Genomic DNA, 283,119 nt, shown 5'->3' with positions numbered 1-283,119 from the left:
TCACTTTCATGCATAGGAGAAGGAAATGGCAATCCACTCCAGTGTTCTTGCCTGGAGAATCCCAGGGACAGGGGGGCCTGGTGGGCTGCCGTCTATGGGGTCACACAGAGTGAGACGTGACTGAAGTGATTTAGCAGCAGCAGCAGTACGAGGAGATCCAACCAGTCCATCCTCAAGGAAATCAGCCCTGAATGTTCATTGGAAGGACTGATGTTGAAGCTGAAACTCCAATACTTTGGCCACCTGATGCAAAGAACTAACTCATTTGAAAAGACCCTGATGCTGGGAAAGATTGAAGGCGAGAGGAGAAGGGGACAATAGAGGATGAGATGGTTGAATGGCATCACTGACTCAATGGACATGAGTTTGAGTAAACTCCAGGAGTTTACTGGAGACCAGAAGTCTCCAGGCTTCTCTGTCCTTGGGATTTCTGAGGCAAGAAAACTGGAGCATGTTGCCATTTCCTTCTCCAGGGGATCTTCCTGACCCAGGGATCAAAACTGTGTCTCCTGCATTGGCAGGTAGGTTCTTTAACATTGAGACACCACGGAAGTCCAAAAACGGGATTAAAGCACTACAGTATTTTATAACAACAGAAGGTAGCTGAAGATACTGCATGCTAACAGACAATATGATACATAACCCCTGGGGGAGGAGTCAGCAGGACATGTGGCCGAGGTCACCTGTTTAGACTAAGAGCCTTTCAATGGACTGCTGGATGGATTGGATCTGCTGCTTCAGTTGTGAGCCTTCTTTGAGGATGACAGACAAGTGATGACAGGTCTGGAGATGCCACAGGCTTGCCCCAGGGCCTGCTTTGACCCCTTACTTTCACTAGTAGTTCTTGGCCTCTTTAGTCACTTGGCCCAGCTCATCCAGCATTCCTGCCCAAAGTCCAGAGTTCACAAGAGGCAGCTTGATATTTCTGCATAGGCACGTGGACACCTAGGTCAGGGCACCTGGGAAGGCCCCAGAGTGGGCCTTGGTGGAGGTTTCCCATATTTGCATTCCCGGAGCTGGTGGGGCTGCAGGCCCAAAGGGAAAACAGCAGAAGACGATTACAAATGATGTTGATGCCATGAGCAGGAGAAGCTTTGCCCAAGACTTTCCTATCTTCACTGACCCTCCTCAGCCACAAAATATAGCACTTTGTGCTTTGAATAAATCTTCTGGGATGGCCCATTCTTTAAACATTGTTTTCTTTGAACATGGGCCATGTTTCTTTCGGGCCATGTTGGATTATCGACTGCTACTGCTAAGTCCCTTCAGTCGTGTCCGACTCTTTGCTACCCCATAGACAGCAGCCCACCAGGCTCCCCCGTCCCTGGGATTCTCCAGGCAAGAACACTGGAGTGGGTTGCCATTTCTTTCTCCAATGCATGAGAGTGAAAAGTGAAAGTGAAGTCGCTCAGTTGTATCTGACTCTTAGCGACCCCATGGACTGCAGCCTACCAGGCTCCTCTGTCCATGGGATTCTCCAGGCAAGAGTACTGGAGTGGGGTGCCATAGATTAGCGACTAAGGACATTAAAATTCTGTTGATCCCAAGTGGAGTTTTAAGTTGAAATGATTTGTCTTGAAATAACTCCTTAAGGTTCTTCCTAAGTGCTTTTTGTCCTCTGCAGTTTTCTAACTCATTATAAGTCTAAAACATTCTTTTTCTAAGACTGTTTTTCAAACTTTTTCTTTGTCTCAAGATTCCTTTACACGCTTAAAAATTGTTGAAGACCCTAGAGAGCTTTTTGTGTAGGTTCTATCTACTTTTTTAGGGGTTACAACTGAGAAAGGTTTTATTTATTTTTAAATTAATTTTATAATATTAATAAAACTGTTTTGTGTTAAAGCAAATAATTAAGAAAAGTCACTGTGTTTGCCCCCCAATTTCTGTGTTTGAGAAGAGCGACACGTCTGCGTTTCCACAGACCTCTCAATGCCTGCCTTAATGGCTGACAGCTGGGTTCTCATTCTGTTGTGACATCACAAGTCATACAGCCTCTGGAGAACTCCACCATACACTTGTAAGAGGATTCTAATGAAAAAGAGAACATCTTACTATTATTATGGATAAAAGTTTTGACCCCTAAGGAGTCTTGAAAACCCCCAGACCACATTTTGAGCATCAATACTGTAAGATGACAAGCTTTTCGAGTTTGATGCACAGCTTCATTTAATTCTAAACTTTCTTCCCTTTGAAGCGGGTTCATTGCTGTTTCTCCTCCCTACCCTTCTTCCATCTGAACTCACTTTTCTTTTGCCTGAATAATGAACACTTTTTTTTTTTAATCCGCAGATCTACTGCTGATTATTCCCTCAGTCTTAGTTGGTCCAAAATGTCATTTCGCTTTCTTTATTGAATGCTAATTTCCTCACGCACAGAATTCTAGATTGGCGGTTATATTATGGTAAACTTTCTTGCTGTTCCTCTTTTGTCTGTGTTCCTCAATGGTTTTTTCTAACCCAGCCTCCAATTCAGCGATTCTTCAACTGTCTAATCTGTTGCTATAAATCAATCAAATTTCTTTTTGGCTCTTTTTCAGTCAGTTAAGTGGCTTTCTTTTTTTTTTTTTTTTTACAATTTCCAGTTCTCTGCTTAATTTTTCAGCCTTGTGTTTCTTTGTGCATACTAATCGTGGGTCTTTTTAAAACCTACGTTTTAAAACTCCAGTGTCTGGAGTCCCTGTGGAAGTCTTTATTTATATTGTCTATTGTGTAGAATTACTATGCACGGAATTGATGCATAAAAACATGCAGACCAAGAATGTTGATAACAAAGAGAAATGGCAAGAAACCCAGAGGTGGGAGACTCGGCTTCTCGGCCATTAACACAGCAAGCAGAGACTCCCGTTATCAGGTAGACCAACTCGTCCTCTTTGTCCAAGACCTTCCCTGTTGCAACACAGGAAGTCCTACTCCCGGGCAAATCCGGACTGTTGGTCACCTTATTATGACACAAAACCCGGCCACGTCCCCTCCCCCGCCGCTCGTGCTGTCGGCCTCCATCTGGTCGAACCGCTGGGGGCGCTGTGGTGCGCAGGCGCGGTCAGGTAGGCACTCTGGCCAGGGGCACCGTCGCTCCTTCCACCTTCCCGGCAGGCCCCGCGCGGCGCCTGCGCGCGGAGTGACCTTTCCGAGTTGGCGGTTCTGAGTTGGGGCTTCCCGAGCCTCTGGTCCTCGGCCGAGGTGAGTGTGTGGCCGAGTCCTGCGCTTGGCTTAGGGCCACCGGGATGGTGAGGGCTGGACCGCGGGCGGCGGAAACCCGGGGCCCCGTATGGCCCCCACGGCCGCGGGCAGGAGCTTCCCCGGCCCGCCCACAACCGCACCTCGACCCCCGCTGACCTTGGGGCCCAACCGCTCCCGCTGCCCACGCGCGTTTTCCCCCGCGGGCCCCCACTGTAAAGGGAGGTCGTCTCGGGGTTCGCTGTGCTTGGCGAGTGACGCCGAGGCCGCTCCACGCCTTTTCCTTCGGCCATGAAAGTCAGCCACCTCCTCCGAGGTTACGGGGCTAGTAAGTGATGGAGTCAGGATCCAAACTGAGCACTTCTGCGCCACGTCTAGTGGCCTCTCGCCTTACCCCTCAGGTTTCCTCGCTGCTTACTGTTCCCGGAGCTACCCTGTACGTGTGACAAGGCCATGGGAGGGGCGAGGCGGGGACCAGAAGGGGATCCGAGGTGGTGACTGCAGTTGCACGGACATTAAGCCTGTGAAGCCTGGTCCGGGCTCAACGGGTCAGACGTTTCCGGTCTTCAGTGTAGGTTCAGGTGACGGTTTGCTTAACGTAGCGCCAGAAACTGCAGACTGAGCCGGGCACAGTGGACTCCCATCTGGCCTTTGACTAGGATGGGCCTTTGAAGGAAAGGGCGTTAATAAAACCCACGCAGAGCTGGGAAACGTGGCTGGACAGAGTGGACTCAGGCAGAAGTATGGGGCCTCCGGGGCACTCACTCGTCCGACCGAGCGTGGAACCCTTGAGCCAAAGGCAGGTGGGAGGGAGCGTTTGCAGCGTACCTGCCCTGTAGCAGTCTCGGATCGTTTTAGGTGAGGAGAGAACGCCAGGGGCCTGGGCCTTGAACAAAAGATCCAGAAAACAGGTTATTTTGGTCTGTTCTTAGGGCCTTTGACCTTCCTGGTTTGCTTTGCTCTTTCCTTCTAGGTCTTCATCTGGCCTTGCCCCAAGGCCTCTAATGGGCCTGGGCCTTGCCCTCATCTTCTTAAGCTTAAGTCCTCTGTAGAACCCCAGGAGCTTAGTACTATTGCAGCCAGCTAGCCTTTTGCAGAGGTTCCTTCTGAGCTTGTTGTGATCATTTACTGAGTTTTTATTCCTCACCAGGCAGTAGGCCGGGCTTCCCTGGTGGGCTCAAACGGAGAAGAATGCTCCTGCAACGATGGAGACCTGGGTTCAATCCCTGGGTGGGGAAGATCCCCTGGAGGAGGGCATGGCAACCCACTCCAGTATTATTGCCTGGAAAATCCCCATGGACAGAGGAGCCTGGCAGGCTACGGTCCATGGGGTCGCAAAGAGTCGAACATGACTGAGCAACTGCACAGGCAGGCCAGGGTCCTTTATGTTTCCTCCTGAAATTCCATTGAGAGCCCAGCAGGGCAGGTAGAGCTGTCTGTGCTTCACAGAAAGGGAAACCTCTGAAGTGACATCTTTCAGACTTGGCCAAGGTGGAGGGCAAAGCAGGCAGAACTCATGTAGGAACCCAAGGTTCACAGGCTTCCAACCCCCTGGTCTTCCTTCCCAGTCAGTGCTGGGCGCAGGGAGGAGGGGAGCACGCTCAGCGCCTCTGAGCTCTTCCCCTCTGGGGCCCCAGAGGCGCCTCTGCGCCCTGTGGCGCGCTCTCAGTGCCTCTCGAGGTGGCGCCGTTGGCCTCCTGGAGCCGTGTGTCCTGAGGGAGCGTCCCAGTACTGCCTGGGGACAGGGCGTGTGAGGGCACCGCCGCGTCAGCCCCCAGGCCCAGGCCTCAGCCGGGGTCTGTGCTCTCCTGGGAAGAGCTGGGAGCCAGGCCTCAGAGCAGATCCTCAGTCATGAAGCGCAGATCCAGCTGGGTGAGCTCGGGCAGCTTCCTCCTGGGGTGCAGGCGATAAGCGTGTAAAGTGCTTCACACATGTGCTAGGTTTGTGTGACAGTCTTAGGGTGAGAACTGCGTTCTCTGCTGTCCGAGCTCTGGCCGTCCGCCGCCCCAAGTACAGCTGCGACTCCTTGTGTATGAACACTTGCTGTAGCACAGCAAGTACTGTGACACAGAGCAGCACCTCTGTCTTCACGACAGCCCTCGGGGGGCAGGCGAGGGGGGGGGGCGGTTTATCCCTGCTTTAGAGATGAGGAAACCGGGACAGTTCAAGTTAGCTGCCAAGAGGGACGGTCCAGGTGCGAGCCCCCGCAGCCGCTGTGGCCTTCCCGAGGGCTCTCCCACTCCAGGCACGTCCTGACCGCAGGGTCTCGGCCCATGTGCTGCCTCTGCTGACGACACTGTTCCCCCAGGAGCTCCTGGCTCTTTAGGAGCCCGTGTCTCAGCTCCAGAAACCGTGCCTGCCACCTCTTACATGCACACTTCACATCTGCTGAGTGAATAATGGCCACACGATACAGGTTTCACTCACGGAAAACCAGAGGAAACTGAAGTGAAATTTTGTGTAGCCAAGTAGACATGCGAAAGGAATGGGGTGACTGTCGGTCAGCCTGGGGCTGGGACTGGGGCGGCCTTGCTGACTGAAGCCGGAGCAGTGCTTCCTGGTAAGATGAGAGGTACTTTGATGTCGGTGTTCCTCACGATGGTTCGAGTGGGGATAGTTTAATAGATCACCTTGGATGTTGCAAAGCTTATTAAAATGAAAATGAGGGCACCTGATTTTAGAATCTGGTGAATTATAAACATGAGCAAAAGCACCACTTTGAGAACTGCACATAAAGGTGAGCTGTGTCAGTTCAGAATGTGAGGCTTTTCCTAATCAGATCCAGTAATTATTTTATTGATTAAATAAGTTATTACTGCGTTTCCTAGGAAGTGACGGTGTTCTCTCACGCTCTCTGTATTTGTTAAATTCTACTGTTAGTAGACCTCAAGACTGGGATGATGCAGCACTCTGTAGGTCATAACACTGAATTGCATAGTTGAAGTGTGCTAAGAGAATACAACTGAAAGATCTCTTTAAAAAATAAGAGGTGATGGGTGTGTTACCTAACTGGACGGGGGAAGTCCACCCACAAGTCGCACGTCTGTTGGTCACACTGCGGCGCGCACCATGAGCACCGCATGGCTTATATGTCGGGTGTGTCTCAGCACTGCCGAACTCAAACGGAAGGACTGAGGCTCGCTGGATGAGCGTGAGCCCGAGCCTGGTGTTGCCGTCACAGGGAACTCACCACGCTCTTTTTCAGCATCGAATGCCGACAACTCTTAACACGGTGATGCAAATGTACTAGTTTTAAAGTTTTAGAAGTGTGTGATTTTTGGCATAATTTGGGGACACTGTGGAGGGTAGCCTTCAGAGGCGGGCTGGCGATGGCAGTGCAGGCTGAGCGAGCTCTGGGCCTGGAGGAATGGGAAGTGACGGAGTGCACGGATGGCCAAGGTGGGGGGTATTGCCGGTGTGTGGAGCTTGAAAAGCTGTTTCGAGCGGAGCCCCCGTGTGGATGTTGGAATGGCTTTGGGGAGCAGGCCTGGCATAGAGGCTTGAATAGTTTGAGAAATAGGTTCAGACTTAATAAAGGGAAACCTCTTAGCAGTTAGGCTTACTGAAACAGCAGTCATGGTAATACTTAACCACTGTGCTCCTTTTCAGATGCTTCAGAGTCTTATTAAGAAAGTTTGGATCCCCATGAAACCCTACTATACCCAAGCTTACCAGGAGATTTGGGTAGGAACGGGGTTGATGGCCTACATCGTTTATAAAATCAGGAGTGCTGGTAAGTTTCTTTGTTTGATTCATTAGAGATCAGGAAGGAAATCCTTTCAAGAGGAATCACAGTTCACATTGTAAAGAAACTATGGCCCTTAACCAGCAGGGCACACCAGAAACCCTGGTGGTCCTGTATTCAAACATGGGGAGTAGAAGAGCTGTGTCAGCAATAAGGGAGATTTGAGCAAGACTTTGGCATCAGGGAATTGTGAATTTCCCTAGGTGTGGCAGTGTTCAGAGTGCATAGGCGACGTCCTTAGTTTTGAGAGATGCAGGTTAAAACACTTAGGGTAGAGTGTCCTGGTAAACAGTATTCTGTGTACCTTTCCCACCGATCTGAATGAATATTTTCATAATAAAGCTTGAGGCAAAGCATCCACTTGGTTCTCAGTAGAGCACAGATGAGGCCCAATTGTGTACGAATAAGAGAGAGGGAAGAAAGGAGAGAACTTTAAACTGCAGGGCTGGAGTTTGGGATGTGGTGGGGAGTGAAGAGGCCTGTTCAGAGAACATCTGTGGTAAAACTTTTTCCACTTTGTGGCTTTGAAGCACTACAGGATTACTATTTTCTGAAAGCTTCACTTAACAGCATTACCTAAGGTATGAACTTTTCAGCCAGATGATGATTTTGACAATAAGTTGGCTAAAGGCATTTTTGCAAAGAATTGGTATGACCAATTTTTCTTTCCATTTATTTTAGATAAAAGAAGTAAAGCCTTGAAAGGTAAGATTTCTGCTTAAAATGAGTGGGGAATGAGAAACACCATCACACCTTTCAGGACGAGGCGCCTCCTTATTGAGAATTGCAGCCGACAGCTGCTTCAATGAGCGGTCAGGCCCAGAGGGGACGTGTCGGAATGCAGAGCGCTGGTCTGCTGAGGCAGAGGCGCCGGATGTTCTGCTTCCTATAGACCGAGCTTAAAAACCGTTGCTCAGCCCTGGCTGAGTGTAGCTCCCAGGAGTGCAGTGAGTTGATGAGGGCTGGCTAGGCCTCCAGTGGGGACGCAGGAGCTGGCTGTGCGAGTGTAGCTCCCAGGAGTGCAGTGAGTTGATGAGAGCTGGCTGGGGCTCCAGTGGGGACGCAGGAGCTGCCTGTGCGAGCGGGCTGCCCTGGGAACGCCACTTGGACTCTGGTGCAGACATTTCCTCACTTCACATCCACATGACAGTGAAACTCTAGCCACCTGAGTCCCAGACAAACGCAGGGCTGGCCCGTGAGCTTGGGAGGAGACGTTTCCTGCCCTCGCTCTTTGTGTCCAGGTGGGTTCCACAGACCCTCCACGCACATTGCCGTAGAAATAGCCCTCTCTCTGCCTCCTGGTCTTGCCTCCGGCTTGTCAGTGCGGGCTTGCGTGATGACTGCAGTCTGCTCTTCCCTCCCTCCTAAACTGTCTCTGCGTTGTGCTTCTCTTCGGAAAGCTTCCAGCGCCGCTCCGGCTCATGGTCATCATTAACCAGCTTTCCGCGGACGGGACATCGGCCTGGCTGTGCTCTGGGAACGTGGGACCCCGTGTTGAGATGCCGCTGCCCTCGAGCCTGAATAAACATACCTGTGAGACCCACGCTGTCTGCACCCGAGTCCCTCCCTGCGCCCCTCGCCCGCCCTGTGCCAGCCCCACCCTGAGCAGGTCTGTGCAGCCATCCTCAGTGGCCCTGAGGGGCTGAGGGGTACGCACCCCAGTTAGTGCAGGAGTTGGGGGTCACATCTAGGCACTCACGCTCCCAAGGTCTGTAACTTTGCTAAACAGATGATTCTGCTGCTTAGTACTCTGACCTCCCTGAGCCTCCCGTTTCTCATCTGGAAAATGAACAGGGAAGTTCTAACAGGGTTACTGTGGAGCTCAGGAAGAGGAGGTGTGGGAAAGCGTGTGTTACTCAAACTGTAAAAGGCTTTAGAGGTGAGGCAGTGTTAAATCACATACTAGGTGGAATGAGAGATTCTGGGAGAAGATTTTCTTCAGAAGTCACTTATAAGGCAAGATACATAATTTAAAAAAAAATCGATTGATACTTCTTTTAGCTTGACTGATATCAAATGAACGCTGCATGATGTTTTTCTCCATCTAAGACAATTACCAAAACCCCTAGAATTGCGTTCAAAAAGTAGATCCTGAAGCAGTCAGCTCAGGGTGGAAGCGCAGGTGGGGGTGTCTGCCTGTGGAGTAGACGTGGCGGCCCGGTTCCAGGCTGGTCTCTGGCCACCTCCGCTTCTCTGAAGGGCAGTGGCCGTCCCTGAAGGGCAGTGACCGTCCCTGCGTGTTTTGTTCCCCAGCACTAGTGTCAAGCCAGGCCCACGGATGGTGCCTGAGAAATGGCTGCCACTTCTGAATGGGGTCTCTGAGCCTTGGTGTCTGTTGTAAAATGGGGATAAAACCCACTTTCAGCCTCGCTGGCTCCGACAGGGACCTGGCGTGAAAGTGTCATACAGTCCCAGAGGGCCTTGGCATTGAAGCTGGGGGCAGGGTTCCGTTCTCTTGCAGGAATAGCATTTTGTCCAATAACTGCGTCCAGAGGATGAGTCAGCTCTGCAGTTCAGAAGCACCTCATTTTAAAATTTGCTCATCTGGGCCGTCTGTTTTGAGACGGCATCCCCTGGAGGGCTGTCAGGAGGGACGAGCAAGCCCAGCATGTCCAGCTTCCTTCGGTGTAAGAAGAAGCCTGAGAACTTGTGTTCCTCACAGGTTCCCAGGACCACACTTTTGCTGATCCATACAAAAAACGCACCCACCACCAGCGTTCAGCCACACTCCCCACCGTGCTGCCCATCAGCACGTTCAGTCCTGAGAACCGAGCGAGGTGGGGCTGTAGTCCTGTATTACAGAGGAGACTGAGGCTGAGAGAGGGGCAGTGATGTGCCAAGGGTTGGCTAGCCAGGGCTGGGACCAGGACTTGGACTCCGAGAGTCTGAGCTCTGTCTGGAGAAGAAGGCGAGGCCTGGGAACAGGCCCTGATGTCAGCAGAGGCGTTGGTGTGCGGACCCTGAGAGCAGGTCCCCTCTGCTGCGTGCAGGTTCCCGTAGTTACAGTCATGCGGAAACAGTCTGTAAAAGATGCTTACCACTCCTCTAGAACCTGTGCGGAAAATGGGGTGAGGGGCTGTTGGGACTGTGGAAGTGGGCCCTGTGGCTCCTGAATGATGCACAGAGGAGGGACCCACCCCTGAAGATAAGCCAGCTGGTTTCTTTTTATTATTGAGTTTGTCACAGTATTGTTTGTGTTACCTTTTGTTTTGTTTTTTTGGTCATGTGGCAGCTGGAATCTTAGCTCCCTGACCAGGAATTGAACCTTCACACCCTGCATTGGAAGGTGCAGTCTTAACTGTTGGACCCGCAGGGAAGTCCCCGCAGGGAGTTACTGTCCTTGCCTCCTACGTGGAGTTAGGTTGTAGAAAGAAGCACTTTTATTGCTGCTCAGAACCCACTTGCTGTTTGGGCCCGAGGCAGCCTGTAGGGGGAGCTGGTGCTCCCTGCCAGCCCGGCTTCCTGTGGGCGCTGAGCACCAAGCTGGGACGGCCTGGAGCGGTGCTGGGGGCGAGGAGGGGCCCTCCCCCCGGGAGTGTTCAGAGCAGCTCTCAGGAGGTGCTGACCAGAGAGGCTTCTGCAGAAGCAGAGAGGGCCTCGAGCTCAGCTGCGAGCAAGAGCAGCCAGGTTCTTTTTCAGACGGTGCCACAAGGGGGCCCTTTATCCTGAAGTCTACCTGCTGCCCCTCCTCGTCTAGTACTCTGCTCTTCACCCTGAACCGTGGGGGATCCTGAGGCAGGTGGGGGAGAACACAGCTCCAGCATCTGAAGGGCTGCTTTTGAACAATGTGTTTCAGCCTCGAAGCTTCTGGAAGGAGGCACATGTTTCTTACTTGTCATTGTATATCTCAGGGGTACATGCACCCCAGTTGAGCTGTAAAGCAGCTGTAAGGTGACTGATCATAAATTCCAGATTTATGGGAAGGACACTAACTCACCTCTTTCCACTTGGTATCTCATGTAGGACCAGATGTTTGCATTAGGCATTCAGCGTAAGCAAAAGCTTGTACTTTGAGAAGATAAATAAAATGGACAAACCCTTTAGCTGGACTGGTGAAGAGAAAAAACAGTAACAAGAATGAGGGAGATGCCATTACTGTAGATTGTAAGCTGTTGAAAGGATAAGGAGGACCTCCCTGGTGGTCCGTTGGATAGGAGTCCACCTGCCAATGCAGGAGACACGGTCCCACACCTAATCCAGGAAGACCCTGTGTGCCACAGGGCAGCTGAGCCCTTGCAACGCCACGACGTAGCCTGTGCTCTAGAGCCCACACGCCGCACCTACTGAAGCCAGCACGGTGAAAAGCCCAAGCATCTCGACAAAAAGTAGCCCCCACTTGGCCACAACTACAGAAACCCCACGCACAGCAATGAAGACCCAGCCTAGCCAATAAATAAATAGGCTAAGGGAATATCACAAAAAGACCAGAAAATTCTACAGGGTGTATGAAGTAGACAAATTCCTTGTGAGATACAAACCACTAAAGCTCACTCGGGAAGAAATGGGAAAACTGAATAACACTGTATCTCTTAAAAAAAGTTTAATCTGTAGTTGAAAACTCTAGAAACTCCAGGCTCAGATGGCTTCCCTTGGTGAGTCACACCAAATTTTGAAGAATAATGTAATAACCAATTGTACACAAATTCTTCCTTAATAGAACAGGGAAACACTGCCCAACTCATTCTGTGAGATCAGCACCAGCTGCTCTCAAGTAATGAGAATGACATTAAAAATTATAGACCAGTATTCCTTCTTGAATATAGATGCCAAAGCCTTCAACAAAATTTTAGCGAATTAAATCCCATCAAAAGTAAAAAGAATAATCATGACCAATGTTTAAAAAAGGTTTAAGATTCAAAACTAAATGGGACGTAGGAATTCCCAGGTAGCTCAGCTGGTAAAGAATCTACCTGCAATGCAGGAGACCCCGATCTGATTCCTAGATTGGGAAGTTCCGAGAAACCTTGACTAGGATTAGGCTTAAGGTTGTGTGATCAGATCCCCCAAGAGAAGAATCTGGCAAACAGCAGAGAACCTACTGATCTTAAGAACAAAGACAGCACGGCCCTCAGCTGACTGCTAGTCTGTCTCCAACATGCTTTTCTCCAGGGAGTAGGAATCACTGGCATGCTCTTTAATAGGCGTGCTGACCTATTTATTTTAATACATGTTACAATGCCCAAACTAAAGTAGGAGTGGGGGAGGGATGGCATGGGAGGTTGAGGTTTGCAGATGTGTTAAGAATGCATATGGAAATTAGCATTGTAAATCAACTATACATCAGTTGAAATCGCAGTTGTTTCTTAGGGCGGTATGCTGTTACGTGTAGCAGAAATAAGGTGTTCTTTGCTTAACTAAGGAAAAACAGCTCGTCATGTTACAATAACAAGGAAAAACTACAGTCATCTCAAGAGATGACAAAAGAGACAAAACTAAGCGTCCATCCATGTAAAGTTTCTCATCTAAGCAAGGATAGAAAGTGACGTCCACAATGTAAGTGTGCCTGTAAAAAACTTCCAGCGAAGGTCATCCTCAGTGGTAAGACCGACTGCTTTCCCTTTAGGATTGGGAAGATGGGGTGATCTCCTCTCATCACTCCTATTCAGTGTTGGGCTGGAAGTACAGGCCATTCCAGCAGAGCAAGATAAAGACGTGAAAATGCATGGAGAATGGGATGCAGTAAAACTGCACAGACAGCATGATCGTACGGAGAAAACCTTAAGTCATCTTCCATAAAGCCGCCAGCCCTGTGAAATAGTGTTTAGCAAGTCTGCAGGATCAAATGTCAAAATAAAAAATCAGTTGTATTTCTCTGACAAACCTAGACAGCATATTAAAAAGCAGAGACATCACTTTGCCGACAAAGGTCCACCTGGTGAAAGCTACTATTTTCCCAGCAGTCACGCACTGCTAGGAGGCTCCTCGAAGCCCCAGCCGCTGCCCCGCCCCGGTGAGTGACGCGCCAGGTCTGGGGCGGGGCCTGGGGACCTGCATTTCCCTCCGGTTCCCAGGCGCTGCCGCCACTGCGGGAGCCCCAGGACGCCATCCTGAGAGCTGCCGCTGTGACCGAAGCCATTGCGGAGAGGACTCGTTTGCGGTCACTCCAAAGCTGCTCGCCTTCGGAAGCACCCGCAGCCCCGTCCAGTGCGAGTGCGCCGTCTCGCCTAGACGACGGGCTCCACGGTGCGGAGCTCGAGGGCAGGGGTCTGCAGGGGGAGGGCAGGGCCCCCCTTCCTTCCTGAAGGTGGGTGGGGGCCTCGAGGCAGTGCCGGGGGCTCAGGGCACCGCCGGCCTGTGGCAACGGAGTCTTTAGGCATGGAGGCCCAGCGACGGAGGACCCCACCTCCACGGCCAGTGGCGCCTCGGCACACGGGGTGGACTTCGGAGCCGCTGCGGCTGCCCGGGGGGCAGCACCGGAGGCCTCGGTGCTGGTTTCACTGGAAAAGTCACTGGGTTTCGAGGCCACTGGGTTTCTGCGCTTTTCAAAAGGCAGAACGGCCGCACTTTGATGGCAGTGTCTGCTCTGAGTCCGGCATTGTTCACAGCAGGCAGACGTCGCCGGAGGCCAAGCCGCTCCTCTCTGCGCCCGAGGTCCCGGCGGGAGCCCCTCTGCGGGCCTCCACCAGGCTCCTGGACGCTTGAGGACGCTGGCAGGTCGTCATGATATCCCCAATTCTCGAGCTGGGCTGTCAGATCACTTGAAGGAAGGTATTGTGAAGGTCGGGGAGAGCGTGGTGGCCAGGCGGAGGTCCCTGTGTGCGGGGCCTTGTCCTTGGCACCCCTGAGATTCCTGTCACATTCTCCCGAAAGGTGTCAGGAGGCTCAGGCCAGCTTGTCAGAGGCCAACCCTGGGTAGGGATGCAGGTGCAGCTGGCTTCTTGAGGAAGTGTCCCAGGAGAGCCCGGGAGGTGGAAAGGAGCAGGCCTGGCATACAGTCTGGAGGAGGAAGAAGCCAACCCTCCGCCATGGCGGAGTGGCCACTCTGGGGGTCATGCAGGCCCGGCACTCCTGGCCCTCCTGGGACCGGCCCCCAGAAGCAGCGTTGTGGGGGCTGCCCTGGGGTAGAGCGGCAAAGCCGGGAGGGCACTCAGGGCCGTGAGCGGACAGGGATCTGCAACAGTAGTGACAGGCTCCACCTCATCTGGGCCTCCCCAGACCCTTCCAGCCAGGAAGGGAAATGTCCTTGCAATTATTCTTCCAAGAAATTCCTGTCATCTACCAACAAAGATGTGTAATGATTTAAAGAGTGTAGTGGTAATGGAAAAGAATCTGAAAAAGAATATGTCTGTATATGTACGACTGAATCACTGTCTATATTCTTGAAACCAACCCAACATTGTAAGTTAATTATACTTCAATTTAAAAAAATAAAAGAGCTTGGTGACACCAGAAGGGTGTATGCAAAAGAGCTTAGTGAGGCCAACGCTCACCATGAAGAAAAGAGAGAAGACCCAAGTAAACAAAACAAGAAATGAAAGAGGAGAAATCACATCTGATACCAAAGAAAGACACAAAAAGTAATACTATGAGCTGAACCCAACACCACATAAAAGACACACCACGGCCAAGCTGAACACACTCAAAAAGTAATACTGTGAGCTGAACCCAGCACCACATAAAAGACACACCACGGCCAAGCTGAACACACTCAAAAAGTAATACTGTGAACTGAACCCAACACCACATAAAAGACACACCACGGCCAAGCTGATCGCATCCCAGGGTGACAGGGATAACTCTGCATACCCAAATCGATCAATGTGATGTATCACCTCACAAAAAAGAAGAGAAAACCACATTATTGTTACTACAAACGAAGCTGGTGGAGGTGACGGAATTCCAGCTGAACCATTTCAAATCCTGTAAGATGATGCTGTTAGACTGGTGCACTCAATATGCCAGCAAATTTGGAAAACTCAACAGTGGCCATAGGACTGGAAAAGCTTCATTCCAATCCCAAAGAAGGGTAATGCCAAAGAATGTTCAAACTACCATACAATTCTGCTCATTTCACATGCTAGTAAGGTAATGCTCAAAACCCTTCAAGCTTGGCTTCAGTAGTGCTTCCAAGGACTTCCAGAACTTCCAGATAGACAAGCTGGGTTTAGAAAAGGCCGAGGAACCAGAGATCAAATTGTCAGCATCCACTGGATCGTACAGAAAGCAAGGGAATTCCAGAAAAGCATCAGCTTCATTGACTACAGTAAAGCCTTTGACTGTGTGGATCATAACAAACTGTGGAAAATTCTGAAAGAGATGGGAATACCAGACCATCTTACCTGCCTCCTGAGAAACCTGTATGCTGATCAAGAAGCAGCAGTTAGAACCAGACATGGAACAAGAGTCTGGTTCAAAATTGGGAAACGAGTATGTCAAGGGCTGTATATTGTCACCCTGTTTATTTAACTTCTATGCAGAGTACATCATGCAAAATGCTGGTCTGGATGACTTACGAGCTGTAATCAAGATGGCTGGGAGAAATATCAACAATCTCAGATATGCAGATGATACCACTTTAATGGCAAAAAATGAGGAACTAAAAAGCCTCTTGATGAGGGTGAAAGAGGAGAGGGAAAAAGCTGGCTTAAAACTTAACATTCAAAAAATTAAGATCATGGCATCTGGTCCCATCACTTCATGGCAAATGGCTGGGCAAACAGTGAAAACAGTGACAGATTTTATTTTCTCAGGCTCCAGAATCACTGCGGATGATGACTGCAGTCATGAAATTAAAAGACACTTGCTCCTTGGAAGGAAAGCTGTGACAAACATGGACAGTGTATTAAAAAGCAGAGACATCACTGCTGACAGAGGTCCGTCTAGTCAAAGCTGTGGTTTTTCCAGTGGGCACATACAGATGTGAGAGTTGGACCATAAAGGCTGAACACCAAAGAATTTATGCTTTCCAATTGTGGTGCTGGAGAAGACTCTTGAGAGTCCTTGGACAGCAAGGAGATCAAGCCAGTCAATCCTAAAGGAAATCAACCCTGAATATTCACTGGAAGGACTGATGCTGAAGCTGAAGCTCCAATACTTTGGCCACCTGATTCGAAGAGCTGACTCATTGGAAAAGACCCTGATGCTGGGAAAGACCGAAGATAAGAGGAGAAGGGGATGACAGAGGATGAGATGGTTGGATGGCATCACTGAAACATTGGACATGAATTTGAGCGAGCTCTGGGAGTTGGTGATGGACATGGAAGCCTGGCATGCTGTAGTCCATGGGGTCACAGAGTCAGATATGACTCAGCAACTGAACAACAGAGCAAGAAACAAGTGGAAATGAAGCATTTTTAAATGCCATTTATATTGTTCTGGGGAAAGGCCATATGTGTGGGTGCATTTGATAAGAGATGTGCAAGACCTGGAAAGTGAGAACTGTGAAACATCACTGAGAGAAATGAAGACAAATAAATGAGGAGATGTAGTCATGGATAGGGCTTCCCTGGCTTCCCAGATTGTTTCAGACAGTAAAGAATCTTCCTGTAATTGGGAAGACCCAAGTTCAGTCCCTGGGTCAGGAAGATCCCATGGAGTAGGGAATGGCAACCCACTCCAGTATTCTTGCCTGGGGAATCCCATGGACAGAGAAGCCTGGTGAAAGGTTGTTGTTGAATCAGCGAATACACCGGGATTCTTGGCCCCCAGAGGAGAAGAATTCAATTCGGGGCCAGAGACGAGGCTTGATTGCTCAGAGCTTCTGTGTAATAAAGTTTTATTAAAGTATAAAAGAGATAGAGAAAGCTTCTGACATAGGCATCAGAAGGGGGCAGAAAGAGTACCCGCTTGCTAGTGTTAACAATGAAGTTATATAATCCAAAGACTATCTGGAGGTTGTAAAGACCTCATCAGACCTACTCCCATAATTTACATTTTAAGATAACACTGTCCTCAGGCAAGATACATCCTTGTAAAGACCAGGTCTACTCCCATAATTAACGTTTTAAGGTAACAGAAGGTTGAATCCAAAGACTGTCCTTAGGCAGGATACATTATTGTTATATAATCCTAAGGAATGTGGAGAAAGAAAAAAGTTTGTCCTTTCTTCCTCCTTGAGAATTCCAGACCCCTCTCTCCTTGGGGACCCCTAGACTCCCTATCAACCTGCCTAGGAAATGACTCTCACTGGTAGGCTACAATCCATGGGGTCGCAAAGAGTTGGACACGACAGAAGCAACTAACACTTTCACACACTCATAGATAAGAAGACAGTCTTGTTAAGATGTCAAGCATCTTCAAAGTGACCTATAAATTCAAGACAATTTCAATCAAATCCCCAGGAGGCTTTTTTAGAAATTTCCAAGCAGATCCTAAAATGTATATATACATGATTGTTCATAATAATTTCCTTAATAATAACCAAAACTTGGGAGGAGGGGAGATCAAATGTCCATCAGCAAATGAGTGATAAATTGGAATATCCATACAAGGGATGATTCCTCAGCAATGAAATCCATTATCAATACACACAACATGGGTCCGTCTCTGGACCACTATGCTGAGTGACCAAAAAACTAGGAAAGAAGACATGCGGTGTGATTCCACTTACAATCCGTTCCAGAAAACATGCATGAATGTGCAGCAACATGAAGGAGAGCAGAGGTTGCCTGCGGTGGGAGGGTGGAGCACGAAGGGCTGGAGACTGGAGCTGACGGAGGAGTTCATTTCCTTGATTATAGTGATGGTTTGACGAGTATATACATATGTCAAAACTCATAAATTGTACATTTTAAACATGAAGTTTATTGTACATCAATTATATCTCAATAAAGCTGTTACGGGCTTCCCAGGTGGCACAGTGGTAAAGATTCTGCCTGCCAGTGCAGGAGACGCAGGAGACTTGGGTTCAATCCCTGAGGTGAGAAGAACCCCTGCAGGAGGAAATGGTAACCCACTCCAGTATTCTTGCCTGGAAAATTCCATGGACAGGGGAGCCTGTCGGGCTATAGTCCATAGGGCCACAAAGAGTCCGACACGACTGAGCGCTCGTGCAAAGCTGTAAGAACGATTTTAAAATTTCTAGTCAGACCCCTTCAAAAAATAAAGATGTGGTTCAGTGAATGAACCAAAGAGGCTGGCATGCCAAATCCCATGAGTTCAGCCTCCATTCAGCTTCACTTGAGCAAAGCGTGTCCCAGCAGATGGAGATGATGTGGGTTTTTCAGATGCAAAAGTAATATTAAAATACTTGAGGGGTCCTGAAATTTAAGTATACATGTGCATTTAGAAGTGCACATTCACAAAATAAATAAGGGGGTGATTGTATGTAATCCTTACCCAGTGATGCAGACTTTTTTTTTTTTTTCCACTGAAGGAGGCCAAGCCCCAGAGCTCCCCGACTCCCATTCCGGCAGGAAGAGGAGGATAAAGGGCCCCATCCCAGCCCCCGCAACCCCCACCCCCACCCCCTTCAAACAACACCATCTTCCCAGAAAAGAGAAGGGAGAAGCCACGTGTGTGCCAAAGGAGCAAAACGAACAAACGATGCCCCTTTGGGCACAGCCGACTCCTGGGAACCGTGGCCCCAGCCGGCCGGTCCCTGCCATTCTCGGAGGTGGGTGGACACGTTTGCCGTGAACCCATGGCCGAGGCGATCCACGGATCCCCCGAGACGTGACCCGACCCCAGGGACTCGAGGGCGAACGTACCGCGTGAGGTGCTGGAGGAGCCGGACGAAGCCATGGTGGGAGAGCCGCACGGACGCTGCAGACTGCTGGCCTAGTGATGCAGACTTAAGATACGTGTGAACTTGCAAACGGCGAAAGCTGGCAAAGCTGAGAAGTAAATGAGCTATCAATAAACCTAAAACATTTTATCAGCTTTTCATGACTAAAACTTCCTTTCTCTTCATTTCAGTGGATAGGTTTCACTATAGTCACAGGTTGAATTCAAAACAATTCACTTAGGGTTGATTTGGAAGCAAAATGTACTCAGAATACACACAGCAAAGTCTATAGTCACATATGTAAAGGGGCTCCTATCACCATAGCGCTCAGGGGTCCGGTGGGGAAGCAGCCCTGGGAATTGCGCCCTCTGTTGGAGAGACAGTGACAGTGCCCACGATCCAGTTCAAGACCGAGTCCTCCAAGGGAAAAGCTCTTCGGAGTTTAACCCAGGGTGTCCCAGCTGCGTGGGACCTAGAGGCCCTTCCTCCCGCAGCACGGGTAGGCATCGCCAGGTGTCCTGCCTAAATCTCTTCCCCGAGAGGTTTTGGCCCTGCAATCTTTTTTTTTTTTTTTTAAGTTTTATTGAAGTATAGCTGATTTAAAGTGTTACTAATTTCTGCTGTACACCAAAGTGCCTGTTATGTATGCATTCTTTTTCGTATTTTCTTCCACTATGGTTTTATCACAGGATGCTGAACACTGCTCCCTGTGCTCTGCAGGAGGCCCTGTTGCTTTATCCATTTTCTGTGGGATAGTTTGCACCTGCTAATCCCAACCTCCTCCTCCCTTCCCCCCTCCCCCACCACCACAAACACAAGACTGTTCTGTGTCTGTGAGCCTGTTCCTGTTTCATACGTAAGTTCGTCTGTGTCATATTGTAAATTCCAGTATAGGTGATGTCACATGGTACTTGTCTTTCTCTTTGTGACTTAGCTTAGTATGATGATCTCTAGGTCCATCCATGGTGGTTTTTTTTAATATTTATTTGGCTGCGCCAGGTCTTAGCTGTGGCTCATAGATCTTTAATTTGTGGCATTCGAACCGGTAGTTGCAGCGTGTGGGATCTAGTTCCCTGACCAGGGGTTGAACCCAGGCCTCCTACTCTAGGAGCACAGAGTTTTAGCCACTGCACCACCAGGGAAGTCCCCATAGACTCTGATGATGGTCATTCTGACTGATGCGAGGTTGGCACTGCATTGCAGTTTTTGTGTGCATTTCTCTAATAATTACCAATGATGAGTATCTTTTCATTGCCTATTGGCCATCTTGATGTCTTCTCTGGAGAAATGTCTATTTCCGTCTTCCATCCATTTTTCATTCTGTTGTTTGTTTTTGTTTGTTATTGAATTACAGGAGCTGTTTGTATATTTTGGAAATTAGGCCCTCGTCAGTTGCATCATTTGCAAATATTTTCTCCCAGTCCGTAGGTTGTCTCTCTGTTTCATTTATGGTTTCCTTCGCTATGTAAAAGCTTGTAAGTTTGATTAGGTCCCATTTATTTCTTCTTGCTTTTATTTCTGTTGCCTTGGGAGACTTACCTAAGAAATATTGGTATGATTTATGTCACAGAATGTTTTGCATATGTTCTCTTCTTTATGGTGTCTTAGATTTAAGTCTTTACTATTTTGAGTTTATTTTTCTGTATGGTGTGAGAGAATGTTCTAACTTCTTGGATTATATACAACTGTCCAACTTTCACAGCACCACTTGCTGAAGAGACTCTTTTCCACATTGTGTATTCCTGCCTCCTTTATCAAAGATTAACTGACCGTAGTGAGTGGATTTACTTCTGAGCTGTCTGTTCTGTCCCACTGATCTGTACGTCTGGTTTCGTGCCAGTACCATGCTGTTTGGCCTCCCCAGGTGGCTCAGGGGTAAAGAATCTGCCTGCCAATACAGGAGATGTAGGTTCAATCCCTGGGTCAGGAAGATCCCCTGGAGAAGGAAGGCAACTCCAGTGTTCTTGCCTAGGAAATCCCATGGACAGAGGAGGCTACAGCCCATGGGGTCGCAAAAGAGTCAGACACGACTTAGCAACTGAACAGCAGCCGTGCGGCTTTGGTTGCTGCAGCACGAAGTCTTGTCTGACGTCTGAGGAGGCTGCGCCTCCGGCTTTGCTCCTCTTCCTGGGGCAGCTCTGGTGGTTCTGGGGCTTTTGTGTTCTTTTTGTTGTTCAGTCACTAAGTCATATTTGACTCTTTGCAGCTCCACAGACTGCAACGTGCCAGGCTTCCCTGTCTTAGGAGATTCTCATCACAGTCAGAATTTTCAAGGCCTTGAAAGAGCCCACCTCTGAAGGAAGCCTGGAGCAGAGGCTGTGGCAGGGCCATCAGCCACCTGCAGTTCTGCCCAGGCAGTGAGTCACAGCGGGCACACTAGGTTTTCCTAATGCGGGGCCCCTCCACTCAGCACCCAGATGTCCCGGGGGAGCAGCTGCAGGTCCGAGCACTTGTCCCCCTTCCCGCCCCTGCCCCCCATTCCTGGCCAAGGCCGGGAGCCCCACCACCCACCCGCAGTGCAGGGGCCACAGTCAGTCTTGTGGCCCTAGACTCCATTTCTGGTGGCCTTGGGCCCGGTGTCGTCCGCACTCCAGCCCCCAGTGCGTCCAGGCAGTAGGCTGGGCTGTCGTCTGCCTCCCAGCCCTGATTTGAGCGTGAAGCTGGGCGTCAGAGGTCCTGCCTGGTTCCGTCCCCTCTGGGAGACCAACTATCTTCCAGTCCCCGGTTTGTGGTCAAATATGCATATAACAAAGATGGAGCTACTGTCGCTACTGACCAGAGCCTCCCGAGGTCCCTCCCGCCCGCGCAGTCTCTGTGCTTGCCAGAACTCTCACAGGTGGGCCACACCCAACACCCAACACTGACCACCAGGTGCCAGCATCGCAGCAGGGAGACCTGACCTGTGTTTCCCTGGAGGTGGGCATTGGACCCACACTGGACCGGCCCAGAACTGCCCTCCCGTGTGGGGCCAGCCCGGCTCCACCCCTGCGCCTCCTGTAAACCCAGACAGGCCGGAAGGAGAGCAGGGCTAGGGTCCACAGATGTCCATCCCAAATGCTCTCACTGGGCCTGTCCACTCATGTCGGCCCAGGAGGGACAGGGTGTCCCTGGAAACCCCAGGAAAGCACGGGGGGGCCCAGGGCCTCCTGGAACCAGAACTGGCTCTGGGAGCTGGAAACTCTCCGCATCCCCCCAGGCCTCACAGCACGTCTTCCCCCTGGTGCCTGAGCTGCCCACTCCTCTCCTCTCGGCCTGAGGACACAGCCATGATGCCACGACGGGCCCATGTGACGCTCTTCCTGCATTGCCCTCCTCCGCGGGGCATCTCCCTCTCTTCCTGGCCCAGATACCTGCGGGGACATCCGACTGGCCCAGCCCATCTTTCCGTACCAGGCCGCCAGGCACAGCCAGCCTGCACGTGACCTGCCTTCACATCGGGTGTCAAGCAGAGACTGGAAGTGGCTTTCCTTCACGACAGCTCTGGCCATCACCTCTCACTCCATCACTGAGGAGGCTTTGAAAATTTTGACTTGTAAATCCCCCAGTGGATGTGTCAAATATGTCAACAGGCCTGTGACCTGGAAGTGCATGTTTGGGGGCAGCCGCTGTGGCTGTGGGCTGGGCACTGGCGCCAGGAGCCAGCCTGGGCGTCTGCAGTGCCCCCTTCTCCGGCCAGGAGCCCAGGTCAGCTCACATTCACTCCCAGTGGGAACTGAACAGACAGGTTTCTCACCTCCCAGAGGAAAAAAAGTTTGCTAAGCCTCTGGTTTCACTGCCCAGATAGTGAGGACTCCCTGCTCACTTCTGCTCTCCTTCAGGGAAGGCTGAGGGTGGCCCACGCAGGACCAGGGTTCTGGGGGAACTTGAGGCCCCGGGGACAGCCACGGCCAGCTCCTCTGACTACCACAGGGAGCGGTTAATAACCACCTGGGCTGGCGGAGGGCTACCTTTCTTCCAGGAAATTAGTTCAGGAGAGCTTGGTGGCCTGGATCAAGTCTCCTGTTAAAGAGTAACTTACACCCCATATTACATTCAAGTCCCAGGAGTAAATATCCAGGGGAAGTGTTTACTTTAACAGGGAACAAAGCATCCTTTGTGGGCCAGCTCCGCCAGCGCCCGGACCTCCTTAGATAGGAGCTGGCTGGCGCAGTCCCCTGGGAACATGCAGCCTTGTGGCTGACCAGCTAACCTTTCTGAGTGGGTTTACACATTGCGGTCTTTGCTCTCCCTGAGAACAGGGTCAATAGGGCTGTCAGCAGCCCCTGAAGGCTCCTCAGGTCCAAGTTGGACAGGATCCCTGTCCATGTGTGGTCTCTCCCCTCATCTGGACCACGCACCCTCTGAGTGGTCCATCCAAACCCGGACACGCCATTTGGGCCTCACCTCTGGGGGCTCACGGTGTCGCCTAGCCTCTCCTGGAGGCAGCACCATAGATCTGCCAGCTCTGAGCACCCCCGCCCCCCACCAGCTGCATCTCTGTACCTCCCAAGAGGGAGTGCTGCTAAAATACACTTTTTCTGGGCCCCAGCCTGGATGACTCAATTAAATTCCTAGGGGTGACAGTCTAGGACTTGTACTTTGAAAAAAAAAAAAGGAAAGAAAAAACACTTTCTTTGCCTGATTCAAAACAATGTAAGGAGAATTGTGCAGAGTATAAATAAAACAAGATGGGCATGAATTGAGTTGATCATTGATATGGGGATATGAATGTTCATTACAAATCCTGTCTCCTTCTGTAACAAGCCTGAGGGAAAATATTAACAATGTTTCACATAAGGAAAAACATTTAAATGCTCTCCCAGGAGATTTCCTCTGCAGCCAGATTGAGAACCCCGAAAGTGAGCCCCGTGACTGAGAACCCCAAAAGTGAGCCCCATGGGCTTCACCGGGACTGAGCCGGCTTGCTCGAGATGCAGACGGACCCAGCATGCTAGTGCCCCCAGGGCAGCAGCCTGCCGCCAGCCTGCCCCGTTCCTTCTCAACAGACTCCAGTCAGATCCAGGTAACAGCCCGTGAGACAGATCAGTCTCCGCTGTAGCTCAGAAGGCCTGCAGGGCCAGATGCAGCTGGTCAGTCATACAGCAAGCAGAGGAGGGCCTGGGGCGCACCCAACCTGCAGGCCAAGCCGAGGTCCTGTGGGGTGGGACGCTCCTCCCTGGGACCCCTTCAGGAAGACCCGAGCGACAGCCTGCTGCCGGCGGTGCCCCTGGGCCGCTGGGCACAAGTGGCCTTGTGACCAGGGCGGTGGCCTCCCAGGAGATAGGCACAAGGTGGTCAGGTGGGGAAACCGTGCCGAGGACACACCCCAGCCGCACCCACGCCGCCCCAAGCCCTGGGGATCGCCCCGGCCTCTTTCAGCCAAACGCCTGGGAAGTGGGTCAGCCGGGGCAGGCCTATCCCGGGAGCACAGGGCAAGGTTCTTCAGTTGAGGTCTGGGGACCCAGCGGCCGGCGGGCGGGCCAGCAGTGAGTCAGGAGGACACAGCGCCCGGCGGAGGCTGGAGGCCACTTCCCCGCGTCCTACCGCCTTTAGGGGAAGCGCGCCCCAATTAGCACCTGGGCCTTCGCGGAAGCGCTGCGGGCCACACCCGGGAGCCTGGCCTTCCCCGGCCCGACAGAGGCCACCCAGCGCTGGCGTCACAGGGCGTGGGGAGACCTGGACCCACTGGCCCGGCTGAGTGTCCTGGAAGGCAGGGCCCGGGCGGTCAGGGCCGCGGAGGAGAGGCTGCGGGGAGCAGAGCCGCAGGCAAAGAGGGCGGGGGGCGGGGCGAGGGACCCCGGGCTTCCGGGCGGAGGCCAACTTCCGGCGCTCCCGCTGGACTAGCGGCCAACTTCCGGCGCTCCACCTGGCCTCGCCGAGACCCGCGGAGGCCCGCGGAGTTCCGCCCTGGGCCCTGGCCCCGGTGCTCCCCTCAGCTGCCGCCGCTTTCCTCGTGCTCCACACTCAGCAGTCCCGCCCGCCCCTCTCCCAGCCCCTGACCCTCACACAGCTGGACGTGACCCGGGGCAGGTCACACAGCCTCCACAGGAGGAAGCCTCAACTTCCTCCTCCATAGACGGGGCGCTAACTCCTGTGGTGGCCATCGCTGCAGCCCGGGGCCCTCTGCAGCAGATGCAGGTTGTAAAGAAGACCTCTGCACACGGACCGGCTCTTCAGGATTTAGTCTGCTCAAGGCAAACGCAGGCCACAGGATAGCACATACAGAGCGACTCCGTTTGAGTTTCAGCACGCCCACAGGCACAACACTCAGATTGTGCATTTATATAAGCACGAGCTTGTGTTAAGTTGACCACAAAAGTTCGGTCGGGTTTTTCTGTAACATCTTCTGAAAAAACCAAAAGAACTTTTTGGCCACCTCAATATACAAGTAAGGGATGAGATGCGTGTGGCTGCTCAGTCATGTCCAACTGTTTGCAACCCCATGGACTGTATCCCCCCAGGCTCCTCTGTCCGTGGTATGTTCCTGGCAAGAACACTGGAGTCGGTTGCCATTTCCTCCTCCAGGGGATCTTCCCGACCCAGTGATCGAACCCAAGTCTGCCGCGTTTCTTGCACTGGCAAGTGGATTCTTTGCCACCTGGGAAGCCACGTCTGCCAAAGTGGACGCCGAAACTAAGCAGCGAATATGCCGGGAGTCAGGGGCTTGATCAAGATGGACTTGGATTTTATTGGTAACACCTTGAATTTTATGACACTGCTCAAGAATTACTGTGTGATCTCAAATAAAAATGTAAATTGCACGCTTCTTGCAAAGGCGTGGGGAGAATTACACCCTGAGAGCCTAGCACAGCCCTGCCCTCCTAACCTGCTCCTCCTCAGCACCTGCGTTCCAGCAACCGGCCCAGATCCAGGCCATTTATTCACTCAACAAGCTGGTGCTGCTGCCTCCTCTGCTGCCTCGGCCTGGACTCTGGGTCAGAGGCGGTTCCACAGTGGGCCTGGCGTGGCATGGAGAGTCTCCCAGCCCCAGGGGACATGGCAGGTGGACTTGATGCCCAGCCTCGCTTCCACATGTGTCTTCTAAATCTTTGGAGGTGCCAAAAAAAAAAAAACAGCAATAGTATTTTTCATGCCAAACACCCATGAATAAACATTTTCTTCCAAAGAGACAATTTGTGGGACTTCCCTGGCAGTCCAGTGGTTAAGACACCGAGCTTCCACTGCAGGAGGAATGGGGTCAATCCCTGGTCAGTGAACTAAGACCCTGAGTGCCTCTCAGCATGACCAAAAAGTAGAGAAAAAGAAAATTTGTCAGACCAAGATTGATTAGCCAAACAGTTAAACACAACAAAACTAAAGTTTTTTTCTGGAAAAACCCAAAAGAAGTTTTTGGCCAACTCAATATATTAGTAAGGGATGGGATGTGTGTGTGCTCCGTCGTGTCCCAGCACCCAGAGCAGTGAAGTTACAGGACACAGGTGGCATGGAGAGCTCTGTCAAGTGCCTGTGACACCCCTGCAAGGTGTTCTGAACTTGAGACTCTTCTTGTTCTCTCCTGTTTAGTTGCTAAGTCGTGTCTGACTCTTGCAACCCCATGGTCTGTAGCCCACCAGGCTCCTCTGTCCATGGGAATTCCCAGGCAAGAATACTGGAGTGGGCTGCCGTTTCCTCCTCCAGGGAATCTTCCCCACCCAGGGATCGAACCTGTGTCTCCTGATGGGCTGGCAGATCCTTTACCACTGAGCCACCGAAGATTCGGTTCTAGCAGAGGGCACCAGCATTGACTGCAGCGCACACCAGCGTTCCGCACTTGGCCCTTCCCCACCCCACCACTGACCACCAGCCCCATCTTGGCACCCCACCCCATTCCGAAACCCTTTCCCAGTCCCTCCTCTCAGCCCAAACCAGGCCCAGGCACCTCTAAACCAAATGTACCCATGATCCACCTGTCCCCAGGGCATGGTTGACAAACACAGAAGACCTGCTCTGCAGGGTCCTGCGGGCACAGCATCCAGACACAAGCCCAGCCTCCCAGGTTGCCCAGGGGCTCCGGGAGGTTCCCCAGATGTGGCCACCCTTGCCTGAAGGGTCACAGCTAGGCCTGAAAAAATGTGTGTCAGATTCAGTGGAATGCAGTCCCCAGGAGGGCACCAGGAAAAACGAGTTCCAGAGCTGGCCTCCCAGGAAGTCACACCTGCTGCCTGGTCACTGCTGGGCTCTGGGAGCTCCTGCTTCCTGAAGATGGACGGCAGCATCGTGTCCACAGGGTCAGGGCCTGGGGAGCCCAATGTGGGTGGGAAGCTAGGAGAGCTTTGGACATGCGGGCATCATCCCCCAAGCCTCGCCTCCGTGCCTGTAAGATGGGGCTGTGCTGTTCCCACCAGCAGCTCTGGTGAGACTGCCGGGGAATGAACGGAGGCGTCCTGTGAGCCTCAGGAGGGGATGGTCTGGGGTGAGGGAAGGGCTTCTCCCTAAAATCGGGGCCACAGAAAGTCAGCTCAGGGCTCCTCCGCATGACCCCTGCCTCCAGGCTCCCCAGAGAAGCCTCACGCACACGGCCCAGGATAAGTCTTCAGGTGCCCACATATGACAGAAGGGGGTCAGCCCACGCCCACCAGCTCCCAGTGACCCCCCAACCCCCGGGAAGCACCCAAGTGTCAGAGCAGCCCTGCCCCGTCCTCCCCCAGCCCCAGACCCGGCAGCAGGAAGCAGCTGGAGAAGCAAGATGGACAGTCACCCCGTGGGCCCCCAGCGGCCTGGGGACCGGGCCAGCATCTGCTGTGAGACCCCCTGCCTCACCTCCGCAGGGTTGTGAAGAAAATACCCTCGCTTTGGTCAGCTTTTGGTTGGGAGGGTCCCTGTGCAGACCTTGTCTGTCTGCCAGCAAGCAGCCTTCCCCAGCTGTGTCCCAGAGGACAGTGACTAAAGCCTTTTTGTCATCCTGCTGCTGATCTGATGAATTGCAATGGGCAGCGTCACCTCCCCATTTGTGAACCGTGAACCAAGCTAATAACGCCACCCACTCAGTGCTCACAGGTCTTTATCAGGAGTGTGTATCGCTTCGGTAATCAAAAATAACAACAGGGCACTTTAAAAACAATGAGGCAATAATCCCCCAGCCCAGCCAGCCTGGGCAGCCCCGGGAGGCCGCGTGGGGAGGGGCTTCCTGAGCTCCGGGCCATTCAGGATCCAGACGTCACACCCGAGCTGTCTGACCCTGGGACGGGGCAGGACAGGTCAGCTCCCCCACCCCGCCCTCCATCCTCCGTCCAGGAGCGTTTCTACCCCTTTGTCACCAGCTGAGGCTGCACAAGCGCTGCCTCCTGCCAGAAAGGACAGACAGACCCCACTCCCAGCGCTGCCCTCAGCGGCCCTCGGGCGGTCCTCGAGGTCTGTGCACTGAGCCAGCTCCGGACTCCTGTCCCAGACCCACGTGTGCAGAAATAGGAGAGCTTGCAGGGCTGGGACTAGGGAATGAGGCGCCCAGGGCACCCCGTGGAAGGGGTGCCCACTCTAAGGGCCCATGATACTGCCCGAGGATTTAGGTAAATTTATTTTATTAATTGAAGTCGAGTCTATTTAGAACGTGGTGTTAGTTTCAGGTATACAGCAAAGTGATTCAGTTACTCATCTGGTGTATGTATATATTCTTTTTCAGATTCTTTTCCTTTGTAGGTTGTTACAAACTACTGAGTATAGTTCCCTTGGGTAAAATTTTTAAATGCGAAACCCGACTTACAAACTGCGATGCGGTTTAAAGTTTACATTTCCCTGAGTGTCCCCTGTCACCGGCTCTGAACCCTCTGACTTGATCTCATTGGAGCAGGTGCTACAGGCTCCAGACCTGCTACAGGTCCAGACCTCGGAAAGGTGTGCTCTGGGCGGGTGGGGCCCCCAACTACCATGCCCCGCTCCCCGGCTCCACGCAGCCTGGACAGGGCACTCAGCCTGGGCCTGTGCTCTCTCAGCCAGGGTCCAGCGAAGGCCACAGGCACCGAGCAGGTGGAGCTCCGCCCGGGACCTCCTGCGGCTGAGGTCACTCCTGCTCTCGGCCTCCCAGAGAGACAGTCCCGGTAATCACCCACTTCCTCCTCGTGCTCCGTGATTCACCTGCTCTCGGGTCATCATCACGCCTGACTCACCTTCAGCATCAGCTGAGCGAGGCCGGAAGACGATGGACGCCGTGGGGACGAGGAGCAGGAGGGGGACATCGGGGGGCGATGACGGACGCTGTGGGGACGAGGAGCAGGAGGGGGACATCGGGGGGCCGGTGACGGACGCCGTGGGGACGAGGAGCAGGAGGGGGACGTCGGCTGCGGGGGGACGGCAGGAGCTCAGGGGCTTCTCTGCTGCAGTCTCAGAAAGGAGCCCTGCTTCCCACAGATGCAGAAGCCGTGTGTGCGCACCGCAGTCTACACACACCATCTCCAATTCTGATAAGGAGGCAGAGGTTAAATGTCCCTTTGGCTGATGGGGAAACAGGTTGCAGAGGGGCCTTGACTTCCCAGAGAGCGACAAGGCAGGATGGCCAGCCAGCCAACCTCGGGCAGTGCCTTCCTGCTGCATCGTGCAGAACCCGGAGCTGTCCACCCTGGGGCTTCAGCCCCAAGCCCAGGGCCAAGGGGGGCGGGGGGGATAGGCTGGGTCGGGGGCACAGCGCTTGCTGGTCTTTGGAAAGATCTTCAGAAGATCCGCCTGACCCCACCTCCTCCCAGACCTCCCGTTTAACCCACCTGGGAAAGATTAGAGGTCAGAGGCAGCTCCAGAGGGGTCATCCCTCTGAGTGGGGATTTGGGCAGAGGTAAGGGAGGCTCCACCTCTCTAACTGGATGGGGGCTTCCCAGATGGCGCAGGGGAAAAGAATTCATCTGCCTGCCAGTGCAGGAGATGCAAGAGACCCGGGTTCGATCCCTGGGTTGGAAAGATTCCCTGGAGTAGGAAATGGCAACCCACTCCAGTGTTCTTGCCTGGAGAATTCCCTGGTGGGGGACGCAGTCCATAGGGTCCCAAAGAGTCCGACACGACTGAGTACACACACACACACACACACCACCTCTCGAGCTGGATGGGGGCACACCAGCCGGATGCCATGAGTGTGGCTCCCCCAGCCTCAGTGAGCCCTGGGAGGAAGCTCCTTCCAGCAGCTGGAGGCTCCAGTGCACGGAAAACACGCAGCAGCCCCAGCGTAGTGCCCGCCCGGAAGGCTCGTGGCCCCTTCTGTGTGCCTCCCGGTATGGGGGCCCTGGGGGTGCCTGCACAGCTCAAGGGGAGGGGGGCCCAGAGGACACCCTGCCCACACCAGGCGTGCCGGAGCCCCGCCTGCAGAAGAAGGAAGATGTGAGGCCAGCTACCTCCAGGCCTGTCCTGACTGGCCGGAGCTTCTATTTTTACATCCACACTTCCCGCTCCTTTTCTTGTCCTCAGGAAAAGCTGACAGAGAAGAAGGGGGGCCTGGGGTCGCTCCCTGGGCCTGGAGGTAGCTGGGCAGCGTCCCTGTCCTGGTGCTGCTCTCCGGACAGACCCATCCCCAGAGGGACTCTGTCCTGCAGGGCGGCCTGGGGGCACCCCTCCTGGCCAGGGCCTTGCAGGCTGGGAGACTCGGGGACGCTGCAGGAACTGGCTTTGTGCCCAGAGCGGGGGCACTCAAGGGGGTCTGGAGAGGCTGCTGCCCACTCATCTGGGGTGTCCCACCTACGCCCTCCTCTCACCCCCAGTGTCATCCTTCCAGCCCCATCGGCCATGCCCCTGACCTCAGAGCAGACGTGGGAAGAACTGGGGAGGAAGGAACGCGTGGGCAGGACAGGCTGGGCAGGACGCTGCTCACCTTTCTAACGAAAAACAACAAACTGCACGCGGGCTCTCCGAACCTGGCTCGGGACCTACAGCGGGGGCCCCAGCAAGGCAGCTCCCTCTCCAGGCCCCCATGTCCTCACCTGTGAAGTGGGACCCGCGGCTGCAGGGCTCACGGGTGGCCCACAGCCATGGCGGGAGGGCTGTGTGAGTCCTTAGGCCGCCAGCGCTCAGACGCCAGATCTGAGCAACTCAGGCCGCAAGGAGCCCAACCGGAGAGCTGAGGCGTCTCCCAGGTCAAGGCGGAGCTTGACCCTCCGCTGACCTCAGGGGCCTCCATGGAGCACAGCTGGCTCGGTGCCCCCGGAGATGCATTTATTTCTTCTCAAGCCAGAAGGAAAAAATAAATAAATAAACTTTTAGGTTGAAGAAAATATTTCCACGTATGATATGAACATACTCATCCTTATCCCAACACAGCTATAAAAGGTCCTTTTCAATATTCATTCACGGAGGAGGCCGGGCCGGGCCTCCAGGTGTGGCCCCTCCGTGGGCGCATCCGCAGCCAGGTTTCCAGGGCGGAGATTCGGACCGGTCAGCTTGAGTCAGGACCAACGACCGAGGCCAGCGGGCAGGGCGACCAGGTCCAGACTCAGGAGAGCCCGTGTCGAGGCCCTTCCTGGAGCAGCGGGCCGCCCGGAGGCCCCGCGGTGAGGAGCCGGCTCGGTGCAGCCCCGGGGCTGCCGTTACCCTCTGCGGGTCCAGGACCACGTACCCTCCTCGGACCTGCCTCCCGCGCTCAGAGACGGACCTTCGCCAGGGGGCGCTGTCAGCTCCTGAGTGTCGGGGCCGCGGGGCCGCGGGAGGGGCTGGAGGCTGCACCCACCGGCTTTGGATCTCCTGCCTCGGAGCGGCCCTGCGGAGACCACCGTGGCCGGGACCCCTTTCAAGGTCAGCATTGCCAGCCCTGACCTTGGCTGGGGGAAGCCTCAGGGATACTCCTGAGCCTCTGGAGTTTGCTGGAAGGACCACCACAGTGAGGGCCCCCGATCGCTGGGGTGAGGAGGACACTGGGCCAAAGGAATTTGGGACACGGCACAGGATGGGCCATCCTTTCTGGCCGCAGTGGCCTTCTTTGGGCCCCTCTGGCCCTGGTGGTGAAAACAGACTGGGATTTAAAGCCAACCTGGCCTCGGACCAACACTGGGACCCTGAGATCCTTCCTCTCTGAGCCTCGTTTTCCTCTTTTGTAGAGAAACTTCAGGGAGTAGACCTCTCAGCATTGCAGGGGCAGTGGGGCAGGAGGGGCCAGGCGAGCTCCAGGATCAGGACAGATGCTCAGGAATGTTTTCCAGCCCTCACTGTGTGCACTGCCCGGGCCTTTGGGGGCAACATGGGAATTCTCAACGAAATGTTAGCTCAGGTCCCCAGCCAGCTGGTCTGCACGGCCCAGAGGCAGCAGAGGGCAGGGGACACCCAGGAGGAAAGCTCGGCCTTGGACTGGCCTCCAGCTGGCCTGGCCCTTCCCTGCCCCCCTTCGTTCCCCAGCTCCCCGCCTCCCTACCAGCGTCTGGGCACACAGACCTCCTGGGCCGTCCCAGTTTCCAGGCGTCCTGGGCCCTCTGCCGAGGTGCCCCTGTCCTCGTGGTCAGTCTGGCTCATCCAGAGAAGACACAGGATGAGAAGATGACAAGCCCTCCTCCACCAGGGAGCCCCTCACCCCTCTGCACCTGGACGTGTGCCCAGACATCGTCCTGAGCGCTGACCTCATGCCAGGCGCCTGGATTATGTCGCCTGCGTCCTCCCTGAGCACCCTCACCCCCATTTTACAGATGAAGAGACTGAGGCTCAAGGGATTGAGGCACTCGTGGGTCTGCTGTGTGCCTCTGCAGATGCATCATCCAGTCTCAGCAGCTCCTACAGAGCCTGCGTCCTGCTGGCCTCTTAAAGGCTCCAGGGCTGGGGGCGGGGGAGGGGGGCGGTTCATCCCAGCCATCGAGGGGGCATCAGGGAAGCAGGGAAGGGCTGATGGTGCCCCTGCCAGGCCTCCCGCTCACAGGCCGCCTCCCAGCCGATCCCACTTGGCGCTGAACTGGGGTGGGCCTTGCCGGGTCTGTCGCCTCCTGGCCCAGTGGGGAGCACCCAACACTGGTCCTTGCAGGTCCTCCCAGGCCCATATGTGGGTGTCAGCAGGGCCTGAGGGCCCCCACCCAGGCCTGCGGCTTCCCAGTGTCCCCTCTGGCCCTGGGACCCACGCACTGCTATGGGGTGCACACAACAGCCCTCGGAGCCAGGCTGGGGCAGTGCCGGGAGCAGGAGGCGGCTCCCCAACATCAGGAAACATTGGCTCCTCAGCCGTGTGGCACCAGACAACAAGCCATGACAAGCTGCTGGTTTGGGGACACTCGGGTCCCTGACCCTGTGCGGGGGGAGCAGCAGAAGGGCGCGTGGCGGTGTTTTCACTGGACATCTGGCCCTGGGCGAGGACGCCCCTCCTTGGGCAGGTCCACGCTTGTGGACTTCCCTCCAAACGTGCCCAGCTTGTCGTTTACATCCAGTGCCTTCATCCCTCGGGGATGTATCTGTGAGTGAAGCTACTGAATAACCTGCCAGCTTCCTGCAAACCCTGCTGACACCAGAGCCTGTCCCCCTCTGATCTATCTCTACAGCCACTTCTTGGCGAGTCAAGTTCTTTAAGATTTTCAATCTGTTCCTAAAGCAACAGAGACGAGTGAACAACTCAAATGCAAGAAGCAGTGCAGCCGGCCAGGTGGCCGGTGCTCTGGTCCGGGGGCCCTGGCGCAGCAGGGGTGCCAAAGAGAGAGTGGGCGTGGAGGGGTCTTGGGTGGGAGGTCTGCTCCCAGTGAGGTGCCCGCTGGCCTCCCCGTGAGCACCCCACTCTGGGGCAGGGGGGGTCTGGCTCCCCTGGCAGAACCAAGCACAGGGCCCAGATCCTAGAGCAAGACGGAGGCTGGGTGCAGGGCCCTGGGGGTTCTGCCCAAGCTCTTAATTTTCTGGATTTCTGGGAGGCTCCTGGGGGCACTGGACAAGCCCCCCCGCCACCCCCGGCATGCCCACTCTGCAGCCCCAGGCGGCCTTTCCAGCACCACGTGCATGGCCAGCTGGAGCCACAGCGAGTGTCCGGCCACTGGAAGCGGGTGGTGGGGGAGGCCCCAAAGCCTCACCGGATAGCATGGAGATGACGCCCAGTGACCAGGGTCACAGAGCAGAGCTCCAGGGGAGGCCCGAGGCCACTTGGGGAAACAGGCAGTGGCCACGGCTGGGCCCAGGCTCCGGCCCAGCTCTCGGTGCCCCCGGTTCCCATGGCACCTCTGGGGCTGAGAGCTGCCGACACACTGGCCGAGGGTCGGAGGTTGTCCCCAGCCGAGTGCGGGCCACGGAGTCACCCCGAGCAAGACCACCTCGTCCCCCAGATGGGCACCGTGGCAGAGGGAGGGGGACGGCCAGCTCCCCGGGGACCTGCGGGGCAGGGCAGGCGGGGGTTCTGAGGGTTCAGTCTTGCGTTTCTGGGGAGCACTGGGGGCGGCTCCAGGGGCAGAGGTGCAGGAGTGGGGGTGTCCAGTGGTTCTGGGGGTGGGGCGTGTCCTGGTCGGGGAGGTGGTTCTCAGGGCAGAAGGTGTCGACCAACGGGCAGTCAGCATTTCCAGTGATGATGGGGGCTTAGCTGGGAGGGAGTGGAGAGTGGATCCCAGCGGGGAGGTGGAGGGCCCCCCGGAGACAGGGACAGCACCACCCTCCTCCCGAGCGGGCTCCTCTCGGCCAGCCGCGCCCTCCAGTCCCAGCTCCCTAAATGCCAGAGCAGCGGAAACACGTGGGGGCTGCACCGGGAGGCCCCTAGGCTCCCACGGCTGTTCTCAGCGTGGTGGTAGGGGGGAATGGGGTCTGGGTGGGAGTCAGGGGTCAGGTGTCAGGGGAGGAGGAGAGGGACGAGACGGGGCTTCGGCACCAGCGTCCGGAGGAGCCCTGAGTGGACCCCATGAGCTGGAGTCTGCTCACTCCCTCACCCTGCAGGGTCCGCAAATCCCAGGAGGGGTGAGAGGCAGGCGCTGCTGTCTGGGCCCCTGCCTGGGCTGGGGGGATGGGGGAGCCGTTAATCCCCACGGCTTTTCACTCGGGGAACGACAGCAAAGGGGTTGAAGCTGCAGACGCCGACTTTCCTGGCTTCTGGGAGGCCTGCCCAGAGTCGGGGCACTGGGGGGGTACCACCACGCAGCCACAGGACCAGGCCGTGTTCTGGGGCTTCCCTGCTGGTCCAGTGGGCGGAAGCATCTGCTGCCAGTGCAGGGGACACGGGTTCGATCCCTGGTCCAGGAAGATCCCACCTACTGCAGAGCAACAAAGCCTGTGTGAGCCACAGCTACCGAGTCCGTGCCCTAAAGCCCGTGCTCCACAAGAAAGGCCCTGGCAATGGGGAGCCCATGCGCAGCAACTAGAGAGAGCCCTCGAGCAGCAGTGAAGACTCCGTGCGGCCAAAGTCAGCCAATTAAAATTTTAAAACATACAAACCAAGGAAACATTGCTTTTTAAAAATAAAAGAAATAGAAACCATTTCCCAGCCCCCAAAAGGCGGGTCCCTCAGCCCCCTCCCACAAAGGCCCAGATGCCAAGAGGCCAGTGTGGCTAAGGGACCTCTCTTTAGGCCAGCTTTATCAGCTAATGGCAGCTAAGAGTGATTTTACACAAAATAAAGTGTCAGAGATAATTGCTCCTGGGCACAGCTCCCAAATTCCAACCTGAAACCAAAGGCCAAATGTGCTCGTTAATGATTAAGCCTCTGGAGTGGGTGCCGAGGTGCAGAGCAGCAGGGAGAGGCTCTGCTGCGGGGGAGGGGGTTGGGAGAGGGTCGGGGGCGGGGGGGGTTGGCACCAGCCCCGCGGGGGAAGGGCAGCCCTTGTCCACCTGGGGAAAGCTAAATGTTGTCTAATCCAGCTCCCGGACAAGCAAACAGGCCTCCCATTGTCTGTTGGGAAGCAGGTCACAGTCAAGGCCCAGGCTGCACCCACCTGAGGTCAGGATGAAGGCCAAGGGAGGTTGGAGCATCCTGGCACCAGGTGGGTGGGACGGGGGTGAGATGGCGGGGTGGAAGGTGGGGGGCTCGCGTCCACTGCCTTCCTCTGCACCGAGGGACATTCTTGGGGATGTGGCTTGCATCCTTCAAAGGGTTTAAACCACAGAAAATGAATAGGCCTACGTGAGCTCTGGCATAAGAAAACTCACACTCGGAGACAGAAAGCAAATGTGGGCTGTTCTCCCAAGCGGTGAAGAGTTTCGGACTGGCACTCCGAGAGGCCCGGGCTTCGATCCCAGCTCTGCCACAGTCCAGCAGTCAGGTGAGGGCTCTGAGCCTCAGTTTCCTCCTCCATAAATGGGGACATGGTGCCTGACCTCAGGTCATCCTGAGGCTTGATAAGAGGGTGCATGTGAAACACCCCTGGCACTGGGTGAGCGTTCAACACGCAGCGACTGCTGCTAAATCACAGTTCGGTCACAGCGGGATTTCGCCTCTTTGCAAGATCCTCTCCCTACCTCAGCCTCCCTCCATCTGTCAGCGTGAGTCCATAGACTGATGTCGGACAGCGTTCAGGTTCAGTGTTTGGGGCTGACTGAGGAGGTTTGCGGGAGTGGAGGAGAGGGCATCAGTGACCCTGCCTCCCGAAGGCGGGCTCATAAGTGACTGTAAACATGTATATATTATATATATAATGCATACACACACACACACACACACACACATTTCGTGTCACATTCTTTCCCGTCACGGTTTATCACAGGACACTGAACACAGCTCCCTGTGCTCTGCAGGAGGACCTCGTCTACCCACCCTACACAGAATAGCTTGCATCCAATCCTTCCTCAGCCCCCTCCCCCTCGACAAGCACAAGTTTGTCCTCTATGTCTGTGAGTCTCTTCCTGTTTCGTAGACGGGATCATTTGTGCCATATTTAGATTCCATGTATAAGTGATCTCGTATGATATTCGTCTTTCTCTGTGTTGCTTACTTCGCTTAGTATGATGATCTCCAGGTGCGTCCACGTTGCTGCAGACGGCTTTATTTGGTTCTTTTACCTGACCGAGTAGTGTTCCGTGGTACGTATGTACCACGTCTCCTTCATCCAATGAATACTTATTTTTACATACTTTACATGTAACAGCTTTATTGATGTATAACGCGCCTAGCATAAAACGCACCCTTTTAAAACATACGATTCCACGAGTCTTCACGCAGTCACAGGCTGTGTAACCATCACTGCAGTCCATCTCACCCGTTCCTCCCTCCCCTCCAGGCCCAGTGTCCGTGACTCTGCCTTCTTTCTCTACGGATTTGCCTGTTCTGGACATTCCACATAAATGGAATCATACAATACACGTTTTTGTGTGTGTCCGGCTTCTTTCACCAAGCATAGTGCATTCAATGGCGGAACCTGACTCCATACTACCTTCCTTTCTGTGGTCGAATAACACTCCCTTCTGAGCTTCCCCGGTGGCTCAGTGGTAAAGGATCCGCCTGCCAATGCAGGAGATGCGGGTCTAGTCCCAACTCACGAAGGAAACGGCCACAGACTCCAGTATTCTTGACTGGGAAATCCCATGGACAGAGGAGGCTGGCAAGCTACAGTCCGTGGGGTCATAAACGAGTCGGACATGACTTAGAGACTAAGCAACAACAATATTCCCTCTGTGAGCAAACCGCACTTGTCTCCCCATTCATCAGCTGCTGGATATCTCAGTTGTTTTCCCCTTTTTTTACAATCGTGAGTCATCCTGCTATGAACATTCGTGTACAGGTTTTTATGTGGACACGTGTTTCCATTTCTCTTAGGCATGTACGTAGCAGTGGAATTGCTAGGCTATATGGTAGAAAGAAGGCTTCCCAGGTGGCACTAATGGAAAAGAACCTGTCTGCCAATGCAGGAGACATAAGAGATCTCTGGGCGGGGGGAAGATTCCCCTGGGGAAGGAAATGGCACCCCACTTCAGTGTTCTTGCCTGGAAAATCCCATGGGCGGAGGAGCCTGGTAGGCTGCAGTCCATGGGGTCACGAAGAGTCAGCCACGACTGAGCGACTTCACTTTCACTTTTCACTTTCATGCATTGGAGAAGGAAATGGCAACCCACTCCAGTGTTCTTGCCTGGAGAATCCCAGGGACGGGGGAGCCTGGTGGGCTGCCATCTATGGGATTGCACAGAGTCGGACACGACTGAAGTGACTTAGCAGCAGCAGCAGCAGGAAGGGATAGTTAAGGAGTTTGGGATGGACATGTACACACTGCTATACTTAAAATGAATAACCACCAGGATCCTCTGTCCATGGGATTCTCCAGGCAAGAATGCTAGAGTGGATTGCCATTTCCTTCTCCAGGGGATCTTCCTGACCCAGGGATTGAACCCAGGCCTCCGGCTTCACAGGCAGCCTCTTTACCAGTTGAGCCACCAAGGAAGGATGGATAACAACAAGGCCCTGTTGTCTAGCACATGGAGCTCTGCGAAACGTCACGTGGCAGCCCAGACGTGCGAGGGTCTGAGGGGAGAATAAATACATGTGTGTGTGCGGCGGAGTCCCTTCCCTGATTACCCGAAACTATCACATCGTTAATCAGCTACACCCAATACAAAAGAAAAAGTTCAAAAGGAAAAAAATAAAGTCACCCAAAGAGCACCAGAAGAATAAAAGGAACTACGTGAGAGTCTTGTAAAGCAGACTCTTGAACAACATGGGTGTGAACTTTGCGAGTTCACTGACACTCAGGTTGTTGGTTTTTTCTTCACTCAGTGCCCACCATGAGTGCGCTGTGCTAAGTCGCTTCAGTCCTGTCTGACTCTTATGGCCTGTAGCCCGCCAGGCTCCTCCGTCCATGGGATTCTCCAGGCAAGAATACTGGGGTGGGTGGCCATGCCCTTCTCCAGGGCCTCTTCCCAACTCAGGGACCAAACCCACGTCTCTTGAATCTCCTGCGATGGCAGATGGGTTCTTTTACCACTAGTGCCACCTGGGAAGCCCAGTGCCCACTGTAGCACTACCCAGTCTGAGGTCGGTTGACTCCTCCGATGTGGAACGTCGGATAGGAGGGCCACCTATAAAGTTACATTCAGAGCTGTGACTGCAAGGGGCTCAGTCCCCCTGTTCCATTGTTCGGGGGTCAACTGTAACATGGTTGAATTTCCACCTTTCCTATCGAGGAGACCACAGTATCTGAAATTTGGAAAGTCAGAGACAGAGCGAGTAGAGCTGCAGGGGCCAGGCTAAGCCCAGGGAGAGAGGAGCAGCCGCGGGGAGGGCGGCCGGGGTGGGGAGGTGGGTGGGTACCACGCGGCTTTGCACCGTGGGCACCTCCGTGTCATTCATCTGGGACTGAGTGTATTACTTGCAACAGAAAGATACTTTGTTAATTAGAACGTTTGGAGTCACAGACAAATTTTGGAACTGAAAATGTAAGTTAGCAGGAAAACTGGGTTCCGTTTACCATTTGTCAGGAACGCAGCAGGAGAGGAGGCGGGCTCCAGCGTTGGGCTTTGCCTCAAGACACCATCTGCCTCCCTCCCACTTTCCCACCAGTCCTGGGACCATTGCTAGAGCCACGGGCTCAGGAGGGGGTGCGCTTGCCTTTTCCCAGGGGAGAGCCCTGCAAACCCTCAAAGGCAGCTCTCCTGCTCGCTTGAGGCTTGTCTGCTGCAGGCTGAACTTCACCCACCTCCTCAGCTGTTTAATGAACAGCCTCTATGATTCCTTCCTGGCCAGGCACCCTGGGGCACTCAGGGTGTGCAGGGAAGCAGGGGTGGTCTGCTGGCCTCTTCTAAGGAACATGATATCTGCCCATTCTCCAGCCAACTACTCACCCATCCATCCACCCACCTGCAAACCCAATCCCCTACCTGTTTGTCCATCTATCCATCCATCTACCTGTCCACCCACTCACATATCCATCCATGTATCCATCCTTCCATCCATCCACCCACTCACCCAGCCATCCACCCACCTACCCTCCCACTCACCCAGCCATCCACCCACCCACCCACTCACATATCCATCCATGTATCCGTCCCTCCGTGCTTCCCCCATGACTTACTGACATCTCCTCAGAGCCAGCCCCTCGGGCTCTATCCTCAGAGTCCAGTGAGAGGACCAGACACAGCTGTAAGCCAGCAGTAACCACCTGGGCTGAGGAGAGCCGGGGTAGAGGTCAGCCCTGGGAGCATCAGTGGAGAGTTTCTGCTTGAGGGACCCAGAGAGGGAGACACTTAAATCAACAGCCTCGGAGTCAAAGCAGCAGAGAGCTGGAGAAAGGGGGTTGCTCTGCGGGGAGACCAAACCTGACCACCCAGGGGTCAGCTCATAGCTCCTTCAGGGGGCACTCTGTTTCCAGGGACACCCCTGCCCCAGCTCCAGGACAGCACAGCAGTGAAGCCCTGGGGCTTTGGAGCCCCTCCAACCAGGACTTCCCGGTTGCGGGGCTGGGGGTGTGTGTGGTGCGCCCCTTCTCCTGGAGACCCAGTCTTGTGGCCATGCAGGGTGTCTGCTGAGGACCCTCCCAGGGCGGGGGCTGGGGACAAAGCTCTCCTTATCGTCCACGTTGTCACTGTCACCACATCTAGGACATGGGATCGGAGAGGGGGTGGCTGTGGGGGGGGGGGGGGTGCGGGGAAGAGCAGCGCAGCAGAACCTGGTCCCAGGATGTGTCCCCAGCAGTAAAGCTCTCGGGAATACCCTACAGCGGCCGGCATCACCACTGGACATGCCATCTCACACCCTGCCACGCTCACAGATACCCTCTCTCACACGCACAAAGGCCCAGCTGCTCCATGCCATCTGGGTGGTCCATCTACATTTGGACAAAGCCCAGCACCACCACCTCCCGCCTGGGGTGGCATGGCACCCCACTTGAGTACTCTTGCCTGGAAAATCCGATGGACAGAGGAGCCTAGTAGGCTGCAGTCCATGGGGTCGCTAAGAGTCGGACATGACTGAGCGACTTCACTTTCACTTTTCACTTTCATGCATTGGAGAAGGAAATGGCAACCCACTCCAGTGTTCTTGCCTGGAGAATCCCAGGGACGGGGGAGCCTGGTGGGCTGCCATCTATGGGATTGCACAGAGTCGGACACGACTGAAGTGACTTAGCAGCAAGGGCAGTCCAGACACTGGAAGCAAAGATGGGGGAGCTGAATGCCACGTGCAGGAAGTCAGATTTCATCCTCCAGGCAGGCAGGAGTCAGGGGGCCTGGTGAGACGTGGGTTTCAGCAGGCTGCTGTGTGAGCCCTCGGGAAGGGTGGGCTTGGGGACAGGATGCATAGTGAGTGGCCCTGCTGTCAAGGGGACGGAGAGGCCTTGGCTCAGGGACTAGTGGACTGCGGCCATGGGGATGGGGGCTGGGGAAAGCCAAAAGGCCTCTGACGCTCTCCAGAAAGCCTGGGAATGGCACATGTCTCCAGGGGTCTCTGGGGCCCCTGCCCTGTTCCCTGGAGGCCCAGCCTTCCAGAAGCCCTCTGTGGAGCCTGGCTTGCTCCACCACCACCCCCGCCACCCAGGCTGCCGGGGACACTCGGACACCCAAGTTGCTGTCAGGGCAGGTGCAGGACAGCACCGCAGTGTCCCCAGGACGCTCGCTGGCCTGAATCTGACCTGTAACTGCAGCTCCTGGAGGCTTCCGGAACCCAGATCCCCCCTGAGATCAAACCAAAGACCTGGTTTTGGTTCCTCGCTTGGCCTGCAGCCTCCCGACACTGACCCACTTCGCCGTGTCCTCGGGCCTCCCCCCGACCCCCTTGGGCCTTGGCTTTCGCATCTGTAAGATGAGAGGGGGCCCGAGATGTCTCGCTCACCCTCACTCCCATCCCACACACTGCTGGGTGCCAGTTCCTCGAAGGGTGAGGGTGTCAGGGAGGGACAGACAGGTCCTAGGAGGGTGACAGTGACGGTGGAGAAGAAGGAGGGTGAGGAGTCAGGGTGGGACGTCCAAGTGCTCCCGAAGGCTGCAGTGAGGCAGGGCCCGCCCTTCCCTCCCCACCCAGCATCCAGCACCCAGCACCCAGCTCTTGCCCACAGGCCTGGAGGATGAACAGATAAGCTGCCTTAGTAGCAGCTACCAGCCACCACCAATAGGCGAGAAGCCTATTGAGTTACAGAGGCCTGACTCACTGCAAGTCCGTCTACCTTCCAGCCATGCACACCTGGGCCTTAGGTAAGTCTAGGTTACCTCTAGTTGAGAACCAGGCGCAGCGGGTTCGCAGGGTGCATGTTGGTGAGTGGCCGTGTAGGGTGGCCCTGAGCCTCGATGGGGTAGGAGGGCAGTGCCGCGGACCTGAGTGGACGGGGGGCTGAGAACCCCTCCTGGCAGGCCTGGGCCCGGCCCACACCCTTCCCTCTGGCCTGCCCTGAGTTTCGGGACAGGAAGCAGCCCTCAGTTAAGGCACACGCCCGCCCCGCCCAGCAGGCTGTGTCTGGTGCTCTGAGGATGTCCTGAGGTCAAGCCTGCCATCGCTTAGGCGGATGCCCCGGGTAGACAAGATGAGAAGGGGGTGGGCTGGGGGCAGCTTTGCCGAGTAGGATTCCGAGCAGGGAAGATGGGAGCAGGGGGATGCTGGGGTCCCAACACAGCGGGGGCAGAGGCACGGGGTGGGGCAGGGGAGGCAGGGGAGGGAGAGAATGAGGGCAGGCTGGAGGGGGCTGGGCCGCACCCCAGAGGCGCAAGGGTGGGGGCCCCGGGGATCGGGAGCCAGGCCCCCTTGGCACACGCCCTGCCCACCCCCTCCCCATGTCAGCGGCAGGTGACCTCTGTGTGAGCCCTGAGGGGCACCAGGGCGGCCTGGCAGCATCAGTCCCTTCCAGACCACACACCATTGCTGTTTGCCAGCCAGGCCAGCCCCCAGGGCAGTATACTGGGCCTGTCTGGGACCCAGCCTGGTCGGTGGGCTCTGGCCAGGAGGCTGTGCAGGTGGCGAGGGGACCAGGGGCCCCAGCGGGCTGGTGGACGAGATGAAAGTCCTTCTGTGATGAGAAGCCTGGGTCCAGCGTGTCAGCAGATGGATCCTTTTCTGCCCTCGGGCCCAGGTCCAACTCCACCCTCTGGCCCCACCCCACCGGGCACTGCCTGGCACCTGTGTTCAGCTGGGCCCCGGGCAGAGGCCTTTGCTGCTGGAACCACAGGCACCGCTGCCCGCAGGTGTGGGCAGTGGGCTCCAGGCCCCCTCCTGCGGGTGCGAGCCCGGGTGGCAGGTTGCCTGTGCTCTCTGCCCTCAGTCTACTCATCCGTCAGCTGGGTATGTGGTAGCGGCACTCGCTTCCCAGGCGCGGGAAGAGGTGAGGGTAAAAGACGCTGTACGTGAAAGCGCCCTCAGGGAGCTAACAGGAGGCATACTCAAACAGCCAGCACACTACGAAACTTATCAGAGTTACCCGACGAGTCCGAGGTGCTGGGAGGCTTCCCACAGGCAGCTCCTGGAGCACCGGCCCCCGCAGAGGCCCCACAGCGTGGAGCGCACCCCTGCTCCCCGCACCTCCGGAACCGGCCCTCGTTCCTCCGCTCCTCCGGGTGGTGGGTCCTGGCCCCTTCTCTGCGCTGACCTGGGCCTTTGGGACTGAAAGGCTGGAGCTGCTCTCTGCCAGGTCTGGCCTGTCACCCTTGGGGGATGAGGTCACCTGCACAGCCCCTAACCTAGGGCCTGTGCCACTTGTAGGGGGGGCGGGCATGAACCCCCCTGCAGCTCCCCCCTAGCTTGGAAGCACCCCAGGCTGCTTCCTCTGAGGATGAGGGTGGTGGGCATCCCTGGAAGCCCCGGGGAAGAGCAGCAGGTTCCAGTGCCAGGCTCCAAGCGCTTGGCCCGTAGCTCAGTCGCCCCAGAGTCTAATCCCAGTGAGGACACAGGCTCTTCCAGGGCGGGCGCTCCCCACCCAACTTGTCTAATCTGGACGAGCGCCTGGCTGGGGGCAAGGGAGCAGTCAGAGCCAGGGACTCTGCAGGCTGGCGGCTCAGGTTCCAGTCCCGCCCAGACACTCACAGCTGTGCGGCCTCAGGCGCGTTGCTCAGCCTCTCCCACTCAGCTCACCCACCCGAACAGTGGGAGGGCTGACGGTATCTTTATCTGAGAGTCATAGTTTTACCAAGTTGGCAAGTGCCTACAAAGGAGCCTGGCCCTGAGGGCTGAAAAATCTGAATTTCAGAGGAGGGGCAGCACTGAGAAAGGCCAGGGCTGGTCAGACCAGCCGAGTGGGCGGCGGGTCCCAGGTGCCACCCTCCAGAAGCCCGGAGCACCGAGGGGCTGGCCGCAAGCCCGCGGAGGCAGCAACAGGCCAGGACCTGGGCCAAGAGCGCAGCCCCGGCTCTGAACGCAGAGAGCGCGGGGTGAGCTGGCAGGCCCAGGAGGTTGCAGAGGCATGCCCGTGGGAAGAGAGCCGGCATGGCCAGGCCACTCATCCACTCGCTCGCTCTGCTGTGCACTCAGTCGATTCACTGAGCACCTCTCACACGCTGGGCGGTGTAGTAGGTGCGGGGAGAGCCCCCCACCCCGCCCCCACCAAGCATCTCTTCCAGAGGTGGGTACAGTGCCAGCTGGAGTGCAGGGAAAGGGCGTGCCGGGCATGGGGGAGGGCTCGGGGGGCCTCCCTGATGACACTGAGTGAGAAAAGCACATCCAGGGCCCGCTTCGTGGACCAGCACAGGGTCCCACCCCTGGGCCAACGCTCTGCCCGCTGTCCTGAGAGTCTTGATCACTCTGCCCTTGAATGTGTGTTACAAGTGGAGTCTGATGCCCCGGGGTTGGAGCCAGGCTCAGTCTTCCTGCCCACCATTTCCCTGCCTCTCAGCTGCCCTCTTTTCCGCTGGCTGGCGCCCCGGACCCCATCAGAGCTACATACACATACACACACACAACCCCAGTGGCTAACACCTCCTGCCCCCAGTGGGAACTGGAGTTCAGGGAGGCTCAGGGACGGTCATGCACATCCCAGGGTGTCCCAGGGTTGGGCATGGAGGTGGCAGTCCCTGCCCCGGGCTGGCAGCTGCGAGGCATGTTCTGTAGGAGGTTTGGCAGGGCCAAGGTACTGAATAGTTCCTTAACAGAGGTGGTAACCCCTGGGGGGTCGCCCATGGGAAGGGGAGACTGTCTTTCTAGCAGAGGAGACTCAGCAGCTGGTGATGTGTGTGTATACCCGGAGTCCCGTAAGGGTCTCGTAAGGATCTGCAGGTTCGGAAGCAGTCCTTACAGGGAGCACAACATTAAATGACAAATTAAAAAGAGCAGGACAGATCAAGAGAGAGACTGTCTCTTGGAAGAAAGGAAAACATTTTACACCTTGGACCATTTAATAATACCTTTTTTTTTTTTTTTGCTTTTTGAATGAGGAGTCCCACTGGTCCCCACAAATGACACAGGCAGCTCTGGTCCTGTGGAATCTGGGAGGACTTCCCAGAAGAGGAAAGAGCAAGTGCCAAGGCCCTGAGACAGAGTGTGGCTGGCATAACTGAGCACGGCCGGCGTGTGGCTGGATTAGACAAGGGGAGAGCTGCTGGGCATGAGGTGACGAAGGGGCTGGCACGTGGCGTTCGTGCCCACCCTGTCGGCTTGCAGGGACTCTGGCTGGGTGAGATGGAGAGCAAGTGAGGGTTTAGAGTAGTGAAATGATCTGGTTCATTTTAAAGGGATCATGTTGGGTGGTAGGTTGAGAATGGGCTCTAGGGTGGAGGGTGGGTAGTTCAGTGGGAAGCACAGGCAGAGAAACAGGGGATCATTTTGGAGGCCAGGGCAGTGACCCAAGGACAGGGTGAGGCCTTCCTGGCCCGGGGGTTGCATGGAGAGGGTGAGACCTGGCCAGATTCTAAAGATGCTTTCATGGTAGAGCTGAGTGTTCTGGTAGACTGGATGTAGGGTATGGGTCAAAGAGGACCCAAGGACCACTTGGCAGTTTTTTCCTGAGCTATTGGAAAGATGGGGGTGCCCTCAGCCAACCTGAGGAAGGCTATGAGGCAAGTGAGGTGCGAAATGTACCCGTTTCTGATTGCTGCTATAACAAATGACTGCAAACTCGGTGGTTTAAAACGACACTGGTTTTTTTCCTCTCTTATAGTTCTGGAGGCCAGAAGTTTGACACCAGCTTCACTAGCCTAAAGCTAAGGTGTCAGCAGGGCTGACTTCTTCTGAGAAGCTGTGTCCTTCTCTTTCCTAGCTTCTGGAGGCCCTCCCTCACTTCACTGCACCCACGTGCTTTTGCAGTCCCATCTCCTACTTCCTCCTCTGACCTTCTCCCCTCCCTTTCATAAGGACACGTGTGATGGCATTTAGGACTCATCTCATCTCCCCGTCTCCAGAGCCTTAACTGAATCCCACCTGCAAGTCCATTTTGCCATATAAGGTAATATCCACCAGTTTCTGGGATTAGGATGTGTTTATCTTTGGGGGGCCATTATTCGGCATAGTACAGGCAGTTAGAAACTAGACATTCCGCTTTGGATATATTAAGCCAAGATGCGTATTAGATATGCAACGAGAGATGCTGAGAAGTTGGTTGTATAAAAGAATATGGAGTTTAGGGGAGAGGTCCCGGCTGGAGACGCAAATCTGGGAGTCATGAGCATGTAAACAGCATTTAAAGCCGTGAAATTGATTAAGATCATCTCGGGATCATCATTTCCTCAAGCTGAAGAAATTTCCCAAAAGACAGAGGTAGAAATGAGGAGAGAAAATTTAAGGAGAAAATTAAAAGACCAAACCAGAGAGTCTCGCATCCAAAATGTCAGGAATTCCTGACACACACAGAGAAAGAAAGAGAAAACAAAAGAAAGAAGATTATCAAAGACATGTTTAAGAAAACCTTCCAGAAGGGACTTCCCTGGTGAGCCAGTGGTTAAGACTCCACTTCCACTACAGAGGAGACAGGTTCAATCCTGGTCAGGGAACTAAGATCCCTCATGCCATGTGGCATGGCCAAAAGATTAAAACAAAACAGAGACGAAACCTATTTAAAGGGCTTCCCGGGTGGTACAGTGGATAAGAATCCGCCTGCCAACGCAGGGGACACAGGTTTGATCCCCGGTCCGGGAAGATCCCACGAGCTGCACAGTAGCTAAGCCCGTGCGCCACAACCACCGAGCCCGCCCGTTTGAGCCCGCCAGCTGCAACTACCACAGCCACAGCCTGTGCGTCGAGGGCCGGTGCCCCGCAACAAGGGGAGCCACTGCCGGGACAAGCCTGGCACCGCAACGCAAGCCCCTGCTCACCGCAGCTAGAGAAGGCCTGCACGCAGCAACGACCCAGCACAACCAAAAATACATATTTTTAAAAATAAAAACTGTTTTAAGAAGTTGAGTTTGTTGAGGTAAAATCTGTACACAATCAAATCTTTTAAAGTGTACAATTCAATGAGTTGTTAAACATGTAACTAAGCATGTAACCTCCACCACTATCAAGATATAGAACGTTTCTGTTATCCCCAAAAGCTGCCTCAGACCCCACCGCAGTCACCTCCCCTGAATCCTTCAGGAACTACTGATCCGATGACTGTCCTTATTTCAGTGCCTATGGCCTACAGAATGTCACAGAAGCATCCAGTTGGTAGCTTCTGTGTCTGAATCCCTTCACTTAGCATAATGCTATTGTAGATGCCTGCCGTGTATACAACTGAGCTTGTCCCAGTCTCATTGCTGGAGTCATGTTTCACTGTATAGAGGCACCACAGTAACCATGTGAGTGGAAGCTACATTGTTCCCAGTTTGGGGTTATTATGACCAAAGCTGCATTTAGGCAGGTTTTTGTCCACAGGTCTTCATGTGAACTTATACCTTCATTTCTCAAGGGTAAATGACTAGAAGTGGAACTGCTCATCATTTTTCACACCCTAACACAGACACAGACATCAAACTGAGACCGCAGAAATAAACTCACATATCTATGATCAGTTAATCTGTGACAAGAGGCAAGAATATACAATGGAGAAAAGACAGTCTCTTCAACAAGTGGTGCTGGAAAAGCTGGACAACTACATGTAATTCAACGAAATTAGAACACTCCCTCACACCATGTACAAAAATAAACTCAAAATGCTTAAAAGACCTAAATATAAGACACGACACCTTAAAGTTCCTGGAAGAGAATGGAGGCAAAACATTCTCGGATATAAATCGTAGCAATATTTTGTTAGATCATTTTCCCAAGGCAAAAGAAATAAAAGCAAAAATCAATAAATGGGACCTAATCAAACTTAAAAGCTTTTGGATGACAAAGAAAACCATCAACAAAACAAAAAGACGACCTAGGGAACAGGAGAGAATATTTGTGAATGATGTGACTGATAAGGATTAATATTCAAAATAAATAAACAGCTTGTAAAACTCAATGTCAAAGACAAACACCCCGATCAAAAAATGGGCAGAAGACCTAAATAAATGTTTCTCCAAAGAAGACATACAGATGGCCAACAAACACATGAAAAGATGCTCAACATCGCTAACAGAGAATTCTGATTCAAAACCACAATGAGGTGTCACCACACACCAGTCAGAAGGGCTGTCATCAAAAAATCTACAAATGATACACGCTGGAAAAAGAAAGTCTCCTGCACGGTTAGTGGGAATGTAACCACCATCGAGAACAGTAAGAACAGATCAGTATGAAATTTCCCCACAAAACTAAAAACAGACTTATCAAATGAGCCAGCAATCCCACTCCCAAGCATATCCCAGAAAAGATGAAAACTCTAATTCAAAAAGATACGTGGACCCCAGTGTTCATAGCAGCACTATTTACAGTAGCCAAGACCTGGAAGCAGCCCAAGTGTCCAATCAACAGACAATTGTTCCAAGATGTGGTGTGTAGACAATGGAGTATTCCTCAGCTGTTAAAAAGATTGAAATATTGACATTTGCAGCAACATGGGTGGATCTAGAGATTATCACACTTACTGAAGTAAGTCAGACAGAAGGAGACAAACATTTACATGTGGAGTCTAAAAAATAATACAACTGAATGTATATACAAAACAGAAACAAGACTCCCAGACATAGGAAAAAAAAAAACACCTTACAGTTTACCAAAGAGGAGAGGGAGAGGGAGGAATAAATTAGAAGTATGAGATAAACACTTACAAAATAATACACATAAAAAAATAAGCAACAAGGATTTGCTGGAATGCAAAAGTAGGAAGTCAAGAAACACCTGGAGTAACAGGCAAATTTGGCCTTGGAATACGGAATGAAGCAGGGCAAAGACTAATAGAGTTTTGCCAAGAAAATGCACTGGTCATAGCAAACACCCTCTTCCAACAACACAAGAGAAGACTCTATACATGGACATCACCAGATGGTCAACACCGAAATCAGATTGATTATATTCTTTGCAGCCAAAGATGGAGAAGCTCTATACAGTCAGCAAAAACAAAAACAGGAGCTGACTGTGGCTCAGACCATGAACTCCTTATTGCCAAATTCAGACTTAAATTGAAGAAAGTAGGGAAAACCACTAGACCATTCAGGTATGACCTAAATCAAATCCCTTATGATTATACAGTGGAAGTGACAAATAGATTTAAGGGCCTAGATCTGATAGAGTGCCTGATGAACTATGGAATGAACTTCGTGACATTGTACAGGAGACAGGGATCAAGACCATCCCCATGGAGAAGAAATGCAGAAAAGCAAAATGGCTGTCTGGGGAGGCCTTACAAATAGCTGTGAAAAGAAGAGAAGCGAAAAGCAAAGGAGAAAAGGAAAGATATAAACATCTGAATGCAGACTTCCAAAGAATAGCAAGGAGAGATAAGAAAGCCTTCAGCGATCAATGCAAAGAAATAGAGGAAAACAACAGAATGGGAGAGACTAGGGATCTCTTCAAGAAAATCAGAGATACCAAAGGAACATTTCATGCAAAGATGGGCTCGATAAAGGACAGAAATGGTATGGACCTAACAGAAGCAGAAGATATTAAGAAGAGATGGCAAGAATACACAGAAGAATTATACAAAAAAGATCTTCAGGACCCAGATAATCACGATGGTGTGATCACTGACCTAGAGCTAGACATCCTGGAATGTGAAGTTAAGTGGGCCTTAGAAAGCATCACTATGAACAAAGCTAGTGGAGGTGATGGAATTCCAGTTGAGCTATTCCAAATCCTGAAAGATGATGCTGTGAAAGTGCTGCACTCAATATGCCAGCAAATTTGGAAAACTCAGCAGTGGCCACAGGACTGGAAAAGGGCAGTTTTCACTCCAATCCCAAAGAAAGGCAATGCCAAAGAATGCTCAAACTACCGCACAATTGCACTCATCTCACATGCTAGTAAAGTAATGCTCAAAATTCTCCAAGCCAGGCTTCAGCAGTATGTGAACCGTGAACTTCCTGATGTTCAAGCTGGTTTTAGAAAAGGCAGAGGAACCAGAGATCAAATTGCCAATATCCACTGGATCACGGAAAAAGCAATAGAGTTCCAGAAAAAACATCTATTTCTGCTTTATTGACTATGCCAAAGCCTTTCACTGTGTGGATCACAATAAACTGTGGAAAATTCTGAAACAGATGGGAATACCAGACCACCTGATCTGTCTCTTGAGAAATTTGTATGCAGGTCAGGAAGCAACAGTTAGAACTGGACATGGAACAACAGACTGGTTCCAAATAGGAAAAGGAGTTCGTCAAGGCTGTATATTGTCACCCTGCTTATTTAACTTATATGCAGAGTACCTCATGAGAAACGCTGGACTGGAAGAAACACAAGCTGGAATCAAGATTGCCGGGAGAAATATCAATAACCTCAGATATGCAGATGACACCACCCTTATGGCAGAAAGTGAAGAGGAACTAAAAAGCCTCTTGATGAAAGTGAAAGTGGATAGTGAAAAAGTTGGCTTAAAGCTCAACATTCAGAAAACGAAGATCATGGCATCCGGTCCCATCACTTCATGGGAAATAGATGGGGAAACAGTGGAAACTGTCAGATTTTATTTTTCTGGGCTCCAAAATCCCTACAGATGGTGACTGCAGCCATGAAATTAAAAGACGCTTACTCCTTGAAAGGAAAGTTATGTCCAACCTAGGTAGCATATTCAAAAGCAGAGACATTACTTTGCCAACAAAGTTTCGTCTAGTCAAGGCTATGGTTTTTCCTGTGGTCATGTATGGATGTGAGAGTTGGACTGTGAAGAAGGCTGAACGCCGAAGAATTGATGCTTTTGAAGTGTGGTGTTGAGAAGACTCTTGAGAGTCCCTTGGACTGCAAGATTCAACCAGTCCATTCTGAAGGAGATCAGCCCTGGGATTTCTTTGGAAGGAATGATGCTGAAGCTGAAACTCCAGTACTTTGGCCACCTCATGCGAAGAGTTGACTCATTGGAAAAGACTCTGATGCTGGGAGGGATTGGGGGCAGGAGGAGAAGGGGACGACAGAGGATGAGATGGCTGGATGGCATCACTGACTCGATGGACATGTCTGAGTGAACTCCGGGAGTTGGTGATGGACAGGGAGGCCTGGCGTGCTGGGATTCATGGGGTCGCAGAGTCGGACACGACTGAGCGACTCATCTGATCTGATCTGAAGGATTTGCTGTATAGCACAAGGAACTATAATATATTAACCTATAGTGGAAAATAATCTAAAAAGTAGATGTGTGTGTATATATATATATATGAATCACTTTTCTGTACACTTGAAACTAAAACAATATAGTAAATGCACTATACCTCAATGTTTTAACTAGTTAATTTTCTTTTTTACTGCACTGAGTCTTCATTGCTGCATTCGGGCTTTCTCTAGTTGCAGTGAGAAGGGCCTACTCTTGTTACCTAGCGCTCTAGCACTCTAGAGCCCACAATGGGCTCAGTAGGTGTGGTACATGGGCTTAGTTGCTCCATGGCATGTGGAATCTTCCCTGACCAGGGATCAAACTCATGTCCCCGACATTAGCAGGCAGATTCTTGTCCACCGTACCAACAGGGAAGTCTAGTTTAGTCATTTCAGTTCAGTCGCTCAGTCATGTCCAGCTCTTTGTGACCCCGTGAATCGCAGCATGCCAGGCCTCCCTGTCCATCACCAACTCCTGGAGTTCACTCAGACTCACGTCCATTGAGTCAGTGATGCCATCCAGCCATCTCATCCTCTGTCATCCCCTTCTCCTCCTGCCCCCAATCCCTCCCAGCATCAGTCTTTTCCAGTGAGTCAACTCTTCGCATGAGGTGGCCAAAGTACTGGAGTTTCAGCTTCAGCATCATTCCTTCCAAAGAACATCCAGGACTGATCTCCTTCAGAATGGACTGGTTGGATCTCCTTGCAGTCCAAGGGACTCTCAAGAGTCTTCTCCAACACCACAGTTCAAAAGCATCAATTCTTCGGCGTTCAGCTTTCTTCACAGTCCAACTCTCACATCCATACATAACCACTGGAAAAACCATAGCCTTGACTAGACGGACCTTTGTTAATTTAAGAAAATAAAATACAGAAGGTGAAATGCATGGAAAAAGTAACATGGAAACTTATATTACCATATGTAAAATATATAGTCAACAGGAATTTGCTGTATGGCTCAGGAAACTCAAACAGGAGCTCTGAATCAACCTAGAGAGGTGGGATGGGCGGGAGATGGGAGGGAGGTTCAAACAGGAGGGGATATATGTATACCTACGGCTGTTTCATGTTGAGGGTTGACAGAAAACAACAGAATTCTGTAAAGCAATCATCCTTCGATAAAAAAGAAATAACTTTTTTTAAAAAAAGAAAGATAATAAAATACACAACTTTTCCCTAGGGGCTGAACTATTTTGCATTCCCAGCAGCCCTGTGTGAGAGTTCACTGTGCCCCACTTCCTTGCCAACACTTGATGTTGTCATTCATTCATTTTAGTCTTTATAGCTGGTGTGTGATGGTAGTTCATGATGAGGAGCAAGGATGATCTTTTCATGTGCTTATATGCCATCTCTATCTCTGCTGAAGTGTCTCTTCAAAATCTTTTGCTCATTTTTTATTGGGTTGTTTGTCTTATTATTGAGTCATAAGAATTCTTTCTGTACTCTGGATACACATCCTTTATTAAGATTATATTTTGCACAACTTTGAAGGCTGAGCCCCAGCACACACAACAATGATACTAATAAAGATACTAGCAGAGTCATTTCTCCTCTGCCATCAGCATCTTGTCTCCCTACGCAGTCTCAGCCTTCAGGCTTCTGCTTCCGTCTCAGAGATGTTGACCCCTGAAGACGTTCGCCTCTAAAAGAGACCAGTTTAATCAACAATAAAAATCCAGTCTGGAGGACTTCCCTGGTGGTCTAGTGGTTAAGAATTTGCCTGCCAATGCAGGGGACACAGGTTTGATTCCTGGCCCAGGAAGATCCAACACTCCCAGGAGCAACCAAGCCCATGAGTCACAACTACTGAGCCCACCAGCCCTAGAGCCCTGGGCTTTGCAACAAGAGAAGTCCCCACACACCAGCACAGCCAAAAATAAAGAAACCTTTAAAAAAAGATACAACCTGGAGGTAGCTCTGTTTATCAAAACAAAACGTTTTGAGGCGTCCCTAGTGGTCCAGTGGTTAAGAAACCAGAGGCAGGTTCCATCCCCGGTCAGCAAACTAAGATCCCACATGCCCTGGAGCAACTTAAGCTGGAGCACCACAACTAAAGAGACTGTGCCCAACGATGAAAGATCCTGCCTGAGGCAACGAAGACCCAAGGCAGCCAAGTAAATTTTTTTAAAAGAAATGTTTTAATAGAAGGGCACGTCTTTGCAGCTCCTTCATCGGCACGCTCAGCTTCCCCAGCCAGACTGAACAGAGAGAGGAGTGAAATGGCCCCACAGTACTCTTCTTGCACTAAGACGTCCCTATGGGATTTTCCAGCTTACTTTAACTTTTTAAGGCCTTCATATACTATTAAGGACCTCTTTTTTTTTTTTAAGGACCTCTTTTAATTGTTGGAATTCTTGTCTCTGCTGACCTCAAAAATATTAACACACTGGGGAAAATTGTGTGAGAGAGACCCGAGTTGTGCTGACGTTATGGCCCTGCCCACCAATCACCAGTGAAATAATAGGCATTAACAAAACATGTGTCCTAGCAAAACAGTCCGTACACAGCTTAGCTCAGCCATGAACAGTATGTATAAAGGTAAAATAATGAAATTCTGAATATTGCTTAAACAGGAAATATGATATAACTGTGCTGTGAAGAGGGAAACGCTGGGCTGGATGAAGCACAAGCTGGAATCAAGATTGCTGGGAGAAATATCAATAACCTCAGATACGCAGATGACACCACCCTTATGACAGAAAGTGAAGAAGAACTAAAGAGCCTCTTGAAAGTGAAAGAAGAGAGTGAAAAAGTTGGCTTAAAGCTCAACATTCAGAAAACGAAGATCATGGCGTCCGATCCCATCACTTCATGGCAAATAGATGGGGAAAACAGTGGAAAAAGTGGCTGACTTTATTTTTCTGGGCTCCAAAATCACTGCAGATGGTGATTGCAGCCATGAAATTAAAAGACGCTTACTCCTTGGAAGGAAAGTTATGGCCAACCTAGACAGAATATTAAAAAGCAGAGACATTACTTGGTCAGCAAAGGTCCATCTAGTCAAGGCTATGGTTTTTCCAGTAGTCATGTATGGATGTGAGAGTTGGACTATAAAGAAAGCTGAGCCCTGAAGAATTGATGCTTTTGAACTGTGGTGTTGGAGAAGACTCTTGAAAGTCCCTTGGACTGAAAGGAGATCCAACCAGTCCATCCTCAAGGAGATCAGTCCTGGGTGTTCACTGGAGGGAGTGATGTTGAATACTTTGGCCACCTGATGTGGAGAGCTGACTCATTTGAAAAGACCCCGATGGTGGGAAAGATTGAGGGCAGGAGGAGAAGGGGACGACAGAGGATGAGGTGGTTGGATGGCATCACCGACTCAATGGATGTGAGTTTGAGTGAACTCCGGGAGTTAGTGGTGGACAGGGAGGCCTGGCGTGCTTCGGTTCATGGGGTCACAAAGAGTCGGACACGACTGAGCAACTGAACTGAACTAAAAAGGGAAAAGACGTTTTGGGAGAGGCAAGTAAGGTTGCTAAATTCTCATTTGTCATAGTAGGGAGATAGTTGATAATACGTCGAATTGAAAACTCAAGAAATAACAACATAAGCGTAATTTTCATAAATATGAAGGTCTCTCTCACACACACAAAATAATTGAAAGAGGTTCCCCCGGGGCATGTGAGTCGGAGATGGGCCTGTGAGTCGTCCATCAGAAGTACTGGCATTCTATTTGCAATAGTTAAAAATCTGGTGAAAAATCAAGTCCAGAGAGTACTTCCCTGGTGGTACAGTGGATAAGAATCTGACTGCCAATGCAGGGGACACGGGTTCGATCCCTGGTCCGGGAAGATTCCACATGCCACGGGGCAACTGAGCCTCTGTGCCATAGTTACAGAGCCCACACCCTAGAGCCTGTGCGCCACCAGAGAAGGCACCACAATGAGAGGCCAGCGCACCGCACAGAGACCCAGTGCAACCGGAATTAAACAGATAAATACAATGTTTGAGAACTCAAGTCCACAGATGATTTTCATAATAATATAAATTGGGGTTTTGAATTGGAATTTGAATCAGATCTTTCTGACTGTAATCACTTGTTACAAGTAGGGAGATTTAGAAGCTGATTGGGGAGGTGACAAGCAAGCGATGGGCTGTGACCTACACGTGTTGTGTTGTGTGGGTGTGGGTGTGCCCACGTGCCGTGTACATCCCCCTTCTGGCCCAGCAGGGCCCATCTGTCAAGACCAATGTTCTCCAGCAAGGCTCCCACATGGCCTTGCCGGGCTCTTCACCCCTCATTCAGCAGCACCGCCCTCCTTGCTCAGCCAGGCAGGCTAAGGGCTGGCAATCACCCTTCAGGGTCACTTGGAGGCATGTCAGGTGTCCTTATTCACTTGGAGGAAATTCCGGAACTTGTACAGAATCGTCTCGGGCACCTGGCTACAAGTGGTAGCAGTCAGTCACTTTATCCCCACGTACTGAGCCGAGTGCCAGCAGCCGCCGTCTCTGGGGTTGGCAGAAAGGACAGATCACCCTGCTCCAGCTCGTGTTGTGTTGTGTCTGTGCGGAGGAGGCTGAGGCGGGGGCCGGGGGGGAGAGAGAACGAGAAGAGAAGGCTCCGCTCTTCAGCCGGTGAGGGCTTTTTAGGGTTAGCCTGGCATGCCTAGGCACCCAAGGCTGCAGAACTGTGGATGGGGGCAGTGGCTCTGAAGCCAGGGACCCTCCTGATCTGGCAGCAGCACCTTACCCAGTTCAGGGTGACAGCAAATGCCCGCTTGGCATTCACTGTGTGCCACACTCATCACATGTGTAATCCAGACAGAAATCCCTGAGGAAGGCACTGTTACCCCGTTTTACAGAGGAACAAACTGAGGCACAGAAAGTTTACATAACTTACCCAAAATTACACAGCCAGACCTATATGTAGCAGGTGATGGGGCTCCACTGTCCAAGCACAGGTCCTGTCTGAAAGCTCATCTGGTCAACTTCTTGCTACAAAATATCCAAGCAGTAATTGTGAAATGGATTCTAAGCTCATAAAATAAGGCAAGGTGTGTATAGAGTGCAGGATTTAGCATCACAACTATGTTTGAACCTTGTCTCCTGCCGCAGGAAGTCTATCTCCATGGCCTGTATCCACAGCCTCCTGGCACTCAGAACCCAGTGGGCTGGCCCAGTAAAGTGCCCTAGTGGGAGGTCAGGGGGCCTTGGACAGGCTGGTACCTGATCGAATGTCATTGCTCTCAAGGTCAGGGCCAGGTGCCCCCTTGGTGACTTCTTTTTCATTTGCTGGGGACCTCCCCTGCTGCTTCCCTCCAGCCCTGAGGTTGGTGACTGTCCCCCCTGCGCTGGTCCTGGAGGGCTGGACTCTTCAGCTGGTTCCCTTAACCCCCGTGGCCCTGCCCATTTGGTAAGTAGTCCCCTTTGTAAATAATCCTCCTGGAATTTCCCTGATTCGCGGAAGCCATCTGTTTTCCCACAGGCCCCTGACTGGTGTGACAGCGTCATGAATAATGGGGGAACTGGAAGCACCTGAAATGTGGGAGAGAGGGGTGGGGGGCGGGGAGGGCTGGCTGACCAGGGGCCACTGCACAGCGGCTGGGCGGGAACGGAGGCCAGGATGTTGCGGGAGTGGAGGAGGGAACGCCAAGGGCAGGACGCTTGAGGATGAACAGAAACCTGGAGACGGAATTGCGCAACCTGCACTGGTCACGACCTCCAACAAGCTTCCTGCAGGCAGCGAACCGCAACCTGGGGCCTTGAGGCCAGCACGGAGGAAACAGTCGAGGTCGGAAATGAATGAATCCATAGTGTCCAGGCCCAGCACTGTCTTCTCTTCTTCCCACGGGGGCCCTAGGCGGACCCCAGGAAGAGAGGAGAATGCTATTTAGGCCTCACACCAGGACGAGGGGTGTGTGTGTGTGTGAGAGAGAGATGGGTGTGTTGGGTGTGTGATCTAGTGTGGTGTAGGGTGATGTGTGTGCGTCTATCCGTCAAGGCAAGGTACCGCGTGGACCCCCCCAACCTGGGGTGAAGCCCCGCCCACCTGGAGGCCCCGCCCACTCGAGGCGGAGGCGGTGGCGCAGCGAGCCCCGGAGGCTCCCAGAACGCGCCTGGGGCACCGCGGCCGCGGGGCCGGCGTCTGCTTTGCCAGGTTCGAGCCCCGGGCACTATAGGTCCCCGCGCCCTGGCCCTTCACGAGTGACGAACCCTCTCTGGGCTTCAAACGACACCGGCCTCACGAGGTGCCCGCAGGGATGAGCCGAGGCTTCGGTGTATATAGCGCTGGCCGCGTCCTGGGCAGGGGCGCCCCTCCGCCAACGACGCTCCCCGCCCCCGCCCGCGCCGGGGCGGTGACCCAGCACCTCGGCCCAGTGGCAGCAACAGGGGCCTGTGTGGGCATGGGCACAGCCCCCCAGCTGCCCCCGCGCTGCGGTTCGGCGGCCTGCAGCTGCGGGGTCTGCCGTGCGCTCACGAGATGGAGGCGGCGCTGGGGCGCGCGGTGAGCGCCACTCGGTGCTGGGCGGCGGGGGACCCCGTGGCGGACACACCCCCGCAGGGCCGCGTCCAGTAGAGCGAAACCGAGAAACAGACTGCTGGCTGCCTTCCTATCAAGTTCTTTTCTAACCTTGATCACCGAAAATATTACTGTTCTGATGCCCCAGAGGAGCGAACGGAACCACGATTGGTTCGCAGCCAAGGTTTGTGGAAACCGGTTTCCCCGGGAACCGCGGGGGCGGAACAAGAGCCTCCTTCCCCCCGGTTCCTCCCACACACTCGCGGAGGGGGGAGGGGAGAGGCAGGGATTGTGCGGGTGGAGGGCTGCCTGAGGGCGGAGTGGGAGGGGTAGGAGTTGGCCTGGGGCGGGTGGAGGTGGGAGGGCCTGTCCTGCAGAGGGGAGTAGGCCTGGGCACGGAAGGTCTAAATCCCCAGAGCTTTAACTTATTCCCCCGCCACCTCGGGCTTCGCAGGTGGCGCTAATGATAAAGAACCTGCCTGCCGATATAGGAGACACAGGAGACTGGGGGCTTTGATCCCTGGGTCGGGAAGATCCTCTGGAGGAAGAAATAGCCACCCACTCCAGTATTCTTGCCTGGAGAATCCCATGGAGAGGAGCCTGGTGGGCTAGAGTGCATGGGGTCGCAAGGAGTCAGACACGACTGAGGCGACTTAGCACACCTTTGTCAGCAAAGTGATGTTTCTGTCTCTGCCCCCTGAGGGAGCCACTGCGGGGTCCCTGAGAGGCAGTGGGCAGGTATGATTTCCACATTAGAAAAACCCCTTTAGTGGAAAAGGGTCTGAATGGAGAGGAGAGGTGAGGATGTTTCCAGCTGGGAGTAGGGCAGGGGGAGAAAAGGGATGGGGTGGGCAGCAGTTGTGGGGGCGGGGGTGCCGAGAAGGGGAGAAGCCCCATCCGTGCCTGACTGCCTGCAGTGCTGGGTCAATGAAGGGCCCAGTGGGGTGCAGACTCAGCCTGCTCAGAGGAAGGGGAGTCCTGACTTGTGTGTGGCCCTTCGGTGGGCATGACAAAGCAGGATGTCTGCACGGGATCTACTGGCTCCTACTTGCAGGGGGCTCTGTGGGTACCAGAGGGCCTGGTCTGACTCCGCGCCCCCGCACGGGGCTGTCCCAGGTCCCTTTCTCTCCTTCCCAAGCCCCACCCTTCAGAGCACATTCCAAAGGGGACCCCTTCCTTGCACCCAGCATCTCCACCTTAGTCCCCTTAAGGGGCCTCCCCCCTCCTCCTGCCATATGCCAGCCAGCCTCCCCGTGGTGGCCAGTGGGCATTGAAAAACACCAATCTGGTCTTTCTCTCCACCCAGAATAAGAGCCAGACTCATGGCCCACAAACCCCAACCTGACCTCACCTCCCTCCATTCTGCCCTGCTCTGCCCGCTGCGCCCCCAGGCTGCCCCCAGAGCTCCCCTTAGAGCCTTCCTTTCTCACCCACTCTCCTCCTCCTTCACACACCCCTCCCCGGGAGCCCCAGAAGGCTGCCTGCTCAGTATCCAAGCCCCATCTCAAATGTCACCTTCTCCTGGCAAAAGCAGCCATCTCTGTTACATGAATCTGGGTTATTTCATTTTCTTTATATGCTTACCAGCATTTGAAGAGTACTTTACTTGTGTTCTTATTTATCCTTTTCTCCCAGACCAGAATATAAGTTCCCTGAGGACAGGGACCATGTCTATCTTACTCAAGGTTCTGTTGCCGGGGCCTGGACCAGCGCTAGGCACACGGGAGAAGGCCAGTGAACACTTACTACCCAAGCGAGCCTGCCGGCCCCTGGGGGAGACAGATGTGTCTCCAGGTTGTGATGAGTGAGCCAGGTCTAAGCAGTCTGGGAGAAGGTTGCAGAGCTGAGTCCTCCTGGGGGGAATCTGGAAAAACCTTGAAGAAGAGGAAGGATTTGATTTTTGACAAGAGTAGGTAACAATTCTTGAGGAAATTGGCAGAAGCACCTTTGCAGGAGTAGGGTCCTGGATGAGGGGAGGGCCCGGCCTCTGGATGGCTGACATGTAAGATCCAGATATGTGGGAATTCCCTGGTAGCCCAGGGGTTAGGACTCAGAGCTCTTGCTTCCTGGGGCCCAGATTCAACCTCTGATGGGAGAAACTAAGATTCTACAAGCTGAGCAGCCAAAAACCCCAAACAACAACAATAAACACCAGGTGTGGGGTGCTGGGGGCTAGGGGATTAACCTGAAAAGGTCGACTGGGGCCAGGCTATGAACTGTTTCGTTAGGGGCTGAATTGTGTCCCCCACAAGATTCATATGTTGAACTCCTAACCCCTAACACACCTCTGAATGTGACTGTCTTTGAAGATACGGCCTTTAAAAACGTAATCGAGATTAAACAGAGATCCTATGGTGGGCCCTGATCCAGCAGACTAGCGTGCATGCTAAGTGGCTTCAGTCGTGTCTGACTCTTTGTGACCCCATGGACTTGCAGCCTGCCGGGCACCTATCCATGGGATTCTCCAGGCAAGAATACTGGAGTGGGTTGCCATGCCCTCCTCCAGGAGATCTTCCTGACTCAGGGATCGAACCAGAGTCACTTGTGTCTCCTGCATTGGCAGATGGGTTCTTTATCACCAGCACCACCTGGGAAGCCCCAGTAGACTGATGACCTTATAAAAAGAGGGAGAGGGACTTCCCTGGTGGTCCAGTGGCTAAGGCTCCGAGCTTCCAATATGGGGGACCCAGGTTTGACCCCTGATCAGGGAACTAGGTCCCATGCTGTAACTGCTGCTGCTGCTGAGTCACTTCAGTTGTGTCCAACTCTGTGCGACCCCATAGCCGGCAGCCCAGCAGGCTGCCCCGTCTCTGGGATTCTCCAGGCAAGAACACTGGAGTGGGTTGCCATTTCCTTCTCCAATGCATGAAAGTGAAAAGTGAAAGTGAAGTCGCTCAGTCGTGTCCGACCCTCAGCGACCCCATGGACTGCAGCCTACCAGGCTCCTCCATCCATGGGATTTTCCAGGCAAGAGTACTGGAGTGGGTTGCCATTGCCTTCTCCCATGCTGTAACTAATGATCCTTCATGCCACAACAAAGACTGAAGACCTCACAGGCTGCAACTAGATCTGGCACAGCCAAATAAATAAAGATGTTTTAAAAATAAATAAAAAGAGGGAGAGACACCAAGAACAAAGAGACACCACGCACAAAGAGAAAAGGTCATGTGAGGGCTTGCAAGGTGGCAGCCATCTGCAAGCTGAGGAGAGAAGCCCCAGAGGAACCCACACTTGCCAACACCTTGAGCTGGGACTTCCAGCCTCCAGAACTGTGAGAAAATAAATTTCTGTTGTTAAGACTAACATAGGTCTTAAGACTGAAATTTTCAAACTTTAAATCCTATATTATTAACCTGGTTCAAAAATCAAACAGAAAAAGTCATAGTGACTAGATGAGCAGGTCGGCATCAACCAGTGGAACTGCATGTTGATAGTATGTGATGATCTTGGCATTTTTATCCCTGGGATATTCCTCCCCAAATCCCACAGACTCAAGCGAATCATGAAGAAAATATCAGATCTCAACTGAGAAATATTCTCATTCAATTCAGTTCAGTTGCTCAGTCATGTCCAACTCTTTGTCATCCCATGAACTGCAGCACCCCAGGCTTCCCTGTTCATCACCATCTCCTGGAGCCTGTTGAAACTCAAGTCCATCAAGTCAGTGATGCCATCCAGCCATCTCATCCTCTGTCATCCCCTTCTCCTCTTGCCTTCAATATTTGCCAGCATCAGGGTCTTTTCCAATGAGTCAGTTCTTCACATCAGGTTGCCAAAGTATTGGAGTTTCAACTTCAGCATCAGTCCTTCCAATGAATATTCTATCAAATACCTAACCAGTATTCTTCAAAATTGTCAGGTCATATAAAATAAGGAGGGTTCAGGGAACTGTCACAGCCAAGAGGAACTGACGGTGACATGATGACTAAGTGTAATGTGTCCTGGGTGGGATCCCGGAGTAAAGGACATTGGGTAGAACCAATGTATGTGCCAAGTCGCTTCAGTCATGTCTGACTGCAATGCCATGGACTGTAGCCCACCAGGTTCCCGTCCATGGGATTTCCCAAACAAGAATACTGGAGTGGGTTGCCATGCCCACCTCCAGGAGATCTTCCTGACCCAGGGATCACACCTGAGTCTCTTACATCTTCTGCATCGGCAGGCAGTTCTTTACCACTAGCACCTGCTGGGAAGCCCAAATAAGGTATTGTGTTCAGTTGCTAAATTGTGTCTGACTCTTTACGACTCCATGAACTGCAGCACTCCAGGCTTCCCTGTCCTTCACCATCTCCTTGAATTTGCTCAAACTCATGTCCATTGAATCAGTGATGCCGTGGACTTCAGTTAATAAAAAATGTATCGGTTTTGGTTCATTAGTTTAAACGAATGTACCACACTAACAGGCTTCCTCAGTGGTACAGCAGTACAGTATATGCCTGCAGTGCAGGAGTTGAAGGAGATGGGAGTTCAATCCCTGGGTCAGGGATCCCCTAGAGGAGGGCAAGGCAAGGCACTCCAGTATTCTTGCCTAAAGAATCCCATGGACAGAGGAGCCTGGTGGGCTACAGTCCACAGGATCGCAAAGAGTTGGACTTGACTGAAATGCCTGAGAATGCACACACCCACAAATGTAAGATGTTAAAAGGAGGGGAAACAGAGTGGGGTCCGGGAAGGAATATGGGAACTTTGTATTATCTTTGAAATTTCCCTGTACATCTAAAGCTGCTCCAAAGTTTATTTTTTAAGTAGCAGTGAAAATGGTCAGTCTGATCTCTGACCTAATCCACACAGTTCGCATCCTGCCTGCAATCCCTTATTAGGGTTCTTGGTCCTTCAAGAATTCCTTTATGCAAATTTGACTCTGTACTTTCTCCCCAAATGGGCTTTTTAACATGCTTGAAAGAATATGTAATCATTTTTAATATAAAATAGTTCAAACATACAAAGTAGAGAGAAAAGCACATCCCAGGGACCCATCACCCACATTCAACAATTATCGAGGATTTGCCGAGTGCGCTTAGGCTGGATAGGATCTCCTGCCTGACTCACTCTCTCTTTTGCTGAACCATTGTGCATCTTTGAACAACCCAGACGTCTTCTTCCACCACCCTAAGAACCATACCCACCATCAACAGTGACTCCTGAAGGGCTTCTTGTGAACTTTAATCTGGGTGATGTGGAAACATAGACGGCTTGGCAGGGTGTTTATCTTGACCCAATTATGTCCACGTGTGGGATGCTTTGGGTGTGGAGGTCAGAGCTGGGAGGCCAATTCTGCACGCCCTTGGTCTAGATACCAGATGATGGACCAGGTGATGGGGCCTGGTGCTTAGAGGCTGCAGCAGAATGGAGAGGAGGAGGACTAGCCAGAGTCAGTGTGGCTGGCCACCAAGCAGCCTGGCTTCACATGGGTGCCTGCCTGGAGGACAGAGGGTACCTCGGTGTGAGGGTGGGGCAGCTGCCTCTGTCGGTGCCCACAGGTCCTGCAGGCAAGAGTGGGGACCCAGTGGCCTAGCTCCCCCTTCTCGGGAGAGTGAGCTCATTTTGGCCATCTCATCCCAGGTGGCACTTCTCTGCTGTGCCCTGACAAAGCCTGTTCTTGGCCTGTACCCACCCCTTCGCGACTCAGGACTGGAGCGTGTCAGAGCTGAAAGGCCCTCAGCAATCATGGACTCTAGACTTGCCCCAGTTAGATGTGGGAAAACTGAGACCCAGAGAGGAGATGCAAGCTGCTTGGGGCCACATGGGGAGTCAGAAGCAGGGCTGGAGTTAGAACCAGGTCTCTGACCTTCAACCTGGGATCTCCTGTTATTACCTAGAGCTCTCTCTTCTCTCCCAGAAGAGATGTGTCACTAGCCATTGATGCCCAGTGTGTATAAATTTAAAAATCTCTGCATAGTCCCTCTCCCAGGGGATTACCTGGGTCACCTCTGTATACTAAGCCTGCTTGCTAAGGATAGCAGAACTACAGAAACTATTATTTATAGAGCCGATCCCATGGGTCACAAACTGTGTTGGGAGATTTTCATACTCATCCGAATCTCCCTAAATCCCAGGAGGCAGGTGTTATTATTTCTGTAATCTCCCATTATAGAGATGGGCAAATTGAGATAAACAGAGAAGGTGCAGCTTGTCTAAGATCATACTTGAGGGCGTGGCTGAGGCAGTGTCTGTTTGACTGGAAAGTCTACACTCTCAACCACTAACCAACAGCCTTGGCCTCTGAAGAAGAAGCCAAGAAGAGGATGGTGGTGGCTCCCCCTCTTTGTCCCTCAGCCCCACCCCGCGGCTCAGGCCCCTCAAAGGAGCAGACAGGCTAGGGACAGACTCTGATCATCTCTGTCCCTAGAGACGTCCCTCTGACATCACCTGCTGTCATCTCTATGGTCCACTCCCAAGGTGGGTTTGGGGCGATAAACACCCCTACGCTCCAGATACTCCAGAAGTTTCAGTGCTGCCTGTGGAGAGCACAGGTCACCATCTCATCTCCCATCAGGGTTCAAGTGAATGGCACAGTGTGGCGGGCACAGAAAGGATGAGCGCTCACTGGGCAGTGAGGGTCCGCTCAGCCCCAGCCCAGCCCTGGTCTCTGTTACTCAAGCGCTTAGACCGCGGAGCTGGTGAGACAGGGCCGTAAGGAGAGAAGAGGACCCTGGAGAGGAAGACTGCGTGCCGCCCGGGACGTCTGCGCCTCTGAAGGATGCTGGCACAGGTGCTGCAGGCGTCCTAGGCCAGGGGTACCGCCTGCGGGAAATGCCAAGGCTGAAGAGCCGCCACGTGCCCGGGAAGGTCGGCTGGCCGTGGGGAAAGGGCCCCGGGAGGGTCGTAGAAGCCGCGAGCAGGTGGTGGTGGCGGGGAACAGGTGCCCAGGGCCCGAACGCCACGCCGGCTCGTGGGTCCGTGCTGAGCAATGCGGAGCCAGGTCACACGCGTGGTCTGGGGCGCACCCACCCGCTTCCAGCCCGAGCCCTGCAGCCCCGCGGGGCGCCGGGAGGCCGGGGTCAGGACGCGGTCAGAGGGGCACGCGCGCGCCGTGGCCGCGGTATGCGCCCCGCCCGCGCCGGGCCTCCCGGAGCCCGGGTTCGAGCCGTGGCCCCGCCGAGACGCGCTGCGGTGCCCCGGCCAGGTCCTCCCTCCCTTGGGCCTCAGTTTCCCCCATGCCCTAGGTCTCGGAGGAGCGGCAGCGCACGGCCAGGGCCCCACAAGCCGGCCAGCGGGGCGGGGCAGCGGCCCGGCTTCCGCAGCGCGCGCGCCCCTCCGCCTTCCGCGGGAGCGCGGACGCGCTCGTACCTGGCCGCGCTCGGGAACGAGGCGGGGCGGGGCGGGGCGGGAATGCCCCGCCCCCGGCGCGGGCGGACCAATCGGAGGGGGCGGCGGGCCCCGTGAGGGGCGACGCGCTGGGGGCGGGGCCTGCGGGCGCTGAGGAGAGTCCGCGGGCTGGCGGCGGGAGGCGGGCGGCCGGAGGAGGCAGCGGCGGCGGCGGCAGCCGGTCCCGGGACAGCGACGCAGCGCGCCGGCGGCCGCGACAGAACCGGCCAGACTCCGCAGCCCGCCGCAGCCGCCGCCTCCCCGTGAAGGCCAGAGAGCGCGGCGGCGGGCGCGCGGCCTGTGAGGGCGACCGGAGCGGCGGGCACGGCGCGGCGCCGAGCGTCCTGTCAGGCGGCCGAGGGCGCCGCGGACCCGCGCCGCGATGATGCCGGTGGGTGCGGGCGGCGGCGGCGGCTTCCTCCGCGGGCAGCCGGCCAAACCTCCTTCCTCCCGCGCCTCCCGGCCCCCGGGGGCCCTCGCAAGCTCGGCGGGCCGGGCGGGAGGGGAAGGAAGTGGCCTGGCGGGCGCGCCCGGTCTCGGCGCCCCCCCGCCGCGGGCGGGCAGGTGGGGCGGCGCCGGCTGTCAGCGCGGGCTGAGCCGGGGGTCCGGGGACCTGGGGTCCGGGGGTTGCAGCGGGGGCCGGCGTGGTCGGGGGTCCGGGGGCGGGGGATCCCTGGCCGGCGCCCCCTCGGCCGCCAGCGCGGCCCTTTCCTGCCGAGCCTTCGCGGCCGGGCTGCCCGGGAGGGGAAGCCGGAGGTGGGATTGGAGCCGGTCAGTTCCCCCCTCCCCACCCCGTCCGTCCTGGCGGGGGTCGTTTAGCGCTCGCCCTGTTTCAGGGTCTCGAGGCGCCTCTGTCCCCCCCCCACCCCCACCCCACCCCGCCTGAAATTTGCTGGTGTCGTATTTGGAGTCGGCAGTGTGGGCACCCCCGTGTGGTGTTCCCACGCTGGAAACCCACATTTCTCCGTAGTCCTTTTAGTGATTTCTGAAATCCTGTTGTATTTAGCAATTTACTTGGGGACTGGATTTTGAGAGCCATTTTAGGCATTCCCTTTTACCGTACCTTCAAGATTTGTACATTTGGCGTTATCTGGCCTGTCGCCGCCTTTTTGAAGGTTGAGCTAGGTTCGTTTGTGGTGCGGTGCCGCCTTGTCCTGCCCTCAAGGGTGCGTTCTACTAGCAGACAGAGCTTGTTAGATTGCCAGGCTCCTAGCGGAGCTTTTCCTTTACCTACCATCTAAAGAGCCGTGGGTGCTGAATTATAATTTTTCTATTCTGGCTTTTTGTGAAGTAAAGTGTCTTGATTTATGAAAAAAATGAAGGGCTGGTGATACTCAGTTGGATGTATTGGTTTTCTGAGTGCCTGTATATTAAGTAAAATTCTCAAAGGCATTTGTAGTAAAGTAACAATTTAGCCTACAATTTCTACATTTGAAAATCCATTTCAGAGGGAAAGTACAGTTTCTCTGCATTTTCTGCTTGAATACTATTATTCCACCGTGCTGCACCCAAGGACACTTAGATTAGAATTTTTTTTCTCCCTGATCTTTCAAATCATTTCCTGTCTCTTGGTAATCTCTTCTGCCCTTTTTGAACTGATTCCAACGCATTGCCTTTGCAGAGTCTTAAGATTTGACCTAGTTGATCCTTAGATCCTTCTTTGGCATCAGAGCTTGTTATATTTCTAAATGTTTGGTTTTAAATGAATGATTGTCTTGTAAAGAAAGAACTGGATCAGCATCAGAAGATCCAGAATCCAATACTGGTTCTGCTACTTTTTAGCAATGTGACCTTGAACAAGTCAAGGTCTCCAAGCCTGGAATTACCTCCAAAGAAGGGATAAAAACAGACCAATATCTGAGGGCTGTCCTGAGGATCAAAAAGGATGATGTGTCCAGAAGTCCTTGTTAAACAGAATGCCATGCAGATATTTTTTATAGTTAATATGGCTCTGAATTGTCAATTTCTAATTTTAACCTCTGCAAGATAAGGCATTTGGAAACAGTTCTCTCCCTAATTCTCACTGGCTAGATTGGGAAAAGGCATTATGGTGTTTTGGAATTTTGAAACCACTTTTAGCTAAATCCTGTAATTGATACTGTAGTAATATTGAAGCACACCTATAAAGTTTTGACTGATTTCATCATTGTATGATGTTTCATTTTAAATACTCTGTTAAGGAATTTGGCTTACATTTTCCATATGATACATTCAGATTTTTTATTTCTCTGCTCCACATAATTAGAATTTCTAGTCTACCAGGTTTTCCTTTTCAGAAGTTTGCTTAGCTGGCAGTTGGGAGATTTCTTTGTGATACTCATAATAATCAAATATTGTTTTTAAAAAACAGGCCTATTAAGTATTTAAAACACACTGCTTTTATTTTAAAATGCCTTCTAGAAACAGATGGTATTTCTCTTAGTCCCACTTTCAAGGTCTTTACTTTTGCATTTCCTTCTTGTTCCCTAAGTACGACTTTTAAGATTGAGTCCTTCCTCTATAAATGTAGTTGGGGTTGGTTGTAAATTTCATAGAAGTTTTAAGGACATGACATTCTTACTTGGTACTATCTTAAACTGTGCACCCAAGATATAAATAAGATTTTTCTTTATATTCATCATCATCATCATCGTGAATCATTGAAGGAGGTTTAGATCATATTTTGCAGAGTTTATATAGAGTAGCACTACCCATTAAGAATGTAACGAGCCACACAGATGAGATTCAAATTTGTCTAGTAACCAGTATTATTTTTAATAGTTTATTTTATTAACTCAATATATTAAAAATATTATAACTAACATATAATCAATATGAAAAATTTACTCATGTGATACTTTACTTTTTTTTTTGGTACTAAGATGTTGAAATCAGTGTGAATCCAGTGTAAATCCAGTGAAGTTCTATGTATATAGCACACCTCAGTTCAGACTAGGACATTTCAAGTGCTCAGTAGTACATGTAGCTTAGTGGCTACTGTCTTGAATAACACAGGTTTAGAGTGTATGGTATTTTACTTATTTGAGAATTGGCAATTAGTGGGTAGTATCTGTAACAACTTTTAATTGATTAGATGATTTACTGCAGCAGCCAGCCTCTCAGCTGTTGGAAATTAGTATCTTGCCATGTTCTCATCTGACACAATAAGGTCTTTGTAGAGGTCTTCAATTTGCTTGTTACATCAAGTTTCATGACTGTCAATTTTAAACAAAGTTATATTTTGGAATTTTCTGTTATTAAAATATCATTGCATTCTAGTATGTGTGGTCATTCACCTTTTTTCAATGGGTGACATTTTAAAACAGTTTCCCAGGGGGAAAAGGGATCACAGTTTAAAGATGACTTGTTGACTGGTCCCTAACCTCTGGACCTGACATCATTTAGGCCATACCTAAACACCTTTGATAGAAATAAGGATTTTAATAAAAGTAGCCTGGTTCAGAGCGTGAAAAGGCTGAAAAGCTGCCTCGCTCATTCGCGTCATTCTTTTCTACGGAATGAGCGCTTCGCAGCTGTGGAGCTTTTTGTGCACAGGTGAAATGCATCTGGAGCATGGTGCTAAGGGTGCTTTTTTCTCTTTCAAAGGACTGTTGACTTGGGTAAAGGAAGTTCTGTGGCTCTGAAGTGTGTATTATTTGTAAGAAAGGCACGCTGGTGGTAGTGTTTCGGTCGTGTTAGCAGTGGGACTCCTTACCTCTAGTAGACACCATGCAGTGTGATTAGTTGATTCCACTTATTTCTGTCCTAGGAGCTCTTTCAGCATACTCACTATGGGCTGTGGGTTACATTAATTTGTGCTCAATATTTAGCTCTCATTAAACAAACATTGTTATTTCATGTATTCACTTTTGATGATGTAGAAAACATTTTGAGGTTCTGAAATAGATTCCTTTGGAAACCATCAGCTTTCATGTAATTGACAAATCAGTGAACTGGAAGCAGAGAGGCTAAGGTTCTAATCCCCACTTGTAAGTGACTCTGTAACCTTTGGACTTAAATTTCTTTGAGCCTCCGTTTCTTACCTGTAAAATGAGTTGGTCCTGGTCTTTTCCAAGAATTTGTGCTTGGTCTATTAGTTAATATGTGACAGATACTTTAATGAGGGTCAACAATATTTTCATTGGCTGCATCGGAGGTTTACACAACCTGCCGCTTGTTTCGGCAGTCTTTAGTAAGCGCGTTGACTGCCTGAGTATTTTGGTATGATAGAACTGATAGAAGAAGCTCAATGGATGTTCGCTGTTATTGTTCATAATTAAGTCATTTGATCGGCTTTAATTTCTAGCCTAACTCCGTAAACAAAACACTAAGGACTGGAGAAGATTTTTTTTTAAGAATTCTAGTGACTCCTTGAACTGTAGCCCTTCAGGCTGCTCCAGGCTTCTCTGTCCATGGGATTCTCCAGGCAAGAATACTGGAGAGGGTTGCCATTTCCTTCTCCAGGGCATCTTCCTGACCCAGGAATCAAACCCTAGTCTCTTGTGTCTCCCGCGTTAGCAGGCGGGTTCCTTACCACTAGCACTACCCGAGAAACCCAGTTAAGTCATTTTGATTGGTTTTATTTTATAGCCTAACTCAGTAAACAAAGCACTCAGGACTGGAGAAGTTTGTTTGTTTGTTTTTAAATTCTGGTTTCTTTGAGACAAAAATTCAAAGATAATATTACCATTTAAGATAATCAAACTATTTCTAACCTTTGGAGTGCCAAAAAGTTCACAGAAGGAAAAGGAAAGCTTCGATCATACAAAGATGCAAATATGAAAGGTTTATTATTACAGTTTTATTGAACTTAGAAATAGTCTTTAGGAATAACTCTTCTGAAGGCTACAGTATTAAGTACAGCAGTAAAGTTTTCCAGCTGTTTAACTTCAACAATTTAATTTAGTAGTAATAAGCACTCAATGAATGGTGCTTGTCATTATGTGCTAAAACACTGTGTCCTATGGGCTTCCCCTGGTGGCTCATTGGTAAAGAACCCACCTGCCAGTCAGGAGATGCAGGTTCGGTCCATGGGTCAGGAAGATCCCCTGGAGGAGGAAATGGCAACCCACCCCAGTATTCTTCCTGGGGAATCCCGTGGATGGAGGATCCTGGCAGGCTAAACAACAACAGTTGCATCCTATGGGTTTTATGGTGATGTCTTCATTTTTATGGAGAACTTGGGTAAGAGCCCCCAGCTACTAAGTGGTAGAGTGCTGTTTGAAAACAAAACTATATGACTCAAAAGTCTTTGCTCCTGGCCTTTGTGCCAGTCACAGGAGTTTGCTATAGTCAAGGCATTTTGCTAGTGGTGCTGGTGCTGCTGCTGCTGCTAAGTCGCTTCAGTTGTGTCCGACTCTGTGCCACCCCACAGACGGCAGCCCACAAGGCTCCCCCGTCCCTGGGATTCTCCAGGCAAGAATACTGGAGTGGGTTGCCCTTTCCTTCTCCAATGCATGAAAGGAAAAGTGAAAGTGAAGTTGTTCAGTCATGTCTGACTCTTAGCGACCCCATGGACTTAAATTGAATTAGGCTAAATACTTTTACCTGATGCTTAGCTCAGTTGGAGCTTAATATTTTAAAGGATCTCATGGTGAACCTCGGAGAAGGCAATGGCACCCCACTCCAGTACTCTTGCCTGGAAAATCCCATGGACGGAGGAGCCTGGAAGGCTGCAGTCCATGGGGTCGATGAGAGTCGGACACGACTGAGCGAGTTCACTTTCACTTTTCACTTTCATGCATTGGAGAAGGAAATGGCAACCCACTCCAGTGTTCTTGCCTGGAGAATCCCAGGGACGGGGGAGCCTGGTGGGCTGCTGTCTATGGGGTCGCACAGAGTCCGACACGACTGAAGCGACTTAGCAGCAGCAGCATGGTGAACCTATCTGATAAAAGACGATAGTTTTCGCCATCTTGAGTTTGGGGACGACTCTGTTTTAAACGTAAATGTGGGGCTTCCCAGGTGGCTCAGTGGTAAAGAATTGGCCTGCCAGCGCAGGAGATTTAGATTCGATCCCTGGATTAAGAACATCCCCTAGAGGAGGAAATGGCAACCCATTCCAGTGTTTTTGCCTGGGAAATCCATAGACAGAGGAGCCTGGAGGGTTACAGTCCACACGGTCACAAAGAGCTGGACGTCACTGAGTGACTGAGCATGCACAGACGTGTTAAATGTATCTTTGCTTTCTCAGCATCCTACTTTGAAAAGTCTATGTCAGTGTATATGCCTAAGAGTTACTCAGAATTTTTAGCAAGATAAAAACTTAAAATATGACCAGGTTGCTGTGTGGAAATTACGTAACCAGTTGTCAGTGTGCTTTTTTGTGTGTTTGCACAGATGGGCAGTAACTTCTCAGCAAAATTTCGGTGGGATTTTGATGTCTGCAAGTGCTGTTGCCATAGTTATTTCACAGACTGTGGTCCTGGGGCTGCACAGAAGAATGGTGGTATTCAGGTTCTATTGTGACACTTTCTTGGCTTAATTGCTCTGTTTTATTTCACTGCAAGATAGCCATATGACTGTTGTTCATACTAATTGGTAAGCAAAAGCTGCTGTTACTATATTTTGTAAAGTAAAAATCTTTGCTAGGTGATATCATACAGAACAATAAAGACTAGAAAATGAGGTAGTCTTGATTAAAATTAATAAATGACATTCTGAATGTTAGTGTACAATTCAGAACAGGGTCTTGCTAGCACTATTGTGTGTCCAGAGACACTGTTAACTGGTCTTGACTGAATCATGCTTTATAACGTGTGCTGTGATTGTAATAACTGTAGCTCCAGCAAATGCAAAGGCCCTGTGGCGGGAGCAGGCCCAGCACACTGGAGAAACAGGGAGGTCTGTAGCTGGAGCTGAGCATGTGAGGGGCAGACTGGAGGAGAGGAAGCAGGAAGGTGTTGGTGGCAAGTGGATGGGTAAGGATCTTACAGGGCCTTGTGTGTTACTATAAGGGCAGAGGACACGGAGAGAAATTTCCTTTGGAAGAAATGAAACACAGTGGTTTACTTATTGCATCATAAGTCATTCTGAATCAGTAGTCATTGCCGGGGGCCTCGCTGTAGCAGATAAGAGTACGGGCCCTGGCATCTGTGTGGATTCTGGCGTCACCAGTTGACTCTCCGACCAATTCTCTGTCTTTAAACTGAGGATAATAATAATAGTAACCCTCGGGTTGTTAGGATCAGTGGATTATTACAGTGAAAGTGGCCTGTTGTGTAGTCAGGGTTCAGCAAATGTTATATGTAATAAGTTAAATTTCCTTTGGGAAGCTTTTTCATCTTTGCCTTAGCCAAATACATCAGTAGAGGCATTCAACCTGGTGTGCCCCCTTTTTTTTTTTTTAGATATAATTCACATACCATAAAATTCACCTTTTGATAAGTACAATTTAGAAGTTGTAAGTTTACAAGATTGTGTTGTAATACAATCTTTGTATTACCTGTTTTGTATTGTAATATAATACAGCCTTTGCCACTGTCTTTTCAGAACATTTTGCCTGGTCTGCCTTTGCAGTACGTGTAGTTGCAGTCTTAAACATTTGTGTGACTGGTTAATGTCTTTTTTGGTCGTAGACTGTAATTTTCATCGTGGCAGGAGCTTTTTACTGTTTCACCAGTGCCTGTCCCAGTGACTGGCCACATAGTTGGTGCTTGGTGACCATTTGTTGAATGAAAGAAGGTACGATGTGGAAAGTAGTGTCAGATCCCTTTGTGAAGAGGTGGGCGTGTGCTCTGATGGGGTTTGCACTTGATTCTGTGGGTGATCAGAAACCACCAAATGTTTTTAAAAAGTGGAGTGATGCAGTCAGATTTGTATTGTGGAGAGATAATTCTGAAACCAAGACTGGAGGAGTGGACCATGAAGTGAAGTGAAAGTCACTCAGTTGTGTCCGACTCTTTGCAACCCCATGAACTCGTCCATAGAATTCTCCAGGCCAGAATATTGGAGTGGGGAGCCTATCCCTTCTCCAGGGGATCTTCCCGACCCAAGAATTGAACCAGAGTCTCCTGCATTGCAGGCAGATTCTTTACCAATTGAGCTATCGGGGAGGACCATGACGTAAGGCAAATTAAAAAGAAACAGGAAAAACAGTTAGGAGACCAGTTGGTACAGGTCAGACTTGACCGGAAGGTGAAGGGAAAGATCCAGTAGGAGGTAAAAGAGATCTGCTGGAGTGAGAGGGTGTGTGGAGTGTGTGTACATGTGAGTGTGTGTGACCAAGAGGAAGGAAGTACAGTGGCTGGAGCTGAGGATAACAGGTTTATTGCTTCAGCAGCTGGGCTTGTCTTTCCTGCGATTAAGCTGGAGAACACGTAGAAGGAATAGGTTTAGAGGGCTGTAGGGGGACGAGTGAGGTTTATTTGGAGTGTGTTGAGCTTGAGATGTCTGCTGTATCCAGAAAGATGTTACTCTTAAAGTAAAATAAATATGTTAAGTTAAAAAACCATTTTTCGTATATTCACTGATTTCTAATGTTGCGTGTTTGGTATTTGCTTCCTGGGCATTTGTGGCACGCCACTTGCGCATGGCATTCCTTGTAGTTGTTGTTTTGCCTGATCAGCCCCACCCTGAGCCCCCACTAGACCCCCTGCACGGGGCAGCGGCTGGCCTGGGCCTCTGCTGTCTTTATGGAGTTTATACGCACACTGTTCATAGCGGTGTAAGCTGTGTCTCCGCATTGATGGTTTATGTTTTGCTTGTTGTGTACATTGCATGCTTATATTTCTACCTAATGGCGGTCTTGAAAATAATATCAGTAAATAACAACTAAACTCTTGAATGATCAACATGTGAAGACAGATGAAGTAAAATTTGATGGCTTTAGGGTTAATAGTAAAAAAGCCCAACGATAGGAACAGAGAGTTTTGTGATAGAAATACAGATGTGAAACAGGGGGCCTAGTGGTTATCAGCTCAGACTCTGGAGCCAAGACTGGTTTCAAAGTCTGTCTCCGCCACTTAGCAACTCGGTGGCCTTAGACAAATTATTTCACCTCTCTGTGCCTTACTTTTCTCTTTACAATGGGTTTAGTAGGAGTGTGTTTCAGAGGCGGCTATGAGGATTGCCAGGTGCTTAGTGCATCCTGTTAATGTAAAATAGCACCTGTTCCTCTTACGTTTTCTCCAGTAGCTGCAAGGCCTCACGGCAGAGGAGCCTACGTGCACTGTACCCCACCTGGGTAGAATGGCTGTGTTCTTCCTCCTGAGAGAACTCAGTGGTGACTGTGAAATCTGTCCAGTTGCTAGGTCAGAGAGGGGCAGTTTGCATTTCTTAGAAATGAAAGTTTGCCTTCCAGTACCCTGTGTCATCGAGACCACAGCTCAGAACCAGCTGGTGTTCTCTTCACTCAGTGCTCTGTCCCTGAGTGGGAGAGCCAGCCCTTTCCTTCTGGTCTCTACCTCCTTGGCACATTCCCGAGCACCCTGTATAAAATGCCCTTCCTGACTGCACTGCACTGCTCTTTATAGTGCTTATGGCCACCTGGCAGTTACTTGTGGAGGCTCCGTGAAAGGGGGGCTTCGTTTTCTGTTCTCACGGCAGTATCCCCAGTGTCTCTGGTCGACAGTCATTAAATGCTTGTTTACTGAATGGCCTCAGCAGGCATTTAGGGAACATCCCTTTATGCTGGCTCTGTGCCAGGACTGGCATAGTCCCTGCTCTCAGTGAGCTCACAGTGGGGAACAGTCCTATAAACAGAAAGTGCCATTCTGGAAGATAAAGATTGCACGAGATGCAGAGTGCACGCTATGGCGGGGCGCAGTAGTGCAAGGAGTCTTCCTGCCCTTGGGATGTCCAGAGAGTTTTCACAGAGGAGGTGGCGTTTGAGTGGAGTTGAGAAGGATGAGGAAGAAGGGATAGAGGGGATGGGCAAGGGATTTAGATAGAGGTCCACTTTTGTGGGCTTCTCTTGTGGCTCAGCTAGTAAAGAATCCACCTGCAATGCAGGAGACCTGGGTTTGATCCCTGGGTTGGGTAGATCCCCTGGAGAAGGGAAAGGCTACCCACTCCAGTATTCTGGCCTGGAGAATTCCATGGACTGTATAGTCCATGGGGTGGCAAACAGTCAAAGACACTACTGAGCAACTTTCACTTCACATTTTCAGGGCACTGAGATCTGAGTTGGTGTGGTGTGTTGAGGGAAATTGCTTAGAGCGTAAGGCCTAATGCAGCAGGGGGGCTGGTGAGGTAGGTTGGTGAGGTCAGATTCCAAGGACTTTGTATGACCTGCATACGAGTTTGAACTTCATCCTGAGGAACATGAAACTGTTGAAGTTTGTTTGTTTATTAATTGTGTTAAAATATACATAAAATTTAACTATTTTAGCCATTTTAAAGTGTACAGTTCTGTGACATTTAAGTACATTCACATTGTTCAGCAGCCATCACCACCATCCATCTTCAGAATTTTTTCATCTCAAACTGAAACTGTTGCAGGATTTTAAGCAGAGTTGTAGATGCTCCGGTTTAAGTGAAAGTTGTCGTTGAGTGTCTGGAATCCATGAGAAGAGTCTGTTGGGATAGTTGAGACAGGAGAGGTCTCTGAGCAGTCAAAACAGTTGTCAAAGAGTCATGCATTGAAGGCCCTCTGCAGCCCTCACTTACCCTTGACTCTAACATGTTGCATAGTTTTAATTTACCTGGCTTTTAAATCTTCATAGAGGCTATAGTCAAGGTTGCTGGAGGGGTGTAACTATGAGCAGACAGGCTGCTGGAAACCACAGAAAGAAACAGCTTTAAGAAACCCCAAGGTTGTGGTCTGAGGGTGGGCATCCTGACCTCAGTCACCACCAGAGATAGCATGATGACAGATTACAGACTATGCACAGGGTGGTGGTTAGAGGCCTCATGATGACTGAGTCATCAAGGAAAGGGTAAATAGCGTCAGTAACGTAGACATCAGCTGGGCACATTTAGATGAGCTCTGTCCAGTGGCAACATAAGGTGAGTCACAAATGCAGCTTAAAATCTTGCGGTAGCCACATAAAATAGTGGAAAGAAATGAGTGAAACTAATTTTAATAATATATTTTATTTAACTCAATATATCCAAAAATTATTTAAACATGCAGTTAATATTAAAACATGATTAGTTGAGTGAGCTGTGGCAAAAACTAACACAATATTGTAAAGTTTAAAAATAAAATTTAAAAAGTAAAAAAAAAAAAGCAAAAAACAAAACAAAACATGATTAGTGAGGTGTTTTATGCTCTTTTTTCATACTAAGCCTCTCAAATTCCAGCACATATTGTATTTGTATAGCACATCTGATTTTGGACTGGCCACATTACAAGTTCTCGATAGCCACGTGTGCTCGTGGCCACATCGAATGGATAGAACAGTTTCAGATTTAGGGCTCGGACAAAGGGATTAGAGCCTCAGCTATTCAGAGAATGCTATCATTCATAAGAATTAATTCCTCGAGGATTATACATTGCTGGTGTTTTATTGTAGCGGTTTTCATTAACTGATTTTTGCTTTTATGTTTGAAAAACTGTTGAGCCACAGTGTAACGCAGTAGTTAAAGAGCACGGATTTGGGAATGACTGGGTTTGAATCTCCGCTATTTGATTTCCTACCTGTGTGATCTTGGGTGAGTTTCCTAATCTCTCTGTGTCTTATTGTCCTCATCTGTAAAATGGAGGTCATAGAAGGACCTACCTTATTAGATTTTGTCAAGATTAAATGAATTATTCGTATGTAAAGAACCTGTAACAGTGGCCGGTGTATAATAAGCACTATGGATGTGTGCTTTTATCCCCCACGTTTGGTATCTCCAAAACATTAAAGGATCTTAATTCAGTAGACTTAAAAGACATTTGTGCTTTAGAGATTGCTTCGATAGGTGTTTTCACAGATGAAAACAGGTTAAATTGTAATTTTGTGAGGATACATTCTAACTGATGTCTTTAGGTAAAGAACTTTGCTGCAACATTGAGGGTGCTAACAACCACAGAAATAGTATAATTAAAGGATTTAGGATTATGAATAAAATTAGGAAAATTTGAAGGATGATTTTATCAATATTTAATTACTAGTATTGTTAGACTTCCTGAGGGCTCAGATGGTAAAGAGTCTGCCTATAATGCAGGAGACCCAGGTTCGATCCCTGGGTTGGGAAGATCCTCTGGAGAAGGCAATGGCAACCCACTCCAGTACTCTTGCCTGGAAAATCCCATGGACGGAGGAGCCTGGTAGGCTACAGTCCGTGGGGTCGCAAAGAGTTGGACACGACTGAGTGACTTCACTTTCACTTTCACTGTTATAATTAAACTACTCTCTCTCAGAAATACTGTATCAGCCCTACTATGTCTGAGAAGACTACCTAGTTCTAACTTTTTTCCTTTGGTATATTCAGCACTGAATTATTTTGAGAGTTTCATCTTCTACTCTTATTTGCAAATAAAATAGAAAAGAATAGCAAACGTAAAACCAAAATATAAAAAGATCACTGTTTAGCATGTCAGAGATGTTTAAGAGGACATCCTTTATCACCTTTAAGAGTGAAATATGACTGGAAACATAACCAAATTCTGGTGTGGCTATTTAAATGTCAGGTTTTGGGCACGGAAGAGAGAAGTGCCTAATGGGGGTGATTTAATCATGGCCGTTTTCATCTGCCATTGATTGGCGGTCTGTGGAACAGTTAAGCAGACTCTCTACTTAGAACATAATCTCCATACACAAAAATAAACTCAAAATGGATTAAAGACCTAAATGTAAGACCGGATACTATAAAACTCTTGGCAGAAAACGTAGGCGGAACACTCTCTTGACATAAATCGCAGAACGATCTTTTTTCATCTACCTCTGAGAGTAATGAAAATAAAACAAAAAATAAGCAAATGGGGTGGACTTCCCAGGTGGCACAGTGGTAAAGAATGCCAGTGCAAGAAATGTGGTTCCATCCCTGGTCAGGAAGGTCCCCGGAGAAGGCAATGGCAGCCCACTCCAGTATTCTTGCCTGGGAAATCCCAGGGACGGGGGAGCCTGGTGGGCTACACAGCCCATGGCGTTGCTAAGAGTTGGACATGACAGAGCGACTTAGCACACACGTACAAACAAATGGGACCTTATTAAACTTAGGAGCTTTTGCGTAACTGTGGAAACCATCAACAGAACAAAAAGAAAACCCACAGAATGGGAGAAAATATTTGCAGTCAAAGTGACCAACAGGGGATTAAAATACACAGACAGCTCATGCTCAAAATAAAAAAAACAAACAATTAAATGGCCAGACCTGAAGAGATATTTCTCCAGACAAGACATCCAAATGGCCTAGAGGCACGAGAAAAGATGCTCAACATCACTCACTGTTAGAGAAGTGCAAATCAGACCTGTAATGAGGTATCAGCTCACACTGGTCAGAAAGGCCGTCGTCAAAAGACCTACAAACAGTAAGTGCTGGAGAAGGCGTGGAGGAAGGGACCCTCCTACACCGTTGATGGGAATGTACATTGGTACAGCCACTATGGAGAACAGTGTGGAGGTTCCTTAGAAAACTAAAAATAGAGCTACCATAACCTTCAGTCCCACTCCTGGGCATATATCTGGAAAAAACCATAATTCGAAAGGATACATACACCCCAGTGTTCACTGCAGCACTGTTTACAATAGCCAGGACTTGGAAACAACCCCAATGTCCATCCATAGAGGAGTGGATAAGGAAGATGTGGTGCATAGATACAATGGGATATTTCTCAGCCATAAAAAAGAACAAAATAATGCCATTTTCTGCAACATGGATGGACCTAGAGGTTGTCATACTGAGTGAAGACAAATACCATATGATACTGCTTATATGTGGAGTTGAAGGAAATGGTACAAGTTTACAAATTTACAGAACAAAAGTTGAGTCAAGATGTAGAGAACAAACGTGGTTACGGGGGTGAGGGTGGCAGGTGATGGGAGTGATAAACTTGGAGATTGGAATTGACATATACACTGCTATATAGAGAGTAGATCTTTAATAAGAACCTGTTGAATAGCACAGAGAACTCTATTCAGTACTCTGTAATGACCTACATGAAAATAGAATCCAAAAAAGGATGGTTATATATTTACGTACAACTGACTCACTTTGTTGTGCAGCAGAAGCTAACACAGCATTGTAAATCAACTATCCTCAATAAGCTGGAGGGGGCGATGGCAGCCCACTCCAGTATTCCTGCCTGGAAAATCCCATGGAGAGGAGAGCCTGGTGGGCTGCAGTCCCTGAGGTCACAGAGTCGGATGCAACTGAGTGTGTGCTCCAGTTAAAAAAATGGGGAAAAAACCAATAATCTGCCCGCCTCCTGCCTCCCACAGGCATTCCCACTCCTGTCATGGCTAACTCCTTCAGTCTCAGCCTACACGTTGCTCCCTTTGGCAGGTCTTTCCTGAGCTGGCATCCAGATCAGGCAGTCCTCCTGTGGGTCTCGTGGCACACTGCAGTTTCCCACTGGAGTTTCCTGGTATCTCTATCTCAGCTCCAGGTTCTGTGAGGGGGCGGTGTTGACAGGGTGTGCCCAGCGCCTTGTTGGTCTCAGTGAAATACTCCTAAATAAATGAATGAGTGATCCTGTAAGTGTGTCCAATTTATGTTATCTACGTTGTCAGCCTTTGCTTTACACTCGGTTTTTGTTTTATGTGTCTTCTTACACTGCAGTGTCTTGTCATAAACTCGGGAGTCTTAATTTTAATCTCCTTATATGGTTATTTGCCTCTAGAATTGAACAGATCCTCAAATATTGTTAACAGAGAATACCTCATGGTCCAGTGGGTTTCTGGTAGGAGTCCTCCTGCAGAATTGCTGATAATCAGATATGAAGGCTTATACGAGGTAACTGAGAGGGAGTTCAGCTCAGTTCAGTCGCTCAGTCGTGGCCGACTCTTTGCAACTCCATGACCCAGGCCTCCTTGTCCATCACCAACTCCCAGAGTCCACCCAAACATACGTCCATTGAGTCGGTGATGCCATCCAGCCATCTCATCCTCTGTCGTCCCCTTCTCCTCCTGCCCTCAGTCTTTCCCAGCATCAGGGTCTTTTCAAATGAGTGAGCTCTTCACATCAGGTGGTCAAAGTATTGGAGTTTCAGCTTCAACATCAGTCCTTCCAATGAACACCCAGGACTGATCTCCTTTAGGATGGACTGGTTGGATCTCCTCGCAGTCTAAGGGACTCTCAAGAGTCTTCTCCAACACCACAGTTCAAAAGCATCAATTCTTCTGCACTCAGCTTTCTTTATAGTCCAACTCTCACATCTGTACATGACCACAGGAAAAACCATAGCCTTGACTAGACGGACCTTTGTTGACAAAGTTATGTCTCTGCTTTTTAATATGCTGTCTAGGTTAGTCATAACTTTCCTTCCAGGGAGTAAACGTCTTTTAATTTCATGGCTGCAGTCACCATCTGCAGTGATTTTGGAGCCCAGAAAAATAAAGTCAGCCACTGTTTCCCCATCTATTTCCCATGAAGTGATGGGACCAGATGCCATGATCTTCATTTTCTGAATGTTGAGCTTTAAGCCAACTTTTTCATCCTCCTCTTTCACTTTCATCAAGAGGCTCTTTAGTTCTTCACTTTCTGCCATAAGGGTGGTGTCATCTGCATATCTGAGGTTATTGATATTTCTCCCGGCAATCTTGATTCCAGCTTGTGCTCCCTCCAGCCCAGCGTTTCTCATGATGTACTTTGCATATGTTAAATAAGCAGGGTGACAATATACAGCCTTGACGTACTCCTTTTCCTATTTGGAACCAGTCTGTTGTTCTATGTCCAGTTCTAACTGTTGCTTCCTAACCTGCATACAGGTTTCTCAAGAGGCAGGTCAGGTGGTCTGGTATTCCTGTCTCTTTCAGAATTTTCCACAGTTTATTGTGATCCACACAGTCAAAGGCTTTGGCATAGTCAATAAAGCAGAAATAGATGTTTTTCTGGAACTCTCTTGCTTTTTCGATGATCCAGCGGATGTTGGCAATTTGATCTCTTGTTCCTCTGCCTTTTCTAAAACCAGCTTGAACATCTGGAAGTTCACGGTTCACGTATTGCTGAAGCCTGGCTTGGAGAATTTTGAGCATTACTTTACTAGCGTGTGAGATGAGTGCAGTTGTGTGGTGGTTTGAGCATTCTTTGGCATTCCCAAAGAAAGACAATGCCAAAGAATGCTCAAACTGAGAGGAAAGGTGGGCTGTTTTTATATTAGTGATAGCAGCTACTTATGCTTTCAGTAGTCAAGTCAAATAGCTGAGTTCCATGACTAAATTTAATGGAAAGTTATCTTTTGTGTTTGTTTTGCCAGCTTTTTGTTATGCAAAACTGTCATTAAAGCCTCTTAATCTGCAGCTTTATGGTTAGTGATGCAGCAGTCAGTGAGGTGTTGGCTAATATTCAGAGAAACTCTGATAGTAGAGGTCGCCAAGGTCTGCACTACTGAAGAGTCAGGACTGTAAACTTAGGAGGAGTAATGTTTTGGAGGCTCCAATACACATTTAGATTTTTGTATTAAATTTCACTGCCTTCTTATCTTGCCCTCTCCCTCCCTGAGTGGTACGTAGCAAACTCTCCTTTAATGCCTTTCCTTTCCTTTTGAAATTTTCAACTTCTTGTAGGTTGAAGCCTTACTAGTTTGTCATAAAACTGTGGATTACTCTCTCCATTACTATGAAGTGAGGAGGGGTCCAGGATGAATAACTGCTAAGTGCCTTTCTAGTGCCAGCTTCTTGCGGTGTTGTGGTAGTTGAACAGAGGGGTCTGCGTGGGAAGCCCTCTCAGGGAAGTTCCTCGAGAAGCAGGTGGGCTCTGAGCTTGCGTTGCATCTGAATTCTGAGACGGAGAGGGGCCAAGTGGCCCAGCCGAGAGCAGGAGGCAGCTCTCTTCGGGGCGGGAGAGCTGCACTTGCAGCAGGTACGTTCGTGCCTCCGTGATGCGCCAGGGCCCTGTGAAAGGTAAGAATGGCATGGGAGGGTTGGGAAACGTGGCACAGAAAACCGATGTGCAGCAGCCGTTTATACAAGTGTGTACTAACTGATTATATGCCAGTGCAGCGCTGGGCATTGGAGACTGAAAGACACTAATTCACCGTCTTGAAAGGGGTTGTAGTCTACTTGACAGAAACATTCAAAACAGGTGTCGTGTGGGACCCAGTGTTTGCGAACACAGGCTCTGGAATCAGGTAGGCCTGGGTCTAGCCCTTTCCCTGCCTCTTACTGTGTGACCTTAAGTCACATACCTGTCAGAGCCTTATCTGCTCATCTGAAAGTAACAGTGCCTCTCCCTCAGTCAGTTCTGCTGTGGCCATAGGGAGAAGTAATATATAGTCTTTTTAAAAAAGAGGCAGAACTGTGTAAATTCTTGTGGAAAAATGCCTCAAATGAATTGTTGGCTGGAAAACTGGTTTTCTATTTAATGTGGTCTCACTGGGAAAAAGAAGAGAAGAGTTTTGTCGTGAAGAGAAAGGTCTGCAAGGGTATATGAAGTGAAGTGAAGTGAAGTTGCTCAGTCGTGTCCGACTCTTTGCGACCCCATGGACAGTAGCCAACCAGGCTTCTCTGTCCGTGCGATTTTCCAGGCAAGAATACTGGAGTGGGTTGCCATTTCCTTCTCCAGGGGATCTTCCCGACCCAGGAATCGAACCTGGGTCTCCCGCACTGCAGGCAGGCCCTTTACTGTCTGAGCCGCAAGGGTATATACCAGCTGTTTAAAGGTGTGAGTCTTTGGGGGAACCGTCTTTTTATTACATCTGTTGTTAGATTAAAGAAGATTACGTGTGTGTTAATTTGTGTTAATTAAAGAATAAGAATAATAGCAAAAAGAAAAACCTCTTCCCCAGGATATGTGGCGGGACTGAACGGTATTATGCTGGAGAAAGCTCAGGTGAGTCTAGCACATGGTGAGTGTCGGTCAGTAACAGATGTCGGCACCACGGTTGCTGGACGTAGCAGCCAAGGAGGAGGACAGAGAACCCGTGAAGGTTGAAGCTAGGTTCTGTGGTTTGAATTTCCAAGATTAGTTGATTCCTTGATTGTAGGATCTTGGTTGCATGTGGGGGGGGTCCTTGATTGTCCCCTGGGGCCCAGATCTGGGGAGGAGGGTCCTTGTTGTCCTGAAAGAGGAGGACCCTCAGAGGGGTCAAGTGTGCTAAGCCCACGTGAAGCCCTCTCCATGCCTTTTTCTCTTTTTTGAGGATAAGAACAGTGCCTGTCTCATCTTGAAAGGAAGGAGAAAGGTGGCCTGCCACGCTGTGATCGTTACCCTGAAAGAGACCTGGGAGCCTCAAGGGCCTTGTGGCTTTCGATGTCATCCCTGGGTTTAGATTCTGACCTTGAGCAATATAATCCTCTCTGGACGCTGCTTCTCCTCCCGTAGAATGGGGATGAAGCTCCTGCGGCTCTCACTGACATGGCATAAATGGTTCTTTTCCTTCTTTCTGTTGGGTGAGGGTGGATACCAATTTTTTTGAGGTAGGATTGATGAGTCATCTTATAAGGCTTACTTTTTATCTGCTGGTGAAGTAGATAGTTGCAATGAATCTTCACTAAAATATATATATATATATATATATATATCTGTTTCTGTAGTTTTTGTTTTCTCTTTAGTCCTGATTTTTTAAATACTTGCTGCTTTGTGGAACTCTTCCCTTCAGAGGGTTTTGTTGCCGATGAAACAGTGTAGTTCCCTAGGTGCAATTTATACTGATGCCCATACATCCAGGTGTACAAGAGAATGTCTTGGGTTGTTGCTTGTTGTCCTGGCACTTTGTTTTATTAGCTCCTTTATTTTCACTCAGAGTGGCCAAGTGTTTAATTATATGGTCACCTCAGTTGTATTCCAGTTGAATTCCTTGTACTTAATTATTTTTAACTAATAGGGTCATGGTTTTTCTGGTGGTCATGTATGGATGTGAGAGTTGGACTGTGAAGAAGGCTGAGCGCCGAAGAATTGATGCTTTTAAACTGTGGTGTTGGAGGACTCTTGAGAGTCCCTTGGACTGCAAGGAGATCCAACCAGTCCATTCTGAAGGAGATCAGTCCTGGATGTTCTTTGGAAGGAATGATGCTAAAGCTGAAACTCCAGTACTTTGACCACCTCATGCAAAGAGTTGACTCATTGGAAAAGACTCTGATGCTGGGAAGGATTGGGGGCAGGAGGAGAAGGGGATGACAGAGGATGAGATGGCTGGATGGCATCACTGACTCGATGGACGTGAGTCTGAGTGAACTCCGGGAGTTGGTGATGGACAGGGAGGCCTGGCGTGCTGCGATTCATGGGGACTCGAAGAGTGGGACACAACTGAGCGGCTGAACTGAACTGAACTGAATAGGGTCACCAAGTTTTCTCTTTCAGGACCCTGTTGATGGTCGTGGAGTCATTTTCAGATTTCATTACCGGGCTGATTAGTGATCAGCTGCCCTTTATCATTTGCATGTGGTAATGTGTTCCTGTGTCAGTTTTGTTTCATGATTCTCTTTTGTAATTAATTTCAGTTCATTTCTGTAATTTTTAAAGTTCTGGGGTTTTTCTGGTTTTCACAGCGCCCAAAGCTGTTGTCAGGTATTTAAATAAAAAGGGGAGGAAATTAGATTTGAGAGAATATTGTATGTCAGACTTCTTGCTGGACAGTTCACAGACCTTCTGGTTTAATATTAAGTCAACAGTGTAACTAAATAAACTGCTGAGGGAGAGGAAGCCTGTCTGGCTCAGAATCAAGAGACCTAATTTCAGTCTTGGTTTTGTTACTCATAAGATTTATTAGTCTTGACAAATTATTTCCTTCTCTGGGTTTCTGCTTCCTCATCTGTAAATGGGGAAAGAGGGGTGGTTATCATAGATAAGGCTGCTTTTTGGCTCCAGGATCTGATGACTGATCTTTCTGATAGCTTAAATTTTAAATTCTCAGTATCTCTCTCTTAATTGCATTGAATGCCTTTACAAATGGATTAAGAACCAAATGGTCACTTATGCTAATTCAGACTACCAAAAAACATTTTTTATCTTTTTCCCCAAACAGTTTTAGTGACTACTGAAAAGAAAATGGGGCACCTGTGTACCGTCCTCTCAGATTCACAGCTTAAAATGTATGCATTTAATAGGACTGGCGTGAATATTACCTTAGGGGACACATTATTTTATTTTTGTGTTAAAATATGGATTCTTGTGAGACACTGAGTACTGAGCCAACAATAGTAACTATTTTTTGCTAGCAGAGAGGGAAGAAAACCGTTTTGTAGCAGTGTATGGAGTAGCAGAATTTGGCTACGTGGGCTTAGGGGAAAGAGGCTCTTGGAGGGCACAAACAAAACCCTGTGCACACCAGAACCCAAGGGAGAGGAGCCGGGACCCGTAAGAGGCTGCGCCACACTTGTCCGTGCGTGTTTGGGACTCTCCCGGGGAGGCGTGGGTCGCCGGTGGCCTGCCCTGTGGCCAGAGCGCTGGCAGCAGCAGCCCTGGGGGGCGCAGCATGTTGGAGTAAGTCCTGTTTGAGGAGGTCGCCGTTAGCCCTTCCATGGAGCCTGGAATGCTACCATGGGACTGCAGACTGCAGGACAGGGCCACCTTGGGCCCAACTACAGGGAGGGGTCCCAGCCCCCGCCCATCAGCAGGAAGTTGGATTGAAGATGTACTGAGCATGGCCCTCTAGTGGTAGAGAACCCGCCTGCCAGTGCAAGAGACGAGAGACTCGGGTTCAGTCCCCTAGAAGGAAATGGCAGCCCACTCCAGTATTCTTGTCTGGAGAATCCCATGGACAGAAGAACCTGGTGCTACAGTCCATAGGGTCGCAAAGAGTCAGACAGGACTAACGCAGTTTAGCACACATGCGTGAAAGCATGAGCATGGCCCTGTACACCAGAGCGAGACCTGGTTTTGCCTGTAGCCAGTCCCTTCCATCAGGAGGCTTGCACAAGCTTTCTGCCCATCAGAGGACACAGAAGAAGCAAGGGCTGCAGCCCCATGGCCTCTAGAGCAAACCACAATCACAGAAAACCAGCCAAAATGACCCCACGGACCACAGCCATGCGGAGCTCAGAGACTGTGAGCCATGCGGCGCAGGGCCACCCAAGACAGACGGGTCACGGTGGAGAGTTCTGACAAAACGGGCACTACTGGAGAAGGGAATGGCAAACCCCTGCAGCATTCTTGCCTTGAGAACCCCGTGAACAGTATTGTTGATGATAAGTTGCTCAGTTGTGTCTAACTCTTTGTGACCCCATGGACTGCAGCACACCAGGCTTCCCTGTCCATCACCATCTCCCAGTTTGCTCAAACTCACGTCTGTTGAGTCGGTGATGCCATCCAGCCATCTCGTCCTCTGTCTTCCCTTTCTCCTCCTGCCTTCAATCTTTTCCCAGCATTGGGGTCTTTTCCAATGAGTCTGCTGTTCGAGTCCAGTGGCTGACATATTGGAGCTTCAGCATTGGTCCTTCCAATAAATATTCAGAGTTGATTTCCTTTAGGATTGACTGGTTTGATCTCCTTGCAGTCCAAGGGACTCTCAGGAATCTTCTTCAGCACCACAGTTTGAAGGCATTAATTCTTCAGCGCTCAGCCTTTTTTATTGTCCAGGTCTCATTGTACATGACTATTGGAAAGACCATAGTTTTGCCTATACCTACCTTTATCAGCAAAGAAATGTCTCTGCTTTTTAATACACTGTCTAGGTTTGTCATAGCTTTTCTTTCAAGGAGTAAGGGTCTTTTAATTTCATGGTTGCAGTCATTGTCCTCAGTGATTTTGGAGCCTAGAAAATAAAGTCTATCACATTTTCCATTGTTTCCCATCCCATGAAGTGATGGGACCAGAACGATATGAAAAGGCAAAAAGATAAGAAACTGGAAGATGAGCCCCCAGGTCGGTAGGTGTCCAGTGTGCTGCTGGCGAAGAACAGAGAAAGAGCTGTAGAAGGAATGAAGAGAATGGGCCAAAGCAGAAACGATGCCCAGTTGTGGATGTGTCTTGTGGTGAAAGTAAAGTCTGAAGCTGTAAAGAACAGTACTGCATAGGAACCTGGAGTGTTAGGTCCATGAATCAAGGTAAATTGGAAGTGGTCAAACAGGAGATGGCAAGAGTGAACATCGACATTCTAGGAATCTGAACTAAAATGGACAGCAATGGGCAAACTTAATTCAGATGACCTTTGTGTCTACTACTGTGGACAAGAATCCCTTACAAAGAATGGAGTAGACCTCATAGTCAACAAGAGTCCGAAATGCAGTACTTGGGTACAGTCTCAAAAATGACAGAATGATCTCAGTTTGTTTCCAAGGCAGACCGTTCAGTGTCACAGTGATGCAAGCCTGTGCCCCAGCCTCTAATGCTGAAGGAGCTGACGTTGAATGGTTCTGTGAAGACCTACAAGACCTTCTCACTGTCGTTTAGTTGCCAAGTCGTGTCCGACTCTTCTTGACCTCATGGACTGCAGCACGCCAGGCCTCCCTGTCTCCCTCCTGCCATCTCCTGGAGTTTGCCCAGGTTCGTGTCCATTGCACAGTGATGCCATCCAGCCATCTCATCTGATGTCATCCTCTCCTCCTGCCTTCAATCTTTCTCAGCATCAGGGTCTTTTTCAGCAAGTCGGCTCTTCATAGCAGGTGGCCTAAGTGTTGGAGCTTCAGCATCGGTGCTTCCAATGGGTATTCAGAGTTGATTTCCTTTAAGATTGACTAGTTTGATCTTGCTGCCCAAGGGACTCTGAAGAGTTCCTCTAGCACCGCAGTTCAAAAGCATCAACTCTTTGGCACTGTGCCTTCTTTATGATCCAGCTCTGAGAACCATACATGACTACTGGAAAGACCATGGCCTTCACTATACGGACCTTTGTCAGCAAAGTGATGTCTTTGCTTTTTAGCACACTGTCTAGGTTTGTCACGGCTTTCCTGCCAAGAAGCAATTGTCTTTTCAATTTCATGGCTGCAGTCACCATCCCACTATCCACAGTGATTTTAGAGCCCAAGAAGAGAAAATCTGTCACTGCTTCCACCTTGTCCCCTTCTATTTGCCATGAAGTTATGGGGCTATGTGTCATGATCTTAGTTTTTTTAACATTTAGTTTGAAGCTGGCCTTTTCACTCTCCTTCACCTGCATGAAGAGGTTCTTTAGTTCCTCTTCACTTTCTGCCATTAGAGTGATGTCATCTGCGTATCTGAGGTTGATGGTACTTCTCCCAGCAATCTTGATTGCAGCTTGTAACTCATCCAGCCCAGCATTTCTCATGATATGCTCTGCATATAAGGTAAATAAACAGGGTGACAATAAACAGTCTTGTCATACTCCTTTCTCAATCCTGAGCCAGTCTGTTGTTCCATACAAGGTTCTACCTGTTGCTTCTTGACCTCTATACATGTTTCTTAGGAGGCAGGTAAGGTGGTCTGATACTCCCATCTCTTTTAAGAATTTTCCACAGTTTGTTGTGATCCACAGAGTCAAAGGCTTTAGCATAGTCAATGAAGCAGAAATAGATGTTTTTCTGGAACTCTCTTGCTTTTTCAACGATCTAGCAGATGTTGACAATTTGATCTCTGGTTCCTCTGCCTTTCTAAATCCAGCTTGAACATTTGGAAGTTCACGGTTCATGTACTGTTGAAGCCTCGCTTGGAGAATTTTGAGCATTACTTTGCTCATGTGTGAGATGAGTGCAATTGTGTGGTAGTTTGAACATTCTTTGGCATTGCCTTTCTTTGGGTTTGGAATGAAAACTGATCTTTTCCAGTCCTGTGGCCACTGCTGAGTTTTCCAAATTTGCTGGCATGTTGAGTGCAGCACTTTCACAGCATCGTCTTTTAGGATTTGAAATAGCTCAGCTGGAATTCCATCACGTCCACTCGCTTTGTTTGTAATAATGCTTCCTAAGGCCCGCTTGACTTGACATTCCCGGATGTCTGGCTCTAGGTGAGTGACCATATCATCATGGTTACCCGGGTCACTAGGACCTTTTTCGTACAGTCTTTCTGTGTAATCTTACCACCTCTTCTTAATCTCTTCTGCTTCTATTAGGTCCTTACTGTTTATGTCCTTTATTGTGCCCATCTTTGCATGAAATGTTCCTTTGGTATCTCTGATTTTTCTTGAAGAGATCTCTGGTCCTTTCCATTCTATTGTTTTCCTCTATTTCTTTGCATTAATCATTTGGGAAAACTCTCTTATCTCTCTTTGCTGTTCTTTGGAACTCTGCATTCAGATGGGTATATCTTTCCTTTATCCTTTGCCTTTTGCTTCTCTTTGCTCAGCTATTTGTAAGGACTCCTCAGACAGCCATTTTGCCTTTTTCCATTTCTTTTTTGGGAGATGGTTTTGGTCACCACCTCCTGTACAGTGCTACGAACCTCCGTCCATAGTTCTTCAGGAGCTCTATCAGATCTAATCCCTTGAGTCACTTCTACTGTACAATCATAAGGGATTTGATTTAGGTCACACCTGAATGCCCTTGTGGTTTTCCCCATTTTCTTCAGTTTAAGTCTGAATTTTGCAATAAGATTTTTTGCCCAGAGGCCATCCAGGCTGTGGAATAGGTTCACCTTTGGGTTCTGTAATGAGTCTCTACTGATTTTCTCTTCTGTGTTCTTACTTACGATGTTTTGCTTTTCAAGGAAGCCTGTGTGTCATGGATTTGAGTTCTTCAGTTATAAACACAATGGTTTGTTACTATCTCATAACTTTTGAATGGAGATTGTCTCCTACAGCTTCACAGGGAAGAAGAGCTTGAATGCTTCTGTGCTTTTTCTTGTTTTAGGTGTTCACCGCTTTGTTCCTAAACTCAAGTAGAAACTTAAGCTTTGGAGTCAGACACTTGGGTCAGACACTCTGGCACTTCTTAGTCATGTGACCTTGGGCAGTCCTTTACTCTGTCTGCCGTGGCGATCATCCCAGTGCCTAGTTCCGTGGACTGTTGGCAGAGTTCAGTGATGTGATGCGGGCAAACAGCCTGTCTGTGAACATAGGAAACACTGAAACAATAGCCGTTTTTACTATCAACAAATTGTAAAAGTCCTTTGAAGTATCTTGTTATAAACTTCAGTTCTCATTTTAAGCACCTAAGATATGTCAGTACTAGCAGAATTAACAAACACTAGCTCTGTGTGTCTCCTACTTCCAACAAGCACTTTTCATAAGTATAAGATATAGACAGGTATTTATTATGAAAACTTATTTAAAAACCCTGAGATCTTGATTTTTTTACATTAATGACAAAACTTAGGCAAGTCTTTATGCATGGAAATTAGTAACTTAATGTTTGGTTTTCCTTTTATGGTGATTTCCAGATCCTGCTTACAGTTGTTATTGAACAGTGCTAGCATCAGACTTCCCCTTCCGTGGCCCACACCTCATTAGGTGAGACCGTACCCGCCGTGTCACTCTGCTGTGCCGGCCGTGCTCTGTCTTGTTTCATTAGGACGTCTTATCATGCTCCGTGTCACCAGTGCCTGCATTTAGATTCCATGAAGCCCAAGAGACAGCTTTGGAAGTATTTTTTTTCTTTGTAAATGGCATAGATAATCTTCAGGCACTGAGACGTCTGTTTTCTACACTTGAGTTTTGCTTAGTTTTCTAAAGAGGAGAAACATTTTGAGAATGGTAACTCAAAGCATCATAAGCAAATTCAGAGGAGAATCATGGTTTTAAAGAGCTGGCTCAAACCTGAAGGACAAAATAGAGTCATCTGTAAAAAGATAGGAGGGGGCTATTGGACTTACTTTTCTGTGTAAATTGTGTTCTCATTTTGTACAGATAGATAGTATTGTCTTATCAGATCAGATCAGTCGCTCAGTCGTGTCCGACTCTTTGTGACCCCATGAATCACAGCACGCCAGGCCTCCCTGTCCATCACCAACTCCTGGAGTTCACTCAGACTCACGTCCATCGAGTCAGTGATGCCATCCAGCCATCTCATCCTCTGTCGTCCCCTTCTCCTCCTGCCCCCAATCCCTCCCAGCATCAGAGTCTTTTCCAATGAGTCATGCCATCCCATCCCATCACTTCATGGGAAATAGATGGGGAAACAGTGTCAGACTTTATTTTTCTGGGCTCCAGAATCACTACAGATGGTGACTGCAGCCATGAAATTAAAAGATGCTTACTCCTTGGAAGGAAAGTTATGACCAACCTAGATAGCATATTCAAAAGCAGAGACATTACTTTACCAACAAAGGTTCGTCTAGTCAAGGCTATGGTTTTTCCTGTGGTCATGTATTGTCTATACACATGATTATATTAAAGTGCTCTTCAGAGACATTGCTTTACTAATTATTTCTGTTTTGAGTTTTATTTCCTGCTGGCAAAAGGATTAGTACTTGACTTTTTGGTATTAGCAGACATGAAAAAATAGGATTTGTCTAATTATAAATCTTTATTACTAGAGAAAAAAATAAATACAAAGAAATGATATAATATTTATTTAAAGTTATTTCCATTGGGAAAAATACTTTACTGATTGAATAGGTCGAATAACTGGTATAACTAGATATGTTAAAAATAAGTTTATTGATATATAATTCACATACTGTCACATTCATGCCTTTGAAGTCTGCAGTTTAGTGCTTTTAATATATCCACAGGTTTGTGTAACCATCACCACTAGCTAAGTTTAGAACGTTTTCATCACCCCAAGAAGAACCCCGGTGCCCGTTAGCAGTCACTTCCCTCCTTCCCTCCCACCCCTGGCAGCCACTAATCTGCTTCTGTGTGGGTTTGCCTGCTCTGGACATCGCGTGTAAGTGCGGTCGTAACAGCATGTGGCCTTCTGTATCTGGCTTCTTTCACTTGGCATCGCGTTTCTAAGGTTTATCCATTATCTCAGGAATGTAGCATTCTCCTCACTCCTTTTTATGGTCAAGTCATATTCCATTGTATAACAGATGTACAACCTTTGTTTGTCCATTCATTGGTTTTGACTGTTACTTTTTTGCTGTTATGACTGTATAGTTATGCTCTAATTTTTTTGTGCAAGTTTTTGTGTAGACATACTTCTCTAGGGTATATACCTAGGATTAGATCAGTGTTTTTCAAAAATTCATATAGGAATATATTTTCTTGAATTTTACAAAGAAATAAATAGAAAAAGGAAGCCTTATTCTGAGAATTGTTAATACACCTAATTTAAACTTTTGTAAGGTCAGTAAAATGTAATTAGAACATCTATTAGGAGATCATCTTTATATTTGAACAGTTAGAAGAAAATGCATGATTCTTTATTCTGGTTCCCTTATATGATTCACTTGTGCATTTCAGATTCTTTCAACTGTAGACACTAGATGACACTTGGTTAATTGAGAAGTTATTTAGTAATGGCAGGTATATTCTAAGTACGAAGGTATTTATTAAAATTTTTCTGTTTTTCTTTTTTCTTTTGGAGTGGTTTAGAGTAGTGATTCAGACTGTAGCTTTGAAGTTAGTCAGATCAGGGTTAAATCCTGGTCTGGCATTCATTAGCTCGGTGACCTTGGACAAGTTATTTAACCTCTCCAAGTTTCCTTTCCCTAATCTGTAAAATGAAGGTGGTATTTGTCTCATAGAGTTGGTGTGAGAATTGAGAATGTGTGAAGTGCAGATGGCAGTGCCTAGACTAATGTTCATCCATTAACTAAAGACCATAGTTTCCATGAGGGTTCACTGTGTCTGTTGTACAGTTCTGTGGGTTTTGACAAATGTCGAGTGTCTTTTATCTTCCAATATAGTATCATACTGAGTAGTTTCACTGCCCTCAAAAATTCTTAGTGCTTCATTTACTCATCCTTCCTTCCGCCCTCAACTCCTGGCAACCACTGATTTTTTTTTTTTTACCATCTCCACAGATTTTTATTTTTCAGAATATCGTTTAATCGGCGTCATACAGTATGTGGCCTTTCAGACTGCTTTCTTGCACTTGGCCATGTGTGTTTGTTTGCTGTGTCTTTTGTGACTTGGTAGCTGTTTTTATCACCGCTTGGTGTCCTTTGTCTGGATGCGCCACAGTTTATCCATTCATTCACCTACTGAAGGATATCTTGGTGACTTCCAAGCTCTGACAGTTATGAATAAAGCTACTATAAACATTCATGTGTAGGTTTTTGTCTAGATATAAGTTTTCAACTCGTTTGGATCAGTACCAAGAATCTTTAATTGTTAGATCACACGGTAAGAGTGCGTTTTGGAAGAAACTGAGGCTGTCTTCCAGAATGGCTGTGCCGCTTCGCACTTCCACCGGCACCTTCCTGTGCTCCGCTGCTTCACCGCCATTTCGGATCGCCAGTGTTCTGGATTTTGGACATTCTCTTAGGTGGGTGGTGCTTTCTTTGATGAGGTGCGTAGATCTTTTATCCACTTTTTGATTGGGTTCTTTGTTTTCTTATTACTGAGTTTTCAGTTGTGTATATTTAGGATACAAGTTCTTTATCAGTTATGTGTTTTATAATATTTTCTCCCAGGCTGGTCTTTTCATTTTCTTAATAATTTGTGTGTGTGTGTGTTTGGGTTTTTTTTTTTTTAGTTTTTATTTTATACTGAAGTATAGTTGATTTGCAGTGTATTATAATACTGTTTTATATTGTTCTGTTCCATTAAAAACAAAACTGGCCCCGAGGGCACTAACTGATTATACAGCATGTTAGTAGGTCACAACCTGTGGTTGAAAATTAGTATTTGTTCTGTTTCCATAATGTTCACATGAACAGAGTCAGTAAAGCAGCGGACATTCTGGGCAGTGATTCCCAACATTGATGAGTAGGGGTGTCAAGAGTTGATACTGCCCTTTTCCTATTCAGAGATTCTTTAAGTTTTGGAGACTAGATTAAATTTGCTCAGCTGCTTCACCTCCACACATGCTATGGACTTATGGCATACCTAGTTTTTATGAGAAGGTTCGTGAGTTTTGCATTTCTATAAGGTTCTAGACAGGTTCCCCCAAAATGCATATGCTTTTAAATACTGGAGGGACTAAATAAGTTAGGTGAAGGGAAGCTGAGATGTATATTTTGTATTCCCAGGAATAGTGTATAACCAGATCTCACCAGTTCAAGCTATTGAGAGGAAGTTTTCATATGATGGAATATATATTTTTAAAACAATAAATTATTAAAGTGAATAAAAACAGTGACCTGAACTAAACATAAATGATATGGTTTTTGAGGATCTAATTTAAAGGTCACTTAACTGTATTAGTTTCTTCTTATGAGTAGATGCAACTCAAATATTTAAATGTATCTGTCCTCTCAAGAGTGTTAAATGTTTCTCCCTTATTTAGAAAAACTTTTTCATTATCCTTGAAAGGCTAGTTCTAGTTCTTTGCCAAAATAATACGTTTTAGTCATGGAAATTGAACTTAATATGATCTTACAAAACTATTCGTTCTTCTTTGGAGTTAATTCTTTTCCCCAAAATTTGCAGGAGTGTATGTGTGGGGGTAGAGGTGGAACTCACCCCCTGGCACCCTTCAGTGCCACCTTATGGAAAGCAGGAAGGCTTTACCGAGGGATGTCTGTGATGTCTAGGTTTGAGTGGAATCTGCCAAATATCACATATGTGTGTACAGGCTTCTGACTTTTACACTAGCATTTTTAAAAGATTCTTTTCCTTCTAATGTGGAGTAACTCAGCGACTAGAGGGGTATAATATTGATCTTTTTTTCCTATTTGAGACCTTGAAGATAGTGTAAGAAGGCAGACACCTACCCTTTGTGACACAACCTACTTTAAAAATAATTATTTTATGTACTTGGGGGAGTTGATTGAGTGCCCACTATGTGCCAGGCTCCACTCCAGGCGGTAGTGACACAGCAGTGAACTAGCTAAATCCCTGCTCCTCAGGAGCTTAAGTTCTAGTGGAAGGACAGAGGAGAAACAAATAAATACACGGCTTACACAGGTGTGTAAGGTGGTGGTGAACGCGAAGAAAACAAAGTGGTGAGAGGCTGCAGATGGGGAGGCTGCTTCAGACGGGCCGGTCAGGCGCACGAAGGCCTTACAGGCTCCACCCAGGCGGTTCCTTACATCAGTGGTTGATCCTGGCGACTTGCTTTATGGGGCTCAGATGACCTTGAGAGTGAGGAGAAGTGCCCTCTTGAGGGATTCGATTCGGTTATGCTGGTGGCTGCCTGCTAGGCTGCCTCGGTCTTTCACTTACCGAGCACCGCTTACCAATGTGGTCCACTCCGGCACTGAGTTAGAGAACACAAGTGCTGCCCGCCGCGGCCTGCGGCTTTTTGGGGTTTTTAACAACTTTTAAAAGTGAAAATATGTACAACTTGGGACACACTTAGATAATTTTAAGAGCAGGTAATGGGGGTCACAGCTCACCCCTGTGAGTCACAAACACTGTTTCAGTAGAGGATATAATCATGAAAACCATTGATAATTTAGTGCGAGAATGTTGTGCCAGAAATAGCCACGGTCTGTTATAGGAGAGCAAAAGAGGAGGCTCTGACTCTCACCAGGTCAGGATGGGGAGGCAGTGTGGCAGGAAGTGCTCCCCAGAGGAGGTGGATGACTGCGGATGATGGGGAAGGTGGGGCAGGGCCGGCAGGGCCTGGCAGCCTGGCTTGTCTGGGCAGAGGGGGCGGTGTGAGAAGGCGTGTGAGGCGTCTGCCGTCGTGCGCTCTGCGTGTTGCAGCACACGGTGCAAGTCTGCGTGTGTCTAACCGTGGTTGACCAGATCTTTTATTTTCAATATAGTAATCTTTGAGGAGGAATGAACAGTAATTCTTTTTTTTTCCTTTGTCTTCTTAACCCTTAACTCTATTGGGTTTCATCTCTATGCATACTATTAAAGAAAAGCACAGCACTACCCCTTAGATTGTGACATGCTGTCAATTGTAAGGTGTATTGTGATTTCAAAGATGCTTTAAAAAATGCATCTGGCGTGAATGCACATGTTACTTGTGTTGAAGATCCTTCCATTTCTTTTAATCTGGGGAAACCTTACTGTAATAATGGTAGCAGCCCCATGCCTTTTCAGCTCTAATTTTAGAAGATGCTTTAGGAAGTATGTACCATCCAGGTCAATGCCAGCTTAATTTATCTCAAAAGCTTTTAAATCTCATGATTGTAATAAAATTAGCTTTGACTGAGTAGTAGAGATTAGAGAAATTAGAGATTTTGCTAAGATTAGGAAAGATAGGGTTTAGTAAAGACTTTAAAATAGAATTAAAAACTGAAATAATGTGTAGTGACTTTTGGATCAGTTATCTGGGAGTTCTTAACTTTTAAGAATTAACGTTCAGACTCACAACTCTGCCATTCTGCTTCTCCTCTGCTTCTTCCATCACGTTGAACTTACTCACAACTCTTGGTAATTCAGAAAGTATCCCCAGAGTGTCACACTGTCATTCATTCTGACAACAAGTTCCTAAAGAAACCTTTCTGAGCAGAGAAGCACAGTCCGTGCCTTTATGGATGCCACTGTGTGCCCGTGGTGGGTGTGAGCATGCGAGCCTAGTTCTGGCCAGAGGCCCGGCTTCCCGCAGCACGTGGTTATGTAAACCTTCATTAGCTCAGAGTATGGAGAACAAGCCATGGACCCTGTAGTGGGTGTGGGGGTGCAGGAGGAAGCTGAAAGGGCTGAAGAACCGAGAGGAGCAGGACCCTCTGCTGGTCATCAGTGAGTTGTAGTTACAGCACTTAAAGAGAAGATAATTTTTAAAAAAATTTTCGCTGCCTTGAAAGTTTGATTTATAAACTGTGGTTTGGGAAAACCTATTGTTAGATCTTAAAAAGCATAGACTGTGAAATCACATGGGAAAATATTTACCATGTGTGGGTTCATGCCCAGTTGTGTCCAGCTCTGTGACCCTGTGGACTGTAGCCCACCAGAGTCCTCTGTCCATGGGATTTCCCAGGCAAGAATATTCCAGTGGTTTGCCATTTCCTACTCCAGAATTACCATTAGAACTGTAAAATAAAAGTGTAAATAAAAGTAAAAATCTATTCTGATTGTTCTGGTGAAACTGGTATAGCATTAAGGCCCTTCAAGTTCTGGACTTGTTTGTACTAGATCCAGGATTTACCTGTTTTATTCCAAATTATTTAGATTCCAAGCCAGTTATGTGTTTAAAAGACCCCCGACATTTAAAAATTTGTCTGGATCAGTGAGCAGAAAGAACTGTTTTATTTCTTGTAAAATAGAACTGTGTTTATAATTTCCAGAAGAACTGAATGAAAATGCTTGTTTACTGAACGGATCGGCTGTGTCTCACCTAGAGCATGTGTAGTGTTCCTCCAGTTCTGTGGCGTGGTGGAGACTTTACATTTTGGTGTCGTTCGTGGAGTCGACCAGATTTCAGGGAGCCTTGCAGGCATCAGATACTGATCAGGAAGTGGAATGAAAGATTCAAAAGTGAATTGCCTGGAGCCTGGTGAGGCAGGTAAACAGGCTGGCGCTGTGATGTAATAAAGATGTGTGTGAAGGGTCACTGGATCACAGAGGAAGGAACATGTGGCCTCCCTGGTGAGAGAAGGTGGTGAAAGGAGGTTTTGCAAAGGCGGTAGCATCTGAACTGAGTTTTGAAGGGTGAACAGGAGTTTATAGGCAAACAGGAGGGGCCCTGGGGCAGAGGGCCGGTGGCCTGAGAGAGCTGGGGAGGGGCAGCGAGGTTGAGCGCAGGAAGGCACGAGTCCTGGCAGGCCAGGGAGGTGGTGAGGAGTGTTCCCCTTGGTCAGGGCCTGCAGCTTGTCCTGCTGTCCAGGCTCTCTCAAAGGGTGTTCCGTGGCGATCCAGGCCCTGTGAGAGTCCCTGGGGGAGAAAAGTTAGAGATCCACATGAACATGGCAATGCTCGCCTCTGAGTGCTCCGTAAAGAGCCCGGTTTCCTGTTTATAAACCAGAAAACATGTTTGGGGAAGGGTGGCTGTTGGGTGGTACGAGGCCCCTGAATGTTTTAAGCCAGGAAGTGACTTCACTTGGTTCACGTTTAGAGAGGGAACCGGTGGCAGCCATGGGGCAGGTGGGGTGAGAGGAGACGGGGCCCAGAGAGCAGTTCGTAACTGTGACTGGTTTTGGTCAAATAAAACCTGGCCACCAGTATAAAGATGTTTAAATCTCAAAAGTTGGGAATGTAGGGCACTTCTAAGAAAAAAATATTGTACCAATAAACTATACTAAGATACTCAGTTGACAGCTGAGATTTTGAGAAGGGAATTTGGGGACAAATACAGATTTTGTTTCTGACTTTGATCAAAGATTAAACAAATATTCTATGATATTGTCTGATTAAAGAAAATCTTTGGTTTAAATTTTACTTTAGGAGTAATGTTTTTAAAAATCCTTCTCACAGGATCTGTTGAGTTCTTAGGTCAAAGTGATAGGTTTTTGGTGTGTTTTTTTTTTTTTTTTTTTTTTTAAGATTAAAAAAAATAATACTGGACAGTTTTTATTTTTTGAAATTATAATGTGCTTTCATTTAAGAACCATTTTCATTTTTTTACTGTGATATATTATTTCTTCAATTTAAAAAAATAAGTTGGATTTTTGGTCTTTCTAGTACCAATTTTTAGGAGCCCTTTAGATCTTGAGGGCTTCCCTTGTGGCCCAACTGGTAAAGAATCCACCTGCAATGTGGGATACCTGGGTTTGATCCCTGGGTTGGGAAGATCCCCAGAGAAGGGAAGGGCTACTCACTCCAGTATCCTGGGCTGGAGAGTCCTGTGGACGGTATAGTCCACGGGGTCGCAGAATCGGACTCGCCTGAGCGACTGTCACTTTCACTTTAGTGTTGAGACTGACTTTTCATATGTAATGTTAGTTGCAAATATTTCCCCCAGTTTGTCTTTTTTGCTTTGTAAAAGATCCTTGTATTTAATTACTTGAATATATCTTATAATGGTTTTTTAATCATAGTTAGAAAGGGCTCTGTACTCCAAGGTTACAAAAAAATTTACCCAGTTTTATTTTAGAATTTTTATAATTCTGTGATTTATTTTAAAATATTTAATTAGGAACTTACCGCTTGTGTATAATATGCAGTATAAACCCATTTTTTCCAGTGGGGTGTGTTAATTATTCAGGCATCATTCACTGAATAGCTTGTCCCTCGTCGGTTTTGAGGCGCCTCCTTCATCATTTGCCATTTTCTGTTTCTGGACTTCATGGTCTGTCCGCTGGTCTGGCCCTTCGTGTTCTGGAGCCTTACCGTATCGAGGCTTTATGACATCCAGTAGTGCTGCTGCCGCCGCCAGGTCGCTCCAGTCGTGTCCGACTCTGTGACCCCAGAGACGGCAGCCTCCCGGGCTCCCCCGGCCCTGCAGTGCTACTTCCCTTCTAACACTCCTCTTCGGGCATTTTCCCGACTTGTCTTACATTTTAACTTTTCAACATGAACTTTAGAGTGAGCCTAACCTGTCCTGTAAGCATTTTGGCTGGATGGAGTGGTGGTAGGAAGGTGGGGAAATCACTTTTAATTTGCAAGTTAATCTTTTTATTGCTTAATGACTCTTAAGTTGTAGCTTTAATTTAATCTTTTTTCTTACAGATGATATTAACCGTGTTCTTGAGCAACAATGAACAGATTTTAACAGAAGTTCCTATAACACCAGAAACAACATGTCGTGATGTTGTAGAATTCTGCAAAGAACCTGGAGAAGGCAGTTGCCATTTAGCTGAAGTGTGGAGGGGAAATGGTATGTATTAGGCTCTATAACAGTGACCAAGTACATGAAATCCGATGTTTGTTGAATGCAGAATTTTGTTCCTGGTTCTTTGTTACCTGAGGTAATAAGGAATTGAGAAATTAAAAACTCGTTATATCACATGGGGATAGGATGTTATAAATGCTATTTTCAAAAAAGTGTGTTATAGCAAGGAGCTCAACCCAGTGCTCTGTGACAACCTAGAGGGGTGGGTTGGGAGGGACGTTTTAAGAGGAAGGGGACATATGTTTAAATATTAATAGTAAGCCCTTAATAAATATTTATTAAATTGAGAAGAGTTAAGGCTGGCTCTTACATTTAAGGATTTGTCATGCTAGCTGGTCAGAGAAGATCAGTGCAGGTAATATGATTACTGAATGCAGAAAATTCTGCAAAATAACATAGACTCTAACGGAGAGGTTGAATTGAGCTGGGATGAGATATGCTGGGTGAGAGAAGCAGTGTGAAGGAAGGACTGGAGAAGAGAATGGACAGGGTGTGCCCCTCAGACAGCGTTGACGGGGGTGCTGAGATGGGCAAGGCCTCCGCTCCAGCAGCGAGTGGAAGAAGGGGCAGTGTGCACTCACGACTCCGCGTCAGGGAGCAAAAGAGCGGCTAGCTGGACATGCTGCGTTTGAGACGTGTCCAGGTGGATGTGTTTAAGGACACTCAGGGATAATCAGTGAATTCTTAACACTTCTTAAAAACAATTTTTAACTGAGGTGTAATTGGCGTACAACATGATGTTTGAAATGTACCACGTAATGGTTTGATTTTTGTGTGTATTGTGAAATGATCACCACAGTAAGTCTAGTTCACATCCATTGATTGCCCTACACAGTTACAGAATATGTGTTCTTGTGATGAGGACTTTTAAGGTCTACTCTCTTGGCAGCTTCACACCTGCAGTTACAATGTTAACTGTGGTCACCGTGCTGTACACAACATCCCCAGTGAGAATTCTTCATGTATCCTAGATACAAGTCCCTAATCAGGTATATGATTTATAAATATTTTCTGTGTTATCCTTCACATCTGGAGTAAAAACTTTAAGGACAACATTCTCAAGAGAAACTTGACTTTGAGAAATGGTGGGCCATCACCGAAGTAGCAGAAGAGGCCAGGTCCTCGGGTATCAGCCTGACACACAGGAAGGGATGACGCAGTGGTGGTTTCAGGGTGAATGTTCGAGCCTGGTCGCTCTGTCACTGTGCGCTCTTCTCTCGCCTCAGCATTCTTGCCTTTGTTGCTTGTTATCACTTCTAATTCCTGGTCGGCCTCTTGTATTAGCTTGGGAGAGCCCTCGTGGTCCCGGCTGCTGGAGGATGCTAGTCTCTTACGTGAGTCTTGAGTTGGTGCTGTCCCTGGCTCCATGGCCGTCTCCATGGCCTGGGGTTTTACCTCATCGAGAATGAGGCCTGCCTCCCGGCAGAACAGACGGTCACAGCCTGCTGCTCCCGTTGTCTAGAGCAGTCCCCAGCACCTGGCTCCCAACCTTCACTCTCCTTGAGTCTTAGAGGGTGTTACAGGTCTCTCCTCTTTGCTTCAGTACTGTCATTGTGTTTATCAAAACAGGACAGTGGCTTTCATCTCTTCCTCTCTCACTGGACTAAAACCGCTGAAGGCGGGGACTTGTTTACCGTCATACGTGCAGTGCCCAGCCTGGTGCTCATAGCAGGCCCTGAGTAAACACATCATTGAGTAAATTGGAGCTGCAGAGCGAAGTCTGGGCAAGATGGTGGCGGATGAAGTTCAAAGGAAGGGAGCAAGCACGGCCTTTCTCAGTCTTTTTACCCTGGAGGAGCAATTCAAGTGATTTTCAGATTTTGGAGAACCCTTTGCATAAAATTACCACATCTGTTACTCACGGTATACTCATGTCATCAGTGTTCATAAATAGAATACTCCAATATAATCGTCAATGCTTTTTTAAATTTTTAATATTTATTTGGCCGTGTCGGGTCTCACTTGCAGCATGCGGGATTGTCACTGTGGCACAGAGTGCGCAGGCTCAGTAGTTGCTCCACCACACTTGGGATCTTGGTTCTCCCACCAGGGATCGAACTCGAGTCTCCTGCATTGCAAGGTAGTTCTTAACCACTGGACCACCAGGGAAGCCCCTTTCAGTCCCCTGTTGAGAGGAGAGTGTTTCTGTGTGGATCTGTGTATTGGTCTGCTCAGGCAACCGTAATGAAGTGCCACAAATTGGGCGGCTTGAGTAACAGAAATTCACCCATCTTTTTGCAGTTCTAGAGGCTAGTGGTCTGACTTCAAGGTGTCAGCAGGGCTGGTCTCTCCTGAGGCCTCTCCGCATGGCATGTAGATGGTCATGCCTCCTCCCCATGTCCTCGTGTGGCCCTCCCTCTGTGTGTGTGTGTCCTAATCTCTTCTTAAAGGGACACCAGGCACATTGGATTAGGGCCCATGCTAATGACCTCATTTTTACTTTCTGCCTTCTTAAAGATCCTGTCTCCAAATAAGGTCCTATTCTTATGGAGGACTAGGTTCAGGACTTTGGCATGTGGGTTTCTGTGTGAGGGGACACAGCCCAGCCCATAACAGCCTGTTCATTTGGCCCGCTTATTACCCTGCTCTCATCTGGCCCCTTCCTCACACCGGGCGTCAGCTTAATGTGAATCAGGCGGGCAGGCAGGACCTTCAGCTTTTCTTCTTGTGAAGTCTCCTACTTGGTGTTTTTTGTTGCCTTTTCCGAGAATGCCTGAAAGTTGTCTTACAGATTTCTCCAGTACATACAGTGTTGATGAGGTATAGTATTGATTACATGATATGTGCAGGGTAGTTTTGTTTTCACTTTAAAACAGAAATAACATTTTAGTTAACCTTTATTTAAGCTGCTGAAGCTCAGTTTGCTTTTCTTAAAGTTAATTTTTTCTTAAAAATGTTTTTATTTATAAAGGGAAACAATTTTTTTTAAATAACTGGCTTAAGGAAAAGTTAGACTTAATATTTATAAAGTTATGCTCAGACTTGGTGAAGTTATGCTCAGATTTAAGTGAAGATTTTGTGAATGTCACTCAGTCGTGTTCGACTCTTTGGGACCCCATGGATTATAGTCCATGGAATTCTCCAGGCCGGACTACTGGAGTGGGTAGCCTTTCCTTTCCCCAGGGGATCTTCCCAACCCAGGGATCAAACCCAGGTCTCCAACCCAGGTCTCCCTCATTGCAGGCGGATTCTTTACCAGCTGAGCCACAAGGGAAGCCCAAGTGAAGGTTATAAGTTGATTTTAATTAATGTGAAACAAATCTGTAAGCCAAAGCAATACTAATAAAAATATGGCCTAAGATAAAATTTTATGTTAAACTGATGGACATGATTAGTCTTAAATTCCACAGCTATAGCATTAGAATATACATGTTTTTAAAAAAAATTTTATAACACAAAAATTGTTACTTTCAAAAAGTAAATGACGTTACGGTTTGACAGAAAACAACAAAATTCTGTAAAGCAATTATCCTTCAATTAAACAAATTAAAAAAAAACACAAAATATGGAATGGTAATATTGAATACTTCTTCAGTGTTCAATTTGTGCTTGCTTCTTGCTGTACAGATACTCAGTTCTGAGTTAAATTAACCAAGATGAGACGATTTATGTCCTTGCCTTCGAGGTTTGTTGAACAAGACAAAGCTTGCCTACACGTGTAGGAAGATGAAGTGGCAGCAGCAGCACAGTGCGCGTTGTGTTTCTGTGAATGGCGGGGTTTTCTTCCTTGTGGAAGTCTGGCCCTTCTCTCAGGCCGAAAATTAAATCACATCTTGCGTGTATGACGAGGCTGCCACACGCGCGGCTCTTTCTCCTGACTTGATCTGGGCAGGGGTCTCTCACCCAGCCGTGCTCCTGCGTTGAGAGGAGAAGCGCAGTTCAGTTGCGTCCCGCTCCTCCCAGGGCAGGCCGTTTTCTCCCAGCCTCGAGACCTGCCAGTGTCCGTCCTCACTTTCAAGCACAAGCAGCAGTGGGAACATTTCAAGGTTTCCTTTCTTTCCCTTTAAGTTGAGATAAAATTAGCATAGCATAAAACCCCCCATTTGGGTGCAGCTTTATGGGTGTTAGGGCGTTCTCAGCGTCTCCGAACTGTCTGCCTCCCGTTTCTCCCACCCCAGCCCCTGGCGACCGCTCTATTACTGTCTGGCTCTGTGTTTGACTCTTCTAGGTACCCCATATAGATCGGATCATAGAGTCTGTGACTCTGCTCTGGCTTTCTTTCACTTAGCTTGCTTAAGAGTCATCCATGTTGTAGCACTCATCAATACCTAATTCCTCTGTTTGGCTGAAACTACCCGTTGTATGATATGCAGCGTTGCATTTATCCTTTCATCGGTTAGTGGAGGTTTGCTTTGTTTCCACTGTTTGGCTGCTGTGAACGTTCTGGTGCAAGTGTTGCTGTGGGCTGGCTGCACTGCCCGAAGTGTGTGTCAAGTCTTTGTACATCTGATTGCTGCCTGTAACATTTTAGTGAATAATAAAATTTGGGCAGTTTGTTAATGTGTTCCTTTGAAAGAGTGGGAGGTACCCTGCTTCATGATAAATATAATAAAGGACATTTTTCCCAATGTTCCCTATTTAATGTTGCAAAATTGCTTTTATGATTACTTCTTTGTGTTTATAGTCTTGCTTTTATTTCATTAAAGTTAAAATTTAGTGCTTGTTATATCCTTGAATTCTAATATATATGTGTGTACGTTTATTTAAATTTATTTTTATTCATTTTTTACTTTTGATAGGATTCATTTTGTTTGTCTCTGGGAAAAGTAAGAATTTTTTTGTTTGTTTTTTCCTAGAGCGTCCCATACCCTTTGATTATATGATGTATGAACATCTTCAGAAGTGGGGGCCACGAAGGGAAGAAGTGAAATTTTTCCTTCGACATGAAGATTCCCCAACAGAGAGCAGTGAACAAGGTAGATAAGTGCTTTCCCCCCATTTGCTAATTTTTGCCATGAAAGTTAATTTAAGGAAAATAGGAATAAACGTTAAATTATTCCCCTGTTAACTCACGGGTGGTGAGAGGGAGAGTTGGTGTCTCGTGAGGTTTCACCCCTGTTAGTGCCGTTTATGATGCTTCACACTTTCAGGCTCCCAGCCCTTGCCTCCTCAGGATCCTGAGCCAGTCACATAATGCATGAAACATGGGCGTGGCTCTGCTGCCAGAAGGGACTGTTTTTGATAAATATCACATGGTTGAAATCTCTGGATTTTAAGAGTAAATGAAACCATGAAAGCATCATAAAAATTCTGAAAAACACATATATGTGTATTTGAAGAGAGAGAAATAAAAAAAAAAAAAGAACCCCACCTAAGTGGGGAGTGCCCTAGTGGCCTAGGTTAGGATTCCAGTCTTTTACTGCTGTGACCCAGGTTCAGTCCCTGGTCAGGGAACTGAGCCCCTGCAAGCCTTGTGGTACAAGGACAAAACAAATGTAATATATGTATATTATTATTATATACACATAGTCTTGTGTGTGGGTGTATATATATACAGGACTTCAGTGTGACGCTAAACCATGATAGAAAAGACAGTTATTTAAAAAACAACAACAAAAGCCTGCATGGCAGTAACCACCCTAAAGCGAAGTCAAAAGACAGATTATAAACTGGGAAATAGCATATATAGCTCATATTGCAAAGGGTTAGTTACCTTTATATAAAATGATAACAAAGCCAGTAAAATAAAATGTGCAAAATATGCAGACATGTAGTTCATAGCAAAGGAAATACACATGGCCAGATGCCCAGCTGTACTCCTAAAAAAGACAGGCAGGGCAAACACCGAGACACTGTTTCACCTGTCACATGGCAGAGATTAGAACGTTTACCAAGTGTTGGCGGACGCCGAGAAACAGGCAGTCTTCCACACTGTTGGCAGCTTCTGTAGAAGGCAATTTAATTTAGCAATATCTACCACACTTACAAAAGCATAAAACTTTTCACCCGGCAGCCTCGCTTTTGAGAATTGTCTGTCCCGTGGCTGTGTCCGCACACATACAAGTGGCACTTCTGCAGCGTCACTCACGGGGTGCCGCTGGCGGGGGCAGCCGTTAGTGCCTCCAGGGGTGTCGGCTGGAGAAACGAGAGCGTGTCTGTGCCGCGCCCTGTCCTGAACCACCTCCTACACTCGTTCCCTGAGTAAGCACCGTGTACACACGTGGTGCCCTCTCTGTAACAGATGACAGAGGAGCGGCGTGGTCTGCATTGGCTGGTGTGTGTGTGTAGTGTCTGTGGAACCATCAGCAAGACCCTGGTCACATGGCTGGCCTCTGGGGAAGGAGAGAGGGGAAACTGGTCAAGTATGCCTTCTTGCTCCTTTTGAATTTGGAACAGTGGGGACACACTACTTGTTTTGAAAACTTGTTATTGGAGCATCGTTGAATTGCAGTGTTGTGTTAGTTTCAGGTGTGCAGCAGAGTGAGGCGGTTGTCATGTACCTACATCCACGTTTTGAAGATTCGTTTCTCATATAGGCTGTTATAGAGCATTGAGTAGAGTACCCTGTGCTACACAGTAGGTTCTTATTAGTTATCTATTTTATATACAGGAGTGTGCATATACCAATACCAGTCTCCCATAAATTACTCATTTTTTAATTAAAATTTAAATAAAGGAATCTTTTTTTTTTTTTTTGGAAAGCATATACACTGTACAGTTAAGAAAAAATCCCTTAACTTGTTGTTTAACAGTGATTGTGGATTACTTCTGATATTAAAAAAAAATTGGAAGGACATCTTTTTGTCAAAAGAAGACTATTTTATTGCACATTATCCCTGTTGGCTTCTTTTTGTTTGTGTTGTTTTTGGCCGTGCCATGGAGCATGTGGGATCTTAGTTCCCCAACCAGGGATCTATCCTAGGTCCTCTGCTTTGGAAGCAAGGAGTCTTAACCACTGGACTGCCAGGGAAGTCCCTATTTGTGAGGTTTTTTAAAACCAGTTTTTTTTTTTTTTTTAATGGGCAAAATATACAAACATGCAGTTCATAGCAAAGAGGAAATACATATGGCCTGGGAATATATGGAAAGACGTCCATCCATAAACTCCTAAAGAAAGCAGTGCAGGGAACACAGCGAGATAACTGTATTTCACTCATCACGTCAGCAAAGCTAGAATGTTTAATAACAGCGTTGGCAGAAGTGGAGGATATCCCGCACTTCAAAGAGTCGGACTGAATTCTCTCTGTGGAAGCTAGAGGGGAGCGCGGAGGACTCCCGTCACCTCCCGTCACCTTCACACTTGGGGGAACAGGAGCCTAGTGTGTAAAGGAACGCGACGCAGGTCACGTGCAGGGCGTTGGCTAGAGTGCAGAGCTGATGGAGTGGAGTTTGGAGCGGAGCCGCCTGGGTCCAACGCTAGTCCTGCTGCTTGCTGGGTGTGGGCTGGGGCGCCTGGCGTCACACCCCTGTGCCTCCGCTTCCTGCTGTGTGTGGTGCGCACGGTTGCGGTGGCAGTTAGTGAGGTGTCCTGCTGCGGTGCTCACTAAATGGCAGCTCTTACTGTTTTTTGACTTTGGAGTACAAAATCATCACGTTTCTTCTTCACCATCAAAGATTAAGCGACCCTTGGTATAATTTCTCTGTGTTTTGTAGTATTCTAATTTGATTGTTTATTGTTTGGAAGAAGCAGCAATTATAGAATATTAAATTAACCCGAGCACCTTATTTCAAAGAAGTACTATTACTTTCAGTAAAGAGTTTAATTTATCCTGTAAACTGGTAGATACCATACTCCAGAATGTGTGTATATGTAATTTCTGCTAACAGAGAACAGCTGTTATGAAGCGCCTGTTGCGTGTCATGTGACTGTGTTTGGTTGCACGCTCCGTCGTTCCCATTTATTTACCCTTGTTTTTCACTCATGGCCTCCCTAAGGGCCCTGCATTGGGTATTGGATTCTTACTTGCCCTGCTTCCCCATCAGATGTGCTCTGTGTCTGCTTATGTACTCAGTAGCTTGGCTTTATGCATAAAAAGAGTAAGATTTTTTAATCTCCCAAGAGCCAGTCTTTGCTTCCTTGGGGGTGATAGCACTCTCTGAGAATGTATGGCTTAAGGTGAGGCAGTATTTTCCATAATATAATGTTTCTTCAAAACTTGCAAAGTAGCAGGAAAGAAATAGAAGAAAACATGTTATTCTTTTCTCTTTATTTTAACATCAGGTTAATGACCCTTTGAAATTATGTTTTCTTAGTAATAAAGTAGGCTCTGGGGTGTGATAATTCTCAAAACAGCATCAGGTGAGAGACGAGCAGAGGAGGAGCAGGCATCCAGCGCAGCACAGCCGTTTGTGACTGTGGACTCACCTGGCACAAAACCGCAGCACACTTTTTTAAAAAAAGTAATGGCAGGAGAATTTTGCCAGTTTAAATTTGAAACCCTTAAAAATTAAAAAAATATATATATTTTTATAGAACAAAGGAGAATTCAGAAGATAGTATCCCATCTCAGTTTTAACCCTAGTAGTGAAGATGAGTTTGTGCATCAGTTTTTAAATTATTGGATATTATAAGTTCTATTTTTGTCTCTCTTAAAGTTTTTATCAAAATACAGTTGATTTACAATGCTATGGTAGTTTCAGATTTACAGTAAAGTGAATTAGTTATATGTATACATATATCCATTCTTTTTCTAGATTATTTTCTCATAAAGGTCATTATTTTAGTCTCTACTAAAATAAAAGCTTTAATTTTTAATAAAAATAGATAATATATATAAAATACAAATAACATGAAATTTACCATCTTGACCATTTTTAAGTGTTAGACACTTTTTGATAAATCAGTTTCAAGATTCTGAAATAGAATATAGAAAAAAATTCATTTAAACAACTTTATGTTGATTATAAAACATTTTTTCAACTGTACTAATTTTTGAGCTGTCCAGCCTGGTATTTTATATTTGTGCTCAATAAATATTTGAATAAGTGAAGAAATTATAAAATATGGTTTTTCTAGGATATCAGAGAAGGCAGTGGCAGTGCACTCCAGTACTCTTGCCTGGAAAATCCCGTGGACGGACGAGCCTGGTAGGCTGCAGTCCATGGGGTCGCTAAGAGTCGGACACGACTGAGCGAGTTCACTTTCACTTTTCACTTTCATGCATTGGAGAAGGAAATGGCAACCCACTCCAGTGTTCTTGCCTGGAGAATCCCAGGGACAGGGGGGCCTGGTGGGCTGCCGTCTATGGGGTCGCACAGAGTCAGACACGACTAAAGCGACTTAGCAGCAGCACAGCAGGATGTCTTTTAGTAAGTTTGGGACTCTCATTTCTCTAGGTGGCCGTCAGACCCAGGAGCAAAGAACTCAGAGAAATGTAACAAATGTACCTGGAGAAAAACGCACTGAAAATGGGGTAAGTAATAGTGAATTTTATTGAACAAGTTTGCTTTTTATAGGTACTAATGAATTTTGGTTATAATTTAATTGTTAATATTTATTTCAACTGTGCTAAATCTCCATTGCTGTGTGCAGGCTCTCTCTAGCTGCAGTCGTCGGGGGCTGCTCTTGTTCCCGTGTGGAGGCTTCTCGTGGAGGTGGCTTTTCTCGTTGCAGAACGCGGGCTCTGGGGCACATGGACTCTAGAACTGGGGCTCAAGAGTTGGGGCTCACGGGCTTAGCTGCTGCACGGCTTGTGCACTCTTCTTGGACCAGGGATGGAAACAGTGTCCCCTGCATTGCAAGGCAGATTCATAACCACTGGACCACCAGAGAAGCTGTATAATTTATTTTTAAAGAATTATTTTTTGAGTAGTACTAACCTAAAACAGTAAAACTACCAATTATTTACCAGCAAAACAAGTTTATTTGGGAACAGCAAAAAACTGTAATTCAGGACATGCAGCTATGGACAGCCACATGCAAGTCCTCTGAAACAAGAGGAAACACTTTTATAGAGGAGAAGGGGAGATTGGGAGGGGCTGTTATCAAGAAAAAGTCTTTTGGAGGAAACTGGGAGTTTGAAGTTTGGTGGCCTTTCCTTAGCTGCATTGTTGCCAGGCAAGGAGGAGGTGGTTCTTCTTCTGCCAGTTGGCCGTGAGTGGTGTTTCTTCCTCTGGGGACACACAGTACGCCTCTTCCTGTTGGGTTGGGATCTGCACTGGTGTCTAGAGCTGTGTGTGAGAGAGCGCCCCGCTGTGGCCCCTCAGCCCCATTGCCTTGGGTTTCCCTGTGTGTTTTCACAGTGGAAGTTGTCATCTTTGTCGAGTATTTTGCTCATTTCTATGAAGGTGTGACACAGCAGCCTGAGCGGTCTTGGTCTCATCATCCTCACTGTGCCCATGCACTGGGTGGTCTCCAGCAGAGCAGTGCCCTCCAATGCCCTCTACGTGCTGCTGCCACGGCAGGTCCTGGAACCGCAGCCGCGGGCTCCGTCCCCCGGAGGCAGATGGGCTCGTCTCTGGACTGAGAGACAGGCGTGCAGACTCGCTTTGTGTCTTCAGTGTTGATGTCTTGATCCTCCGTCAGGTTTTAAAAGACAAGATGGCTGATGGGTTGAAGTCATCATAGGTGTCTCCAGGAGAGAGGACTTCCTTTGTCATCTGATGTAGAGTTGGAGAAAAGGCCTAACATTGGTTATAGGGGAAGAAGTTTGTCCAAGCAGATGGATTCTTTTTAAGAAATTTGTGTTGAAAGAGCAGAAATGAATGAATGACGATGAATGAATGAGAGGAGAATGAAGAATGAGAGAAATTTTAATCATGGTCTTTTCTGGAAATTTTCATAGTAACTTTTCCAAATAGTTTTCAGGCTGAAGAATATTTCTTTTTCTGGCTCTGCCCTCACTGGACGTGTAGCTTCGGCATGTTACTGCCTAGCACAGTGCTTGGCATGGTCACACATGGGTGAGAGAAACGGGCCTGGAGTGCAGAGGGCCCATCTTCAGACACTGGCTTCAGAACTTTCTAACTAGCTGAATTTGAGCAAGGCACTTTGCCCCTCTACTTTCCAGCTTCATGTTACTGGCTTTCAATTGTCTTTCTTTTATCGATTACCATCGTGACTTTAAATGATATATCTCTGTTTATTTGTACAGTCGCCTTGAAACCATGTCTCTGGACCTCCCTTCTCGTAAGACGAGGCTCTCAGCACCCCTCCCCTTTCTCCATCTCCCTCCTCCCTTCTAGCTTCTTCAGCTGTGCTTCTGTGTTGTCAGTGCTGATAATATCTGTGTGCTTTTATCTGAGCATAATTAAAGACTTTTATACTTTGTTTATACCGAAGACTTTGTGTGGATCACAATAAACTGGAAAATTCTGAAAGAGATGGGCATACCAAACCACCTGACCTGCCTCTTGAGAAACCTGTACGCAGGTCAGGAAGCAATAGTTAGACCTGGACATGGAACAACAGACTGGTTCCAAATAGGAAAGGAGTACGTCAAGGCTGTATATTGTCACCCTGCTTATTTAACTTATACGCAGAGTACATCATGAGAAACACTGGACTAGATGAAGCACAAGCTGGAATCAAGATTGCCGGGAGAAATATCAATAACCTCAGATATGCAGACAACACCACCCTTATGGCAGAAAGTGAAGAAGAACTAAAGAGCCTCTTGATGAAAGTGAAAGAGGAGAGTGAAAAAGTTGGCTTAAAGCTCAACATTCAGAAAACTAAGATCATAGCATCCGGTCCCATCACTTCATGGCAAATAGACGGGGAAACAGTGGAAACAGTGGCTGACTTTATTTTTCTGGGCTCCAAAATCACTGCAGATGGTGATTGCAGCCATGAAATTAAAAGACGCTTACTCCTTGGAAGGAAAGTCATGACCAAGCTAGATAGCATATTGAAAAGCAGAGACATTACTTTGCTAACAAAGGTCCATCTAGTCAAGGCTGTGGTTTTTCCAGTGATCATGTATGGATGTGTGCGTTGCCGAAGAATTGAGGCTTTTGAACTGTGGTGTTGGAGAAGACTCTTGAGAGTCCCTTGGAGACCAGCCAGTCCATCCTAAAGGAGATCAGTCCTGGGTGTTCATTGGAAGGACTGATGTTGAAGCTGAAACTCCAATACTTTGGCCACCTGATGTGAAGAGCTGACTCATTTGAAAAGACCCTGATGTTGGGAAAGATTGAGGGCAGGAGGAGAAGGGGACGACAGAGGATGAGATGGCTGGATGGCATCACCGACTTGATGGACGTGGGTTTGGGTGGGCTCTGGGAGTTGGTGATGGACAGGGAGGCCTTGTGTGCTGCAGTTCATGGGGTCACAAAGAGTTGGACACGACTGAGCAACTGAACTGAGTACTTTTTTATACACTAGTTATAAAGTTGAAAAGCATTTAATGGTGTTTCAGATTTTTCAGATACTAACCACTGTAGGGCCAGGTGGGGTACTGGATTGTTTTCTCCTTTTGAGTGCCACTCAGGGAGAACTGTTCCTCCTGTCAGGATTAAGGATTCTCCTTCCTTACCCTCCAGTTGCTAAAGATCATTCCACAAATCCTTTTCCTATTCCTGCCTTCTGACTTGCTGGTGCACTCTGAGTCTGAAACCTCTGTGGGGTTCTGGCAGGCGTATGTGCTTCAGAAAGTCTGAAGGAATAAAGGCCCAGGCCCCACAGGCAGAACTTCTGATTCAGTAAGGCTGGGATGGGCCTGGAAGACTCATATAATACTGTTGCCCTGCCAGGTTTGGGAACCTCCAGGATGCATGTACCCACTGTCCAAAGCATTCAGAACTTAGCTGTCCAACAGAATCTTGAAGATCCCTTTGTGTTCTAAGATTTCCTGTGGCCTGAACTTCAGGGAAGAGAAATAAGTATATCAAATAGGCGGGGACTGTGTGTGTGTGTATATAATAAACCAAAGGGACTCAGGAGGAAAGGAGATCAGTAACAGTATGGTGAGTTTCGATGCAATGGGTCCTTGATCTTTCCAGGATGAGGTTGTTTGTTGTAAACATGGAGGTGATGTTTACGTGTCAAGATCAACAAAACTGAAACCTGAAACCAAAATTAAAGCTGTGTTTGCAGCCTACATGCGAGCTTATAATTAGAGGAAGGTTGGGAGCTGGTGAGGAGGCGTGACTCTTGTGCTGGAAGCATGACATCTAAGAGGTTACGGTGTTTATGGCACCACATCTGCCTTTTAAGCCTAATAATATGTTACCTTTGTGAAGCACTTTATTGTCTACAAAGCACTTTTATGTGCATTTTTTAAAGTTAATAAGATGTTAAAAATATCCTTCTCCAAAAATGTTTTTGCCGTGTACCCTGGACCTAGAATAACAGCACCTGAACCTGTGTGCCCCATGCCTGCCAGCAGCTGCTGAGGCAACTGCTCTCCCCGCAGTGCAGGGCACAAAGTCAGCTGTCTAAGAAACAAAGGCCCCGGCCCCACTGGCAGAACTTTTCATTCAGTAAGTGTGAGGTGGGCCTGAAGGCCCTCGTGTGACACTGTTGCTCTGCCCGTCTGGGAACGTCCAGGTTATATGTACACACTGCCGTAAGCATTCGGAGCTCACTTGTCCAATAGAATTCTGAAGATCTGGTTTGACTTTATGGTGTAAAGGCAAACTGATTTATCCTTAATGCGTGTGCCTGTATCCGGGGGTCCCAGGACTACCCTCGGTGTCAGCAGTTTGCTCGGAGGACTCACAGGACTCAGCACATGGCCGTCGTCATGGCTGTGAGGTCCCCCCACCAGAGGATGCAGCACAGGAGCCACGAAGGAAGGGGCGGCGCACGGGGGCGTGGCATCTGGGGAAAGCTGCCCAGCTCCCGAGGGTCCCCTCCCGCGGAGCCACATGGGACACGCTTCGTTCAAACCAACTGTTTGCTTGAAACTGGTGTCACAGTGTCACTTCTTACTCTGCAAAGTCGGATACCACTTGGCGACTGAACAGCAACACAGCACTTACTGATGTGTTTTGGATGAGTCACTATACCAAAGAAAGTTGTCTGGAAAATGGCGTCATTTTCTAGGAACTGTGGTAGTGAGGGGTCATTAACTGAACAGATACTGTGTGCGGTGATGAATCCTTTTGTTTTCACAGACAAATTTTTGGTCTTTGATAGTTTGGGGCACGTATTGGAAAAATACATTTAGCACATGTTGGCAGAATGTTTTCACAGTACAATAAATGGGAGATAAAGCTAAGTCTTTTTACTAATATTTGAAAAACTAAATATCTATAAAAACATAATTAGAGGCTTAAGATGGAAGACAAGTGTATTGCGTAATTGTCTACAATGGTTTGTGTTAAGAAACCTTATTATATGTTTTTAATAAATGAATTATTGCAGAACCAATTTCAAAATTATATATAAAACAAATTACTTGAGATGAAAACACATTTGACTAAAGCCATGTTATCAACTGACTTGTGATCTAAAGCTTTTAACCATAATTATCAAGTGGGTTGTAGTTAATATCTAAAAAATCTAGTTCTGATAGCCTGTTTGTCAAGCATACTTTGTTTTGTTGGCTTTCTTAGTTGTGATTCAACATAATTAGTACAAATGAGACATTAGCCAATAAGTCCCCGTTTACGTCTAACTTTTAGCAAATTGAGCTAGCTTATTTACTGAAAATCTGATTATAGTGCATTTGGGGTTGATAGCTTAATAACATTTTTATGCTTACCTTTTTCATTCTTATCAAAATAAAATACCATTATATGAGATTCTTTCTTCACCAAGAGGTTAACATTTTATTTTAAAAAGAGGATAATTAAAATATAAACCCTGACAACGCCAAATGTCAGCGAGGATGAGGTGAAGCTGGAACTCTTGTGTGTTGCTGGGAGAGTGTAGGATGATGTCAGCGAGGATGAGGTGAAGCTGGAACTCTTGTGTGTTGCTGGGAGAGTGTAGGATGATGTCAGCGAGGATGAGGTGAAGCTGGAACTCTTGTGTGTTGCTGGGAGAGTGTAGGATGATGCTTCACGCTGGAGAGCAGTTTGTCAGTTTGAGTGAGTGAAACGAGCACTTAACCACACAGCGCTCAGTCCCCAGCTTCACTTCTTGACATCAGTTACCCAAAATAAGCCAGAACATTTGTCCACATAAATACTGGTGCATGAATGTTCAAGATGGCTTTATCCCTCATAGCTAAGGAGTGGAAATGACCTGAATGCTCATGAGCAGATGAGCGGGAAAATAAAAGTGCTTATACAAGTGAGTGCTGTCGACAGCAGAAAGGAGCAGCGTGGACGAGTTTCTACAACGCCGTGCTGAAGGAAAGAAGCCAGACCCAAGGAAGTGACCCTGTCTAGTGATCTTCTCGAGCACACAGGGCTTGGTGATCGTGGCGCAACCGCCCCCACCCCCACGGGTAGAATTGACTGGGAAGCTCGGAGGGGAGCTTTCTGGGATGATGGCGGCATTGTGTTGACTGGGGTGGTGGTTAAACGGTGATGTGCAGTGGTCACCTAATGCAGCAGCATACTTCACATGGTGTGCTTATGGTCTGTAAATTATGCCTCAGTTAAAGTAAATGTGAAAAATTTCACTGTGTGTTTAATATACTAGCCTGTCATTTCATTTTGTTAACTTACTGCCATTATGTATGTTTTTGAAGTTTTGTGTCAGAAATGGGTTAGAAAGAAAAAAACTAAAAAAAAAAAAAAAAAAAAAGAAACGGGTTAGAATATATGCTTATCAATTTTTTTAAGTTGCTGATCTTAAATTAGGAACATAAAAATTAGAAAATCATGGGATTTTTATTAACAGTGTTATGAAATAAACAGCACATTATAGTATCTATGTAGTTTCTAGGGGTCAGGAAGTCAGGGCTTGTCTGGGTGACTTGGATTCAGAGTCTCTTGTGACACTGTAATCAAGGTGTCGGCCAGAATCACAGTCATCCAGAGCTTGACTGGGCTGGAGGATCTGTTTTCAAGCCCATGAGATAATGTTTTTACACGGAATTTCTGTAAAGTCAGGAGCAGTAATGTAAGGAGGGCTCGGCTTCTCATTTGGACTCGTAGCTCTTTGGGGTGTGAGGCTTTAAGAGGCGCTTTGTGTTCTCAGACCTGCAGGTCTCAGGTGGACCAGGGCAGCCGGCTGTGGTCCTGCTTTTCTGAGCTGCTCGCAGGCTTTCCAAGATGGTGCCAGCCGCACAGTGCACTTTTCACAGGAGTGCACGATGACGCGCAAGTCCTCACCGCTGCGCTGGGAGAATGCTCGTTTTATTTCACAGTGAGAATATCAGAATAGAGAACTGAGCTCAGGTTCCATTCCTCATGGTTGAACTTGATGGATTCTTATCTCATTCAGCAGAAGAGAGGCTCGCTCGTTGGAAACAGGGACCAACTGCATTTTACTTTTTTATTACTTACAGTGTCTGGGATTATATCTGGCATATCAAGAGTAAATGACTTACCATGATTTCAAACATGTATAGTGCTCAAACAAAAAAATAACTCCAGTTCTCCTGACCCCTCCACCCTGTCAAGGCTGGGGAGCTGAGTCCTTTGCATGGGCCTGCAGAGCTGTCCCGAGAGAACTTTCCCACTCATTTTACTGGTCGTGGAAGTGACTTGTCCTCTCTGTAACCTGGAGTTGATCTCATCAGATAACTACCATAATGAGGGACCTTCAAGTGCCCAAGGGAGCAGGATTTGATTTCTTCTTATTAGATGCAATGAAAAGAAATAAGTGAGGAATTAGGTCATAGGTTTGTCTGAATAAATTGAGTTCATATGGAGAATTTAAAATTATTCCTCTGGGGTTTAGTTTACATGGAGAAATACATGCTGTTAGGCCTGTCATAAAAGGATCGAATTTGCATCAGAGGTTTTTGTTTTCTTTAAAAAAAAAAACCCTGAAAAGATGCTTGCTGCTAAATTTTCACATTGAACAAATTAGGGAATATGTACTAAAGTATAAAATGTTGCCTATCTTTTGACTTACAAGTTTATGGTGGCTTGTGTTTTTATAACCCATTTAAAATAAAGTTAAGTTACACAGGTGTGTTCACTTTGAAATAATTCACTGAGCTGAACACAGATTTATACAGTTTTATGTTTGTAATATCTACATCAATAAAATTTCTATTCAACTTCAGATTAAGAGCTTTGTGTTGGGCTAGCCCATGTGACATATAGATGTTTTGAAAGTGAAGTGGCTCAGTCATGTCCAACTCTTTGCGACCTCATGGACTGTAGCCTACCGCGCTCCTCTGTCCATAGGATATTCCAGGCAAGAGAACTGGAGTGGGTTGCCATTTCCTTCTCCAGAGGATCTTTCTGACCCAGGGATTGAACCTGGGTCTCCCACACTGTAGGCAGACCTTTACCATCTGAGCCACCAGGGAAAATTTCTATTAAAGTACAATATATATTAGTATATACCTAAGATACAATATCTGAATTACTTATGTCAATAAGTATATATTATATACTTATATATATAGTATATATATAAGTATATATAAGTATATATAAGTATATATAAGTATATATAAGTATATATAAGTATATAAGTATATATGTATATATATATATATATATGTATATATATATATGTGTATATATATATATATATATATAAGTATATATAAGTATATATTATAATATATCTTAGTTTATAATTAGAGACACACATAATACAACACATACAGAGAGCTGTGTCTTGTTCACAAGTGTAAATATCAGAACACGCAACCGTTCAGTTTCTCCTCCGTCGTCTTTTCATTGTTATTTTAAGCCCTTGGTGGGGAGGGGAGACCAAAGAGCTAAGTTTTGGGGTTTTTTCAAGTTGTAAAATTATGAAATTAATGTAAAGTGAAAGATTTGTTACAGGAACTTCATTTTTCTCTAGTCGAAAATATGTTTCTGAAAGTTTCAAAAATACCTTTTGTTGAACTTCCCTGATGAAGAATCCACCTGCCAGTGCAGGGAACATGGGTTCAGTCCCTGGTTCGGGAAGCTTCCACATGCCATGGGACAAACTAAACTCGCAAGCCGCAACTACAAAAGCCCACGCGCCGAGAGCCTGTGCTCTGCACCAAGAGAAGCCACGGCAACGAGAACCCCACGCGTTGTAATTAATGGTGGCCCCTGCTCGCCGGAACCAGAGAAAGCGTGCGCAGCGGCAAAGACCGAGCGCAGCCAAAAATAAGTAATTTAAAAATTCCTTGTGGTGGTGACTGCAAAAATCTCAGTAGATGGAAATTAGAACACTTTCTTAATATTAAAGCAGAAATTTGAGTGCATTGTGACAGGTGGGGCATTTTTGTAGAATGAACCAATCTCAAATGAAATTTCTGTAACTTGACAGTTTACAGCACCTGGTTTAGAAAAGGAACTTGCTCCACATTGCTTTATCAGGACTTTAGATAAACAGAATGGGGGCTCCAGTTAATTAAATCCTGATTCCACTTTCTAACAGTCCAGAATGGGCTTACCACCATATGATTTGGGGAGGACAGAAGTCGGAGGAACAGGGCTTGGTACCCTTGTGAAAAGTTACAAGAGGCCCAGAGTACAGAGGAGCCCAGAGATGGACCGTGGAGCTCCAAGGAGGGGCTGTGCACCTGCGTGGTGTGACCCATGGGCTGGAGAAGGCTGAAGGAAGACAGGCGTGGCTGGAATCGGAGCTCTGGCCCTCTGCCAGCTCTGTGTCCTTAACCATATCCCTCTGCCTTTCCCCCGGGATTCCTCTGCAGTGTGGGCTCATTTGCCTGCACAGGTCTGTTGTGAAGATTGTGTGATGCAGTGCATGTCACACGTCCAGTCTAGAAGGGGGTGCTGTAGGAGATGGTCAGGAACAAACCTCTGCATCCTTCTCTGTCCATGCAACTGACCTGGGGCATATTATTTGAACTTCTCTCTGCTTATTTTCTCATCTGTAGAATGGAGCTGTAATGATCTCTGCCTGAGAGTGTCATTTTAAGGCTTAAATGAGTTCATAAGTGGGAAGTAATTACTTTAGAGCAAGGTTCATGACAGAAGAACTGTACTTCTTAACCAAGATAATCACGATGATGTGATCACTCACCTAGAGCCAGACATCCTGGAATGTGTAGTCAAGTGGGCCTTAGGAAGCATCACTACGAACAAAGCTAGTGGAAGTGATGGAATTCCAGTTGAGCTTTCCTGGAAGATGATGCTGTGAAAGTGCTGCACTCAATATGCCAGCAAATTTGGAAAACTCAGCAGTGGCCACAAGACTGGAAAAGGTCAGTTTTCATTCCAATCCCAAAGAAAGGCAATGCCAAAGAATGCTCAAACTACCACACAGTTGCACTCATCTCACACACTAGTAAAGTAATGCTCAAAATTCTCCAGGCTTCAGCAATACGTGAACCGTGAACTTCCAGATGTTCAAGCTGGTTTTAGAAAAGGCAGAGGAACCAGAGATCAAATTGCCAACATCCGCTGGATCATCGAAAAAGCAGGAGAGTTCCAGAAAAACATCTATTTCTGCTTTATTGACTATGCCAAAGCCTTTGACTGTGTGGATCACAATAAACTGTGGAAAAGTCTGAGAGAGATGGGAATACCAGACCACCTGACCTGCCTCTTGAGAAATCTTTATGCAGGTCAGGAAGCAACAGTCAGAACTGGACACGGAACAACAGACTGGTTCCAAATAGGAACAGGAGTATGTCAAGGCTGTATATTATCACCCTGCTTATTTAACTTCTATGCAGAGTACCTCATGAGAAACGCTGGACTGGAAGAAACACAAGCTGGAATCAAGATTGCTGGGAGAAATATCAATAACCTCAGATATGCAGCTGACACTACCCTTATGGCAGAAAGTGAAGAGGAACTAAAAAAAGCCTCAATGAAAGTGAAAGAGGAGAGTGAAAAAGTTGGCTTAAAGCTCAACATTCAGAAAATGAAGATCATGGCATCGGTCCCATCACTTCATGGCAAATAGATGGGGAAACAGTGGAAAGTGTCAGACTTTATTTTTCTGGGCTCCAAAATCACTGCAGATGGTGATTGCAGCCATGAAATTAAAAGACGCTTACTCCTTGGAGGGAAAGTTATGACCAAGCTAGATAGCATATTCAAAAGCAGAGACATTACTGTGCCAATAAAGGTCCATCTAGTCAAGGCTATGGCTTTTCCAGTAGTCATGTATGGATGTGAGAGTTGGACTGGGAAGAAAGCTGAGTGCCAAAGAATTGATGCTTTTGAGCTGTGGTGTTGGAGAAGACTCTTGAGAGTCCCTTGGACTGCAAGGAGATCCAACCAGTCCATCCTGAAGGAGATCAGCCCTGGGTGTTCTTTGGAAGGAATGATGCTGAAGCTGAAACTCCAGTACTTTGGCCACCTCATGCGAAGAGTTGACTCATTGGAAAAGACTCTGATGCTGGGAGGGATTGGGGGCAGGAGGAGAAGGGGACGACAGAGGATGAGATGTCTGGATGGCATCACTGACTCGATGGACGTGAGTCTGAGTGAACTCTGGGAGTTGGTGATGGACAGGGAGGCCTGGCATGCTGTGATTCATGGGGTCGCAAAGAGTCGGACACGACTGAGCGACTTAACTGAACTGAACTGAAAGCTCATGATGAGCACAAAAAAATGCATCCTGTCAGTAACAGGATGGGGACATGCTTTCAGATTCCATCAGTTGCCACTCCTGCGGATGTGGATAATGCTCTGTCGATCGTGGGTCAGTCTTTGGTGTAGGCCATACTGATGGTGTTTTTAATGAGATATTTATATTTCAGAATCTTTGATGCATTTCCGCTTCTCGAGACCAGGTGGCAGTGAAATGACATTTGCCCTTAGGTGTCACCTGCACATTTATTTTTTAATTTGTGTACTCTTAAACATTTGACATCCCCATTTACTCAAATAAATTTAATAGAAGCAGTCAACAATGAGGAAAGGTTCTTAGGAGAAAGTAAACTAACTTATGTTCCTCTAACTTCTAGGGAACCTATTTAAAAATCTTGATGTGTGTGCATTCTGACATTAGAGAAAAATGATGACCCAGACAAGCATCCATTCCAGTCTGAGCGTGTTTTGTTCTCTATAGGTTGGGAATCCACGTGTTGAACTTACCCTCTCAGAACTCCAAGATATGGCAGCTCGGCAGCAACAGCAGATTGAAAACCAGCAGCAGATGCTGGTTGCCAAGGTACGTTACTAAGTGGCAGTGGGGAACGGTCAGCAAGAGTGTTCTTCAGCGTTAGTTTAGATTCCATGGCTGATCCGTGTGAGTAGAACTGTGCTCCCACAGTGGTAAACGTTGTCCCTCTTCATGATCGCTTCTGTGATAAGAAGGGCACACTATGGCTTCTTGACATTGGGGAAGTATCGGGCAAGAGCATCTGACCCTTGACTTGCACACTCAGACCCCCAGGACAGGAAGCGGTTGAACTTAACCCACTTGTAGATAAAATTTGGAAAGAAAAGATGCTGTCCATCGTCCCCTTCTTTCTCCTCTGGGTGTGTTCTCAGCTGGCGTGGTTGGCATTAGTGTTCTAGAGGAAGCCAGCGGTCCGCAATAAGACGCTGGTCATGGGCCCCGAAGATACTGGCTTCCTCGTACCCTGCCCTGCAAGAACTCTGTTTGGGGCATGGTAGGAACTCACTGTATACACTGAGGACTCGATTTGTCACTGAAACTTTGTCACAGGATTTGAAACTATTGCCCACCCATAATGAAGCCAAAGAAACCAAAATGGAAATGTTGGAGTTTGGAAAAGAGAAAGCTTTATTGCAGAGCCGGGCAAGGAGAACAGTTGGCTCATGCTCAAAAAATCCAAACTCATTGATGGTTCTCAGGAATGTATTTTTTTTAATAGGCAAAATTTGGGGTGAAGACTGCAGTGTGTAATTGTGTTCTGATAGGTTGGTGGTGAGATAACAGGCTGGTGTCTAGGAGTCTTGTGCTCAGCCTGGAGTTACCAGCCTCCACCCGGTGAGGCCTAAATTTCTGCAGAGGAGCTCAGGATAGGTTGTGCAGTGTGTCCCCGGGGGAGCGGGGAGGCAGGCGGAGGGGCCAGGACCCTGTTTCCCGACAGCTCCTGCTTTATCTCTGCATCCCCTCGCTGCCCTGGTTAGTGACTGTGTGAGTCTGCCTTTTGGACTCAGGGAAGGGGTAGGAGTCTGAAGCCCTCTTCCTATAAACCAGAAATGGGGACACAGTAGGGCTTTTGTACCCGGGATGGCCCCACACTGATGGCTTGGTTTCACAACTGTTCTGAATAGTGGTTTAGTCTTGGACTGAAACATCAGACCTATCTCCCATGCCTGCTGAGCATGATTCCTGACCTAATAATCTTAACTGTCCTGACACTGCTACACAGAGAACACGCAGACATCACTGCCCAGGTTCTTACTGCTTTCTCTGTAGAGAGAGCTTAGTAACCAAATGTCCAGTTCAACTTATTTTCATTTATTGAATGACCATGTGACTCTGTCCATATTCATGTTAATAACAGTTTAAATTGGACTTGTTTTTGAAGGTAGTCTTGCAAAGTTTATTGGATTTATTAGTAATACAAGGATAAAGAACAATTAAAAGCTATGTAAATTGGAAGATATATTCATTCCATTAATAATGTTTCTAAGATGAAATGTACATGGTATTATGTCATCATAAGCTTTTCTAATTCTGCTTTTCTTTTTCTCTCCAAATATTGATTCAGGGGTACTGCTATTGAAAGGAATCTTTGATATTTTCAGCAGTGTAACTCAAGTTGATGCGGGTTATTCCATGTTTCAGCTCATATCCCCTTCCTTAGGTTGCACGTGTCATGCCTGCAGTCACATGTAGACCTCTCCTTAGGTATATTCTCCTTAGGTATATTCTCCTTAGGTATATTCTCCTTAGGTATATTCTCCTTAGGTATATTCTCCTTAGGTATATTCTCCTTAGGTATATTCTCCTTAGGTATATTCTCCTTAGGTATACTCTCCTTAGGTATACTCTCCTTAGGTATACTCTCCTTAGGTATACTCTCCTTAGGTATACTCTCCTTAGGTATACTCTCCTTAGGTATATTCTCCTTAGGTATATTCTCCTTAGGTATATTCTCCTTAGGTATACTCTCCTTAGGTATACTCTCCTTAGGTATACTCTCCTTAGGTATATTCTCCTTAGGTATATTCTCCTTAGGTATATTCTCCTTAGGTATATTCTCCTTAGGTATATTCTCCTTAGGTATATTCTCCTTAGGTATATTCTCCTTAGGTATATCCACGCATGCGGATAGGACCACAGTGGTGCTGTTACCCTGTAGGTGTGCCTTCACGTGAGTGGGGTAAAAAACTATCGAAGAGTGTTACATGTGCTTTTACTGTAGGGCTGTCCTGTTCTTGTTTGATGATAAAATGTTTGATTCCTTTTGAAGAAACTAGTCCTAAAGAAAACAAGCACTTCCTCCAGGGTCCCTGCCACTTAGCAAATTAGAGGTTCATCTCCTTACTAATCACCTTCTCTCTTTTCAGTATAAAATCTGCTGGTCAGTGCTCATTTCCTTTAGGAGGTTAAGCGAGGGACCCGTGGAAGCTGCTTTGTAGGCACGGGAAACCTGGTACCAGCAGCAGGAAGCTTGGGCTGCTGGGCTTCACACACAGGATGGCAGTGAGGGGGTGTCCGGCATTTCTCTAATATTCATGAAGACAGGAGATCCTGTGGGTTCCACTTAAACTGTTTTTAGTGTTCAGAAGTGACTGTGCATTTCAATTTTCAAAGCTAGCTATTCTCCTCTCTCGATAGGAACAGCGTTTACATTTTCTAAAGCAACAGGAGCGCCGTCAGCAGCAGTCTATTTCTGAAAATGAAAAGCTTCAGAAATTGAAAGAACGAGTTGAAGCCCAGGAAAATAAGCTGAAGAAGATCCGTGCCATGAGAGGACAAGTAGACTACAGCAAAATCATGAATGGCAATCTATGTACGTGCTGCGGCCCAGGGCGTCCACGCTCCCTAGGCATAGACCAAGTGAGACAGGCTGGTTTCCAAGCGCCTCAGTCATAAGCTGATGCCAGAGCTCGCTGTAGGGAAGCGCTGGAGCTTTGCTCTGCCATCTGCAGCTGCCAGGATGCGTGGTGAGACTAGGAGGTCTTAGAAGACCTTCTGCAGCCTTAGCAGGGTATTAGGGAGACCCTCCTGTTACCTCGCTTGTAGCCACCCGTTGGATTAAGACTCGGGTCCTCTTAAGACTCAGTTCATGAGGGAGGTTCTGTTTTAACCGAGCAGCCTCAGTTCTATCTGTGTGTTGAGCTGAAGCACGCAGATGCTCACCGTGTGTGTGCGTGGATCGTCACTTTACTGTTCAGTTAGTGCCCACTTTGGCGGTAGTAGCGTGAGTTGCTCAGTCGTGTCGGACTCTTTGCGACTCCATGGGATTCTCCAGGTGAGAATACTGGAGGGGGTAGCAATTCCCTTCTCCAGGGGATCTTCCCTCCCCAGGAACTTAACCTCAGTCTCCTTCATTGTAGGCAGATTCTTTACCATCTGAGCTACCAGGGAAGCCCAGTACCTGCTTTATGTTACAGTAATAAGCAAGATAGATTTGGGTGGTCCTGCCCTCACAGAGTGGTATCTTTGGTGCATTGAGCTTCCTAAGTGGCTTGACCAAGGTAGCTTTGGGACAGTTGCCCTAATTTAAAAACATTCAGGCACTTCCCTGGTGGTCCAGTGGCTGAGACTCCTCGCTCCCAATGCAGGCAGCCTGGGTTCAAGCCCTAGTCAAGGAACTGGATCCCACATGCCACAGTTAAGACCCAGCACAGCCAATGAAATAAGTAATTTCTTCAAAATTAAAACATTAAATAATTAGTGCAAATGACTGTCTTCCAAGTGGTCACATGTTTGTTGAAATACGTTCTGGATTATGCACCTTATGGTTTTCTCCCCAAGGATAATGCCAGAGTTGAGTTAAAGGTATAGAAATGAAGAACTGTCACCCAAAAAAAAGCAAAATACCATGAAAAAACAAGTCCACTAATTATGTTTTTTTCTTGACTGATGGGAAATTACAGCTGCTGAAATAGAAAGATTCAGTGCCATGTTCCAGGAAAAGAAGCAGGAAGTACAGACTGCAATTTTAAGAGTTGATCAACTCAGTCAACAATTAGAAGATTTAAAGAAGGGAAAACTGAACGGGTTCCAGCCTTACAGTGGCAAGCTGACAGGACCGGCAGCAGTGGAGCTGAAAAGACTGTACCAGGAGCTCCAGGTGACTCCCCTGAGTTTGAGGAATGATTCTGTTAAAACGTCCTTCTTTTGGGCGTCCTTCCGGTGCAGGCTGTAAACCTCAGAAATTGAAAATGAATAAATTCTACTTTAATAGTAGGCACCAAATGTATTCAGTACAAAAGAATGTTTTGAACAGCTTTGAGCTATAATTCATAGTTTATGATACACCAATTTACAGTTTACAAGTAAGTGGTTTCAGTATCTACACAGAGTCTGTATCCACCACCACAGTCGATTTTAGACTATCTTCACCGCTTGCAAAAGAAATCCCACGCCTCTTCACCATCACCCCACAACTCCCTACCCCTCTAGCCCTAAGCAGCCGTGACTCTACTTTCAGTCTCTATGGATTTGCCTGTTCTGGAAATTCCGTATGAATGGAGTCATGCAGTTGTAGTTCTCTGTGAGTGACTTCTCTCACTGAGCATGCTTTTAGTACAGAAATTTGATATGAATTTAATTGGCAATATAATGAACTGGTAAAGAACTAAGCTTCAGATGATACCTAAGGCCTTTGTGTAAGCTGTGTTTTGACAAGATTGATGCCTGTTGTTAAATCCTTGTGTTTGTCAGCTTGGGCTGCCTTAAAACTGCAGACAGGTCTGTCTTAACGGTTCTGGAGGCTGGAAGTCCCAGATCAGAGTGCTGGTAGACTCAGCTCACGGGGAGGGTCCCTTCCTGGCCGCCTTCTTGCTGTGTCCTCACCTGCTCTGCTTTCTCTCCCTCCTCTTACAACCCCACCATGAAGGCCCCAGCCTCCTGACTGGTGCAGTCACACTGGGGACCAGGGTGGATCTTGGGAGGACACAGTCGTCAGCAACCCTCAGGAGGCGTGCAGCAGGTGGTTTGTCAAGCCAGAAGCAAGATTTGTGCTTCTATTAGCACTTGCTAGAAAAAGGATTCTATCACTTTACGAAATGGGGATTTTTAATCACAGGGAATAAACTGGCTCATGGCTGCCATTAAGTTCTGTAATATAAATATTACGGTATTAAAATGGCATGAAATAAAGTGTTATAAGAATTTATTACTTTTTATGGTTTTAAGCAATTGTTAAAAAGTGCAGTTTTTAAGAATTCTTTTGGTGAAATGTGATGAATGTATTATATTTATTTATATGCATTTCCAACTTTTTGACTGCAGTCAAACTTAAAAAGTACATGTTACCTCCTGTCTGGTACCAGTGTGTATGTGCTGGTCAGGTAAGATCAGATCAGTCGCTCAGTTGTGTCCGACTCTTTGCGACCCCATGAATTGCAGCACGCCAGGCCTCCCTGTCCATCACCAACTCCCGGAGTTCACTCAGACTCACGTCCATCGAGTCGGTGATGCCATCCAGCCATCTCATCCTCTTTCGTCCCCTTCTCCTCCTGCCCCCAATCCCTCCCAGCATCAGAGTCTTTTCCATGAGTCAACTCTTCGCATGAGGTGGCCAAACTACTGGAGTTTCAGCTTTAGCATCATGCCTTCCAAAGAAATCCCAGGGCTGATCTCCTTCAGAATGGACTGGTTGGATCTCCTTGCAGTCCAAGGGACTCTCAAGAGTCTTCTCCAACACCACACAGTTCAAAAGCATCAATTCTTCAGCGCTCAGCCGTCTTCACAGTCCAACTCTCACATCCATACATGACCACAGGAAAAACCATAGCCTTGACTAGACGAACCTTTGTTGGCAAAGTAATGTCTCTGCTTTTGAATATGCTACCTAGGTTGAACATAACTTTCCTTCCAAGGAGTAAGCGTCTTTTAATTTCATGGCTGCAGTCACCATCTGTAGTGATTTTGGAGCCCAGAAAAATAAAGTCTGACACTTTCCACTGTTTCCCCGTCTATTTCCCATGAAGTGATGGGACCAGATGCCCTGATCTTCATTTTCTGAATGTTGAGCTTTAAGCCAACTTTTTCACTCTCCACTTTCACTTTCATCAAGAGGCTTTTTAGTTCCTCTTATATGTGCTGGTACCTGTGTGCATCTGAAAGAGTTGGACACGACAGTGCTCATTAGCCTCCGGTGCGCAGTGCACTGTGATGTTTTCTGTTCTCTATTTCATATTTTTAAAGTTCTGATTAACCCATTAAAATATCATAAAAGGGACTTCCTTGGTGGTCCAGTGGCTGAGACTCCAAGCTCCCAGTGCAGAGGGCCTGGGTCAATCCCTGGTCAGAAAACTAGATCCTACATGCCACAATTAAGAGTTTGTGTGCAGCAATTTTTAAAAATGATATAAGAACATTCAGTTTGGTGTTCGGACCGTCCATGGGTCTCCTGCGTGGGGCAGAACCAGACGCCTCTCCCTAGGTCCCTTGGCGTGTCCAGGACAGGGTCACTGAATGGCCTCCCACCCCAGCTCCCTAGGGCCACAGGCTTGTTTCCCACTAGTCCTCTGTACACTCTGAAGACACATTTGCGGATACCTGCTCTCTTATTGTTCCATAAGAATTAGGTTCCGGCTTCATCCCTGCTGTACCTGTAAACTATTTAGCACCTGGGATGATGCCTGTATGTAAATACACGTAAGAACCAAATGTTGCTTTTTTCTTCTTCCTTTTTTTAACCCCCCAACAATGAGAATTTGACCTTTTAATGAATACAGATCATAAACATTGTATTTTCTGTTCTGCAGATTCGTAACCAGCTCAACCAGGAACAGAATTCAAAGCTGCAGCAGCAGAAGGAGCTCTTGAATAAACGCAACGTGGAGGTGGCCATGATGGACAAGCGGATTAGCGAGCTGCGCGAGCGTCTGTACGGGAAGAAAACTCAGGCATGTGCAAAAGAAAATATTTCTGTGAGATAAAACACTGCAAATGGTTCGTCCTCAGAGTGTACATCTTTGCTGTAAGGCCGCCCTGCTGCCCCCCACTGCCATAGCTGATAGAGCACGAACTGGCCGTAAACCATAAAAAATGTCAGTAGAAGTAAGTTCTTGTTCCCAAAGACAGTTGTTCCTGGAGTGTGGGATCAACCAGCCTGTCTGCACCCCAGACTGCTGTTGCTCACCATGCACCCTCCCCAGGCGGCTCTGTCTCCCTCCACTGGGGAGCTTTGGGCCCTGGAGTCACGGTTCAGGCTGTGCGCGTAGAGTCCTTGACTTTATGTGCCTGATGCACTTACTGTGAGCTGAGGGCTGCTGTAAGGGTTCCTAACCCATGTGGCAGGGCTTTGTAAATTCTTGAGCAAAGTGCTGTATAAGGGGTTAGTGCTTTTAAAAACTATTTATTTAGTATTTTGACTTTCAAAGGTAATGAATACTCACTGGAAGAAAGTTGAAACAGTATGTGCTGAGTCGCTTCAGTCGTGTCTGACTCTTTACAGCCCTATGGACTATAGCCCACCAGGCTCATCTGTCTGTGGGATTCTCCAGGCAAGAATACCGAAGTGGGTTGCCGTGCCCTCCTCCAGGGAATCTTCCTAACCCAGGGAAGGAACCTGTGTCTCTTACGTCTCTTGCATTAGCAGGCGGGTTCTTTACTGCTGGTGCCACCTGGGAAGCCCCCTAAACAGAACAGCTGAGACAGCATCCTGCTGTCCTCCTCATTCTCCAGCGATGATACTTGTTAATGGTGCCAGTCTTTTGCTTAATATAGACAGAAAAGTATTCAATTTTTAATTAAAAATGGAATTGTAGGAATTACATCATAGCTCAGTTGGTAAAGAATCCGCCTGCAATGCAGGATACCCTGGTTCAATTCCTGGGTTGGGAAGATCCCATGGAGAAGGGATAGGCTACCCACTCCAGTGTTCTTGGGCTTCCCTTGTGGCTCAGCTGGTAAAGAATCCGCCTGCAATGTAGGAAACCTGGGTTCGATCCCTGGGTCAGGAAGACCCGCTGGAGAAGGCAAAGGCTACCTACTCCAGTATTCCCGGCCTGGAGAATTCCATGCACGGTATAGTCCATGGAATCGCAGAGTTGGACACGACTGAGGCACTTTCACTTTCATTTACATCATTTATACTGTTCTGTGCCTAGTCTTTTTCTGTTTAACTGTAACACGGGTGTATTTCCGATCAGCACTGTACTCCTTGTATAACTTCTGGTGGTTCTCTATATCCCAGGGCCCGTGTTCACGTTTCCAGCCCTGTTGTCAGTAGAGCTCCCCGAGTCTTGCTGTTGCTCCCAGCACTTCATGAGTGTGTGTATCACAGGGAACGTATGGGAGGATGGCCACCGCTGTGTGTGGCGTCTGGCTGGCTCTGTGTTCCCCCAGTGGTGCTGCGGGCTCCGGGGGAGCAGGGCCTCAGTGCAGAGCTGACCGGCTGCTCCCCTCAGCAGTGGAAGGGGAGTGGGCGGCCCGGCAGCTGGGATGGTGCCCCAGGAGCCCCTCGTCCTCACTGTGAGCTGCTCTGGTGGTGGACCAGCATCCTCGGGGCAGCTCAGGAGGCGAGGGCTGGGCGCCAGGGCTCCCTGGGTGGGGTGGGGGAGGCGGCCCAGAGGAGGACGGGTGCCGGGGGCCTTGTGTGCAGTGGTCTCAGCTGAAGAGGCTCTTGGCTACATATCTGCACTGTTTTCTTTTAACCAGGGTGCCTAGAGGTCAGTGGTTCTCTGTGTAATGCCCTGGTTGCAGGTAACGGTTCCCTTCTCCCAGAGACCATGGGGAGGAGGCGTGCCCTCGCCCAGAGACCATGGGGAGGAGGCGTGCCCTCGCCCCACCCCTGATCACGCTTCGGTCTCAGTGATGGTGGGGCAGTCCCCTGTGCACCCTGTGTGGAGCTCGATCAGTCAGTCACCTCACTGTCAGGAGCTGTTGAGGCAGGTGTGGAGGCTGGCACACCCCAGCTCTGCGCAGCTGGCCTACGGCCTGAAGAACCCAGGGAGTTGCTGGTGTTGCAGCCTAGGTCTGAGGCTGTCTGCAACAAAACTCCCTCTGCCTCCAAGGAGGCAGTCTTTTCCTCTAGGGCCTTCAACTGATGGGGTGTCCCAACCACATTATGGAGGGCAATCTGCTTTAGTCACAGTCTGTTGATTTAAATGTTAAAAACACCATCACAGCTGCGCCACGTTGATGGGTAAAATTAACCATTCCAAATGGCTATACAGACATTACTGCTTATTGAACCTGATACATCAGGGCATCTTCCTGAAGAGGCTGGTGCTCCTGCAGAGATGTGTCTCCAACCCAAAGGTTTTTGGCACCTTTGAGCAGCTGTCAAAATCACGGACCCTGGGACTTCCCTGGTGGTCCAGTGGTTAGGACTCCACACTCCCAGTGCAGGGGGCCCGGGTCTGATCCCTGGTCAGGGAACTAGATCCCGCATGCCACAAGTAAAGACCCACATGCAGCAACGAAAATAAATACTACTTTTTTTTTTTAAATCATGGACCGTTTCTCCAGAGTGACACATGCTCACGCATGCAGACTTTTGCAAACAGTTGGGGGAAAGGCATGCATGTCTCACTTCCAGCCTGTCTGGGGAACTCTGAGGGTCCATGTCTCCCTGTCAGATCTCTGGTCTGCATGCTCTTGTGGCGGGGCAGTGTCACAGGACCAGTGTCCTTGCTGAGATGGGCAGAGCTGCCTTCAGGGAGCTGCTCAGAGTCTTGCCCGTCCAGACCCTGTTGCTGTGTCTTGCATGTCTCTTTCAGTCCTTGGGACAGCCCTTCCCCCAGCTTTTCAGACAGGGCTGCAGAGGCTCAGAAACGCTCAGTCACTTGCCCATGGCAGCACAGTGACTAAGTGGGAGGGGCCAGGCCCAGAGCTCAGGCTTTGACGGGGCCTCTCTGCCTGCCCAGGTGAGGGGGTCCCCAGGGGCTGCTCTGTCTCCGCTCAGCTCCTAGTTTTTACCGCTCACACCCAGGTCGGTGTTATCAAGGCATCACCCATACAGGACTTGGCCAGGGCCCTTTCTGGAGGTCTCACCGTTTCTAGGCACTGGGCTCCCAGGCTGGTGGAGCTTCCTACGTGTGGCTGTTGACGTGTGGGTCGGGTCTGAGCCGTCCGTCACACTAGGCTGACAGTTCTCCTGACTCTTTCTCTCCTCCATGTTGCAGCTGAGCCGTGTGAACGGCACATCGTCGCCTCAGTCGCCCCTGAGCGCGCCTGGCAGGGTGGCGGCGGTAGGGCCGTACATCCAGGTGCCCAGCACCGGCAGCTGCCCTGCCCCCGGAGACCCGGCGAAGCCCCAGTCCCTCACCGTCGCCTCGAGTGCTGCCCATGGAAGGTCCAAATCCGGTGAGTGGCCCTGGCCCTCTTCTGGGGAGAGCAGGGAGGCAGGGAGGAGAACCAGGGGGCAGAGGTCTCAGAGGGGCCCACCTCGCACTCCAGCCCTGGTGAAGTGTCCCCCAAGGCACGTCACCGTCTCGGGCAGCTTTCAGGGAGCTGCGCACCACCACGGTAACGACAGTCCTGAGACCAGAGCAGGCCCTTTTTTGGACTCACCATCCTTACTCTGGTTTCTGAAAACAGCTTAGTTAAGACCTGGGTCTCTCCCACCACAGGTTTTCTTTCCCTTGAGGGCACTTGGTGGGCAGCAGGGGCGCCTCCCTGCAGCTGGGCTGTTCGTCCTGACCCAGCTGCCTCCCCAGGGGCAGAGCTCTGTGGCTCAGGGGTCCCCAACCTCAGGGCCATGGGCCGGGACTTCCTGTCAGGTCAGCGGTGGCATGAGATTAGAAACAAGTGCACAGTCAGCATAAGGCACGTGAATCATCCCTAAGTCATCCCTCGCCTCCTGGTCCGTGGAAACATTGTCTTCCACAAACCGGTCCCTGGTGCCGCCAAGGTTGCGGATCACTGCTGTAGCTGCTCTGCCTTCTCCACCAGCACGGGCTCTGTCCATCAAAAAGTCCACAAACCATCCCTTTGGCCCTCACCACCCTGAGTTGGCGGTGTGACCGGACTCAGGTCTCTGGCTCCGTGTGGTGCATAACCTCCCTGAGGACATGGGGTCCCTGCAGCACCCTGGCTTCCCAGCCGAGCACAGCCTTGGTCTTCATGGGGAGTCCACACTCCTTTCTCAGAGGAAGACAGCACATCAAGAGGCCACGTGTGACCCTGACGCATACGGTGCCGATGCCGGGCAGTAAGACGCCATGGCAGGGGCCGCCCGTCACGGGGGTCTCAGCGCAGGTGCAGCTGCCGCTCGCCACTCGCGATGGCAGGACCGCCGGCTGGGCTTCACGGGTGGCGGTCGGTTTGTCTGTGCACTGCTGGTCGCTTGCCTGGCACCTGGTCTGAGTGGCCACGCCACTCGAGGACCTGGGGCTTGCCCTGACCCCGGCAGGATGAGGCGTCCCCAGCCCTCCTGGGCCACATGCTCTGGCACAGGTCCCTTCGTGGCCGTGTCTCAGAAGCCACATGGCACACGTAATCTGCATGAAACTTGACGTGCAACTTTCATCGATAAGCTGTTTTTATTATTTGACCCACCTGATGGTGGGAGTAGATGATCCTCGGGTCCGATGGCAGGTAATTAGCACAGCCAGGTCCTGCTCAGCTTAAACGTTGCCAGCCCGCCTGAGCTGCCGGTGGCTCGCAGTTCCCTCCTCTTCATGGGCGTGTGCTGGTCTGCCTGGCCGGAGCCACCAGGAGGAGCCCCCCACGGGGCCGGGAGGCCGTGTCCCCAGGGTTCGGCCGCAGCCCTGCCCCCTCTGTGCTGCAGGGTGAGTGGGCACGGGGGCCCCATGCCAGCCCACAGCCCGGGTGGAGAGCCTCAGTGAGAAGGCTCCTGGAAGACTAATGTGCCCTCGGCTGTCCTTCTGGTTCCGTGTCGCACAGATGGCCGTGGTCAACCCAGAGCGACCCGCTTGTGGACAGTGTCACACCTCGACGCCGGGCCTGGCCGCGGCCCATCGCAGTGCCCCGCGAGCCCGTTTGCAAAGCGTATGTTGGCCGGCAGGCCCTCTGGGGAGCTCTGGTAACGCTGCCAAATCCGCAGTTCTTCCAAACTGACAAAGGCTGCTCCCTGCTCAGACCCTACCAGAGGCCGCTGCACGGGGCTGGTCCCCACCTCCCGGGCAGGAGTGGCGTCCAGGCTGGGCCGGAACCCAGACCCCCTTAGGAGGGGCCTGGCAGGTGTCGGCCAAAGGGCTGTTCTGGTTTTGCTTTTACAGAATGAAGGTGATTTTCTGAGTTCATCATGAGGCTTTTAGTTTTCACTTCATGCAGGAATCTCCCATCACACTTTGAGATGGTTGACCGTTGCTAACAAGAATAAATGGGTCTTTCTTCTGCACCTCCTGCCTCATGCTGAAGAAAGAGAAGTTCTAGTCCCTCGCCACTGCCTCTGTGCCTGATGTCCACGGACTCTCCTGTGGGCCTGGCGCCTCGGGAGCGGCTGGCAGCCGCGTTTCCTGTGACCTTAGCGGGCCAGCCGCCCCTCCCGAGTCAGCTCTGCTTGTCGCCCCATAGCCCGGGGTTTGCCCTCAGCGCATCCTGTTAGACTGCATGTCTGTGGCCCACATGGCCCAGCCTGAGAGCGCCCAGGGGCGCAAGAGCGTGCACACCTGTGGACGGGGAGCGGCCTGACCTGCAGCGAGCAAAGGGGTGGCTTGGCCTGAGGCCTGGGAGAGCTCGCCAGGGCTGGTAGCTGGGCTGGGCTGAGCAGGGAGGCAGTGGGCTGCAGCCACAGGCAGACTCTGCCTCGGAGGTGCCGCTGCCCGGCGCCCTCAGGCCCTCTCCAGGCCATGCGAGCCCGTGCCTCCCCCTCACCAGGCGCGGTACGAGCTGCAGCCCCTCAGCCACCCCCGCTGTGCTGGCAGGTGGCAGGAGGGTCTGGACAGTGCCCCAGGCGTCCCTTTTCCCCTCCAGTCCAGCCCCTGCCACTCCCTGAGAGCCGGCCTCTCCCACCGGGGGATGCTTCTGCACCCTTTCTCAGTTTGGAAAACGCTGTTAAACAGTGTGCCTCCTCAGTGGCTTTCCTAAGAACCTGGGTTCACTGGCTTTCTCATCACCGCAGCAGATTGCGGCCTGCTACTCCGATCACTGGGAACTGTACCGCTCTCCTGTGATCATGAATTATTTTCAGAGGATGGAAATTTCTAACAGACTAAAGTCAAATTTTTCTTCTAATCCCGGAAGCAGTACAAGTCAAACCTATTACGAAGTCAAAAGATAAATCTTTTTTATTGCTGTGTGTAACTGTATTTGTAAACAGTGTTTGAAAACCCAGTGCCAACGCTTGTTTTGCTCATTGGTGTGGATGTAATGGGTTTGACCTGTATTTCAATGGGAGCTGAGAATGTTTCTCCAGCCCTCTGGCCCCTCGCCGGGGTTGGCGCATCCGTGTGCTTGGTCGATGAGTCTCTGCACACGTGAGAGCCACGTGGGTGCTGGCGCGGCCCCTCGGCAGAGGGTGCCCTCAGCAGCTGCCCGCCTAGGTGCTGGCAAGGCCCCTTGGCAGAGGCTGCCCTCGGCAGCTGCCCACGTGGCTCCATCAGACTGTAGTGTCTCAGAGGTGATTTTTTTGCTTCTGGCAGAGGGTTATTCTTACATTGGTTCAACTGATTTCAAGAAAATTTTTACTTAAATTCTATGTTCTTTTCAAGCCAATGATGGAAACTGGCCGACCTTAAAACAGAATTCTAGCTCTTCGGTGAGACCGCCGCAGATGGCCGGCGTGGACTGGAAGGACGCGAGTGCTGAGGGGCCGCTCAAGCAGGGGGCCGTCTCTAGCCAGCCCGTGTCCCTGTCAGCCCTGAGTGCCCCGGAGAAGCTGGTAGGCCATCCGTCTTTGTCCAGAACACAAACAAGCCCGTAGCTGACCACACCCCTCTTCAGCCTTCGTCTTCATCTAAGGGGTAGGAGGTGTCGTGAGGCAGATTAATCCTGTTAGTGTCCATGTCGTACCCAAGTCCGAAGGAGTTCACGGCCCTGAGCACGTGGGCTGGGCGTGCGTGGGAGGCCAGTGGTCAGGATCGTCCCCCTGCTGTGTGACCCCGCGGCGTGCCCACACCTGCTCACGGGCCCCTTGGAGGGAGGACAGTCCTACTTTGTACTCCTGTGACGGGGGGTGGAAACATGCTGAGCTTGTCAGAAACTGACTCTGTTCCTCTCTAACGTCTTGATTTAGGGCATGGAGATCGGCAAAGTGCCACCCCCCCTGCCTGGTGTCAGCAAGCCGCTGCCCCCGAGCTATGGGACATACCCAAGTCCTGCCCCTGTGGGCCCGGGCTCGACCAACTCCCTGGAGAGGAGGAAGGAGGGCAGCTTGCCCAGGCCCAGCGCAGGCCTTCCCAGTCGGCAGAAGCCCGCCCCGCTGCCCCCTGCGGGTGGCCCGCACCAGCCAGGCTCCTCGCAGCAGATTCAGCAGAGGATTTCTGTGCCCCCGAGTCCCACATACCCGCCGGCAGGGCTGCCTGCCTTTCCAGCCGGAGACGGCAAACCTGAACTCCCGCTGACTGTGGCCATTAGGCCCTTCCTGGCTGATAAAGGGTCGAGGCCACAGTCCCCCAGGAAAGGACCCCAGACGGTGAATTCCAGTTCCATATACTCCATGTACCTCCAGCAAGCCACACCACCTAAGAATTACCAGCCAGCAGCACACAGCACCGTGAATAAGTCGGTTAAAGCAGGTATGCTGGGCGTGTACTCCTTCTCCTGGGGCTGGGAAATCCTATTTCAGAAAATGCCGGTCTGTACCCTGAGTTCCGGGCCATAGGCTGTTCAGGGTTAGACTTGATTCCTAGTGACATGTGGCTGTGGGTGTCTGTGTGAGCGGGGGATAAGGATGACATACACAGAGCGGTTCTGCCGGTAGACCCCCGCTCCCTGACTTCCCATCTGAGCGCCCGCCTGCCCACATTACTCAGGAAATCCAGGCCATAGAAGGCTGACATCTCAGAATTTGCCCTTTTTTCTCCTGCTTTGTAGTGACTTGTGCAGGACTTAGCTGGGAGCTGGTGTCGTGGGGGTCTGCCTGGACCTGATCCCCTGGCCGCCTAGCAGTCGCCGAACCAGGCCCCTGGGGGTGATATGAGGGAAGGGTTTTGCTGCTTTGGGGTCCTCTCGCAGAGCCCACAGGGACATAGAGCCCTGGTTTGGGTGCAGGGAAGTCCACCCCAGTCTCCTGGGGAGGCAGGTGTGAGAACGGAGCTCCTGCGTGTGGAGGCTGATGGTGGTTCCTCCTGGGCGGCAGGATCTGGGCCTCAGCGCTGTCTGGGGTCTCCTCAGAGTTCTCCCGTGTGGGCTGCAGGTTCCAGAATCTAGTTTGAGAATCTCCAGGCTCCCCAGGGGGGCCCAGGTGGAAATGCCAGCCCTGACCTGCGGCAGGCTCTGGCCTTGGGGGCGAGGAGCACCAGGGCCCCAGGGGCCCTTCCTTCCTGAGGCGGCCTGTGGTCTTGGCCATGTGGCGCAGCCCCAGGGTCATGTGGCTCTCCTTGGCTAGCAAACAGCGAGTGCCTCTTTACTGTGGGTAGGCGGCTTTGCAGCCTTTTTCTTTTTTGCATCTGAAAAAGCCCTGATTCCGTACACACAATCAAGTAGAGAGTCCCCCTCCCCAGGGAGGAGTTCGCGGTTCCCGTGGCTTTCCTGCGGCCTCTGGCAGGTGCTGAGCGCTGGGCTTGTCTCCCCAGTGTACGGGAAGCCGGTTCTGCCGTCTGGCTCCACGTCCCCGTCCCCGCTGCCCTTCCTGCACGGCTCGCTGGCCCCAGGTGCCACGCAGCCCCCGCCTCCTGGGGAGAGCGCCGAGAAGGAGCCAGAGCCCGAGAGCCCCGCGCCGCCCGGGGACGGGGCCGTGGAGAGCCTGCCGCGGCCGCTCAGCCCCACCAAGCTGACGCCCATCGTGCACTCGCCGCTGCGCTACCAGAGCGACGCCGACCTGGAGGCCCTGCGCAGGAAGCTGGCCAACGCGCCGCGGCCCCTGAAGAAGCGCAGCTCCATCACAGAGCCCGAGGGCCCTGGTGGGCCCAACATCCAGAAGCTGCTGTACCAGCGCTTCAACACGCTGGCTGGCGGCATGGAGGGTGCCCCCTTCTACCAGCCCAGCCCTTCGCAGGACTTCCTAGGCTCCTTGGCTGATGTGGACAATGGGAACACCACTGCCAACGGGAACCTGGGCGAGGCTGGCCCCACCCCGCTCCCCGCCCCACTCCCCGCCGAGCCCGCCCCCGCCTCTGACGCCAATGACAACCGGCTCCCTTCCCCTGAACCCGAGGGCCTGCTCTGTCCCCCAAACACCCACCAGACGGCTGAGCCGGCCGAGGATGACAACAACAACGTGGCCACGGCCCCGTCCACCGAGCAGGCCCCCAGCCCTGGGGCTGAGGCCCCCTCTCCAGGGGAGGAGCAGGCGCCCCCGGCCTTGCCGCTGTCTGTGGCCTCTACGGTGGGTGTCACCCTAGACCAGGGCACCGGCTTCCTGGCCAGCCAGCCAGAGCTGGTCAGGGACACACCTGGGTCGGGTGGTGCCGGACAGTGGAGCCAGCCTGGCCCTGGGGGCCCAAGGGTTCCTGAGGAAGGGGGGCATCGCTGGGATCAGGGCAGTCCGCTAGGGGAGGAGACCCTACTAAACAGAGCGCTGGGGGCAGAGCGGTGCCGGAGTAGCAGAGGGAGGTGGGAGCCTCTTGCCCTGAGCCCCTTGGCAGGGCAGGGGCAATTCAGCTCTGAGGTTCCCCTCGCTGCCTCCCTCAGACACCTGCAGGGACAGCCGGGCCCCCGAGGCAGAGCCGCCCCTGAGAGCCAGGTGCAGGCTGGTCTGCAGTGCCCCCTTCTTGCTCGCTGGGGCTGCAGGCAGAGGCTCTGCGGGTGGAGCTCCGCCTCGGGCTCTAGGACCCCTCCTGCCTCCTCCGCTCCGCTCCCAGCCTGCTTGCGTGGGGTCCCTTTGAAATCCAAAGCACACTTTCTCCCCATAGAGCAAGCGGACCAACCTGAAGAAGCCCAACTCGGAGCGGACGGGGCACGGCTTGCGGGTCCGCTTCAACCCGCTGGCGCTGCTCCTGGACGCGTCTCTGGAGGGGGAGTTCGACCTGGTGCAGAGGGTCATCTACGAGGTGAGCGCGTGCCTGTGTGGGGCAGCGGCCCTGGCGGCGCCTGGCGGGGCTCACGCGTCATGTCCCGTGTCGTAGGTGGAGGACCCCAGCAAGCCCAACGACGAGGGCATCACCCCCCTGCACAACGCCGTCTGTGCCGGCCACCACCACATCGTGCGGTTCCTGCTGGACTTTGGGGTCAACGTGAACGCTGCCGACAGCGACGGCTGGTGAGGCCCCGGGGTGGGTGGGGGCAGAGGAGGAAAGGAGACAGGACGGCCGCGCCCGGGCCGCGCCTCCTCCCCGCCACCTCTGTTCTCGCGTTGGTTTTGCCAAAGGCTCCGCTGTGATCATGCCTGTCACACGGCTGACCACGGAACCATTTGTTCTCAAGCGGCCAGAAAGCCTGTGTGGAGGGACCCGTGCCGTTGACTGTGAGCCTCAGGCCGCAGTCTGTGCTGCCGCCTGTGAACATGTTTCTTTATATTGTGGTAACGTACAGCCGTTACCATCACAGCTGCTGTGAGGGCCATGTCCACGGTGTGAGGGCATGTTCACGTCACACCACGAACAGGCAGTTTACAGGTTGCTTCTCGGTCCGCTCACCACCCAGCCTTTTGAGGTGTGGGTGTGGTGTGTTGGGGGCGGTGTGTGTGTGTGTACAGTCTGTGTGTCCGTTGTAGAAGTGGGCGTAGAATCAGGTCCCTGCAAAGGCAGCAACGCAGCAGCTGGCTGGGTGGTGAGCGCGTGCCCTGCAGGCCGCCCGGGACCTGGGCCGCGGGCAGGACGTGAGGCTGCCCTGTGCCCCCCAGGACGCCCCTGCACTGCGCCGCCTCTTGCAACAGCGTCCACCTCTGCAAGCAGCTGGTGGAGAGCGGCGCCGCCATCTTCGCCTCCACCATCAGCGACATCGAGACGGCTGCGGACAAGTGCGAGGAGATGGAGGAGGGCTATATCCAGTGCTCCCAGTTTCTATACGGTAAGGGCGTGGGCACATGCCCTCGGGTGCCGTTCCTGGGCCGCGGTGGGCACACACCATGCCACTGCCTGGGCCAAGAGAAGCCCTGAGTTCACCCTTGGGGAAGCCCAGTCTGTCTCCGGGGAACAGAGGTCACTACGGCCCTTGGGCTCATCCCTGAAGACCTGTCACATTCTCATGGTCAGGATTCCATGTTGAGTTGCTCAAAACAAAGTCTTCCCCTCTCTGCCAGATGTTCTCTGTGCAGAGGAGGGGGACAGGGCGGCCAGGATGCCCTGGGCACGCAGCAGCCCGGAGCGAGGCCTCGAGGGTGGCGTCCCGGGTGGTCTCAGTCCCCACTCCGTGGACAGTGACGCACAACAGGGCAGTGCCCCAGGCCCAGCCCCCAGGACAGGCTGTGCGGGGGGCGGGGGACGCCTGTGCCGGGAGGCGGCAGCCTGTCGCTCTGGTGGAGCGTGCTTCCCGCCCCCGAGCGGCACACAGGTCTTCAGTCATGGGCTTGTGAGTTCTAAGTTTCACCCTAAGAAACACCACCTTTTTTTCTCCCTGGAGAAGAGCACAGTGACCCACTCCAGTGTTCTTGCCTGGAGAATCCCGTGGACAGAGGAGGCTGGTGGGCCAAGTTACTTAGGGTTGCAGAGTCGGACACGACTGAAGCAACTTAGCATGAACGCACCTTTGCTTCTGGACGTGAAGCTTCTGCCGCGGGCCTCTTCCTGGGACGTGGAAGGGACTGGTGGCGTTACTCTGGGGGCCGCAGCCGGCCCAGCCTCTAAGCGCTCCGCTGCAGCCCCAGCGGGATGCCCGAGGCCAGCGGCGTCTCCGAGCCTGGTGCGGGCCCTCAGCAGCCTGCCCTGCAGACCTGACTGTCGGCTCTCCTGTCCCAGGCGTGCAGGAGAAGCTGGGCGTGATGAACAAAGGCGTGGTGTATGCCCTGTGGGCCTATGAGGCCCAGAACAGCGACGAGCTGACCTTCCGCGAAGGGGATGCGCTCACCATTCTCCGGCGCAAGGACGAGGTCGAGACCGACTGGTGGTGGGCTCGCCTCGGGGACCGGGAGGGCTACGTGCCCAGGAACCTGCTAGGGGTAAGGCTGCGCTGGGGCCCTCCTACTGCTGGGGGTGGGGCCCTCCTACTGCTCAGACCCCGGGGGCAAGACTGCCTTTCTCCAGGCTTCCTGGAAGCCGCGGGGAGTGGGGCGGGTCGGGGGGCATCTGCTCTGGGGGAGGCCTGTGGGGAGGCTGGAGCCCCTCGATGAGGGCTGCTCACAGCGTGTTCTGCTCCCGGGGCCCGCAGGCTGCGCCCTCTGCACCGATGGCCCCTCAGGCCCTGGGCCTCCCTCTGCTCTCTGCTCCGCGCCCAGTGGGCTGGCAGCTGCTCTCGTCCTGCAGTCACTGGACACCGGTCCCGAGTGCCCTGAAAGAAAAAGGCATAGGGCCTCTGGGCGTTAGTAGGGTGTCTCCAGAGGGGGGTGGCCTCTGAGCGTCAGCCTGGCCTCGGCACAGGGCCCCTGCCCAGCGGTTGTCCCCTCGTCCTAAGCCCTGTCCATTGCCTCCCAGTTGTATCCACGGATCAAACCCCGACAGCGGACGCTGGCCTAAGCGTCCCCTGCAGCACCGCACAGGCTCGCCGGCAGCGGGGAGCACTCAGGCTGACTTGGCCATCTCCCGGAAGTGGACGCTGGACGCAGCTTCAGGGGCTCCCGCAGCAGACCGTTTCCGCGGTGTGAGGGCCCCCGGGTGAGGGTCTGCCCTCGGCTCAGAGAGAGGCCTTCACCTCCAAGGAGACTGAATTTTGCCAATTACTGTAAATCCAAATAAATACCCAGCTTTCTAAACCACCACCCTTGTTGCCAATAAGAAGCCCTGTCGTTGACCCCCGATTGGTTGCCAATGAAGACGATGCTCTTATGGACGTGGGCCCCAAGGCCCCCTCACCCCAGTATTGCCCCAGCCCCCCGAGAGAGCCTGCCAGCTGTGAGGCGCGCCCCTCGCTGGAGCCCCGCCCTCCTGTCCACCGGAAGTCAGAAGCCTGGTGCCATCCTCGCCTGCGTTTCTTCTCTCATCACCAAAGGAGCCCGTATGGAGGTCTGTCTAGCGGGGTGTCTGAGGTGTGGGCTCCTTTCCCATTCCAGGCCTCGGTCTAGGTCACCAACAGGCCACAGGCACAAGGAACCTTAGGACCAGGTTGACACCACCGGGTCAGAAGTTCAACACGGCGCCGCCTTCCTGCGGCCTCCCGCTGCCCCAGTGCCCATGCCCCTCCCGGCGCTGTGAAGGCCCGGGCAGGGGGCGGGTGGATGGGGCCAGACTCCCCGGTCCCTCTGCCCCGGTTCCAGACTTACAGTGAGGCGCTTTCCCGAGATTTGAACTGTACGTACAGGCTTTTATATACCAAAAGTATTTTTTGACTAAACCACTCGAAACTATCAAAACCATGTTGGAAACGTTTTTTTTTCTCATTAAAGTCCAGGCCCTGAGCTTTATTTTCCATGTACGAGTCTCGTGTGTAATTTACGTATGGACATGTGTAGATCTTGGAGCACCGATTGTACAGTGTGCTCACGAGCAAGGCGCACCCGCGGGCAGCCTGTGCTGAGGCCGTGTACGCACGCAATAAACGCTGTCTCCCACGGGCGGCTTCGAGTCTTTGTTCTGGAGCCGGAGCTGAGCTGAGTGGGAAGCTCGGGTTGTCTGGACACACAGAGGCAAGGCCTGACCCTTACTTTCAAAATAAGTTTTAATCGTAAGCTTTATATACAAATTGTTGTACAGTTATTGTAAAGTGAAATAGTAAGTGAAAAGTACAAAATACAAAGCATGCTCCTTCCCCAGTGAAGTATCCGGGTTGGTTTGTGGCCCTGGGTTAGTGGCACGCCGAGCGGGCAGTGCAGGAAGCACACCAGCACACATCAGGCCAGGGGACCACTGCCCGGGTCACGGCTGTGGAAGGACCGGTGAGCATCAGGGGACCAGAACCTTCTAGTAAACATGGGCACTCATAAAAACAAGGCAGAGAGTATTAGCAGTAGTGTAGCTCAGCCTCCCCCTCCCCCGCAGTTAGGTATCAAGTGTCAGACAAGTTCTAAAGCACGAATGGTCTGGAGCGTTAACCGATCGTGTGCATATCGCACTAGGCAGGCTCCGAGGGCTTGGCTGCGTCTCCAGCACTTGCAGGGTTAGTCGTGCCTGTGCGCCCACGAGCAGGTGCTGCTGCCCCAAGCCGACCGTCCAGCCCGTGTGGCGTTACTGGTCCCGAGACTCGTAGAGGAGCTTGGCCGCCTGCAAGGTGACCAGAAAGAGGCGTGTGCCTGGCTGAGGCGGGCGGAGGCACCTCGGCGGGGCGGGGGCGGGAGAGCGGGGAGCAGCAGGTACCTTATGCATGGCCGCCAGCCATGCCGTCGCCTGCCTCCTGCTGCCGTCGGCGTCCTCGCCGGCTGTCAGCGTCAGCTGCGTCAGCCCCTCCGCCCCCGGGGTCGTGTACTGCAGGGTCATGCCTATGGCCCTCGCGTTGCCTCCTGGAGTGGGAACAAGGTAAGGATGCCCCAAGTGGCCTTGAGCACCAGGGTGCCAGCTGCCCCAAAGCAGTGGCCCGGGCGCCCTCTCCCTGACTCTGGTGCTGGCCTCACAGCTGGCCTCTCGGTGGGGCCTGTGTCAGGGCGGTGGCTGCCTGGTGGCCGACCCTGAGCTCACAGGGTGGACAGGGGCCCGGGTCAAACATTTGCGCCCCATGGATGAGACCCTGCACGAGGCTACACCCGCCTGTCGTGCTGGCCTCACACCCACCCCACCGCCGAGCACCAGAGTCAAAGCGGAGGAGCCACGCCACCGCAGGACACGAGCTCCTGGAAGGCTGTCTTTGGGGGGGTGACTGCGCGACAACCACCTAGCGCCAGTCCCTGCAGCTCAGAACCCAGCCCGAAGTGCCAAGCCTGCAAGGCGTTTCACAAGCCGCGGTCCCAGCTGTGTCAGCCGGCTTACCCCGGCCTGGGCTCTCTGAAGGGGCGCCACCCCGCCACCCACACCCCCGCTCTGGGGCAGCCCACTGCGTTCTGCCCACCACCTGCTCCTGGAAGGGGTCTTTCCTGATTCCTGTGACTGTTGTTGCATTTTGAGAGCCTGTGTGGCCGGCAGGGCTGAACCGACGTTCATCCCGACCCTCGACAGAAAGTGGGCAACCCTGCTGTGGACAGCGCAGGCGCGGGGACCCTCCCTGCCCTCCACCGCCCCCCGCACCTCCGCTCCAGAACACGGTTCTGAGCACTGATGGTTCCAGGAAACCGGGCAGAGCAGGGGTCCCTGCGCTCCCGGAGCCGCCACAAGGGGGCGCGGCGCCAGCAGCCCCGGCCCCGCCCCCCGGCCCCGCCCCCCGGGGAAACCCGCCCCCCGAAGCGGCCGCGCGGAGCTCGCAAGCCGGAGCAGGGCTCCCCCTCAGGAGAGAACAGCCGAGCCCAGGGGACAGACGGCTTCACGGTTTGGCCGCCTCAGGTCTCACAGGGAGCCCCCCTCCCCGCCCCGCAGACACGCTGACCTTCGGCGGCGGGCCGGCTGGCGGGGAGGCTGGTGTGAGAGAGAGTGTCTTTACGGCAGGCAGGCAGGCAGGCAGGCAGGAGAGGTCAGCAAGGCCGGTCAGAAATCAGAGAGAGGGCTCGGGTCAGCCTCCGCGCTCGGACCCGAGGCCCAGGAGGGACTTCAGGGGAGAGGGTCGAGCTCCCCGAGGAGGGCCGTCTCCGCAGACCCTGGGGGGCGGCGGCGATGGGGGCCCCGCCGCAGGCTCTGGGGAACCGGGTGATGCCAGCCCGAGAGACGGGAAGGAAGAGCGCGGAGTGCACGTCCAGGGAACCTCCTCTCCGCCTCACACGCCCGCGAGTGGAGCCCCGGAGCCCCCCGGCCCGCGGCGCCTACCTCCGGGAGGGAGGCCCTCCGTGAGCATCTGCACGGCGGCGATGCGCGCCACCTCCACCTCGCGGTGACCGTCCCCGTCCCCGTCCCCGTCCAGAAGCAGGAACCTGCGGCAGACAGAGGCGTCCGTGCCACGGCCCTCCGAGGCTCCGGGCGCCCAGTGCCAGGGGAGAAGCACCCGCCCTCACCTCTGGTTGCTGGAAAGACGGCAGACCATCGTGTCCGGCTTCTCGGAGTTCTCGAAAGTCACGAGGAAGGTGGCTCCTGCGGAGGGGAGCAGACGTGAGCACGCGGTAGCCCCCCCGCGCCGCCCCCTCCAGGCCAGGGACACGCAGAGAAGACAGAAGGGGGCGAGGCGGCGGCGGGAAGGGCGTGACGGGGTCGGGGTGCAATGCCGGAGGCCAGAAGCGTCGCCTGGGGCTCCCCCGGGCCGGATCGCAGGGCGCTGACCTGCCCCCAGGGGACCCCCAGAGCAGCCCGGCCAGGACGGCCTGCGGGCCGGGGGTTGGGGAGAGGGCTGCCAGGTCCTGGGGGCTCCGCCCGCCCGGAGCCCCGGAGCGGCTGGGACCACACCCGGCGGAGTCCCACCCACCGACCCCGCCCGCCCGGCGCTCACCGCTCAGCAGCAGCTTGAGCTGCCGGTCGTAGAAGTCGGCCTCGCGCCGCGACACCGGCGCGCACCCGGCGCACTGCCGCACGGGGTCCACGAAGCACATGCGCCGCAGCGCCACCTTCTGGCCGCAGCACTTGTCGCAGAAGCACTTCCCGCACCGGCGGCAGTGGTGCTGGGGACGCGGGCACGGGCGTGAGCACCCCGCAGACCGCAGGCACCAGCGGCCACCGCGATGCCTCGAGGGGCCCCGCCCCCACACCGCACCTGGGCCGCCCTCCTGCCCCGCCCAGCTCACCTTCCTGGTGAGAAAGTCAAACTTGGTGTCACACTGCATGCACCTCGGGCACTAGGAGACAAGGGGACAGGGGTCAGGCCGCGCGGCCTGCTCCTCCAGGAGCCCCCCCGGCCGCCAGCACCCAGGCTCGGCCAGGAGACACCGCAGCTGGGGCAGCGGTCAGCCGGCAGAGGTGGGGCCAGGCCCGGCCGCCCGGGGCTCCGGGGGCGAGCCTGGGACAGTGCTCCCAGCACCGGCCAGGGCCCAGCCTGGAGACGGCCACGTCGCCACCCAGCCACAACCACAGGAGCGCCCAGACCTGTCAGCTGACCGTGGGGACGCGCTGTCCCCACGTGGCGAGGCCCGGCCTCCGCGGTGGGAAAGCTGCTCACTGCAAAGATGGGGGATGTGAAATGCCGCCACCGGTCAGGGGGCCAGGCGTCCTGACCGTGTGACTGTCGCCTAACCCGCCCGCCCCCTGTCGGTCCTGGCCAGCAGGGCCAACCCCTCCGCCCTGCCCTGAGCGTCCTCTGCCGGCTTCACTCGGGGCAGCCAGAACCCAGGCAGGCTCTGCTCTGGCTCCCAAGACAGGCCTTGACCTTGACACCCTCCCCCTCCCCGCAGGCCCAACTCAGCCTAAAGCCGAGGCCAGTGCCCTTCTCCAGGGGAGGGTGGTGGGCAAGGCCAGTCTGCAGATGCCCCCTGCCGCAGACCGCCATGGCACTGCACTGAACAGCCATCTAAGCTTTAAGTGATCCATGACTGATGTTTTCTTGTTTTCTCTCTGTTTTTCAGCGGCTTTCCCGCCCTGGGACACAGGGCCTGGCCCTCCAGAATCACCCGCAGGGTCTGCCCGCCTCGGGCAGGAGCTGGCGGATCCCAGGGCTGCTGCCCCCACCAGCCCCACCACTGCCTCTCCCTGTCACTTCTGGAACTTTCCGTGTTTGGCACTCAGGTCTCCACCTGGGGCAGGGCCTCTGTGTGCCACACTCTTCTGTGACCTCACACATCTGCCACAGAGTCTGCGGGATGAGGGTGCAGTCGTGGAGGCTGACCCAGCTCCCCCCTTGCCGGGAGGCTCACATCTGAGCAACTGAGAGACCAAGTTCTAAACTAAGACCACAGCAGAAGGTAAAATACAATCCCTGAAAAATATTAGTGAGCTAGACTTTTTGTATTAATCTAAATAAACCAATGAGATTATTCAGAAAACAGATTTTTAAACAAGGTAATTTTCCTAGGGATTATATAAGAGAAAAGAAGCTTTTAAAATTATGAAGAGAATGATTTGATATGAAAATAAAATTAAATAAAGAAATAAGAGTAGCGGATGAAGACGTTAGAGTCAAGAGTTCATACCTGGTCTGAGACCAGCTACACCGAAAGGAGACGCCAGCCCAGGCCCGGGCCCGGCACTGTGCCCTGAGCAGCTGACTGGACCCAGAGGAGAGGCCCCGGGGTAGGAGACCGCCATCCGGGAGACAGTCCAGAAACCAGGGACCAGCAGCCTGCCCCCCGCCCCCCGCGAGGCCAAAGGCCCCGGAGACGCCTGCCCCTGAGGCCACACACACCAGGCCTGTCCCCATGGCACCCCTGGGGCGGGCGGGGGCTGATCTCAGAGGAGACATACAGGTGTGCACACACAGATACACGTGCACGGGTGTGCGGCCCCTGCCAGATCCTCCCGGGCTGCCCCTTCCCCAGGTCAATAACGAGCAGCCAGCCACCTTCAGGGCCCCTGCGCTGCCCCCCAGGGCTCTCACCCCACAGACGGGGGAGGGAGCTGGTGGTAAGGCGAGGGGTCTCCACAGATGCCCACGAGAGGACGGGGTGGGGGGAGCGGGGGGAGGCGGTCAGGGGTCAGAGCCAGGCAGCCCTGACCCGACCCCTCGCTGCTCCAGAGAGCCAGCAGCTGACTGGCGCCCACCCTGCACATGCAGGAGACTTCTGACGATGCCGGGGGTTAAGTGAGGCAACAAGGGATGATAAAGGAAGAAACCAGAAAGGTCCACAGGAAGCCGGGCCGGAACAAAGGAGGCCTTCGGAAACTGTGGGGCACCCCTTGGCAGCCCAGCGCAGAGGCCCTGGAGGACTGCTCGGAGACAGCGGTCTCTGCCGACCAGCTGCCCTGGGAGCCCTGGGAGTGCTCAGGTGGCTCCTTCAAAGTACAACAGAAGACAGACTGGAGAGATTAAAGGAATGTTTCAAGAGAAGCGACTAGAAAGGATGGAGCTTTAGGACAGCCGCCCGCCCTCCCTCTGAGGCTAGAGCGACAGGGGACCGCCGCCCACGCTGTCCTCCCAGACGCCAGGCTCCCACGTAAGAGCTTCTCAGACTCCTCGAGAAGTAAATCATAAAGGTAAGTTTCAAAGTTACACGTATTAACACATCTTTGTTGAAAAGCAACCATTTTTAAAGAGTAAAAAAACTCCTATAAATATAAAATAAATCCATGTCAAAGATTTAACTCAATTAACTGAGGGAAGCAATGAAATATTAAAAAGACAAGCTCACAGGGAAATCTGAGGAGCAGACCCACAGCAGCCCCAGGGACGAGGTGAGTCTGACAACACGGTTTAAGGGGGGTGCTGAGAAGAGGAGAGACGGGCGCCTCCCAGGACTGCCACCTCCCAGGACGGGCCTCGCCTCTCCTGCAGAACCTGGGCGCGGACAACGCCTCCCGAAGGAGCGCCCCACCGGCCACGGGAGCCGTGGGCAGCTCCTGAGCGAGCGGGCAGGCCTGTGGGGCCTGGCCCCCCCACCACGAGGGATCCACCTGGGATCCCAGAGGCCAGAGACAGGGACCCCTCAGGCAGTGTTCTCGGAAAGCGTCCTGCAAAGAGCGCCCTCCTCACGTGCCCTGGAGGAGACGCACAGAAACCCCAGCCACCCTCCACAAGCCAGACAGGGGCTGCAGGCGGGACCCACGGACCTGCTGGTCCCCTCACTGACCGAAACGACGTGCGCATGAACCTCACTTGATGCAACGTTCATTAATCTCTCCTTCCTTCAGGCCCTTGAACTCTGACCCACCTCTTAGCCTGAGACAGTCCAGGGGTGATGCGCCCGAACTACTCTCAGATCACACCAGCTGCCCCCTGCCTGCCCCTCCCACCCTGCTCCCCAAAGCCTGGGCTGCGCCCCCCATGGAGAAGCCCCTGCTGTCTGCCCCTGGGCAGCTTGTGGATCCCTTGGTTGGAACCACCCCACAATGACCCACTGAAACATAATCTCTCCCCACCCAAGTCCAACTTTGCTTCTTGTTTGACACCCCGTGGCCCCCATTTGCCCCTGCAGAGCATCTGATGTCAAGACTACTACTATCTGCTCAGACCACCGCACAGCTGCACTCGTCTCACACGCTAGCAAAGCAACGCTCAAAATCCTCCAAGCCAGGCTTCAGCAGCACGTGAACATGAACTTCCAGATGTTCCCGATGGATTTAGAAAAGGCAGAGGAACCAGGGATCAAATTGCCAACATCCACTGGATCATAGAAAAAGCAAGAGAGTTCCAGAAAAACACCTATTTCTGCTTTATTGACTATGCCAAAGCCTTTGACTGTGTGGATCACAACGAACTGTGGAAAATTCTGAAAGAGATGGGAATACCAGACCACCTGACCTGCCTCCTGAAAAATCGGTATGCAGGTCAAGAAGCAACAGTTAGAACCGGACACGGAACAATGGACTGGTTCCAAATCAGGAAAGGAGTACATCAAGGCTGTATATTGTCATCCTGCTTATTTAACTTACATGCAGAGTACATCATGCGAAATGCCAGGTTGGATGAAGCACAAGCTGGAATCCAGATTGCCAGGAGAAATTATCAATAGCCTCAGATGTGCAGACGACACCACCCTAATGGCAGAAAGCGAAGAGGAACTAAAGAGCCTCTTGATGAAAGTGAAAGAGGAGAGTGAAAAAGTTGGCTTAAAGTTCAACCTTCAGAAAACGAAGATCATGGCATCTGATCCCATCATTTCATGGCAAATAGATGAGGAAACAGTGGAAACAGTGTCAGACTTTATTTTCTGGGCTCCAAAATCACTGCAGATGGTGACTGCAGCCATGAAATTAAAAGATGCTTGCTCCTTGGCAGAAAAGCTATGACAAATCTAGACAGCATATTAAAAAACAGAGACATTACTTTGGCAATAAAGGTCCGTCTAGTCAAGGCTATGGTTTTTCCAGTGGTCATGTACGGATGTGAGAGTTGGACTGTGAAGAAAGCTGAGCACCAAAGAATTGATGCTTTTGAACTGTGGTGTTGGAGAAGACTCTTGAGAGTCTCTTGGACTGCAAGGAGATCCAACCAGTCCATCCTAAAGGAAATCAGTCCTGAATATTCATTGGAAGGACTGATGCTGAAGCTGAAACTCCAATTCTGTGGCCACCTGATGCGAAGAGCTGACTCATTTGAAAAGACCCTGATGCTGGGAGGGATTGAAGGCAAGAAGAGAAGGGGACGACAGAGGATGAGATGGTTGGATGGCATCACTGATTCAATGGACATGAGTTTGAGCAAACTCCGGGAGTTGGTGATGGACAGGGAGGCCTGGCATGCTGCAGTCCACAGAGTCACAAAGAGTTGGACACGACTGAGCTACTGAACTGAACTGACATCAAAACAATAGCACAGAGCCACCGTCGCCGTTGTTACACCCAAGACGGCAGGAAAGGGCGCGTGCGCGTGGGTCACAGCAGTCTCCGACGGCTGCACACCCACTCTCCTTGCTGGGGGACACGTGGATACAGTCACACGAGGCTCGAGCTAGGCCCAGGCCTCCTGCCACTCCCCCATGTCCCCCCACTGCCCCCCCAACCTCACAAGCTCTTGGAGGCACACAGAAAAGCGAGTCCGTTATTTCTGGGGGCAGGAACCCCTCTGAGAAGCCAAGAGTCACAGATAACGCACACCCCCAAGTTCTCCAGCATCTGTAAGGGATGTCCCCATGGGCCCGAGGTACCAAGGTGGCACAGGGCCGAGCACCAAGTCAACAGTCGACAGACCCCAAGGAACGATGGGTGCCGGCCGGTTCCATACATGACCAGACACTCGTCCCCACGCAGCCGAGTGGAGGCGGGTGAAGCGGGGACAGCATGTCCCCTCCATGCTCTCACTACACCCTCTCCCTGCCTGTTCCAAACCACACACACACTGGGATCAAGGCCCCAGAAGCACAGGGTGAGCTGGGCACTGCTGAACCGGGAGGGCAGCAGGGGAACCCCCACCTCCCCCAAGCCACCCCAGGTCAGATAGAAGCCAGCCTCCATCCGACTCTCCCAGCCCGAGCTGCCCCACCCCAGCCAGCTCTCCTCCAGTACACTCCCCTCGGTCACTGCAAACGCCCCCTGCCCGGTACATGTCCACACGCACTTCCTCAAACTCGGGTCACGGCCACTGGGAGGCCTCCTCCCCTCCTCAGAGCTCCCTCCGCCTTCTTTGGCTGCTGAGACGGCAAACTGGGGTGTGTTTCTGGAAAGCACGAGAAACTTCCACTGGGGAGGGAGCGCCGAGGGGGACAGCACCTCTGCCTGACTCCTCCACCTTTCCCGGGAGCCCGCAGACCCCAGTCCGGGCCCCCACGCCCCACTGCTCAGAGAGGACACCCGAGGCAGCAAAGGGGTCGTTTCAGGAAAGAACAAAGGGCCCCGAAGACGGACAGAGGGGCCCCAGAGCGAACTGAAGAGCCAAAGTGCAGGGCATCCAGGCGGCTTCCACTCACACACGGTCCTTGCTCTGAGCATTTCACGGGGATCAGTCGGGGGAAGAAATGTCTAAAATGGCCCTGGGGACAACACCAGAAAAGGCTGACACGCTGGCCTGGGCTGAGGGGGTGGAGGTGCTGTGGGCCCCGCGACTGGCCCGTCCTGGCTCCGCCCCCCACGATGGAGACGATTCGATCGGCTGGACCTCAGCCCCTTCACCTGCCGCCTCCCAGGCCAGGCGGTGCTGCTGTGACTTCCCTCTGAGCCGTAATGACACCTGCCAGGTTCCCTCACCGATTCAGTTAAACGAGCTCCCGGACACGTGCTGGCTTAGAGAATGAGAGCTGTGATGTTCCCTTTTTCTTTCTTTAACCACCTTTCAACGGCACTAACCAAGGGCACCGTGTGAGGAAAAGTACATTCCGCGAGTTCAGAGACCGCAAGCACCCGGAGGAGAAACGCAGAAACGGAAGAGCACAACTGGGGCGACAAGAGGCCCGAGAGGAGGGGCCGACGGGGCCAGCCCAGCCCAGTGACCCCCGCGGCCCCCGCCAGCGCCCTGCCCTCTTGGAGCACCGCGGGCTGGGCTCGCTGACCAGGGGGCGGAGGGAATGAACCCTCCCCTCCCAGCGGGCCAACCGCCCCTCCCTAGCTTCTGAGCTCTCCGGTGCCTGGAAAACACCCGATCGCATTCCTCCCGTACCTCCCCACCCTTCCCTGCGGAAAACTTGCCACCGCGATTCCTGGGGCAGGGAGGAAAAGCGGTCAGCTAGAACACGAGGGGCTGTAACTTAAAGTTTGTTTCCAAAGCGTGGTCTTTTCCCGTCTCTTAGACGCTCGAGATTGACAGGAACGCACCAGGCTTCTCCGCCAGCCTTCGCACAGCTGAGAGCCACTGGCTTACGGGATCCGGTCCAAACTCCTGAGCGCAGCACACAAGGGCACAGAGGTGCCGCCCCGCCCCGCCGGGAGCAGGTGCGACTCCCCAGGCAGGACGCCCTGCAGACGCCCCGCCTGGCGACGCTCGCTCACACCCAGCACCCCCCAGCACCGCAGGCCACGGCGAGGGCCCTGCCCGAGGGCCGATCGCAGAGAAACGCTGCCCTCCCCACGTCCCCGCGCGGGGAGGGGGAGCCAACTGTCAGAAAAGTTCCAGCCCAGCAGCTCGACCGCGGGAGGCGGCCGGTCCACAGACGACGGCGCAGGGGGCAGGGCCCGGGCGGAATCACGGAGGGATGTCGGGGTGGGGGGGCCGCGCACCCGCGAAAAGGGCCAGGCGGAGCGCCCGGGCGGGGGTGGAGCCGGGGATCCGCCAGGGAGCTCCGCCGGGGCCGGGGGCGCGGGGAGCCGAGGGCGGGGCGCCCCGCCCGGGGAGGTCGGGCGGGCCCGGGGAGCCGGCGCGGACGCCAGGAGGGCCGGGGTAGCGGCCGGGGTCCCGGGACTGGCGGGCGGCCGCGACCTACCTCCTTGTCCGGGACCCACGGCGGCTCCTCCAGGCCGAAGGGGCTGCCGTAGGCGCGGTGCTCAGGCACCATGCGCAGGCCGCTGGGGGAGCGCACCAGCTTCTTGGCGTCGCGGCGCGCGGCCACCTCGGAGGACATGACGCCGCCTGAGCGCTCGCCCGCCGCCCGCCGCCCGCCGCCCGCCGCCCGCTGCCCGGCCCGAGCCCCACGGGAACCCCGCCCCGCCCCGCCAGCATGGCTGACAGCGTTCGCGTCCAGTCGCCACGCCAGGCCCAGAGCGCGGACCAATCGGCGCCAGGGATCCGCCCCGCCGCCGCGTGCTCCAATCGACGCAAGATCGCCTCCCCCGCCCCCCTGCGGCCGGCCACCAATGGTCAGCGAGGACCCTCCCAAGCACGCCCCACCCCGTCGGGGCGACTGAGACTTCGGATTGGCCAGTCAGTCGGCGACGTGGGCTCCGCTTCTCTTCTGATTGGCGCATCCGGCGCGGGACGCCCTGCGCTCATTGGAGGAGGAGGCAGGGGTGGGGCGGCGCGAAGGAGCGTGAGGAGCGCGGGCGAGGTGAGGACGCCGGTGGCCACTGCGGTCCCGAGCGGCCGGAGTCCCGGGTGGCTTTGGGCGTAGAGACCGCTGGGGCGCGGGCAGGGCCCGGCTGGGCGCCCGCGCGGCCCTGCTGCTGGGATTCGCGGCGGGGGCCGGCCGGCGCCTCCCCAGAGCCCCGATCGGCGGTGCGCAGCCGCGGACGGGCAGGCGGGACCGCGGAGCCAGGGCCCCCGCGAGTCCCGGGGGTGGGAGAGGGCCGGGCGGATGCCGGGCAGGGCTGGGACGGAGGGCCTCGGTCCCGGGGCGGTGAGCCCGCGCAGCTGCAGAGCCTGCTCAGGCTGTGCGTCCGCGCCGGGGCCGCGGGGTGGGGCGCGGAGGGTGGGGTCGGGCTCAGAGCGTGCCAGGTGGGAAGCGCAGGTGTGCGTGGGTGGCAGGGCGCGGCTGCAGCGTCCCCTGGTCTGTCAGGACGGCCCAGGCGGGGGCCTGCTGGACACGCAGGCCCGGGGGACTGGGGATGAGTGCTCAAAGCCGCAGGGGCTGAAAAGAGGAGAGGTCCCCAGAGGAGCAACAGGGTCCTGCGGAGGGAGCGGGGCCAGAAGTCCAGGCTGGCCGGCTCTGGAGAAACCACAGTGCTGGCCTAGGCAGGGGAGGACCTGTGTGGCCGCCCACGGGGTCCGGTGACAGCTCCCTACAGTAGCCCTGGGATGAAGGCGTACTCATTGGCGCCCTTTCTGGGAGGAGAGCAGGAAAAGAAAGGAAACGTCTTGAGGGAGCTGGACACCCTCAGGCGGGTCAGCCTCTGGATGACCGAGTTCTGCGGTCCAAACAGTTCCCTTTGGAGTTGTTAACAGATGGGCAGTGCAAACGCGGGGTCAGGGGCTTAGAGCCCAGGCCTGGACCTGCATACCAGGCCACCCACTTGCTGACTGTGTGACCTGAAGCTTGTTGCTTAACCGTTCTGTGCTTCTGTTTTCTTGCCAGCAATACAAGGGTTGTAATACTTCTGGTGTGATGTTCGTACCTGTCACACAGTTGGATTGTTTGGTAAATGTCAGCCCTCAACCTTTCATGATTTTAGAGCAACAGCCTGGAGCTGTGTGTATTGATCCTTTGCCTGAAATCAGAGGAGTAACAGTTTCAGTTTGTGGGGATTCGGCCAGCTGCCTCCCCTAGGGTTCCCCCACCGCACCCAACCCCCTCCGGTGCTGGGCTGAGGGAGAGGCGCTTAGTGCGTCAGTTCAGAAAGATCTTTCCTCCTCCCATTGAGTCCTCAGTGTGAATCAATTAAAGCCGCCAGGAACCTGACTGTTGTCCCCAGAGTGGGGGTGGGCCCATACCAGCCTGTTTGGGGGCACAGAAGTCCTTGGGCCACCTGAGAGCCCCAGAGACACAGGAGAGTGATTCCACCTGGGGAGGAGTCTCCTGTTTGGCCCAGGGGTTCACATGCCTTCACGCTCGCTCAGCAGCAGCACCTGCTGTTAATTGTTCTTCCCTGAGACCCCTGCACGCAATGCTCCCGGGGGCTGCCCAGGCCCGCCCATGCCCATGCTGGGTGCTGCGGGGCACACACTTGTCCCTGGTGGCTTCGCCCGGGCCCCTCCTGGGGCTCTCGGTGGGGCTCCCGGGCCTGTGTCAGGTAGCAGCAGGTGCTCTACTTGGGCTCGAGGCCCCATGGTTGGTCACCGCTGGCTCTCCTGTGTGTGTCCAGTTGCTCTCAGGATGGGGTTTTACATCCAGGCACTTCCCGGCCGAGTCCCCGCACAGGCTTCCCTCCCACGGTCATTCAGAATCCGGACTTCCTGCTCCCAGAACTGCCTCTAAGGGCCTGGGGCCACCCCAAGACAGCTGATGGGTGCTGGGTAGCCAGGCCCTCGCTCCTGACCAGACTGGATGAGGGGGCGGGCGGCCTGTCTCTCGAGGCTTCGGGGACAACCCCATACTGCATACCGAGGGTCAGCGGTGTCCGTGCGGAAGGCCGAGTCCGCACTATGCTGCCCCCCTCGGTGTCAGGAGCCCCGGGGCACGGGCCTTCCTGCTGCTGCTGCTGGCTGCTGGGCCCAGCCTCAGCCGAGTGGCCACAGCCTGGCATGGCCGCCCCACTGCCACCCCGCCCCCCATGCTGCTCTGGGCCAGGGGCCAGGGCAAGCTGCAGGCCAGGTGGGCAAGGTGTCCGCTGTCCTTTGTTGGAGTGGCTCAGTGGTCACGGTGGTTCCGACCTCCTGGGCGCCCACAGGATCCACCACTCGCCTTCCCACTCTCTCCAGATCCCCACGGAAACGTGCTCAGGGGAGCATACGCCACGGAGTGCAGCCTGGGCCCGGCACCCGCGCCCCAGAGAGGTGGGTCAGAGGGGCCAGGGCTGGGACACAAGCCCGCTTCTCACCTTCCCAAAGTGGATGAAGCAGGCTGACCATGGGGGCGCGGTGCTCGGGGATTCCTGAAACGCACGCCAGGGTGGGCTGAGCCCAGGCTTCTGAGTTCCTGGCGAGAAGAGCCTGGGGCTGATCTCAGCGCTGTCCCTGGGACTGGGGGGCCTCCAAGCCCTGGGCCCCACAGTCGGCCACTGCCCCCAGGCTCGGTGACTCTGCTGCACTCGCCTCCCGGGCCGCTCGAGGGGGCGGCCGGCACGTCGTGTCGCAGGGCAGTCGTCCGTCTCTGGTTGTCCCTGCTGAAGACATGGATTTGGATCGGCTGGACCTGAATCCCAGAATCGTCGCTGCAGTTAAGAAAGGTGTGTTTGCCGATGTTTCTGTGACGTGATCGTGAGAATGTGTGGCCGTGCACTTGCGCGCACGTTATGGAGAGCAGTTACAGGGTGGCCTGTCTGAGCGTTGGGAGCCCTCTGCCTCCTGGCCCCGGACGGCGCCCCGAGGCTGGCCTGCGTGGGTGTGTGTTTCACACTAAACTAAAAAGGCTGTGTGAAAGGCTCTTTTAGGTCATTTCCGCTGAAGCAGCACGTACGGCGTCCGCAGTGAGACGGGACTCGGTCCTTGTGAGCCGCTCAGCGATGGGCTGTGCTTCTGCTGCCGTGTTTGCTGGGTCTGACTTCCGGCTCCTCACAGGCCTCCATTTCGGGGCGAGAGCTGGCTTCCTTGCACCCCCTCTGCCCCGACTTGGTCCACCCACCCCCCAGTGGGAACGCAGCCTGGGCCACATCAGTCATCAGAGTTGTCACCGGGACATCACGGCTGTCACAGAACCTCGGCTCACAACTGTTTCCTGACCATCTTTGGTTTTCCCCAAAGTTAGTGCTTGTCTCCCTTCTCATGGGCGCGTTTCCTGTGCCTTCCAGTCATTCCCACACCTCGAAGGGCGTCCGTCAGGCCGGCCCACCCAGTCTGCTGGCGTCTGGGCACATCCGTCCGCAGGCTGTACCAACTCCTCCACTGCCCGGCTGGCCCCCGCACCCCCGCCTCCATCCCATCCTCCCACCCCCTCCATCCCCCCGCCCTGTCCCGGCATGCCCTCCATCCCCCCATCCTGTCCCCGCACCCCCTCCATCCCCCCTCCCTCCCCCCGTCGCATGCCCTCCATCTCTGCCCCCTGTGCTTGTGAGGATGCTGTGGGGTCAGGCGCTCTGCACTGGTGGACGGTGGACAGGGCTGGGCTGCTCCTCGCTCCGGAGGCCCCGTCTTTCGCTCTGATCCACAGCGAGCAGAGCAGCATGTGCACTCGAGGACGCTCAAGAAGGCCGGCTCTGCGCCCTGATGCTGTTGCATTTGTCCTGTGTGTGTGCGCTCTTTTTTGCCTTTCTCTGAACCGATTGGATGGATTGTTAGCCTTTTTTTTTTCCTACTAGTTTAAAAATAATACACTGATCTAAGCTCAGAATTACTCCCTTTCCTCCCAAACACCCACCCTCGGGCCTCACCCCGTAACCCCCTGACAGTGCCACCAGCGAGCTGACTCTCCCTCTTTACTCCCTGGCCGTCCACAGGCGCGCGCAGTGGACGTTCGTCTGAGTCCCCTCCTGCGGCCCCTCCCTGGCGATGCACATGCAGGCCTGTCTCAGATGTGTCTGGGGGCCGCTGCTCCCCACCCTGGGGACAGGCCCCTTCCTCCCTGACCTGTCGTCCAGGGGTCTGTGCAGCTTCAGGGAGCAGCTGGGCCAACCACTGCCCGCCGGGCCCCCAGAGCTGGCAGTCACCTGCTGTCCCTGCGTCACTGTTGCCACGGGCACCGCATCTGACCGCGTCCTGTGACCGGTTCTGTGATTTCAGCCAAACTGAGGTCAGTGAAGGAGGTCCTGCATCTTTCTGGACCAGATCTGCAGAGACGGACCCACCTCTCCAGCCCCGACGTGCAGCTCCTGCTGAGAGCGGCTGCCTCACTCCTGCGGGGACACGGAGTGTGCACAGGTGCTGGGGCCCCGGCATGGGGTGTGGGGGGCCTGGGCGGGGTGCCCGCGGGGCTGTGGCCCTGGCGTGGGGGGCCTGGGCTCACCTGTTTCCCCCTCCGCCGCCCCCAGCGCTGCACCTGCTCCGGCAGGAGGGGCCATTCCCTGAGCAGCACCAGCGCCTGAGCCTGGGTTGCCCCGTGCTGGACGCACTGCTCCGTGGCGGGCTGCCCCTGGACGGCATCACGGAGCTGGCTGGACGCAGCTCGGCTGGGAAGACCCAGCTGGCGCTGCAGCTCTGCCTGGCTGTGCAGCTGCCGCCGCGCCACGGAGGCCTTGGGGCCGGTGAGTGCCGGGGGTGGGGGTCCGGACCTGCGGGCCCCGGGGGGCCGTTTCCCATCTCTTCACACCCAGATGGACCCCCTGCCAGCTGAGCGCAGAGCCCGGGGCCTGCCCACAGGGACAGACTGGCCTGGGCTGCATGTAAATGGGCGTCCCCTGCAGGGGCCTGGCATGTGGCCGCCGTGACCACATTAAACGTGGGTCCGTTGGACGTCTTGCTGAGAAGGCAGCTTCCCCGAATCAGATCCGAAAGCCCTAATTTTGAAAGGCATGGTACGCCCCTCTGGACCTGTGCAGGCGCCACACAGGCACCAGGGGCTCAGCCACGTGGGGGGCGCACAGACCGCCTGCCCAGGACGATCTGGGGCGCAGGGCACATGGGCAGCCCTGACCACTCAGGGCGGTTCTCCTGGCTCCGCATCCCCCACGTCTGAAGTTCTGTGGGAGCAGGACCAGGTCACAGCGGGTCACACGCTCACAGATGGGCAGACTCTGTCGAGTTGCGGCGACCAGGGGCCCGTCTTCATTGCGGCACGGGGGCCTCTGGCCGCGGCGGCATCTTGCCGGAGTGCGGGTGGTGAGCACACAGCTTTGGGCACATGGCATCTGGGCTCAGCCCTTGTGGCCCAGGGCTTCCTCAGCTGTGGTTCTCAGGCGTAGCGGCAGCAGCAGCTCAGGGGCTCCAGAGCACAGGGCACGTGGGGTCTTCCTGGACCAGGGCTTGCACCTGTGTCCCCGGCGTTGGCAGGTGGGCTCTGACCCACCGCGGCACCAGGGAACCCCGACTTGGTCACCGCCCTCCCATCCGGTGACGGTCACATGGCTTCTTCACGCCTTCTGTTGGCACGTGGCTCTGGGTGGACGCCCAGGAGTGATGCTGGGTCTCGTGGTAGCTCCGTGGTGCCAAAGACTGTTCTCCGCAGCCGCTGCACCATCTCCCTTCCCAGGAAGGCTGCAGGCAGCCCCCGGCCCCCGTGTCTGAGCTGGCCCTTGGCCCTCTGACCCAACGTGGGAGCGTCGTCACTGTGGCCCCAGAGCAGTGGTGCCGAGCGCCCAGCATGAGCTGCCGCTCAGCTGCGCGTCTTTGGAGCAGCGTCTCTTCCGTCTTCTGCCCGTTTGAACCCTCGGGTGATCTGTCTTTCTGTGACGGAACTGACCTAAGTGATCTTTGTGTCATCTGGACACTAGGCTCTCATCAGATACACAGCTCGCAGTATTCTTTCTCGAAGTTCTCTCTTCATTTTCTCGATGGACTTTTGAAGCTGCCCTCACTTTGACGGTGTCCAGCTTCCCTGGTCTTTCTCACCTGCGCTTTTCACGTCGTGGATAAGGGTCCACTGCCTGACCCGAGGTCTGAGATTTACGCCTGCGTTTTCCCTTAAGGGTGCTGTGCTTTGGGCTCTCGTAGCTGGCCCACTGTGATTCGGTTTTCTTATGTGGTGTGAGGCACAAGTCTGATTTCGTCCTTTTGTACATGGGCATGTCTGTCCGACTGCCATTTCTTAAAAAGACTGCTGTCTCCCACTGAACTATCCTGGGACCTCTGTGGAGCACCCGTGGCCCTGGTTCCTTCCAGCTGCGGGACTCGGGCTGGATCTTCTGGAGGGGCTTCAGGCCCCAGCGATGTATCGCCGGTGTTTTGTTGACTGGCTTTTCCAGGCGCAGCAAAGACCGTTCCCTCCACGTAGCCTAGAACTGTGGGAGGAGCCTGACAGTGGGATCTGGGAACCTCTGATCCACAGGGCCTGGGAGAGGCCCCCCGTGTCCGCAGAAAGAGGTGTTTCCAAAAGCACAGGCCCCTGAGAACGCCACCCACTCCCACCTGAGACGGCCCAAGGGCAGGCCCCCAGGGTGACGTCCTGTCGGCAAGGTGGGAGGCAGGTGCCGGCCAGCCCCGCCCTGGGTCAGAGGGAAGGCCACGGGGCGGTGCGGGAAGGGGGCCGTGTGCCAGCCGCTGACGCGCCACGGCCTCCCAGGGGCGGTGTACGTGTGCACAGAGGACGCCTTCCCCAGCCGCCGCCTGCAGCAGCTCATCGCCCAGCAGCAGCGCCTGCGGGCAGACGTCCCGGGGCACGTGATCTCCAAGATCAGGTTCGGCCACCAGATCTTCATCGAGCATGCAGCCGACGTGGTGAGTGTCTGAGAGGACGTCGGCTGGGCCGTGCACACGAAGCCCAGAACCACGGTCAGGCCCGCCTGCAGGGGGTCACAGCCTGGGGACCATGGGTCCCACTCAGGCCAGCGTCACTCGGTGCCTGGACTTGGGATGAACTGGCCGTCCTGTGCGTTTCTGCCAACCCTGGCCCTGAGGAGACACACCGCCTCCTGCCCCGGGCAAGCCCCCGTGTCCCCACCCGGCAAGTGCCGCCAGCTCCCATTCACCTGGCCGCAGAGATGCCCACTGCCCGCAGAATGGGTCTTGCTGCCCTGGCCGGAGTCGAGTGGGATTCTACACCTCTGAAGGAGGGGAAGGCCCCCTTGCAGCCCCGGGTCCCCAGCCAGACAAGCCTCCTCAGACTGCTGGCCGCCGGGCTGGGCTGCCAGGGCGCCGCCACGTCTGGAAGCCATGCCCGGGGAGGGGGCGGGCGGCTAGCTGGGGCCGTCGTCTGCAGCTGAGTAACGAGGCGGAGGGCTCAGAAGGGAGCCGGGCAGTGGGGAGCAGAGCTGTGTGCCCCGACCTGGGCCCTCCCCCGCTTAAGGGTTGCTATAGAAAGCATGTCAAGTAAAGGGTAAGACATATAAAGTTTAATTTTTAGAAATTTACAGTAAAGTACATGATCACACATAGCCCAGGGCAGTGACAGAGCAGCAACCGGGGCCGGGCAGGTCGCGGGCACGCGGGCTGTCCTGGGCCCCGCAGTGTGAGGTGTACGGGGGGTCAGGGCGCTGGGACAGGGGTGTCGGTCAGCGCTGCGGGCGCTGCCCCAGGCCCTCCAGCCTCGTGACCTTCACGGCGTCACTGGGCCCTCGGGGCGCGCACAGCAGCTCAGGCCGGACTCCTCTGCGGCCGCCTCACTGCAGAGGGGGCGGTGGGTCAGGGCCAGGGTCAGGGCCCCTGCCCACAGGGCTGCACCTGAGAGCCCCCGCCCTGTGCCCGCCCGGGTCGACACCCCTGCACAAGCGGCCTTGGGCCCAGCCCCCTCCGCCTCCTGGGGGACAGGGTCTCCGCGCCCGGCAGCTCTGGGGAGTCCCGACCCCGCGCCCCGCCCCAGGTGACGGGACTCACGCTCAGGCTGGCGTCTTCCAGGCCGCTGCTGCTGCTGTCGTTGTCCACAGAGAAGGGCTCTGCCGGCGGCGCCCTGCGGGTGAAGCACAGAGCGGACCTCGCTCAGGGCGGGGATGCGGGCATGGCAGCTCCCGGGAGTCCTAGCAGGGCTGGCCTCTGAGGACGGCTGCTTCTGACACAGTGCTAAGGGCCCCGCAGGGCGTCCTGGCACGTCGCCGGGCCCAGCCCGGGGGTCTGCACGCTGGATGCAGGATGGTCAGGCCCTGCGCCATGCCCCCTGGCTGGGTGTGGGCAGCCGGGGTGGCGACAGGTCAGCCTTGGTGGTGCCGCTGGATGCAGGCAGCAGTGCCTGGCTCGGGGCCGTGGGTGGGAGGCAGGCCTGGCCTGTGACGGCCCCGGGAGGGGAGAGCAGCAGGGCAGGGCGGACGGGGGGCTCTGAGCAGGTGCTGACGGGCCTCCCGGCCCCCAGGACACCCTGCTGCAATGCGTGAGGGAGAAGGTGCCGGTGCTGCTGGCACGGGGCATGGCCCGCCTGGTGGTCATCGACTCTGTGGCAGCCCCCTTCCGCTGCGAGTTCGACGGGGCGGCCCTGGCCCTCAGGGCCCAGCGTCTGCTGGCGCTGGGGGCTGAGCTGCGACGGCTGAGCTGCGCCTTCCGGAGCCCCGTGCTGTGCGTCAACCAGGTGGGCCTCCCCCCAGCCCCCCGCGGGGCCGGGCCAGCAGGGTCGCATCACTGACCGCTCTGCACCCTCCAGGTGACAGAGGCCGTGGAGGAGCAGGACTTGGTGGCCGGGCCACCAGGGTGAGTGGCGCCCTGAGGACGGGGGTCCCCGCGGGGGTGGGAGGCGCTGGTTCCACGTGACGCATGCTGTTTCCCGTCTCAGGATGTCCCCAGCCCTGGGGATAACCTGGGCCAACCAGCTACTCGTGAGGCTGCTGGCCGACCGGCAGCGCCCTGAGGAGGCGCCTCTCACCCCGCCTGGCCGCACCCTCAGGGTAGTCTTCGCCCCCCACCTGCCGGCCTCATCCTGCTCCTACACGATCACCGCCGAGGGCGTGCGGGGGATGCCTGGGACTGCGTGCAGCTGACTGCAGGGTCCAGGCCCCCCTTGGGGTGGGGAGCTGCCCCTGCTGCAGGAGCCAGCTAGGCCCGTCTGCGGAGACCCCTCTGGACCCATGTCTACGAGGGCAGCCGGTCCAGTGTGCTGCAGTGGCTGGGACCTCAGTCCTGGCCTTGGGGACGGGGGGTCCACTCCGGCAGGAACTCCTGCCCAGACCCAGCTCCCCCCGCCCACGGCCGGCGCTTCTGCATGGAACACGGGCCCTCTGCTTAGCCCAGCCACGGCCATCCGGTGTGGAAGCACGAGGCCCTGCAGTCACTGAGGACACGCTGGCCCAGTTCCGGAAGGGCTGAGTCACCGTCGCCCACCGTTGCCACGCCTCTGCCCAGCAGCTGTGGACGCACACGCCGGGTGAAGGGCCTGCGCCCCTGGTCCTCCGCAGTACCGGCTCTGCTGGGACTCCCCCACCCGCCGGCCGCCCTCTCACGGCTGCTCTGCTGGCAGGGTGCAGGCCGACCCCGCCCCGACACGGCCCGCCCTGCAGGCTCACGGCCAGCCCCGGCCATCAGCACGCTGTCTGTTGTGTGTTTTTCTAGGACAGGATGATCCATTTCCAGCTTTCAGCACGTTTTCAAAGTAGCCTGTGACCCTAAAAGACCGAGTGGCTAGTGTTAAATAGGAAAAGCTTCTTTCAGGGTTGGAGTTTTACAGAAGAGCCTTTCTGCAAAGTACAGGGACTTTACAACAGGAAATAAAAGTTTATTTTTGTAATTAACTATGAACAGTTGCAAATGATTTCCTAGGCAAGTCACAGCCACAGTGAGAAAAGAGAACACGGACGGCCGCTCCACGCCGCAGAGGTGCGGACCTGCATGCGCGCCCACACGCGCCCCGGGGACCACATCCACCCGCCCAGCTGACGGGCGTCCCAGGGCGCCCGCCTGTCCCCAGCCCTCAGCCGCCCACAACCCAGGGACAGCCAGACGGCCCTCGCAGGCCCGCAACCCCGAGGGGTGGCTCCACACCCGTGAGAACAGTGAAACCAGCCCGCGCGTCTGTGTCCGGGATCCCACGGAGGGCGTGTCTGCCCAGCGACTGCGCTGACCTGAACCTCACCCGGGCTGGCGCTGAGCGCCGCTTTAGCTTCCAGAAACCCCAGGACCACTATATCGCTCACACACAAGCGCAAACAGAAACCCATCAGAGGCTGGCCCCACACAGACGTAACAGGCCTTCCCAGGAACCCGTATAAACGAGGCGAGAGCTGCACGCTGTACACGAGTCCTTGGGAGGCTGCTGCCCTGTGGGGACGACTGGGGACGTGCTGTCCCTAGCAGTCTTCTGACCCGACAGACAGAGGAATACTTTTAAGTTTCAGAAAAAAACCAGCCGAATCCCTGCAGCCCCCGGGGGAGGGGCAGGAGGCTAGAAGGCCCGGATCCCCCGACCTTCGCCCTGACACACGCCTGCCCTCACATTCCTGCGGATGCTCAGATCCTCCACAGCCTGGGTCCTCTGGCTGGGGCGAGTCTGACTTGTCAGAAACAATGTAGAAATGCGTCCTGGCCCCCAAGGGTCCCCTCACCAGGAAAAGACGGCAGGCGGGCGGGCCCCCGCTGCCCTCTGAGAACTATACCGGGCTTCCCTCAGAGACCAGAACAGAGCGCCCCCCACTGAACAGGCCAGCTCTTAGCAGCCCGCCCGCTCACCCAAACACTGTCTCCTCGCGGCCTTGCAGAGGCCACCACACCCTCAGGAAAGGGGCCAGCGGGCTCCACGCCAGGCCAGGGTCACCCCAGGGCCCTGCAGAGGAGGTCTGTCTCCACCAGCTGGGAGCGTTCTGTCCTCAGCTCCAGGCTCACTCTTTCTGAACGCCCTTTGTTTTCCCAGAGACTGCGGTCACTAAGGCAACCTGGGTGGCTCTGGGAGAAAGTGTGGACGCGGTGGAGGCAGGAGCTGGGGCGGCGCCGCGGCCCCCGCCGGGCTGTGAGGCGACAGGCACCCGAAAGGGCCGCAGTGCCCACGTGGCAGGGGACACGGCCCTGCTCTCCCGCTCCTTTCCAGCACCTCTAGGGAGCACTCAGAAAGAACACCCCGACCCCTGAGCGGCTGCAGCGCAGGGAGGGGTCAGAAGCCCCAGCCTCCGGGGACGCAGCGGCACTCACAAGCAGGCCCTGTGCAGGGGTGGCCCGTTCCTCGATTAGAGAAACTCCCAGGTTTAAAGCCCCGCCTCGCCATGAGATGACCCCAGGGGGCTGCTGCCGCCCCCTTCCCTGCTGGGGTGGAGGACACATGCAGCCAGCGGTCCCTGAAGAGAGCCCCGGGAGGCACACCACCCGACCCAGAGCAGCTTGTGAGGGAAGGTGGCTGGCGCGCCTCTGCCGGGACGTCTCCCCCCTCATCAACAGGAGAATGAACTACCCCTGGAATCTGTCAGCACCCGGACGCCCAGACCCACCTCAGCGTGCACGTGCCCCGAGCTCAGCGGGCACCACCTGGAGTCGCCCTCAGCGAACCAGCTGGCGCGTCATGATTCCCCTGAGCAATCTCAGGGCTGATCTGAAAATGCTTCCGTCAGAACTACCCTGTGTTACTTAACCCTCCAAAGAAGAGCTTTGAAAAGGAAAACACGCATCTCAGTGTGCACAGGGCCCAGGAGCGACAGGGGCTGCGAAGGGGCTGCAAAGCGGGGCAGGGCCTGCCCACAGCCACCAGTCACCCATTCCCTTTCTCCAAGGACGTGTTTAAGGTTCCCATCTCTGTGAATAGCCTTAATACGGCACAGCTGAAAGCAGGTTTCAGAGCTAGGCAGAGTCGGTGGGCAGTGGCCTCACTGTCAGCTGCGGCAGCTCGTGGGCATGAGGGCTGCAGAACTCAACGGAACTCAGGAAAGGAGGCGGCCCCTGAAGGGGGAGGGCCCTGGCCAAGCTCTGAGGGTCTCTGCGCGTTAGCCTCGGGGCTTAACTTAGCTCTGCCTCCCCTGGGGGCCTGGCACTCGGAGCCCTTGAGCCTGCCAGACAACGCTTTCGTTTCTGCATGAGAGAGAGGGGAGAGGTCACTCCCCGCAGCGCCTCATGGACACCGGCTTCCGCGGTCTTGGCGCCGACTCAGGTCACAGGAGTCCTGCCGCTCAGACATGCGTGTGCAAGAAGCAAGAATCAGGCGAGAGGACTGTATCGACTCCCGACCTTGTGAAAACAAAGGGGCTTTCCTTCACGTCCTCACCAGGAACGCAACCTCCAGGCCCTGACCAGAGGGAGTGGGGGTCGGCACTCCTGACCAGAGGCCTGTACATAGCCACCCCGGGTGCTGGGGGGAGCGGGGATCAGCACCCCCGACCAGAGGCCTGTACACAGCCACCCCAGGTGCTGGGGGGAGCAGGGGTCGGCACCCCCGACCAGAGGCCTGTGGACCGTCACCCCAGGTGCTGGGGGGAGCAGGGGTCGGCACCCCCGACCAGAGGCCTGTGGACCGTCACCCCAGGTGCTGGGGGGAGTGGGGGTCAGCACACCAGCTGGCCCTCCACCGCCTAAGGACATCACAGTCACCAGGGGGACTGAGGCAACTGGGAGCCGGGTGCAGTGCCCAGGATGCCTGGTCCAGGGACAGCTGCCCGCCCCAGGTCACAGAAGGGCCAGGGGCCGGGCCCCACATGGGAGACAAAGAGGCCACGTCTGATGGAGACGGGGTGCCAACAGTCTCAAATGGAAAGATGGCCGGTTCACGTGAGACTTGGACAGGTGAGAGTGACTGTGTTCATCTCACTGAAGTTCCAGGTAATTCAGAACACTGAGCAGCTTAGCCACGTCACATTAGTTACACACTCCGGCCCTGCTGGAGGCTAAAATCGTAAATTAATAATACACATCAACAACTGGTCAAGTTTTGTCATTACTTTATCATTTAGCTTTTAATTGTCAATCAACATTTTGAAGACCATTTATACGCTAAGAACGTTCCCAAAGCGAGCGCTCCCACCATTCGATAGTTCGGTCCGTGCCGACTGAGAGCATCATCGTGTTGTCTACTTGTCTGGGATCGGGAAGGCTAAACGCTGACAGCTGTGCTGGGACTGCGGCGGTGCGGAGCCAAGGCCCCGCCAGCACGGTCCAGAAGGCGGAGGATGCTAAAGCGGGGTGGGGCTCCGTGCTTGGAAATGGTCTTCGGCCGCCTTGCCACCCACGTTAAGGACATTCAGAGAACTGGCTCGCTTCATGCTGTACCGGCCCGGCGGACATGCAAGGACAAAGCGTCAGCACGTGAGTCACTAGGAGTGGGGAGCGCAGCCAAGCTGCCCCTCCAGGCCTGCCACCGCGGGGCCTGGGCCGTCCCTGACCTGGGCAGGCCTGTCACCGTGGGGGCCTGGGCCCCGCCCCTCCAGGCCTGTCACTGAGGGGCCTGGGCCGTCCCTGACCTGGGCAGGCCTGCCACCGCGGGGCCAAGGCCGTCCCTGACCTGGGCAGGCCTGTCACCGTGGGGGCCTGGACCCCACCCCTCCAGGCCTGTCACCGAGGGGCCTGGGCCGTCCCTGACCTGGGCAGGCCTGTCACCGAGGGGCCTGGGCCGTCCCTGACCTGGGCAGGCCTGTCACCGCGGGGCCCGGGCCGTCCCTGACCTGGGCAGGCCTGTCACCGTGGGGGCCTGGACCCCACCCCTCCAGGCCTGTCACCGAGGGGCCTGGGCCGTCCCTGACCTGGGCAGGTCTGCAGCTCGCCCAGGTCCCAACATGGATGCCCCAGATATTCGGTATTCCGCACCCGTTAGATAAAAACTGCAGTTTCTCTGCGTCTTCCTCGGCAAAAAGCCTGTCTCGGTTAAACCTCAACATCCTCAGAGCCTCCCTTTCTGAAGCCCAGCTCCTCTGGGAGCCAAGAGGCCCGGCCAGGGCCACCCTCGGGCCCACAAACGCGGACCTGAGCGACTGTGCCAAAGCGGGCCCCGCGGAGCTCACTGCGGAGATCACATGCCTGAACGTACTACGCACCTCAGAGATTTTTCCATATTAAATCTAAGGAAAAACAAGTAACCTTTTATTAGTAAAACTCTGAGGCTAGGGTTTCTCTGCCTAGAAACCAAAATTTCAAACAAATTTCATGGGTTTGGATTTACACAAAACATAGAGCTTTGTACATATATTTACTTTTATCTTCGATTTGACACCTTTAAAATACTTAATATATGCCTCAAATCACCTACCATCTAAAATTATGGATAGTTAAATACTGCATTGCTTACTGCCGCTATGATGACCTCAAGCAGAAGTCACCCTAGCTTTAAAAGCTAGAAGGACCAACAGGAAGGGTGACTTCTAAGTGTTTTGACAGGATCAGTGATTCTGCTTCTGAGCTGTTGACGTCAACAGTGACCGCTGTGCTGAGCACATGGCCGTGAGGCTGAAGCACAGGCGTAAAGGCCGAGTGCAACCAGACATGCACACGCACACCCGTGCAGGCAGGCACCAGAGGCCCAGGAACTGGCCGAGTGGCCACCAGTGCCGCAGGCAGAGTGCCAGGCACACAGCAGGCACATCCTGGGTCTCACCGAACAAACTGCACCAAAAACAAAGCCTTAACTGACTTATCCCCAAGTAAAATTCGCTCCCCAAACTCCCCCCAGGACAGGACAGAAACATCCCCAGGAACCCGGAGTCCTGCATGGCTTTTCCTCTGTCCAGAACCTCTCAGGAGCAAAGCACGGACATCTGGGCATGCTTCACGATTCTCCGATGTAACTGGCCAGCTAACGTTTTCTAAGAAAGATACACCACCTTTGTGCTCAAACTTCTCTTTACAAGATGAGATGAAAGAGTAACTTGATGCCTGTCAACACCTCCTCTGAATCGCATCCTCACCCTGACTTAAACCCTCAGGGTCTGCACTGCCAGGCGTTCAGGGGCTCCTGGACTGTGCCCACCGCAGGCCACAGACCCCCTCCTACAACCCCCAGCTCGGTGCCTGTCAAATGTGGCCCAACCAGCAGCACTGGCACGACCCAGGAAACTGCTGGAAGGGCAAGACCCCCTCGTGTGCCCCCCGCCCATCAGAAATGCAGGGACAGGCCCCGGCCCAGGAGACTCTGAGGCCCCCTCGGATTGGAGAGCCACCTGCCCAGTGAACTAAGAGTGTTACTTTTATCTGGAAAGATTACTTTGTCTTATGCATTTGATGGACTAAACCTTCTAAATTACTTACTTTTCAAAAAGTTCTGTAAGATGCCACCCCAAGTATACTATGTATGAACACTGTCAGTCTGTCCCGACGTGGGCTTCATCCTCATCAGGCCTCAGCTCGGGTTTGTTTGGCCCTAAGCGCCAGGAACAAGCCGCACCAGATACAAACCATGAGCTCCGCCATAGCCCGGGACTCGGGACTGGGCTCTGCACTGCCGACAGGCCGTAAGACGCCCAGACCCTCAGGCCCGCCAACATGTGACCACCCTGGGGGCGGCCTGTAGACACCGAATGCGTGCTGTGTGGTCCCTGCACACCTCAGAACCGGCTGCGGAAGGAGCGGAAACTCGGCAGGTGCCCAGCAAGTGGCTCAGCCCTCCCAGCTTGGGAACAAGAGGTTCAATCTTCCAAACATCAGAGGGGCAGGCAGCACCCCGCCGTGTTAGCTCTGGAAGTCCAACGGGGGCCCCTCAGGACCTCCTTCCCTAACCGCACTTGTCTTCTCCAGGCAGGACACCATCGGCACGACAAGCCCTGCGTCCAAACCCTGCAGTGGCTTCACAGTGGACGGCGGGGGGGCTCCCACGGCTCCCTGTGCGGACGCAGCTGCGGACGCTTCTGAGAAGCAGGGCGATGGCAGCATACAGAAATCCAACCGTCCCTCTGGCCTCCAAAGCCACTGGGAAGCACGTCCCCCACCAGCCAAACTGCGGGGGGGAGCGCAGAGCTGAGGCGGGCCCCCTCCCCACCAGTGGAGCTCGGGCCCGGGGGCGGGGCTGGGGGACACCAGGGGTCTCGGGACCCGGACCCTCCCCGAGGACAGAGGAGCAAGACGGGACATGCCCGATAGCAAAGGGACCCAGCTTTACATTCTCACACATCACCCAAAGGAGTAACGGGTCAGAATTACTACAGCACTCAGCATGAAATGCTTTAAAACTGAGTATACTAAGAATCAACGTTTAAAAAGTAGGTACCGTGTTGGGGAGGCTGAGCTTCACGGACCAGCTAACACCACAGCCCAGTGCTTCTGGAAGAAACGCATCCAGGAGGAGGAAGCCATCCCCACGAAAGTAACCCAGAAACCAGGCGACCTGTCGACACTCACGAGAGGAGGACAAAGAGCCCTTCCCTGATGATCCTCATAGAAGACAAGGAGTATCTTAGAACCAAGTTCCTCTGACAAAAGCTTTTGTTCAAAAGACCCTAAAAGATTCATCACTGAGACCCTTTTCTAAACACATGGCAAAAGCGAAGGTTTTTTAAATCTCCAAAAGAAATTCATTTTAACAAAAAGTCTTGTCAAACCATTTTCTTCCTACAGTAATACCTGTATGATGGGATTTAATATACTCATAGCTGGCAGTTGATTTCAAAAGATTAAAACTAGCTTAAAAATGAATAGTGCATGATAAGAGAAAAGAAGTTAGTATGCTCAGTATTTTAATATTAAATTCTTATTTTTCATTGCTAAGGCTTTCTTTGAACATGTAACAAAACTAAAGAATTTCATAAATTTCTTTTAAAGCCTTCAGCTCTTTTAGCCTCTAAACAGGAAATTTCACAATTATTTCTCAACTTGTCCTGGCAAATAATTAGACTGCGACTACTGAACCCTGCATGGCCACCACGTGGGGCGCGGCTGGAGTGTGGGTGCGCGCGAGCCGGCGGGGGAGGAGGGCGCGGGGGGCGGGGCGGGGCGGGGCTGGAGATAGTTACCCGGGGTTCCTCGGCTCACTGTCTCGGGCACTTCCTCCCTTCAGCTTCCTAACCAGCTTCTCACTGCTGCGTCTAATTGAAGCCCGGAGTTTGCTAAAGGAGCCACTGCGTTTTAAAGATCCAGTGCCATCCTGAAAGAGACGTGAACAAATGTGAAACTGCAAGGGGTTCTCCTCCCAGGAATCCACATCAGGGTGACCTGCCGGCCTGTGACTTGCTGCTTATGATCCCTACGGAAATTACCAATTTACCATGTATGTAAATACGCTTCAAATAAACTTCAAAGTCTTCCCATTTTAAATTTCATTAAAGGTAACCAAAAGAAAATGAAAACCTTTGAACATGAAAAAGCTTATTCAAACAAAAATAATAAAATCCCCAAAAGAAAAATTACATTACTGTTTTAAAAGAAAAGATACACAGAAAGTCTCAAGGAAATTAAGGCAGCTTCCAGAAGTATCACCAAAATCAAACCCCAGGTTTATTGACATGGAGGCCCTGGTCCACTCGCGGTGCAGGACCCGGGGCAGCTGGTCTGACGCAGGCAGCGGCCTTTCGACAGCTCTGCCTGCGGCGACAGACACACTGCTGCTTCACTCGGGTTTAGAGGACTGTTTTATTACATGCTGATTATAAAAGTGGTGGGAAAAGTAAACAAAACATTCATTCTATACAATAAGTAAAAACCCTTAGACTTTCGCAGGAAACAAGAAAGTGCACCCAGCTTCCCCATTCTCGATTCAGACATTAATAACTGAAACACGCGGCAGAATCTGGACATGAAAATCAAATACTCAAGAGGAAAACGTGTACAGAGCAACTTTTATTCTTAGAAGGAGCCACCTGGTTAGATGAACAGGAGACCCATCCCTCCCCCTCTAGAAGCTCCGGCAAGGCCGCATTCCATGGAAAGCGTGAGAAGTTCTATGAGGCAGACAGACACCAAGACACAGGTCAGTTGGAGTGAGTTTATTAGAAGTTAGAAAGACACAAATACACAAATCACTGAACACTTAAAGATTAGTAGAGAAAAGCAGAATTGCCAAAATTCCACACAGAGACTACACAGCAGATTCTACTTGAGCACGATCCAACGGGGAGCGCCCAGGGCCCAGGGTGGTCCCGCCAGGACCTCCGGGCGCCCTGGAGAGCACATGCCCTACTCTGAGAGCCTAGGAGGGTCACGGGCACCGTCATGCCACGGCAGGGACATGGGGGACTACCAACTACCTCTCACAAAGGGGACGACGGCAAGTAGTGCTTGGTCGTCTAACTCGTGTATCACACAGCAGACGGTGTATTAATACAGTCTGTATTACTAAGTACATATCTGGCAAAGCTACATGTATACAGAGATAAGGAACCCCCGACAGGACAGCAGCACCAGAAGGAGTGGCCAGTCAGAGAGAGAATCCTAGGGATGCTAGACAGCGGTCAGCACTGGAGAGAGAGGAGGAGCCCGTCATGCAGGAGACAGCGGGTGTCGCACAGGGCGGCTAGGCCTGTCAGACAGAAACGGAGAGAGAGCCCGGTGAGCGGGCGGAGGGCGCCCTCGCAGCGCCGCCCGGCCCACAGTATTTCTAGGTCACAGCTCCGTGGCAGCGTTTCAGCCGCTTGGGTCTTTGGGATTGCCTGCTGCCTGCTCCCGCCAGCCCCAGATAAAACAGGCCCTGGGCCTTCTGTACGCCACCTTTACTTCATCTACTCATCACACCGAATCGTTGTCAGAATAAAATCCAACAGTTTAGAACATGGACTGGCACCGTGGCAGAAATCTCCTCAATACACAACCGTGAAATGTCTTTGGAATTACTGTGCATAAGGAGATTCCGAAACGAAAAGCACAGTGGCCACAGGAAGACCCCACGGTGGGCGAGGAGTGCACTCATGCCAGCCTTGACCCAGAGATCCTGCAGCCCTGAGCTACACAGGGACCCCTGAACTCAGACAGGACTTCCTCTAAAATACACTGATATTTCAGACATTTTAAGAAACACTGGCTTTCAAAGTTTATAGCACATTTTAAACATGCAGTTGATAATCCAAAGTAAAAGTAACTATGGAAGCGGATCTCTGCGGCAGCGAGCATCCTGGTCCTGGCTGGCGGGGAGCCCGCCCGCAGGGACCTGCGCCCCGCCCACCCGCGCTGACTCACCATGCGATGCTGAGCAAGTCATTTAACCAGCCCGAGCTTCGTCTTTCTCATCTTTAAAATGGAAAAATAAAACTTGTTACCAACTCCCCATCAGTGCTGGGAGGACAAGAAAACACAAGTTCCTGCTGCTCTTCAGAAAAAGAACGTTATTAAAATGTTAATATAACTCTGAAAACAGTTTAACTTCCGTTCAAGTTCCGTTCACTTCAAAATTCAGTGCTACACTATAGAGTGTCATTTATAATATTCCTGTCCTGGACACTCAGAGTACGGGAGAGCCACTTCACTCGGGTTCCAGAATTCTCTCTCCCACACACGCACACATGCACTCTCTCCCCGCCCCCCACAGGGCAGGCAGGGCGGGGCGGGGCGGGGCGGGGCGGGGGGTGGAGCAGACCTGGGGACCGGTGCCGCCCTCCTTGCTCTCAGCCCCTGGGACCACCCCCTGGGACCCTCCCCTCAGAGAAGCATCAGGACAGCACCAACCCACCCAGACTGGGTGCGTTTCTACTCAGCACACACTTCAGGGGTGGGAAGTGGCCCTGCATTCAACTTGGAAAACAGTCTAGACCTCTATCCTGCCGCGGAAGAATCCCTGCATCAAAGGGCGGGCTTCCGAACAGACACTGAGAGCGCAAGGGAGGGGTGCAGGGCGGCACGGCAGTGCGCACTGGCCTCGGACTCAGGGGACTGGTACTTTTAAATTCTTTTCCTTTGCTATGTTCTCGTTGTCTTCCTAATGTCATTTTTTTTGAAAATAAATATTAAACTCTTTGTAATTAACACTATATGTCATTCCCAGTAATCCTGGGAAGAGCTTACTGGGTGAGAAGCTTTCAGAATCATTAACATGGGGGGCAGCCTGACAAGAATGCTGACGAGAAGCGGGGCTCCTTCACAAGGACCCCGGCGCTCCAGGCTGATGCTCCACCCAGAACAGCAGGCGTGCGGCATCTCCTGGAAGCCTGGGGGGACCACTGCCAATCCAACTCCTTCGTCACAGAGCAGCCCTGCGGCTCCGCACGCCCCGCGGGGACCCAGGTCCAGGACTGACACACGTGGTCCGAAGAGACCCACGAGGCCAGTGTCACCCAGAAAGGGCTACTGTGCACACAGCGTCTGTCTTCAGAGGCAGGGCCATGGAGACTTATCCTGAGAGTGACTGTTAGACCTGAAGAGTCTACCTAAAAACAACGCTTGATGGAGTTACACTTTCAGGTACTTCAATTACGGTCTTCATGGTACAGTAAAAAAGAACAGAACTGTACCTCTCTAAACAAATTATCTACCATGTTGAGAATCTGATTCTGAAACTTCACCTGAATTATTAGAATACGCCCAGCAGGCTTACTGCTCTCGTGTTTTAACAGCATATGATTCAGCTGGGTGCTGACCCAGCCGTGCAGCATCTGCCAGGGTCGTGATCATAACCCACCTGTCGTCTCCGACTGCCCTTCATGGTCAGGGTTATTTCTGAGTGCTGAGAAGGCCTGGGCCTGGGGTCCTGTGAAAGCCCAAGTGAGGGCTACTCAGCGCTTTCCCTCCACCTTCCAAACTTTTTAAGGAGCACTGAAACCCTTTTGTGTTTTTGTCCACTTGGCTCACATTACTTTATTTATCAGGGGACAAATTCTTTTACCCATGAAATCCTTTTTTAAAAAATTAAAATCTAACATAGAACCCCAATATAAAATAAAACCTAAATAGCATTTTCTCATTGTGAGTGTGTACCAAGTCCTTATGATAGTGAAGAACAGGGCGGCAGGCTCGCAGAACCTGTGATCTGAAATGTTAAGTTACAGACAGGTCCACCCTAAGCGCCTGCCTCAACTCTCAATTTATTTCTTTTATCCTGACTGCGTAACACTAAGAAAATCTTAATGCCCACAGGAAAGTGGCTGCAAACAGCAGCAATTCTTCATCTGTTTGCCTTGGAGCCCCAGGGACGCCTGCACTCACGCCAAGATGGCGTCAGGGACTTAACGTCACACCTGGGCAGGGAAGGTGGGGATAGCGTGTGTGAGCCCACACCCAGGGGCGCTTACAACAGGCTCCTCTGATTCAGCAAAGCTGAATTTAAAGAACACCTAAGGGTGCGTAAGGCTTTTCTGCCTCTTCTTAAAACATATGCAGTGAAAACAGAACAAGTCAACTGCTGGGAAAGCAGCATGGTCCCCGAACCTCAGCGCTTCCAGGGGAAGCCAGTCTGAGAGCAAGGCCCGCGGGAGTGGGGTGGTCTCAGTGGGCTCTCGCTGTCCCTCCCCGGTGAACCCCAGGGGCTCTCTGCTTACTCGCTGCTTCACAGAAGACCCCATTCGGGGGGAGGTGGTCCTTATGCTGCCCAAGGTGATTTCAGGTGCTGCAATGGATGACCGAAAACCTAGATTCTTTTCAGCCAATGAACCCACTGCCACGCCAAGTGCCTTGGAATGGATTTTGTCAAAGACACAGAGCTGCTGGTGTCCAGGAGTTAAGTAAACAGGTAGCCAGTGCCCGCCGTGCGCACGTCCTGAGTGACAGCCTGTCCCAGCGAGAGGCAACAGGAGACCAAAGCGGGAGCAGGCAGGCACTGGGGGAGGTGGGAGCCTCCAGCCTCTGCACCCACGGCTCCACGGCTCCCCCTCCACAGGGATGAGAGCAGCTCTCCTCACCCTGGCTCTCAGTCTTGAAGACTCTAAGAGAGCCCTGAAGTGTCAATGGTTTTATTATCCCATGATGTCACTCAAACATTGACCTAGAAATACTGTCTCAAGAGAAAGCTCCCCCCAGAACTTCACTCTGAAGGATCAAACCCTGCCCCTGGCTTCTGAGGACTAGCGGAGGGCGGGCCCTCTACACAAAGCACGCGGACAGCAGCCAGCACGGCCACGGGGAGAGCACAGTACACAGTGCGGGCTGGACGTGGACACCCGCAGGGCTGCGCCGCCGCCGGCTCGCCCCGGACAACTGCCCAACGGGCGCGTGGTCAAAGCACATGCTGATTGGTTGTCTTGGCACAGGAAGAACCAAAGCCAGGAAGCTGCCAGATAAAGACAGTAAAAGGCACTCTCCCTGAAAGTCTGGCCAGTAATGTTCTGTGTAAAACGTCAACCTAGAATGCTGACCCTTGCCCAACTGCTACAGCCAGAGAAAATCCCGAAGAATAGATTCAAAAGGAGACTGTAAGAAAGACCCTCAACTATTTGGCAAAACATCTGCAGTTATAACTAGTCAGATTGTATTTTTTATTATTGTTATTTAGTCCAACTCTTTGCAACTCCATGGACTACAGCCCACCAGGCTCCTCTGTCCATGGAATTTGCCAAGCAAGAATACTAATACTGGAGTGGGTTGCCATTCCCTTCTCCAGGGACTCTTCTCGACCCAGGAATAGAACCCAGGTTTCCCGCATTGCAGGTAGATTCTTACCACTGAGCAACCTGGGAAACCCGCATCAAACTGCATTATATGACTTCCAAAAACAAAAATGAACAGTACACCTGACTATATTAAAAGTAAACTTGCATTCAACCCTCTCCCATAAAAGTGAAATTTCAAAGACACCAGCTCAATGTGTTTCAACAGCTCACTGGGAAACGTGCAGAAGGCCACGTGCTCTCTGGCAACCCTGGAGAACAGCAATGGGAAGACGCTCCACAGAGGCAGAGTCTGCCAGGGAGGTGACAAGTATCCGATGCAGGCACAAGCTTGCAACCCAAAGGCCCCTGGCAGGCCCTCCTCCAGGGGATCTTCCAACCCAGGGACGGAACCTGCATGTCTTACGTCTCCTGCAGAGACAGGTGGCTTCTTCACCACCAGCGCCCTGTGGGAGGCCCTGTCCTGTTCTCTTCTACAGACAAGTTCTACTTGGATCATCATCTTCCTTTGAAGGATTGATTAATTCTAACAAAATCTACGGCAGCCTCGTCAGTGAAATTAGGAGCACTGAAGTTAGCAATGAAAATGGGTTAAGTTAAAAAAGCGAGTTAGTTCTCTGCCGCACTAACCCTAACATTAAAACCAAACCAGATGATGGAGTATGCTTTAAGCAACCAGGACACTCAATCAGCATTACGTGCTCAGAAGAAAGCCAACCGCTCTCACAGATTCCTAAAGAGAAGACAATCTCTTCAAACAAGTAACAGATTGCAGTATTAGCAGAAGATTGGAACTTACAAAAGGCTTAATTGGTACTTAGTTTGAGGAAAGGAGGCTGCCCTCAGGTGCGCCGGGGCGCCGGGCCGCGGCCTCCGGGCAGGGCTGGGCAGGCGCGCTGTGCACTGTACTTACCCCGTTCCACTCTACGCTCATACTCACTTCCTCCCCTCCGTCAGGGCCGCTCTCGTACTTGACCACGTCCACGCTCAGGCTCTCCCGGCTCCGCCGCTTCTCCGTGTTCTCAGGGTCATTCAGCACTTCGGCTACTCTCTGTTTGTGAACATTGTCAAGACCCTGCGAGCCAGGCAGGGGGACAAGGGTTTGATCCATTAGCGGTGAAGTTTTACTATGGGTTTCTTTCTCTTTTTAAAATTTTTTATTGAAGGATAACTGCTTTACAGAATTCGTTTTCTGTCAACCTCAACATGCATCAGCCAAAGGTATACGTACCTCCCCTCCAGTCTCCCGCCCCATCCCACCTCCCTAGGTTGATTCAGAGCCCGTTTGAGTTTCCCGAGCCACAGAGCAGACTCCCGAGGCTATTTTACACGAGGCCTCTATTTTACACACAGTGATGTAAGTTTCCCTGTTACTGGCTCCATGCCTCTCACCCTCTTCCTCCCCTCTCCCCAGGTTCCTAAGTCTATTTTCTGTTTCTCCACTGCTGCCCTGTAAATAAATTCTTCAGTACCATTTTTCTAGATTCCATATATATGAGTTAGAATACAGTATTTATCTTTCTCTTTCTGCTTACCTCACTCTGTATAATAGGTTCTAGGTTCATCCACATCATTAAAACCGACTCAAATGCATTCCTTTCTATGACAATTTTCTTTAATTTACTGAGGTTCAATTTGTGACCCAAGATGTGGTCTATCCTGGAGAATGTTCCATGAGGATGTGAAAAGAAGGTATATTCTTCTGCATTTGGATGGAATGTCCAAAAGGTGTCAATGAGACCCATCTCACCTCATGTATCATTTAAGATCTGTTTCCTCATTAATTTGGTTTGGGTGACCTGCCCCCTGGTGTGAGTGGGCTGTTGGAGTCCCCTACTATGACTGTGTTGCTGTCACCTTCTCCTTGTCTGTCTGTCAGTGTTTGGCTTATGCACGGTGCACCCATGTTGGTGCACAGATACTTACAACTGCTACGTCTTCCTCTTGGATGCATCCCTTGATCATTACGTAGTATCCTTCCTTATCTCTTGTCATCTTCTTTATTTTAAGGCCACTTTGTCTGACACGAGGATTGCTACTCCAGCCTTCCTTTGCTTCCCATTTGCATGGAGTGTATTTTTCCAGCCTCTCACTTTCAGTCTATATGTGTCGTAACGTCTAGAATGGGTTTCTTGTCGACAGCTTATATATGAGTCTTGTTTCTGTAACCATTCAGCCATTTTGTGTCTTTTGGTTGGAGCATTTAATCAATTTACATTTATAGTAATTATTGATATATATATTCCTATTGCCATTTTCTTAATTGTTTGCGGTTGATTTTGTAGATCTTTTTCTTCTCTTATATTTCTTGACTGTATAAGTCCCTTTAACATTTATTGTAAAACTGGTTTGGTGGTACTAAATTCTCTTAACTTTTGCTCGTCTGAAAAGCTTTTTATTTCTCCATCAATCTTGAATGAGATCCTTGCCAGGTACAGTAATTTTGGTTGTAGATATTCCCCTTTCAGTATGTTAAATATACCCTGCCATTCCCTTCTGGCCTACAGTTTCTGCTGAAAGATCAGCTGTTAAATGTGTGGGGTTTTCCTTATGTGTTACTTGGTGCTTTTCCCTTGCAGTTTTTTTTTTTTTTAATTTAGTCTTTGTTAGTTTGATTAGTATGTGTCTTAGTATGTTTCTCCTTGGGTTTATCCTACATGGGACTCTCTGCACCTCTTACGACTTGATTGATTATTTCCTTTTCCATGCTGGGGAAATTTTCAACTATAATCTCTTTTAAAAATTTTCTTGTACCCTTTTTTTCCTCGTCTTCTTCTGGGACCCCTATAATTCAAATGTTAGTGGCTCTGATATTGTCCCAGAGGTCTCTGAAACTATCCTCAGTTCTTCTCACTCTTTTTACTTTATTCTGCTCTTCAGAAGTTATTTCCACCGTTTTATCTTTCAGCTCACTCATTTGTTCTTCTGCTTCAGATATTCTACTATTGATTCCTTCTAGAATATTTTTAATTTCAGTAATTGTGTGGTCTGTCTCTGTGTATTTATTCTTTAATTCTTGGAGGTCTTTGTTAACTGATTCTCGCATTTTCCTCCATTTTGTCTTCAAGGTTTTTGATCATCTTTACTATCATTATTCTGAATTCTTTCTCAGGGAGCCTGCTTGTTTCCTCTTCATTTATTTGGATCTCTGTGTCTCCAGTTTGTTCCTTCGTGTCGTACTCCTCTGCCTTTACATACTTTTTTTTAACTCACTGTGTTTGAGGTCTCCTTTTCCCAGGCTTCAAGGCTGAACTCTTTCTTCCCTTTTGTTTCTGCCCTCCTATGGTGGGTCCCGTGGTTTGTGTAAGCTTCGTACAGGGTGAGATTTGTGCTGAGTTGTTTGTTTGTTTTTCCTCTGCTGGGCAAGGCCGAGTGGCGTGGTAATCCTGTCTGCTGTTTAGATGAGGCGTCCTGCACAGGGCGCTACTGGTGGACGGGCGATGCCAGGTCACGCGTTCAAGTGGCCTCTCCTTTGTATGAGTCTCACTACCTGATCCTCCCCAGGGTTAGTTCTCTGGTGGTCTAGGGTCTTGGAGTCAGTGCTCCCACTCCAAATGCTCAGGGCTTGGTCTCTGTCAACCTCCCCTCCTCCTACCAGCACTGTGCCATGGGTTTTGTCTGTGTGTTCACTGGGAAGACGGTCACCAGCCTCAGAGACCTGTGTGGGGGAAGGCGATCTTCCTCTTGCTGAATTGCTGCACCAGCCTTCTCTGTCCTCCACACATCCTGGGACTCTGACCTTCTGACTCTAGTTTTGAGTGTCTATTGTGGATTTCTGAGATAACTAAATATATAGCAGGGGAAAAAAGCTCTTAAACGTTGGAGGGTAAGTGAGAACAGTGATTCTTAACATGCAGACTTGCACATTTCACCATATCTAGATTTTTACCTCAAATTTTAAAACACTATAAATGAATACTGAGCTTCAGGTGATGAGGTGCGTGCTGAGGTATTCAGAAGGAGTGCAGTGAGGTACACAACTGTGGAAGGCCTCCGAGCAGAAGGACTGAGGACGCATGGGAGACGCTCACAACTCAGTCTAGCTGGCGAGTACACGGGACAATGTCTGGGAAGTTTCATCAGAGACGCTGGGGAAACACCCAGGTTCTAACACTTTAACACCAAGTGCTTGGTGTTCCGCACCTCCAAAATAAGTACACGGTGAAGACTCACAGGTTACACTGTTCTCAGTACAATTAGCCCCTGGCTTATGAAAGGCATTTTCAGGGCAAACTCTGCTGCTGCTGAGAGAGACGGGAAGCAGAGGCCAGGCACCTCACCCTCGGGGTCACCCACGCACACCTGAGTGCAGCTCCCGCGCCAGCGCCGGGCAGCGAGGGTCCCACGTGCACTCCAGAGCCACCCGATGACCAGGCACAGCCCGCCTGACGCTCTGGATGGACCTCCACCCAGACGGCATGCAAACACAGTCCCTTCGATGACCCTCACAGTTTCCTCCTCGAGGGGCACAACCCCAGACAGGACGCAGGCTGCTGTCTCTGCCACAGTGAAGCGGACCTGGCCCTCTGTCAGGAGAGGCCGTCCTCAGCAAAGCACTGGCAGCCCCTTCTCAAATGTCTGCAGCTCAGCTCCGGGCTCGAGACGCTGCTGGCTGGTAACACTGTGCAGTGCTGGTTCACAGCAAGGCCCAACGATGCGGGGCGTCACAGGCCGAGAGCCAGGACCCCACGCTGCACACACCCAGGACGCGTGCTCAGAGTCCCCCTCCCCGGAACAGCAGCCCCTCAGTCGGAGACCCAGGGAGGGCGACAGGAAGGGGCGCCTGCAGGGGCACAGGCAGGGAGAAGACCATGGACAGGCCCTCTGCTGGGCCTCCTCTAATCCCTCTGCACAGAATCTCGACGGGTAACTTTCACCCCAGCCCAAAAGTCGCCATAAACCAACAACTGCATGATAGCCTACACATACACCATTCTGGGGAAGAAAACCACATCAGCCCCTCCAGTCCTAAAAACAGAAAACAAAACCTGCCATCTTTATACACGTACACATATATAGTAACGTATTAACCTCTTAACTCTGAAAACTGGTAATTAAAGGGCACAAAAGCAGCGCTTGTATGTGCTTTAACAAACCGTGTTTCAGCCTAACACACCTCAGACGGTGAAGCAAAGCGCTTCAGCAGTCCTTTTCATTTCCAGATAACATTCCATCGCATGGATGGACCACATGGTGTATCCACTCACCTATCGACGAACGCGCAGCTGTCTGGACGTTCAACCTACTGAAACCAACACTGCCATGGACACATTTCCTCATCACTCACGGGGCCCATACCTGCCAATTCACCTGCTGGCCAAAGTGGATCTGTCACCCCAAATCCACACTCTCAGTGCCTGCGTGGGGATTCACGGACACACACGGGGTGGGGGAAAACTCATCCCAAATCAACACTCTCAGTGCTTGCGTGGGGATTCACTGACACACACGGGGTGGAGGAAAACTCAAGTCAGTTGACACGCACATCTGCACTCAGACGGACCAAAGCAACACTGCGTTCCTGCTTCATCTCATACTGCAAACGGTCCTGCCCCCACTCTCACTTACTCAGAACCGTGTCATCTGCATTTTGGTCGGTGGACCCTTGAGTGGTGCTCAAGTGTCCTCTGGACGTGCCTCATGGAGACACTGAGCTCCCATCGGGCGGGAGTCAGTGCTGCTGGCCATGACGTCAGCATTAATGAGTCAACAACATACACTAAAGAGGGTGTCTGAACAGAAGCCCAGCGGGGACAGGCTGTGTGCTGATCTGATGACTGAGTGTGACCAGACTCGCAGGAACCCGACTGTGCCTCCTGGGGACAAGGGCTCAGAGCAGCTGCATAGAACCCGGCGTGGAGGAAGGGGACCAGCGGCATCTGCCCAGCACCTGGCTGCCCTCTCTCAGGCAGGCGCCAGCAGCGGGCGCGCAGGGCTAGGCAGGAGCTCCAGGCCTCGCTCCTGAAACACCCTCCCAACTGCCCTCTCCGGCAGCTGGGCCGTCCACGCCGCCACCAGCCGTGCACAGCCTCCTCCTCAACACTTGCTATTTCTGCTGTGTTCCTCCTTCCAGCCAGCCCAGAGGGCGTGCAGCGGCGCCTCGCCGAGCGTGCACTTGCGTCCCCGGGTGACTAACCGCCTGCGGCATCCTTCCACGAGCTGCTGGCAGTTGTGCAGCACCTTCAGAGAAACGTCGATTTAGGGCCTGTGTTCATTTTTTCATGAGCTGCTCCTTTTCTTCTTATACGTTCTGGATGTTAGAGGGCGTCAGAGATGTGGTCTGCAAACCTGTCCGCCCACTCTGTGGGTGCCCTTCTGTTTTCTTGACAGCATCCCCGAAGGCACAGGCGTTTCTGACTCTGGGGGTTCTGACTGACTTCTGCTTCTGCAGCCTGTGCCTGTGGTGTCATATTCACGGCATTTGAGCAACCCGATTTTATTTGTACAAACTAAATCAGTAAATGTTTTCTCTCTCTAAATCAGTGTTTCAACAAGTCTCATGAAACAGAATCAAACTCAAACCCACAAGCAGAAGGCCGCTGACTGACCTGTTTACGAGACCTCATGGCTGCTTCTTCCAGTGTTTCTGCAGCTTCAAATTTGCCTTGACGTCTGTAAAGCGCCCCAAGGTTTTTTAAAGTAGTTGTGACAGTTGGACTGTAAGAAAGCATATAATTCACAAACCGACTCAATGTAAGTTACAGAGCAGTCACCTTCAACAGCACCTAATCCAAAGGACAAACATACTTAAGTCTGCTACAGTTTAATTTCTACAGTACTTTTTAGCTGTAAAATTCTAAAAGGCTCTTCTAGCTCATGCATCCCCTGCCTACGGCACTGAGCCCTGCAGCTGGTGGGACAAACCCCTGTGCTGTCTCCGCTCACACAGCCTACTGGGCGTCTCAGCAGGAAGGTCTGTGCTGGGTGTGTCTGGTGGCCATCAGCTTCCCCCGGAAGCAGAGCTGACTGTGCCAGGCAGCGCAGAGGACACGCGCTCAAGTGCTGCCATCCACCCTCTCCGTTCCCCTTCAAGGAGGGGAAGCAGAGTGGAACCAAAACCATCACCAGTGGGACCCGAGGCAGAGAATGACGGCTGTGTGTGCAAAAGAGGACCACACAGTGTGGACACAGATGGTGTGCTTCTGTGCTGCTGACAGAGCAGTCTGGCTGACAATGAGAAATAAATCCAGCTCATGTTACTACAGATATACTCCAGGAGGCTTTCCTCTTATTGATGACAGGAGCTGTAGAAATAAGCTGGGAACTCTCTGGTGGTCCAATCTGTGGCTAGGACTCTGCACTCCCAATGCACGGGGTCTGGGTTCAATTCTTGGTCAGGGAACTAGATCCCACATGCTGCACTGCAACTAGGTCAGAGGGCCACAACTAGAGAATCTGTGTGCCACAAAAAAAGACACTGCAGGACAAAAAAGATTCCATGTGTGCTGCAACTAAGACCCAATCAGCAAAAAAGATACAATAAATGGTTTTAAATAAATAATACAGCAGCTATACTCCATGTTTTGAGACAGTTTACACAGTACTGGGAGAAAGCATGTGAAATTCAGAAATTACGGTAAGTGCTATGGGGAGTAAGAGGAGGGACATTTATTCCAAACCAGGGTTCAGAGCAGTAGAGTCTCCTGAAATAGTAATGAGAGACCATCCAGTCAAGGCTGTGGTTTTTCCTGTGGTCATGTATGGATGTGACAGTTGGGCTGTGAAGACGGCTGAGCGCTGAAGAATTGAAGCTTTTGAACTGTGGTGTTGGAGAAGACTCTTGAGAGTCCCCTGGACTGCAAGGAGATCCAACCAGTCCATTCTGAAGGAGATCAGCCCTGGGATTTCTTTGGAAGGAATGATGCTAAAGCTGAAACTCCAGTACTTTGGCCACCTCATGCGAAGAGTTGCCTCATTGGAAAAGACTCTGATGCTGGGAGGGATTGGGGGCAGGAGGAGAAGGGGATGACAGAGGATGAGATGGCTGGATGGCATCACCGACTCGATGGACGTGAGTCTGAGTGAACTCTGGGAGTTGGTGATGGACAGGGAGGCCTGGTGTGCTGTGATTCATGGGGTCGCAAAGAGTCGGACACGACTGAGCGACTGAACTGAACTGAACTGGACTGAATAGGAGACCAGTAAAGCGAGTCTTAGAAGATAAGTGCAAGTTCAAACAGGAAAAGACCACAGACAAGAAGCGCTCCAGTAAAAGGAGGAAGCAGCACTGGGCCGGGCTGGAGGGCTGCTGGCAGAGGAGCCACGTTGCCCTCTGCAGACTGGAGGCCCTGAGGCTGCAGGAGATGGGGTGTGTGCCTGGACACAGCTGCAAAGTGCGGGCTTCGCGGGCTGCAGGCCTGTTCCTGCGAGTCTGCCCTATGGCCTTAGAGTCTATGTCTCCACGTAGCCATCTCTCCTCCTGCAACCTGGGAGCTAGCCTTAAGACACAGCATTAATGAACAGGGCCCATGTTTTTGCCCATGGGATCATATTGAGGTGGGTTTTGTATAAATTACCTCACTTACAAAGTTATGGAGTTTTACTGGAATCTGGGGAAAATAAGGGCCTGTGCAGCCACACCACCCTGAGAAACTTTACACACACGAGGTGGTTTACGGGCTGCCCCTGAAGCGCCAGCGCCTCCCACGGCTAAGGGCCTGTCTCCCAGGCAAGCAGACGCACCTGTCGACTTTGCAGGCCTTGTACCAGCCACCATACTCTCCAAAGGACGTCCCATCCTTCTGCTTTCCCTGAATTGCAACAAAGAATTTCAAGTAGATAATTATCAAGCAATATATTCAGTTTAGAAAACTTCACAAAATAATGTGTTCTTACTTTGCATTCTTCTCTCTCCTCAGCATGCATCCAAATGGGTTTATTTTCATCTATGAAGAAAAAATAACATGCCATGAACTGAGGCGTAGCAGAGCCCACTGTGCAGAAGTTGTCCAGTGCCAGCGTTTGCAAGGCTTCTGTTTGTTTTCCATGTGATCCTTCTGAGATATTACTTTTCACAACTAGGACAGACTAGGCTTCACACTGGAGACTAAGGACTCTGACGCAGAACCAGACCGAAGAAACGAGGAGGAAATGACCATGTACGCGCCAATCAGTGAACAGAAGACGCAGAATCAAAGGTGCCTACCCAGACAGGGAGGTGACTGTCAAAAACACGGACAAATGCGTGAGTCTTTATAAGGAAACTTTTCGTTGTTGTTCACTGACTTGTTTCTCCAAGCATTCACTGAACGCCTACTATTTTCTGAGAGCTGGGGATTCACAGGTAAAAAAGAAATGACTTCAGTCCTCCAGCACCTGACTGTGAGGCGTGAGAGCAGCACTGCCTGCTGTGGCCCAGCTGACGGCGCCTGCTTTGTTTTCTAGCCCAGCTGATGGCGTGTGCTTTGTTTTCTAGCCTCTTTCCCAGCAGGGCCAAAACTGTGCTCCTAGCGAGCCGCAGATGCTACTCGACTTCCCTGGACACAAGCCAAGCTGAGTGTCTGCAGCAAGCCTGGCCTAGTGCATCCGGGGCTTACAGCCCCTCTGCTCGGGTTCCCAAGGCGCAGTCTTCAGCAGAGAGAAGGCTTGTTTCTTTGCAGCCCAGTCCCCCAGTGGAGCTTGGGTAAAAACCCTGTAAGAAAACTTTCAATGCCAGAATCTTCACATAACACTTGGGACCATTTAGAATTTGAGGAACCCAACATTAAACAAAGTCCAAGTAGTAAGATGTTGAGAGAAAAAGTGAAAAAACTATAAATCAACATTCCTTTAAACTTTTCTTAACTTTTGAGAATGCTCACACATAACTGTTCACCCAAAACTTTCAAACAACTAATGTACCACAACACGGCAGGCAAGCTGTATTACAAGTGAAGGTTATGACATGAAAAATGCTTAAGCTATTAGCATAAAGGAAAATAATCAGTAGATGTGATTATATGTAAAGTGTCGTTTCAACTATACAAATCAATAAGAAAAAAAGGAAGGAAAGACACTAAAAACACTGAAAGACGTATCTGGGTAATGAAATGACAGAGACTCTCCTGTTCACATCTCTGCACTTATTTTTGAGGTTTCCCGCAATGAGGACGTATTTCAGGCTCCGGAGAACAAGACCTGTGTCCCCACCCAATCCAACCACCCATAACTTCCCGATCTGGGCAAAGCACTGAGCTGCAGGGTCCTCGCTCCTAAAATGGAGTAAGGTGTGACCCACTTCACAGAACTGCTAAGAAAAGTAACATTACAAATTTCAACTGTTTTCTTTTTTCATTGAAAGACTAGTGTATATGGTTATTAATTATGATGATGATTATTTGGTATGCCATAGGAGAAGAGTAAAACTAGTTTTAAATACTGGTTTTAAGAGTGAATGCTTACACAGCAAAGGAAACCATAAACAAAATTAAAAGACAATCTACAGAACAGAAGAAAATATTTGCAAAGGATACAACTGATAAGGGATTAATCTCCAAAATATACAAATAGCTCTCACAATTCAGCAACACAAAAAAGAACAAACAACCCAATCAAAAAATGGTCAGAAGACCTAAATAGACGTTTCTCCAAAGACAACATACAGATCAGATCAGCAACGGGCACATGAGATGATGCTCAACATCACTAATTACCAGAGATGTGCAAATCAGAGCTATAATGAGGCACCACCTCACACCTGTCAGGACGGCCATAATTAAAGTTTACAAACAGTAAGTGTTGGAGAGGGTGAGGAGAAAAAGGAACCCTCCTACCCCACTGGTGTGAATATAAGTTGGTGCAGCCGCTACAGAAAACAGCCTGGAGGTTTCTCAGAAAATAGAGCCACCACATGACCCTGCCGGTCCATTCCGCGGCACACACCCGGAGAAGACGCTACTACAAAAAGACACAGGCATCCCTATGTCTAGAGCAGCACCTTTACAGTAGCCAAGACCTGGAAACAAACCAAATGTCCATTGACAAATGGACGGATAACATATATACAATGGAATACTACTCAGTCATTAAAAAAATAGAGTGAAATAATGCCATTTGCAGCAACATGGATGCAACTAGAGCGGATCATACTAAGTGAAGTCCGAAAGAGAATGACAAATAATACAAGATACCACGTACATGCAGAACCTAAATTACGACACAAAGGAACCTACCTATGACACAGAAACAAGACTCAGGGACAGAACAGACTGGGAGCTGCTGACGGGCTGGGGGAAGTGGAGAGGGAGGCCGGGTCAGCAGGCTCAACGATCACGTGGAGGACGGGCAAACCACAGGGCCCTGCCGAGCAGCACGCAGACAGTAAGTGTCCCGTGATAAACCACAGCACAAAGGACACTTTAAGAAGAATGTACATGTATTCGTAACCGAATCATTTTGTTGTAAAGCAGTAATTAACATTTTAAATCTATACTTCAATTTAAAAAATAAAGCAAAAAAAAAGAAAGTGAGACTAGCCAAGGAAATTCTGAAAAGGAAGATTAATGAGAGAGCCCTCTACACATCACATGTTCTACCTTCACCCCTCCCACGCCTGCCTCACTTCAAGCCACAACAGCCAAGAAGATGTGTAACTGACACAGAATCAGTATCTGCATCAGTGGAAAGAAACAGTTCAACACAAAAACCACCCCCACCATTAGCAACAGCAATGAAACCACCGACTTGATAAAGAATTTAGAATGTGACCAATAAGACCTTAAGACTTAGTGGTGGGAACAGATGGATTATTCAGTTAGGGGTGCTGGCACAAAAACTGTTTAAAAATCTGAAAAAATATTTTAAATCTCAATCTTTTTTAAAAAAAAAAAAGACTAAACAGTATTTAAAACTTACTCACACTGTAGTATTCTTGCCTTAAGAACCCCACGAACAGTGTAAAAAGGCAAAAAGATATGACACTGAAAGATGAATTCCCCACGTCGGTAGGTGCCCAATAAACTACTGGAGATCAGTGGAGAAATAACTCCAGAAAGAATGAAGAGATGGCGCCAAAGTGAAAACAACGCCCAGAGTGGATGTGACTGGTGATGGAAATAAAGTCCGATGCTGTAAAGAACAATACTGCATAGGAACCTGGCATGTTAGGTCTATGAATCAAGGTAAATTGGAAGTCGTCAAACAGGATGGCGAGAGTGAATATCGATAATTTAGGATTCAGTAAACTAAAATCGACCGGGATGGGTAAATTTAATTCAGATGACCATTATATCTACTACTGTGGCCAAGAATCCCTTAGAAGAAATAGAGTAGCCCTCACAGTCAACAAAGGAGTCCAAAATGCAGTACCTGGGTGCAGTCTCAAAAACAACAGAATGATCTCTGTTAGTTTCCAAGGCAAAACCATTCAGTATCACAGTAATCCAAGTCTATGCCCCAACCACTAATGCCAAACTTGAAGTTGAACGATTCAATGAAGACCTACAAGACCTTCTAGAACTAACACCAAAAAAAGATGTCCTTTTCATCACAGGGGACTGAAATGCAAAAGTAGGAAGTCAAGAGATACCTGGAGTAACAGTCAAGTTTGGCCTTGGAATACAAAACGAAGCAGGGCAAAAGCTAACAGCTGTGCCAAGAGAACGCACTGGTTATAGCAAAAACCCTCTTCCAACAACACAAGAGACAACTTTACACATGGACATCACCAGATAGTCAATCCTGAAATCAGATTGATTATATTCTTTGCAGCGAAGATGGAGAAGCTCTATATGGTTGGCAAAAACAAGACCGGGAGCTGACTGTGGCTCAGATCACGAACTCCTTATTGCCAAATTCAGACTTCAACTGAAGAAAGTAGGGAAAACCACTAGGTCATTCATGTATGACCTAAATCAAATTCCTTACGATTATACAGTGGAAGTGACAGAGAGATTCAAGGGATTAGATCTGATAAGACAGAGTGCCTAAAGAACTATGGATGGAGCTTTATAACACTGTACAGAAGGTGGTGATCAAAACCATCCCAAGAAGAAGAAATGCAAAAAGGCAAAATGGCTGTCTGAGGAGGTCTTACAAATAGCTGAGAAAAGAAGAGAAGCGAAAGGCAAAGGAGAAAAGGAAAGACACACCCATTTGAATGCAGAGTTCCAAAGAATAGCAAGGAGAGTAAGAAAGCCTTCCCTCAGTGAATAAGCAAAGAAATAGAGGAAAATAGCAGGATGGGAAAGACTAGAGATCTCTTCAAGAAAATCAGAGACACCAAGGAAACATTTCATGCAAAGATGGGCACAATAAAGGCTAGAAATGGTATGGACTTAACAGAAGCTATTAAGAAGTGGCAAGAATACATAGAAGAACTGTACAAAAAAAGTCTTAATGACCCAGATAACCATGATGATGTGACCACTCACCGAGAGCCAGACATCCTGGAATGCGAAGTCAAGTGGGCCTTAGGAAGCACCACCACAAACAAAGCAAGTGGAGGTGATGGAATTCCAGCTGAGCTATTTCAAATCCTAAAAGATGATGCTGTTATCATCACAAGGAGACCAAAGTGCTGCACTCAATATGCCAGCAAATTTGGAAAACTCAGCAGTGGCCACAGGACTGGAAAAGGTCAGTTTCATTCCAAACCCAAAGAAGGCCAATGCCAAAGAAAGTTCAAACTACCGCACAATTGCACTCATCTCACACACTAGCAAAGTAATGCTCAATATTCTCCAAGCCAGGCTTCAACAGTACATGAACCGTGAACTTCCAAATATTCAAATTGGATTCAGAAAAGGCAGAGGAACCAGAGATCAAATTGCCAACATCCACTGGATCATCGAAAAAGCAAGAGATCCAGAAAAACATATATTTCTGCTTTACTGACTATGCTAAAGCCTTTGTGTGGATCACAACAAATTGTGGAAAATTCTGAAAGAGATGGGAAGACCAGACCACCTGACCTGCCTCCTGAGAAATCTGTATGCAGGTCAAGAAGTAACAGTTAGAACCAGACATGGAACAATGGACTGGTTCCAAACTGGGAAAGGTAAGTACATCAAGGCTGCATATTGTCACTCTGCTTATTTAACTTATATGCCAAGTACATCATGTGAAATGCCTGGCTGAATGAAACACAAGCTGGAATCAAGATTCCCAGGAGAAATATCAATAACCTCAGATATACAGATGACACCACCCTTATGGCAGAAAGCGAAGAGGAACTAAAGAGCCTCTTGATGAAAGTGAAAGAGGAGAGGAAAAAACTCAACATTCAAAAAACTAAGATCATGCAATCTAGTCCCAACACTTCATGGCAAACAGACTGGGAAACAATGGAAACAGTAACAGACTTTATTTTCCTAGTCTCCAAAATCACTGTGGATGGTGACTGCAGCCATGAAATTAAGACACCTGCTCCTTGGAAGAAAAGCTATGACCAATCTAGACAGCATATTAAAAAGCAGAGATATTACTTTGCCGATAAAGTTCCATCTACTCAAAGCTATGGTTTTCCAGTAGTCATGTACGGACGTGAGACATGGACCATAAAGGAAGCTGAGCGCCAAAGAACTGATGTTTTTGAACTGTGGTGTTGGAGAACACTCTTGAGAGTCCCTTGGACTGCAAGGAGATCCAACCCGTCCATCCTAAAGGAGATCAGTCCTGAATATTCATTGGAAGGACTGATGCTGAAGCCGAAGCTCCAATACTTTGGCCACCTGATGCAAAGAACTGACTCATTGGAAAAGACCCTGATGCTAGGAAATACTGAAGGAAAAAGGAGGAGGAGATGACAGAGGATGAAATGGTTGGATGGCATCACCAACTCAATGGCCATGAATCTGAACAAGTTCGGGAGATGGTGATGGACAGGGAGGCCTGGCGTGCTGCAGTTCATGGGGTCGCAAACAGTCAGACATGACTGAGAAACTGAAGGGAACCGACACTGCTGTTTACTGACGTCTCAGCTGTATGTACTGATCTAATCCTACTGTTCGACAAGAATCCACCTCAGTCAGGAGAAATGGATTTCCGGACAACACGCCAGGTCATGCATTTCAATGCTGCACCACAGCAAAGAGGCCTGTGGCCTGAGAGCCATGCCCCAACAGCCAGTCAGGGCACACCTGCACCTTTCTGTCCCACGTTCTAACGTTTGTGTGGAAGATAAATCCAAGTACAGGAAACCACTTCTAACTAGAACCCAATTAACTGGACTCCATGCTACTATTTTTAGTAGAGAGAAGTCAGCAAATGACAAGGAAAGTTAGCAAATCACTTCCCTGAGAACTTTTTTGAAGCAGCACTAAGCTGATGACCTGGAACAACCGACACCCAGCAAGGCTTCTGCAGTGAGAGGACACGGAAGCTCCCTGTGGACTGTGAGGTCCAGGGAGGTGAGCTGTGATCCGGTAGGGGCCAGGGCAGACAGAGTCCGTTTCCAGAATGACAAGCCTGAGGCATTACCATCTTCTGACAGTAAAACAGACTTACTGCTCCACTTGCTGACAGAGAAAAACTAATACACTTCTCAAAAGGTTTTCAAAAATGCTTTCCAGAAATTCTCCATAAAAGGAAGTGTTTTATTAACCACAACCTCTTTTCCCCAGGAATCCTAAGGTTTCCAACACACTGGTAACAACTGTCCACATTGTCAACCCCTCTCGTCACGGCCACCGAAGGGGGAAGATGCCTCACGTCATCAGATACTGTTTTACTGAGCAGTTAAAAGTCTGACAAAATGTTTATTCCAAAACTGTGTATTAAGCACCTACAATACTTTAAGAACTATAAAGGAGGCAGGCCTCAGCTCCTTACGGCCATGAGACAACCCAGCAGGACTGGGATGGCTGCAGAACCTGACAGGTCCCAGGTGGTGCTGAAGCTGCTGCGTGCCTGCCGGCACTTTGAGAGCCACTGGACCACTGAACAATTCAAGAAAGCAGCTAAGGACTCCAGGAAGGCTCTCTGGAGTTACTGCATCCAGGCTGTGCCTAAAGCAAGTGCAGACTCTGGGTGAGGGCAACCTGGAAACACGAGGCAGGTGGGCCATCACGCTGTGATGACCTCGGTATTACCAAGTTTTAAACTGGAAATCCCTATGTTTAACACATCCTACAGCTAACCTGCTTAGAAACAAAAGTGCATCTCTTACCGTCCACAGAACCGAACTCCCTTTCGTGTGCGCGAGTGAGGATCTCTTTGTACAGGGTCTCTGCCTGCTTGAACTTTCCTTGCTTCAGGTAGCAGGAAGCCTTAAAATAAAACAAAGCACTTACTACTCTTCACACGTCAGGGAAGCACATTCTTATCTGCAGGTTCAACTATGAAACAGCGCTGAGGCTTCAGGAAGCAAGGAATCTGACTATCTACAGGGCTGACCTGTCAACATACCAGGTTATTTTTTGTTTTGGCCACATTGGGGTCATCAGGTCCCAGTTTTGTCTGGTAGATCTCGAGGGCTCTCTGATAATAATATTCCACTTCTTCATACTTGCCCTGGTTCTGGCATAGTAGGGCCAAGTTATTTAACTGCTTGGCAACATCTGGGTGATCCTTTCCCAAAACCTAGGAATAAAAAACAGCATTAGAAACACTTGTTATTTTTTTCACAGGGTACCATCCAACCCACTCCCTACCCTACCACGAGAAGGCTCTTCCTAAACATCAAGAGGACTGTGCCTTGCCTCCAGGCCTGTGATACTTAAACATCCACACATGCAGCACAAAAATAACTTAACCAGCATTAGTTGAGTCTTCTTCTTGGGGGAGGGAGGAAACTGTGCTGATTTCCTTCCCAAGCTTTGGCGTCTTGAATCCCTACAATAATCCTACATGGTAGGTAACATTATGGACACTCTGAAGATGAAGAAACCACGTTTTATAAAGGCTACCTACATCTGGTTATAAAGGCTATCTACATCTGCCTGCCAAGCTCTAAACATGCCCAGACTCATACCCAGCCCTTTCTGACTCGAACGGCATTACACTCATTCCTGTGAAGAACAGCCTCAAAGGGAACTTCCAGCTCCTCAGCTAATATCCTACACATCCTCTCTTTAAAACCAGATTCTGTGATCACAAACCAGGTCCCTCACACTTCAAACTTCACTGCAAGGCTCTTCAAACTCAAACATGCTGTCCCAGACATCCAATACTCTTCTCCCAGCCCCACCCAGCTCCCCACTCCCACCAACAACTCACCGTGCAGGTCTCAGGCTCCCTCAGAAGGGACCTGCTTACACCCAATTTGAGGGCCCCGTGAGCCCGTCCCCACCCAGTTAGCTCACAAGCACATCACTTGGGTTCTTTCTTTCTTTGCTAGTTTCGCTCCTCAAAACCGCCTTATTGATCAATTTAGTTCTTTATCACCTGACTCTCCCCTATTAAAATGCAAGCCTCAGAGTGCTTTGTCTCCGTGTCTAGGTGTAATGTTATCTCAGCACCTAGAAAGGTGCTCGGAAAAAGCAAAGGCACCCCACTCCAGTACTCTTACCTGGAAAATCCCATGGACGGAGGAGCCTGGTAGGCTGCAGTCCATGGGGTCGGCTAAGAGTCGGACACGACTGAGCGACTTCCCTTTCACTTTTCACTTTCATGCATTGGAAAAGGAAATGGCAACCCACTCCAGTGTTCTTGCCTGGAGAATCCCAGGGACGGGGGAGCCTGGTGGGCTTCCGTCTATGGGGTCGCACAGAGTCGGACACGACTGAAGCGACTTAGCAGCAGCAGCAGCAGAAAGGTGCTGGCACACAGGTGGATGAATAAACAGTGAACCTCCTCCTCAGGACCTGAACAGGCCTTCGGCCTCTCCCTCCCTCTGCACTGCCCTCTTCTCCCTGGCTGGGAAGCCCTAAGACTCGGCTCCAGACCAACTGACGGCGGGAGGCCACGTCAGCACAGCCCCAGCCCTGGACCTGAAGGAGCTGCTGCTCTACACTCTCCCTGAGCTCTCGGCCAGAAGCCAACGTCTGCCTGGTGGACCGTGCTCCCAGGGAAGGGACTGTGGCTAATTCGAAATCATCAACTCTAACCAAGTGAGGGTTCCCAAGTCCTCAATAAATGTTTGCCAGATGAGTGAGTGAATGAGAGCAAATAAACACGAAAAAACCTACAGACCATCATCTAGACTTCACAATCCACAACAGGATACATGTGTGGTTCTCCCTGATTTTAACCCCAGCCCACTCAAAACCTGAGTGGATAAATAAAAAATAAAATAAAAACTTTATTTCTTTATAACCATCACGCAAATGACAGCATAGACGAAACTTTACCTGTATAACCTGATAATGAGCTTCTTTTCATTTTCCCTTTCCCAAGTACTTGCCATTATGACTCAAAATTAAATGATTAATCTCTCAATATCAATGATAAATAACATTCGATAATATAACATTTGATAACAATGACACAAACAAATTAAAACGTGATGACGTGGACCTGCCCAGTGTCTGCAACATTTGAATACACAGTTATATGGAGTACTGTGGAAATGAACAAGACCCATTTTAAAAACACCTAATCACTATGCACTGTACTAACCAACACTAAACGTCCACGACAGTGACTCAGTCTATGCTCTGAATTATTTTCTGGTTCTCAAAAGAAAAGCTATCGCAGTAAGTTTTATAAGCATATTTGGTGACCATTTAATTTTCATGTTTTTCTTCTTGACAGGCACATGCCCCACTGCAAATGAAATGCCCCATGCCTGGCACTCACAGGCCTCAGAAATTCCTTCTTCAGCCGAGTCACTTCCAGGCCACTCTAGGCCTCAGGCTGGGAGAGCCTAGAACTCAAGGCTCCACCCTCTGCACCCTGACTGCCCCAGACCCCCAGGCAGGCCCGCCGGCCGCGCCTCAGTCTGCAGCCTGGACTGAAGGGCGCATTTTAGGTGCTTGGCCAGTGAGGATGTATCGCCACGGTCCTATCTCAAAACGTAGAGTGAATTATTTAAAAGCATAAAGTGCGGCGTTTCGGGAACAAGGACCATCCTGGGCGCACCTTCTCTCTGATCTCCAGAGCTCTCTTACACAGCGGCTCGGCTTCTTTGTACTTCCCTCTTTTGCCGTAAAGCACTGCGAGGTTGTTCAGAGTTGCTGCCACCTACCAACAGAGGGAACCAGGAAGAACGGTAAATGCCACGGCAGAGGGGACGTCAAACGTCACACACACACGACCCCCAGTGCGTGGCGGAAGTGCTCTCCAGCCGATGAAGGACCGTGACTCCACTCAGAGGTGAGAGAGCAACATCACTGTCCACAGTGGGCCAAAAGTAACACTAGACCATTAACAAATCAGCATCAACATGATCTTGATTATTTTTTTTTTGAATTTCACTTGGAAGCCACAAAACCAACCAAAATAGATCTATATGCAAATGTGACCAGATTTTAATAAAAAGGCAATACAAAATCTTTAGGAAAAAATTTACAGAAGGACATGCAATTTGATCCAGGATCAAAAACACCATACGTGATCCATTTGAGGGGGGTGATCAACAACATGAGTGCACGCTGAGATCCGCTCGGTGTGAGCCCCCACCCTAGGGCGCATCACTGCTTCCGAGCGAGCAAGTCCTACCTGCGCCGTCCAGTGAGAGGGCAGCTCTTAAATCTTCCCTGTTGAGTTTAACAGTGAAATGAGTTGGGTAAAAAAAAACGTATTAGGGACAGTAAAACTTGAAAAAGGATGAAGAACCAGTATACAAACCGCAGGATGATCTTTGCCCAGAGTTTTCTCGCGGATGGCCAAGGCATCGTTCAGTAGGTTAGCTGCGTCTTTATATTTATTTTGGTCTCTAAATTAAAAAACACACAATTATATGTTTACACACAGCTCACTACACCTTTTAAAATGTAATTCTGGAACTAAGGAAATAAAAGTTAAATTTTAATTACTAAAAAAAATTAAAAGTTAGCTATTAAAACTATTAAAAACATCCCTAACAGTAGGAGAGAAAAGACTTCCTCAACAAACATGTTGGCAAGGAGAGCTGGGAGTCGGGCCTGCTAAGCTAGACCGCTGGGACAATAGCGCCCCGCGTGCGGAGGGGTCTGCACGTGCCCGCTGCCCCGCACAGGCAAGTGTGGCCGTGCAGACAGGGCGGGCGCAGAGCGGACCCAGCTGCCGGCCGCACGGCCTGGCGCGCCACGTGGCCGCCTCAACCAGCCCACTGCAAAGGAAGGACGTAACTCACAGAGCCGCTCTAAGAGGCTAATGATTTGCCAAAGCAGCAGCTCAGGGTGGGGCGGAGGGGCCTGCTGACAGTGGGGAGACGGAAGCAGCTGGGGCCCAGCCCAGCCCCCTGCGTTTAAGTGCTACCGACCGACCGAAGGGCTGCAAAGCAGTCGCGCACTGTGTGACACGGAGCGCGCACACCGCTCCAGCGCTCGAGGACAGCCACCCAGCAAGGCTCCGCCCGCACCGCCCGGAGAGAGGGCTGAGGCTGCTGGTCCTCAAAGGGCACTGACTCCCTGGAGTAAAGGTTTTCTATTATATTAAACTTACATTATCATCTTATACTATGTTATATTATTAACATCTTATATTAAACTGACTCAAACGTTCTGTGAAAGTCAGCAGGTATGACACAGACCCAGTTAAATACAGCCACAGCCAGCCCCCAGTGCCGAGAGTGCGATGGCTCAGACCAAGCAGGCACACTGAGCGCTGCTCTAAGACAGACCCGTCACAAAACGCCAGGGACTGTCACTCAGCCTCAAGGGCGTCACGCCAAGAGCAAGCGCGGCAAACCACAGCCGGAACCAGTCACAAACCCGGCCCTTCCCCAGACCCGCTGAGTCAGAAATTCAGGGGGCGGGGCTCAGCACGCATTCCACAAGCCCATCCAAACATTCAAACTCAAATGAAAACCAATGCACACCTTGCCAGCATTAAAATAAATCCCAATACAGAAGTGGGCGGGATCACAGAAGGCCCAAACAACTAAAAATGCAGAATCACAGAACACAGATTAACACACAAAGCTGTATGTCTCCGTAATAAAGAGCAGGCGATAACCAGCCCCGCCCCAGGCTGGCGAGGGTTGGGGACTGTGAGCTGGCACCACCTTCCTCAGCAGCTGGGCAATCTGTATCAAGAAGCGTGTAAGGTGAAGACTCTTACCACTCAGGAATTGACACTGAAAAAAATTCAAAATCTTTTGCCCAAAACATGTTCATCAGTATAATATTAATACCCGTCCCCCAAAGAGCTTAAAATTAAATGTCCCTTAATAGAAGAAAGCTGAAATACTGAGTCATGGCTAAGCTCTGGGACTCAGCACTGAATACAGTGTGAACACAGACACAGCTGCTGGTTTCAAACATGCTGCTGACATGAGTGAACCCTCACGCTACAGGACCAAGGAGAAAGAGGAGAGGCCATCAAATTCCTAGCGCGTCTACGTGACCACGCCTTCTACGTACCACAGTCCCAGTCACGTTCTACATGCGGTTTTCACCTAACTCACGCACAATAAAAATATCTAGGATTAGCTGGGAACACTCCCTCGCTCTCGATGGTTCACTCCCCTTCACAGACCCTCCGGCTCCTGTCTGCACCCCACTCAGTGCCCAGCTCCAACCCCAGCAGATCCTGTGGCCCGGCCCCCACCCCGCTCTGTCCTCCCCTCTCCCACAACTCTCTTCTGAGACCCAGCCGCTGGGCACAGGCACGTTCAAGCACTCCCCTGCAGCCCCATGGCCTACTCCCACCACACTCCCGCTGCTCTGCCCCGTGGGACGCAGGAGTAAGTCCCCAGCACACCCTGCAAGGCCCCAGAAAGCACTCGCACCCCTCCACTAGGCCTCCGTAATCCTCCCAACTAGAAGGCAGCTCCGCATCAGCACTTCTGTGTTGTTTTACTTTATTATTTATTGGCCATGCTGCAAGGCTTGCAAGATCTTGGTTCCCCGACCAGGGACTGAACTTGGGCCCTGGCAGTGGAAGCACCGAGAACTAAACCCTGGGCTGCCATGGAACCCCGACGCCTGCACTATTCTATTGATGACAGTCTCCTTGCTTCTATAATTACATGAACGTAACCAGCCTATTCTCTAAACAAGGTTCTAAGCTCCTTTAGAAACACTTAGGTGATGCTATCTATTTCACACTGCCAGGTAACATCACCTTTCATAACCCTTGCAACCCTTCTGAGGCTCAGAAAAGCTAAGGGCTCCGGACAACGCCTTCAGTCTAGTGGCCACTTAGCAGAGATACAAACTGAATTCTCCTGACTTCCAATTCAGTATCCTGCTTTCTCCTTGAGAACAGGTGTTACGTATTCATCTGTACAGTCTCACAGGAACCAGCCTGAAGTTTTACATACACTTGGGTCTCAAAAATGTCTGCTGACCTGTAAACAATCAAACTAATGAAGAAACAAGGTGCCGCTCCCTGAAATCCACCACGCTGGAGCAGCCACCGCAAACCAGTCCTGCCCTGGGAGTAACTGCCCCCTCCACAGGGGCAACTCACCCGACCTGCTCCGTTTCAGCTCAGCTCAGCAAAGGGCTCTGGTGGACCACTGCCCGGGGCCACAGGCAAACGACTGAACTCCATTCAGTGAGTTCACCAAGGGCTTCCGAGTTAGGAAACATGCTCAAGGACATAACTCAAGGCAGAAACGAGACAACCTGGTCCTTAACGTCAAGGAATCAGGATTCCAGGAGAAGAGATGACAAAATTCAAATGAGGATGCCAAGCACAGAGCAGGAGCTATGAGAGAGGTGGGGCCGAGGGTCACGGGGCCAACAGGGGACGGGCGTGCGGAGCCCTGGAGTCAGGAAGGAGGGCTGACGGGGATCGGAGAGGTGGGGGGACAGGGCACACAGAGCCCTGGAGTCAGGAAAGAGGGCTGACGGGGATCAGAGAGGTGGGGGGACAGGGCACACAGAGCCCTGGAGTCAGGAAGGCTGACGGGGATAAGAGAGGTCGGGGGACAGGGCGCACAGAGCCCTGGAGTCAGGAAGGCTGACGGGGATAAGAGAGGTCGGGGGACAGGCAGGAGTCGTCGGGGGCTATTCTGGGCCAAGGGAGCCTGGTACACCAAGTACTGTGGGGAAAAATAACCAGCAGTCTAGAGTGGCCTGAGGGAAGAAGGCTGGCCCAGGCGTCCCAGGCAGCATCCGCTCTACAGGGTGACGTTCCTGCCAGGGAGCAGCTCTGTGTTCTGAACTGAACCCCTGACTGTTTTGAAGACAAATGGATGGTAAGGCTGGAGAAGCAGCTCAGAGCAGGTTATAGAAACACATTCTCGGGGCAAGTTCATTGGAAACGCTGTCTGGGTGGAGTGAAGAGGAAAAAACGAGACTACTAGCCTGTACACCAGGGCCAGGATGTTGAGCATGGTGGCCACGTCAGGGTGGTCGTGGCCCGAGGTCTTCTCCAGGTCCTCCAGGGCCTGCTTGCAGAGGGGCACGGCCACCTCGTAGCGGCCCTGCGAGGCGTACTGGATCACCAGGTTGTGCAGGGTGCGCAGCCGCGCGGGGATCTCGTAGCCGCCCTGCTGCGCGGCTGCCGCTGCGCTGCTGTGCTGCTGCTGGACTGCGGAGAGAGGCCAGTTCAGACGCGGGGAGGCCGCACGGGACACCAACCAGAGCCTCCTTCGCAGCCTGTCGGGCGGGGGTGCTGCACACCCCCACTGCAAAGCGAGGCTGCCGCGGCCCCAGGAGGACCCCCCTCCTCCACACACTGAGAACCCAGACCCCGGGGGAAATGGCGGCCCACTCCCCTTTACTAGGGGCCGGCTGAACACGCGACCTGTGAGGCAGTCTGTGTGCATGTTCGCGCTCTTGCAAGGCAGGCTGCAAGCGCCCACTAATAACAGCAATTACCCCCAAGAGGAGAGGCCACCTCCCGCCCACCGGCCCCCACTCCCAACTCACTTCCTTGACCGGGGTCATCGTCATCATTTGGGAAGAGGTCATCCAAAGGTTCCTTGGTGGAATCAGCGTCTTTGTCCTCCTATGAAACCAACCCTGGACAGTTAGTTTCACGAATATTATAAAAGCTGCACTGGATATCTTTAACATAAATTTCATTTTAATTAAAAATAAAAAAGACAGTTCTCTTTCCAGATCAAATCAAGGATTAGCCACAATTTGCTTTATCTATCGGTTTAGGAAAGAGCAATGGGAAGTCTGCTGGCCTGAACTCAAAGTACCTGTGTAGGCTGGAGCCACAAACAGACCACGAAGGCACCTCTATGCCTGAGTCGCCAACCGGGCCCCAGGAAGTGCAAAGAGCAGGGAGCGCTTTCTTATCTTACTTGGAAGCAAGTGATTAAAATGGCCAATCTCTGAAGACTGCGGAACTGGTGGGATGGACAACCCCTCCACACCCAGCACCACACAGGACCCCTAAGGGCGGTGTGACAGCCCGTGACTGGGTCCCACCCAGCACCACACAGGACCCCTAAGGGCAGTGTGACAGCCTGTGACTGGGTCGCCCAGAGAGGAACCCTCAGGTAGAGACAGTGATCAGACGATGGGATGAACGGACAGCAGTTCAACCAGGTAAGAACTCGGCATCACCCTGGCACAGGAGGACACCAGGCTCCTCTGGAGGGGACACCCTGAGGGGTACACACCACGTTTCCAACATTCCTGAGCGGGATCCTGGGACGAGTGGGAAACGCCACCAAGGACTCTGCAGAGATCATGAGCAAAGTGGACTCTGGGCTGCAGAGGAGACGAGGCGTGGCACCCTGCTCAGCCTCCCAGGTGTGGCCCTGGCCCCAACAGGAGAGCCCTCAGGCCAGGGAGATGCACCAGCAGCGCAAGGAGGAGCAGGGATGGGGAGAGAAGGTACCACGGGCGTGCCCTGAAAGGGGAGGCGGGGCTGGCTCACCGCATCTCTTCTCCAAGCCAGACACGTTTCCAAATTAGAAAGTATTAGAAAGTTTTAAATGTCTCTGAATCTGAGACAGCAGCTTTCCGCTGCTCAGTGTCACCTCATTTTCCAGGTGAATCAACTATTCTTATTTGCACAGCAGCCTCCAGGAGTGTCTTTAAAATCAAAACATCAGCTGCTCCTGACTTAGAGATGCAAGAGAGAAGTACAGCAAGTCTAATGCAACAGGGCGCTTTGGACTAACCATGGCCCAAATCATGGGGAAGCCGCAACCCCATGTGACGGCATGTAGACGGGGTTCTGGGAGGGAACCGGTTAGAAACACCACGAGGCTGAGGCCCTGGTGCTGGGCCCTGAAACACCAGGCGAGCTCCCCTGCCCCGTGCGTCCATCGCACGGTGTGAGGGCACAGTCAGAGGGCAGCTGTCTGAAAGCGGGGAAGAGTCTTACCCAGCAACCAGCCCTGGGGCACCCTCATCTTGGACTCCCCGCTTCCAGACCTATGACCAAACTCGTGGTCTGTGGTTTAAGCCACCTAGCCCACGGTATTTTGCACGCAGCCCAAGCTAAGACACAGAATAAGTGCAGGTCTGCTCGTGCAACGCACAAACTATTCTAACAGATGGGACGCGGGCTCAGACTGGAGACACAAACGCACAACTCTCAACGGTATACAGATCACGTAGTAATCACGCCTAGAACTACACAGACATTAAACAAATCTTATCTCCAAACACGGTGTGAAATCCTGGACTGGACCCTAGAGAGGAAAAGGGACGTAATGAAGCACTGGGGAACTCAAACAAAGGCTGTAGTTCTGTCCACAGTGTTCGGCAACGGCATGCTCTCACTTCGGGCACACGCACTGCTACGCACTGAACGTCTGTCCCTGCCCCCCAATTGATATGCTGAAGCCCTAAAGCTCAATGTGATGATATCTGGGGGTAACACGGATCAGAGGCAGGCCTGAGGGTGGGGGCCCCATGATGACATCGGTGCCGTGACAGCAACAGGAGGAGACAAGCAACCAGGAGGCCATGTGACGACACACCAGGAGGAAGGCCCTCGCCAAGGCTCCAACAAAGCTGTCACCCTGCTCAGTCTCGGAGTTCCAGCTTCCAGAAGCAGGAGAAACAAGTATCTGCTGTCTGAGCCGTGCAGCCTGTCGCTCTCTGGAGACAGACATGGCCTGAGTCAGCTCAGACACGTGCTGCGGAGATACCAGGCGCAGCATGAGGAGACTCAGAGTGGAGATGCTCAGGCGCGTCCGACTCTGTGGCCCGTGGACCGCAGCCCACCAGGCTCCTCCGTGCGTGGGTTTCTCCAGGCAAGAACACTGGAGTGCTGCCATCTCCTCTCCAGGGGACCTTCCCGACCCAGGGAAAGTGAGTGAAGGGTATATGGGGATTCTCTTCACAGGACCATTGCAACTTTTCTGTGAATCTAAAATCATTCCAAAATAAAAAAGGTTACTCTTCTAAAAAGTTAACTGTATCAGAAACAATAGTAACAGAGACTGGGATGAAAATCCAGAGAGCACCAAGAGAAGGAGAAAAGGACCAAGACCCTGGGGAACCCTCACACTCCAGGAACGCCAAGACAGGCCAAGGCAGTCGCACGAGCGAGTGAGCGGAAGGACCAAGCGGTGTCCTGGGCGTGGGGGCGTCTCAAAGACAAAGCCAAGATCCCCCACAAACCAGAGAGGCATCCCGAGCCCGGACAGTGGGGGCTGGACGGGCACTGGGGGCGTGTCAAAGACAAAGCCAAGATCCCCCACAAACCACAGAGGCATCCCGAGCCCGGACGACAGGGGGCTGGACAGGCACTGTTGATGGCGCGTCCAGTGGCGGGCTGGGCGGGGAGCCAACAGCAAGCGCCAGGGGCGCCCAGCAGATCTCAGGCCGGGACAGCCCTCACCGAAGGCCATGGCTCCTCTCTGCATTTATTTTGTATTTACCAAGCACTTTTACATTTTCTGACGATTGTTCAAAATAAACACGTATGAGAAAAGTACTCCAAAGAGAACGTGTACGACTCTCCCAGGGACTCAGCCTCAGGACCCTTAGCCCCGGGTCGTGTCACACGCAGGCTCTGGAGGGGAAAGAACCGCGGCGGCGGGAGGGCGCAACCGCCAACCCTGTGCTCCTGCGGGACCACTCACCGAAGGGGAGATGTCGTCATCGTACTTTTTCAGCTGATTCATGAATTCCAGATGCTTCTTCTCTTCCTCCAGCTGAGCCACAGACTGCTCGCTCTTCTGCAGCTTCTGCTGAGTGTTGGCCAGCTCATCCCGCAGCCACTGGTTCTCCTGGCACAGACGCCGCACCTGCGCACGCAGCTTCTGCTTCTCCGACTCCACGGCGTTCAGGTGGTTTGACAGCGCCATCATGACCTGGACCGACAGAGACGCTGATGGCACCGCAGCGCTCAGCCTAACAAACGCTACCTCCCGCCTCCGCAAGCGCCCTGGGGCTGCAGCTCCAGCTCACCCTCGCAGACGCGTGCTCCGGAGAACGTACAAGCAGTCTGCTGTTTACTATTTCCACCCTCAGTCACCAGCCACATGCAGGGCGTGATCAAGAATGTTACACGCTCATCTCTCTCTGCCTCTGCCTCTCTGCCCACCCCACTCCCCAGCCTGCTGAAGATACAGCAAGGAGGCATCCCTCGGGAAACCAAGAGGGCTCCCACCAGAAGCCAACCATGCTGATACCCTGACCTCGAACTTGCAGCCTCCAGAACTGCGGAAAACAAATGCCCACTGCTGAAGCCCTGACCTGACGGCATTCTGTTCTAGCAGCCAGATCTGACTGAGACAACAGCTAAATTAAACGCCTCTTCCTTCTCTCTTGAAAAAAAAAAAAAAGAATATTGACATGCTCAGAACATGTATAAAAAAATTAGTTTTTTTCTACCTGAAAGCACCTCTAACGGACTAGCAGTGGACAGGCGGCTACTGTTCTACTGAAGCCGTGTTTTCATTTTCTATCTAGGTGGTGCCAAGAGAATTTCTCAGAGACTCTCTGCCGTGAGCAAACGCCACGTACACACACACACACATGTGCAGAGCGGGCTGGTTACGGGGCAAGTCGCCCTCGCCACTGCAGGGGAAGGGAGGGAGGCTCTGTGGCCAACAGTGAGAGCCGTGACGCCCTGATGCACTCGCAGGCGGAGGTGCCCACTGGGCTCTGCCGGGGGTGCACTGATGGGCCTCAGGGAAGGGCCTGCCTGGGGCAGAGACAAGCTCCTGGGAGGACACGGGCTGCGGAGGAAGGCTGGCTTCGGTCAGTCTGTCCTCTGCACTCCGTGCACCTACCCTGCCTTCTTATTACCCTCCCAGGTCTAAAACCTCAAAGTCTAGGATAGGGGGCTCTTTCCTCCTCTTCCTTTTAACTCCAGTATCTGCCAGCCTGACAAAGGAGGTTCACACTCACAGTGAGCTGCTGGCCAACACTCTTTCATCCTTCTTCCTTAGGCATAAGAACCTGGAACTTTAAGGGGAAAGGCTCCATCCTCCAGCGTCCCTCACAACTAGATGTGCCCGTGGAATCAATGAAATGTAAGCAGAGTGCCAGGCACAGTTCAAGGAAGCAGAGGGAGGCACGACCTTCCTGCACCCTTCACAGTCACAGGACTGGGTCATGGGGCTGCAGCTGGACTGTCTTGTTCCACGAGACAGGCGGGCCGGGGTGCAGGGCAGCAGGGGCAGGGACCCAACAACCATGCAGCTCTAGAGCCTGGGCTAGGACGGGGTCTGGTCTGTACAGACACGACCGAGCAGTTGCTGGCGTGGGGCATGGCTTTCTGGGGAGAGGCGGGGCACCTGAGGCAGTCGCGGGCTGGAAGTGAGTGCAGCCCGTCTGCATGTCCCCCCGTGTCGCTGAGGGGCATCTCCGCCCGCTCCTGGAAAGGGAAGCAGGGCCATCTGGGACAGCCCACACGGTTATGTGGTCTACATCCGACTCTGACATTTGAGCCGCTGCTTTTGCTTCTTGTGCACCGAATCAAACCCTAACTGACACAAAGGGTTACCTCTGTTTTCACATTATTTTTTAAAACTGAGGCATGGTCATGTATGGATGTGAGAGTTAGACAGTGAAGAAGGCTGAGCGCCGAAGAATCGATGCTTTTGAACTGTGGTGTTGGAGAAGCCTCTTGAGAGTCCCTTGGACTGCAAGGAGATCCAACCAGTCCATACTGAAGGAGATCAGCCCTGGGTGTTCTTTGGAAGGACTGATGCTAAAGCTGAAACTCCACTACTTTGGCCATCTCATGCGAAGAGCTGACTCATTGGAAAAGACTCTGATGCTGGGAGAGATTGGGGGCAAGAGGAGAAGGGGACGACAGAGGATGAGATGGCTGGATGGCATCACTGACTCGATGGACGTTGAGTTTGGGTGAACTCCGGGAGTTGGTGATGGACAGGAAGGCCTGGCGTGCTGCGATTCATGGGGTCGCAAAGAGTCGGACATGACTGAGCGACTGATCTGATCTGATCTGATCTGATCGGATGCCCAAATCAATCATCATTTTCATAGCATACATAACCCACATATAAGCTGATTTCGATTATTCTATAAGTATCTACCCTCTAGTTTAAACCTCGATTTCAAACAAAGTCTCCATTTTCCCAGATTGGCAAGTTCATGGTCACGTCATGAGGCCATACCTGAGCCTCACTCAGGCCAAGCTCCAACATCTCCAGTGACTTTCGGATCATGTTTGATTTCTCCTCCACCAGATTACTTTCGTCATCTTTCTTCAAACACTTTAGTGTCTCCAGTAAACTCTGCAAAATGGAATTATGCTCATTCTTCAGAGCTTCCAGCCCCTGGATTACTTGCTTTGTCTTGGAAATAATTTCATCCTGCGTGAGCTTCTCCAACTTGTCTTCCTTCATGTACACCATTGTGGACATGTTGTCATACATTCTAGAACACAAAAAGAAAAGAGTCAGACATCGCATTACAGGCTTAATTTATGTTACACCTCTAGTAAAGTACACACATGAAGACTTTTAAATCAGCATTTTTACAGGTGAATAATAAGTAAGTACATTATGACTTGTTCCCTTGAAATACTACACTACACTGTTTCTGTTTCTCCTTCGCAGACCAAATTAATTACTTTTCTGGCTTCTGTCTGAATTTTTTTACAGGAATGAGAGTAACGACAAGCATCAAAAGCAGCAGAACATCCGCATGGCATTTCCAAGACACACGGCCTCAGTGAGCAAACTTCCCTCTGAGTGTTTACCAGCTGTTTTCTCCTTAATGAAATGCAGAAGGGTCAGTAAATTCCATCACATATTTGCCAGATAAAACCTTGAGAAAGAGTCACAGCTAGAAAAAGAGAAACCAGCAAAGGAATGCAGAGCAATCAGAGCGGCAAGAGGACTGCGCCTGACTGCAGCCTGGTGACACGGGGCATGACCAGTGCTGGGAAGACTCCGGGGGGACGTCTCTGGTGGTCTAGTGGAGAAGCATCTGCCTGCCAACGTGGGGGACACGGTGTCCGCAGGCTGCAGAACTGAGCCCGTGAGCCACGACTGAGCGCTCGCTCTAGAGCTGGGAGCCGCAGCAGGAACAGCTCCCACACTGCGACCAGAGAAAACCCACTGGCTGCCGGGAGCCGGCGAGAGACATTCCACTCGTGACAAAGGTCATGAGGAAGGAGGCTCGGCATATGCAAAGGCAGGATCGAGCCTCAGGAGTCCCCCTGGATATTCTCGAGCATCTACCCCCCAAAAAACCAGAGTCTGCCTACTTTATTGCTTTGTGCTCTCACCTCTGACTTTACTGGGGGCTGTCCCCTACCACCATCTCGCTCTCTCTGACAAAGAGTTAACTTACAGCTCCAATTAATAAAGTTCCTGGGCAATTAGGAGTGTTTAAATCCAAACCCCTCAGATAGCTCTCTAACTCGCCTGACAAGTTTACCCGGACTCCTACAGCTATGCATACGATTGTTTACAGTCTCCCAGCCTCGAGAGGCACGGGAAGCTTAGGATGTTCAAATAGCTTAGAGCCTCTCAGAGAGTTAGAAACTGTCAGAATAAAACTAGTAAAAGATTTCATTGATGAACCAATGCTTTCTGCCAAGTTTTCACATTCCCTGTATTGTATCCTTGAATGTGTATTAATTAATATAGTTGGTATGTAGAAAAAATAAGTAGTGGCCTTGGTGTTAGTAACTTTAGACCCTTAAGGTAATAAATTCTTTCCTTTGTTGTAAACCCATTACACATCCGCCCTATAGGAATGCAATTTTATCTTCGGAAGATGGCGCCAAACCTTAAAATAATTACTCTGAGAAAATAAGTCTTTGTTGATAAGTCGTTGTCAAGAGTCATAAAATGTCAATAAGCCTTCTGGCCAGAAAATGATGTAAATCACCTAAACCATTTGTATACGATAAATGTGCAGGAAAGAAATCCTGGTTTTTGATAAGGATCAAAGACTGCTGACTTTGCATCCCCTATTATCCTCTATGTGTAACTTAGGGTATATAAGCCCCTGTTGAAAATAAAGCTACGGGCCTTGCTCACCAACGCTTGGTCTCCCCATGTCATTCTTCCCCTCAATTTCCAGCTGAGTGTCCATCTGGAGCGCAGATATCCTCTGCGACCATTTATTTGCCTGGGCTTCTAAGACCCACTAGAGGTGTCTAAGGTGGGGCACCTTCCGCTATTCGAGAGGGCGCCTGCGGCCTCTGTGGTCAGAGCTAACCTGGTGTCACGGGTTATATTGATTTTCCGCGTAAACCAAGCTACTCAGCTTCTTTTCTCCACTGAATTTTCCTACTGAGCTATCCTCATTCTATTATTCTTTATATCTTTGATGAATACATACATAAATAGTCGCCGACGCTGTCTCCCCTTCGAATACCCTGGATCAGCCGGGGCTGGTCCCTGGCAACTGGCAGCAACCAAGACCCAGCACAGCCGAGAAGGTAAACAATTAAACAAGAAGGGCACGGCATAACACGACGTCAGCAAAGTGGTGACGACAGCTGAAACGAAGCAACGGCTCTTTCTACTATCATCTCTTAGCTTTCAGTGTCTGCCTTTAAACCCCACAATTCATTTGTTTTAAGGCCATAAACAGTGACCATCAGGAAAGCCTGTTCAGGAGAGTGACAGGGATGGAAGTCGGAATCATCGTGTCAGGGTGACCTCCCGCAGAGCACCTGCGACGCCAGAACCTCTGTTCTCTCGTATCTTATACCCCCGTGGGTGTGAGCTCCATCTATAAGGCAGGAGGACTCGACCCTGTGGCCCGCCGGATGCACACTACCCAGGACAGCTCCTGTGCCCACAGACCATCCAGTGAATGGATGGACTGACAGACGCCGGGCACAGGGAACAGGCTTTTTGGCAGGATCTCAGTTCCCTGGTGGCTCAGACAGTAAAGCGTCTATCTACAATGCGGGAGACCCAGGTTCAATCCCTGGGTTGGGAAGATCCCCTGGAGAAGGAAATGGCAATCCACTCCAGTACTATTGCCTGGAAAATCCCATGGACAGAGGAGCCTGGTAGGCTACAGTCCATGGGGTCACAGAGTCGGACACGACTGAGACTTCACTTTCACTTTCAGTCACCAAGCAGGGACTGGACTCAGGCACAACAGTGAAAGCAAAGTCCTCATTCCCAGGGAGCAGTGTGGAGGCGGGAATACAGACAGGCGTTCCAGGATTCGGGAGGGAGGCTCGGAGACCCCTGCACTCTAACGGCAGGAGCAGGGGTGGGCGGGGGGGACACTGGGGGCACACAGACACGCTGCACTCACTTTCCAGCCCACGACCGCCTCAGGTGCCCCGCCTCTCCCCAGACAGCCACGCACCGCGCCAGCAACTGCTCGGTCGTGTCTGTACAGACCAAACCCTGTCGGGCTCTAAGGATGGGCAGTGTCACACCTCTTCAGGTCGTAGCAGTAGCTGAAAAGGGAAGGGGGGACCGTCTTGTTCACGAAAAAGAGAAAGGGGAACAGAGTGTTTACATAAAAGTAGGAAAACCACACAAGGCAGACTTTACTACAGGAACAAAAGCGAGACAAGATGAAAAGAACGGCCACTTTAATTAAGGAGATGCCTCAAGTAAGTAAATCCATTTAAAGAAACCCAACTTTAATTCTTTAAGGAATATGTAACACCACCAGCCACAGGGCACTGCGTGCTCACACACTCCTGTAACAGTTTTACCACACACAAGAATAACGAGTACAAACGTTATGTGGATGCACGCATGCGCGCACGCACACAGCCCACCCCCCAAAAACAGTCACTTAAGGCAGGTTTTTTAAAAACTCTTAAAAGAAAATTAAGCATAGAATCCCAATGTTCCTGGGCCCACAGTTCTCACGGTGCAGCGGGTAGCCGGAGGCCTGGCTCTGCCATGAGCCTTCCCCACAGCACGGCAAGGCCCAACCCTCCTGGGCGCTATGGGTGGCAGACCGCCCCTGCAGGCCCCGGTGCATGGAGCGGGTGCAGGCCCCTGCAGGCTCTGGTGCATGGAGCGGGTGCAGGCCCCTGCAGGCCCCGGTGCATGGAGCGGGTGCAGGCGAGGCACTGAGAACAGTGGCCACAGAGCACCCACACAGGACTCAGCACACCCCTCCCGGGAGCGGAGGTGTCAGGAACGCCCCTGACAAATGGCCCCCCCAGGCCTGCAGACACAGGACTACAGCTCAGCACTTTGCTGGACAGTCCGTGGCAGGCTGCTCCAGAGTTCAGTTAGGAAGTGACTCCTCCTGCTACGTTGATACCAGCTCCCCTTGTAACTTCTACCCACTGAGCCAACCTCTGCCCTCTACAATAAACACAAAATACCTTCACTACCTCATCCACAAGATAACGTTTCAAATACTGTGTTACAAGAACAAGACTCTCCAAACCGTCCATCTCCCCAGCTCATACCTCACGCTACTCCTCAGGCACACGCCTTTATCCCAACAGCCTCCTCACCTCCCACTGGGATCACCATCACGCGGACACAACTGCTGCTGCTTCATCACAGGAGAGCACACAGTGGCACCTAGACTCAGTCTGCTCAGTGTCTCTCTCATCTGCAAGCTAGGCCATTATAACCAAACGTAGGGTATCTAAAAAAAGCATGAGACAACTGTCTACTTAGGGGGAAAGAAGACGCATTCCCACCCTCACTGTACACTAAAATAAATTCCATACTGAATAAAGAATTCAAGGTTTAAAAAAAAAAAACCCACAAGAAACCAGAATAAAATTTAGGCAAAGATCTATGCACATACAGGTGAAGGTAAAGAGCGTTCTATGAATAAAATAGCAGAAAACTAGAAGACAAGACTGGTAAGAGTCTGTGTAACCAAGGCACTCTGAGGGGTCCCCTGGCGGCCAGGTGGTCAGAGCTCTTTGCTGTTACTGCCTGGGCCCGGTGCCTGGTCAGGGAATGAAGGTCCTGCAAGACACACGACGCAGCCAAAAAATAAAAATCTGCCACTGAAGTCTGATCTGGAAACCACCTTTCTGGGGAAACACTATTTTGCAGACCATCACAGTGAAGAGCTCAAAGATTTAAGGCAGAGGCCACAGTGACGTCTAAAAGGAAAAAAGCACTGGCCTCCAGGTGACCTCAGACACCCGGGCTCGTCAGCCCTCCTCCAGCCCTGCTGAGGAGCGTGCCCGGAGGAGACTACACAGGAGGAGGACTCGGCTGGCACAGGCCCGGCACAGCTCACAGGTACCCAGGGAAGCCGCTTCAGGGGCGGCGCATCCAAGTCCAATCAGACACCCTGCCTTTCGCTCACCTGCCTTGTGAACTGGAGCCTCAATCTCACCTCGATGTCCAGTGGCACGGATACACACTTGACCTGGGACCGAGGTTAAGGGCTCAGAAATACTCCCCTCTCCTTCCCCTCAGTGACACACACAACATCTGGCCTCAGGCTACTCTAATTAACCACATGAAATTGTTTCAGTTCAGTCACTCAGTCGTGTCCAACTCTGCGACCCCATGGACTGCAGCACGCCAGGCTTCCCTGTACATCATCAACTCCAGAAGCTTGCTCAAACTCATGTCCACTGAGTCGGTGATGCCATTCAGCCATCTCATCCTCTGTTGTCCCCTTCTTCTCCCGCCTTCAATCTTCCCCAGCATCCGGGTCTTTTCCAGTGAGTCAGTTCTTTGCATCAGCTGGCCAAAGTATTGGAGTTTCAGCTTCAGCATCAGTTCTTCCAATGAATATTCAGGACTGATTTCCTTTAGGATGGACTGGTTGGATCTCCTTGCAGTCCAAGAGACTCTCAAAGGGTCTTCTCCAACACCACAGTTCAAAAGCATCAATTCTTTGGCGCCCAGCTTTCTTTATAGTCCAACTCTCACATCCACACATGACTACTAGAAAAGCCATACCTTTGACTAGCTGGACCTTTGCTGGCAAAGTAATGTCTCTGCTTTTTAAAATGCTGTCTAGGTTGGTCATAACTTTTCTTCCAAGGAGCAAGCGTCTTTTAATTTCATGGCTGCAGTCACCATCTGCAGTGATTTTGGAGCCCAAAAAAATAAAGTCTCTCACTGTGAAATTGTTTACTGTGCTTTTATTTCCAAAAAGAGAGCTCTTTCAAGCCCCGTTATTCCTCTGGGAAGGCAACGGACTAGATACTTAACTGCATGATCCAAGGCAGAACCTGAGAAATCTAACATCTGAATTGAGTTCCTAAAACACAAGAAGTCCTTCTTCGTATCAAATCTCTTAAATCCACAGTTCAACAGGCAAAGCTATTATTACTAACTTCCAACTCTCAGGATTCAAGTCCCCAATAAATTCTCTACTCTGACTGCAAATGATAACAGTCGCTAAGTAAAATAATGAAGACAAAAATAATCCTAAAGCGTAAGTTTTATTTGACTTTAGAACTATTTTTGTTTCCATTACTTTAAACACTGATTCAGTCTTTGTAATTTTTATCCAATAGTGTATATAACAGTTTTTTTTTAATATTATTTGTTTGGCTGCATCGGGTCTTAGCTGTGGCACAGCAGCTCTTTCCTTGTGGCACACTGACTCTCGAGTTGTGGTTTGCAGGCTTAGGTGCCCCATGGCATGAGTTAGGGAATACTTAGTTCCCCAACCAAGGATCGAACCTGGGCCCCCTGCATTGCAAAGCATAATCTTAACCACTAGACCACCAGGGAAGCTCCAGTATAACAGCTTTGATAGGCATTTTTAATATACAGGAGTCGCAACAGCTGTACAGGACAGACTTCTGGTTGTCAGGGGGCTGAGGAGGCATGGAATGGAGTTCAGGATTAGCAGATACAAGCTATTATACACAGAATGGATAAACAAGGCCCTACCGTACAGCACAGGGAGCTACATTCAATGTCCTATGAGAAACCACAGTGGAGAAGAGTGTGTGTGTGTGTATCTGTAAACCAACTGTACTTCAGTAAATCACACACACACACTACCAGTCTCATGTCCAAGGATTTATTGCAATCATTTACTCATCTGACCACACTATGGTCAGAATTGAGAAGTAATACGAATCTAGCTTATCTCCACATTCAGACCCACAATTAAATCCTGCCTGGAGCATTCTGTAACCTAAAAATAATTCTTACTTCTTTTTAAAATGCCACTTCAAAAACACAGGTTCTCCTTTTGAAAGGCTGCCCTGCCCCTGGGAAACACAGGAAACCAAAACACGAGCCCTTCACTAAGAAGGAAGGGACTGAGCCCTGCACACTCAAGCTCGAAACGAGATGGACAAGCAACCGCCTCCCTTCTGTGTGCGGCATACGTGCTTCACGTGACTCGGGCAGGGCGAGGATCTGGGCCTCGACAGTGACTGAAAGGGAGGACCAGCAACGGTAACTAACACAGAGACGCTGTGAGCACAAGACCGCTAAGGTGCACACTCTGCTCCCTCACCTCTGCTTTGAAGTGATCCGAGAGCTGATACGCAAAACAGCAAACAGCTCACACCACATGCTGCAACTCATTCTTCCTTTCAACCTGTTCTTTAACATCACTTGTCCTTTATGACAAGAGTGGTTTTTACTTTCTCTAACACACCAGGGGTAAAAAGAGAACTCTTCAGAGTTACAACCAACTCCTGCTAGGAACGACGGGAATGGGACAATTTAGAGCGGACAATCCGGTACAATATTAGCTTGGGGCTCTAAACTGAGAAAGACCACCAGGTCCAATGAAGCCTGGCAGGGGAATGTGAGAACTGAGCTCGGCCACACCAGAGAGAAGCTGGAGGAGCCCCCCAACCTCCACCAGGCCTCCAGACCAGGCAGCCCGGCCCTCGCCGCCAAACGACCCAAAGACAGTAACAGCCCTTCACTCAATAAACATTTATTGAGCCCCCAATTCTACGCCAGACACTGTTCTAGGCTTAGGAGTCAGACTTTACCGAAGGACTATTTTTTCAAGAAAACATCGAGGTGACAAAGGAATATTCTACACACCAGGGCAGGGAGAGGCCGTGCAGAGAGTCAAAACAATCAGAGCGACTTCAGACTTCTCGAGAACAACCCTGGGAGCAAAAGGCAATAAACAAATGCCTTCGACCTTCTGAAAGGAAATTACTTCCAATTTAGAACTCTACAGCCAGCCAGACTCTCAGTCAACGGTGAGAAGAATGACATTTTCAGTCACAGGTCTCAAAAATTGTCACCTCCCAATGCAGCCTTCCTCAGGCTACTGAAGACGTACTCAACCAAAACAAAGGTAAGCCAAGAAAGCAGACGACATGGCGCAGAGGAGGACACCGGGGCTCTGCACGGGGAGGGGGCTCCCCACGGGGAGGGGGCTCCGGCACAGGAGGGGGCTCCGCACGGGGAAGGCGCGAGCACCAGGTAGACATCCCTGCACCCAACACACGGACCCGCACTCAAGACTCCAGGGCGCCTGACCTGCCTCTTGAGAAACCTGTATGCAGGTCAGGAAGCAACAGTTAGAACTGGACGTGGAACAACAGACTGGTTCCAAATAGGAAAGAGAGTACGTCAAGGCTGTATATTGTCACCCTGCTTATTTAACTTATATGCAGAGTACATCATGAGAAACGTTGGACAAACACAAGGTGGAATCAAGATTGCCGGGAGAAATATCAATAACCTCAGATATGCAGATGACACCACCCTTATGGCACAAAGTGAAGAACTAAAAAGCCTCTTGATGAAAGTAAATGAGGAGAGTGAAAAAGTTGGCTTAAAGCTCAACATTCAGAAAATGAAGATCATGGCATCTGGTCCCATCACTTCATGGCAAATAGATGGGGAAACAGTGGAAACAGTGTCAGACTTTATTTTTGGGGGCTCCAAAATCACTGCAGATGGTGATTACAGCCATGAAATTAAAAGATGCTTACTCCTTGAAAGGAAAGTTATGACCAATCTAGATAACATACAAAAAAGCAGAGATATTACTTTGCCAACAAAGGTCCATCTAGTCAAGGCTATGGTTTTTTCAGTGGTCATGTATGGATGTGAGAGTCGGACTGTGAAGAAAGCTGAGCACCGAAGAATTGATGCTTTTGAACTGTGGTGTTGGAGAAGACTCTTGAGAGTCCCTTGGACTGTAAGGAGATCCAACCAGTCCATTCTGAAGGAGATCAGTCCTGGGTGTTCATTGGAAGGACTGATGCTAAAGCTGAAATCCAATACTTTGGCCACCTCCTGCAAAGAATTGACTCATTGGAAAAGACTCTGATGCTGGGAAGGATTGGGGGCAGGAGGAGAAGGGGATGACAGAGGATGAGATGGCTGGATGGCATCATCAACTCGTTGGACGTGAGTTTGGGTGAACTCCGGGAGTTGGTAATGGACAGGCAGGCCTGGCGTGCTGCGATTCATGGGGTCGCAAAGAGTCGGACACGACTGAGCGACTGAACTGAACTGCTGAAGGAGATAAAAACAAGTATCAACTCCGAACAAAACAAGAGATTGGAGAGGGAAGAGTCAGCAGTTTATTGCATGACTCAGCTATGGCACGTCCACAGTGATAAAGATACAAACGGTAAAGACTGACCTAAGCAAGTGAAAGTCCAATTCTATGGGGAGGTTGTGGCAACGCAAAGGACGCACCTGTGTAGTCAGGAGGGGCAAGAAAACAGGCAAGCTCTAAACATCTACAGAGGGAAGTCAAAACTGGAAACCATCAGACAGCAATATCAGCATGTTACTTAGAAATGGTGGTCATCATAGAAAAGCCGTCATTTCACTCAGAACAAATGACAACAGTTACTTCTGGACAGAGTGACAAAAACCCTATGTGACAACACTTTCAGACTGTCTGAAAGCAGACCGTACCATTCTCGTCGCCTCTCACAGGAGTCCGGGCCCCGCCTGAGCCATGTCGGTCTCAGCATCTTGCTGAGGCCCTGGGTGTGGGCCCCCCGCTGCAGGTCGCCTCCCCACACACCAGCAAGTCCCTCAGTGCAGCCCAGGGGTGGGCAGGAGCATTAAGGACTCTTCCAGAGGCCGTGTTGAGCTTTGAGAGCCGCTCCTGTCTGGGAGAGGGCCTCTTTCCTCACCCATCTATCGCTGGCGCCAGCGTCGACCGTGGGAGCTGGCTTTACGCTTCGTTACTGTTTGGCGGCTGAGTCGCGTCTGGCTCTTTTTGGCCCCATGGACTGTAGCGCCCTCTGTCTGTGTGATCCTCCAGGCAACAACGCTGGAGTGGGCTGCCACTTCCTTCTCCGGGGGACCTTCCCAACCCAGCTGCCTGCACTGCAGGCAGATTCTTTAGCGCTATGCCACTAGGAAAGAGCATTTTACACAGGCTATCCCTAAGAATACTAATCATTAAAGATACCACACTATTGTGTTGCTCGAACTGTTCCAGCTCTGGCCATGGGAACGCTCTCCATTGCTTCTGTGCCCCCTGACACGCCCATCATTTTGTTTTTCAAGCACTTTCTGGCACCACAAGATGTTCTAGGCCCGTCTTGTATTCTCCCTACCCTAGCCTTAGAATCAGCCATTAGTCCAGGGAATCTTGGTTTGTTTGACAGAATGGTTTAGAAACCACTCCTGGGCCCAGTGGTCTTCCCCTCAAACCCATAAATGCAATCTAACTATGAGAAATACACCAGACAAATACAAATTGAGGGGTATTCTATAAAATACTGACCAGTACTGCTCAAAAGGCTTCCTAAGTGGCGCTAGTGGTAAAGAACCCACATGCCAACACAGGAGACAGAGGAGACACAGGTTTGATCCCTGGGTCAGGAAGGTCCCCTGCAGGAGGCTATGGCAACCCACTCCAGTACTCCCGCCTGGAGAGTCCCATGGACAGAGGAGCTTGGAGGGCTCCAGTCCATAGTGCTGCAGAGTCAGACAGCACTAAGGCAGCCTGTCAAAGACCAGGAAAAACGATAGCTAAATTCAATGTGATATGATGCCCTGGATGGGGTTCTGGGACAGAAAAAGAAGAAAACTAGGAAAACCCAAATAAAACGTGGAGTTTGGTGAGCAATTATGTGCCACTGCTGATTCCTCAGTTGGCACAAAGGCAGAAGACCAGCAGGTCAGCGCCGGGAGCGCAGGGCACAGGCCCACTGGGGCCCCTGCAGCCTCAGGAGGGCTCTGCACCATCGCGGCTGCTTTCCTGTGAACCCAGAACTACTCTAAAGTAAAACAGTTATTTTTTAAAATCAATATGCAAAGTATACAAAAAAGTACATGTATAGCTTTGAGAAAAATAAAACCAAAAAGTAAATATGCAATACGTGTATTAAGAACTGACATCAAGCAACTTCGTTTTCGAGCATTTTCATCTGTGTGTTGTTTTAAAAGAACAAAAACAGTACACAGCCAGCAGGTAGTTGAGTCGGCCAACACTAATTCCTACTCACCACGGAGGAGATGGACTTAAGCTCACACTATCCGGACAGGAGCCGAATCCAAGCCTGCTCACTCCGCTCAGATGCGCCTTCGCTCCAGCGCCAGGCTGCTGTGCTGCTGCGCTCACCACTCAGGAAGCAGTGACGCCTGACCGGACAGTCTGGAGCCGCAGGCAATGGAACTTCTTAAGACCTCACACAGAAAGGGTTTGACACTTCTGCCACAGTAAAAACAGGCCAACCTAACACTGAGACAAGAACAGAAACAGTGAACACACTGCATATTTCATAAGACCCAAAAGTCTAAAGCCACTCTTTAAAGACCACCCTAGATCACACAGACTGGAGGCTCTGTCATACCAGATGATCATTTTCATGTGACAATCCTGTTTCCTCTCTACCACCTGATCATGTATTCACTCTCTCCTCCTCTGAACCACAGACAATGAGATTATACACACACAATCAAATACCCTACCAATTAACAGGCAATACAATTTTCAACAGTCTGACAACTTTCACCACAAACTCCCCCCTCTCAAAAATGAATAAAAACAAAGCAAAGACCAGAGATAGAAAGAGCACCACCTTGGTCACCGTACCTCCTAAGGTTTTATGACGTGAAATTCCACTAAGGAGTTAAAAAGCTCAAGGTAAAGAAAATTAAAAAATAAAACAAAAACACCCAAGCACTCCAAAAGGAATGTGAAGAATTAGGTTAGCGGTGGTAGCATTTACCCAAGTATATAGAGAATATACTTTTTAAAAAATTCATGAATTATACCCTTTAAAATGGTTAATTTTATGTTATTATGAACTGATATCTTTTTAAAATTTTTTTATATGAAACTTTTAGTATTTTATTCATTTTCATAGTTTTACAGCATTAGTAAAAATAATGACCATTATAAATAAGTATAAAATGGAAGTTGATGAAAAAATAACCCCAAGTCTTCCTTGACTCCCACCCTCCCACCAAAAAACTAGCTAGTATATGGCAAATATCCTTTTCACATATTATCTTTAGGCATATATTCACTTTGTAGTGGTGGATGGTTTAGTCGCTAAGTCGTGTCTGACTCTTGTGATCCCACGGACTGTAGCCTGCCAGGCTCCTCTGTCCATGGTGTTTTCCAGACAAGATTACTGGAGTGGGTTGCCATTTCCTTCTCCAATGAACTGATATCTTAACTTTTAAAAAAAGAAATGGGGCGAGGGGAAGCAACAAGTCTGTATGCAGAGTGAATGACAGCCAACAAAGGTGAATTATTCTGACAGTTCTCGGGTGCAAAATGAACTTCCTATAAACACAGCAGAAGATAGCATAGAGAAATAAAAATAAGATGGAGGAGAAACATGGAAGTCTTTGCCTTGCAAAGACTGACAGCAGAAAACCATACTTAAGATGTCTTTCCAAGAGCTGACCCAGTGAGAAACCGGCAGCCAGCCAGATCCATGGCCCATCTCTCTACACAAGCCCTGAGGAACAGGAGGCGGGGTGGGGGAGCGAGCAGAAGCAGGGGTGAGCCTCTAATGGGTCTGAAGAAACAACCTAAGTGGTATTCGGGGAAGTTCAGTCCCATGATCAGAACGTTTATGCTCCCCCAAATTCTACGTTGACACCCAGCCCCGACCACGATGGCACGGACGGGCAGCCTTCAGGAGGCCCTGCGGGTGGAGCAGAGCCCTCGCGAGTACGACTAGCGCTCTCACAGAAGAGACCCTAGAGGCGCCCCTCACCCCTCCCCAGTGACCCTGGGGAGGCTCCTCTGAAACAGGCCTCTGAAAGCAGGCCCTCAGTTCAGTTCATTTCCGTCGCTCAGTCGTGTCCGACTCTTCGTGACCCCATTGAACCACAGCACGCCAGGCCTCCCTGTCCATCACCAACTCCCGGAGTTCACTCAGACTCAACGTCCATCGAGTCAGTGATGCCATCCAGCCATCTCATCCTCTCTCGTCCCCTTCTCCTCTTGCCCCCAATCCCTCCCAGCATCAGAGTCTTTTCCAATGAGTCAACTCTTCGCATGAGGTGGCCAAAGTACTGGAGTTTCAGCTTTAGCATCATTCCTTCCAAAGAAATCCCAGGGCTGATCTCCTTCAGAATGGACTGGTTGGATCTCCTTGCAGTCCAAGGGACTCTCAAGAGTCTTCTCCAACACCACAGTTCAAAAGCATCGATTCTTCGGTGCTCAGTCTTCTTCACAGTCCAGCTCTCACATCCATACATGACCACAGCCTTGACTAGATGGACCCTCACCAGGTGCTTAACCTCCAATCACCAGGACCTTGGACCTGCCAGTCCTCAGAATTATGAGAAACAAATTCCTGTTGTTTATAAGCCACCCAGTTCATTACATTTTGTTATAACAGCCTGAACTGTTATAACAAAGTTATAACAAACTGTTATAACAACGACTAAGACATTCAGTATCCTGGAACCCAAGATTACAGTGTTTTGTGGGTAAAATGATACAAGTGTCAAAACTTAAAAAATTAAATGACTTATGTGCAAAACAGAAATAGATACAGAGAGATAGAAAACAAATGTATGGATGCCAAAGGGGGAGAGCGGGGGAGATGAACTGGGAGATTGGGATTGACACATACACACTCTCGACACTACATATAAAGTAGATAACTAATGAGAACCTGCCGCAGAGCTCCGTGGTGGCCTAACCGGGAAGGTCAGATACAGACAAAGAGCAGATACATCCATGCACGCAGTTGCTTCACTCTGTGCACGGCAGAGACTAAGGCAACACGAGAGAGCAATAAAATTTAAAAATTAAATACACGAATGACCCATCAATTCCACTCCTGGGTATACACCCAAGAAAACTGAAAACATGTGTATGTAAAAACTTACACAGAATGGTCCAAAGAATAAAACTCTGGACAATGTAGAACTTGTAAACAAAAATTTCGCCATTAATCCTAACAGTAAAAATGTGGAAATGACCCAAATGTTCTTCAACTAACAAATGGATAAACAAAGTGTGGTATAACCCTTTGGAATATTATTCGGCAATAAAAAGGAACAAAACACGGATACATGTTACAGCACAGCCGACCCGTGCTAACTGCAGGGAGCAGCCACAGGCCTCACGCTGCGTGACTCCATTACATGAAACGTCCATGGTGCTGGAAAGTAGATGAGTCACGGCCAAAGGCTGGAGGGCGAGGAGGACAACCAGAATTTTTTTTTAATTAAATGATACAAAGCACAGAAAACAAAAACACAAAACCCCACTCTGAGACCTACCTAATCTATTTTAGCTTTGTCAGGGAGTCGCAGAAAGCGTCAATTCTCAATCTTTTTATCCTCTGCCCCCTTTTGATAAACAACAAAAATCTAAAGCCCTTTTCAAGGTATTTTAAAATTTCTAATACACAATTCATTACTTACTGCTATTAGAAAAGCAAAGTAATCAATAGTAATGTTAGAAGTAAAAATGTACGTAAACTTTTTGGTTCTGAAATTTCAAAATGAAAATTATACAGTGTGGAGTCAAAGGGAGAATACAACGTACTTAAAAAGTGAACAGCAATTCCAGACTTTCCACAGGATGGCTGGCTTTGCTCTGGGGGGGCAGGGAGGATACGCAGGAGGTGCGTCACTCTCAGTTTATGTAATCAAGTTAAGGTTCACATTGAAGCAAAATTCAAAAACCCCTCCTGCAGAGTCTCAATCTTTTTCACACCATGACATTTATGGCTAAAAATGCAAATGTCATGCCCTTTCGTGGTCTGTATTACAATCGTGAGTTTGTTTCCTAAATATAACACCACATTATAATGATAACATATTTCATCCAGCTCTACGCGGCCTACCCCTCACCCATGAAGAAACACCGTCATCTCCTCATGGGAGGAGGTACTCTATGAGCAAACTCTGGGCCAGGGAAAGACACAGGTAACTGCCAGGTACGGGTCCAGAGTCTGAAGTGTTCCCGAATGGAGACTTGACTGACTCCATCATTTTCTACTAGAACCACAGCATCTCCTCTGATCTAACTTTATCTAATCCTTTTATTTCCTCTGCTAAACTTGAATCACAAGGATGAACTGAATGAATCAATCCTGCTGGCTTAAAAATCAGAAAAACCTATAAAGTGAAATGCTTTAAAATTAAAGTCTCCACAATTACAGCATCTAATCTGAACGTGTTTACATCCAGAAGCTATAAGCCACTAGCTTACAAAAGCATGTATTTTCCTCCTGGGTGAGTCTACCATAAATGCCCCTGTAGAATCACAGCTCTGGGTACTTATCCCCATAGCCCTGCTCAGAACCTGACTGAGTGGGGTTCTGTTGCGCAGTCGGCCACCTCTGTGTACAGAGACCCTGTAACTCTGATAACCAACCACACCACCTGCAGAAAGGGTTTCACAAGGCCGCCGGGTCCCTCACCAGCGGGTGTCGCGCCTCCCCCTCCCCGCGCAGGGCTCCAGGCCAGGGCCGAGAGCGCACCGAGGCTGTTCAATGTGACGTGGGACCACAGGCCCCTCTCCCTAGATGCAAATTTTAAGCATGAGAAACTATAGGGAAAGGTACTACATGAAAATATAGGAGAACACGTGTTTCCCTAAAACAAGGATGAGTGAACTCAAATGATGCAGATGTCTCTGTTACAAGTCCTTGGTTGAGCAAATGGAAAGGAAAAACCACTTTACCAGACAGTGTGACTAAGAGAATACATAAGAAGGTGTTACTGGTGACGGGCCAAGGGAGTATAAATACAGAGTATTCATTCTGTGGTTTAAAAAAGCATCTTTATTTCAAAATGAAAAATGTCATCTTATTAGCATAATACCGCAAGACTAAAAGTTTATGTACTTAAGTGCTAATCAATAACACACATATGGAATAATTTTCTTTCTTAACTAAAAAAAAGAATTTTTAAAAATCTTTGAATTCTCTTCAGAGAAAGAAAATGGGAAAAGAGAAATAGACAACTCACTTACACCTTTACATCTTTCTGTATCCTAAGTTTTCCCTAAAGAGCACACATTTTTAATGCTTTTCAAACAAAGACAACAGAAAGCAGGAACCATGAAGGAAAAAAACCTGAGAATGTGGATTTCATCAAAATTTAAAACTATTGATTATTAAAAAGTGACAGTCGCTCAGTCGTGTCCGACTCTTTGCGACCCCACTGACTGTACCGTCCATGGGATTCTCCAGGCCAGAACACGGAAGTGAGTAGGGGATCTTCCCAACCCAGGAATCGAACCAGGGTTCAACCCATCCAGGGTCTCCTGCGTGGCAGGCAGACTCTTTAAAGGCACAAGGAAAAAACAGTTAAGCCCCAGATTTGGAAAAAATATTTGCAACATGTGGCAAAAGACACAAATCCAAATACCTAGAGAACTCCTACAATCAATTTTTTTTTTAATTGTTTTTAAATGGGCAAAAGAATTGAACAGACACTTCACAACAGCAGGAATATAAACGGCAAGTACGTTAACAAGCGCTCACCAGCATTAGTCATCTGGGAAAGGCGCCCTAAGCCCAGCACAAGATGCCACCAGCCAGCAGCTGCTACGATGAGGCAGACAACACCAAAAGCTGGAGAGGACTGTAAAACGCACAACCGCTTTGGAGAGCTGGCAGTATCTTCAAGGTCAATCCTACATCTATCCTATAAGCGATTCCACTCCTCGATATTTATGCAAAAGAAACGAAAATGTGGGACTTCCCTGGCAGTCCAGTGGTTAAGAGCTTCCACGGCAGGACATGGGTCTCAGGGAACTAAGACCCCACATGACCTGGCCAAAAAAATAGAAAATGTACATCCACAGTCCTTACAAGAGTGAGTGCTCCCTGCCCCAGATGCAGATCAGGAGGAAACCGGCGAGGCCGCGGGAGGTCTGTACACAGGGACACTACTCAGGAACAGAAAGGGACAAACCCCTGACACACGCCATTCCAAGTGCTCAACTTTAAATGGCTGTGCTGCCAAAGAAGCTGGATGCAAAACGTACATACTGTTTAGTCTCATATGGATGATATTTTAGAATAGACACAACTAATCTGGAGTTATAGAAGAAAATCAGTGTTGCTGGCAGGGGAGTACAGGCCACCTCCAGGAGCTAGGAGAGCCAAGCCCTCAGCAAGAGACAGCCAGTCGGCAGAAAACCAGGACGCCAGTCCTACAAACACGACGACTGAACTGTGCCACAACCAAAAGGGTTTCGAGAGCCCCTGAGCTCCGGGAGAGAGCCAAAGCCCGGCACAGGGCTGCAGCGGCGCAAGCTCGGAGCAGAAGCCACGCCCGGACCCCTCACCCAGAGACTCTGAGACAACAACGGTTATCGTTTTAAGCTACGAAATTTGCAGTAATTTATTATATGGTAAATAGAGAACTAATATAAATTTCACACACAAAAAAGCTTTAGAACTTTATGCTTTAGTTAAAAAGGATAGAAACTATAGAAGAATCTTAAAGACATTATGCCAAGTGAAACAACCCAGTCACAAAAAGACAAAAACTGCATGACTCCAGCTGTATGACGTATCTAAGATAAATAAAGCTATAGAAACAGGAAGGAGAATGGTGGTTGCCATGAGCTAAGGGGATGGGGGAAATAGGGAGTTATTTAATGGATATAGAGTTTTAGTTTTAAAAGATGAAAAGCCCTAGACGCTTACTGGACGATATTTAAGACTACTGAACTTATTTAAAAATGATTACAATGGTAAATTGGGTTTTTTTAAAATCACAATCTGAAAAATATAGAAATCAACATAGTCTTCCCATTTGGCCAATAACACAAGTCATTTTTAAACAGAATAAGTGAATTTAAGAGAAAACACAACACCATAATCACCGTAAGAATGAAGACTCAATCAGCTCTCACTGACGACGCGGCCTGCATGAGCCTCTGTGAAGAACACAAACACAGCAGCGTGGTGGCCCGAAGCACCTTAGACAGCAACTCCAAAGAGTGACCGTGACCCCTCGGCACCACTGGGCTTCTGAGATGGAAGAAACGGGGCAGGTGCTTCCCAGGGAAGGCAACTGGAAGGCTGTGCTTAGTACTGCTGTGATCCACGGTTCAAAACTTCAAACATGCAAGAAAAAGAAAGTTAGGAGCCCGACTTCACAGCTAGGCACCTCTGGTTGATGCAACCTTATGAGATGTCTCTAATTCTCAATCTCCCCAGCAACAGGACGGAGGTGACGCCTGCCCCGTGCTCGCCTGGCGCAGCGACACATTCACCTCCACCGGTCTCATCAGTAGCAGTATAGTGACTTCAGAGGCGGAGCATAAATTTCCACAACATACCATCAAAGGGACAATCCAAGGTTGAGCTAGCAGGAATATTTTAGAACCAAGGAAATAACTTCTAATTCATATATGCACTTAGCTTAACTGTTTGTTCTTTTGATAGTCACTTACATCTGCTTTATTAAGTTACCAACAACACAACACGACAAGCATATTTAAAAGCTCTTGTCTGCCTGCAAAAATCAGTTAAAAGTAAAATCAGAGGACGTCCCTGGTGATCCAGTGGTTAAGAATCAGCCTGCCAATGCAGGGGACACAGGTTCGATCCGTGTTCCGAGAGGATCCCACATGCCTAGGGGCAACTAAGCCCGTGCACCCAAAGAGCCGAAGCTCTGCAACAACAGAAGCCGCTGAATCAGAAGCCCGGGCACAGCAACGAGGAGGCGCCCCGACTCGTGACAGCCAGAGAAAGCCCGGGCACAGCAACGAGGAGCAGCCCCGACTCGTGACAGCCAAAGAAAGCCCAGGCACAGCAACGAGAACCCGGAGCACTCAAAAATAAAAATTAATTTAAAAAATATTCTTAAATCTAAATAAAATACAAAATCATAGTTCATTTTTGATCTAAGAGTATATTAGCCAGCAAGCTACAGGACAGAATGGCACAAGAACACCTTGGGAGAAAAAATGCACATCATCTCTCAAATAGCCTTCCTGCCTTGGAAAGCAGTATAGTCTCAGGAAAACTCTAAGAGGTCAGTAACAGCCCTCCAGAACCAAATCCAATACTTTTCCGTCCAAATCTTCCTTTGCCTCTTAGCCAATGGGATATTGCCCTCCTCCTCCTCGTGTCCCTGGGCTTCGCTACCCTCGGGTACTCCGCAATCACTACCAAATGTCAGATGCTCCCAAATCCTTATCTCCAGCCTCTTTGTCTTGAGTTCCAGACCTGATCTCCAACTGGCCACCAACCCGCTCGGCCACCGATAAGCACTGTGGATTTAATCGACCCAAACTCACGCTCACCATCTCCTCCTCCCATTCTTCCCACTGTGGTGGGCGTCACCTGCCAGTGAGTCACCCAAGTGAAAGACAAGGAAGTGATCCTCGACGCATTCCTTCACATTACATGCCAAGGACCGACACTGAACACACCAGTGCCCTCGTGGAGACTGAATGTAAGCGGAGGAGACAGACAATAAACTAAATAAGAAATTAATTAAGTAGGGAATTTCCTGGCAGTCCAGTGGTCAGGACTCCATGCTCTCACTGCCAAGGACCCAGTTCAATCCGTGGTCAAGGAACTAAGATCCCCAAAGCCAAGCGGTATGGCAAAAGAAAATAAAGAAAAAAATAACAAGTAAAATGAGGTAGTGCTGCACATAGTGACAAGTACCAAGGAACGCGTGAGGAACTGAGGACACGCTGATGCCCAGGAAAGCAGACTCCGGACGCGCCTGGACGCACCCGAATGAGGGCAAGACGGGAAGATGAGGGGAAAAGACAGGCTGCAGCGCTTCTACAACGCTTCGAGAGCCCCAGCCTCCCCGAGTCCACCCTCCCCGTCAGTCCCTCTCCAACTCTGCTCCCGGCTCCCGGCTTCTCTCGCCCGAGGCTGTGTCCTCGGGAGCCCCGGCACTCTGGACACGCTGCGTTTGCTGCTCTCGCCCTCCACCGCGCCCCTTCCCGACCTGCAGCATCGCCAATCCCAGGCCCGCCCCACTGTTCAAGTCTCACAGCCAGAGTCACTCACGCAGAGCACTCAGCACGCGTTTACGGTCATCTATGGTCCAGACTTCGAGCTGCCCCTGAGAACAGCGACTCCTCGGCAGACTCCTCGGCAGAGCACGTGCCACTCAGCCGGTTCTTAGTGGACGTGTAAGACCGCGCCTTCACATCTTAATAAACTAATCCTGTTTATCCCAGGCCACAAAGCTGACATCTAAACTTCCCAGCATTTTTGTACTGATCATTTGTTAATAAAATTCTGCTTTCTTACCATACTTCACTTACATTCCAGGTGATATGAATCCTACAATTTATTTAACTTCTCATTTTTCTATTTCTAGTTTTCTTTTTATAGAATTCTAGTCTGAGATAGTTTATAGCTGGGAAGCTATGCATTGACTTATTTTTCAACATTACGAAACATGCTTGAGAAGGTATAATTTTTTCAAAAAATGTAAACTTTAAGTCACTGCAGTTGAGCTTTTACTCACTATGATGTTTAAGGCATCATGTGCCTCTCCTCAACCTCCTCCCTCCTCCTCGCTGGTGATGCCCGTGCACCTCTTTCTTCACTACGCACTGTCGACAGTACTCGTAGAAGACACTGCCAAGCTAGGTGCCCGAGCCAGGACAGCGAGGTGACCACCCACTGTCACGTCAGGACAGCACAGGGTGGCCAGACGCGTCTGCAACATGAGGCCGCATCCTTGGATGACTCGGAGAAACTGGCTCTAAGAAAGGGTCCTCCCCCCACAAACAATCCCACACAATCTGGAATTTTTAGCAGTTAGCATGTCTGTACTCTTTGAGTACCTAGGAAACAGAACAGTGGATCAAATTCCCCACTTTAACAAGTCTTGCTGCCCGTCCGTGAAAGAGGGTCATCCTAAATAAGATTATGAGATATAAGGACGCTGTTCCAATTTCTAATCAACTATTCACTGAATTATTACAATGTATGTATACTGAGCTAAGTATTCTCATCAATGCCTTAGTCATGCTCTACAAAGTTTAACTCATGCAAAGAATCAAAGAACCAACTGCCCCTTCTCATAGCAATTTAAATGGTGGATCACAAATGTTCTGCTCTCACACTTTTAGAAAAACATATTTTTCCAAGAACTCCTTATCAAACGATTAATATGCAAATTCTGAATATGCTGCTTAAGGGGAAAAAAAGGCAGCAACAACACATAATCTTTAATACAAAACTGCCTGGCTCTACAAATCTTTTCATTTTTTAGAGAAAGAGGTGCAGCAAATGTGACCAGAGCACGTACTCCAGGGCAGGGATGCTGCAGGTTAACTAGGGGCAACTCCAGCCTAGGCTAACGCTGTGGATGAGGCATTGAGGGTCTGCCACCGGAAGAAAGGGATCGTGGGCGGGCAGGGTCCAGCCGGCCTCTCCGGAGGGTCCCCGCACGCTTCCGAGCCGCCGGCCGCCCCCCCGGGAGCGTGACAGGCGCGTCCACCCAGGGCGGTGCCTCGGGAGAGGGCGGAGGCCGGAAGGAAGGGGACGGGCTCGGACAAAGCCAGCCGCCCCCTCCCTGCGCGCCCCGGCCCCCTCCCGGGGCGGCTCCCGGGACTCCAGCTGTCCCCGCGGCGGGGCCGGGCCGGGGATGCAGGGCCGGGCCCGAGATGCTGCCGGGCGGGGCCGGGGCGAGGTGGGCGGGCGGAGGGCGCCCAGACCCGCAGGGGCCGCGGCGGGAGCAGCAGCAGCAGCAGCCCTGGGGGGGCGGCCGGGACCGGGGGGAAAGCGGACGCGCCTGCCCGAGGACCGCGGCCGGCAGGGGGGACATGGGCGCGGCCGGGGAACCCGGGCCGGCCGCCGACTCACCGTGCTGCTCCCACGGGGCCGCGCGCTCGCGCTGTCAGCACCGGGAGGGCGCGTGCGCGGAGCCGGGGCCGCCGGGGGCCGCCGCCTCAGGCGCGGCGCCGCGGTCACGAGCGAGGGGCGCTGGCGCGGCCACCCCGCAGCATCCTCGGCCGCCTGCGCACGCTGTCTCCCGCGGCTGCTCCTCGCAGCTGCAGCTCCGCGGCCGGCCGGCTCCGGATCCGCCGCTCGCGCCGCCGAAAATGGCGTCTCCGCGTCCCTCCCCCGGCTCGGCGCTCCCGCCCCATCATGCCGCGCGCCGCCGTGACGTCACCTGCCCCGCCGCCGGGGGGCGGGGCGGCCCGGGAGCCCGGGGCGGGGCGGGCGCAGCGCACTTCGGGGATGGAGATGCGATCCCCGGCCCGCCGCCGTGGGCAGCCCGGGGGGCGGGGAGGGGGCCCTCCTGGGGCGGCCCCGCAGGGGCACGGGGCAGAAGGGGTCCCGAGGAAGGCGCTGGCCGAGCACGGCCGGTCAGCACCACGCCTGGGCCTTTCCCTCCCGGGCGCGGCCGGCTCACGCTCTCACGTAGCAGGAATAATGTTTATTCCCATGCTTTATGTGCTCATTTAAATCTTTCCAGAACCCTCGAGGCGGGGTGGGCTGGGGGAGCTTTCGCCAGCCCCACCACAGGAAAGGGTCCAGAGACGCTGGGATAAGCCAGGAGGCCGCTGGCCAGGAAAATCCCGTCTTCGGTGGAGACCTAGCTCCGAAGCCCCCATGCCCTGCCCAAGGTCTCATTCCCTCGCCCCTGAGCCATCGGGTCTTAGAGGGCCAAGCTCAAAGGCACTGTCCAGGCTCTCCCCGCGGCCTCCAGGTCCTCGCCAGGAACCGCACCCCAGGCTCATGAGCCGGGTGGGCTGCTTACTTAACCCCTACTTCCTGGCAAAAGCAAAGATGCCACCTCTGCTGTCGGACCCCACCCGGTAGCCATCGCCAGGGCACACCCCTGGCCGCGCGATGCCACGACCTCCAGCCCAGCCCGAAGGGCAGTACTTCCAGGTCAGACTGCGCTGCTGGGCCCCATTCTGCTGCATCGCGGCTCTGCGGGCCTGACTCAGCAGCCAGACCTGAGGACGTGCTGATTCAGTGGGCAAGGCTCAGCTTTCCTTGCCTGCCACCAGCCTGGGAGAACCCCATCCTCCCTACCCCACCCCCGTGCCTGCAGAGGTCCCAAGTGGCATGATTAACCAGGAGGGCTTTCTGTGCCAGCCCCACACCACGCCCCCCAACCCCCGCCCCCCACACACACACACACACACTTGCTTTTGAACTGCTGAGCTTTTCAGATGTTACCACCCCAGCACCAGCAGCCATTTTAACCCTGCAATTACTGAGTCACCCAGGAGGAAGTAAATGCTGCTGGATTTTCACAGGAAGGTCCAGCTCCTTTGCTTTCATTTATAAATGCGAAATTGAGCTGAAAGAGGGGATGCTCCCAAGGTGACACAGCAATTACTGGGCAGAGAGAGACCAGCAGTTAATCAAACAACCCCTCCACATTCCCTTACTGGATCAGCCACACTGCAGCTTGGATGTGACTTCCTCAACAACCGCCTTAGACTGGGCATGGCGGGCAGCTGTGACCAAAGTGCTGCAGAGAAGGAGGAGCAGGCTGAGCAAGGCTTCCTCCTCTGTCTGTGACTCTAGGCTCAGTGACTGTTCCTTCCACTCACGCATCACGGAAGCAAGTGAGGGACCTGGGATGCTCATGCCCTTTTCTGACAGGTGGCCAAGAGTGGATGTCTTTACGATTGCTCAAGCATATCCCTCTGCATCCCCACTGCTGCCAAGCTGTTCAGGCCCTGTTATCTAGTTCTTTTATTCTCTCAACAAATACCTGTTGAACTGCCAGTGGTCAACATAAGAGCCAACACGCATTGATAAACAGGACACAGAAGATACCTGCTCTTGCTTGTGCAGTGCTCAATGATGCCCTGGTGGCTCAGTGGTGAAGAATCCGCCTGCCAAGCAGGAGACGCGGGTTCGATCCCTGAGTCGGGAAGATCCCCTGGAGAAGGAACTGGCAACCCATTCGGTATTCTTGCCTGGGAAATCTCACAACCAAGGGGAGCCTGGTGGGCTATACAGCCCATGTGGTTGCAAGAGTCAGACACGACTGAGTGACTCAGTACTCAGGCACACACGATTACCACTGGCAGAGGCAGTGAACTCTGAGGCAGGCAAGTGGGCTGAGATCTAAACAATAGGAAGGGGCCAACTGCAAAAGTGCTGGGGACACAGGGGCCACTCCAGGCCAGGGTCCTCAGGCGGGGATGAATCTGAAGTGATGAGGAAAAAAAGCAATCACCCACCATACCTGGGGACCCTCCTGGAAGCACGGCGAGGCACCCTCCTCCGGGCAGCGGGGCGGGGCGCCCATCCTCACCCAGGGTCTCCCACTGAGACCAGCAAGCAAGCGTCTGTCCATCTGTCTGTCCTCCCTGAGGATCCTGGGCATCCCATCTCCTTCAGTCCTCTGACTCTCACAGTGACTCCCAAGAGAAGTCCCGCTGTCTCCATTTTACAGATGTTACAGCTGAGGCCCTGCATGTTCCGAGGTCTGCTTGCTGCCTCCCAGGCAAGAGGCATTAATTCAGCTTTAGGAACAAATGGCAGGCCCTGGGTCTCCATGTGCAGGCACCCACAGAGCCAGGAGTTGATGCCTTTGTGGTGGGGAAGCCTCTGCAGGGGCAGCGAAGCCTTCATCTGTCCTTCCCATAAACCTGGAGACAGCAACAAGCTTGCACATCCCTGTAGTCAACAGCCTGCCAGACCAGCCTGGGTCCTGGAGGGGTGGAGCTGTGCCTGGGGGCCAGCGGGCACCCCACCCTGTAGGCAGGACTAGGGGTTCCTCACTCCTGGGTAAGTGATCTTCTGTTCTGGAAAGGCAGCCGTGGCCGCCTCCTTATTCTCTCTGCCCGTCTCTGTCTCTCCATCCTCCTGCCCTGCCCTCTGCCCTCATTTGTTTCTGTCTCCTTTCCACCTTCCACGCCCCTCTTCTAACACCTGAGACATAACAGGCAGGCTGTAGGTCGAGACAGAGGCTGGGAGTTGGACCATACGGCTGCGCCTGCTGTACAGCCCCCAGGGCCCAGATGGAGCAGTGACTGAGGTCCCTGGTCAATGAAGAGTGGGGTGGGGGGGGGAACACGCTAAAAGCTAAACTCTTGCTATTTGGAATCACTGAGGCATCACAGACAGGCTGGGAGGGTTTTGTTCAGTTCAGTCGCTCAGTCGTGTCCAACTCTTTGCGACCCCATGGACTGCAGCACGCCAGACCTCCCTGTCGATTACCAACTCCCGAAGCTTACTCAAACTCATATCCATTGAATCAGTGATGCCATCCAACCATCTCATCCTCTGTCATCCTGTTCTCTTACCTTCAGTCTTTCCCAGCATCAGGGTCTTTCCCAGTGAGTCAGCTTTTCAATCAGGTGGCCAAAGTATTGGAGCTTCAGCTTCAGCATCAGTCCTTCCGATAAATATTCAGGACTGATTTCCTTTAGGATTGACTGGTTGGATCTCCTTGCAGTCCAAGGGACTCTCAAGAGTGTTCTCCAATACCACAGTTCAAAAGCATCAGTTCTTCGGCCCTCAGCTTTCTGTATGGTTCAACTCCCACATCCATACACGACTACTAGAGCCAGGATTTATTGAGAACCACTGATGCAAGGTTGGGCAACGGGAGAACGCCCCTACACTGGGGAGCCCAGGGCCTGCAGCAGCTGAGACAGGACGCTAGGCGAGGAGGGTGGACCAGGTGAGCAAGGGATCAGGGGACCCCTGCAAGAGAGGCATTCACATGGCAACTGGGATCGCCTCAGTGGAGGAAGTGCGGGAAGAAAAGCATGGTACCCAACAAACCACACAGCCTTCTGTCTCCAGTGGACAGTGGGGCTTGCCTTTACCATAGTTTTAAAGCATCCATCTTTTTATTGAAATGTCTGTGGTTGTCTGTGTCCAGAGGCAGCCCTTTGGGGGAGACCGGGATCAGGGGTTTCCCTTTTATCCTGCGGGGTCTTCAGAGGTGGGGGTAGGAGGCAGCGGCCCCACTCCCGTGAGGGCCTGAGAAGGAGGAAGGGAGGGAGGGAGGAAGGGGTTAAGTTGGCCTGCCCGGGAGGGGCCGGGAAGCGGTACTTGGGTGGCGACCCCGGCCCAGGCCACACGGGCGTTGCTCCCGCGGAGGGACAGGGAGCGGGGAGGGTAAATACAGGCTGTGCGGCCAGGACCCCCCAATTCCTCGCCGGCCCCACCGCGCGCGCCCCTAGCCTGGGCACCGCCCGCCAGCCCGGCCGGAGCAGCCTGGGCATTCTCGGGCCTTCTCCCGGCCGGCGCACCCGCGTGGAGGGGCAGCCTGGCATCCAGACCCACCGAGCCGACCCCTGAGCGGCCGGCCTCGCTAACCGCGGCAGGCCACACCCTCTCGGGCTTCGGTTCTGAAAATGGCATTTATCAGATTTCCAGGGGCTTTTCCTTTAAAGAACCGGCGCTGCCGGCCTTCACTGAGCTTCGGAACGGCTGGCTCAGACAAATGGGAAAACAGCGGCGCGCACCGGGTGGGAAGGGACCCGGGTGGGGCGGGGGCGCGGAGGGAAGGGGTGCTGCAGGGAGAAACTCCGCCCTCTTGTTTTCGTCGTTGTCATTGTTGTTTTTTCTGATGTGAAGCCTGGGTTCTGCTGGAGAAGTCCGAGCCCGCAGGAGGGCCCTGGACCCCCAGCATTCCTGAATGCTGAGTGCAGTTCACGATTTCTTCCTTTTTTAGGAAAAACCTACACAACGTAGGATGCACACACCTTTGTTTAAATTTTACTTTGTTTGTGTATTCGGGCGTGCCCAGTCTTAGTTGCAGCACGCGGGGTCTTCCCTGAGGCACACGGACCTAGTTCCCTGACCAGGGTTCAAACCCTCGCCCCCGGCACTGGGAGCGGGGAGTCTTGGCCACTGGACCTCCAGGGAGGTGCCCGTGCACTTCGCAACCCCAGGCTCCTCTGGCCTCCACTATCTTCCAGAGCTTGTTCAAACTCATGTCCATTGAGTTGGTGCTGCCATCCAACCATCTCGTCCTCTGTCGTCCCCTTCTCCTCCTGCCTTCAATCTTTCCCAGCACCGGGGTTTTTTCCAGTGAGTCAGCTCTTTGCATCACATGAGCAAAGTACTGGAGCTTCAGCTTCAGCACCAGTCCTTCCAATGAATATTCAGGGTTGATTCCTTTAGGATGGACTGGTTTGGTCTCCTTGCACTCCAAGGGACTCTCAAGAGTCTTCTCCAACATCACAGTTGGAAAGAAATGGAGGACATACATTTTCCTTTCTCGGGTGAATACCTAGGACTGGAACTGCTGGGCTATAGAGCAAGGGGCGTGTTTACTTTTGTAAGAAACTTCCAGACCCTCTTCCTTTGTGACTGGCCATTTTACACCCCAGGGTATGAGCATTCCACAGGTGGCAATCTGCTAGTCTAGCACCCTTGAAAAGATGGCTTGGAACAGAGGGCAGTCGTACCTCCCAGCAGGAATCCCCAGGGGCGCCACACCTGGATTACATGGGGTGATGCTGGCTAAGCAGAGATGGCTGCTGGGAGGCCTCAGGCCTCCTGCGGGAAGGGCCATAGTTCCTCAGGGACAGCCAGCCCCCAGGTGCAAAATCCCTTCATGAGACATCCTGTAGGCCACAGATTCTGCTGTTAAAAACCAATGATTAAGGACTTCCCTGGTGGTTCAATGGCTAAGATTCCGGACTCCCAGTGCAGGGGACTGGGGTTTGATGGTCAGGGAACAAGATCCTGCTACAACCAGGAGTCCACAGGCCACAACTGAAAGATCCCCAGGGCTGCAACTAAGACCCTGTGCAGCCAAAAATAAGTAAATATTTTTTAAATGATTATAAACACTGGAACATGTGCTCCAAAGCTGCAGGAACTGGAGGTGTGGTGTGGTGCAGAGTGAGGAGGGGGCACGAGCCATCATCTCAGGGGAAAAGATGGGTGGCAGCTGGGTGGTCTTAGGACCGGCCCCGCTGTGGGCCCAGCTTACAGTTCCCAAAGACGGCAGCCTCAGTCCCTCCCCACCCCCACCCCACCGCCGCTACCACCACATTCTTCTTACCGAGTGGCTTTGACCTTCCTCCCAATGAAGATAGTGTCTCTGCCCCCTCCCTTTGAATCCTGGGCTACAGTGAAGATCTTGGTTTTTTTGTTCAGTTCTTCTGTGTATTCTTACCACCTTTTCTTAATATCTTCTGCTTCTGTTAGGTCCCTACCATTTCTGTCCTTTATTGTCCCCATCTTTGCGTGAAATGTTCCCTTGGTATCTCTAATTTACTTGAAGAGATCTCTAGTCTTCCCCATTCTGTTGTTTTCCTCTATGTCTTTGCACTGATCACTGAGGAAGGCTTTATCTCTCCTTGCTATTCTTTGGAACTCTGCATTCAAATGGGTGTATCTTTCCTTTGCTGCTTTGCTTTTCGCTTCCCTTCTTTTCACAGCTATTTGTAAGGCCTCCTCAGACAGCCATTTTGCTTTTTTGCATTTCTTTTTCTTGGGGATGGCCTTGATTCCTGTCTTCTGTACAATGTCATGAACCTCCATCCATAGTTCATCAGGCACTCTGTCTATCAGATCTAGTCCCTTAAATCTATTTCTCACATCCACTGTATAATTATAAGGGATTTGATTTAGGTCATACCTGAATGGTCTAGTGGTTTTCTCCACTTTCTTCAATTTCAGTCTGAGTTTGGCAATAAGCCTTTGACTGTGTGGATCACAATAAACTGGAAAATTCTGAAAGAGATGGAAATACCAGACCACCTGACCTGCCTCTTGAGAAACCTGTATTCAGGTCAGGAAGCAACAGTTAGAACTGGACATGGAACAACAGACTGGTTCCAAATAGGAAAAAGAGTACGTCAAGGCTGTATATTGTCACCCTGCTTATTTAACTTATATGCAGGAGTACATCACGAGAAACGCTGGGCTGGAGGAAGCACAAGCTGGAAAAAGATTGCCGGGAGAAATATCAATAACCTCAGATATGCAGATGACACCACCCTTATGGCACAAAGTGAAGAAGAACTAAAGAGCCTCTTGATGAAAGTGAAAGAGGAGAGTGAAAAAGTTGGCTTAAAGCTCAACGTTCAGAAAACTAAGATCATGGCATCTGGTCCCATCACTTCATGGCAAATAGATGGGGAAACAGTGGAAACAGTGGCTAACTTTATTATTCTGGGCTCCAAAATCACTGCAGATGGTGATTACAGCCATGATATTAAAAGACGCTTACTCCTTGGAAGTAAAGTTATGACCAACCTAGACAGCATATTACAAAGCAGAGACATTACTTTGCCAATAAAGGTCCGTCTAGTCAAGGCTATGGTTTTTCCAGTGGTCATGTATGGATGTGAGAGTTGGACTGTGAAGAAGGCTGAGCGCCGAAGAATCGATGCTTTTGAACTGTGGTGTTGGAGAAGACTCTTGAGAGTCCCTTGGACTGCAAGGAGATCCAACCAGTCCATTCTGAAGGAGATCAGCCCTGGGATTTCTTTGGAAGGAATGATGCTAAAGCTGAAACTCCAGTACTTTGGCCACCTGATACGAAGAGTTGACTCACAGGAAAAGACTCTGATGCTGGGAGGGATTGGGGGCAGGAGGAAAAAGGGACGACACAGGATGAGATGGTTGGATGGCATCACCAACTCGATGGATGTGGGTTTGGATGAACTCCGGGAGTTGGTGATGGACAGGGAGGCCTGGCGTGCTGCAGTTCATGGGATCACAAAGAGTCGGACACGACTGAGTGACTGAACTGAACTGCGCTACAGTGGAAGTGACGCCGTGTGACTCTGAGAAGCCGGCTCTCACGGGCTGATCCTGCCTCCGCCTGGCTCTCTTGGGAAGCTCACTCTCAGCACCTGGCCGCCATGCAGCTGGGAGGCCTGAGTGCTCCCCAGGTGAGACCCCACAGAGCAGCCTGCATAGATGGTCAGCTGACAGCCAGCATCACCTTCAGACGTTTGAGTGCAGAGGCCTCCGGACGGTGCAGGCCCCCAGCCCTGGTGTGCCCCAGCCCCTGAGACGTTCAGGAGCGTGGACAAGCCACCCTAGGTGTGCGTGCCCAGCCCCGACCCTTGACCAGGCTGGCCGTGAGCACAGAGCACTGTGTTGTGCCGATGAGTTTGGGGGTGGTTCATTCCCCAGATGGACCGCGTTCCTCCGGTGCTCACAGCCCTTTGGGAGCCCCTGCCACCCTGAGGGCCCTCAGCACTGCCTACGAGGCCCCTCCCTGTGCACAGCTGAGGTGAGGTCCTCCTGGTGGACACAGAGCCTTAACAGCAGAGGGCAGGAGGGAGAGAAAGAGGAGGCGCCACGTGCAGTCCTGAGCTGCCCACCCGCCTCCGTGATCAGGAGATTCCTGCTGGAGTCCAGAGATCCGGACCCGGCTGCGCCTGTGAAGTGGAAATAATCAGGCTGCCCACCTGCCCCTGTGAAACTCGGGAGGAGCCCATGGGTGGGAGAGGTCTCAAGAGTGCCAGTGCCGTGTTTCACCCTGATCCCTGGGCACCGCTGACCAGTGGCAGCGAGAGAGCCCCTCACCCCTCATCCATCCGTAACGCCTAGCCCAGGGCTTCAGCAGGATGCCACCTCCCAAGTCCCCAGATCCCTGGTACCAACCTCTGGGAGAACACCTCGACTTGAAAGGGAAAGTGTCAGTCGTGTCTGATTCTTTGCAACCCCATGGACTGTATCCCACCAGGCTCCTCTGTCCATGGGATTCTCCAGGCAAGAATACTGGAGTGGGCTGCCATGCCCTCCTGCAGGGGATCTTCCTGACCCAGCAATCGAACCCAGGTCTCCTGCATTGCAGGCAGAGTGAGACGATGGGAGCCTGCTGCCGCCGGACAGGGGACAGAATGGAGGCTGGGGGCAGGTCCTCTGTGCAGGGGGCTCTCTGAGCTCACGCAGGCGTTTCCCTCTAGGGGTGTGGTGCGGTGGGGAACCACCAAGCAGACCTCTGCTCTGGCTCAGCCAGTCAGGTTTGTTGAACCCTCAGGCCCCATGTCCCTGCCTCCAGACTGGCTTCCGTCCTTCCATCCCCAAACCCCCGGCTGCCAAACACGCCTGACTGTATGAAGTGCGACTGCGGGCACCGTTGACGAAGGTTTTCTCTCTGCGTGGGTTTCTTGGTTCTCACTCGACCAGGTGGATTCACTGTCACCTTTGGGAGAAGAGGGCCCATTATCCTGTCCCATTCGAGTCACCTGCAGGTTGGCCCAGCTGGGACCACGTGACCTGAGAAATGCCCAGGACGAAGGGCATGGGGCATGGGGGGTAGAGGCCAGTCAGAGTGGACCTAGAGGAGCGGCACCGCCCACCCCTCCACAGGATGGCCGCCACGCTGGCCCCGAGTGCAGAGGGGAAGGCCAGGCCAGCAGAAACCCTGGAGCCAGCAGACCCAGCCGCTGCGCCCAGGGAGGACTGTCAGTCCTGGGACGGGCCTCTGTCTGTGCCCGCCGCACCCTCCCCAACGCAGCTCTGCAGGACAGAGCGGGGGAGGGACAGGCGCTGAACAGGGAACTGTGCGAAGGGACACGTCACAGCAAGGGCTGCAAAGGAACACACTGGCCTTCTAAGAGCCGAGGTGAGCTCACCTGGGCTGGGCTGTGCCAGCCCCTCTAAGCCGCACCCAAGGCCTCTTGCTTCATCCAGCACGGTGACCTCGTCTGCAGAGAAGCTCAGAGGCCACAGACCACTGCATCCCGTGTTCTGGCACACCCATTCCCCAAGAGCCAGCCAGGGCAGGAAGCACGATCCCACTTCACAGATGGAGAAGCTGAGGCTCGAAAGCGGAAACTGGCCGTAAGGCCTCAGCTGAGGTCTAGCCCCGGGACCCCAAGTCGAGTGCCCACGTGGCTGCTGCAGCGAGAAAGACTGAAGCCTCTGCCCACGTTTTTGCCTCTGAAGATTAGATTCAGGAAGAGGCTTTTAGTAGGGCCTCTGGAAATTTTCATTTATTGATTCATTCTAGAAGCTGCTGATCCATCAGACATAAATCTCCCTGTCCTTTTTCAGGGTTGTAAATCGACCCAACCTCATCCAAAATGCAGTGTGTTCTCCTGCTCATCTCCTTACTCACCATAAGTCTGCCATAAGCCCATCAGAGTGTTTTCTGTGGTGGCCAGAACAAAAGGCCACAAACGGGGGGCCTTTAAACACAGAAATGTGCTCTCTGGAGGTCAGAGGTCGGGACTAAGGTGCGGGGGCAGCTGCCTCCCTCAGCATTCTGTCACAGGCCTCTCCCCGGCTTCTGGCGGCTCCAGAGGCCCCTGCTTGAAGACGCTGCATCACTGCAGCTTCTGAGCCTGTCTGTCTGTTCACAGCCTTCCCTGTGCGTCTTGGTTTCCTCTCCCTCCCCTTTCTAAGTTATGTTAAGTCACTCAGTCGTGTCTGACTCTTTGCGACCCCGTAGACTGCAGCCTACCAGGCTCCTCCATCCATGTGATTCTCCAGGCAAGAATACTGGAGTGGGCTGCCATTTCCTTCTCCAGGGGATCTTCCTGATCCAGGGGTCAAACCCAGGTCTCCTACGTTGCAGGCAGATGCTTTAACCTCTGAGCCACCAAGAAAGCTCTTCTTCCCCTTTCTAAAGACACCCTTAAATCCAGGATGATCTCTTCCTGATATCCTTATCTTAATGACCTCTGCAAAGCCTCTGCTTCCAAATCAGGTCCATCCCAGGTAGGAAGGGTTGGGATGTGGATGCACCTTTTGGGGGCCACCGGGACAGCCAGGCTCTTCACAGAACCAGGGAACTCAAGCGAGCCACACTGTTTTTTAAAATTGTCTGGTAGCCACAGTAAAAAAAAAAAAAAAAGAAAAGAAGCAGGGGAAACTAACCTTACTCAGATAGATATATTATTGTTCTTTCTTCAGCAAATTTTATCAGAAAAAAAACTATTGTTTTTAATTGGGGCAAAACATGTTGTTGCTGTTCAGTGACTCGGCTGTGTCTGACTCTTCGACACTCCGTGGGCTGCAGCACGCCAGGTGCCTCTGTCTTCTACTATCTCCGGAGTTTGCTCAAACTCATCTCCGTTGAGTCGGTGATGCTATTTAACCATCTCATCCTTTGTTGACCCCCTCTCCTTTTGCCTTCAATCTTTCCCAGCATCAGTGTCTTTTTCCAATGAGTTGGCTCTTCACATCAAGTGGCCAAAGTATTGGAGCTTCAGCTTCAGCATCAGTGGTTCTAATGAATATTCAGGGTTGATTTCCTTCAGGATTGACTGATTTGATCTCCTTGCAAAATAGACATACTAAAATATTTTCTGTTAGCTACCGTAGGTGTACAGTTCAGGAACATGAAGTACATTCACATTATTGTATGACCATTGCCATGGAACTTTTTCATCTTCCTGGGTTGAAATTCTATACCCACTGAACAATAACCTCGCCTCCTGCAGCCCCTGGAAGTCACTGCTCTACTTCCTGTCTCCGGGAGTTTGAAGACTGCACGCACCTCACGTCAGTGGAATCACACAGAATGTGTCCTTTTCTGTCTGGCGTGTGTTAATTTATGCACTGTCCTCAAGGTCTATCCCTGTTACAGCCTCTGTCAGAATTTCCTTGTTTTCTAAATTTTAATTAATTTATTTGGCTGCACACAGGATCTTCAACCTTCATTGCAGCATGTAGGATCTTAGTTCTCTGACCAGGGATCGAACCCAGGCCCCCTGCAGTGGAAGCACAGTCTTAGCCCCTGGAACTCCAGGGAAGTCCCAGAATTTCCTTTAAGGCTGTTTGATATAGCCCCTTGGACTGCAAGGAGATCAAACCAGTCAATCCTGAAGGAAATCAACCCTGAATACTAACTGGAAGGACTGATGCTGCAGCTGAAGCTCCAATATTTTGGCCACCTGATGCAAAGAGCCAGCTCATTGGAAAAGACCCTGATGCTGGGAAAGATTGAGGGCAGGAGGAGAAGGGGACGACAGAGGATGAGATGGCTGGATGGCATGACCGAGTCAACAGACCTAAGTCCATAAGTCTGAGCAAACTCCAGGAGATAAAGAAGGACAGGGAAGCCTGGTGTGCTGCAGTCCACGGGGTCACAAAGAGTCAGACACGACTGAGTGACTTAACAACAAAAAATATATCTTACTGAACCCGATATATCTAAGTACCATTTCAGCACATAATCTATTGGACAGATAAAAAGCTTTGAGATGGTTTGCGTTCCTTTTCTCACACTAAGTCTGGAGTCTGGGGTGCAGCGCAGGCTCAGAGCACAGCTCAGCTCAGCCCGGCCACATCTCCAATGCTCGTGGCCCTGTGGCCTCAGCTGCAGCGCTTCTTGCCAGACAGACATCCTGGGAAAAGCTGAGTGGCTGTGGCTGGCTGGATGTGGAGCATCTCCTGGATCCCCGCCCCACTCGGCCAGGTACTGACTCCCCTGAGCAGCCCACCTGTCTTCCCAGGGACACAGCCTCCTGCATCCCCTCCTCAGTTCTCAGCTCTTCCTACCCCACGTACTGCTGAGTGCACACTCACACATTCTGACCGCCAGACCCCGGGACCAGAGAAGGAAGAACACTGCTCACCGCACCTCCTGGCCTGGCACTAAGGGCTTCCTATGATGACGGAAATGTTTCAAATCTGTGATGCTCGACACAGTAGTCATGAGCCACACATGGCTGTTGGTCATCTGACAAGGGCTGGGCAACCGAGCACTACCTGAAGCTCCAGTATTTTGGCCCCTGATGCGAAGAACTGACTCACCGGCAAAGACTGATGCTGGGAAAGACTGAAGAAAGGAGGGGAAGGGGGTGACGGAGGATGTGGTGGTTGGGTCGTGGTTGGATCACCGATTCAACAGACATGAGTTTGAGCAAGTTTTGGGAGGCAGTGAAAGGCAGGGAAGCCTGGTGTGCTGCAGTCCAGGAGTTCGCAGTCAGACATGACTGAGCGACTGAACAAGGTCAACTGAGGGACTGAGTTTTAACTTCACTTTATATTTACTGAAACGTAAAGAGCCACGCTTCTCGCTTCTCCGCCTTTTGGCTAAGATCAAAGGCCTTCCCTGTGGCTCAAATGGTAAAGAATCTGCCTGCATGCAGGAGACCCGGGTTCCCTCCCTGGGTCAGGGAGATCCCCTGGAGAAGGACATGGCAATCCACTCCAGTGTTCTGGCCTGGAGAATTCCACGGACAGAGGAGCCCGGTGGGCTACAGTCCACGGGGTCACAGAGTCGGACACGACTGAGCAACTAACACAAACACAAAAGGCCACGAAAGGTAGTGGCTCCTGGACTGGACAGGCTACTTCACGCCACCTTCCTTGCCACCCCGAGTCCTGGCGGGAGCTTAGCGGGGTCTCAGCCCTGGCCATCAGCACAGTGATCAGGCCATGGCCTCCCTTGCTCAGAGCCCTCCGTGGCTGCCCCCCACACTCAAGGGAAAGGCCAGGGTCAGTGTGGTGGCCTGCCAGGCCCTGGCCTACCTCCCCAAACCGCTGTCCCCCATGGTTTCCGTTGCCCCACCACGCTGGCCAACCTGCTGCTCTTGGCTCTGCCGGGCCCCCTGCAGCCCCAGGACCTGTCACTTCTGCCCAGATCTGGGCCAGGCATCTTTGCCATCCGCTCCCTCCCAAACCTGTACCTGCTTATTTTCCCAGCGCTGAGCATCTGTTGACCTTACTGCATGTGTGTCTGCCCCTCGAGGGTTCCTGCCAGCTCTGTTCACGGACGGCCCCCTCCCCGAGCAGCCCTGTGCACCAGGCACTGAACAGGACGCCTCCAACCTGGGCTCTCAGTGTCCGTCCTCCCTGCCGGGGGCCAGGCCCGGGACCTGGCTGGCCAATCAGAACAGGTCCGATTCCAGAGCACCCTGGGTGCAGGGGCCTGCCCGGACCCTGTGCCCTGAGGGGCCGCTGAGGCCCTCCGAGGGCTGCTCCGAGGATGCCAGGCAGCCATCTGAATGAAGCTCCAAGAGCCGTGCCCAGCAGGAAGTAACACCAGCTATTATCATTACTCAGTCAAGGGGTCCAGGGCTACATTGCTCTCGTTAGCACATCTGTGTGTCCGAGGCCGACCCTGCGCCAGGCAGCATGGGAAGCCAGGCAGGGGTTGGGCACGACAAGGAAGAAGGCCGCCTGCCCTGGACGGGGAGTCACATCCCCTGGTGGCCTCTGGGCCCATGTCTCAGATTCTGGATTTTGGGCCCAGATGCAGCGGGGCTCTGGCTGACGGGAGCCCCCGCCGTGGTGGGGGAGCTGTGTCTGTGCAGGTGGCTCGGCAGATGTCCTGTGAGGGGATGCCCCCCAGCCAGGGCTGCACTTGGCACCTGACCACTATGGCTAGGCCTGGGGAGGCCCCAGCACACACTGGGAGGCTCCTTTCTTTTGAAAAGTCGTTTGCCTTCTGCTTTTCCCAGCAGATGGGCCACGCTGTCACAAGCCAGTGCCCGCAGCTGTGGCCGGAGCTCTGAGATGAGGCTCGTCCACTCCAGGGGAGGGGAGCGCTCTGCAGAGCGGTCAGGCTTCCAACGAGAGCGGTCACGGAGGTGGGTCTCCTCAGGGGAGGGATGGCAGGGATCAAAGCGCGGGCTCATTCAAGGAGGGGCGACCCTGGAAGACCCCCGTATGTGACAGCTACCTACAGGCACCTACCTCCTGCTGAAACTCCTGCTGGTGCTGGGGCTCAGCTTCCTGTCCCCCTCGCCCGTGGAAGCAGGAGGTGCTCAGGAACTGGGCCTTCGGACATTATTAGGCGCTAACTTCTACATTTGTGAGCAGCCTGGTCAGTGCCAGGCACTGTCCCCCCAACACACTTGCAACATGCCCGGGGGCTCTGCCAGGTGAGTCACTGCAGCCAAGGAGGCTGAGGCTGGGCTGGTCTCCCCGGAAGGCTCCTCAGTGCAGGCCGGCACACAGCCGCTCCGCAGGCCCTCCGGAGGCCGCCGGTCCAGTACGTGGGTGAGGGTTATCACGGGAAGACGGTTCACTCAGGTGCACTGTCAGCGACCCTCGCCAGATGGGTCGAGTACCCTGCACTTCTGACGATCATCCTGGTTCCTTTGTGGGGTTCAGTTCAGTTCAGTCGCTCAGTCGTGTCCGACTCTTTGTGACCCCATGAATCTCAGCACACCAGGCCTCCCTGTCTATCACCAACTCCCGGAGTTCACTCAAACTCATGTCCGTCGAGTTGGTGATGCCATCCAGCCATCTCATCCTCTGTCGTTCCCTTTTCCTCCTGCCCCCAATTCCTCCCAGCATCAGGGTCTTTTCCAATGAGTCAACTCTTTGCATGAGGTGGCCAAAGTACTGGAGTTTCAGCTTTAGCATCAGTCCTTCCAATGAACACTCAGAACTGATCTCCTTTAGAATGGACTGGCTGGATCTCCTTGCAGTCCAAGTGACTCTCAAGAGAGTTCTCCAACACCACAGTTCAAAAGCATCAATTGTTTGGTGCTCAGCTTTCTTCATAGTCCAACTCTCACATCCATACATGACCACTGAAAAAACCATAGCCTTGACTAGACGGACCTTTGGTTGGCAAAGTAATGTCTCTGCTTTTGAATATGCTGTCTAGGTTGGTCATAACTTTCCTTCCAAGGATAAGTGTCTTTTAATTTCATGGCTGCAATCACCATCTGCAGTGATTTTGGAGCCCCCAAAAAACAAAGTCTGATACTGTTTCCACTGTTTCCCCATCTATTTGCCATGAAGTGATGGGACCAGATGCCATGATCTTCGTTTTCTGAATGTTGAGCTTTAAGCCAACTTTTTCACTCTCCTCTTTCACTTTCATCAAGAGGCTTTTTAATTCCTCTTCACTTTCTGCCATAAGGGTGGTGTCATCTGCATATCTGAGGTTATTGATATTTCTCCCGGCAATCTTGATTCCAGCTTGTGCTTCTTCCAGCCCAGGGTTGGCGGGCAGCAAATATGAGCAATTAAAAAACCAAAGTCTATAAACAGCACCCGATGACCAACCTAGATAGCGTATTAAAAAGCAGAGACATTACTTTACCAACAAAAGTCTGTCTAGTCAAGGCTATGGTTTATCCAGTGGTCAGGTACAGATGAGCTGGGCCATAAAGAAGGCTGAGCACCGAAGAACTGATGCTTTTGAACTGTGGTGCTGGAGAAGACTCTTGAGAGTCCCTTGGACTGCAAGGAGATCAAACCAGTCCATCCTAAAGGGAATCAGTCCTCAATATTCATTGGAAGGACTGATGCTGAAGCTGAAACTCCAATACTTTGGCCATCGGATGCAAAGAACTGACTCACTGGAAAAGACCCTGATGCTCGGAAAGACTGAAGGCAGGAGGAGAAAGGGAAGACAGAGGTTGAGATGGTTGGATGGCATCACCAACTTGATGGACACGAGTTTGAGCAAGCTCCGGGAGTAGTTGGTGATGGACAGGGAGGCCTGGTGTGCTGCCGTCCATGGGGTCGCAAAGAGTTGGACACGACTAAGTGACTAAACTGAACTGAACAAACAGCGCCCACACACAGAGGGGGAGAGACAATTTTATTTTACTTTTTAAATCAGAACAGAAGCATTCAATCTTATCAGAGATGTTTTCTGGGAAGAGCAGAATAAAATATATCACTGAGATAACTTTTATTCTGTAATTATTTAAAAGTCTATCAAAATATTTAAATGTGGCTGACAGAATCATCTTAAAACAACCTAATTTTTTTAAACTGAGCATACAAATTTAGAGCCAAATTTGTGTGTGTGCTCAGTCATGTCTGACTCTTTGTGACCCCCTGAACTGTAGCCCTTAGGCTTCTCTGTCCATGGGATTCTCCAGGCAAGAATACTGGAGTGGGTTGCCATTTCCTCCTCCAGGGGATTTTCCCAACCCAGGGATTGAACCTGGGGCCTCCTGCATTGCAGCTGGAGTCTTTACCACTAGCACCACATGTAAATAAACGTAATTAAAATTTACTTGATAAACAAGGATTAAGACGCTTACTCCTTGGAAGGAAAGTTATGACCAACCTAGACAGCATATTCAAAAGCAGAGACATTACTTTGCCAACAAAGGTTCGTCTAGTCAAGGCTATGGTTTTTCCTGTGGTCATGTATGGATGTGAGAGTTGGACTGTGAAGAAGGCTGAGTGCCGAAGAATTGATGCTTTTGAACTGTGGTGTTGGAGAAGACTCTTGAGAGTCCCTTGGACTGCAAGGAGATCCAGCCAGTCCATTCTGAAGGAGATCAGCCCTGGGTGTTCTTTGGAAGGAATGATGCTGAAGCTGAAACTCCAGTACTTTGGCCACCTCATGCAAAGACTTGACTCATTGGAAAAGACTCTGATGCTGGGAGGGATTGGGGGCAGGAGGAAAAGGGGACGACAGAGGATGAGATGGCTGGATGGCATCACCGACTTGATGGACGTGAGTCTGAGTGAACTCCGGGAGTTGGTGATGGACAGGGAGGCCTGGTATGTTGCAATTCATGGGGTCGCAACGAGTCGGACATGACTGAGCGACTGATCTGATCTGATCTGACTATATTGGAAAATAATAAAAGAATACAGGTATGCATATATATATGTATAACCGAATCACTTTGCTGTATACCTGAAACTAACACAGCATTAGAAATCAACTGGACTTCAATAAAAATTTTATTTGCATTTACTTGTGACCTAAAGTAACATTTAACACAGTCATTTAATTTTAAATGTTTAAGAACTGAAGAAAGAGGAAAGCAGCACTGACATTTCTTGTTAATTCCCTCAGCATTTGAGAACCTAGCAATACAGTGTACACCATTAGTCAAGTAGCCACTTGGCATTAAATTATTACAAAAAGACAACATGCAGTTACTGCATTTCAACCACGCTTAAGACCCATGTTGCTAAGACGCTTCTCGAGGCCCCACCGTCCAACTGCCATGTAATTTATGTCAAGTGCAAACACCTGGAGACCCACTCGGGACTCTGGGCTCCAGGACTGGGGGTGCTCTGCACCGCGCCCCCCGCTGGCCTCCTGTCACAGGGGTGTCGAGACATCCGTGGTCCCCTCCCCACCCCCCAGCCCAGGGCACGGCCACTGTGGGCGCTGCTGCTTCAGATGTTTCTCAAAGCAAACTTGCCTTTCACAATTTTTAATTACAAAGTCTAAGAAGCATGCACGCTTTTTGTCTGAATACAGAACATGCTTTGGCTCACCCTGAAGCCACTATTTATTTGGCGACAGTGGGTCTCAGCTTCGGTGTGTGGGCTCTCTGCTGGGGATGCAGGCTTCTCTGGTGAAGTGCACGCGCTTTTCTCTCACTGTGACAAAGTCCCTCTTGAAACATCCTGGGAACCGTGGGGGCAGCAGCATCTCCTGGCCCCAGCCCCCAGGGGCTCAGGCGGGACCAGAGCCTCAGTCTCTGCCCGGCCCTGCGTCGCCCCGCCACCCTGAGGCCCCAGCCTGGGGATACAGTGGCTCTGGCAGTCGGGCTTTCTCCAGTGTGGAGGCCCAAGGGGCCCGTTCCTGAAGACCTCTGGCTCCTACCTGTTACTTGCCCCTGACCCTTGCCCAGAGCTTACCTAAGGTTCTGACCCTTGGAACCTCAGGAGGCCTGCCCTGAGGAGGCAGATTATGACCCGTGCAGGAAGAGCTGCGGAGGGAAGACGTTCTTGGACAAGACAAACACAGGGAGTGCGTCACCAGGCCTCCAGGTGAAGCCCAGAGTGCATTTGCTCAGTGAGCCCATAAATCAGCTGTCCGGAGGTCCAGGCTAACTGCCGGGACCTCAGCATCTCAGTATGTCTCAGGACACACCCGTGTCTGCATGGCCACTCACCAGCCCACAGGTGACCATTTTCAAGCTCTCCCTCAGTCTTCACAGAGATGGTAACGCATAACAAGAGGGATCTTTTAACTGTTTGCAACTGGTTACTCGGAGAAGGCAATGGCACCCCACTCCAGTACTCTTGCCTGGAAAATCCCATGGATGGAGGAGCCTGGTAGGCTGCAGTCCACGGGGTCGCTAAGAGTCAGACACGACTGAGCGGCTTCACTTTCACTTTTCACTTTCATGCATTGGAGAAGGAAATGGCAACCCACTCCAGTGTTCTTGCCTGGAGAATCCCAGGGACGGGGGAGCCTGGTGGGCTGCCGTCTCTGGGGTCGCACAGAGTTGGACATGACTGAAGTGACTTAGCAGCAGCAGCAGCAGCAACTGGTTACTGTGAAAAGACACCCTCAAAAATCTCTAAAAATTGTCGAGCCAAAGGAATTAGAAACCATACCACTGGAAGTTGCTGGGAGATGATGTTCAGTTGGCAAATCGTGTCTGACTCTTTCAACGTCATGGAGTGCAGCACGCCAGGCTTCCGGTCCCTCACCATCCCCTAGAGTTTGCCCAAGTTCCTGTCCGTTGAATCGGTGATGCCATCCAACCATCTCATCCTCTGTTGCCCTCTTCTCCTTCTGTCTTCAATCGCCCTCTTCTCCTTCTGTCTTCAATCTTTCCGATTTAAGACTTAAATAACCTGAAAGCCAGTCAGTGAGTCTGACTGGATGGGAGCAAGAATTAAAAGCCAGAGAATGAAAAAAAAAAAAAAGCCGAAGAACAGTTCACGCCTCCAGGCTCGCTCACGTGGAACCAGGGCCCTGCCTGGCCCCCAACCCTGCTGCTGTCTCTCTGCAGACCAGTGGTGTCACCGGGCTGGCGATGGGCTGTGCTGCGCGGTGGCGTGGTGAGTGCGACGGGGTTACTCCTGGGAGGCCTGGTGTTTCAGGCTGCTTGGTGCACGCGCTCCACTCCGCAGGGGCCTCTGTGGACACTGGGTTAACAGCCCACGGAGCTGATGGACTGCGCAGCCTTGCCCGGCACCTCGGCATTCCCACGTCCACCTGCAGGGCCCTTAGCAGCCTGGAGTGGCGGTGGGGGTGCTTCCCCTGGTCTCCAGAATTTCTCCTCGGAGATCATCTTGGGTGGCAGTTAGTAAGCTACAGAAGAAAACTAGCCTGTCAACCACTGTCACACCTCATTTTGGAACAAAAACCTCTGCCTTTTGGTAAAATCCAGATGTCTTGTCTGTCCTTGAGGACAGTCTCCCCGCCCACCACCACGGCTCCAGGACTCAGCACAGAGGGAGCCTCATCATTTTATAACCACATAACCCTACTTCAAACAATATTGCTTTCACAAGGACTGAAAGAGAGGGACATGACCCATAGCAATCTGCTCTGGAAAACTTGGGGAACAGGCTCTGCCTCACCGGGGTAAACGGAAAAAACTCCGAGGCAACCCTTTGGGCCCCTGGGGTCTGTGCAACTCCCTGGACAGCTGCGTGTCTTCAGGGCTTGGACCCGGGATGGCCAATCGCCAGGGCCCACTGGTAGGGGGAGGCCACGGTGACACCGCAGCCAGCTTCCAGATCATTAGAGTCAGTAGAGTAGAACGTTTCAGTGAAAGTTTATAATATTTTTATATCGCTCTCTTCCAAATTGTGCGTGTGCGCTCAGTCGTGTCTGACTCTTTGCGACCCCATGGACTATAGCCCGGGGGCTCTTCTGTCCATGGGATTCTCCAGGCAAAAATACTAGAACAGGTTGCCATTTCCTTCGCCAGGAAAGCCTCCCAACCCAGGGATCAAACGTGCACCTCCTGCATTAGAGGTGGATTCCTTTACTACTGAGCCACCTGGGAAGCCCTCTCTTTCAAACTGGTGTAATTCAAAAACTCAGAAGTCAGTGCTTGCGTTTTATTTGCTATCACATCAATGGCCGAGAGCCAGCGCGGAATTCGCAGTCAGGACAGAGTCACGTGGGCCTCGGCGTCCGTACCAGAACCCGTGTTCTCCAGCCTGCCCTGCACCCACAGGCTTCAGCACCCTTGTGAAACGAGTCCCAGAGGCAGCTGCTTCTCGAGGAACCTCAGACGAGGAACCGGCTGGATGGGTGAGGGTGGGCTCCTAACTGCTGGTCTTCTTTTGTTTCGGTCTCAGCTTGTTCCAAATCCTCTCCAGGGCCACTTTTCCCATGAAGAAGGTGATGGCAAAATTACGCTTGTACCAGTCCCTACAGGGGAACAAGATGAGCGCAGGTGAGTCGCGCCCAGGACCAGAGGCCAGCAGCCAGGCATCTGGACTGCCTCCGCCTCCGCCCTGCCACACCAGCTCTGCCTTCTCCCTCCTCACTAAAGCTCAACTGTCCACAAGAGCCTGCTCTCCTTGCACCTGGGCTTTCATCAGGCTGATGTGCCCAGTGGCCTCCTTTCCCACTCCTGGAGGCGGCTGCAACCCTCCTCTGTTTTTGCTAGAAGCTCCAAAAGAGCCTTCAGAAGCCTTGAAGCCCCCAGAGCCCCATGGCATTCTCCAGGAAACACAGCACAGAGTGATGGGGGCGTGAGCGCTTAGCAACAGGACTGGAGGCTCCGTAGGAGCGGCGGGGACCCTCCTGGCTCTGGCCCCTTATTTGCATAAGACGCACACGCCACAAGCACTCCATCCTGAGACACTAGCTTGTCGCAAATGCCAGCATCATCAAGTTCCATATCTTCTTTTTCTAGGTGATCTGGACTTTTGGGTAACTTGTGTCTCTAAAGCTTCTCATTGAAATAAAATACTAGGATGGAGTCACAGGCAGTCACAGGCACACTCGCCTGTGAGTTACTCTACAGAACATGTCGGAACTTGCAAATTCACCACGTTGTCAGCAGCTGAATGGGCAGCACTTGGCAGGTTTCCACAATGGAAGACGCACATTCCAGACTCCCAGTGCTGAGCCCTTGGAAGCAGAATGCAACAAGGGCCAATGCTTTTCGTCCAGATGAGCCAATGAGGGAACGTGGAACTGCCAGCCCGCAGAGGACTCAGAGGACTGGGTCTCAGCATGGAAGACACAGAGACCCAAGGGCTTAAAGGCAAGAGGCGAAAATGCTAGCTTCCTGGAGCCTTCACAGGACCAGACAGAAATCCCTCTCCACAAGTGACGTGACAAATGGGAAGCAACACCCAGAATAAATAACAAAGGCTTCTAGGAAAAAGAAAACTGGTATCCCATGGAGACGAAAGTTCCTATGTTGTTAAGGGAAAGCCAGATTCCACTGCAGCATAGACTGCCCGACTGATAAAGTGCAGAGGAGAAGACAGACTAAGCTCTCCCTGTTTCCTTAAAGAAAGCAGGGAAGGAGGAGGTGAGTCCATGGGGAGGGGGCGCTCAGGCTCCAATGCTGCCCGACCCGCTCTCTACGCCTCTCTCTATTTGGAGGGCAGGCAACAACACCGCAGGCAACACACCGAGCTGGCCCGAGAGGAAGCAAGACGCCAGCCTGCTATGTTCACGCCAGAAACCAAAGGTCCAGGGAGACCTGGCTTGACTGAATAGTTCATCTAGTTCAGGGTGACACAGGACAGCGTCCGCAACAGCCTCTGGGCGCTGCGGGACCGGGCTTTCCGTTCAAGCGCCACTCAAGAGCTCCTCCAGCCTCGACCATCAGCCCACTCTCCAGGCCCTGCCCCACCCGCCCATTTGGCATGGTCACTGCTCCAGGAATGCCAGAGCAAATCTCAGACCATATCCTGTCACCCTACCTGGGAACATGTGTTACTGTGCGTCGTCAAATGCTTCTTAAACACCCAGGGCCGCACTACCATTGCTCCATCTGATACAGTGAACAACACCTTAGCATCACAGTCACTGCGCATTAACACCGCCTCATGCACAGCCACGGCTGGGTTTCCTCTGTCAGAAAGGGGCATCTCCGTATAGGCGGTTTGCCTGGATGAAGGCTCTCTTACTCTGTAACAGTCCCCCGCTTCTCGTTCACTTTTCTCAGTCCTAGTTACTTGCTGAAACCGCAACAGCTGTCTCGTACACCTCCAGATCTGGAAGCTGTGTCCTCAAGCCCTCACTGAGGCACGGCCTGTGAACCGCCCTCTCCACACATGCCCTTTCGTCTCCTTCCCGTAAGCTGGCGTCAGACCCGGGGGCCGGGCCGAGGGCAGCCCCCACGCGGGTGAGGACCTCACAGGCGCTGCTGGGGGCCTCCCCGCGTCTCACAGCCTCGCACACAGGCCACGGCCTCGCCCCTCACGGCATGAAGAGGCCCCGGGAGACCGGGCGCCGCCAGCCAGGCCCAGCCACAGCGGAGTCCCCGTCAGCCTTGCTGCCCAGTGCCTTCGGCAGTTGCGGGCAATTGTGCCCAGATCTATTATTGCATCAGGAACATGGTCCCTTTCTGACTCCACTGCTCCTTCTCTGTCAACAGCCGTCATCCTCGCACGGCTGAAACGGCTTCATCTCTGGCCTGCTGGAGCCCCTGGTGTTGCCTGCTGGGCTGCTCTCCCTGCCCCGCTGGGCTCCGAGCCCCCCACTTTCAAACACGAGATGCCGTGACCCCTCCGGCTGCCCCGCCCCGGGCTGCGCTCCGCTCTCCGGCAGTGAAAGCGGGGCAGAACCCACGGCCTGCGCGCGGTGCACGCCGCGAGGGGCAGCCACGCAGTAACTGTGAGCCGGCCACTTTATTTAAAAGGACAAAAACCAAGCTGATAGCAACGTCTACTTTTAACACAGACAAGAATGTTAAATTCAGGTAGCAAAACAATCCTTGCCAACATGGATGTGATTTTCAGATTTTCAGGAAAAAAGTAGACACCCACCTGTTATAATACATGTGCTTCTGGAAATTTTTACTTAAAAATTCCTTGTAAAACTCAGCCATTTCTTCTGCATTCAATGTTGCTTTCTGACCTGAAAGTTAAACACAACTGAAACGTTTAGACCCAAGGGGAAGGTTCTACAAACAACTATTGGAGATAACGGGTGAGTTCAGCAGGGCTGCCGGATACACATCAATATACAGACATCAACTGTATTCTGATACATGTGGGATGAACAATTTGAAAATAAAATTAAAACAATTCTAGGGACTTCCCGGTGGTCCAGGGGTTAAGAATTGGCCTTGCAGTGCTGGGGGTGAGGGCTCGGTCCCTGGTCGGGGAACCAAGAGTCCACGCGCCGAGGAACAGCTAAGCTCCTGAGCCACAGCTAGGTCTGTCTGCCGCAATGAGGCCCCTGGGTGCTGCGACCGAGACACACGTGGCCAAACGAGCCTTCTGTCAGAGGCACGTTTACACCACGCTGCGGCCCACTATGCGTGCAGTGGCATTCTCTCTTAACACACAAAACGTAATCACAAAATAACGCTGTTGGAAAAGTTATGCCAATGGACTTGCTCTATAAAACATCTAATTTGTAAAAAAAAAAAACAGCACAGCATCTTCAAAGTACAAATAAGGGATGCCTGTATAGGATGCCATTTATCTGGAAATGTCCAGAAGAGATAAATCCATGGAGACAGAAGTAGAGTGGTGGCTGCCCGGGGTTAGTGGGAGGAGGCAGCTGGGAACGACGGCCAATGGGCACAGACTTTCTTCTCGGAGATGAGACGGTGGTGATGGGTGTACAGTCTTGTCAGTACTAACACTACTGAGCAGTACACTTCAGAGTGTGCGTCCTATGGTATGTGCATTATATCTCAGTGACTGAAAAAAGACTTAGGGAGGAGAAACCATCTTCCTCTATCATTAGACTCTGGTCACCTCACGGGAGGAGATGCCCAGTGTGGCGCCTACTCTCAGGAATCCCCCTGCCCCCCACACGCTCACCAGACGTGCAAGGCCACGCAGCACAGGGGCCACAGCCTGCCGGGGCGCGCAGTAGAGCTCCTGTGACACGGGGCGGCCCAGCAGACAGGGGCTCGGGTACAGGAAGGAGACTGCACGGGAGGGGCACTCCGGCTTAGGAGGCCCATGCTCCTGCCCTGCAGCGCGCACCCACGCGGAGGGTGAGTCCACCCGCCCCCAACGGACGCCATCTCCAGAGCGACGCTGACGCTTCCAGCCCACCAGGATTTGGGGGAGACAGAGACAGAATCGGGAAGGCAACCCCCAGGCACAGCTTTACAGAAACAGGAGGGACGTGGCCAGCGCTGTGCCCACACAGCACACAGGCACACACAGAGCACACAGGCACACACAGAGCACACAGGCAAACACACAGCACACAGGCAAACACACAGCACACAGGCAAACACACAGCACACAGGCACACACAGAGCACACAGGCACACACAGAGCACACAGGCAAACACACAGCGCACAGGCACACACAGAGCGCACAGGCACACACAGAGCGCACAGGCACACACAGAGCACACAGGCAAACACAGAGCGCACAGGCACACACAGAGCGCACAGGCACACACAGAGCACACAGGCAAACACACAGCGCACAGGCACACACAGAGCGCACAGGCACACACAGAGCGCACAGGCACACACAGAGCAAACAGGCACACACAGAGCACACAGGCACACACAGAGCGCACAGGCACACACAGAGCGCACAGGCACACACAGAGCGCACAGGCACACACAGAGCGCACAGGCACACACAGAGCGCACAGGCAAACACAGAGCACACAGCACGATCATGGCCGTCCCCAGACAGGAGACAGGGGCCACGTCCCCGCCAGCCTGACGAGCGGCCCGCGTGCCACCTGGACACCCCCTGCCTGCGTGAAGTCCTTGCTCCTCTGACCCAGGCCCCTGCTGCTCCTCAAAACCTCCATCTAGAAGCTCCTCCCCCAGCCTCCCCCAGGAGAGGCTTCCCCCAGGCCCCTGTGGAAACGCCCACTCCGTCTGCCCTCCCGGCTTCCCTCTCCTCCAGGGGTCAACGACCCGGGAGTGCAGAGCGCGTTCACTGCACGGGGCACCCTCCCCCTCCCAAGGAAACCAGCCCCACAAAGGCGGGGCCACGGCTCTCTTGTCCCCACCAGTCCCCAGACTAGCCTGGATGTGGCAGGTGTTGGACAAATACTGGAAGTCAACCAATGGATGGATGCTAACCAGGGAAAGAGGGGGAACAGCCAACCCAGGAGGAGAGGGAAGCTGAAGGCTCCAGGGAAGGTGACCATCAAGCTGGGTCTTGAAGGATGAAGAGGATCCCACAGGGCAGAGAAAGGGGAGAGGCCCAGGCAGAGCAAATGAGGGTCTGCAGACAGCGAGTGGGGAGCCCCGAGGGAGGGGCAGGCAAGGCAGGAGCACAGGGCTGGCAGCTTCAGGAGGTGGGGCCCTGGCAGTCCTCCAGGAGAGGCGAGTGGGCACCCTCCTCCAGCGTCCCCAGCCACTGCCAGGACGGGAGGAGCGGAGAGGAGGGCGGCGCCGTTCGGGCAGAGCAGGTGGCAGCTCCCTGGAACGGGGTTCTGACCCTCACTGGCCCACGGCCGGCCTGTGGCGTCTCCCGTCTGCAGGACCCAGATCACCAGAGCACACCTCATAAGGCTGCTTTGAGACAAACTGAGTCATGGCGATGAGGCAGGCAAGCCGGGCCGGAAACAGGGGTGCACCCATTGCCGCTGCTGGCAGAGGAGCAGGAGCCCCAGGGTGCTAAGGACAGGCAGGGTGCCACCTTCAGCTACTGGTCGAGTTTGGGGTCCTGCCCAAAGGTTCCCGGGTGACGCTCAGTGTAAAGCAGATGCGCCGTAACTGCTGAGTGTTTTGGATTCCACGCCTGTCAACACTGCAACGTGACACTGAACTGGTAAAATGAAGACCGAGGTGGGACAATCTACTTCATTACACGTCCCCCGAGAGCTGAGCAGGCGCTTCATAGACACCAGCTGATGGGTGACTCCATTCTGCTGGCACCCCCCACACCTGCACAAACACGCCAGCAGTGAAAGGAGCCAGGGGCGAGAGTGCTCCCACATCTGCCCGACAAACGAGGGTCAATCTGGGGACAGGCAGAGATGAAGTCATGGTATTCTGCTTTTTGCACTTGAAATTAAGTCAACAGTCTTTCTCTACTGCTGAGGAACATTCCAGCGAACGTCTAGAGCCAGTGGGCCCCCACGGCCTTATCTAATCTAGAATTATCAGACGCTTCCCTGCTGGCTCAGGTGGTGAAGAATCCACCTACAATGTGGGAGCCACAGGAGACGTGGGTTCAGTCCCTGGGTCAGGAAGATCCCTTGGAGGAGGGCACAGCAACCCACTCTCGTGGATTCTTGCCTGCACAATCCCATGGACAGAGGAGCCTGGTGGGCTGCAGTCGCAAGACTCGGACATGACCAAAGCGACTTAGCAGGGCACGGCGCAGACGCTCCCCACTGTTGGCTCTGAGAGATAATGCTGCGTGGCACACGGAGAACCCTTTCTTCAGGGTAAACTCTTAGATATTCTGTGGCCATAATTTCCCTGCCTCCTGGCATAGGAGTACTTCAAGCAGCTGAATCCTTCTGGAAGGGAGCTGGGAAAACATCTTCACCTTGGGTTCAGTTAAGCGTCAAATGAGGCCTGGCTGCTGGTTTAACACACATTGCAAAATATGGAATTTGAGCAAATTTTTTCTTGGAGTTACATTCTTCATCCGTAGGTGCCCGTTACTCCTACAAATTTGTTACGGCTTCATTTCATAGAGTCCAGACTGCCTCCCCATCTCTGCTACAAACGCCCCCAGCCTGCTGTCCACTGCTAACATGTCTCGAGACGCGGGACCCTCTGCCTGCCTGGCCCTCGGGCCTGCTGGGCACCGTGTGAGGGGCTGCTGCGCTCACTGGACAGAATGCGGCCTGGGAGGAGCCTCGGGCTGGCGACTTCCTCGGACTTGGGAGGGAAAGCCCGTTCACAGCAAGAGAAGGCCAAAGCAGGGGGCAGAGCGGAGTGCCCACGAGAAGTGGGGGACCTGGGCCAGTGCGGCCTGCACCCGGGTCTGAGCACTTCCCTGTCTCCTGAGCAAACTCTCCTTTCCAGAAGGAGAGACCACGGTGAATGCTACCCAAGCGAGACAGTGTCGGTTCTGACCTTCTAGAATCCTCTGCCTTTACTGGCGAGCGCAGGGACTCACCACCACTCCAATAATGGAGGCTCACTTTTATCCTGTTAGACTTTCTACAGTTGGGAGTGATGTACTTAACTTTTTACTCCAGGAACAACTGATTCTTAACAACTAACCTGATACATTTGGAATATATTCGAATTATAGGGAGCATGAATCTACACCGATCCTTTTGGGCTAAAAGCACTTCCTTTCTCCACCATCATTTATTACACAAACCGCCTCTTCCCCGGGTTCTGTGGGCCCCTACACTCAGGCATCGCACACTCGGGTTCTGGCCCAAGGGGGCGGCACAGCTGTTACCCTCACATACACCGCGCTTCCCCCACTGCAAGCTGGCAGCTGTCTAAACAGCTGACACTGCAGGCAGCTCCCCTCCTGAACCCTTGCTTCAGTACATTCCTTCCTGTTTTCTTACAAACTAGTCTGAAATCTAATTAAGGCCCATCTTTCAATACTCAGTCACAACGTCAGTAGGAACCCACAATAGTAACAACAACAACTTCCCCGTCTGTGGGAGAGGGCTCGAGGCCGTGGCCTGGGACCCGTTCTCCAGGACAGCACCTGGGCCCCTCCACTCGCTCACCGTGTGACTGAGGTCAAACAGCTTGCCCCCAGGCACCGCCTCCACAAAATGGTAAAAGTAACAGTAGTTGCTGTTCAGTCGGTCAGTCGTGTCCGACTCTGTGCGACCCCTTGGACTACGGCACACCAGGCTCCCCTGCCCTTCACCATCTCCCAGTTTGCTCAAACTCATGTCCATGGAGTTGGTGATGCTGTCCAACCATCTCATCCTCTGTCGTCCCCTTCTCCCACTGCCCTCAATCTTTCCCAGCATCAGGGTCTTTCCCAATGAGTTGGCTCTTTGCATCTGGTGCCCAAAGCATCGGAGCTCCAGCTTCAGCACCAGTCCTTCCGGAGAATACCAGTAACTAACAGTACCCACTCACGGAGCCACTGCAGGAAACTGCAGAAAACACATGCAGATGGCAGGGCAGTCCTGGAATCGGGACTGTCGTTCCAGGCTTTGGGAAGAGAGCCCCCGCCCTGGCCTCACACTGGGAGGGAGTCAATGGGAGTGTGCAATGTGAGATAAAAAAGAAACTTGAAGATTGTCATCATAAAAAATAAAACAAAGATTAAAATATGTATCGCTGGGGACCTCCCTGGTCGGCCAGCGGTTGAGACCCTGCTTGCCAATGCAGTGGATGCAGGTCTGACCCCTGGTCTGGGAAGTAAGACCCACATGCCAAGGAGCAACTAATAAGCTCACGCACCACAGCCAAAGAGAAGCCTGTGCACAGGATCAGAAGACCCCTCGTGCCACAGCGACAATCCTGAGGCAACCAAATAAATTAATTAAAAATATATTTATTGCCCAGCAAACAAACAAAACCCGCCGGGACACCGCACTCTGGCTGGCTCCTGCCCTCCTAGACCCCGATGGGCCCGTGCAGCAGACGGCACACAGCCGAGCCCAGCACGGGGGCTGCCCCACCCTCCCCAGCCCCAGATCCTAACGCACACCCGCAAGGCTGCAGCGCGCAGGCAGTGACGGTGCTCCAGCCCAACACAGACCTGGCTTTAGGGCCAGTGGTTTCAGGTTTCCCGTCAGAATGTTGAGCAGGAGACATCTGCTTAAGCACCAGTATAAAACGTCACTCAGGTCTAACATCAACAGCTGGAGAAAACGACGAAAGGTTATTTTGAGCACGAGACTCTCCATCCACAAAGAAAGGCCAGCAGGGCAGGCAGGGGAGCCGAGTGCAGCCTGTGCCCAGCATACCAGGCGCAGCCTGGGGAGGGGCGAGACCGGCAGGGGCCGGGCCAGCTCCAATCACATGGAGGGGCATGGCTGTCCTGCCACCACAGGAAATCTAAATGCCTAAACAAGCTGAGGGGCAGCTGTCAAAGCTGGTTTTTGTAGAAGAGTCTGGCTACTGCAAAGAATGGATTTCAGGCATGAGGGGCTACACTACAGCCTGTAGGCCAAGCCTGGCCTACACCTGGTCTTGTAAACAAAGCTTTATTGGGGCGAGTTCATGCCCATTAATTTATGTATTTTCCACAGCTGCTTTCACAGACCAACAGCAGGGTTGAGTAGTTGAGGGAGAGAGCCTCATGGCCAGGAAAGACTCAACCATTTACTATCCAGCTCTTTACAGAAAGCTTGAAGACCCCTGATTCCAAGACGGGGGGCCAGGGAGCCAATCAGGAAGGTCCTGCACTGAGCAGAGTTACCGAGGGCCTGAACTACAGCCGGGTTTCCCAGACAGGGGGCAGCAATGGTGCTGAGCAACGGCCAGAGGCAAACTGGGGGACAGACCACAGGGTGGGGAGAGGCTTCCAGGGTGACCCCGCGGCCTCCAGCTCACGGCTGGTGGGACCAGGAACTGCCGTCAAGGATCGAGGGGGAGAGGCCAGGGCAGGAAAGAGAGAGGCTGCTGAAGCCACGGGACCTCGGGATGGAAGTCCAAAGGTCAGCAAGAGGTCATCGACTGGAAGGACCCAGAATGATGAGAGGGCTGACCTCGCCCAGAGGGAGAAGAGGGAATGTGGGGAGGACGGACACACATCCCACCGAGAACTTGCCTGCCCCACGGAACCAGACTCGTCCCCTGAGCTTTCACTGCTTCATTCAACACCCCCCAGGCCCCTGCTTCCTTTCTTGGCTGTGCAGAGACAAGCGGGATCTTGGTTCCTCGGCCAGCGGTCCGACCGGCGCCCCTTGCAGTCTGCCACGGAAGCCTGCAGCAGCCTTTCTTCTTCACCTTCCCGCACAGCTGCTCCAGCAGAGGAGAGCAGAAAAAGAACAGACTAACCTGATGCAGTTCTCAGATCCAGGCCTTTGGCTTTGAGTCTTGAGCGAACAAATTCTTCTTTTTCCTAAAAGAAGACAGCTATCAGAACTCCCTTTCTTCGTCTGTTTTCCTTGGCTAGGACAAGCTCTCAGCACTCTGGAGAAGTCTGGATGTGGGTTTCCTGAGAAGCCGTCCATCTCAAAGCCCATTTTAAAACATCTCAACTTAGTTAAAAGTTCCGTGCTTGAGAGAGGATTTAAAAATGAGAGCTTTAATAAACCAAGGGAGACACTGTTTTTTAGAAATCCACAGAAGATAAATACACTCCGTTTGACTTAGCCTGCCCAAATGGGTAAAACACACACCGCCTCAGTCTTCCTTCTGGATTAGAGCAGTTAGACTTCTTTCTCACGGAGCTTACTGACGAGCGCGCTGTTAAGAATTCCGAATTCTCAGGAAGAGTGACAGCGCAGCCCAGACCCCCTTGTTGCCATAAACACACACACAGGCGTGTATACACGGGCGTCCGCAACTCTAGCCCGGGCCCTGCTACTCACTCTCTTTAGTTCCTGGAGAGCCTCAAGACCTGTGAGTCTTTGAAGGACCAATGTTTCTTCTCTACAGTTACATACTGATTTTAAACTGATATATACACCTATATGTAGGGAGGGGAGGGACTGAGAAGCTGCCAAGTAACTAAAAGGCAGAGCAGATACTAAAGACCCAGCGCCCCCAAGTGGTCAACTGTATTATTGCTCATTCTGACCTGAAACCTAAACATACCTTATGAAAAGTCAAATTCTGGTCTGCCCAGAACTGTTGGTTCCATTCTTGTGTTTCTTGTCTCAGTTCTCTTAGCTTTTGCTCCAACGGTGACTCATTTTCAGGGATATAAAAGTGAATAGGTCGAAGGTTTGAATATTTATCCGGAGGTCCTATCCAATCATGGCGAGATTTTCTTGGAGGGCAGAATCTTGAGACCTTCAACAAAAAGCGTGAGGTTAATATACAACTAAATGAATCTCTAGTATTATATAACATTTTATAAAACGAACAGTCCGGATTTATTAAAGACCCTTGTTAGCTTCCTCTTTTTAGGACTATGTGCCAGAGATATCCAAATTAAAAGAACTATAATAAACAGCATTAACACAAACCGTTCAGTTCAGTGGCTCAGTTGCATCTGACTCTTTGCGACCCCATGGACTAAAACACGCCAGGCTTCCCTGTCTGTCCATCACCAACTCCAGGAGCTTACTAAAATTCATGTCCATAGTGTCAGTGATCCCATCCAACCATCTCATCCTCTGTCATCCCCTTCTCCTCCTGCCTTCAACCTTTCCTAGCATCAGTCTTTTCCAATGAGTCAGTTCTTCGCATCAGGTAGCCAAAGTATTGGAGTTTCAGCTTCAGCATCAGTCCTTCCAATGAATATTCAGGACTGATTTCCTGTAGGATTGAGTGGTTGGATCTCCTTGCAGTCCAAGGGATTCTCAATCAAGAGTTTTCTCCAACATCACAGTCCAAAAGCATCAATTCTTCGGCGTTCAGCTTTCTTTATAGTCCAACTCTCACATCCATACATGACTACTGGAAAAACCAAAGCTTTAACTAGACGGACCTTTGTTGGCAAAGTAATGTCTCTGCTTTTTAATATGCTGTCTAGGTTGGTCACAGCTTTTCTTCCAAGGAGTAAGCATCTTTTAATTTCATGGCTGCAGTCACCATCTGCAGTGATTTTGGAGCCCAAGAAAATAAAATCTCTCACCATTTCCACTGTTCCCCCATCTGTTTCCCATGAAGTGATGGGACGCCATGATCTTCCTTTTCTAAATGTTGAGCTTTAAGCCAGTTTTTCACTCTCCTCTTTCACTTTCATCAAGAGGCTCTTTAGTTCTTCACTTTCTGCCATAAGGTGGTGTCGCCTGCATATCTGAGGTTATTGATATTTCTCCTGGCAATCTTGATTTCAGCTTGTGCTTCACTCAGCCCGGCATTTTGCATGATGTACTCTGCATATAAGTTAAATAAGCAGAGTGACAATATATAGCCTTGACGTACTCCTTTCCCAATTTGGAACAAGTCTATTGTTCCATGCACAGTTCTAACTGTTGCTTCTTGACCTGCACACAGATTTCTCAGGAGGCAGGTCAGGTGGTCTGGTATTCCCATCTATTGAAGAATTTTCCACAGTTTGTTGTGATCCACACAAAGGCTTTGGCATAGTGACTATAGCTATGAAATTAAAAAATACTTGCTCCTTGGAAGAAAAGCTGTGACAAACCTAGACAGCATATTAAAAAGCAGAGACGTCATTTTGGCAACAAGGTCTGTATAATTAAAGCCATGGTTTTTCCAGTGGTCATGTGTGGACATGAGAGTTGGACCATAAACAAGGCTGAGCACCGAAGAATTGATGCTTCCCAACTGTGGTCCTGGAGCAGACTTGAGAGTCCCTTGGACTGCCAGGAGATCAAACAAGTCACTCCTAAAGGAAATTAACCTTTAGGTTAATGCTGAAGCTACAATACTTCAGCCATCTCATGTGAAGAGTCAACTCACTGGAAAAAGACCCTGATGCTGGGAAAGACTGAGGGCGGAAGGAGAAGGGGGCAAAAGAAGATAAGATGGTTGGATGGCATCACTGACTCAATGGGTATGAGTTTGAGCAAACTCTGGGAGATGGTGATGGACAGGGAAGTCTGGTATGCTGCAGTCCATGAGGGCACAAAGAGTCAGACGTGACTCAGTGACCGAACAACAATGATACCAAACATGTTCAACAATGGTACGGGAATAATTGACATCCTCAGACCAAAAAAAAAAAAGTGTCAACCTGTGCTTTATACCATACACAAAAATTAATACAAGACAGATCAAAGACCTAAAATGTAAAATGTAATCCACAAAATTCCAAAAACACAGTAAAAATTCTACAGCCTTAAGATTAGGCAAAGATTTCTCACATACACCACCAAAAGCACAATCCACAAAACAAGGAATAAATACCTTTCACCAAAGTTAAAATCGTCTCTTCTCCTAAAGATACTATTAGGAAAATCAAAAGACAAGCCACAGGCTGGGAGAATATACACGCAAATCCGTAAAAGGACTTGTTTCTAGAATATACAAAGATGTCTCAAAACTCCATAATAAGAAAACATACAACCCAATTTAAAAAAGGGCAAAATATCTTAAAACTTCCCAGGAAGATATAAAGATGGCAAACAAGCATATAAAAAAAAATGCTCAACATTATGAGTCAATGCTTCTGCTACTGCTGCTAAGTCGCTTTAGTCGTGTCCGACTCGGTGCGACCCCATAGACGGCAGCCCACCAGGCTCCCCCGTCCCTGGGATTCTCCAGGCAAGAACACTGGAGTGGGTTGCCATTTCCTTCTCCAATGCATGAAAGTGAAAAGTGAAAGGGAAGTCGCTCAGTCATGTCTGACTCTTAGCGACCCCATGGCCTGCAGCCCACCAGGCTCCTCCGTCCATGGGACTTTCCAAGGAAGAGTACTGGAGTGGGGTGCCACTGCCTTCTTCGTCATGAGTCAATAGGGAAATGCAAATCAACACCACAATGAGATAGCACTCCACACCTATTAATATGGCTATTAAAAAATAAACCCTGCCAAAACAAGAGCTGTGAAGAATGTAAACAATCAAGCTCCTCAGCACTGCTTGTGGCAACAGCACCGCACTGCGGGGAAGCCCGCCCCGGTTATAAAAGCAAACAGCTCTTAACGTGCGACCCAGCTGCCCCTTCCCACGTTGCTCACCCAAGGCGCACGAGTGCACAGGCTCACGCTAAACCTAGATGTGACCGTTTAAAGCAGCTTTACGTATAACTGCCAAAATCTGCAAACGGCCCAATGCCTTTCCGCTGATGGGGGGGACACAGCGCAGCGCGGTGGTGGGGCAGAGGCCACTCGAGAGGGGACCACAGGCAGCGAGGGCGGCTCTCGGAGGCACCCGAGGCCGCGCGCTGCTGAGTCTATCGCCGAAGCATCTCCAGAAAGAGCTGCTGGCGTGGAGGAAGAGGGTGACCACAAAGGGATTTTCTGGGGGTGGTGAAGGTGATCACTACCTTGAATTGTGGTCAATGTGTTTGTCAGTAGTAAATTTATTATATGTGAACTGGACTTCAATAAACCTGATATTTTAAAAAATCAGCTAAGTAATCAAAAGACTAGCTTTCCACTTGCTGATCAAAAATCAATGTAATCATAATTCATGGGGAAAATAACAGTAAATTTGGAAATCTCTTGGCACTTTCCTGACGGTCCCCTGGCTAAGCACCCGCCTGCCCATGCAGGGGACACGGGTTCCACCCCTGGTCTGGGAGGACGCCACATGCCGAGGGGCAGCTCAGCCCAGGTGCCATGACTGCCGCGCCCGCACGCTGGAGCCGAGCTTCACAAGAGGAGCGGGCACTGCAGTGCGGAGAGGCCGCTCACTGCAACGAGAGACAGCCTGTGCGAAGTAACGAAGCAGTTCAGCCAAAAAAAAAAAATTAAAACACATCTTTTTAAAAAATAAATCAACTACACCTCAGGCAATAAAAAGAGTGGTAAAACTTACAAGGAGAAAAAATTAGTATACTGAACATGACTAACAGTTCTTTTGCATTTAGCAGGCATTTTATTCAGGATATTTCAGTCCTTCACTTTCACCACTCACTAAAGATAGAGACGCAGGGTTTGTAAAATTGAAGATAAAGCAGCTTTTTTTCTATCGGTAAGCAGCTTACTGATCATTTAACTTGAGAAACGTGGGTTTAATACCTAATACTTTCACAGACTAGCGCAGCTCACCAGGGCAGCCGTGTGTCCTGCAACGGCCCCCTTGGCAGGAGGAGCACAGGAGAAGGGCGAGGCCAGGGGAGCTCAGCCTTCCGTCCACGGAGTGGCCTGACCATCTCTTAGGTCCCTAGACTCACCCCGACAGCTAAAGCACCAAGCGGAGACTGAGAAAGGAAACCAAGTCACTGTTTAGGAAACACTGGCAGTTTTCGCTTGCATGGCCTCCACTATTCGCCACCAACCCACACCAAGCATCCTGAGAACCTGGCACTGACTGAAGCAGACAGCTAAACACAGCACCACCAGCCGGCATCCTACTCGCCTCGGAAGCTATGACCTTCCTAAATCGTCTAAATTCCCAAGCAGCCCAAAAACAGGAAGAGCTAAAACACGACCAGGATAGCATCAGGTTTGGTCGGAAGTGGGTTACAAGGCTTGGTGCAGTCACTCAGCACGAACACTTCAGACCACAGACAACGCTGCAGGAGGTTACATCTGCTCCGCCATCACTCCCCAGGGTTCAGCAGGTCCAGTTATGAAATACCCAGGGTCACCTGCTCATGCGAAAAGCTCTTCCTCACATCTGCGAACACAGCATTAGGATGACGCTGGCGTTCATAATGTTTCATTAGAACCTGTGGTAGGTTCAGGTCAGCATCTGAATGCTTACTATTCAGAAGATTATTTTGAGTCTAAAGTAAGTGAATGCACAGGAAATCTCGAAAAGCATATAGGGTTCCCTCAGACCTTCAAAGTTTTCTAGAAAAGTATCTTTTTAAAAAACTTTCAAAATTTTAAGGACCCTTGACAGATTCAGATCAGATCAGTCGCTCAGTCGTGTCCGACTCTTTGCGACCCCATGAATCGCAGCACGCCAGGCCTCCGTGTCCATCACCAACTCCCGGAGTTCACTGAGACTCACGTCCATCGAGTCAGTGATGCCATCCAGCCATCTCATCCTCTGTCGTCCCCTTCTCCTCCTGCCCCCAATCCCTCCCAGCATTAGAGGCTTTTCCAATGAGTCAACTCTTCGCATGAGATAACCAAAGTATGGGAGTTTCAGCTTCAACATCATTCCTTCCAAAGAAATCCCAGGGCTGATCTCCTTCAGAATGGACTGGTTGGATCTCCTTGCAGTCCAAGGGACTCTCAAGAGTCTTCTCCAACACCACAGTTCAAAACCATCAATTCTTCAGCACTCAGCCTTCTTCACAGTCCAACTCTCACATCCATACATGACCACAGGAAAAACCATAGCCTTGACTAGACGGACCTTTGTTGGCAAAGTAATGTCTCTGCTTTTGAACATGCTATCTAGGTTGGTCATAACTTTTCTTCCAAGGAGTAAGCGTCTTTTAATTTCATGGCTGCAGTCACCATCTGCAGTGATTTCGGAGCCCAGAAAAATAAAGTCTGACAATGTTTCCAATGTTTCCCCATCTATTTCCCATGAAGTGGTGGGATCAGATGCCATGATCTTCGTTTTCTGAATGTTGAGCTTTAAGCCAACTTTTTCACTCTCCACCTTCACTTTCATCAAAAGGCTTTTTAGTTCCTCTTCACTTTCTGCCATAAGGGTGGTGTCATCTGCATATCTGAGGTTATTGATATTTCTCCCGGCAATCTTGATTCCAGTTTGTGTTTCTTCCAGTCCAGCGTTTCTCATGATGTACTCTGCATATAAGTTAAATAAACAGGGTGACAATATACAGCCTTGACGAACTCCTTTTCCTAATTGGAACCAGTCTGTTGTTCCATGTCCAGTTCTAACTGTTGCTTCCTGACCTGCATACAAATTTCTCAAGAGGTAGATCAGGTGGTCTGGTATTCCCATCTCTTTCAGAATTTACCAGTTTATTGTGATCCACACAGTCAAAGGCTTTGGCATAGTCAATAAAGCAGAAATAGATGTTTTTCTGGAACTCTCTTGCTTTTTCCATGATCCAGCAGATGTTGGCAATTTGATCTCTGGTTCCTCTGCCTTTTCTAAAACCAGCTTGAACATCAGGAAGTTCACGGTTCACATACTGCTGAAGCCTGGCTTGGAGAATTTTGAGCATTACTTTACTAGCGTGTGAGATGAGTGCAATTGTGCGGTAGTTTGAGCATTCTTTAGCATTGCCTTTCTTTGGGACTGGAGTGAAAACTGACTTTTTTCAGTCCTGTGGCCACTGCTGAGTTTTCCACATTTGCTGGCATATTGAGTGCAGCACTTTCACAGCATCATCTTTCAGGATTTGGAATAGCTCAACTGGAATTCCATCACCTCCACTAGCTTTGTTCGTAGTGATGCTTTCTAAGGCCCACTTGACTTCACATTCCAGGATGTCTGGCTCTTGGTCAGTGATCACACCATCATGATTATCTGGGTCGTGAAGATCTTTTTTTGTACAGTTCTTCTGTGTATTCTTGCCATCTCTTCTTAATATCTTCTGCTTCTGTTAGGTCCATACCATTTCTGTCCTTTATAGAGCTCATCTTTGCATGAAATGTTCCTTTGGTATCTCTGATTTTCTTGAAGATATCCCTAGTCTTTCCCATTCTGTTGTTTTCCTCTATTTCTTTGCATTGATCGCTGAAGAAGGCTTTCTTATCTCTTCTTGTTATTCTTTGGAATTCTGCATTCAGATGTTTATATCTTTCCTTTTCTCCTTTGCTTTTCGCTTCTCTTCTTTTCACAGCTATTTGTAAGGCCTCCCCAGACAGCCATTTTAGGTTAAAAAAATAGCTTTTGAATGGGGAAAAAAGATTGACAGAAAATGTTCAATCACTGAAAAGAAGATATTATTGAGTAACAAATTAAAGATTTGATGACAAGTGGAATACTGCCTAAAATTCACCAAAATTGACCCAGAAGTAATGGAGCTTAAGACGTTCCTGGCGGTTCAGTGGCTAAGACGCCACGCTGCCAGTGCAGGGGGCCCGGGTTCAATCACTGATGGGGAACTAGGATCCCACATGCCCCATGGCATGGCCAAATAAATAAACAAAAATACAATGAATAATTCTGTCCCATTAGCCTCATTTCTGAGCAATGAATATTAAATCTTAGCAGGTTCTAACACCTCCGATACTTTTTTTTTTTTTTAATCATCAGATTTTTGGAGAATGAAACTGCTAGAACTAAAACCTTCTACCCATTTCATGCTGATTTCATGATTGATGCAAACATTTTTATTAAGATGAGTTTTTCTCACAGCTGCAGAAGCAGTAAGAGCCTGAAGTGGATGAAAGTTAAAGGGATTAAACGCTATCTTTGGAGAAGCCTCCTTCTTTGTGGCTCAGGGAATAAGCTTATGAAACTCCAGGCTCAAGCAACACTTAACTCTGGCATCCTCACACCAGGCCCGGTGGGGACTGAAACAGTTGCAGCTGCACCAACTTCCTCCCGCGGCGGCGGCTCCAGGCCCAGGGCACAGGCAGACAGCTCCAGCTCCGAGCTCAGCCAGCAGCGTGAGCAGCACCAACTACCTCCAGGCTGCAGGTCCCCACAGCCACCAACTCTCCAGACTGCAGCCAGAGCAACCTCTCCGCAGCACCCACCCTACCTGAGCCAGCCCTTCCTTTCAAATCCTTCAGTGACCCCCTCACCCCCGTCAGGACGAAGTCTAAAATCCTCAGCCGGGTCTAGCAGCCAGGCCTGCCCACCTATCCTTCCTCCGCTCCGAACGGAACTTCCTTTCATGATCACAGGGCCGACTTCGGACCTCCGCCCTCCACAGGCCTCAGGGTCCGTTCTGGGGTGCATCCCTAGTGTGTCCTGAGGCCCCGGGAGGTGAGGAAACAGCCCTCTCCCACTGGACAGCAAGCCCACGGAGGCAGGAACTGCATCCTCTGGAGGCACAGGTGCGTGTGGAGGGATGCTCTTCCCAGCTGCTAAAAATCTTTTCTGTTCCTTTGCTCTACGCTTAACGCAGAGAAACCCTTTCATCTTCAAAAAGCCTGATTTGTATAAAGGCCCGGTGGAGAGACATCCAACCAATGTAACTAGGCCCGGCGGTCCCCGGTGAGGAGCCCCAGGCGCTGAGCAGCTGAGCCAGCCAGAAGCCGCCGCCACCAGGCTGCTCCTTACACAACTGCGGGTTCTCCGGGGCACTCCCCAGGCTGCACAGCGCAAACGCAGAAGCGTGGACCGGCTGTGTGCTCTGGAGGACAGCTTAGGCAAGGTGGAGGTCTGGGGCGGCCCAGGCGCTGGTGGGCAGGTCAGAGCTGCGGGGAGGGGAAAGCCAGGCTGACCACTGCTGGCGAGGGGCAGAGGGAGATGGGGCACATCTAGGCACAAGCCGTCACCTCCGCGCGGCCAGTGCGCACGCCACACCAGACTAGCTCGGCAAGGCTGTTTCACTCTGCGTTCATCTGTTCTTGCAGACTCAAGACGTCTTTACCTGTGACCATTCTTTCTTTCATTTGGTTCTTCTCTTGGTGTCACTGGGAAGCAAAGCTGAGCCATAAAGAGGCACAGCCAGAGTGGAGAGTTTCACATGAAGGCCCAGCCAGTCCCCATGAAGGCACTGAACTCGTTCTTCGTGTGTGGAAGGAACAGGGCCCCCGACAGGCAGAAAGGCATCCACATCTGCCCCTCAGACGGAGACTATGTGCCCCACCAGCAGGGGCGAAATACACCCACTTGATACGAGACTGTCTTAAGAATCCTTTTTAGCACAGGCGGGACTGCAATGCAGATCTTTAATGGTTTATTCGTTATTCTAAGAACAATATATGGTTACATTTTCCTTTCCTTTTAAAAAAGCCCTTTAAAAAAAAAAAAAGCAAAACTATTTTTATGCAAGTATTTCTGGACTTTTCCCACACAGCTTTTGCATCTGTGATACTCAGGTGTTCTCAGAAACTGAGGGCAATTCCCACAAAGGGGCCCAGTGAGCGGAGGCAGAGCCAGACCTGGGCCCCGCGCTGTGAACTACCCCCGCAGGCTGGGGGCTCCCTTCCCCCTCAAGCAGCCTGGGGAGGCTGCAGAGCAGCCCTGGGAGGAGCCAGCCCTGCCAGCGGCAGGCAGACGGGGGCGGGGGCGCAGGGGGTGGCGGGGCGGGCAGGGCGCAGGTTCCACCCTAACGGTTCACAGTTACCTTGCAGAACCGTACCCCACCTGTCCCGACAGGTTCCCTATGAAGAAATGTTCAAGAAGCCAGCCCAAGCTGCCCACACGTGATGAAGCAGGTCACAGAGGTGCGGGCGTGTCGGTGACCGTCCCTAGGCATCTCTGAGTTATTGCTGATAAACTGCTTTACAGTTTATATGTGAACTCTGTGAACCGACTCCTTCAAGCATTCTCAGTTTTCCATTATAATTTGAGAGATCGTATCTTCAATTATGGTGGAAGTAGTTCCTCTGCTCTCCCCTATAAACATCCGTTCTGTCTTTGTTCCCCCAAGAACTGCTACTTAAAAGGGAGGAGACAGAGCAGCTTCGGGGAGAAAAACAAAGAATCCCTTTGAGGTTTGAATAATTACCGTAATTTACGGTTCTCACAGCAAAAGCACACAATGCCCAGCTTCCTGAGGCTCGGGGTGGCAGGGGTGTGCGTGGGAAGGCGTGCGAGAACCGCCAGACCCACCTGTTCTGACTGGTCACACTGCGCTCTCATGACTGGGGGGTGGGGTGGAGGTGAACCTTCCAGCTTTTTCTCTAGTCGTAAACTGCCAAGCCCGGCAGCCCCACGCCGGCGTCGTCTTGTCCAGCTCTGGGGGCGCAGCCTGGCTCTCCACCCCTCTGCATCACAGCAGGCTCCTGAGCTTGGCCAGCACACTCCTACCCCGGACCTCGCCTTCTAGAAGCCGGGACTTGGAGCAGGGCGCCCTCCTTCCCAGAAGTGCCTGCACACAACACAAAGCTTCTCGGAGTTAGTATTTCACAGCCAGCCACTGGGGACATCAACGGGCAATACTGAAAGGAACACCCACTGGCGAGATTCAGTGTGCCTTCCTGTGTTTCCTGGCCTGGAGTCCTCACTCCTCTGGGTGGGAACTGAAAACCTTTTAGAGGGTTGGAGCCTTCCACTGCAGATGGAAGCTAGACGAATCAGCACTCCAAATTCAGCAGTACACAGAAAGGCCAGCGCATAGCAACCAAGCTGGGTTTACGCTGGGGGCGCAAGGTGGGTCTAATATCAGAAAATCAGTCACCGATGAAGTAGCCTTCTGAAAATAAAGAGGTCAAACCTGCACGAAGTCAGGGCTCTGGAACAGACGTCTCTTTAAAAGAGACACACAGTTTATTACACCGTGGGAAGGCAGTCGGCAAAATCCAAAGGACACACTCCCCTGAGCCCCTCAGATAAACTGCTTGGAAAAAGGAAAGGGAGGACCTCTCTGGTGGTCCAGTGGCTGAGACTCCGAGCTCCCAATGCAGGGGACTCGGGTTCAATCCCTGGTCAGGGAACTACATCCCACATGCCTCAACTAGGAGTTCACATGCAGCAACTAAGACCTGGAGCAGCCAAATAAATAATTTAAAAAAAAACTGTTAATGGAAGGGCATAGAGGCAAACCCTACAGATTAAAAGACAGCTAAAAGGATATTAACCAATCATAGTGTGTAGACCTAATTTGGATCCTGACACAAGCAAACTGTAAAAGGAAACATTTCTGATATTTCTAAGACAAACTTGAACATTCAAAATTTGCTGGGATTAGGAATTATTGTAATGTTTTAGGTGTGACAATGGTATTAAGTTTTATATATATTCATATCTTTTAATGATATATACTGAAGTACTTACAAATGAAATATGATGTCTGCTATTTGCCATAAAATTATCTGGAAGTGGGGACTGGATGGGGGTAAGGATGAAATAAACAGCCATGACTGGATAACTGCAGAAGCAAGGTACTGGATACAGAGCAATTCTTCATATTCTGCTGCTGCTGCTGCTTAATCACTTCAGTCATGTCCGACTCTGTGCAACCCTATGGACTGCCATCTGCCAGGCTCCTCCGTCCATGGGATTCTCCAGGCCAGAATACTAGAGTGGGTTGCCCTCCACCAGGGGATCTTCTCAAGGGATCCCTGATCTCTGATCCCTTCTCACCAGGGATCAAAACCAGGTCTCCTGCACTGCAGGCAGATTCTTTACCACTGAGCCACCAGAGAAGATGCATATTCTTCTATCTTTGCACATTTAAAATTTCCCATTAGTAACAAAAAAAAGAGAAACCCAACAAATCAACATAATTTTCTGCATTAACAGAACAAGGGGAACTCATATGATCATATCAACAGGTGAGGAAAAAGCATTTGGAAACATTAGAACCCTGGAGTAAGAGTGGGCCAGCCTTGGCTTCAGTCCTGACTCTGTGATACCAGGCAAGTCACTTTACCTCTCCAGATCCCAATCTTCTCACCTTCATGGTAAGAGAGTTAAACTATGTGGTTTTGAAAGTCCTCCCACCTCAGCTTTGTTTTCCAACTATTTATTGAAAGTCTTTTAAATACTAGAAATATCCACGTTAACCTTAATAGTCAATGACTTGCTTTCTCACCAGTTCCCCATGTATCCCAAGTTTCACCTTCTTCCCATGAAGTTTACTCCAAATCTAACCTTGGGAAGTTTGGAGCTCCGTCTGCTTTGTTTTTGGCTGCACTGGGTCTTCGCTGCCACACCTGGGCTTTCTCCAGCTGCAGCAAGAGGAGGCCACTCTCTAGTTTCGGGGCACGGGCTCTGGGCACGGGCTTGGCATCTGGGGTCCTCCTGAACCAGGGATGGAACCCACATCCTCTGAACTGGCAGGCAGATTCTTAACCACCAGGGAAGTCCTGGAGACCAGTCTCCTTGATGAAAATGTATCACAAAGTGTGACGTCGGCAGTTCCCACTCCCTGTCATTGGTAAGCACACCTCTCTCTGCTGGGGGCCTGCTTCTTTGCTCTTGTTCATCTAAAAACTACTACAAGAAATATTTTAATTCATCTTCCTTTAAATAAAGGAACTAAAACATACATATTCCTATGTGCAAGCATTATGATCTTGAAAAAATTATTCAATCTTACTGTAAAAGTAAGTAATTACTGAAAAGTAATTACTCAATATTTAACTTATATGCAGAGTACATCATGAGAAACGCTGGGCTGGATGAAGCACAAGCTGGAATAAAAACTGCCGGGAGAAATATCAATAACCTCAGATATGCAGATGACACCAAACTTATGGCAGAAAGCGAAGAAGAACTAAAGAGCCTCTTGATGAAAGTGAAAGAGGAGAGTGAAAAATCCGGCTTAAAACTCAACATTCAGAAAACTAAGATCATGGAATCTGGTCCCATCACTTCATGGCAAATAGATGGGGAAACAGTGGAAACAGTGACAGACTTTATTTTGGGGCTCCAAAATCACTGTAGATAGTGACTGCACCCATGAAATTAAAAGATGCTTGCTCCTTGGAAGAAAAGCTGTGACCAACCTAGACAGCATATTAAAAAGCAGAGACATTACTTTGCCAACAAAGGTCCATCTAGTCAAAGCTATGGTTTTTCCAGTAGTCATCTATGAAGGTGAGAGTTGGACTGTAAAGAAAGCTGAGCGCCGAAGAATTGATGCTTTTGAACTTTGGTGTTGGAGAAGACTCTTAAGAGTCTCTTGGATTGCAAGGAGATCCTACCAGTCCATCCTAAAAGAAATCAGTCCTGAATATTCATTGGAACATGAATTTCATGCTGAAGCTGAAACTCCAATACTTTGGCCACCTGATGTGAAGAACTGACTCATCTGAAAAGACCCTGATGCTGGCAAAGATTGAAGGCAGGAGAAGGGGACGACAGAGGATGAGATGGTTGGATGGCATCACCAACTTGATGGACATGAGTTTGAGTAAACTCCGGGAGTTGGTGATGGACAGGGAGACCTGCAACACTGCAGTCCATGGGGTCGCAAAGAGTCAGACACGACTGAACAACTAAACTGACCTGAATTATTCAATCTCATCTGTAAATAGGGATGATCAAAGAACCTACTGAACAGAATTGTGAGGTTTAATTAAAATATGCAAAGCTTTCAGAACAGTGCATGCAAATCCTTGAGAAATGTTAACTGTAAGTATAAATGTCAATGAAATTCAGACTATAAGCAAATACTACTGCATATAACATGTAGCCGTGGTTCTCTAACTTGTGAACTTATTAGATTTGAACCCAAGAATCCTGATGTTTTAAGGGAGCCCAGCCTGGCGCTCCATGATAATCTAGAGGGGTGGGAAACGGAGAGGGGAGGGAGGCTCGGGAGGGAGGGAGTGTATGAATACTTATGGCTGGTTCACGTCGTTTGGCAGAAAGCAACACAACGTTGTAAAGCAATTCTCCTCCAATTAAAAAACAAATTAAAATTTAAAAAAGAATCCTGATGCTCTATCTTAACAAAACTGGGGGGGAAACAACTAGAGAAATGGGGAAAATAAGTAAATATCCTGATGCCCAGGCTGCATCCCAGACCAACCACATGAGACTCTCCGGGGAAGGGTCCCAGTACTTTTTAGTCTTCCAGATGATTCCAAACATGCAGGCAAAGGTGTAAAACAATGATATAAACAACAAAGATAAAGAATAAGCAAGTATGACACAGCTAGAGAACATGTGACCTGACAACTGAGTTTAAGTTGGATTTGGAAGGACAAGTGGTGCTTAACACTAAGTTCTATAATGTTTTTCTACGAAAATCTGGTAGTCAGAGAATTCCCTGGCAGTCCAATGGTTAGGACTCTACGTTTTCACTACTGAGGCCCCAGGTTTAATCCCTGTCCAGGTAACGGATATCTCACAAGATGTGCTGTGCAGCCAAAAAATAATAATAATGATAATTTTTAAAAAGCTGGTAGTCTGGGGCTTTCCTGGTGGCTCAGTGCTCAAGAATCCTCCTGCCAACGCAGGCGAGATGGGTTCCATCCCTGATCTGGGAAGATCCCACGTGCCGTGGAACCACACCCGTGGGCCACAACCATTGAGCCCGTGCTCTGGAGGCCACGCTCCGCATCAAGAGAAGCCTCGGCAATGAGCAGCCCTGCCACCTAGAGAGTATCCTCCGCTTGCTGCAACTAGAGCAAAGCCCGCACTGCAACAAGACGCGGCACAGCCAATAAGGAAACGCAATTTAAAAACAAAACAAAAAGTCCAGGGACTTCCCTGGTGGTCCAGGGACTAAGAATCCACCTTGCAATGCAGGGAACACAGGTTCAATCCCCAGTCAGGGAACTAAAACCCCACAGGCCAGGGAGCAACTAAGCCGCTAGGACCTGATGCAGTCAAACACATTAGTCAATTAATTAACAAACAAACAAACTGGTAGCTAGAGATTAGAGAGGTAAATAAATCGTGTAGGTTCTAAAAGCAGACCTCCTTAACTCAAGTGAAGAACAAAGAATAAAAAAAATACACAGAATGAAGTAGAAATACAGGATTAAAATATATCTCTTTAGATTAAAAAAAAAAAAAAAAGATTTACAGCGTGTGACTTCTAAGAAGACCTCATATTTAAAATCAACAATCTCTCTGGGCTGCAGGAACTGAATTACCCAGAGAACTGGCCGTGTGCTCAGGAAGCATAGAAAGATGAGGCCAAACACACAGGAATTACACATTTCCCTGAGGAAGGAACTGTTCTTTAATGTCCCAGCCAATACCTCGCATAATGGGGAACACATCCCAAGAAAAACACAAGTCAGAAGGCTAGAACTGGGAAGGTGTGACTCATGGGTCAGCTGCTCCCCTTTCAGCACCATCGCCTTCACAGGTGCAGCAGTCTGACAGGTGTGCACCGGCTGCCACCCGGATGCAAGGCAGAGTGCGTCTCTAGGAGCAGACCCACGGGAAGACTACTTTAACAAAAGGTTGGGAGCCAGTGGAGAAACCCGTTTGGGCGCTCTTCTTTTTTCCAGCACTTGTTCACAAAATAAGCTGGGCTAAGTCCTCGCCCTGCGGGCAGCTGTCTGCCCTCCCAGAGCATTTTCAGATACCTGTTGAGTATCTCTCTGTCCAAAGAGTGGGATGCTGGGTGCATTTTATGTTCTAGGAATAGAAGTGAGGGGTTGTGGCTACTGAATCAGGGAACTGAGCCAGAGGCTTGGGGTCCCAGTGACCAGCTGCCCTGCTAACAGGCAGGCACGCTTTGGAATTAACAGGCTCTTTTTAATCCAATGGCACCCCACTCCGGCACTCTTGCCTGGAAAATCCCATGGAACCTGGTGGACCTCAGGCCATGGGGTTGCTAGGAGTCAGACACGACTGAGTGACTTCACTTTCACTTTTCACTTTCATGAACTGGAGAAGGAAATGGCAAACCACTCCAGTGTTCTTGCCTGGAGAATCCCAAGGACCGGCGAGCCTGGTGGGCTGCCGTCTATGGGGTCGCACAGAGTCGGACACGACTGAAACGACTTAGCAGCAGCAGCAGCAGCAGCAAGGATGATTTAAAGGATGCTTTCCAGCCTCCCTCCTTAGCCTGTTGGCAAATGAACTGTTAGTATTTGGATTTAACTTGGTTTAAACTTTCTATCTGCAGCCAATTCCACGCCGTTAGTCCATATTTTCATATGACAGCTGGAATGAAGGTCTAGGGTTCCCTCAAACAAAAACATTCTTCCCCAGAGCCGGGCAACTTCTAAAAACTGCTTGCCAGTCCTTGCCGCTGCAGATATTCATCTTTGGGGACCTTTGGTCAGGAACAGGCATATACGCACACACCGTTTCCAAACTAGAACCGTTCAACGTGTTGAATGGTCCTACGAAATACGATAGTAAAGTTTGCCACCACTTGAAGAAAAGCACTAATAATCTAAACGAAGTCAAACGCGCTGGCGCGCACACACACTATGCATATCAAGAGCTCTTTAACCATAGAGACTAGTTATCCTCGACAAATCAACTTGCTAGCGGACTCTGCCCCGACTTGACAGAAGTTCTGTCAAGAGCCCCAGGGTGGCGGCGACGCAGGAGCCTCGGAGGCTCGGGACTGCCCCACTCTCCCGCCGCCTGTGTCCGCGCGGCGGCCCGCCGGGCGCCCGGCTCGCGACGGCTCAGCGACCCCGCTCCTGGGGAGCTCCGCCGACGCGGGGGACGCTACGACAGGCGTCCCTGGGGGGCGCGGCCCGGCCTCTCCAGGAACCTCACTCACCCGGCTCGGCGCCGCATCCCTGCGTTCGGCGCCGCGCTTGGGGGCGAGCTGACAGCCACGGCCCGAGAAGGCGCGGCAGAGAGCGGTGACGAGCCTCTTCGCGGGCCGCCGGGGCGCCATAGCCGCCCTCCGCCGACTCTCGCGTCGCACGGCAGAGTCGCGACGTCGCTACCTTACGGCACCGTCGCAAAGTCCGCGGGAGGGCTCGGCGCGGGCGACCGTGCGCTCGCCCGGCGTCTGACAGGCTGAGGGGTTGGACTGACGGCGCGTCAGCTCCTCGGGAGCTGCCATTCTTGGCGGCTTCTGCGCTGGGCGGCCAGCGGCAGGCTCGGCCACGGGAGAGGTGCGGCGCGGACGCCGAAGGACGTTTTTCCCAAGGCGGGGGGGGCGGGTGTTCGGCCGGGCCCGGGGCGACGGCGGGAGCTGCGGAGTCGCGGGGCGTCGGCGATGAGGCGCGCCATGGCGCGGGCGGCACAGGTGAGCGAGGGCGGCCGCTCTCCCTCGGCGCGGGCGGTCCCCGGACGATCCCCGTCTCCCGGGTCCGGCCCTGCCGGAGTCGACGCCGTCCCCGCCCCGGGTCCGACGCGGCCGGGCCTGGTCCCGGAGCCGGCCGGGCCCGAGTGCCCTCCCTCCCCGTCGGCTCGCCCGGCCCGGCCCGGCCGAGCGCGCCCGCCCCCTCCCGCGCGGGCCATTGTGAGGTCAGGCTGCCGGGCGCGTCGTGGGGTCCGGGCGAGACGCCCGGAGCGGCCGCCGCGGCCAGTAGCTGCCGCCGCCACCGCCGGCCCCTTCACCGGCTGCCCCGTCCAGACCTAGCCGGGAGGGCTGAGAGGGATGCGGCTTGGGGCCCGGCTCCGGTGCCGCACCCCGTAAAGGGCTGACCTACCACCTGGCCACTTCACCCGCGGGACGCCAAGACCAAGCCCGCTTAGACCGCGTCTGGGTAAAGTGCCGGGAGGACAGGGCGAGAGGGGAGGAAAGAACCGAGGCAGCCCGCCGCTCCGGGGCCTCTCCGGAGGCGCGTTCTTGGCTGGGACACCCGCAGGGGATTAGTTTCGATTGAGCATCCATCCCCAGCCCGTGAGCGTTTGATAGAAACCCAAGAACGTGGGGGGAAAAAATGCGTTAAGCCACTCTGGAGCCTTAATGGGAGGCTGATGAATGAGTTAGTCATCGTTGTCTCATTGTCTTGGTGTGTGTTTTGGACGGGGGGGGGGGAGCATAAACAGGGCCTAGAGGGTACCAGGCCTCCAAAGCCCAAGCTGGTGCCTTTATCATAATGCCAGGCGCCTTCCCTGTGGAATTTCAAGCCTCTGCAGGAGAGGTTTATGAGGTACAAAAAGGGTGGGGCGAGAAACAGGGCGTCTTTCTGGAAGTGTTTAACGGGTGGAGAGGCATGTAGAAACGGGGACTTCCGCGAGGGCCTGCGAAGCCCATTGTTTGTTTCAGCGGCTCAGTTCCTTTTACAGGAAGCTAGGCCGGGTGGGTGGAGAAGGAAATGGCAACCCACTCTAGTGTTCTTGCCTGGAGAACCCCAGGGACGTGGGAGTCTGGTGGGCTGTCGTCTTTGGGGTCGGCGACTTAGCAGCAGCAGGCCGGGTGGGAGTGCTTAGATGCCCCCAAAAGGCCCGGAAGGTTAGAAGAGCTACTGGTTTACTTTCCACAAAGGTGCCCTGCTCTTGCCAGGAAGCAGCTTCCACTGTGACGACCTGAGGTGCTTGTGCTTTTTCCAAGCTGACAGCTCAACCTCATGCCATACTTATGTAGGCATCGCTGTTCTCTTTTACAACTGAGGAAAATTGAGGTTCCCGGGCCCAGCGCTCCAGCTTATCTTCCACACTGCAATAACGCAGTCTCAATCACTGCCATGTGGAGGTTGCTTGCAGGAGAGGGGTTGATAGACTGATTTCTGTGCTGAAGTGTGGTCTTTGGATTGCAGTGACAACAGGCCCTTTCGTAAGCATATCTTTTTAGAATGAGATAATACACAAGTACCATTCTTCAGGCTTTGTGGTGTAACAAGTTATTTTTGTCATCTTTTAGTGCTTGTGAAACTGAACACAACAAAAGTATGGAGATGGGAAACCAACACCCTTCTATTAGTAGGCTGCAGGAAATTCAAAAGGAGGTGAAAAGCATAGAACAGCAAGTACTTGGTTTCAGTGGTCTGTCAGATGACAAGAATTACAAGAAACTGGAGAGGATTCTCACAAAACAGCTTTTCGAAATAGACTCTGTAGATACTGAAGGAAAAGGAGATATTCAGCAAGCCAGGAAGAGGGCGGCACAAGAGACAGAGCGTCTTCTCAAAGAGTTGGAGCAGAATGCGAACCACCCACACCGGCTCGAAATACAGAACATTTTTCAAGAAGCGCAGGCCCTGGTGAAAGAGAAGGTCGTGCCGTTTTATAATGGAGGCAACTGTGTAACTGATGAGTTTGAGGAAGGCATCCAGGATGTCATTTTGAGGCTGACACATGTCAAGACCGGAGGCAAGGTCTCCCTGCGAAAAGCACGGTATCACACCTTAACCAAAATCTGTGCCGTGCAGGAGATTATTGAGAACTGCATGAAGAAGCAGCCTTCCCTGCCGCTCTCTGAGGACGCACACCCCTCTGTTGCCAAGATCAACTCTGTGATGTGTGAAGTGAACAAGACCAGAGGCACACTGATTGCCCTTCTGATGGGAGTGAACAACAAGGAGACGTGCAGGCACTTGTCTTGTGTGCTCTCGGGGCTGATGGCTGACCTGGATGCTCTTGATGTGTGCGGCCACACAGAAATCAGAAACTATCGGAAAGAGGTCGTGGAAGATATCAACCAGTTACTGAGATACTTGGACTTAGAAGAGGAAGCAGACACCACGCATGCATTTGACCTAGGACAGAACCATTCCATTCTGAAAATAGAAAAGGTCCTCAAGAGAATGAGAGAAATCAAAACTGAACTTCTCCAAGCACAGAATCCTCCTGAACTGTACCTGAGTGCCAAAACAGAACTACAGGGTTTGATCGGACAGTTGGACGAGGTGAGTCTTGAAAAAAACCCCTGCATCCGGGAAGCCCGGAGAAGAGCGGTGATTGAAGTGCAGACCCTCATCACCTACATTGACTTGAAGGAAGCCCTGGAGAAAAGAAAGCTGTTGGCTTGTGAGGAGCACCCCTCACACAAGGCGGTCTGGGACGTGCTAGGAAACCTGTCGGAGATCCAGGGCGAAGTGCTCTCCTTCGACGGCAATCGAACCGACAAGAACTACATCCGCCTGGAAGAGCTACTCACCAAGCAGCTACTCGCCCTGGACGCGGTGGACCCACAGGGCGAGGAGAAGTGTAAGGCCGCCCGGAAACAGGCCGTGAAGCTGGCGCAGAACATCCTCAGCTATCTGGACCTGAAGTCGGACGAGTGGGAGTACTGAACAGCCAGAGAGCCTGCGGCTCCTGATTCTGGTTTTGCACTTTATGCACACATCTTTGTATCTATAGAGAGCTTTCAGTTCATTGAGCCTAAATGTGATTTATACATGCATATATCAATCTCAGTATTTAATGATTTAAGCAAATTATATTCAGTATCTGCTGCTTTTGATGTTGCAAAACAAATATTATAGCGTATTAACTTTTGCATTTGGATCGCTATCCTTATGTTGTGGTGTGATTTTTTGGGTTTTTTAAAAAATCAGAAAATGAAATGGGGCAGGTTTTAAACCTTTTTTTTTTTTTTTTTTTAAACATTTTTAATGGTTGTTCAAGCATTAAAATACAGCTATTTCAGAATCTAGAAATATGTGATAAATACTAAGACAATTATGAAGAAGGGGGAAATTTTTGGATGAATAGAAGTAAGGTCCAAGCACAAACACAGCACAATGGTATGTTTTGTTATTATGCTAAATAAAGCAGGATTTTTTTTCACTCATAAAACCCAGTGGTCCCACCCAATTTAATAGGGTGGGAGTTTTTTTTTCTAGATGGTTGGTTCTTTGATAAACATGCTTTTGTTTGAAATACAGTGTCTGTATGTTCCCCTGTACCCTGCCTTTGGGGGGGAGTCATATTTTTGTGAGCAATATAAGAAAATTATGAAAATTAGTAGCAAAAACACCTTTGAGACTGCAGCAAAGAAGGGATGAAGCACAAGCTGATACCTTCAAGTTGTTTTTGTTTATAAGCTCTAAACTTAAAATTTCCCTTAGAAATCAGTAAGGATAAGAACATTTAAATGAAGCTAATGAACTTTTTTAAAAAAAAAAGATAAAACACCCACACCCATAGTAAGATAGTGAAAAATGGAAATCAGTTAGCAATTATCAGGTTATGCTAAAATAAGCAAAAAAGTCTGCATGTAGCATGATGGGCTTCCTCGAAACGGACCACCTTGCTCCACGTTCCTGATGCATGTGAGAGCAGAGGCCGTCAGTAGCTGCTCGGGGCCAGGTCTCCCAGCCTGTTAAGCTCCTGGCCCCTGCTGTGCTCCTTAGCTCATGTTCCTGGCACATGGATGTTTCTCTAGTGCCTGAAAGGGCCAATAAGGTCTATCACTGTGTGAAATTTTTCTTCTTCCACTAAAGGGTATACATATTTCTGTATATTTTGAGGAACCAGTTTTACAGTTGCCTATTGATGTGAACAAAAGAATTTCCCAAAGTTCTGAAGTGCCTTGCTAACCTGCTGCCCCAGCATCATAACAACAAACTGCTCGTAGTCACCCTCACGAAACAGTCCTATCAGAGTACATCTTTTGAATTCTGAAGTAACTCATTGTTTTCTTTCAGATATTAATTTGTTTGTAAACAGCTAAAAAATAAGGTGCATAAAGGAATAGCCCTAAATACCTAAAAGATTAAATGTGTAGCCCTAAGGAATTTTCACTTTGCCTCAGTACTGCCCAATAATGAAAAGCCTTGACGTGTCCTTCCTGCTAGAAATATCCTAGATTCATAGGATAGTGGGGTCAAAGGGCGGTTGGAGGTCTTTGGGTGATGAACCTCCCGTCTGCACATCCAGTGGGCTCTCGGTGCCCCGTATTGGTAGCTCATTCCAACCAAATGAAATCTTGAAGAGTTGTTAAATTCAAGCACGGTTTGAGCTATATCAGTGGGTGATCAAGCAGTAACCTCACTTCAGACGTACCCACATCCTGCACCAGGCCTCCTGCCCACGTTAACTTCAGATTTGAAAGTTCACTGTCAGCACTTGCTTTGAGTGCCCACCATTATCTGGAAGTCCATCTTCCCCTCGCGTTCATCTCCAGCAGTTTCCCGTGGCTCGCAGAGACGGGTCGGATGGCTCAGCTCTGAGCGTCGGGGTGAGTACAGGATACTGAGCCGTCCAGTCATCTCGGATTTCTCACGTGGATTATTTTGGTCCCTGAGATAATCAGATCAGCCTTGAGTGACTGCTGAGGAGTGACGTTTCCTGACTTCAGTCTGCTCTAGCTCCTCGTACCTGATGGCCCTCTTCCCTCAATGAGCCCTCGCACCCCTGGGTTTAGCTTTCCTTGTCCCTTGTTGGGAGGTGTCGTGTGACCACGGGCTGCTGCATGTAATTTAAGTTGGGCTCACCGCATTGTATCTTATGATCTTACGTGAAGAGAATCTGTACTAGAAGTAAAACCTACTACCTGCCCCCTCAAAGTGTTTGGCCTTGGGTCTGCATTAAACTGTATCATACGTGTTCATGCAAAAAAAAACGGCTGGCAATGTTTGCTTTCTTTACCTTCCCCTCAGCATGGCTTTCAGGTCATTCTTCCTCCAGGTGGACTGATCAGCCTTGTGATGAAGTAGTCACGAGGATAAATGTAACCAATGTGTCTACTAAATACAATTTAGTGCTCTATTTTGCTGAATTGCCTTGGTATAATATATTGATATTTGACGTGATTTAGTATATTTGAAAGGTTTAACCAGTGTTTTTGTCATTTATTTTACTTGGCCAGTTTTTAATGTTTTTTTGAGGCTCTTAAGTTTATCCTGTACATACAGGTTTTTCTAAACAAAGCTCTTTAGCTTTTAACTCATAGTATTTTTCTTGAGAATCATTGGAGAAATATTTGCCATTGAGGTCAATGTGTAATACAGGTGTCATTCCAGTGTGTGGTTCCCATCCCCCTCCATCAACCGTGTGACCATTGTAATACCATGTCTGAAATAACTAAGTATTATTTTGAGATATACATACTAGTATACCCTTAATTATTGATGAAATAAACAAACAATCTCTTAGCTTACCTTTGCAGTGGAGAAAGGCTGAGTCTGAGGTGTGAGTTCTGTTCCCATGCTCTCACCTTCGGGTCCTGTCTGACTTGGGTGTGTCCTGGGCCGGGCAGGGGTCGGCGGCGCCTTCACTCGAGCTGGGGGCAGTGACACACGGAGGCAGCTGCCCTGAGCCCAGACCAGGGTTGAGGGGGTGGGTAAAGGGTAACCGTTCCCGTTCAAACAACCCAGGAGGTGTGAGGGCCAGAGAACCGGAGCAGCCGTGGCCTCAGCCCTGCTTTCCTGGGGAGGGTGCCCTCTGGCCGCTGCGCACGGCAGCTGCCCCAACATGTAAGAGGGAAAGCTCTGGGAGCATTCTGGAAAGAATGGCTCCCCGGAGAAAAGGTTTGAGTTAGTGTGCTGTGGAAACTCATTAATGGAGACCTACTTTTGACCATGTAAGTGTCTCCTGCTCCACCAGCCCAGCCAGCTGGGCAGCGGCACTTTTGACCAGGGAGTCCTTCCAGCGTTTCCAAAACGCTCAGGTGGTTGCCCCCTCGTCCACCTCCCAGCTTTGCCTCCCCGAGAACCTGTCGCCCTTGCTCATTACACGGGGGCAGCAGCTGGTTTGGCCTCTCCCTGCAAGCCCTCCTCTGTCTTCATGTTCCTTCCAGTGATTCAAGCGGAGAAGCCGTGCGTCCAGTCCTGCCCCACGGACGTGTGACCTGTGCAAGGCCAGGGCCAGGACAAACGAGTCATAGAGGTTCAGAAGAGACACTTGGGGGAGATTTGCCATCTTCAGTCCCCTGCCACCCACCAAGCTGTGCTCTTCCCATCAGGCATGGGTTACCAACACGTGAGAAACATGCACTCGGCCCTGTGGGCTTCCTGTTGGCTCAGCAGGTAAAGACTCCGCCTGCAGTGCCAGAGACATGGGAGATGGGTTCAATCCCTGGGTCAGGAAGATCCCCTGAAGGAGGAAATGGCAACCCACTCCACTATGCCTTTCTGAAAAATCCCATGGACAGAGGAGCCTCTGGGCTACAGTCCATGGGGTGGCAAAGGGCAAAGGGCCAGACACAAGAGAGCGACTGAGCACGCTGTCTGAACCAGATGCGGAGGTGGTGGGGAGCTTGGTGACAGCCGTCCCGCCTCTGTCTCAGGCAGAAACACCTGGATGTCGGAACTGGGCAGGTGCATTGAGAGAGAACGTGGGCGCCAGAGGCCAGGGAGGCTGAGGTTCAGGGCTCAGGGACCCCCGAGGCTGGTCAGGAGCGAGACAGTGGAGACCCCAGAGCAGGCTGGGCGGCGGTGTTGCACAGGGGCCGAGGGACTCAGCACAGCCGAGCCGGGCTCTGGCTTCTGGGTGCAGAAGCACCAGCTGTGGGCCCGTGGGGAGCAGGTGCAGGTGTGGGGGGAGACCCGGCCATCAGTGTGTCTGCCGGGGCCTCTGCTATCATTGCATCCTTCAAGCCATCACTGAATGAACCTTTCCGTCTGCCGGGCCCTGTGAGAAAGAGCTGACATGCGTGTTAAACTCTGGGAACCCTTGAGGCGAGTTTTGGTACTAAATGTATTTCACTTGCCCAAGGCCTCACGGTGAACCGGGAGGGCAGCCCGCAGCCCATGCAAGCACAGGGCCCAGCCGGAGGGGCGCACCCCAGGCTCTGATGTCATCCACAAGGGCCAGCTGGACAGCAAGGGGCCGGGGGCACTGAGGGTCAGGACCCAGCAACTTGTGCACATCCCCCTGGGGAGTCACAGACCTTCTGAGACCTCGGGTCCCACGACTCCCTGTTTGAGAAACAACGCCACACCCTGTCTTCACTCCTGGGTCACAGCAGAAGGCTGCTTCTGTATAATAATCCTTCAAACTCCTGTGCCTTTTCCCCGTAGCCTCCAGCTTACTGGTCCTCACGCCCATGTGAGCGTGCCACCTCGTCCTCCAGGGGACTCAGGACACGGAGGGAAGGGTGCCAGGGCGGGCCATCTGTGGGTTCTGCGGCCTCCTGCCCATCCAGTGGGCATGGCCAGGTACCTGCCCCCCACCAGGACCCACTGCCCGTCAGTCCCCGGCCAGGCGGCGCCCTCCCCAGCAGAGCTGTCTCTCCGTCCTTCTTGCTGCCTCGGGCCCTGGCAGGGGGAGGCGCTCCGGTCTCCTTTGGATGCACTCCTCTTTAGAAAGTGTCCTTGGCTCCTGGCACATATACACGTCCCCCAAAACACTTGCTGATAAAGAAAATGGAAAGTCTCAGATCTTTACATTGCTTCATGAACTGTTTAAAATCGGGAATTCCCTGGCGGTCCAGTCGTTAGGATCTGGCACTTTCACTATCAAGGGCCGGGTTCAACCCCTGGTCAGGGAACTAAGATCCTGCAAGCTGCATGGTGTGGCCACAAACCAAATCAAATCAACGACCCTTTTTTGCTCATCAGGATTCCAAAACCCTTGGTCTCCTGCGCCTGCAGCTGAAACCCTGGTATCACTGGCAGGAAATTGCCTCATGCCCACCTTGCCACCAACGCTGGCATGGCAGGAAGGCTGGCCAGGTTAGCATGTAACAGTCTTGCCTCTGAGCACCCGCTCAGCTGGGTGAGACGCCAAAGGCACACGGCAGCCCCCATGTGAGGGGCCCTGGTAGGGAGGGTGTGCTTATGCCCTGGGCCCCTGCGCTGGGGGTCCACCCTTCACACTGAGACTCCCAGAGTGGGGGACCTCGAGGCAGCATCGGTGCAGGGGCCCCGAGTCTGGAGCCGGGCATAACGGGAGGCCTGGGAAAACCTCAGCTGGGAGCAGGGGGCTGGGCGGGGGTGGGGCTGGTGAGCCACGGGAGGATTCGAGTCTCTGAAGACTAGGAGCTTTGTTGAATGCTCGCCCCAGTGGCAAAGAAGGGGTGAACTGGGAGCAGTGAGCCAGGGCAGGGGCCCGCAGGAAGGGGCAGCTAGAGAAGCAGGCAGAGTGAGGGAGCCGGGGGAGGATACTGGGAGCAGTGAGCCAGGGCAGGGGCCGCAGGAAGGGGCAGCTAGAGAAGCAGGCAGAGTGAGGGAGCCAGGGGAGGGTTCACAGGGGTGGTGAAGGTGGCGCCAGGGGCTGGGGCTCCCAGGGTCCTGGCCTAACAGCAGGAGGGTCTCCTCAAGGGGACAGCGTCACATAAGCAGTGCAGGGACCCCTGGGTCAAGCTGAGTAACCAAGTGGGCTGGTATTAAAGGTGCAAAGAGGGAATTGCCTGGTGGTCCTGTGGTTCGAACTCCGTGCAGTCAGGGCTGAGAGCCTGCACTGGGTCCCTCGTCCGGGAACTAAGATCCCCCAAGGTGCACAGTGTGGCCAAAAAAAAAAAAAAAAAAAGAATCTAACAGGCCCAGAAGCCAGCCCTGTCCTAGGGTAGCGAAGACCCGGTTTCTGGCTCCTGGGCCTGAGGTCTTGTCGGCGCTGTCTGCAGCCTCCTCATGCGCAGGCCGTGCTCAGGGGCCTTGTCTTCTCTGCGAGGCCCAGGTTACATCTTTCCAGAAAAAGGCATCTAGCCCTCACCCCCGACCTCAGGTGTGCTAGGGGTGGTCCTGGAAGCGGGCCAGCGCGGTGGGTCTGGGGAAGAGGCTGCCGGCCAACCGACAGCTAGTGCCCGGGCCCAGAGGTGCAGCGGGGGAGGCCACAGACTGGACCCTCGGGGCCTCGCTGGCTTAGGGAGCTAAGGGCACCTGGAGGGGCCCAACTCCATCCTAGACCAGAGTCCCCGCCCCCCACCCCACAACAGAGAGCCACCTTCAGGCGCCACTGGGACCCGGTGCCTCTGGAGTGGGAGACCTGCCAGGCCCAGCCCGCAGCCCGGGGACTTTTGCCCTGGACGGCTGTTT

The 283,119-nt window shown here is 51.4% G+C and overlaps 7 protein-coding genes across 32 annotated transcripts; 4 read left to right on the top strand and 3 right to left on the bottom strand.

Moving 5' to 3' along the window:
• The first annotated feature begins 3,022 nt into the window (after positions 1-3,022).
• On the top strand, positions 3,023-8,464 carry ATP5MJ (ATP synthase membrane subunit j). Its single transcript, XM_019983773.2, has 4 exons — positions 3,023-3,179; positions 6,786-6,909; positions 7,603-7,626; positions 8,322-8,464. Exons 2-4 carry the CDS (start codon positions 6,786-6,788, stop codon positions 8,354-8,356), a joined length of 183 nt encoding a protein of 60 aa, XP_019839332.1. The 5' UTR covers positions 3,023-3,179; the 3' UTR covers positions 8,357-8,464.
• Positions 8,465-57,422: 48,958 nt separating this feature from the next.
• On the top strand, positions 57,423-140,693 carry PPP1R13B (protein phosphatase 1 regulatory subunit 13B). 4 transcript variants are annotated; one of them, XM_070775820.1, is made up of 18 exons: positions 57,427-57,523; positions 99,038-99,185; positions 103,997-104,116; positions 108,477-108,553; positions 120,148-120,249; positions 122,839-123,013; positions 124,104-124,300; positions 126,945-127,085; positions 130,311-130,491; positions 132,034-132,138; positions 133,803-133,972; positions 134,327-134,828; positions 135,828-136,579; positions 137,106-137,243; positions 137,319-137,452; positions 138,035-138,201; positions 139,089-139,288; positions 139,761-140,693. In XM_070775820.1, exons 1-18 carry the CDS (start codon positions 57,479-57,481, stop codon positions 139,800-139,802), a joined length of 3,396 nt encoding a protein of 1,131 aa, XP_070631921.1. In that variant the 5' UTR covers positions 57,427-57,478; the 3' UTR covers positions 139,803-140,693. The 4 variants fall into 4 exon arrangements, with proteins under 4 accessions (XP_070631919.1, XP_070631921.1, XP_070631918.1 ...); XM_070775817.1 differs by lacking the exon at positions 57,427-57,523 and adding an exon at positions 64,780-65,038; XM_070775819.1 differs by lacking the exon at positions 57,427-57,523 and adding an exon at positions 100,090-100,189 and having other exon boundaries at positions 99,046-99,185.
• Positions 140,694-140,922: 229 nt separating this feature from the next.
• On the bottom strand, positions 140,923-151,352 carry ZFYVE21 (zinc finger FYVE-type containing 21). Of its 4 annotated transcripts, none has more exons than XM_070775829.1 (8): positions 151,163-151,352; positions 144,011-144,061; positions 143,719-143,887; positions 143,291-143,366; positions 143,106-143,209; positions 142,732-142,779; positions 141,576-141,718; positions 140,923-141,482 (listed from the first exon to the last, which is right to left on the bottom strand). In XM_070775829.1, the coding sequence occupies exons 1-8, from the start codon at positions 151,298-151,300 to the stop codon at positions 141,447-141,449; spliced, it is 765 nt and encodes a 254-aa protein (XP_070631930.1). In that variant the 5' UTR covers positions 151,301-151,352; the 3' UTR covers positions 140,923-141,446. The 4 variants fall into 4 exon arrangements, with proteins under 4 accessions (XP_070631930.1, XP_070631933.1, XP_070631932.1 ...); XM_070775832.1 differs by lacking the exon at positions 151,163-151,352 and adding an exon at positions 150,558-150,867; XM_070775831.1 differs by lacking the exon at positions 151,163-151,352 and adding an exon at positions 149,717-150,327.
• Positions 151,353-152,083: 731 nt separating this feature from the next.
• Positions 152,084-161,444, top strand: XRCC3 (X-ray repair cross complementing 3). 2 transcript variants are annotated; one of them, XM_019983356.2, is made up of 9 exons: positions 152,084-152,749; positions 153,970-154,044; positions 154,279-154,436; positions 155,926-156,063; positions 156,174-156,386; positions 158,360-158,514; positions 160,079-160,291; positions 160,364-160,410; positions 160,493-161,444. In XM_019983356.2, the coding sequence occupies exons 3-9, from the start codon at positions 154,382-154,384 to the stop codon at positions 160,695-160,697; spliced, it is 1,026 nt and encodes a 341-aa protein (XP_019838915.2). In that variant the 5' UTR covers positions 152,084-152,749; positions 153,970-154,044; positions 154,279-154,381; the 3' UTR covers positions 160,698-161,444. The 2 variants fall into 2 exon arrangements, with proteins under 2 accessions (XP_019838915.2, XP_019838914.2); XM_019983355.2 differs by lacking the exon at positions 152,084-152,749 and having other exon boundaries at positions 153,317-154,044.
• On the bottom strand, positions 159,107-225,746 carry KLC1 (kinesin light chain 1). 17 transcript variants are annotated; one of them, XR_011562747.1, is made up of 18 exons: positions 225,486-225,746; positions 214,701-214,936; positions 203,527-203,788; positions 201,019-201,249; positions 197,891-197,969; positions 197,324-197,549; positions 193,713-193,800; positions 193,005-193,106; positions 190,392-190,565; positions 190,153-190,252; positions 182,904-182,953; positions 182,751-182,818; positions 180,617-180,725; positions 174,982-175,143; positions 168,558-168,688; positions 163,128-164,886; positions 159,610-159,682; positions 159,107-159,398 (listed from the first exon to the last, which is right to left on the bottom strand). XR_011562747.1 is itself a non-coding variant. In XM_019983344.2 (15 exons), the coding sequence occupies exons 1-15, from the start codon at positions 203,785-203,787 to the stop codon at positions 159,396-159,398; spliced, it is 1,857 nt and encodes a 618-aa protein (XP_019838903.1). In that variant the 5' UTR covers position 203,788; the 3' UTR covers positions 159,107-159,395. The 17 variants fall into 17 exon arrangements, 12 of the variants coding, with proteins under 12 accessions (XP_019838903.1, XP_070631922.1, XP_019838906.1 ...); XR_011562746.1 differs by lacking the exon at positions 214,701-214,936; XR_011562744.1 differs by lacking the exons at positions 214,701-214,936; positions 225,486-225,746 and having other exon boundaries at positions 175,009-175,143.
• Positions 225,747-246,213: 20,467 nt separating this feature from the next.
• COA8 (cytochrome c oxidase assembly factor 8) lies at positions 246,214-273,213 on the bottom strand. The gene is made up of 5 exons (XM_070775816.1): positions 273,081-273,213; positions 256,950-257,147; positions 256,188-256,251; positions 249,126-249,216; positions 246,214-246,543 (listed from the first exon to the last, which is right to left on the bottom strand). Exons 1-5 carry the CDS (start codon positions 273,198-273,200, stop codon positions 246,438-246,440), a joined length of 579 nt encoding a protein of 192 aa, XP_070631917.1. The 5' UTR covers positions 273,201-273,213; the 3' UTR covers positions 246,214-246,437.
• An 88-nt stretch (positions 273,214-273,301) lies between these two features.
• On the top strand, positions 273,302-279,319 carry BAG5 (BAG cochaperone 5). Of its 3 annotated transcripts, none has more exons than XM_070775815.1 (2): positions 273,302-273,423; positions 275,121-279,319. In XM_070775815.1, exon 2 carries the CDS (start codon positions 275,149-275,151, stop codon positions 276,490-276,492), a length of 1,344 nt encoding a protein of 447 aa, XP_070631916.1. In that variant the 5' UTR covers positions 273,302-273,423; positions 275,121-275,148; the 3' UTR covers positions 276,493-279,319. The 3 variants fall into 3 exon arrangements, with proteins under 3 accessions (XP_070631916.1, XP_070631915.1, XP_019839007.1); XM_070775814.1 differs by having other exon boundaries at positions 273,418-273,557; XM_019983448.2 differs by lacking the exon at positions 273,302-273,423 and adding an exon at positions 273,904-274,020.
• The last annotated feature ends 3,800 nt before the right edge of the window (positions 279,320-283,119 follow it).

This window comes from Bos indicus, chromosome 21 (genome assembly GCF_029378745.1).
Source record: "Bos indicus isolate NIAB-ARS_2022 breed Sahiwal x Tharparkar chromosome 21, NIAB-ARS_B.indTharparkar_mat_pri_1.0, whole genome shotgun sequence".
NCBI classification, from domain to species: Eukaryota; Metazoa; Chordata; class Mammalia; order Artiodactyla; family Bovidae; genus Bos; species Bos indicus.
Note: the sequence above shows the minus strand (reverse complement) of the source record. Positions and strands in the feature narration are given on the sequence as shown.

Coding starts and splice junctions, on each gene's coding strand:
- XRCC3 (XM_019983355.2), top strand. CDS start 153,596: ATGAGGGGGCGGGCGGCCTGTCTCTCGAGGCTTCGGGGACAACCCCAT. Junction 154,045..154,278: donor GGCACCCGCGCCCCAGAGAG/GTGGGTCAGAGG, acceptor CACTGCCCCCAG/GCTCGGTGACTCTGCTGCAC. Junction 156,387..158,359: donor CCACGGAGGCCTTGGGGCCG/GTGAGTGCCGGG, acceptor ACGGCCTCCCAG/GGGCGGTGTACGTGTGCACA.
- ATP5MJ (XM_019983773.2), top strand. CDS start 6,786: ATGCTTCAGAGTCTTATTAAGAAAGTTTGGATCCCCATGAAACCCTAC. Junction 6,910..7,602: donor TTATAAAATCAGGAGTGCTG/GTAAGTTTCTTT, acceptor CATTTATTTTAG/ATAAAAGAAGTAAAGCCTTG. Junction 7,627..8,321: donor AAGAAGTAAAGCCTTGAAAG/GTAAGATTTCTG, acceptor CTCTTCGGAAAG/CTTCCAGCGCCGCTCCGGCT.
- BAG5 (XM_070775815.1), top strand. CDS start 275,149: ATGGAGATGGGAAACCAACACCCTTCTATTAGTAGGCTGCAGGAAATT.
- KLC1 (XM_019983344.2), bottom strand. CDS start 203,787: ATGTATGACAACATGTCCACAATGGTGTACATGAAGGAAGACAAGTTG. Junction 190,566..193,004: donor CTCTGGAGATCAGAGAGAAG/GTGCGCCCAGGA, acceptor TTTTATTCCTAG/GTTTTGGGAAAGGATCACCC. Junction 180,726..182,750: donor AAGGCCTGCAAAGTCGACAG/GTGCGTCTGCTT, acceptor GCTTTCTTACAG/TCCAACTGTCACAACTACTT.
- PPP1R13B (XM_070775820.1), top strand. CDS start 57,479: ATGCCCCAGAGGAGCGAACGGAACCACGATTGGTTCGCAGCCAAG. Junction 104,117..108,476: donor AACAGAGAGCAGTGAACAAG/GTAGATAAGTGC, acceptor TCATTTCTCTAG/GTGGCCGTCAGACCCAGGAG. Junction 137,453..138,034: donor GCTGCCGACAGCGACGGCTG/GTGAGGCCCCGG, acceptor TGTGCCCCCCAG/GACGCCCCTGCACTGCGCCG.
- COA8 (XM_070775816.1), bottom strand. CDS start 273,200: ATGGCGCCCCGGCGGCCCGCGAAGAGGCTCGTCACCGCTCTCTGCCGC. Junction 256,252..256,949: donor AGAATTTGACTTTTCATAAG/GTATGTTTAGGT, acceptor GTCTTCTTTTAG/GAAAAAGAAGAATTTGTTCG. Junction 249,217..256,187: donor GGATCTGAGAACTGCATCAG/GTTAGTCTGTTC, acceptor TTTAACTTTCAG/GTCAGAAAGCAACATTGAAT.
- ZFYVE21 (XM_070775829.1), bottom strand. CDS start 151,300: ATGTCCTCCGAGGTGGCCGCGCGCCGCGACGCCAAGAAGCTGGTGCGC. Junction 143,367..143,718: donor GCTCAAGCTGCTGCTGAGCG/GTGAGCGCCGGG, acceptor TCCCCTCCGCAG/GAGCCACCTTCCTCGTGACT. Junction 143,210..143,290: donor CGTCTTTCCAGCAACCAGAG/GTGAGGGCGGGT, acceptor TGTCTGCCGCAG/GTTCCTGCTTCTGGACGGGG.